The 221,673-nt window shown below is 43.1% G+C and overlaps 4 protein-coding genes and 1 long non-coding RNA gene across 6 annotated transcripts in view; 4 read left to right on the top strand and 1 right to left on the bottom strand.

The window, feature by feature from the left end:
- Positions 1-8,635: 8,635 nt before the first annotated feature.
- On the top strand, positions 8,636-66,633 carry LOC132882068 (cilia- and flagella-associated protein 69-like). Of its 2 annotated transcripts, none has more exons than XM_060915289.1 (23): positions 8,636-9,097; positions 17,920-17,976; positions 23,258-23,323; positions 29,170-29,279; positions 29,375-29,451; positions 32,485-32,583; positions 33,524-33,676; positions 33,785-33,962; positions 40,185-40,308; positions 40,403-40,451; positions 40,528-40,649; positions 40,724-40,958; positions 47,232-47,399; positions 47,846-47,961; positions 48,057-48,175; positions 48,376-48,457; positions 48,546-48,738; positions 54,929-55,066; positions 55,146-55,222; positions 58,481-58,678; positions 58,767-58,853; positions 62,619-62,723; positions 66,196-66,633. In XM_060915289.1, the coding sequence occupies exons 1-23, from the start codon at positions 8,927-8,929 to the stop codon at positions 66,367-66,369; spliced, it is 2,898 nt and encodes a 965-aa protein (XP_060771272.1). In that variant the 5' UTR covers positions 8,636-8,926; the 3' UTR covers positions 66,370-66,633. The 2 variants fall into 2 exon arrangements, with proteins under 2 accessions (XP_060771272.1, XP_060771273.1); XM_060915290.1 differs by lacking the exons at positions 8,636-9,097; positions 17,920-17,976 and adding exons at positions 20,487-20,569; positions 20,658-20,803.
- LOC132874568 (uncharacterized) lies at positions 12,542-13,710 on the bottom strand. Its single transcript, XR_009651680.1, has 3 exons — positions 13,450-13,710; positions 12,912-13,202; positions 12,542-12,706 (listed from the first exon to the last, which is right to left on the bottom strand). It is a non-coding gene; the product is annotated as an uncharacterized LOC132874568 (long non-coding RNA).
- Positions 66,634-74,509: 7,876 nt separating the features above from the next.
- Positions 74,510-151,469, top strand: sfxn1 (sideroflexin 1). The gene is made up of 11 exons (XM_060915304.1): positions 74,510-74,607; positions 109,661-109,829; positions 110,018-110,188; positions 114,908-115,006; positions 123,355-123,430; positions 135,703-135,788; positions 135,883-136,010; positions 141,593-141,642; positions 141,819-141,868; positions 141,980-142,027; positions 145,373-151,469. The coding sequence occupies exons 2-11, from the start codon at positions 109,666-109,668 to the stop codon at positions 145,467-145,469; spliced, it is 969 nt and encodes a 322-aa protein (XP_060771287.1). The 5' UTR covers positions 74,510-74,607; positions 109,661-109,665; the 3' UTR covers positions 145,470-151,469.
- Positions 151,470-171,676: 20,207 nt separating this feature from the next.
- On the top strand, positions 171,677-199,233 carry LOC132882067 (septin-8-A-like). The gene is made up of 9 exons (XM_060915288.1): positions 171,677-171,868; positions 178,403-178,511; positions 181,909-182,104; positions 187,752-187,938; positions 189,719-189,880; positions 189,979-190,075; positions 196,714-196,882; positions 197,095-197,227; positions 199,063-199,233. Exons 1-9 carry the CDS (start codon positions 171,818-171,820, stop codon positions 199,231-199,233), a joined length of 1,275 nt encoding a protein of 424 aa, XP_060771271.1. The 5' UTR covers positions 171,677-171,817.
- A 16,314-nt stretch (positions 199,234-215,547) lies between these two features.
- ccng1 (cyclin G1) overlaps positions 215,548-221,673 on the top strand; it is a 23,362-nt gene continuing 17,236 nt past the window's right edge. The window contains exon 1 of the mRNA XM_060915287.1: positions 215,548-215,735. The gene's annotated coding sequence lies outside the window, so the exon portion shown is untranslated. The remainder of the gene's footprint in view (positions 215,736-221,673) is intronic.

Here is a 221,673-nt window from a genome sequence, read left to right as displayed (position 1 = left end):
TCCAGGTTGACAAAAATGGCTTCTTTAACTCCTCGCTCATACCAACGATCCTCTCTGGCTAAAATGCGTATGTTGCAATCCTGAAATGAGCATCCTTCATCTTAAGAACAACTTCATCTTCACAACCGCTTCACAGGCGCATGGCTCAACACAGGAGAGCCAGTTCCTCAGGCCAGGACCCTGCTGTCTATCTTCATCTTAACAACAAAGGACTAGCCTGGGCCCGCCCATCCTAAGCGTGACGCAACACGAGGGCCTGTTGCGAGCTTAGTCTGGCCAGGCAAGCTATCTACAGCTCTTCCAAGCTCCCGAAAAATCGGGAACCAATCAACTTTGAGCATCTCCAACGGCCCTGGGTAGAGGCGTGTTCAAGGCACTGACGTAGTAGAACTGCGACTGGAAGCCATAGATTGTTTACAGAATCTATGCCGGAAGCGCTTCATTCACGCTTCCGCATCTATTACGCATAGATGCTGTATTGAAAGCATTCAACGGGAAGTTCTCATTGAAAACGGAGCAAAGAGCAGCCCTGGAGGTATTTTTTGAAAGGAAGGACGTTTTCGCCTTGCTCCCGACCGGCTTCAGTAAGAGTTTAATCTACCAGTTAGCCCCGTTGCGTCGCATACGTCAGAGGAAAGAATGATGTGATTGGTTTAAGCTTCGTCACAGCCTTTTCTGGCTTCGACCAGTAGCAAACTGAGGCATTTCAGGGAGGTGGGTCAACCACGGGCTCTGGGAAACGGTTGGGCTTAATATCTTGGCCAGACCAATAGCTCGGAGAGCTTTGTCGCGTTAGCCAGACTAACAAAGGACACTCATTTCAGGATTGCAACATACACATTTTAGCCAGAGAGGATCGTTGGTATGAGCGAGGAGTTAAAGAAGCCATTTTTGTCAACCTGGAATGGCCATCACTGAACAGAGGTGGTGGTCTAACGCTACGTTCACACTGCAAGGCTTAATGCTCAATTCCGATTTTTTTGTGAAATCCGATTTTTTTGTGAGGTCGTTCACATTAACAAATATATGCGACTTGTATGTGATCCTCAGTATGAACGAAAAGCGACCTAAAAGTGTTCCGCATGTGCATTGCAGGATATGACGACATCACACGCAGTGAGCATGGCCAGTGTTTACGGAAGTAAAACCGCCCGGTTGCGGTATGACCCATCCGATCTAGCTTGAATAGCTGCATCCCCCCAAATGGAAATCAGCTCCCTAACCTCTGCGTCCTTCCATTGAGAAGATTCAGAACCTTCACAGCCCGAAGCGTCCCTCGCATTGATGTCATGCGCAGGGGCGCAGATACGTTTTTTGAACTGGGGGGGACAAAGCTGCCAGCAAACCAACCCCAACCCCGATATGCCTGTCAAACTTGTTTTGGGTTACCATAGCAACCAAGCTCGAGCTCGCAACCTGTGCAGTCTGTGCAGCTCAACCAACCGAATATCAGTCTTTGTTTTATGTGAGTTGTTGCAACTATGTATACACTGCTGTGCACCTCAATAAACCGAATGGTAATTAGTCTTTTGATTTTTACGTGAGGTTTGCCTTATGCAAAGAAAGACAGCATAGACGTTTTTTCCTCCCTATAAGTGGGGGGGACCAAACGAGGTGAATTTAAATCTGGGTGGGACGAGTCCCCCCCTCTATCTGCGCCCGTGATTATGCGCCATGTTGTTGTAACTTTTTTTGAGAGACCCGCCGCCTACTTCAGCGCAGAATAGTGACGTTTGTGGCTTGTTGATGACGTGTAAGTCAGATGAATGCGACCTGGCGGTTCAGACTGAAGTCGCATATGAAAAGAGCGGATAGGAATCGGAATTAGGACCACATATCCAAACGGCCTGGGTCGGATTTGAAAAAATCGGATCTGTGTCGTTCATATTGTCAATAAAAGATCGGATACAGGTCACATATGGGCGAAAAGATCGGATTTGAGTCACTTCAGCCTGCAGTGTGAACGTGGCCTAAGACACCATTTATCAGCCACCTACAATGTAGGTTGTCCTTGGCACACTTCCCAGACAACTGAATGCACACCAAAACCCAGCTGTTTTCAGTGACTCACAGGAGGACAGAGAGAACCAACAACCCATTGATCACCCCACGACTCTCTAGGCCGTTCACACCCAGCTCCCAGTGACCCACACCAACAGGATGACTCAACCACACCTTAGGATTGCTTTTCATCCATGAGAGGATAAATACCTGATACTCCCTATTAGTCAAACAGAACTGAAGAAGCCTTTCGGACGAGAGGTGAAACATCTTCAAGAATCTTCAAACGAGTCCAGTTGCTCTCTTTTACCACCCACAGTTTATTATTATTATTATCTCATCTCATCTCATTATCTCTAGCCGCTTTATCCTTCTACAGGGTCGCAGGCAAGCTGGAGCCTATCCCAGCTGACTACGGGCGAAAGGCGGGGTACACCCTGGACAAGTCGCCAGGTCATCACAGGGCTGACACATAGACACAGACAACCATTCACACTCACATTCACACCTACGCTCAATTTAGAGTCACCAGTTAACCTAACCTGCATGTCTTTGGACTGTGGGGGAAACCGGAGCACCCGGAGGAAACCCACGCGGACACGGGGAGAACATGCAAACTCCGCGCAGAAGGGCCCTCGCCGGCCCCGGGGCTCGAACCCAGGACCTTCTTGCTGTGAGGCGACAGCGCTAACCACTACACCACCGTGCCGCCTATTATTATTATTATTATTATTATTATTATTATTATAACCCTGATTCCAAAAAAGTTGGGACAAAGTACAAATTGTAAATAAAAACGGAACGCAATAATTTACAAATCTCAAAAACTGATATTGTATTCACAATAGAACATAGACAACATATCAAATGTTGAAAGTGAGACATTTTGAAATTTCATGCCAAATATTGGCTCATTTGAAATTTCATGACAGCAACACATCTCAAAAAAGTTGGGACAGGGGCAATAATGCCGCTTTTCCACTACAAACGCGGCTGAGCCGTGCCGTGCTGAGTCGAGCTGAGTCGGGCTGAGCGGGGCTATTGAAGTTGCATTTCGACTACAACCGCGCTGAACCGTGCTGGCTGGAAGTGGGTGGACACATTGGGTGGAGTTAGCGAAAGTGGGTGGACGTCACGTGATGTCGTTAAGCAGCGCAAACAGTGACATCAGTGACAGTGGCGGAACAAGTCAGAGCCGGGCCGGGGGCGGGGCAAATGACCGGGCCCTTTATTAAAGCTTATCATAACATCATTTTAGGTTACAAAATGTCCGCAACTGCGGTGTTTACCAATTTCAACACTACCGGGTGCAACTATGTTATTTAGTACATCAAGTCCTTCAAACGAACATGTAACTCAGAAACAAAAAACATTAGGATACTGTACATGGCTCATAATAAAACATCAATAGCCTATACTGCGCACATTATTTGAAGGGCATACGAATGAGCGCTCAGAGGTTGCAACGGTGACAGGAAGAGTCCGAAATAAAAGGAGGGCGGTGCAAACCTCACTGAATGCACTGTGTTTACCAATTTCAACACTACGGGGTGCAACTATGTTATTTTGTACATTAAGTCCTTCAAACGAACATGTAACTCAGAAACAAAAAAACATTAGGCGACATACTGTACATGGCTCATAATAAAACATCAATAGCCTACTGCGCGCATTATTTGAAGGGCATACGACGAGCCTTGCGCTCCGCGAACTTGTCCACGATGCTCTGTATGTCACTGATTCAGTGATCTTTTCAGCGGTAGTCTCACGCCCCGGATAGTAAACAATAAACATGGAGGACATGGAGTCGTTAGTATTGCTGGTCTTGGTGCTGTGGCTTGTTGTCACCGACAACGCCAACAGATACTGGCAAGAGCGTATAGATGAGGCGAGGCGCATAAGGCTTCAGAAATTCTCGTAATTCGTAATTATTATTCTTCCGGGTTTGCGGTGTTTACAGATCCCAGCGCGCTCGCGGGGCGTGTGTGGGCATGTGAGGACACTCCTCCTCACCAATCAGTGCACAGGGGAGTGTCTGCTCACGCCCCCAACCTCACTCGGCACGGTTTGGCTCGCTTTAGCCCCACTCCAAAACAGTGCGAGTTTTGGGTGCTGAGTAGGGCTGAAGCGAGCTGAGTCGTGCTGCTCTGAGGTAGTCGAAACGCGAGCCGTGTCGGGCTGAAGTGAGCTGAAGCGAGCTGAAGTGAGCTGAAAAAGGGTAGTGGAAAAGGGCCATAAGAGGCTGGAAAAGTTAAAGGTACAAAAAAGGAACAGCTGGAGGACCAAATTGCAACTCATTAGGTCAATTGGCAATAGGTCATTAACATGACTGGGTATAAAAAGAGCATCTTGGAGTGGCAACAGCTCTCAGAAGTAAAGATGGGAAGAGGATCACCAATCCCCCTAATTCTGCGCCGACAAATAGTGGAGCAATATCAGAAAGGAGTTCGACAGTGTAAAATTGCAAAGAGTTTGAACATATCATCATCTACAGTGCATAATATCATCAAAAGATTCAGAGAATCTGGAAGAATCTCTGTGCGTAAGGGTCAAGGCCGGAAAACCATACTGGGTGGCCATGATCTTCAGGCCCTTAGACGGCAGTGCATCACACAGGCATGCTTCTGTATTGGAAATCACAAAATGGGTTCAGGAATATTTCCAGAGAACATTATCTGTGAACACAATTCACCGTGCCATCCGCCGTTGCCAGCTAAAACTCTATAGTTCAAAGAAGAAGCCGTATCTAAACATGATCCAGAAGCGCAGACGTCTTCTCTGGGCCAAGGCTCATTTAAAATGGACTGTGGCAAAGTGGAAAACTGTTCTGTGGTCAGACGAATCAAAATTTGAAGTTCTTTTTGGAAATCAGGGACGCCGTGTCATTCGGACTGAAGAGGAGAAGGACGACCCAAGTTGTTATCAGCGCTCAGTTCAGAAGCCTGCATCTCTGATGGTATGGGGTTGCATTAGTGCGTGTGGCATGGGCAGCTTACACATCTGGAAAGACACCATCAATGCTGAAAGGTATATCCAGGTTCTAGAGCAACATATGCTCCCATCCAGACGACGTCTCTTTCAGGGAAGACCTTGCATTTTCCAACATGACAATGCCAAACCACATACTGCATCAATTACAGCATCATGGCTACGTAGAAGAAGGGTCCGGGTACTGAACTGGCCAGCCTGCAGTCCAGATCTGTCACCCATAGAAAACATTTGGCGCATCATAAAACGGAAGATACGACAAAAAAAGACCTAAGACAGTTGAGCAACTAGAATCCTACATTAGACAAGAATGGGTTAACATTCCTATCCCTAAACTTGAGCAACTTGTCTCCTCAGTCCCCAGACGTTTACAGACTGTTGTAAAGAGAAAAGGGGATGTCTCACAGTGGGAAACATGGCCTTGTCCCAAATTTTTTGAGATGTGTTGTTGTCATAAAATTTAAAATCAACTAATTTTTCTCTTTAAATGATAATTTTTCTCAGTTTAAACATTTGATATGTCATCTATGTTCTATTCTGAATAAAATATGGAATTTTGAAACTTCCACATCATTGCATTCCGTTTTTATTTACAATTTGTACTTTGTCCCAACTTTTTTGGAATCGGGGTTGTATTATTATTATTATTGTTGTTGTTGTTGCTGGTGGTGGTGTTATTAATAATAATAATAATAATAATAATCATAATAATACCACGAACAACAACAACGATATTATTATCATTGTTGTTGTTGTTGATGATGTTATTGTTGGTGTTATTGTTATTATTATCCCATTTCCACTGATCTTGAACTTGCTTAGGTTTAGTGTACACGTCGTAGTAGTAGTTAGATAAGGGTCATTTCTTGCTCATTTCTCAGGTTTCAAGATATCTGGATGAAACTTGGTGCACATATAGGTAGTAAGCATCTCTGATGTCCATATCATGTATGACGTCACATGATGTCATTACGTCATGTTATGACGTCATAAATTTTTCAGGAATACCTATGAATGGAACCACCTGCTACAGTACCAGGACAAGCTAGACAAAATTCTTTCATGCCATCTTATATTGCCCTTATACCTTAATACTTTTTTGCACTCATTTGACCTCTGACCTTGACCCTTTGCCGGAATAAGGTCTAAGGTCACTTCAAGGTCAAAGTCTTTTTATTTGTCATTTCAACCATCTACAGTTGGTACAGTACACAGTTAAAACGAAACTATGTTTCTCCAGGACCATGGTGCTACATTAAACATCACAGGACTACAAGTCTATATATAACAACATAAAGTGCAAGACAGTAAATGACACAATAGACAAACAATAAACGACACAAACAATATAAAGTGCAGGCACAAGCAACCTAAGGTGCAGAGTTGAGTGTGCATATTGAGGTAGTATATGAAAGGAAATAAATAAATATAAACTTTGTGTGCACGAGAGACGTTGTAAACATTGTAAGGCAATAGTGCATTATTGTCCACTGTGCAAAGATCGCAGTGTGAGTAGTGTGTTCAACAGTCTGTGAGAATCAGTCCAAATTGAGGAGTCTGATGGCATGAGGAATTGAAGTAGTGTATGAAAATGGAATAAATATATAAACCTTGTGTGTGTGTGTGTGTGTGTGTGTGTGTGTGTGTGTGTGTGTGTGTGTGTGTGAGAGAGAGAGAGAGAGAGAGAGACATTGTAACCACTGTAAGCAATATTATTATCCCCCTTATGTGTTAAATCGCTCCTCCTCCCTCATTTCTTCATGAATTTTCACCAAATGGGGTATGGAGAACCTATTTAGGGGGCTTCAAAATAGTTTGCATTTGTTAAGCGATTTGACCCATTTTCACTGAGTTATGTGACCTTGAACTTCTTGATTAGGTGACTCTATAGCAAAAAAAGTCAGTTTTGTCTATTTTTCATGGTCTTTGAGCTAGCCTTGCTCCTTTGCTATAGAAAAACATCCATCCATCCATTAACTGTAGCCGCTTATCCTGTTCTACAGGGTCGCAGGCAAGCTGGAGCCTATCCTAGCTGACTATGGGCGAGAGGCAGGGTACACCCTGGACAAGTCGCCAGGTTATCACAGGGCTGACACAGAGACAAACAACCATTCACACTCACATTCACACCTACGGTCAATTTACAGCCACCTGCATGTCTTTGGACTGTGGGGGAAACCAGAGCACCAGGAGGAAACCCACACGGACACGGGGAGAACATGCAAACTCCACACAGAAAGGCCCTTGCCGGCCACTGGGCTCGAACCCAGGACCTTCTTGCTGTGAGGCGACAGTGCTAACCACTACACCACCGTGCCGCCCCGTAGAAAACCATGTTTTAATTAATATTTATTGTTTTAACCTATTGACCTTTGACCTAGGTCAATATTAGGTCACATATTTTCAATGGCTTATATCTGTCGGTGTCTGCGTGGGTTTCCTCCAGGTGCTCCAGTTTTCCCCACAGTCCAAAGACATGCAGGTTAGGTTAACTGGTGACTCTAAATTGACCGTAGGTGTGAATGGTTGTCTGTGTCTATGTGTCAGCCCTGTGATGACCTGGCGACTTGTCCAGGGTGTACCCCGCCTTTCACCCGTAGTCAGCTGGGATAGGCTTCAGCTTGCCTGCGACACTGTAGAACAGGATAAAGCGGCTAGAGATGAGATGAGTTTTAACCTACTGATGTTTGACCTAGGTCAATATTAGGTCACATGTTTTCAATGGCTTATATCTCAAAAACAGAGCAAGATAAGGGCATAAGGGCGGCACAGTGGTGTAGTGGTTAGCACTGTCGCCTCACAGCAAGAAGGTCCTGGGTTCGAGCCCAGCAGCCGGCGAGGGCCTTTCTGTGTGGAGTTTGCATGTTCTCCCCGTGTCCGCGTGGGTTTCCTCCGGGTGCTCCGGTTTCCCCCACAGTCCAAAGACATGCAGGTTAGGTTAACTGGTGACTCTAAATTGACCGTAGGTGTGAATGTGAGTATGAATGGTTGTCTGTGTCTATGTGTCAGCCCTGTGATGACCTGGCGACTTGTCCAGGGTGTACCCCGCCTTTCGCCCGTAGTCAGCTGGGATAGGCTCCAGCTTGCCTGCAGATAATGGATGGATGGATGGATAAGGCCAAAGTTACTATTAATCATGAATAGGAACTCATATATGGGCTTTCATTTGGGAACATTGGTTTTGTCCTGGAGTGACCTTGACAGGTCAGATCAATGATCTGCATATTTTTCACTGGCCTGCATCAAGAAATTGGTGAAAGATAGAAACTTAGTTGATATTTTTAACCATGGAAGTATTATATCCTTTTCACTTTGTCATCAGATTCCAGACATGTAGCCTCATTTCTCTCAGTTCTGTGACCTTGACTTTTGCCCCAAGGCCTCAGGTGTGGAAATGAGATACCACTGTGCCCTTGGTACAGTTATTATTTTTATTATTATTACTAATATTGTATGATTCTATTTGTCAATAAAAAGACTTTGGAAAAAAAGTTAACTCTGCTGTAGCTGTGACCATCCGAGCTCGCGAGCCCCACTAGTCAGAGCGCTGCCGTAAAGAAGCCGGCAGTCGTAAAGCTACCGTAATACGATATCGTCGTAACACTTAAAGGGCAACACACACAAAAACAAACAATGACCGAAATTACAGCTGGGTAACACTGAGACTATATGAATACAAGTTATATGAATTGTTAAGGGGAATAAACAATAATTTCAAATAATTGTGCACAATCAAGGAATTCTGCTTCTGAGTCTGGTTCCGATGTTGCTATGGTGACGGTTGCTTGGAACAGAAACACGTCTCACCTGCAGCTTTGCGAGCGCGTGCAGAAGAAGGGAACTATTTTCTGTATTTATTTATTTTTAATGAAAACACAACAACGCGCCATCGTTTCTGTGATTTTATCAACCTCTCGTGATTTATTAATGTTGATTAATGTCGTGCACTGATGACAGTGCTAAAGGAGCAGACTGTTTCGGGATGAGTTCCACTAAGGCGCAGGTGAAAACATCTCAGAGATCCACAGGCTCCAGGACTCAGAAGCAAAGTGCTAAAGTCCCGGTTATTAAACATGTTTGTACAGAAAAGAGTCCGGATTTGACTGAGGTGAGGAGAACACATGCTCTTTATTCACAGGGTAAAGAAAAGTTGAAATTTTAATGAGGCATGTTGACCATACCTGTCAACTTTGAGGTTTGAAAAAAAGGGATCTTTCCCAGATTTTTAACTCAAAATAAGGGAAAATTTCGGAAAGTCATACAGTGGCGGTTCTAGACCAAAATTACTAGGGGGGCCGAGGTGGGGCCAGTGTTTTTTCAGGGGGGCACATATGGGCAAAACATGGCAATATTTAAGCGTTCAAAATGTTTTGTTTAGTTTATTTAAAACCAAAACAAAATACATTGAGCCAGGGGCGCAGAGAGGATTTTTGAACTGGGGGGGACTGAGCTGTCAGCAAATGATTCCATTTTGTGTATACGGTATATGTATGTGTGCATATATACAGGGAGTGCAGAATTATTAGGCAAGTTGTATTTTTGAGGATTAGTTTTATTATTGAAAAACAACTATGTTCTTGATGAACCCAAAAGACTCATAAATATCAAAGCTGAGTATTTTTGGAAGTTGGAGTAGGGCTTTCTAGGTTTTAGCTATCTTAGGAGGATATCTGTGTGTGCAGGTGACTAGAACTGTGCATAATTATTAGGCAACTTAACAAAAAACAAACATATACCCATTTCACTCATTTATTTTCACCAGGGAAACCAATATAACAACTCAACATTCACTAATATACATTGCTGGCATTCAAAAACAACAAAAAACAAACAAACCAGTGACTAATATAGCCGCCTTTCTTTACAAGGACACTCAAAAGCCTGCCATCCATGGATTCGGTCAGTGTTTTGATCTGTTTGCGATCAACATTGCGTGCAGCAGCAACCACAGCCTCCCAGACACTGTTCAGAGATGTGTACTGTTTCCCCTCCTTGTAGATCTCACATTTGATGAGGGACCACAGGTTTTCTATGGGGTTCAGATCAGGTGAACAAGGAGGCCACGTCATTAATCTTTCTTCCTTTAGACCCTTTCTGGCCAGCCATGCTGTGGAGTACTTGGATGCGTGTGATGGAGCATTGTCCTGCATGAAAATCATGTTTTTCTTGAAGGATGCTGACTTCTTCCTGTACCACTGCTTGAAGAAGGTGTCTTCCAAAAACTGACAATAGGACTGGGAGTTGAGCTTGACGCCATCCTCAACCCGAAAAGGTCCCACAAGCTCATCTTTGATGATACCAGCCCATACCAGTACCCCACCTCCACCTTGCTGGCGTCTGAGTCGGACTGGAGCTCTCTGCCCTTTGCTGATCCAGCCACGAGCCCATCCATCTGGCCCATCAAGACTCACTCTCATTTCATCGGTCCATAAGACCTTAGAAAAATCAGTCTTGTGATACTTCTTGGCCCAGTCTTGACGTTTCATCTTGTGTGTCTTGTTCAGTGGTGGTCGTTTTTCAGCCTTTGTTACCTTGGCCGTGTCCCTGAGTATTGCACACCTTGTGCTTTTTGACACTCCAGTGATGTTGCAGCTCTGAAATATGGCAAAACTGGTGGCGAGTGGCATCTTGGCAGCTTCACGCTTGACTTTCCTCAATTCACGGGCAGTTAGTTTGCGCCTTTTTTTTTTCAACGCGCTTCTTGCGACCCTGTTGACTATTTTGAATGAAGCGCTTGATTGTTCGATGGTCACGCTTCAAAAGCTGGGCAATTTTAAGAGTGCTCCATCCCTTTGCAATATATGTCACTATTTTTGACTTTTCTGAGTCCATCAAATCCCTCTTCTGACCCATTTTGCCAAAGGAAAGGAAGTTGCCTAATAATTTTGCACACCTGATATAGGGTGTTGATGTCATTAGACCACACCCCTTTTCATTACAGAGATGCACATCACCTGGTATGCTTAATTGGTAGGAGGCTTTCAAGCCTATGCAGCTTGGAGTAGGCCAACATGCATAGAGAGGGTAATGTGGTCAACATACTCATTTGCCTAATAATTCTGCACTCCCTGTATATATATATATATATATATATATATATATATATATATATATATACACACACACACACACACTACCGTTCAAAAGTTTGGGGTCACTTTGAAATGTCCTTATTTTTGAAAGAAAAGCACTGTTCTTTTCAATGAAGATCACTTTAAACTAATCAGAAATCCACTCTATACATTGCTAATGTGGTAAATGACTATTCTAGCTGCAAATGTCTGGTTTTTGGTGCAATATCTCCATAGGTGTATAGAGGCCCATTTCCAGCAACTCTCACTCCAGTGTTCTAATGGTACAATGTGTTTGCTCATTGCCTCAGAAGGCTAATGGATGATTAGAAAACCCTTGTACAATCATGTTAGCACAGCTGAAAACAGTCGAGCTCTTTAGAGAAGCTATAAAACTGACCTTCCTTTGAGCAGATTGAGTTTCTGGAGCATCACATTTGTGGGGTCGATTAAATGCTCAAAATGGCCAGAAAAATGTCTCGACTATATTTTCTATTCATTTTACAACTTATGGTGGGAAATAAAAGTGTGACTTTTCATGGAAAACACAAAATTGTCTGGGTGACCCCAAACTTTTGAACGGTAGTGTGTATACATGTTATTTCACCTCCCTCACTGCCATCACCAGGAACTACCTGCAGGCCAGGACAATGATAACATTTTAACATAGCCTATGGAAATCCAAAGTTTACACATTATCATCACGCACAGAAATTGCAAAACTAGTTTTAAAACCGCTAAGTTCCAACTGTTAAACATAGCGAGAGGCTGGGCTATGTGTGTGTGTGTAAAGTGTAAACCAGTGCATCCTGACTTTCTGTGCCTGTGTGTTGCGTGAGCGGCAGTCAGTCAACAACTCTTCGCAAAGTTTCCTTATGAAACAATATGCTCGCTGAAATTATGGCAGGGAACGCCAGATTAAACATTAAAACTGCCTTCTGAGCACTGTATCTACAGGCTACCACCGAAAGAAGGAGGCTACCAGAAAGGCATCTCTACTCCGTACGATTTTACTTTCACTACGACATTACTTTGAACAGACTATCAAAAAATTGCAAGGTGATATGATAAAGTAAGGCACAGTTTACTTATAGTCTTTTTTTTTGTTTGAAAAAACGATGCAATCGTTTTCTGCCTTTTGGCACCCTTCATCATGCCATGTTGGGGTCCTGAACTAGGAGGAGCTGTCCCCGATATGCCTGTCAAAGTCGTTGTGGGTAACCATAGCAACCAAGCTCGAGCTCGCAACCTGTGCAGTCTGCGCAGTTGCAACTATACTGCTGTGCACCTCAATAAACCGAATGGTAATTAGTCTTTTGATTTTTCCGTGAGGTTTGCCTTATGCAAAGAAAGACAGCATAGACGTTTTTTCCTCCCTATAAGTGGGGGGGACCGAGCGAGGTGAATTTATATCTGGGTGGGACGAATCCCCCCCGTCCCCCCGTCTATCTGCGCCCGTGCATTGAGCATAAATACAATGAGATAAACATTCTGTCTCAATAGCCTAAACATAAAATAAATTGTGCTCAGTAAATCTTAAAACCATGTTTCTCTTTTTTGTAAAATAAGATTTCTATTTTTGCATACAATGAACCTTTTCTTCAGACGTGGCTGCACTGGAGTGTCGTCCAAGCACTTGCTGATATCTGGAGAAAGATGAATACAGTAAATATGAGAGTGCGACTGAGAACAACATTTATTTATCATTATTCAGTTATTAATTTATTATTATATCTATTATTTTTATTTTATATTTATTAATTATTATTCAGACTTCACACTTTCAGGGTAGGCTATATGAATTGTAGGTCGACACTGCTGACACACATACATTTGTTCAACATCACAAACCTGATGGTGCTGTACTTGATATGCATGGTGAATCTGGTTGTCCCAATGACTTGTTGGGTTGTCCCTCATTCTGTCCCTCAATCTGATCCTGAATGTCTTCATCCTCACTCTCAGATTGCCTTTCAGATGCCTCACTTTCCACCTCTCCAACCACCACCTCTGGCTCTCTCTCCTCTTTCATAATCTTCATCTTCCTTACTCTCTCTATGTTGCTTTTTGCCAACAGGGGCAAAAAAGGATATAATGTCCTTCTTGCTCCTTTCCATGATGATAGCCTACAGTAGGTCTATACTAAAAAGTAAACGGAGAGGAATGTAGCCTCTACATATCAAAAGGCCATTAAAGTTTTACAAGAAGGTTAAACACTGTCGGTTATTATTTACCCATTTCCCAAAAATATTAAGTTAGGCTACTTATTGCTGTGCAACACACTTTTAAGAAAGCGCAATAAAACGGATTTATTATTGTAGTGAACAACAACAGTAAAACACGGATATGTGCAAACACTGACGTTACAAAATTGAATAATTTTCCTTACCTTCGCCTCTTTGCAGTAGCCTAGTCCTTGCAGGGCTGCAGCTGTTATCTCTCACGTCCGAAGTTTACAATTCGCGCTGCTGCGGGTCTTTCTGCTGCAGGTAACAGTGTGCGTGTAGCGCTTTAAGGAGTCCGTGTAGAACACTCCGTCATGTCAGTTCCGATCTTCGAGCCAGCGCACGTCAAAATTAATAAATCTTGTTACCTGTTCAGCACAGGGGCCACAACAGGGGCCAGGAGCAATTTTACAGGGGCACTGGCCCCCCCCGGCCCCTGTTTAAAACCGCCTATGAAGTCATACCCTTCACCAAAAGTGGGTGTGTAGTTGAATGGGGGGCAATTTTCTATCTAGTATTTGTGATTTCCTGTACTCTGGTGCATGTTGGTGATAGCCAAGACCCAAACTCAATATGCTTATGGTTTATAGAGTGCATTTGTGAATAAACTATACATTTATTTTTATTTGCTTTCAGTGCAAATATATTATTTTTATTTGCTTTACTTGTTTAGAGTAAACATTTGAAAGTTTTTAGATATAAAAATAGATTTATTATAAATGATTTTATTAATAATAAACGTAATAAATGTATTAATAAGTAATGATTAGCTTGTTTATTATACAGTATCGTGCAAAAGGCTCACGCAAAGAAATGCTGTAGAGCAAAGATGCCTTCAAAAATAATGAAATTAAATGTTTCTACATTACAAAAAAAACTACTGTAAACAGCAGTGAGTCATAATAAAGGAAACAAAGTCGATATTTGGTGTGAGACGACCCTTTGCTTTAGTCTCAGGTCCAGTGAGTGCAGTTTGATAAGGAAATGATCTGTAGGTTTTACTGAGCATCTTACAGAAGCAGCCACAGTTCTTCTGGACACTTTGACTATCACACTCGCTTCTTCATTTTACACCAAAGCCCAGTAGCCTTCATTATGTTTTCTTTTTTTAATCTGAAGAGTGTTTCTTATGTAATATGCTGCTTTCTTTACTGACATACAAACATTTTTCTGTAACATTTAATTTTGCGCTGGAAAACTAATGTCTGGAAATCGCAAATGTTTTTGTAATGACTTGATCATTTAGAAATCATTTACAAATAAACATCTATATTAAAATTTGTACTAAAATATAGGTATCTATCTATCTATCTATCTATCTATCTATCTATCTATCTATCTATCTATCTATCTATCTATCTATACAGTGGTATGCAAAAGTTTGGGCACCCCTGGTCAAAATTGCTGTTACTGTGAACAGTTAAGCAAGTTGAAGATGAAATGAGATCCAAAAAGCATAAAGTTAAAGATGAGTCATTCCCTTTATATTCTAAGCAAAAACAATTTATTTTCATCTTTTACATTTTCTAAATGACAAAAAAGGAAAAGGGCCCGAAGCAAAAGTTTGGGCACCCTGCATGGTTAGTATCTAGTAACCCCCCCTTTGGCAAGTATCACAGCTTGTAAACACTTTTTGTAGCCAGCTAATAATCTTTCAGTTCTTACCTGGGGGATTTTCACACATTCGTCCTTGCAAAAGGCTTCCAGTTCTACAAGTTTCCTGGGCTGTCTTGCATGCACTGCTCTTTTGAGATCTATCCACAGATTTTCAATGATGTTTAGGTCAGGGGACTGTGAGGGCCAGGACAAAACCTTCAGCTTGGGCCTCTTGAGGTATTCCATTGTAGATTTTGGGGTGTGTTTTGGATCATCGTCTTATTGTAGGACCCGTCCTCTTTTTAACTTCAACTTTTTTACAGATGGTGTGATGTTTGCTTCCAGAATTTGCTGGTATTTATTCGAATCCATGCTTCCCTCGACCAATGAAATGTGCCCTGTGCCACTGGCTGCAACACAACCCCAAAGCATGATTGATCCACACCCATGCTTCAGAGTTGGAGAGGTGTTCTTTTCCTGGAATTTGGCACCCTTTTTTCTCCAAACATACCTTTGCATATTGTGGCCAAAAAGTTCTATTTTGATTTCATCAGTCCACAGGACTTGTTTCCAAAATGCATCAGGCTTATTTAGATGTTCATTTGCAAACTTCAGACGCTGAATTTTGTGGTAGGACGCAGGAAAGGTTTTCTTCTGATGACTCTCCCATGAAGGTCATATTTGTTCAGGTGTCGCTGCATAGTAGAACAGTGCACCACCACTCCAGGCTCTGCTAAATCTTTCTGAAGGTCTTTTGCAGTCAAAGAGGGGTTTTTATTTGCCTTTCTAGCAATCCAACGAGCAGCTCTTTCAGAAAGTTTTCTTCATCTTCCAGACCTCACCTTGATCTCCACTGTTTCTGTTAACTGCCATTTCTTAATAACATTACAGTCTGAGGAAACAGCTACCTGAAAACACTTTGCTACATTCTTGTAGCCTTCTCCTACTTTGTGAGGATCAATTATTTTATTGTTCAGAATGCGAGGGAGTTGCTTAGAGGAGCCCATGGCTGTTGATTTTAAGGACAAGTTTGAGGAGTCAGAGAATTTATACAGCTTTGAAATCTGCATCATCTGACCTTTCCTAACGAAGAATTTGAACAAGCCACAGCTCAATAAGCTAATTAAGGTCTGGAACCTTGGGAAAAGTTAACTGAGAACTCAAATGTATTGGGGTGCCCAAACTTTCGCATGGTGTTCCTTTTCTTTTTTCACTCTCCAATTGTGCAAAACAAAAATAATACACAAATCTTGCAGAAAACGCTGAAAAGAAATGTGTCGTCTTTACCCTTATGCCTTTTGGTGATCATCTTCTGCTCACTTAACTATTCACAGTAACAGACATTTTCAGTAAGGGTGCCCAAATTTTTTGCATGCCGCTGTATAGGTTATTCTACGAAACCGAGTCGTACATGAGCTGATAGCCGACGAGGCGCGTAGCACCAAGTTGGCTTTAAGCCATGTACGACGAGATTGAGTGGAATAACTGTTTTATTCTATCCACATTCACTGGATTTTGAGAAACAGAGCATTTTTATTTTTATTTTTTGCAAATTCAATAAATACAAACTTTATACAAAACATCCGACAAAATAATTTCTGCTTAGAATGTAAACAAACTGGTGAAATGACAGGAGCAATTTGTGAAAAATGCTGTAATTAATTCTTGAAAAATAAAAAAGATATGACCTTACCAGCAAATACCGTACTTTTATTCCATTTTTTTTTTTGGGGGGGGGGTTTCCTCTTATTCTTCTTCTCTGTTTTTTTTGGTGGTTGGCAAACCAACTTAAAGGTGCATTACTGCCACTGACTGGGCTGGAGTGTGGAACAGGAGATATTGAGGTGGAGGGGGGACTATATACTTTTAGCGATTTCTGTGTCTTTTAAATACTTGCTAACAATTTTTTTGGGGTTTTGTTTTCGAGTAGAGTTTTTATTTCGTCCTCGGTTGGTTCAGCAACACGCTCCACCATTTTGTTTTTCTCTACTCACAGTATATGAGCTGATAGCCTAGTAGTAGAGTAGCCAATCAGAGCACGCGATTGCTCATATCCAGTGAATGTGGATAGAATAATGTCGATATCTCCTACTGATAAACAGGGTTATTTTTTACATAATAAATTTCACAATTAATCTTCAGCAGCTGATTGGTGATATTCTTACAAGTTTTTTTTTTAAGATTGGAACTTTTTTGAAAATTATTTATGCAAATCAATTTTATACTCCTATCTAATTTAATAAGTATTAGTTTGCATACTTCTAAAAAAAATGAATTCCAATTAATATCTGGTGAAAAGTCCTTCAACCTCCTTCTGAAAATCTAAGAATTTTGGTTCTCTAGTGCTCTAAAAATTATTTTTAAAAATTGCTTGGAATCGCCATACTTCCATACTTAATAAAACTAAAAGGTCTTTGGATGGAGTTAGGGTTAAAATGTGTGTGTGTGTGTTTTTTCCCCCTCTCGATGTGAACACACTTTTCAGAGAAGGTCTCTTGCAGCAAAGTTTGTTGGAAAATTAATTTCTTATTCCAAGAAAATACGACAGGCTGTTTATGAGGGGAAAAAATGGTAATTTTTTAGTATAAGATGTACCATGACTCCAAAACTAATCAACATTTTGAGAACGTTTCCTGGAATAAGCTTTGAAATAGGGATAGTCATGAACATTTCCTGAATTTCAGTCATAAACTGAGATATTTGGTTCTGAATATAGAAAAAAAAACCAAGAAAATTGGAAAAATGTTTTCTGAACACAATGTAGTTCAACGTAATGACACATGAATTGACATTTATACAGATATACAGTATATAAATATCAGTGATCTATGGCATGATTGTGGAGTGGGCGGAGCTTAAATTCTTCAAAGTTTTAATAATGTGGTGACGATAAAGAACAAACTCAATCAAGGATGTTTTCTGTGGAGCTTTGATGATTGTTGTGCTACAGTTCAGTAGAAGACACGTCTACCGATGCAATTTCGTCAAAAATCTGTAAAATGAGTTTCCTTAAATAACAATATTCTGTTGTTTTTCAGATGACGAGGCATAATGACCTTCCCCGTGTCATAAACCTGCTTCAGGATCCTTTATCAGTAAGTAATAAAACCAGTAACAATATTAAACACCGTCTTAAATCACCACTTTTATCACTGGTTATTTTTCATTTCACTAGTGCATAAAATCACATATACACACACACATACATACATATATATATATATATATATATATATATATATATATATATATATATATATATATACACATACACACACACACACACACTTAGGTCCATATATATTTGGACACTGACACAAATTTTGTTTTTTTACCTGTTTACTGAAACATATTCAAGTTATAGTTATATAATGGACATGGACATAAAGTCCAGACTTTCAGCTTTCATTTGAGGGTATCCACATTAAAACTGGATGAAGGGTTTAGTAGTTTCAGCTCCTTAACATTTGCCACCCTGTTTTTAAAGGGACCAAAAGTAATTGGACAGTTGACTCAAAGGCTATTTAATGGGCAGGTGCGGGCAATTCCTTCGTTATGTCATTCTCAATTAAGCAGATAAAAGGCCTGGAGTTGATTTGAGGTGTGGTGCTTGCATTTGGAAGATTTTGCTGTGAAGAAAACATGTGGTCAAAGGAGCTCTCCATGCAGGTGAAACAAGCCATCCTTAAGCTGCGAAACAGAAAAAAAACATCCGAGAAATTGCTACAATATTAGGAGTGTCAAAATCTACAGTTTGGTACATCCTGAGAAAGAAAGAAAGCACTGGTGAACTCATCAATGCAAAAAGACCTGGATGCCCACAGAAGTCAACAGTGGTGGATGATCGCAGAATAATTTCCATGGTGAAGAGAAACTCCTTCACAACAGCCAACCAAGTGAACAACACTCTCCAGGAGGTAGGCGTATCAATATCCAAATCTACCATAAAGAGAAGACTGCATGAAAGTAAATACAGAGGGTTCACTGCACGGTGTAAGCCACTCATAAGCCTCAAGAATAAAAAGGCTAGATTGGCCTTTGCTAAAAAAGCATCTAAAAAAGCCAGCACAGTTCTGGAAGAGCATTCTTTGGACAGATGAAACCAAGATCAACCTCTACCAGAATGATGGAAAGAAAAAAGTATGGCGAAGGCATGGTACAGGTCATGATCCAAAGCATACCACATCATCTGTAAAACACGGCGGAGGCAGTGTGATGGCTTGGGCATGCATGGCTGCCAGTGGCACTGGGTCACTAGTGTTTATTGATGATGTGACACAGGACAGAAGCAGCCGGATGAATTCTGAGGTATTCAGAGACATACTGTGTGCTCAAATCCAGCCAAACTGATTGGTCGGCATTTCATTATACAGATGGACAATGACCCAAAACATAAAGCCAAAGCAACCCAGGAGTTTATTAAAGCAAAGAAGTGGAATATTCTTGAATGGCCAAGTCAGTCACCTGATCTCAACCCAACTGAGCATGCATTTCACTTGTTAAAGACTAAACTTCAGACAGAAAGGCCCACAAACTAACAGCAACTGAAAACCGCTGCAGTAAAGGCCTGGCAGAGCATTAAAAAGGAGGAAACACAGCGTCTGGTGATGTCCATGAGTTCAAGACTTCAGGCAGTCATTGCCAACAAAGGGTTTTCAACCAAGTATTAGAAATGAACATTTTATTTACAATTATTTAATTTGTCCAATTACTTTTGAGCCCCTGAAATGAAGGGATTGTGTTTAAAAATGCTTTAGTTCCTCACATTTTTATGCAATCATTTTGTTCAACCCACTGAATTAAAGCTGAAAGTCTGAACTTCAACTGCATCTGAATTGTTTTGTTCAAAATTCATTGTGGTAATGTACAGAACCAAAATTAGAAAAATGTTGTCTCTGTCCAAATATTTATGGACCTAACTGTATATATGCAGTCCAGTCCAAAATTATTGGCACCCTCCAGTGCAGTGGATGAAATAACTTCCACCTGCAATGAGTAACATGTTGAGCTTCATCATATCCACATTCTGTGTAAAGCCTCACTCACAACCCCCCCATAAGTGTTTTGGACACGCACGGGTCACAGGGTTTGGTAGCTCGCAGCCGTGCTGCAGGGTCGCGGTGAACCCGGGGTAAAGTTTGGGGGAGTACGGGCAAAGTACAGTACTTGTCAAGTATAAGTCGCACACCTGACTTCCTCGAGGCGTGGGGAAAATCGCGCCGTTTGCCCGTGGAAAGCATATATCTGACGCACATGATCAGTGTATGTTCAGTGAGTGTGGAGTGTGTGAGACTTGCATTTTACCAGTTTCCTGTGCTACGAGTTCAGGACGCACTTGTGAAGCGTGTGTGACGCATGTGATTAGCACGTTACAATCACTCATAACTTGCGTGTGACGCAAGCCAGGAGCGGGTATAAAACCAGCGTGTCTGCAGCATTCTGCATCTGTCTTTCAACTGAAGAACATTGGATATTTTGTGGGAGAAATTTAAAAATTTTCAGTTTCGAAAACGGGACCCAAGAAGAAGTGAGCAAAAGTGAAGTAATCCAGCCTGAAACAGCGGAGGGGGAGGAGGAGGAAGAATTTGATGATGACGGTAGCAGCACCGGCAAGCCCTGCACGGACAGGGAGAAGTATGCCTTCAAGCCGGCAGAAGGCACAGCACCCCGCCAGAGGGATTTTCACAGGTAAATACACATGCTTTAAACATTCATTTCAGTATCTATATGCTTATGAAATGAATATTATATATGCTCATTTTCATGTATGTTTCAGCTAAGGACACCCAGAAGTGAGGACATTGCAATCCCATCATCGCTGTCAGGCCATTGTGCCATGCTCAGTGATAAGGACAAGGACATCCCGACACCCCGTCCCACCACTCAGCAAGAGTAGGAGCAGGACAGTAGCTCAGAGTCAAAGTGTGTTTCAGTGCTCAAACTGTTGGGCTATTTAGTTGGGATTTTTTACAATGTAATAAAATGCATTATTCCCTTATACTCATGTTTTATTATTTGACGTTTGCATGGTAAATTAATATATACTGAAATAAAAACAGCAAATAAAGTGGTCTTCTTCCCCTCTACAATGCTACATGCTACATGATTGGTTCCTTGGTTCCTCCCCAGTATATATACCCAGAGTCTTGCCCCTCTTGTCGCGTGCGGGTCGCGTGCGCTTCGTGCACGCCACACATAGGGGTAGAAAGTGAGATGCACTTCTGTCTTGCGGGCCGCACAAATAACAAGTGTGGAATACTTGTGTAGTACTTCTGAGTAGAGATGGGTGTAACGCGTTACTGTACTCACACTACAGTTGTCGGTAACGTAGTAGTGTAACGCGTTACTGTTATAAGTTTATTAATCACATTACAGTTCCTAACGTAGTAGAGTAACGGGTTACTTTTATAAGTTCATTAATCACACTACAGTTCCTAATGGTGCGGACGTTCATTGTGGATGCCCTCCTCGCTGCCGTGGCGTTGCCAAAGTTTAAAGTGCGATGGCTGAGGGAGAACGAGAGGAGAGAAGCCGCGAAGAATTTACTGCTTGCAGAGTGTCGCGCTCGCGCTTCAGTTCTTCATGCGCCCGTTTTGGGGAATAAGACTCCCGCCGCCTCCTACAGCACTGTGGCTGAGAAGGAGTTCTTTGACTTTGACGAGGAGGAAAACACGTCTTCCTTCAGCTGTGACACAGAAGTCATAGAGTATTTGCAATCGGGGTCAGAGATGGAAGTACTTAATCGGTTTCCTCATATAAAAAAGATATCACTGAAATTAAACACAGCTACCCCATCTAGTGCGCCAGTCAAGAGGCTGTTCAGCCTGGGTGGTCTCGTGCTGACGCCTAGAAGAAACAGGTTGTCAGACAACAGATTTGAAAGATTGCTCCTCATGCGCTACAATCATTGCTTTAGTGGGGAGCACCCCCAGTAAGTTAACGAAGTCTGTTTGCAAGGCTAGACCGACAATCAAACGTGTTTAATTGACTTCGTCTAGGTTAAATGGTCATTGTGGTATTTAAGTTTTAAGGCATTTATGCTGTGTTTTCTTTATAGACTACCTCTTATTTAACTTTTAACAGTGTCTGCAGGCGATTTAATTTGTGCTATTTTTAGTCAGTGCTGTTTTCAAGCTAGCCTCTTATTTGTTTTAGACTTTTGAGGAGGCTTGTTTTTTTGGCATAAGCCTGTCCTCGACCCATACTGACTCTTCTTCCTCTGTACCACTTGTTCATGTTGTCATCATGACATTTAAGCCTTAAATTTTTTTTATTAAAGGGCATTAAAGAAAGGCTTGCCTTGTATCTTACTGATTGAAATAGGAAGTATGCCTGCACATATAGGCCTAGGGTTTTGGGTTTTTTTTCTTAACACTGTAGCTGAGTAATGCAATGTAATGTAAGGAGTTACTGTTCATAAAGAGTAATGAAGTAATGTAATGCATTACCTTTTTTTACAGTAGCGAGTAATGTGTAATCGATTACTTTTTTTAAGTAACGACCCCAACACTGCTTCTGAGGCACGTCACTTGTACAATGACCGTGCATCATCGTGCGTCTTACTGTCATCGCAAAGCCCCTACTAGCCGTGCTGCTGATCTGGTTCAGGCGTACAAAAGGAGTACGGGTCCCATACGTAGTGTATGTGTTCTTGATTTTTCACAAGACCTGTAGAATTTGCACGTGCAGGACCAAAAGTCTCCACGGGCAGTCTGCGACCTTCTACGGCGCTGAACGCATGCAAGTGTTGCGCAAGTCTCAAGTACGGTTTTGCCAAATTTTTTACCATTGACCGCCCGTAGCAGCACATACAGCGGATTATGAGTGAGACTTAATGTTAATCTCAGACAATATTTTGTTCTCGAGCTTTCCGAAGAGTTTTTTTCTCCACCTCACGACATCTACAGTTAATATCTTCTGAAGTCTTATCGAACTTTTTGATGTAATATCTAACAATGTTGGAGGCACAGCGGGTTTTTTTCTTTTTTTTTTTAATCGCTCTCAATCTCCAGAAGCAAATCTGAACCGATCTGAATTTTGTATCCATCACCGTAGTGTAAAAATGAAAATGCTTTTAACACAGATGGTTTGTAGATCATGGATGCTCCACAAACAGCATTTCAAACTGATCAAGTGTTTAGATGGAACATTGAACATGGGGTGCCAATATTTTTGTTGAAAACGATTAGTTCACTGATCTGGGCTAAGTGAAAGGTATGTAGTGTCTCTAATTACTTTAAGTGTAAAATCTGATTCTTTGCATGTACTGAAATGCGCCTTCTCACGAAGTTACCCTGCTTTCCTGATGGGTGCCAATAATTTTGCAATTGACAGCACTGATTGGTGTTTTTTCTCTCTTTTTTTTTTTCTCCTCAGCGTTCCATGAAAGAACGGCACATCTCCACCTTGAAGCGCGTGGTACGGAGATGCCAGAATGGCTATGTATCCTTACTGAATTATGAATTTTTACTAATATTTAAAATAAAATATAAAAATCCCAAGTGACTCATAAACCTTCCCAACAAATGTCGCTGGATCCTTTCCAGGCATTTGCATGTTCTGACGTTATCTGTCATCCATGAAACACTTCTAGCACCCTCGAGGGAACTCGAACTACCTTAGCACCGATCCTCCTGAGCCCAATTACAGCGTGTTCACCTTTCTCAGACTCGAGGCTAAATTCATAATTAGAGAACGAGATTTTCATTCACTTCATCTGTCTTTGTAAAAGTTAATCGACCTCTACTATTAATATACACTACCGTTCAAAAGTTTGGGGTCACCCAGACAATTTTGTGTTTTCCATGAAAAGTCACACTTTTATTTCCCACCATAAGTTGTAAAATGAATAGAAAATATAGTCGAGACATTTTTCTGGCCATTTTGAGCATTTAATCGACCCCACAAATGTGATGCTCCAGAAACTCAATCTGCTCAAAGGAAGGTCAGTTTTATAGCTTCTCTAAAGAGCTAAGCCAGGGCTTTTCAAAGTGTGGGGCGCGCCTCCCCTGGGGGGCGCCAGAGTTCTTCAGGGGGGGGCGCAACGTGAGGAAAAATAAACCAGAATAAGTTATTATTGCGGACATTTAGCGAACTTCAGCTAGCCTTTACCAGAGACAAAATGGATCGATTTTTAGTACCTAAAGCTACAGTGAGTGAGGAGACAGAGTCTGGGCCAAGCAAAAAAACAGAGCCTCCAGGATTTCGCGATGTTGCGATTCAACCAATCTCCGCAAATTCAGGGCGGTGTTGCAATTATATCCAATCACCGCAACTTTCCCGCAAATTTGACCAATCGTTGGCGTCGTCTTGAGGTGACGTCGACAAACTACCTTCCGCCTTACTTCCGTGTATACGTTCAAGAGAAGCAGCATGTGCGCAGTGTTGCCAGATTGGGCGTTTTTAAGTGCATTTTGGCGGGTTTTGAACATATTTTGGGGTGGAAAACATCAGCAGTATCTGGCAACACTGCATGTGCGAGTCAGTGTTTATGTAGGCTTAAATTCTGTTACTGAAAGTGTGTTATGTTTACAGTGAAGGACTGTGTGCACTTTACATTATTTTTTTACTTAATACAAGAAATTAATGGATGCCAACATTTTTGCCAAAATGGTATTTTATTTTCCATTGTTTAGGCAGCTTCAGCATCATACTGTGAGATTCTGTTCAAATTGTGTTTTTTTTTCTTCTATGAAGCCTGAGCCATTTATTTTATTAGTTTATAATTATTGTTTAATTTAGTCTTCAGGAGAGACTGCCTGCACACAGTACTAGTATTAATGGTTTTTTTTCTTACATGAAAGCTGAGGCATTTATATTATATTTGAAGGTAACTTCATGTTGTGCTGTGAGGTTCTCTGCACTTTAACTTTTGAACCAACAGGTGCATTTGGATAAGTAAAGCCTATTTTTCTGCATTTTTGTAGTCCTGGTAATCTTTTATATTGGTAAAGTTGTTTATAGGACCATTTCTCAGTGTCTGTTTTTTTTAATCAATAGTTTTTCAGTAATAACTTAATATTTAACATATCACTCAATTTTAATCACAAAAAGAGAAAATCGCAACAGTTTATCGCAACTTTCACTTCCTCCCGCAATGTAATCGCAACAAAAACCTAAACACCGCAACCTTCATCGCAATTTTTTGGAAACCCCCCCGCAACATCAGACATGTTAGCCCGCAACAATCACAAAAAAGGCCCGCGAAATCCTGGGGGGACTGAAAAAAGCAGGAAGTATGACCACGATTATTTAAAGTTTGGATTTTCATGGACTGGATCTGAAGATGCTCCACTGCCACAGTGTGTTGTTTGCCAAGAGGTGCTAGCTAACGATGCTATGAGATGTTTAAAATGTGTAAAACAAGATGTTTTAAAAAGCACAGATGTTTAAAATGTGTAAAAGAAAAAAATTAAAATGTGTACAACAACCATTTTTTTTTTAATACGAATGGAATATTAAGTATAGCAACAACAAAAATTGTGAGCGGGGGCGCTGTTGTTTATTTGCTCTCTGAGGGGGGGCTGACTCTCCCACACTTTGAAAACCCCTGAGCTAAACTGTTTTCAGCTGTGCTAACATGATTGTACAAGGGTTTTCTAATCATCCATTAGCCTTCTGAGGCAATGAGCAAACACATTGTACCATTAGAACACTGGAGTGAGAGTTGCTGGAAATGGGCCTCTATACACCTATGGAGATATTGCACCAAAAACCACACATTCGCAGCTAGAATAGTCATTTACCACATTAGAGTGCATTTCTGATTAGTTTAAAGTGATCTTCATTGAAAAGAACAGTGCTTTTCTTTCAAAAATAAGGACATTTCAAATGCCGCTTTTCCACTACAAACGCGGCTGAGTCGGGCTGAGCCGTGCCGTGCTGAGTCGGGCTGAGCGGGGCTGTTGGAGTTGCATTTCGACTACAGCCGCGCTGAACCGTGCTGGCTGGAAGTGGGTGGACACATTGGGTGGAGTTAGCGAAAGTGGGTGGACGTCAGGTGATGTCGTTAAGCAGCGCAAACAGTGACATCAGTGATCTTTTAAGCGGTAGTCTCACGACCCGAATAGTAAACAATAAACATGGAGGACATGGAGTCGTTAGTGTTGCTGGTCTTGGTGCTGTGGCTTGTTGTCACCGACAACGCGGACAGATACTGGCAAGAGCATATAGATGAGGCGAGGCGCATAAGGCTTCAGAAATTCTCGTAATTCTTCTCCTTCCGGGTTTGCGGTGTTTACAGATCCCAGCGCACTCACGGGGCGTGTGTGGGCATGTGAGGACACTCCTCCTCACCAATCAGTGCGCAGGGGAGTGTCTGCTCACGCCCCCAGCCTCACTCGGCACGGCTTGGCTCGCTTCAGCCCCACTCCAAAACGGTGCGAGTTTTAGGGGCTAAGCAGGGCTGAAGCGAGCTGAGTCGTGCTGGTTTTTGGTAGTCGAAACGCGAGCCGTGTCGGGCTGAAGTGAGCTGAAGCGAGCTGAAGTGAGCTGAAAAAGGGTAGTGGAAAAGGGCCAAAAGTGACCCCAAACTTTTGAACGGTAGTGTATACACTCACCGGTCACTTTAACAGGAACTTGTTGTTGACTTTAAAGGAACAGTCCACCGTACTTCCATAATGAAATATGCTCTTATCTGAATTGAGACGAGCTGCTCCTTACCTCTCCAAGCTTTGCGCGACCTCCCAGTCAGTCAGACGCGCTGTCACTCCTGTTAGCAATGTAGCTAGGCTCAGCATGGCCAATGGTATTTTTTGGGGCTGTAGTTAGATGCGACCAAACTCTTCCGCGTTTTTCCTGTTTACATAGGTTTATATGACCAGTGACATGAAACAAGTTCAGTTACACAAATTGAAACGTAGCGATTTTCTATGCTATGGAAAGTCCGCACTATAATGACAGGCGTACTAACACCTTCTGCGCGCTTCAGCAGCGCATTGATATCCGAGCTCCATATCAATGCGCTGCCGAAGCGCGCAGAAGGTGTTAGTACGCCTGTCATTATAGTGCGGACTTTCCATAGCATAGAAAATCGCTACGTTTCAATTTGTGTAACTGAACTTGTTTCATATCACTGGTCATATAAACCTATGTAAACAGGAAAAACGCGGAAGAGTTTGGTCGCATCTAACTACAGCCCCAAAAAATACCGTTGGCCATACTGAGCCTAGCTACATTGCTAACAGGAGTGACAGCGCGTCTGACTGCGTCTGACTGACTGGGAGGTCGCGCAAAGCTCGGAGAGGTACGGAGCAGCTCATCTCAATTCAGATAAGAGCATATTTCATTATGGAAGTACGGTGGACTGTTCCTTTAAGGTCTCTGTTCTTGGCTGCAGGAGTGGAACCCAAAGTGTTCTTCTGCTGTTGTGTGCTGAGATGCTTTTCTGCTCACCATGGTTGTAAAGAGTGATTATATGAGTTACTATATCCTTCCTGGCAGCTCGATCCAATCTGTCCATTTCCCTCTGACCTCTCTTATCAACAGGGTGTTTGTTTCCACCCACAGAACTTGTCACTCACTCACTCACTCACTCACTCACTCACTCACTCAGTGTTTTTTGTTTTCCGCACCATTCTGTGTAAACTGTAGAGACTGTTGTTGTGTGTGAAAACCCCAGGAGATCAGCAGTTTCTGAAATACTCAAACCAGTCCATCTGGCTCAAACCAACACCCACAGTGCCACAGTGAAAGAAAATCACACTTTGAGATCACAATTTTTCCCATTCTGATGTTTGAACAAGTGAACATTAACTGAAGCTCTTGATTTGTATCTGTATGATTTGATGCATTGTGCTGCTGTCAAGGGCTGATTAGAGAACTGCATCAAACAGCAGGTGGACATAGGGGTGGTCCTAATAAAGTGGCCAGGGAGCGTGTATTATAGTTTCTGCGTTTTAATATTTTTGTTGAAATTTGCTATTACACCATGAACATATTGTTAGCTTATTTTGAAGAAACACTAGAGAACACCAGAGTGAAACATGGTGGTGGTAGCGTTATCCCTGGCCTCTTGGTTCTCTGATTAATGGACGGCTTCTTCTGTTCTTTTCATGAATTATCCCCCGCCCAAACAAGGTTTGGAGAAAAACAAAATGGTGGAGCGTGTTACTGAACTAACCGAGGACAAAATAAAAACTACTCGAAAACAAGACCCCCAAAAAATACAAAAAAAAGCAACAAAAGATGAAATAAAAGTATTTCATGGTAAGAACGTATCATTTTTATCCCCTGCCCAAACGAAGTTTGGTGGGGGATATAGAAACTTGTTCTGTCCGTCCGTCCGGTCACGTTTTCATTTCCGGACCATATCTTTAAAACTACTGAAGATATCTTCATGAAAATTTGTATACATATCAAGCAACATGTGAATTGGTGCCTTTTGCTATTTTGGATTTTTGAAAAAAAGTATTTTTCAGATCTTTACATAAATAGATTTTGACTTGGTTTCTAAGAGCAATGTTCGTTTCCGGAGCACATATCCAGAGCTATTCATGAAACTTGGTATACATGTTCACAAGGTGATGTAGATGTGCCTTTTCATACTAAGAAATTTGAGAATTTTTAATTTTTCATGTTTCCATGGAAACAATTTCAGACTTAGTCTCTGAGGTTAGTCTTGGGGTAGGTTTTGTTTCCGGAGCAGAACTTGAAAACTATGAGTGGTATGGTCTTGAAAGTTGGTATGTGTGTTGATTAAGTAAAGTATATGTTCCTTTTGATACTAAGAAATGTGAGAAATTTAAATTTTTAGCTTACCTGGACCAAAGGTCCGGTGGGTTTATGCCATGGGCTGCTGAGGTCAGTGTAAAGAGGTAGGGTTGGTTTCCTGCAGCAGAACTTGAAAATGTGACAAATAATATCTTGAAACTTGGTATATAGTTGGTATATAGTTGGGGATATAGATGACCCTGTCTTCTTGTTAATCGTGGATTTAATGCTGCTCTGCAGGATTTCTAAAAGTGAGGGAATTTTATAACCAAAGCCTAATTAAAGCTTTTCCAGAAATTTTGTTCTGGATTGTTTTGATCGCTGCTTGGTCTTCATGATGCTCCACCCCACAGTGAAAGTCACACTTTGAGATCACAATTTTTCCCATTCTGATGTTTGAACATTGTGAACATAAGCTCTTGATTTGCATCTGCATGATTTTATGTATCGTGCTGCTGTGAAAGGATTGGCTGATTCGAGAACTGCATAAAACAGGAGGTTTTCCTAATGGCTGATCCTAATAAAGTGACCGGTGTGCATATGTGCTCAATATTTTCCTTAATTCCGTGTGATTGAAGTTTCTCCGAGACCTTTCGGACATCTTTCGGATTCTAAACATCTGTGCAGAGAAATCAGAAGAACACCCCGAGTATGCGTCTGTGCTGTGTGACCTTTTGCACTTATGCAGGTCAGATTAATTACCTCATTGATTAATGCAAATGTTTATATTTGATACGAATCATTTGGGTAGAATGTGGTTATTAATGCAGCTTTCTCTCGAAGGCATCCCTTCTTAAAGGAGAAGGCGTCTGATGAGATGAAATACGCCGATGTTGCGACGGACTCAATCTCTCAGATGGGTATGTGAACATCCTGATGCACGGCTGGTATTAAACTGTACCTTTCCTTATCGCTTGGGCAGAACCATTTTCTGTTGCAGCTTTCACCTGGAAATAGATTTAAGGCACATACTGTGCATATCGAGCAAAGCTACACTATAAGGTATAATGTACAAGAAGGTAAGGGAAAAGATACACACTAAACTTAGAGAAGGTATACTTGATATACCACTGCAGCAACAAGGAATTTCTGAGAGTGTAATTCTATTTATTTATCTGATCCGATTGTATATTGGCTGCGACAAAATTATTGCCAAAAGTTTTATCTGCTTATTATTGATATTCATCCATCATTCATAACCGCTTAGCCTGTGCAGGGTTGCGGGCAAGCTGGAGCCTATCCCAGCTGACTACGGGCGAAAGGCGGGGTACACCCTGGACAAGTCGCCAGGTCATCACAGGGCTGACACATAGACACAGACAACCATTCACACTCACATTCACACCTACGGTCAATTTAGAGTCACCAGTTAACCTAACCTGCATGTCTTTGGACTGTGGGGTAAACCGGAGCACCCGGAAGAAACCCACGCAGACTTGTGGAGAACATGCAGACTCCACACAGAAAGGCCCACCATCGGCCACTGGGCTCGAACCCAGAACCTTCTTGCTGTGAGGCAACAGTGCTAACCACTACACTACTGTGCCGTCCTATTAATTATTAATATTACTATTATTATTTTAATTAGTCCTGGCAACAAAGGCATTTCAAACCATTTATAGTATATCTTGATGATGATGTTCGTCCTTCGGGGTCGAAGATGACCATGACCCCAATCCGGTGGGTGATAGCTGTGGGTCCGGAGATGACCAATGAGGCCAATCTGGTCCCCGAAGGCATGTCCTCATGTTAGGCACATGTGTGGAGGTGGTTGAGGACCTTCACTATTTTGACCGCTGAGTGAGATCCCTGCCAGCCGTGGTGTGTTGGCCAGGGTGAGGTGAAGTATGCTATGTTTGGGGCACCTTTTCTATCCCCTTCCTCCATGGAGGTGAGCAGAGTGAATCCTAAACAGGGCTGCTCAGACACCCAGAACCTGCCAAACTCCGCTGTTGGTTCGTTCCAGCAGAGAGCGACACTATGCCCTGGACCGCCTGTGAGCAGTTTCGTGACTACAGCTTCCGGTGTTTGCACACCTGCTACTTTGCCACTTGCCCATTGCCACAGGACTTGAATTTGAATTTGAAGTCATGACTTGTGCGTGACTTGGATTAGAGTGAGGAGGAGTTGCACAGCCGTCAGCCTCACTCTTTCGTCCTGACCTAACTGGGTCCGGGGCAAGACAGAATCAAAACGGCTGGAGCTAGGTCAGGATGCAGTGGATGGCCAACAGTGTTCTACGTGTTGCACTGTGCCCTGATCTCGCTCCACAAATGCTTTGCTGGGTCCTCCATCCTGCCCGTTGAACCACCAGGCGGTGGTGGCCTCCTTCAGACAGTCTGCCAAGTCCAGTCTTCAGTCAAAACCCTGACTAGAGGGAGTGAGGAGTTGCTAGTGCAACCCCTTCCTTCAATGAAAGGAAGTACAATCGGTGAACCAGCAACAGGGTCATGGGTGTCGAAGGCTCATTGATTCGCATGGGGCACGAAGACTAGCCCATATGGTCCAATCCTACAGAAGAGCTACTGTAGCACAAACTGCTGGAAAAGTTTAGCTGTTCTGTGGGATTGGACCATATGGGCTAGCTTTCATGCCCCTTGCGAATCAGTGAGCCTTCGACAACCATGACCCTGTCACTGGTTCACTGGTTGTCCTTACTTGGACCACTTTTGGTAGGTACCGACCACTACATACCGGGAACACCCCACAAGAGGTACCATTTTGGAGATGCTCAGACCCAGTCATCTATCCATCACAATGTGGCCCTTGTCAAAGTCATTCATTTACTCTTGCCCATTTTTTCTGCTTCCCACACATCAACTTCAAGAGCTGACTGTTCTCTTGCTGCCTAATATATCCCACCCCTTGACAGGTGCCATTGTACTGAGATAATCAATGTTATTCTAGCCACATTCACTGGATATGAGCAATCGCATGCTCTGATTGGCTCCTCTACTACTAGGCTATAAGTCATATACCATGAATAGAGAAAAACAAAATGGCAGAGCGTGTTGCCGAACCAATCAAAGAAGAAATAAAAACTCTACTTGAAAACAAAACCCCCAAAAAAGCAACAAAATATGGAATAAAAGTATTTGATGGTAAGAACGTATCATTTATTTTCTAAGAATTATTATTATAGCATTTTTCACAAATTGCTCCTGTTATTTCGCCGGTTTGTTTACATTCAAAGTGGAAATGATTTCGGTGGACGTTTTGTATAAAGATTTTATTTATCAAATTTGCAAAAAAATAAAAATAAAAAATGCTCTGTTTCTCAAAGTCCAATGAATGTGGATAGAATAAAACAGTTATTCGAGTCAATCTAATCGTACATGGCTTATAGCTACGCACCTCATCAGCTATCAGCTCATGTACAACTTGATTTCGTGGAATAACTGTTATCCACTTCACCTGTCAGTGGTCATAATGCTGTGGCTGATCGGTGTGTGTTGACATATAAACGTTGAATGAAATCGTCGATGTAACCAATCAGCAATTACAGTGTAGCTAGCCCCGCCCCTGTGATCTTACTGGTGGCTGTTTTGAGTACTTTGGTACTAGTGCTGAGTGGAAAAATGGACCGTTATCTAATTATCACAAATAAGCCAGTAACAAGCTGTTCCCACATGATTCTGGGTTTTTATTTGTTTGTCTCTGTAACCAATCAGCATGAATAGTGTTGGTAGCTCCGCCCCAAAATACCATCCGTTCTTTTTGAGAAGACTAAAAACTGTTCGGCCGGAATGTTTGATACTGGAGCGTTGGTCAGTGGAAAAGATAATTGGCCTGTAGGTACCATGGAGTGTTTGAATAGTGTGTGAAATTTGTGTTATTTGAATTGAGGTGTGTTTGATGAGAATCTGTTGTTGTTGGTGGTGGTATTTTGGCAGGTTATCTGATGCGAGTGTCAAACACAGAAGTCCAAGGACAAATCTGTGCTTCCATCATATCACTCTACAGCCCTGGCAAAGTAAAGCACTATGGAAATGGTGAGTCTCTGCAACACGGTCATGATTTTATTCTTGTAATATATGCACAGTGATTAAAGTGCATATTCTGGACCAATTTCATGTTTTTTTTTATATGAAAGTATGTCCCTTTACACACTCATCCAGAAGGGTAATTTTGCACAAGGCCATCTGGCTACAGCAGAAAAAAATAAAATAACAAAACGCGTGTGGAAAAATCCCAAGGGAGTCTGGAGCCAGATTCGTGACGTCACGTGCGGAAGCGCCAGCAGGCTGCGCGAGCTTTGCACGGTTTCAGTAGAGACCAAGCACTCTCATTGTCCGGTCTTTTGGGAAACGATGAGTACTAATCCCATCAAGATTGGTGTTGCTACACCCTCCTACGATACATCTGTTAACCATTTTAATAATTATGTGATAACGTTGAAGAAATTTGCAGAAAACCACCAGGTCGTTTTCTCATAAACAAACCAGCGCTGATGTAGGATTCAGAGGGAGGCGTCCCGCACGCGACGTCATGAAAATGTTTGCCGGGAAATCCAAATAACAAGTTTTTTCAGAGGCGGACCAATTCGCCTCAAATGGCTTGATTTCAACTGAATTTTTCTGGTATTGCGCAAGGTAAAAAAAATTGCAGAGAATGCAGAATGTGACAGATATTTGACCAAAGTTTAATATAAAATAGGAGAATTACATTGATCTTGCTCCTGAATTTACTCATGATATGCACTTTAACTGGCATTTCCACATTCATTGGAATGAACAGAAATGTGTTTAAAATAGAGACAAAGAGTTTTTTAAAAGTGTTTTCACGATTTTAGGGTTCATATTTAATTCACAGAAACAAAAACTCTTCCGTTCAGACCACGCCCACTTTGGATTTAAAGCCAAATCCAGATATTTGCCGCACTAAACAGAAAAAGAAACAAATAGCGTGACTGTTTCTCATTTTGTGACTCAGGTGTGTGTCCTACGAGCCTGGCTTACAGATGTGAGCTGGTAGAGCGCAGCGGGCTGGCAGAGACTCTACTCCTGTCGCTAGCTGTCCTGGAGGAGCAGCTGTCAGTCAGACTGCAGGTCCTACAGGCGCTCCAGATCCTCTCCAGGTCATCTGGTGAGTTCCGTGTTTAACCGCGTTCGTTCTGCAGAGTTCTCCATCATGCGGTTACAGTGTGTGTGTGTGTGTGTGTGTGTGATTATTCAGTGTTTTTGCTCTTTGTAGCAGTGAACTGTAGTTTGATCCTGAAAGCTGAGGGAGCTCAGAAGATCTGCTTCCATATGAACGAGCCAGATCCAACCGGACAGATGCTCTTCCGATCCACGGAGATCCTGTGGAACCTTTTGGATAACGGCTCCAGAGAGGAAGTCACCAAGCAGCTCAGCAACATGGACTGTGTCACGTGCGTTTAGTTTCACTTCTTAAAGTTTCTTCCAGTGTGCTATACGTGGAGGTCTGTGCAAATCTGTCACGTGTCTCTGTGGCTAAAATTGTCCTGCACCACAGTTGGAGTCAAATCTATAAATGCTTGCAACAGATTTTTTTTTTTAAAGCTAGAACTTTATTTCTGATATGAGATACATGCAGAAAAAGGAAAGCTATATATAGTAGAAAATCACCGTTTACTCCGTGAGGGGTTTTTCTAGGCTGACGCACACAAACAAAATAATACATGCAACACGTTTTTAGCAATTTTCCCCCCAGTAGATTTAACCCACTTTTGTTCAACTCTTAGGGGGAAAAAAAGTACTAAGCTGTACCTGTCATTGCTGCTAAAGTGGTACATTTGGCTTTTGTACCTTTTTTAAATGTTTGAGCTCCTACTAAGATTACAATCCCGATTCCAAAAAAGTTGGGACAAAGTACAAATTGTAAATAAAAACGGAATGCAATGATGTGGAAGTTTCAAAATTCCATATTTTATTCAGAATAGAACATAGATGACATATCAAATGTTTAAACTGAGAAAATGTATCATTTAAAGAGAAAAATTAGGTGATTTTAAATTTCATGACAACAACACATCTCAAAAAAGTTGGGACAAGGCCATGTTTACCACTGTGAGACATCCCCTTTTCTCTTTACAACAGTCTGTAAACGTCTGGGGACTGAGGAGACAAGTTGCTCAAGTTTAGGGATAGGAATGTTAACCCATTCTTGTCTAATGTAGGATTCTAGTTGCTCAACTGTCTTAGGTCTTTTTTGTCGTATCTTCCGTTTTACAATGCGCCAAATGTTTTCTATGGGTGAAAGATCTGGACTGCAGGCTGGCCAGTTCAGTAGCCGGACCCTTCTTCTACACAGCCATGATGCGGTTTGTATGTGGTTTGGCATTGTCATGTTGGAAAATGCAAGGTCTTCCCTGAAAGAGACGTCGTCTGGATGGGAGCATATGTTGCTCTAGAACCTGGATATACCTTTCAGCATTGATGGTGTCTTTCCAGATGTGTAAGCTGCCCATGCCACACGCACTAATGCAACCCCATACCATCAGAGATGCAGGCTTCTGAACTGAGCGCTGATAACAACTTGGGTCGTCCTTCTCCTCTTTAGTCCGAATGACACGGCGTCCCTGATTTCCATAAAGAACTTCAAATTTTGATTCGTCTGACCACAGAACAGTTTTCCACTTTGCCACAGTCCATTTTAAATGAGCCTTGGCCCAGAGAAGACGTCTGCGCTTCTGGATCACGTTTAGATACGGCTTCTTCTTTGAACTATAGAGTTTTAGCTGGCAACGGCGGATGACACGGTGAATTGTGTTCACAGATAATGTTTTCTGGAAATATTCCTGAGCCCATTTTGTGATTTCCAATACAGAAGCATGCCTGTATGTGATGCAGTGCCGTCTAAGGGCCCGAAGATCACGGGCACCCAATATGGTTTTCCGGCCTTGACCCTTACGCACAGAGATTCTTCCAGATTCTCTGAATCTTTTGATGATATTATGCACTGTAGATGATGATATGTTCAAACTCTTTGCAATTTTACACTGTCGAACTCCTTTCTGATATTGCTCCACTATTTGTCGGCACAGAATTAGGGGGATTGGTGATCCTCTTCCCATCTTTACTTCTGAGAGCCGCTGCCACTCCAAGATGCTCTTTTTATACCCAGTCATGTTAAGGCCCGGTCCCACTGCACTTACGGATGCAAAGAGGATGTAAAACGTAAAAAAAATCTTTGCCATCCGTTGGAAAACGCTATGCATCCGTTGTGTACTCATTGCATACGTGCTTCATACGCTTTATCCATCGAGCATCCGTCCACTGTGATTTCATCCGCGCAAAAAGTTTTGAGCTGCACAAAACTTTTAGAACGGATAAACTTTCCGCCGTGTATGATGTAAATCCGCGACATATACGAGCAACAAACGTTCTATGTCCGTTATCATCCGTTAAACGTCTGCTGTATCCTCTCTGCATCCTCTGGGCATCCTCGCAACTCACATCCGCTGCAGCTGAAAACGGAAAGAGGGAGGAAAGATAAGGTACATGAAACGTCTATTCATCGTTAGTAGCACGGAAATAGAAAGGATGTAAGTGTATGCATCTCGTATATAAAGTATTCAAAACGGACAAAGCGTTTATATCTGGGATGTATCTCGTATATTTAGGATGTCTGGAGTATGTCTAGAGTATGTAGAAGGACACCTAGCGGACTGCATCCGATATACATCCGCGCAACATCCCCTTTGTTTCCGTTAGGCGTACGTGATGCATCCCCTTCATCCGCTATGCATCCGCTCTTTCTGCTATGCGTCCGCTTCTCAGTTATCACCGGTAACCCCTTCGGAGCTGTCATCCACTTCCATCCGCTTTCATCCGCTAGGCTTCCTATGAACATGCGTTTAACATCCCCGCTATATACTACTCACGTCCGTTCTTTTCCGTTCTGTTTTCGCAAATTTTCGCCAATTTTGTCCATTTCTGGAGCGGATGAAAACGGATAGAGCCACCCCCGAAATTTTGCTCGTCCGCTGTGTCCTTTTTGCATACGTTTTGTGTCCATCGGCCAGTGGGACCGGACCTTTAATGACCTATTGCCAGTTGACCTAATGAGTTGCAATTTGGTCCTCCAGCTGTTCCTTTTTTGTACCTTTAACTTTTCCAGCCTCTTATTGCCCCTGTCCCAACTTTTTTGAGATGTGTTGCTGTCATGAAATTTCAAATGAGCCAGTATTTGGCAAGAAATTTCAAAATGTCTCACTTTTGACATTTGATATGTTGTCTATGTTCTATTGTGAATACAATGTCAGTTTTTGATATTTGTAAATTATTGCATTCCATTTTTATTTACAATTTGTACTTTGTCCCAACTTTTTTGGAATCGGGGTTGTATATACATTTCATAGATTAAATAAAATTAATTAAGCTTAGAGGCAACATGGGAAATATGTTTCAGCATTTAAAATGCATTTCACATATATATAGAGGATATTGCACGGTTGTGTGAAGATATGAAATTTATGTTCGAGTGGTGAATATTTTCAACACGAGAAGATAAACTTCATATCTTCACGCCACCGTGTGATGTTCTTTATATTATATGGACACATCCACAAAAAAAAACAGAAGTTAATCAAAAGAATTTTAATTTTGAACCAGTTCGCCATTTTGATAACATGCGTCTCGTCAGCAGGAAAACACTGAGAGTGACGTCATCGGAGTAAAATATCAGTGATTATTATACATACAGGACACTTTTTTGATGGAATAAAAACATGTGTTCTATTCCCTTCTAGCAGCTTTCATTCATTTGGCTTGATAGCATGCAATATTGTTAGCATATCGCTTATCCTACATGAATTACGTCACTCTACCCAATGGAGAATGAGCGCTGAATATGGTTTACGATATTGCATGGTTGTCAAGACAATGTGACGTCACACATCGGAGCTGATGCAAATATCCAATGAGAAAGTTTTCTGCTGAACATGTGCAGAAGCAGTTATTTGTTCGCCGGGAAAGAGAAAGATGTGTTGAACACCCGAAAGGCTACCAAAAGTTCATTAGATATTCTTCATGCATATTTATGAGAGAGAAACATACCAACGGACATCGAAAAGCTGGAAAAGAGACACATCGGTGACATCAAACTTCCATGCTAGCGAGTGCCTAAGACAATTTGTCAACAAACATGGTTATCAGGTTTATGTAAAAGCGGAGGATTTTGAGAGAATTTTGGTGGCCAGGTCGCTCCATTGTGAGCAGTTGTTGATGTTGATTTTAAAAGTAACTAAGTAAATTACATCGGGAAATGAATAGTTAAGCATGAGTGAAAAATACTGTAGCGAGCGTGCAGTGTAGAAGAAGAGTCTGGGGAAAGAAATCTTAGTTTCTCGGTTGTTAGTCTGTGCTACTTGCTCTTGATAGCACTGACTTGACTGCATTATTAGCATTTGCTAACACTACTGATGAACACTACACCGGCTGGAAGGTGACTTCACTGCCGCGCTGACAGCACCGAGTCGCAGGTAGGGTTGGCCTTTGAGAATGTGTATAATAATAATAATATTCGCTGGCTTTTTATGGTATATCAGATATATTCCATTCAGCTAGCATCTTCTACTTGTTCAGTATCATGCTAGCTGAATGGAATATATCTGATATACCACTCAACGCCAGCCAATATTATTTAAATATGTCACTCAGATCCGCGATGTATTTCATATGAAAAATGTGAGTTTTTCAACACGTGAAGATAAACTTCATATCTTCAAGCCAATGTGTGATTTTCTTTTAATTATATCGACACATTCACAAACAAAAAGTCCCCAAATTTATCAAAGCAATTCATCGATTTCCTCACGAGTGACATATAGAGATTTATGTCACGGCTTTGGTTCTCCATGTCCCAGATGGAGCTCTTATGAAACATACGAGTGGCGTATTTCCCAGTAAAACATTCGTGTCCATATAATATAAAAATATATGCAGTCCTCTTTTCCCATATACGCTCGTACAGTATATTTCAGCCATCGACCTCATGGATTAAAGTTTTCCGTCATGTGACGGATTTCTGTCAACTGAACTCTCCCAAGGCCAAATGTGAGGTCGGTGCTGATCCGAGGAGAATTAAAATGACGGGTGGTTGGGTAGAGATTGAGTTATAACACTGATGTGTTGCAACACCATCAACTATCAGCAGGGTTTATTTAACTTTTTTGTTTTTGAGCCATGCTTTGTGACGTTCATTTCCTATGTTTGATCATGTTTAAACGTTCGCTGTCTACGGTGCGGCATTAAAAAAACATGCGCTGTCAAAATTGGCAAAATACATTCCCATGTGCTTGGCGTGCTTGTGTCTGACCATTTCTGTTTTGTATTAAATTAAATCTTGCCAAAATGACTCAGTTCAAACTTGGACATATAGAAATAGAGCATGTTAAAAAAAAACGAAAAAATAAACCCCGGAAAGCCCGCTCCTCTGCTTCAGCCAGACTTGAAGACCCGATGGTGCAATGCTTGCAGATTGTCAGAAGTAATTAGACCTAAATTTATAGCTAACAAATCAGCAGACGCCCCAACAATTATTATTTTCGTTAGGGCAATGTGTAAGGTATGTTCGAATCGTGCCTTATAGCCTACGTTATATCACAATTTAAAGGACGTTTGAGGAGTTGGAGGCTGCGAGCGCAATGATGTTCCGACATGCGCTAAACTTTATTCCCTGAAAATCATACACCAGCGTTCAATGTCCCAAACAGTCAAAATGTCTAGAAGACTACGGTTAAATAATAATCATAGCCTACTAAGTTAAATTACGTCAAAGCATCTGTTTCTGGCCGATGAAATGATGGAGGAAAATGAGAACGAACGCAAAGTAGATAGCAGCCAACTTCACGCGATCTTTTAGGGAACTTAACACTCGTGTTGGCCACAATATTTCTCTTAATAAAATCTTGAATTGTTTTTGAAGTCGTATTCAACACAAAGTAAGGTCAAACCCCAATTTTAATTTAAGCGAAGATCCAAACTTTTTTCTATATTGACGTCGAGCATAGAGGAGCATGTCATTCTGCTTTCGGTTTCGGCAGCATGGATGCGCTTTACATGAAAGAAGGCACTGATGTGTCTGCCATCGATAAAGGTGTAAAAAACAAGTGGAGGTGGGCTTGGCTGTACGAAGTAGGTGAAAACGGAAAGCCATTTAGTTCATGGTGCAAAAAACTAAACATTCCAGGCGCTTGCATTTGTGTGGTTTGCCACAAAAAATAATATACGGAAGCAATGGAAAGAAAGTGCAATAAATTGAATATATTAATCCATTAATTAATTGATAATAAAGTTATCAGTTCTAAGTTAACCCTTCTCAGAATTTCATCGAAATCCACCCATAACCCCCCCCCCGCAGAATTTCATCGAAATCCACCCATAACCCCCCCCCCCCCCCCGTAAATTTTCAGTCAAATAATTTTTTTTTGCTTTAATCCATGCGACCTGTTTCTCAAATACTTCTCATCCTGTAGAGCATGAGTCCTTTTGTACATATACAACTAGAGTAGATGAGAATTTAGATGGAATATTGTATTGGACTGAGTGCATGCCGTAGAAAACACTCCCACTTCAGTCTCAGAATAAGTGGATTGAATATAAGTGACCAAGTGTGTTTGAAACACCAGGGTCCTGAAAGAGGCTTTCTTGCATCATCTTCTCAACGGCTCCCGACATTACGACCGGCAGCTTCGCAACGACCTTCTAGTAATTACGACCTTGATTGCAGACAACCCCAGCGCTGTACTAATCGTAAGTATGATGGTTTGACTTCATCGCCTGCTCATTCTGTCATTATCCTCTTCATTTTAAATAACCTATAAATCACATGTCTTTGTTTTGATAGGAGAGTGGGTTTGCTAAGCAGCTCATCCTTTTCGCTACTCTTCCCGAGTGTAAGTTTTGAGGAACTATCTTGGCATAAATAATGAGATATTTGTCGAATAAGCAGCGTGAGTTTCTGTCATGCAGTGAGGAGCCATAACCCACTACTCCGAAACTTCAAGCTGACCTTCAGTAATGAGGACTTTGAGATGAAGAAGCTGCTGCTGAACCTGATTGTCGTTCTGTCCAGCGATCTGGCAGCTGTACAGGTGAGGATTCAGTACTACCGGTGTTTAAAAGAGCAAATCAGCCTCTGTACTCTAACACAGTGTGATTTGTTTAGTTGTTTAAAGAGAGCCGTGTGATACTGGCTTTGATGCTGCTTGTTCGGCCTGGATACTCTGAGAACATGCGCAGCGGGAAAGCCCAGCGCAGTTGGACATCCATTCAGCAGGAGGAGCTGCAGCTGCAGGCGTTGGCCACTCTGGCCACAGTGGCGCCACTCATGTTGGACGAGTACATGGCCTGTCAAGGCAACACCTGCCTGCTCATGCTTCTGGACTGGTGCACACAGCAAGGTAGAAGACACTCACTGGGAAAACTAAACAGCCAAAGCAGATCATATTGACAAGTCACTCAATATTACTACCTGATCTGTGTTTTAATTCTGTTCTCAACGTACCATATCGATAGCCCTTGACATCCCCTTATGGAAATACATGATAGCATGATTTTAAGGGTCATGGTATTACGTTATCAGCACAAGTGACGTTTGCTCGATGCGTCCCTGGAGCACTAAGGTTATTACCTCACACGGGGCAAAGTATTGTAATCAGTGCGGTTTGTTTGTGTGTCTGTCTGTTAACAATCTAGTGTCTAGACGGTTGCACCGATTGACTTAAAATTTTCAGGGCAGGTGGGCAATGGTCCATAGATTACCAGATTAAATTTTGGGAGTAATCGGGTCAAGGTGAAAGGCAAGGTCACCGGAAAGGTCAACCTTTCGGTCAAAATAACATCCATCCATCCATTATCTGTAGCCACTTATTCTATTCTACAGGGTCGCAGGCAAGCTGGAATCTATACCAGCTGACTATGACCGAGAGGCGGGGTACACCCTGGACAAGTCGCCAGGTTATCGCAGGGCTGACACATAGAGACAAACAACCATTCACACTCACATTCACACCTACGGTCAATTTAGAGCCACCGGTTAGCCTGGCATCTGGTATAAAACCTATGCCAAATCAAATATGTGGAACAGTTCCACTCTGGTGACCCCGAATGAACCTCCCATTTCTTCCAGGTGCTCCGGTTTCCCCCACAATCCAAAGACACACAGTTAGGCTACGTGGCTACTCTAAACTGTCCGTAGGTGTGAATGGTTGTTTCCCAAGCCTGGAAATGGGAGTGTTGTGGCAGGAAGGGCATAAAACTTCTTCTTCCAGCTGTTCATTCGGGGTCACCAGAGCAGAACTGTTCCATATATTTGATTTGGCATAGGTTTTATACTGGATGCCAGGCTAACTGGTGGCTCTAAATTGACTGTAGGTGTGAATGTGAGTGTGAATGGTTGTTTGTCTCTATGTGTCAGCCCTGTGATGACCTGGTGACTTGTCCAGGGTGTACCCCGCCTCTCACCCATAGTTGGCTGGGATAGGCTCCAGCTTGCCCATGACCCTGCACAGGATAAGCGGTTACAGATAATGAATGGATGGATAGTGCTGTGCATAATCGCGAGCTGACCTAGTGGTTAGCGTGTCCACCTCTTGATGGGGGAGATCATGAGTTCTACTCGCGGTCAGATAATACCAAAGACCATCATAAAAAAAAACCAGTACCTATTGCAAGTGAGGAGTTAAACTCTTGTGGCTACCAGAGGACCAGCTCACCACTGTAACCCTAGCTATGTAATAGACGAGAGGCCGAGGGCTACGGATATCGGCGCCACCCAATGCACCTTAAGGGCCTAGTTAGTACTGGGAAGGGAGACTGCCTGGGAAGACCAGGGCATGGTTCCTCACTCAACCCTCCCTAATTTATCCAGGCTTGGGACAAGCATTGTACAACCCCAGTGCCTGGGTATTTTACCTAACATGCATGTCTTTGGACTGTGGGGGAAACCAGTGCTCCCAGAGGAAACCAACACAGACACGAGGCGAACATGCAAACTCCACACAGGCCCCCATTGGCCATGAGGTTCAAACCCGGAACCTTCTTGCTGTGAGATGACAGTGCTAACCACTACACCACCATGCCACCTGGGAAGGAAGGGCATAAAACTGTGCTCCAGTTAATATGACATGTGGATCAGTAGGGTCCACATGGCAGCGACCCCACATGCATAAGTGGGACAAGCTGGAAGAAGTGAATGAGTAAGATTAAGAGTGAGTGATATGACATTATATGATGAGATCATAGCACTGCTACTTGTTTTGGTAAGTTAAATCCTTGATATTTAATTTTGCTCATATATTCTGCTCCCTAATTAATGAAGGTGATGCTGACTAGCAATGTCTTTCTTCTTTTCATAAGACTATGCTCCTGACGGGTGATGTAATGATACATAATGTCTCTCTTTTTTTCATACAGTCTAAACCAGTGATGTAATGCTTCATCACCCATTTACGTTATACTTGGATAACTTAGCTTCGTCAATCACAAAAGCATCATCCGATCACATGGCTACAGCACACTCTTGAATGTGAATATATAATCATGTTTGTCCTACAATATACTGAGAAATGTCTCTGAGCAGCTGTGTCTGCATGAGTGACTGTTTGCTTCCGGATCCATCCATGAGGTAGAATCTCTTAGACGGCAGAGCTCTACATTCCTAGATCATACTTTGTCAATTCAACCTCCTTCAGAAGAAGAAGAAAGAAGAAACCTTTATTTGTCACATGCACACTTCAAGCACAGTGAAATTCATCCTCTGCATTTAACCCATCTGAAGCAGTGAACACACGCACACACACTCAGAGCAGTGGGCAGCCACACCAGAGCGCCCGGGGAGCAGTCAGGGGTCAGGTACCTTGCTCAAGGGCACCTCAGCCCAAGGCTGCCCCATGTCAACCTAACTTTGGACTGTGGGGGAAACCGGAGCACCCGGAGGAAACCCATGCAGACACGGGGAGAACATGCAAACTCCACACAGAAAGGCCCTCAGATCAAAACCTAACAACCATGATACGTGAAATGGGTAACTGCTGGTGCTGCATTCAGAAAAAATAATCTTTGGTGACACTTATTTAATATCTACAAAAAAAGTGCAATGAAAAATGGATGATTTTATAATTTGAATCAAGTTTGTAATTGTTACGTTAAAGTTATAAAAACTTTCTACATGATTTTTTTTTGAGAAGTGTATTCTGAGATAATTTATCATGATATACAGTGGGGCAAAAAAGTATTTAGTCAGTCACCAATTGTGCAAGTTCTCCCACTTAAAAAGATGAGAGAGGCCTGTAATTTTCATCATAGGTACACTTCAACTAGGGCTGAACGATCTATCGTTTTCGACCGAAAATCGCGATCTCAGACAACACGATTTTGGGATCGTCAAAGCCGCGGTTTTTCTCAGTGCTCCTAAACTGACCCATGTTTTGTTTCGTCAATAAATTGTCCTCATTTTTTACACTACAGACAAAAAAAAATTACGTTCAGGAAAGCCTTGTGGCACTCAGTGTGAAAGAATTTTGTGAATATTTCCTTCCGTTTTCGTGTAAATCCCTGTTGTTTGGAGGGAGCACTGTGAGGAGAAACTGCGCTTTCTCTGTCTCTGTGTCTGAACGCACGGGTGGGGGAGGGGCTGCTCGCTCTCTCTCACACACACAGGAGGGAGGGGCCCTGCAATAGCGACTGCTACAGCCACTGCATCACTCTTATTTCCCACAGGGGAGTTGTTGGCTCTAGTTATAATTTATAATGCTTATGTACATTCTTTTACAAAAGTGCAATATTTCAGTGCAAATTAATTAATACAATGAATTCCATAAAGCTAATGCAAGAATGAAAACTGAGGTCAACAGGCCTACATTTGAAATCTGTTGACCTCAGTTTTCATTCTTGCATTATCTTTATGGAATTCATTGTATTAATTAATTTGCACTGAAACTTGATTTAAAGAAAAAAAATCGTGGTTGAAATTGAAATCGCAATATCTGCCAGAAAAATCGCAATTCATTTTTTTCTTAAAATCGTTCAGCCCTAACTTCAACTATGAGAGACAGAATGAGAAAAAAAAATCCAGAAAATCACATTGTCTGATTTTTAAAGAATTTATTTGCAAATTATGGTGGAAAATAAGTATTTGGTCCATAACAAAAGTTCATCTCAATACTTTGTTATATACCCTTTGTTGGCAATGACAGAGGTCAAACGTTTTCTGTAAGTCTTCACAAGGTTTTCACACACTGTTGCTGGTATTTTGGCCCATTCCTCCATGCAGATCTCCTCTAGAGCAGTGATGTTTTGGGGCTGTCACTGGGCAACACGGACTTTCAACTCCCTCCAAAGATTTTCTATGGGGTTGAGATCTGGAGACTGGCTAGGCCACTCCAGGACCTTGAAATGCTTCTTACGAAGCCACTCCTTCGTTGCCCGGGCGGTGTGTTTGGGATCATTGTCATGCTGAAAGACCCAGCCACGTTTCATCTTCAATGCCCTTGCTGATGGAAGGAGGTTTTCACTCAAAATCTCACGATACATGGCCCCATTCATTCTTCCTTTACACGGATCAGTCGTCCTGGTCCCTTTGCAGACAAACAGCCCCAAAGCATGATGTTTCCACCCCCATGCTTCACAGTAGGTATGGTGTTCTTTGGCTGCAACTCAGCATTCTTTCTCCTCCAAACACAACAAGTTGAGTTTTTACCAAAAAGTTCTATTTTGGTTTCATCTGACCATATGACATTCTCCCAATCCTCTTCTGGATCATCCAAATGCTCTCTAGCAAACTGCAGACGGGCCTGGACATGTACTGGCTTAAGCAGGGGGACACGTCTGGCACTGCAGGATTTGAGTCCCTGGCGGCGTAGTGTGTTACTGATGGTAGCCTTTGTTACTTTGGTCCCAGCTCTCTGCAGGTCATTCACTAGGTCCCCCCGTGTGGTTCTGGGATTTTTGCTCACCGTTCTTGTGATCATTTTGACCCCACGGGGTGAGATCTTGCGTGGAGCCCCAGATCGAGGGAGATTATCAGTGGTCTTGTATGTCTTCCATTTTTTAATAATTGCTCCCACAGTTGATTTCTTCACACCAAGCTGCTTACCTATTGCAGATTCAGTTTTCCCAGCCTGGTGCAGGTCTACAATTTTGTTTCTGGTGTCCTTTGACAGCTCTTTGGTCTTGGCCATAGTGGAGTTTGGAGTGTGACTGTTTGAGGTTGTGGACAGGTGTCTTTTATACTGATAACGAGTTCAAACAGGTGACATTAATAGAGGTAACGAGTGGAGGACAGAGGAGCCTCTTATAGAAGAAATTACAGGTCTGTGAGAGCCAGAAATCTTGCTTGTTTGTAGGTGACCAAATACTTATTTTACCGAGGAATGTACCAATTAATTCATTAAAAATCCTACAATGTGATTTCCTGGATTCTTTCCCCCCATTCTGTCTCTCATAGTTGAAGTGTACCTATGATGAAAATTACAGGCCTCTCTCATCTTTTTAAGTGGGAGAACTTGCACAATTGGTGGCTCACTAAATACTTTTTTGCCCCACTGTATACAGCACTAAAGTCCTTCCTGCACCATGCCCTGGTCTTCCCAAGCAGTCTCCCTTCCCAGTACTAACTAGGCCCTTAAGGTGCATTGGGTGGCGCTGATCTCCGTAGCCCTCAGCCTCTCGTCTATTACATAGCTAGGGTTACAGTGGTGGGCTGGTCTTCTGGTAACCGCAAGAGTTTAACTCCTCACTTGCAGTAGGTACCTTTTTTTTATGATGGTCTTTGGTATTATCTGACCACGAGTAGAACTCATGATCTCCCCATCGAGAGGTGGACACACTAGAGGTGGTTAGCTCGCGATTATGCACAGCACTATCCATCCATCCATTATCTATAACCGCTTATCCTGTGCAGGGTCGTGGGCAAGCTGGAATCCCAGCCAACTATGGGTGAGAGGCGGGGTACACCCTGGACAAGTCACCAGGTCATCACAGGGCTGACACATAGAGACAAACAACCATTCACACACACATTCACACCTACAGTCAATTCAGAGCCACCAGTTAGCCTGGCATCCGGTATAAAACCTATGCCAAATCAAATATGTGGAACAGTTCCACTCTGGTGACCCTCAATGAACAGCTGGAAGAAGTTTTATGCTCTTCCTGCCACAACCCTCCCATTTCCAGGCTTGGGAAACAACCATTCACACCTACGGACAGTTTAGAGCCACCAACTAGCCTAACCTGCATGTCTTTGGACTGTGGGGGAAACCGGAGCACCCGGAGAAAACCCATGCAGACACGGGGAGAACATGCAAACTCCACACAGAAAGGCCCCCATCAGCCACTGGGCTCGAACCCAGAACCTTCTCACTGTGAGGCAACAGTGCTAACAATCATTTTATTATTTAGGGGTAAATTCGTCATGTACTCAGACGAAGGAACTGAGACGTGAAAGAAAATGTAGTTCAAGAAATGCAGACATTTTAACAAACACTTTTATTCATTGTACAAGTTCAGATAGATGTATTAATTCAGTAACATTAATATGTTTATTATAACCAGGAGCAATTAAAACGCATATTTCGAAAACTATTACTTCACATTTGCTGTACTTTAGAACAGTGGCAGTCTGAACCTAAACTAGTCTTGATGTAACTCTTGCTCTTCTTCCTCTGTACCAGGAACCGACTCCTTTGGCCAAGGTCAGGGTTTCCATAGCAGTGGAGGTCGAGGTGGGAGGAAGGCTCACATGCGGTACTGCATGCGGCTGCTCCGCTGCATGGCCTCACTTAGCAACAGCCTCATCAATCAGGACCTGTGTGACCAGGGAGCCATCAGCCAGTTGCTTGGTGAACATATAGAGTTTGTCTTATATAATTTCACCTTAACCCTGGAGACAGCAAATAGCAACCAGGGAATCAAACTGGCCTTATTATTGACCTACAATGTAATAAATCAGGAAACTTTCTCTACATGCTAGCATGCAAAATTTTCATTCAAATTGAAATTAAAATATATATATATATATATATATATATATATATATATATATATTTTTTTTTTTTTTTTTTCAGTAAAAATCATCCAAGATCCTATTTCGGTGCTTTGATTATTTTATACCTTGCGAAATGACTAGCTAGCAATCAGCTCTAGGACAGCTACAAGTGTGCAGCTAGCTAGCAGGTTAGGAAGTTTAGATTAGGCTACAAATATATTACAGCTTGAACTGTGGGTGTGTTTATAGATCATGTAGATGAAACAGATATTCTTTATTAGTATGTTTTATGGTGCTCAGGGTTGCTGAGGCGATTGCAGGAGAGGAACAAGGAAGAGGACATCGTGTCTGTGGAGATCCAGACTGATGTGTTGGTCACTCTGTCCAGCCTCTGTGAAGGAGACGCGCACAGGAAGGTCAGACGCTTGTCATTACATCACTCCTCATTTGAATATAAAAGCTGAATGGTAACCATAAGAAATGTGCGTATGTGTGTGGGGGGGTTGAGCAGGACTTGTTTGGAGCGGAGGGTGTAGAGGTGACGGTTCGTTATCTGAAAATGGACCCGTCTCAGTTGTACAGTGGCCTGGGACACAACAGACTCATTCTCGCCGCTGTGGACTGTGTGTGGTGAGTCATGTACACACTCCCTACACACCTCTGTACTGTAGAAATCCTTTCTAGCTGTATAAAGTGTTATAACAAAGTTGACATGCATGACAGCGTAAATTATTTGATCACAGACTGGCAGTATGCAGAAGTGGTGTTGCCTTGCTGGTTTCTGTCTTTTGTTCTGATTGTTTTCCCCCCACTCATGTGAAATCATCCAGGTCTTGTATTGTCGGTTGTTACACCACAGAGGATTTGTTTTTGGAAAAGGAAGGAGCGTTTCTGTTACTTGACTTCATCCAGGTAGGTAACACACAAATACTATAAGACCTGATTTCCAGACCAATCAGAAGCACCGACACATCTGCGGTTCTGGTATTCACTTTGTCAGTCGAGCCCCAGGAGCATGCAGGGTGTGATGCTGGCGACGCTGCTGGAACTGTGTGACAACCCCAAAACTCTGGCACACGTTGAGACCTGGAGGGGTGAGAAAGAGCTCACGGCTCCAGCCCTGCTGCTGCAGCTCTGGAGGAAGGAAGAGGTGGAGATCGGAGTCAAGAGAGACCAGCATGGCCAGATCGCTGGTACATACACCTTGTTCGGTTAACATTTTAAAGGCATCCTGTGCTAGGTCATATAAGCTGTGTATACAGTGGGGCAAAAAAGTATTTAGTCAGTCACCAATTGTGCAAGTTCTCCCACTTAAAAAGATGAGAGAGGCCTGTAATTTTCATCATAGGTACACTTCAACCATGAGAGACAGAATGAGAAAAAAAATCCAGAAATCACATTGTCTGATTTTTAAATAATTTATTTGCAAATTATGGTGGAAAATAAGTATTTGGTCAATAACAAAAGTTCATCTCAATACTTTGTTATATACCCTTTGTTGGCAATGACAGAGGTCAAACGTTTTCTGTAAGTCTTCACAAGGTTTTCACACACTGTTGCTGGTATTTTGGCCCATTCCTCCATGCAGATCTCCTCTAGAGCAGTGATGTTTCGGGGCTGTCACTGGGCAACACAGACTTTCAACTCCCTCCAAAGATTTTCTATGGGGTTGAGAGCTGGAGACTGGCTAGGCCACTCCAGGACCTTGAAATGCTTCTTACGAAGCCACTCCTTCGTTGCCCGGGAGCTGTGTTTGGGATCATTGTCATGCTGAAAGACCCAGCCACGTTTCATCTTCAATGCCCTTGCTGATGGAAGGAGGTTTTCACTCAAAATCTCACGATACATGGCCCCATTCATTCTTTCCTTTACACGGATCAGTCGTCCTGGTCCCTTTGCAGACAAACAGCCCCAAAGCATGATGTTTCCACCCCCATGCTTCACAGTAGGTATGGTGTTCTTTGGCTGCAACTCAGCATTCTTTCTCCTCCAAACACGACAAGTTGAGTTTTTACCAAAAAGTTCTATTTTGGTTTCATCTGCCCATATGACATTCTCCCAATCCTCTTCTGGATCATCTGGATATCTTGCGTGGAGCCCCAGATCGAGGGAGATTATCAGTGGTCTTGTATGTCTTCCATTTTCTAATAATTGCTCCCACAGTTGATTTCTTCACACCAAGCTGCTTACCTATTGCAGATTCAGTCTTCCCAGCCTGGTGCAGGTCTACAATTTTGTTTCTGGTGTCCTTTGACAACTCTTTGGTCTTGGCCATAGTGGAGTTTGGAATGTGACTGTTTGAGGTTGTGGATAGGTGTCTTTTATACTGATAATGAGTTCAAACAGGTGCCATTAATACAGGTAACGAGTGGAGGACAGAGGAGCCTCTTAAAGAAGTTGTTACAGGTCTGTGAGAGCCAGAAATCTTGCTTGTTTGTAGGTGACCAAATACTTATTTTACCGAGGAATGTACCAATTAATTCATTAAAAATCCTACAATGTGATTTCCTGGATTCTTTCCCCCCATTCTGTCTTTCATAGTTGAAGTGGGGCGTCACGGTGGTGTAGTGGTTAGCGCTGTCGCCTCACAGCAAGAAGGTCCGGGTTCAAGCCCCGTGGCCGGCGAGGGCCTTTCTGTGCGGAGTTTGCATGTTCTCCCCGTGTCCGCGTGGGTTTCCTCCGGGTGCTCCGGTTTCCCCCACAGTCCAAAGACATGCAGGTTAGGTTAACTGGTGACTCTAAATTGACCGTAGGTGTGAGTGTGAATGGTTGTCTGTGTCTATGTGTCAGCCCTGTGATGACCTGGCGACTTGTCCAGGGTGTACCCCGCCTTTCGCCCGTAGTCAGCTGGTATAGGCTCCAGCTTGCCTGCGACCCTGTAGAACAGGATAAAGCGGCTAGAGATAATGAGATGAGATGAGATAGTTGAAGTGTACCTATGATGAAAATTACAGGCCTCTCTCATCTTTTTAAGTGGGATAACTTGCACAATTGGTGGCTGACTAAATACTTTTTTGCCCCACTGTATATACTAGGGATTTAACTAAATATAAATACAGCTCTGCAAAAAATTAAGAGACCACTTCAGTTTTTTCTCAAATCAGCATCTCTGTGTATGGCAGCCATTTCATTCCAGTGTCTGTGCTGGAATTCCAACACAAGTTCACCTCATTTTTATCCCCCGCTGGCCGAAAGGTCCAAAGGGGGATTATGTCGTGGCAATTTCCATCCGTCCATCCGTCCCGGGAAGGGTGCTCACCTTCTGAAATCAACTCCTCTCACAATTTTTGGAGGAATTTCACCAAACTTGGCAAAAGGCACTGTTATATCTCAGTACTACGCATATTGTAATTTTGTTTAATTCGGTCGCGTTTTACCAGAGTTACAGCCCTTGATTAACAATCTTGTACTTTCACAATTTCATGAAGGTGTGCTCGCCTTCTGACATCAACTCCTCTCACAATTTTTGGAGGAATTTCTCGAAGCTTGGCAAAAGGCCTTGTTATATGACAGTAATACGTATATTGCAATTTAATTTCGTTTGTGAAAATTTTCCCAGAGTTTTGACCCTTGATTAAATAACTTGTACTTTGACAGTTTCATGAGGGTGTACGTTCTTCTGAAATCAACTCCTCTCACAATTTGTGGAGAAATTTCACCAAACTTGGCAAAAGGCTTTGTTATATGACAGTTATACGCATATTGAAATTTCGTTTAATTTGGGCAAATTTTCCCAGAGTTATGCCCTTGATTATTAACAAACTTGTACTTTGGCAATTTCATCAAGGTGTGCTTGCTTTCTGAAATCAACTCCACTCACAATTTTTATTCCCCACTGCCTGAAAGGCCCGAAAGGGGATTATGTCGTGGTGATGTCCGTCCATCTGTCCATCCCAGGAAGGGTACTCACCGTCTGAAATCAACTCCTCTCACGGTTTTTGGAGGAATTTCACGAAACTTGACAGGATTCTTTGTTATATGTCAGTAATACGCATATTGCAACTTTGTTCAATTCAATTGCATTTTACCAGAGTTACGGCATAGTTGCCAGTGGGGGATATTGTGCTCTCAGAGCGCTCTTGTACTTAATGAGGTAGTGATGAGCACCTGAACCGAATCTTATTTAACGAAGAAAAGTATAAAAAACGCTGCTGTGGTCATCACTGTCCTCTTGCAATAGGACCAGCTTGGATGGCAAAAACAGTGCTAGTCCTACCTTAAATTTCATTGGAATACAAAAATATCTATTTCTCAAGCCAGAAGAGTTAAAAAGAAGTTTTGAGTGAGAAAAAGTAGGGTTCAGTTCTGGCTTTTCTGGCAGAGGGATACAGTGAGCATCAGTTTGCTTCCATCCTCAAAATTTCAAAGACGGCAGTTCATAAGAACAAGGTCAAGCAGCAGACATTGGGGGGACAAAAATTACAGACTGGCAGAGGGTGAAAATGACTCTTCACTGACTGGGATGATTATCAATTCCATCAAATGTCACTCAACAACCGTAGGATGATATCAAGTGTCCTACAAAAAGAATGGCAAATAGCAGCTGGGGTTAAATGTACGGCAAGTAAGGTTTGAAACAGGCTCCTTCATCAATGACAAGCAAACTTAGAGCCAGGCTGAGGTTTGCTAAAGACCATAAGTATTGGACCATAGAAGACTGGAGTAAGGTCATCTTCTCTGATGAGTCCAGTTTTCAGCTTTTCCCATCACCTGGTTGTCTAATGATTAGACAGAGACCTGGAGAGGCCTACAAGCCACAGTGTCTTGCACCCATTGTGAAATATGGTGGAGGATCAGTGATGATTTGGGGGTGTTTCAGCAAGGCCGGAATGAGGCAGATTTTTGTTTGTGAAGGACACATGAATCAAGCCATGTGCAAGGTTATCCTGCAAGAAAACTTGCTTCCTTCTACTCTGACAATGTTCCCTAACTCTGAGGATTGGGTTTTCCAGCAGGACAGTGCTCTATGCCACACAGCCAGGTCAATCAAGGTGTGGATGGAGGACCACAAGATCAAGACCCTGTCATGGCCAGCCCAATCTCCAGACCTGAACCCTATTGAAAATCTCTGGAATGTGATCAAGAGGAAGATGGATGGTCACAAGCCATCAAACAAAGCCGAGCTGATTGAATTTTCACACCAGGAGTGGCATAAAGTCACCCAAGAGCAACGTGAAAGACTGGTGGAGAGCCTGCCAAGACGCATGAAAGCTGTGATTAAATGTCAGGGTTATTCCACCAAATATTGATTTCCAAACTCATCCTAAATTCAAACATTAGTATCAAGGTCTGGAAACACTCCATCTTTTGTTATTTTGACCACAGAGAAGCCATGGCCTAATGGTTAGAGGAGCAGCTTGGGGACCAAAAGGGTTGCTGGTTCAATTCCCCGGAGCAGCAGGAATGGCTGAAGTGCCCTTGAACAAGGCACCTAACCCCCAACTGTTCCCCAGGCTGCTCTGGGTATGTTGTATTTCAGTCTGGATAAGAGCATCTGCTAAATTAAACACATTTAATTTCTACAATTAAATGCTCTCAGTGACAATATTTGGTGTAAATGTTGTCAGTAGTTTATGGAATGAAACAAAAATGTCCGTGTTCCTCAAAATACATACCTATAAATAGTAAAACCAGAGAAACTGATCATTTTGCAGTGGTCTCTTAATTTTTTCCAGAGCTGTACATTGTTCAGATTTTTTTTTTACTTCAGTTATATTCAGTTTATTTGTACCATGCTTTTAACAATGGACATTATCACAAAGCAGCTCACAGAAATCCAGATATCACATTTAAATTTAAATTCATCCCAAGATTAGATTACCCCAGATAACTTTGTACAGTCTAGTCTATAAATCTAGGGAATATTTGGCTTTATAAATATGTGCATCAGATCACATTAATTCCTAGCATAAAGATTCTTTCACATTAACACACTCTGTTAATGACGTCAAGCGATATATATATATATATATATATATATATATATATATATATATATATATATATATTAGTGCTGTCAAAAATGTCGCGTTATTAACGCGTTAACTTGACTCACTTTTAACGGCGATAATTTTTTTATCGCGAGATTAACTCTCTGTGACATGATGTAAGTTTTTCATAAGCTTTTGAAACTGCCAGGAACTTGGAACAGAGACTTTGCTTAGAAAAACGATAGCAGCTAGACTGTAATGCCACGCCCCGCACAGCCAGAGTCCTCTGCCCTCCTCCTTCAAAGAAGCAGCGTGGGGAGGGCACGCTAGTAGAGATGGGATTTATGGCTCTTTGATGGGATCCGCATCTTTGTGATCCGTTCTTTGAAAAGAGCCGTTCAAAAGACTGGCTCATTTGGCTCTTTTTAAATATTTATTCAGTTTTAAGAAGACAGCTTCTAAAGAAGCCAGATCCCTCTGAACTGTAAACTCAATGCTATCCCAGAAATCCTTCCTGTAATATGCAAATTTGGCCGCCTCTGATTGGACAGCGCAATGCATCAACAGGCAGAAAGTGTAAAAGTACAAAATGTGTTAAGTGAGCTGAAACAGTAAAGATCAGATTCAATGCAATATTTATCAACGAACAACTTAAAGTTAATATAATAGTGTACTTTATATTATAATCAAGCATGTCAAGCCTACCGTCACTGTGTAACCTGAGTTGTAGACTAACTCAAGCAGTAGATTACTTCACTCATGGTTTTCTTGTTAGTCTCGGGACGAAGAGCCACGGTGCTCAGCTTAGATTTCAGTTTGCAGTGGCTGTGTCAAGACGTGTTATGCTTTGCAATAAGAAAAACATTGGTACAAAACAAGCCCATTCACTTTTTTATGCTGGTAAGAGAATTACAATGGTTTTTCGTGTGACAAAAATGTGCGATTAAATTGCGATTAATCGCGAGTTAACTATGACAGTCGCGACATTAATCGCGATTAAATATTTTAATCACTTGACAGCACTAATATATATATATATATATATATATATATATATATATATATATATATATATATATTTTTTTTTTTTCTTTTCTCCCAGCTCTGAGAGCAACCGAGAAAGAAAACAACAACAACAAAAAGTCCTGTTAGGGAACAAATACTGTATCAGGAGCTCATATGCTCATATGTTGTACGTTTTAGGATGTTCATTATATCCAGAGTCACAAATCTGTCTCACAAACGCTCCTGTTCATTTCCAATTTCCTGAAGCAGAAACTCTGGTCAATCCAAAGCTCCTTTTGGCCATCGTTAGAGTTGATCTTAATTGTTCTTTCACATCAGCACAGAAGCACTTTCATTCCATTGGCTACCCGTTTCAAAGCCTTATTTCTCATTAGTCTGCATCGTTTTCTCAGTATCAATTAATTGTTGTTGCTTCTTTAATCCATAGATGAGAAGAAGCCTCTTCTCACGACGTATCAGGAACAGGAGCCGCTGGAGTCCATACCAACAAACAGGCCAAGTGCTGCCATAATAGATGTCTCTGATAATCTGCGTGCCAATATCTATGCTTTCTTCTGCAGACTAGGTGAGTGTCTTGGGGAGAGAGAGAGCGAGAAAGAGCAAGAAAGATGACAAATGCTCATGAGAAATGATTGTGTTTGCAGGCTTTGAAGATCTGCCAGGTCTAACTGCTGAAGACTCCATCACCTTGAGCATAGTGAGGAGTTACCTGGACTTTAAGGTTAGTAAAGTCTGTATGCCGTGAACCCGTAAAGAACTCTCACACTTGAAATACTATAATATTCTGAATTACATTTCGTTTATTCTGAATAGCCACCACTTTAACATTAAGGATATAAGCACAACCATTTAATCAGTCACTTTAATTCATGCGATATATTGAAAAATGAGACGTACATGGTTTTCCATGGCGCTACACTATTACCAGTGTTGTAGTCGAGTCACTAAACATCGAGTCCGAGTCCAGTCTCGAGTCCCCAGTATTCAAGTCCAAGTCATTAAAGAAAATTTCGAGTCGAGTCCACTATTGATCCAAGTCAAGTCCAAGAACAAGACTCCAACTGCACCATTTGACGGTAGCTGTTTCAGCACCGTTAACATTAGTTTGTTCCTGAACATGACGTATGAACAGGCGAATGTGCTTCTCTTTATCAGGGAGTGTGAATGTCAGAGATGGTTGGGAGACGGATGTAAGTGCAGAAGGTGTGTTTATTAATACAAGTGAAGGCAGTAAGCAATCCAGAATGGCAGGCAAAATCGTAAAACAGTGAAATAGCCGATAGGTCGAGCGAGGCACAAGCAGGCTATCGTAGACTTGGCAGAATCAAAGACAGGAAACAGGAAATCAGGGATCAGGAAACCAAACAAGGAAATAAGGCTTGGTAATGTGTCAGGAACACAACTCAATACTTCGCAAAGTAAGTGTGTTTTCACAGTTTTTATATCGGCGCGCTGATTGCGCCTTAATCTTGTGCAGGTACAAGTCGTTTACGACGCATGTGTGAGAGTCTGCTTAGCATGCGCGCTGTCCGGAGCGTGCCCTAGAGTCTATCTGATGCACACGCTAAGGCGCGCAGGTGTGACACTCTTGCACGAAATTAGTACAAAATTAATGTAGATATAAATATCTTATGTCAAATTATTATGGCGTGTTACAAAAAATAAAGAAAGAATCCAAATCCTCGTCTCCAATTTACGAGTCCGAATGCAGTTAATGCACGAGTCCAAGTCCGTGTCATCAGTGCTCAAGTCCAAGTCAAGTCACAAGTCCTTAAAATTAGGGCATGAGTCGGACTCTAGTCTTAGTCCTGGACTCGAGTATCACAAGCCTGACTATTACGCTATCTGGCGAATGTAGCTCACAAGGATATGTGTATAGCCATGGTAATGAAAGATATAGAAGCAGTATAGACCCTTTTCAGTCACGTGACCTTTGTAAACGCGACCACCATTTTGGACATGTAGCGGACTTCGGCTCGAATTGGTTTGAATGCGAGAAAGGCGACAAACGGAGAACATACAAGAAAAAGGAGCGAGATGCAGAAAACACCTTCGCTATCCAGCGACGTAGGGCATTTACAGGGCGAGCAGAGGGAGAAATAACAACAGTAACGACACATTAGCAACGCCGTACAGAAATAACGGTTTATGGCACAGACCCTTTCGGTTCTCGCTCATCTAGCTGCTACAATGACTGCTTAGACTGCAACAATAATACCTAACACACATTTAAATATCCGTCGTAAAGACGTGAAACTCGTCGAGTGATGAGTGTGTTCATTGATAAGCTAACACAATCTAAAAGTAGACATACCATCACACTGCCCTGGCGCTGTGTACAGTTTACCTTCTATGGCTTGTGCACTCACTAGTTGCCATTACTTTCTCCAACCGTTGTTACAGATTACAGGGAACGGCCTGGATTTAAGAGACAAATACATGTTCCTTTTGTTTTGAACACTTATTTGTAGGCAGTGCTTAATTTGTAAAGTGGGAGGTCCCGGAGCGCAGAGGATGAGCGGCTCCGGAGCGGAAAAAAAGAGGAGAGGAGAGGGGACGGGGGCGCGGCGCTGCGCTTCTGGGCATGTTTTGTAATAACACTGCAAATTAAGTTCATCTGCAGATATTTTGTGGATGTCGTTTCATGAGAGAAATCACCAACAAGACAGATATCAAAATCAGACATTAACACTAAATAAACTTGCATTTTTTAATTTTATTATTTATTTATTTATTTTTGTTACATAGTCAAAAGAGGTGTCGGATCACCGGATCCAGTGTAAATAGCTGCCGGAGCCAACGCCCGAGGTTCCGGAGCGCGCTCCGGCTTGCTCCCCCTCAAATTAAGCGCTGTTTGTAGGACACTGCCTCTGATCTGTCCTACAGTCTACCAACAGCAAAGGAACACAACGCTAGCTAATGTCGTTAGCTAATAGCTACTACAGAAGAACAAAGAGGTTACAATGGGTTATTTTAGCCTATTTGGTTACACACTTGCCGCCACAGAATGTTAACAGCAATGTAATGCCTTTTCTGGCTAATTTTATTCGTCTTACCTCCAACAAAGTGGTCACTGCACAAGCGCTGGTATGCCGCTATCCATCTTCTCCGTCGGTCAGCATCTACCGGGATCTGATAAAATGATAACCCTTGCCTTGTTTGTTGATGGTTACTACATCCAGGTGCACAACAATATAGTAGCATGATGGAAGTCTTGCTGAAAATAAACACTTTCTTTGCTGCCGTTCCTCAATGCTGGCTGTGGTAAACTACTGGTAGTACACGTCCAAAATGGCGGCCGCGTTTGTCGTGACGTCACGTGAAAAGGGTCCATAGCTGCTTAGTATAGCTGTAGTATATAGCTGCCCACTACTCTGTGTGTGTGTGTGTGTGTGTGTGTGTGTGTGTGTGTGTGTGTGTGTGTGTGTGTGTGTGCTCATTGCTCACGTGTGTTCAATGCAGAAGAGGAATTTCACTGTACTTGAGTGTACAGTGACAAATAAAGCCTGCCAGTTTAATGTTGTGCAAACTGCAACTTAAATCATAGACTTGTCTCAAGTTATTTAGTATCTCAAAGAGACATATTTTGGTGGGTAATAAAACTGTATAACGAAAGAAAAGGACGAAAACCAGTTATAGTTTCAAACTCCGTGAGAAAGCGTGGCCATAAGTTTGTAGGCAAAGTTGTAAGTTAGAAGTAATTTAGCTCATAATATAGCTCATTTCTTTTATTTATTGGAGTTTTGTTCAGTCTGAGAAACAGTTTATGTACAAATGGTGTTACTGAGCCAAACTTCTTGAGGTGTGTGTGTGATGATGCTGTTGGTGGTTTGCACAATGCTAAACTGGCAGCTCAAAGCAAATCTCACACACCAAACATGACTTGGTAGACTAAATGAATTGTGGTTAAAATCAAAAATGAAGTCAGTTTAATTTTTGGATGAATGTTCCCTTAAAAAAAGACGACATATGTGTGCAGATAGCCGAGGTGTGGGATGAAATCACAGCGGAGCTGGAGCTGGAAGGAGTGAGACCCGTCACTCCAGACACCGAGGTTCTCAGTACCATCGCTCAGTTGAGTGAAGACAAAGCCAAGCATGTCTCCTCACTGCAGCAGAGCATTGTGGACCGGAAAGAGCAGGAGGAGCTCCAACAGGAGAAACATGCGTACGAAGAGGTGATGAAGGATTTTTTCTTTAAATCTATACATCAGTCATACTGGCAGATCCAGACTGCTGATTATTGTTGACTTTATTGTCATGCAGATCAAATTAAACCACAAGCAGCAAGAACTAACAGCCAAGTCCTGGGAGCATTACGTAGCTAAGACTTCCAACTACGAGATCTTGAAGGTTTGTCTAATTCAGATTCTGGACTGATGGCATTTGCATTAGGGATGTGACACTGTACTGGTATGATGATGACCAACTACCTTATACTATAGAACAGTAGGCAATATCATACACAGCTGCTAAATTATATATAAACAGTTACTCCATGAAATCAAGTCGTACATGAGCTGATAGCCAACGAGGTGCGTAGCAGTGAGTTGGCTATAAGCCATGTACGACGAGATTAAGTGGAGTAAACGTTTTATTCTATCCACATTCACTGGATTTTGAGAAACAGAATTTTAAATTTTTGCAAATTCGATAAATAAAGACTTTATACAAAATGTCCGACAAAATCATGTCCACTTAGAATGTAAACAAACCGGCGAAATGACAGGAGCAATTTGTGAAAAATACGATACTAATAATAATTCTTGAAAAATAAACAAGAACACAGAGTCATCTATATCCCCCGCCCTATATGCCAACTATATACCAAGTTTCAAGATATTATTTGTCACATTTCTTAAGTTCTGCTGAAGGAAACCAACCCTACCTCTTTACACTGATCTTAGCAACCCATGGCATAAACCCACCAGACTCTTTGGTCCAGGTGAGCTAAAATTTAAAATTTCTCACATTTCTTCGTATCAAAAGGAACATATACATTACTTAATCAACACACATACCAACTTTCAAGACCGTACCACTCATAGTTTTCAAGTTCTGCTCAGGAAACAAAACCTACCCCAAGACTAACCTGAGAGACTAAGTCTGAAATTGTTTCCATGGAAACATCTCATCTCATTCATCTCATTATCTCTAGCCGCTTTATCCTGTTCTACAGGGTTGCAGGCAAGCTGGAGCCTATCCCAGCTGACTACGGGAGAAAGGCGGGGTACACCCTGGACAAGTCGCCAGGTCATCACAGGGCTGACACATAGACACAGACAACCATTCACACTCACATTCACACCTACGCTCAATTTAGAGTCACCAGTTAACCTAACCTGCATGTCTTTGGACTGTGGGGGAAACCGGAGCACCCGGAGGAAACCCACGCGGACACGGGGAGAACATGCAAACTCCACACAGAAAGGCCCTCGTCGGCCACGGGGTTCGAACCCGGACCTTCTTGCTGTGAAGCGACAGTGCTAACCACTACACCACTGTGCCGCCCCTCCATGGAAACATGAAAAATTTAAATTTCTTAGTATGAAAAGGCACATCTACATCACCTCGTTAACATGTATACCAAGTTTCAAATCCGTATCATGAATAGTTTTGGATGCAGTGGTATGCAAAAGTTTGGGCACCCCTGGTCAAAATTGCTGTTACTGTGAACAGTTAAGCAAGTTGAAGATGAAATGATCTCCAAAAGGCATAAAGTTAAAGATGACTCATTCCCTTTATATTTTAAGCAAAAACAATTTTTAATTTTTATCTTTTACATTTTCTAAATGACAAAAAAGGAAAAGGGCCTGAAGCAAAAGTTTGGGCACCCTGTATGGTTAGTACCTAGTAACACCCCCTCTGGCAAGTATCACAGCTTGTAAACACTTTTTATAGCCAGCTAATAATCTTTCAGTTCTTACCTGGGGGATTTTCACACATTCGTCCTTGCAAAAGGCTTCCAGTTCTACAAGTTTCTTAGGCTGTCTTGCATGCACTGCTCTTTTGAGATCTATCCACAGATTTTCAATGATGTTTAGGTCAGGGGACTGTGAGGGCCAGGGCAAAACCTTCAGCTTGGGCCTCTTGAGGTATTCCATTGTAGATTTTGAGGTGTGTTTTGGATCATCGTCTTATTGTAGGACCCGTCCTCTTTTTAACTTCAACTTTTTTACAGATGGTGTGATGTTTGCTTCCAGAATTTGCTGGTATTTATTCGAATCCATGCTTCCCTCGACCAGTGAAATGTGCCCTGTGCCACTGGCTGCAACACAACCCCAAAGCATGATTGATCCACACCCATGCTGCAGAGTTGGAGAGGTGTTCTTTCCCTGGAATTTGGCACCCTTCTCCAAACATACCTTTGCACATTGTGGCCAAAAAGTTCTATTTTGATTTCATCAGTCCACAGGACTTGTTTCCAAAATGCATCAGGCTTATTTAGATGTTCATTTGCAAACTTCAGACACTGAATTTTGTGGTAGGACACAGGAAAGGTTTTCTTCTGATGACTCTTCCATGAAGGTCATATTTGTTCAGGTGTCGCTGCATAGTAGAACAGTGCACCACCACTCCAGGCTCTGCTAAATCTTTTTGAAGGTCTTTTGCAGTCAAAGAGGGGTTTTTATTTGCCTTTCTAGCAATCCAATGAGCAGTTCTTTCAGAAAGTTTTCTTCATCTTCCAGACCTCACCTTGATCTCCACTGTTTCTGTTAACTGCCATTTCTTAATAACATTACAATCTGAGGAAACGGCTACCTGAAAACACTTTGCTATGTTCTTGTAGCCTTCTCCTGCTTTGTGAACATCAATTATTTTATTATTCAGAATGCGAGGGAGTTGCTTAGAGGAGCCCATGGCTGTTGATTTTAGGGACAAGTTTGAGGAGTCAGAGAATTTATACAGCTTTGAAATCTGCATCATCTGACCTTTCCTAACGAGGAATTTGAACAAGCCACAGCTCAATAAGCTAATTAAGGTCTGGAACCTTGGTAAAAGTTACCTGAGAACTGCCCAAACTTTCGCATGGTGTTCCTTTCTTTTTTCACTCTCCAATTGTGCAAAACAAAAATAATACACAAATCTTGCAGAAAACGCTGAAAAGAAATGTGTCATCTTTATCTTTATACCTTTTGGTGATCAGTTCATCTTCTGCTCACTTAACTATTCACAGTAACAGACATTTTCAGTAAGGGTGCCCAACCTTTTGCATGCCATTGTATATGCTCCAGAAACGAACATTGTTCTTAGAAACTAAGTCAAAATCTATTTTTTATGTAAAAATTTGAAAAATACTTTAAAAAAAAAAAAAAATCCAAAATAGCAAAAGGCACCAGTTCACATGTTGCTTGATATGCATACAAAGTTTCATGAAAATATCTTCAGTAGTTTTAAAGATATGGCCCGGAAACGGAAACATGGACGGATGGACAGAACCCATTTCTGTGTCCCCTACCAAACTTCATTTGGGCAGGGGATAAAAATGATATGTTCTTACCATCAAATACTTCCATTTCATCTTTTGTTGCTTTTTTTTTGTATTTTTTTAGGGCCTTGTTTTCGAGTAGAGTTTTTATTTTGTCCTCGGTTAGCTCAGTAACACGCACCGCCATTTTGTTTTTCTCTACTCACGGTATATGAGCTGATAGCCTCGTAGTAGAGTAGCCAATCAGTAGTAGAGTGTGCGATTGCTCATGTCCAGTGAATGTGGATAGAATAAAAAAACAGTCTCCCAGACTTTGACCATCCTGCAGAACGATATTAAATCCATTATTAATGGAGTGAATGGAACAGCTGTTCAAAAGGACATTAGTCAGAGAAGACCAATTCAGTTGCAGGTTATTAACACCAAAAAAAGGGGGGGGGGGGTTTGGCCAGTAAAGGGAGTGAATACTTATGCAACACACTGTAGTGTAATACCTTTAATGTTGGCATCAGTATACATATACCATTTTCTGTTTCTGCTCTGTGGATTGACATTTTTAATCTAATCTAATCTAATCTAATCTAATCTAATCTAATCTAATCTAATCTAATCTAATCTAATCTAATCTAATCTAATGCTTAACATCCAGATAGTGTTTAGTGTTTCCATCTTTTTTTGGTTTCCTTCAGGACTCAAAGCTGCTGCAGGAAAGATCTATTGAGTCGTCACGGCCAAGAGAGGAACCAGAGGGTTTTATATTCCACTCCACTCAGATCCCTGGCCTGCAGACTACTGTACGTTCTGTGTGTGTGTGTGTGTGTGTGTGTGTGTGTGTGTGTGTGTGTGTGTGTGTGTGTGTGTGTGTGTGCGCTCTCTAATCACATAACCTTTGTCTCAAAGACATAACAAGAGCAGCCATACTTAAAATTTGGCGATCTCAGAGCGCAGAACATTGGACAGGTCTCAGGCTACAAGGGAAACTGGCGTGTTTACCATACGCAAATCACTCCTTGTCTCATACTATATACTCCAACACCTCAGTCGGTGAGGATATCCCCATTTTTACCATCAAAGCCCGTCTTCAAGTGCTACCGACTAAATCTAATCTGGCCATCTGGTATCCATCTAGACTACGTTCAGACTGCACCCTGAAATGACCCATATCCGATTTTTTTGCCCATATGCGACCTGTATCCGATTTGTTATTGACAATCTGAACGACACAGATCCGATTTTTTCACATGCGACCCAGGCCGTTTGGATATGTGGTCCTAATTCCGATTCCTATCCGCTCTTTTCATATGCGACTTCAGTCTGAACCGCCAGGTCGCATTCATCCGACTTACACGTCATCAACAAGCCACAAACGCCACTATTCTGCGCTGAAGTAGGCGGCGGGTCTCTCAAAAAAAGTTACAACAACATGGCGCATAATCACGGGCGCAGATAGAGGGGGGGACGGGTGGGATTCGTCCCACCCAGATTTAAATTCACTTCGTTCGGTCCCCCCCACTTATAGGGAGGAAAAAACGTCTATGCTGTCTTTCTTTGCATAAGGCAAACCTCACGGAAAAATCAAAAGACTAATTACCATTCGGTTTATTGAGGTGCATGGCAGTGTATACATAGTTGCAACAACTCACATAAAACAAAACAAAGACTGATATTCGGTTGGTTGAGCTGCGCAGACTGCACAGGTTGCGAGCTCGAGCTTGGTTGCTATGGTAACCCACAACAAGTTTGACAGGCATATCGGGGTTGGTTTGCTGGCAGCTTTGTCCCCCCCAGTTCAAAAAACGTATCTGCGCCCCTGCGCATGACATCAATGCGAGGGACGCTTCGGGCTGTGAAGGTTCTGAATCTTCTCAATGGAAGGACGCAGAGGTTAGGGAGCTGATTTCCATTTGGGGGGATGCAGCTATTCAAGCTAGATTGGATGAGTCATACCGCAACCGGGCGGTTTTACTTCCGTAAACACTGGCCATGCTCACTGCGTGTGACGTCGTCGTATCCTGCAATGCGCATGCGGAACACTTTTAGGTCGCTTTTCGTTCATACTGAGGATCACATACAAGTCGCATATATTTGTTAACGTGAACGACCTCACAAAAAAATCGGATTTCACAAAAAAATCGGAATTGAGCATTAAGCCTTGCAGTGTGAACGTAGCGTTAGAGAGACATTTAGGAGTCAACCCTCGTTACCTCGTTACCAGGCTACACGTTTTCATTTCAGTTCAGAAACAAAAACACACACGAGACCTCACACTTTAACACTAACCAGATAATTAAACAAACAAACAAAAAAAGAAATCATTAAACTTGAAGAGTGCGCTTTTTTTTTGTTTACGTATTACGTAGATGTGCTTATTACGTGTCAATTTGCTCATGCGGGACACTTTTGGGTCGTTTTCCGTTCATATTGGAGATCGCATACAAGTCTCATATAATTGGTAATGTGAACGGCCTAACAAAAAAATCGGATTTCACAACAAATCGGATATGGGTCGTTTCAGGTTGCAGTCTGAACGTAGTGCTAGACATCATCCACATTGCATTCTCCATCTCACTACCCATCATAATGAGACAGTTGCACACATTTTAAATGGATGCAACTTTTATAAAGGTCTCTATATAGCACGGCATGACAGGTTGGTGGACCTGGTAATAAAAGACATCAAAGAGGTGTACGGACTTTCAATAAAAATCCATAACCGCTGTGCAGTAAAAATGGACTGGTTTAGCGCTAATCATGAAGACACCCCCTTTAGTAACATTCCAAACACCCCTGACATCACCATTATAGATGCTGACAATAAGAATGTTATTTTTGTGGAAATAGGTTGTTGTTTTGATTTATACATGGACACTTGTTACCACTCCAAGCTTTTAAAATACCAGCCACTTTTGGATACAGTCACAAACCAGGGCTATAGGTGTAAACTTGTTGTTCAAGTGTTTGGCAGCCTGGGACATGTACATAGATTTGCCCTGCGTGGGCTGCAATTCTGTGGACTGAGGTGGGGTTTACATGAGACCGTATCAGCGGATCATCAGATTAACGTTTTTAAAACGATTAGCGTGCACACAGCAACGCCAATACACGATTCGCGTGCACATAGCAACGCCAATACACGGATACGCTCGGCTCCGCAGGCATCCTGCGCTCCAAATCACTCCGCCCTGAACAGCGAGTGCCCTCTGGAGGGTGCGCACTCCGGCCCTGCGCAGCTCACAGAGCGTGCGAGTGAAGCGCACGAGCAGTGATTCGGGACTGAGCCGCTGTGTGTGTGATCCCAGCGCATATCACTTACCACTTGCAAGTGGAAGGATGGCAAGCCTAAAGACAATCATAACTACACAATGGGCAGTATTTGCAGTATTTTCATACTTTTATACTCTTTAATGAAAGGTGATACAAGGCGGAAGTCCACGCCGTTTTTCAGCAGTCGCGTCACATGACCAACGCCAGCGAATCAGGAAGGTGGATGTCACAGTGACGTTGTCCAATGACGACGCCAGCTAGAGCTCAGCATAGCGTATCCGCGTATTCTCAATGTTTACACAGCACCCGACATGACACGATTTGGATTGAATACGTGGACCCTGGCGGATTCCCGTTTCCCGGCGTTTCCAGGCGTTTTAATGTAAACGGACAGTGCATCCGCGAAGAAAACGAGACAGATACGGTCTAATGTAAACTTGGCCTGAGTAAGGACAATTCAAAAAAACTTGCCAAGTATTGTTCAATCTCTGCCATAATAGGCAGCATATCAGTCTGGAGAAGGAGATGCCATGTGTACCCTTAACCATGCCTATTTTTTTTTTTTTTGCATGTTTACCCCTAACTATCAATATAGTGCAATGTATAGTATGGGACACTTTGTGATTGACCTGTCTTAGTTAATGGATAGCACATGACATTTTGTGATTGACCTGTTCTTACTAATCCTATGAAATTACTTCCAATCAGTATTTGGATCTGTAATAAGAAATTTCCTTGTGTTTAGATCCAAATAAAAGTATTACAATGTGTGTGTGTGTGTGTGTGCGCTCTAATCACATAACCTTTGTCTCAAAGACATATTGGCCAAAGTCTTTGATTTTAGCATGTATCAGTTGCTGGATAAAAAATATTCACCATTCATTCTGGAGTCCTCAGAAACTCACGTTCCAGTCCAGGTTGTAAGATTTATCTGCTTTTATCCACAGAATATTAAAGTGTGTGTGTGTGTGTGTGTGTGTGTGTGTGTGTGTGTGTGAGCAGAATTTCTGTGGCCGTGTGCTGACGATCGACAGCACCCCCCCGGAGCTGACTGGGGGACCACTGGCAAACACAGACCTCGCCCTAGAGAGGGTCCCTATTCAGGGCGGAGCGCTGAGGAAAGTGTCCACTTCAAACCCAGACCTGGAGCTTCCAAACACTGTCACTGTCAAATGACTGGAAATCAAACACAAGCACAAGACTGCAGTTTAGCACTTGCTGTACTCTCACACATGCTATATCACAGCTCTGTGGCCTACAGCAGCTGCAGTTTGACTTTGATGGACTCTGTACTTGCATTCACTCAGATGTTTAAAATGTTTATTCATCAGTTGTTCCACACATCACATCACATTATCTCTAGCCGCTTTATCCTTCTACAGGGTCGCAGGCAAGCTGGAGCCTATCCCAGCTGACTACGGGCGAAAGGCGGGGTACACCCTGGACAAGTCGCCAGGTCATCACAGGGCTGACACATAGACACAGACAACCATTCACACTCACATTCACACCTACGGTCAATTTAGAGTCACCAGTTAACCTAACCTGCATGTCTTTGGACTGTGGGGGAAACCGGAGCACCCGGAGGAAACCCACGCGGACACCAGTTGTTCCAAGATGCCTTAATGTAAATCGGTGTAGTGTTGCTCTTTAACAAGATGTTACACTGAATACTATTTTTCTAGGGATTAAACTGATACAGAGGGGTCATATATTAAAGGAAAAACCTGAGACATACATGTGTGTTGGGCAATAACCTTACTGAACACACGCACACACAAGGATGACCTTATTCCATTTGATTTAAAAATGCCCTGTGATATTAAGAGGAGTCCAGGACATAACTCCGGTATACTTCAGTTATAACAGTACATGCTCTACATTTACCTCATTTGGTTGCCGTTTTTTCTAAAGCAACTAACACTTGAGGTAAGACACAACTGAACAGTTTGTGAGTTGAGGGTTTTGCTCAAAGACCGGCAGCTTAGGATTTGAACTCATGACCTTCCAACCAGTGGCCCAATGCCTTAACCACTGAACTACCACTGAGCTTCCACTTTGAGAATAAATGTGAATTACAGACTTTCCAGAGAAACAAGAATAAAAACCCTTTATTAGCTGATCAAGCTTATCAGCTTTTAATGAGCAAAAAAGTTTAACCTTCTATAACTTTAGAAGCACTGCTGATGGATGACTTTCTTCAAAACATCAGATGGATGGGATAGATTGGTGGATAGACAGATAGGTTGGTAGATAAATGGATGAATAAGTTGGTGGATGGATAGATGGGTTGGTAGACAGATGGATGGATAGGTTGGTGGATGGATGGATAGTTGGTGGATAGATAGAAAGATGGATAGGTTGGTAGATAAAAAGATGGATGGATGGGTTGGTGGATAGATGGTCATTGACAGCAGCTGTCCATTGCTAGCGATGATGACCACTTCATTAGGATACACAGAAACACAAGGCCCCCACCAGAGCGACAGAGTCACCCACAGCAGTGGCACGAACCGCCCAGCCGAGCTGCCATGGAAATGTCTGGCCTCATGAGCTCTCACATACTATTCTTTCCTAATGACGCACCCTGCACAGTAAGGTAAGACAAATGATGTTGTGCCCCCATCATGTTGTCGCTCTGGACCTCCAGACCTGATACCAAGTGGTGCACAAAAGTGCCACAGACCTGTTGGGTACGGAAGTTGCCCCGCAGTGACAACTGACTTACTGAATGATGCCATCCGTTGGCCATTTGAGTGGCTCTTCCGCATGCCATCTGGTGGTGTGCCATTGGCTCTGTTAGGTTCATCTGCCACATTGCACCAAAAAGTGCCCTTCTGCCAGTGCCTTATTGGTCATGTACTATTTAACCTATAGCTGGAGCCCAGGCAAGTGCTACCACTCTGGGTCAGAGCGGACCTGGAAGCAATGGTGATTAAGGGGTAACTCCAATTTCCCCAATACTAAAGTCCTCCCGGACCTGAGACTCACCACCGGTTGCAGTTTAAAGTCATACCCAGGATGAAGGTGGATAGATAGATAGATAGATAGATAGATAGATAGATAGATAGATAGATAGATAGATAGATAGATAGATTGGTGAATAGACAGATGGATGGATGGGTTGGTGGATAGATGGATAGATAGATGGATGAATGGATACATTGGTGGATAGATGGATGGATGGATGGATGGATAGGTTGGTAAATAGACAGACGGATGGATGGATAGGTTGATGAATAGACGGATGGATGGATAGATTGGTGGATAGCTAGATGGATAGGTTGGTGGATAGATGGATATGTTGGTAGATAGATAGATGGATGGATGGATAGGTTGGTGGATAGATAGATGTCAAATCAAGTTTATTTCTATAGCGCTTTTAACAATAGACATTGTTGCAAAGCAGTGTTACGGAATTTGAATGACTTTAAACATAAGCTAATTTTATCCTGAATCTATCCCCAATGAGCAAGCCTGTGGTGATGGTGGCAAAGAAAAACTCCCTCAGATGACATGAGGAAGAAACCTCGAAAGGAACCAGACTCAATAGGGAACCCATCCTCATTTGGGTGACATCAGACAACATGATTATAACATTAACGGTTTTAATATGAAGTCAGTTTCATTGATGTTATAACTCTTCATTGATGGAAACTTGAGTGCAAAACTGTTCATGACAACTGCAGTTCTAAAGTTAGCAAGTCAACTGTAGTCCTCAGCCATAAAAGCATGACTGTAAGTGTCCAGAGCGTCTTCCAAATGTGACTTTTAACTGTCCACATGGGGCCGTCCTCTACAGGAGTGATTTGATGAGACTCCAGCCAGACATAGGGCATCAGGACGGATCAGGCAGGTCCGAGGAGCAGAAGAGGTCAGCATCTCAATCTCAGGATTGACATGTAACTCAGAGGGACAGACGGGGAGAAGAGGAAGAGAGAGAAAACACAGGTTGTTAGGTATGCCCAATGTCACCTGAATAAGTAGAAACAGTTTACATTTTGCGCTGAGTGCAAGCAGGGACTCCAGCAAAACTAACTATGACAGCATAACTAAAAGGGGAGAGCTAGAAAGTAACACAGGCATGAGAGAGTCCTGGGACATAAAGCAGGAGCCACTACACCATCAAAAAACTCGAGTGAGCAAGCAAGTGGGGGACTGACAGCATCCATACATCCCAGTTTACCAAAACACTCCATGTCTGAGGACCCTCCAGATCTACTCCTTTACCTCATAAACAATATTAACAAAAGGCTTGACAGATATGTTTTCAGCCTAGACTTAAACGCTGAGACTGTGTCTGAGTCCTGAACACTACTTGGAAGGCTGTTCCATAACTGTGGGGCTTTGTAAGAAAAGGCTCTGCCCCCTGATGTAGCCTTCACTATATGAGGTACCAGCAGATAGCCTGCACCTTTTGCTCTAAGTAGGCGTGGCGGGTCATAAAGGACCAGAAGTTCACTCAGGTACTGTGGTGAAAGACCATTCAGTGTTTTAAAGGTCAATAGTAGTATTTTATAATCAATACGACATTTGATTGGGAGCCAATGCAGTGTGGCTAAGACAGGGATGATGTGGTCATATCTTCTAGCTCTAGTAAGGACTCTTACTGATGCATTTTGAACTAACTGGAGCTTGTTTATGCACTTATTGGAACATCCAGACAATAAGCCATTACAATAATCCAACCTAGAGGTAACAAAAGCATGAACTAGTTTTTCTGCGTCGTGTAGTGACATTAAATTTCTTATCTTAGCAATATTTCTGAGATGAAAGAAAGCTATCCGGGTAATGTTATCGATATGAGTTTCAAATGAAAGACTGGGGTCAATAATCACCCAAGGTCTTTTACTGCTGCACATGAAACAGAAAGGCCATCCAGAGTTACTATGTAATCAGAAAACCTACTTCTAGCTGCATGTGGTCCTAGTACAAGTACTTCAGTCTTGTGAGAGTTAAGCAGAAGAAAGTTAATAAGCATCCAGTGTCTAATGTCCTTTACACATTCCTCAATTCTATTAAGCTGGTGTCTCTCATCTGGTTTTGCAGGAACATACAAGTGTGTGTCATCAGCATAACAGTGCTAATATCATGTTTATGAATAATATCACCCAGAGGTAACATATATAAAGAAAAAGCAGTGGACCCAAGACAGAACCTTGTGGAACACCAAACTTTACCTCAGTATGTCTAGAACAATCACCATTTACATCAACATACTGATAGCGATCAGTTAAATAAGGCCTGAGCCAGGAGAGAGCTGTTCCCTTAACTCCCACAACATTTTCTTGTCTATCCAGAAGAATGGAATGATCAATAGTATCAAATGCTGCACTAAGGTCAAGCAACACAAGCAGCGAGACACAGCCCTGATCAGACACCAATAGTAGGTCGTTTACTACTTTAACCAGAGCTGTCTCTGTGCTATGATGAGGTCTAAATCCTGACTGATACATTTCATGGATATTAGTCCTATGTAAATATAAGCATAACTGCTGTGCCACAGCTTTTTCAAGGATCTTGGAGATAAAGGGGAGGTTTGATATTGGCTGATAATTGGTTAGCTGACAGGGCTCAAGGTCAGGTTTTTTAATCAGGGGTTTGATAACTGCTAGTTTAAAGGATTTGGGTACATAACTGATCCTAAGAGAAGAATTTATTATCTTTAGAAGCGGTTCAAATACTTCAGGTATTATCTGTTTGAATAGACGTGTAGGTAAGGGATCTAGTACACAAGTTGAGGAGATTGAATTTTTTGTCAAAATTGAATTCTCAATTTTATCATTGAAAAAATGCATGAAGTCGTTGCTACTAAATACTGCAGGTGTGCATGTGTCTATAGTGGACTTATTCCTGGTTAATTTTGCTACAGTATTAAATAGGAGTCTAGGATTATTTTTGTTATCTTCTATTAGGGAGGAGAGATATGTTGATCTAAGATCTTTTCTATATCTCAGGAAGCTCTCCTTCCAAGCTAAATTGAATTCTACCAATTTTGTTTGACTCTATTTACGTTCCAATTTTCGAGTGGTCTTTAAAGTGCGAGTGTCATCATTATACCAGGGTGCTAATTTTTTTCTCTCTGACCATTTTCCTTTTAAGATTATCTAAAGTATAGTGGAACGTTGACTTTAAGCATTCAGTTGCCTGATCAAGTTCTGCAGGGGCTGACAGTGACCCAATCAAAGTTGATAACTCTGGGAGATCATTTATAAAGCTCTGTGCAGTAGTTGACATGAATGTACGTTTAATACAGTAGTGTGGTGAGGTGCATATATTATTACTCAGACATATTTTGAATGAGATAATGATCTGAGATAACTTCAGACTGTGGAAGTGTGACTATATTTTCTATGTTTAACCTGAATGTCAGTATTAGATCGAGGGTGTGACCACCATTATGGGTCGGTCCTATGACACTCTGATTAACCCCTACTGAATCTAAAATGGACACAAATGCTGTTTTCAAAGGGTCTTCTGGGTTATCGAAGTGAATATTAAAATCTCCGACAGCTAAAGCTTTGTCTAAGGAAATAACCAGGTCTGAGATAAAATCTGCAAATTCAGAAAGAAACTCAGAATATGGCCCCGGGGGCCTGTAAATAATAAGTAACGGCCTCCTCCTCTGCCAGTTAGACGAGGCTGGTGTATATAACTGTATCCAGGAGGGTAGCTTCATTTATTGCTATATATTCATTTGGCTTTATCCATGTTTCAGTTAAACACAGTACATTAAACTCCTGATCAGTAACAAGTTAATTAACCATTAGTGCTTTAGATGTAAGAGATCTAGTATTTAATAGCCCCACATTTAGATCAAAGGTGCTGGCAGTGGCTGTACAGTCAGTTTGATCTAATTTTATATTGATAGACAGATAGATGGATGCATGGGTTGGTGGATAGATAGATGGATGGGTTGGTGGATAGATAGATGGATGGATAGGTTAGTGGATAGATAGAAAGAAAGATGGATAGATGTATGGATGGATAGTTTGGTGGATAGACAGACAGATGGATGGATGAGTTGGTGGATCGATAGACAGATGGATGGATGGATGGATGGATGGATGGATGGATGGATGGATATGTTGGTGGATAGATAAATTGATGGAGGGATAGGTTGGTGGACACATACATGGATAGGTTGGTAGATAGATAGATAGATAGATAGATAGATAGATAGATAGATAGATAGATAGATAGATAGATGGGTTGGTGGATAGATAGAAAGATGGATGGATGGATTGGTTGGTGGATAGAGAGACAGATAGATGGATGGATGGATAGGTTGATGGATGGATGGATGGATGGATGGATAGGTTGGTGGATAGATAGATGGATAGGTTGATGGATAGATAGACAGACAGACAGACAGACAGACAGATAGATAGATAGATAGATAGATAGATAGATAGATAGATAGATAGATAGATAGATAGATGAGTTGGTGGATGGATGGGTTAGTGGATAGATAGATGGATGGGTTAGTGGATAGATAGATAGATAGATAGATAGATAGATAGATAGATAGATAGATAGATAGATAGATAGATAGATAGATAGGACAGGTTGGTGGATAGACAGATAGGTAGATGGATGGATGGATGGATGGATGGATGGATGGACAGGCTGGTGGATAGATGGCTGGCTGGCTGGCTGGCTGGCTGGCTGGATGGATGGATGGATGGATGGATGGACAGGTTGGTGGATAGATGGCTGGCTGCCTGGCTGGCTGGACAGGTTGGTGGATAGATGGCTGGTTGGCTGGCTGGCTGGCTGGCTGGCTGGATGGATGGACAAGTTGGTGGATAGAGGGATAGATGGATGGATGGATGGATGGATGGATAGGTTGGTGGATAGATAGATGGATAGGTTGATGGATAGATAGACAGACAGACAGACAGACAGACAGACAGACAGACAGATAGATAGATAGATAGATAGATAGATAGATAGATAGATAGATGAGTTGGTGGATGGATGGGTTAGTGGATAGATAGATGGATGGGTTAGTGGATAGATAGATAGATAGATAGATAGATAGATAGATAGATAGATAGATAGATAGATAGATAGATAGATAGGACAGGTTGGTGGATAGACAGATAGGTAGATGGATGGATGGATGGATGGATGGATGGACAGGCTGGTGGATAGATGGCTGGCTGGCTGGCTGGCTGGCTGGCTGGATGGATGGATGGATGGATGGATGGATGGACAGGTTGGTGGATAGATGGCTGGCTGCCTGGCTGGCTGGACAGGTTGGTGGATAGATGGCTGGTTGGCTGGCTGGCTGGCTGGCTGGATGGATGGACAAGTTGGTGGATAGAGGGATAGATAGATGAATGGATGGACAGGTTGGTGGATAGATGGCTGGCTGGATGGATGGATGTGTTGGTGGATAGATAGGCTGGTAGTCTAAATTGTGTGTGTGTGTGTGTGTGTGTGTGTGTGTGTGTGTGTGTGTGTGTGTGTGTGGTGCCCTGTGATGGCCTGGTGTGTATTCCTGCCTCACTCCCATTGTTCCCAGGATAAGCTCTGGATCCACCGACCTTGATCAGTATAAAACACTTATTGATGAATGAATGAATGAATGAATGAATGAATGAATATGCAACAAAATTATTTGATGAAGGATTTCTCAAGATTTGAGACAATCTGATCATTTTAGTAGGAGGCATATCACTGGTAATGTAGAAAAACAAAGCAAACACTGTGGACTTGAAGAAAGAAAGAAAGAAAGAAAGAAAGAAGACATACAGTAATTGCTGTTATCCAGTGAAAGATATCTGGACTAAAAGTAAGTATTTAATTGTTACATGTCGGAGGAAGGCGGCACGGTGATGTAGTGGTTAGCGCTGTCGCCTCACAGCAAGAAGGTCCGGGTTCGAGCCCCGTGGCCGGCGAGGGCCTTTCTGTGTGGAGTTTTCATGTTCTCCCCGTGTCCGCGTGGGTTTCCTCCGGGTGCTCCGGTTTCCCCCACAGTCCAAAGACATGCAGGTTAGGTTAACTGGTGGCTCTAAATTGACCGTAGGTGTGAATGTGAGTGTGAATGGTTGTCTGTGTCTATGTGTCAGCCCTGTGATGACCTGGCGACTTGTCCAGGGTGTACCCCGCCTTTCACCCGTAGTCAGCTGGGATAGGCTCCAGCTTGCCTGCGACCCTGTAGAACAGGATAAAGCGGCTAGAGATAATGAGATGAGATGAGATGATAAAATCTGAGCAGAACTTTAGCGCCGCCTGTCGGTCGGAAATAGAAACGTTACACAGGGACTTTTACATTGAAATGGAGTGTAACGGTGCAGCTCGATGGAGGGCGCTTTATCTCCAGTGTTTAAACACCAAATCGGCTTCAACACTGTGATTGTGAGTGTGCGGACTGCTGAGATTTACACTGCTGACTACTGAAACACTGTGAGTCTCATCAGATATTTATTCAGAATAGTTCTTTCCTTACATCTCTCTGTGTGTGTGAGTGAGAGAGAGATGTGGGATGCAGTTATCCAGCTGTTCAAATCAGATACACATCTGTTTGAAATGTTACAATAATGTATTTTTTTTCAGGGATGGTTGTATCATTGTATCATGGTGTACGTGGTGCGCACACACACACACACACACACATCTGTCCATTCAGGAGCATCTTTGTGGAACCAGTACAGACTGGTCCTCCACCATTGTCACTCTCCAGGTTATGCAGAGTTGCTTTTGTTGTGTTCTATTTGTTTGTTTGTTTGTTTGTTTGTTTGTATTTCAGTGTCAGTGCTTTGTCGGTGATGTTGCGTAACGCAGGATGAATCCGGACTAAACCGAGACTGTTCTGCACTAATATCTGGGTTAATGTGTAGCGATGTGCGGGTCAGATGCAGAACCGCAGCATGATTTCTGTGATCAAAGTTCATTGTGAAAACCTGAGAACCCTGCTGTAGTGTGTGTGTGTGTACTTTCTCTAATGATCACTGATTGCTTCATATCAGAAATATTCAGCCATAAGAGCACAAGTGAGTGAACCTCAGTGCAAAGTCTAACCTTGCACTCTTGAAGGTGCCATATGAGATGTATTTTTGTGTCCTTCTGTTAGATGAATGATCTGATTTTCCTCATGGCATGGTATCATTTCATTAACGGTAACGACAGCACATACTACTGCATAGGCCTACTGGATATGTAGAGGTTGTGTTCTGTTCGTTCGTTTAGATCAGGAATTATTTAATATGATCCACCTTGCCTGTAAGGAAAGTTAGCGGAATGATATGGCGTAAGGTTCGGCGGTCATGATCACGTTGTCCTTCACTTGTGGTGAGTGAGCAGAAAAGCTGTTCCGGTCTTTTCTCTTCTCCCGTGGCCTGAAGTTAACCTTCAGAAGCAAGCTAGAAAAAGCCGCATCACATTGGTAGAAACTTACTTACATAACCGTATCCGACGGAAGCCGGTGACATGACAATTCTTCCTCCAGGTCACCCTGTCCAACATAGCCGTATGAAGTTCTTTTCCCTCCAAACCAGTGTCATTCTGAAGGACTTTCTTCAAAGTGATATTTGGTCGCCCTACTCATCTACGCACATCTGGGGTCCATAGCAGAGCTCTAACAGCAGGTTCATTCTGTCTTGACATGTACCCAGCTAATGATGCCTTATGGCGTCAGAAAGTCGAGGGTTTGACCTGCTTTGTTTATGATATGCGTGTTCCGAGAAACGTTTTGGACTTTTCTCAGCATGCGAGTATATGTGCGATTGATTCTCTTCATGACGGTTTTTGTGAAGAAGAAGAAACCTTTATTTGTCACATGCACACTTCAAGCACAGTGAAATTCATCCTCTGCATTTAACCCATCTGAAGCAGTGAACACACGCACACACAGAGCAGTGGGCAGCCACACTACAGCGCCCAGGGAGCAGTCAGGGGTCAGGTACCTTGCTCAAGGGCACTTCAGCCCAAGGCCGCCCCACGTCAGCCTAAAGCCTCGGTCACAACTGGCCGTACGTGCTCCTACGGCTGGTGTACGTGCAAAAAACGCATGAAACGCACGGAGGGCGCGCGTGTGACGTGCTGATTTTCGAGCCGTAGACTGGCCGCAGACCGGCCGCAGAGGTTCTTTGTCATGTCAAACAAACTCTACGGGAACTTACGTTTTTTTCAGGTTGCAAGACAAACTTACGGCCAACGTGCGTCTTTCTCCATGAACAAAAAAAAGCAGCGATTTGGGAAACGCCAAAAATCGCACGGCCAAAAAATCGTATGTCCGGTTGTGAGCTAGGCTTAACTGCATGTCTTTGGATTGTGGGGGAAACCGGAGCACCCGGAGGAAACCCATGCAGACACAGGGAGAACATGCAAACTCCGCACAGAAAGGCCCCTGGCAGCCACTGGGCTTGAACCCAGAACCTTCTTGCTGTGAGGTGACTGTGCTAACCACTTACACCACCATGCCGCCCATGTATCCAAGATACATGGATACATGGCTCTGCTATGGTTAGTATCCAAGAATCAGAACCGTAGAGGAGAATGGTCTCAACCGACGCCTTGAATAGCCTCATCTTTGTCGCTTTCTTGATCGGAGAGACCCATACTTCAGCAAGAGAGCTGAGAGCTCTCCATGCCTTTCCTATCCTGGTATCAACCAGGCTTGTAGTACTCGAGTCCAGGACTCGGACTCGAGTCTGACTCGTGCCCTAATTTTAAGGATTGATGACTCAACTTGGACTTGAGCACTGATGGCTCGGACTTGGACTCGAACTTCTGCATTCGGACTCGTAAATTGGAGACGAGGACTCGGATTTTTTCTTTATTTTTTGGAACGTGTCATAATTTTGCATAAGATATTTATATTGACATTAATTTTTGTACTAATTTCGTGCAAGAATGTCAACACCTGTGCGCCTTGGCGCGTGCATCAGATAGCCTCTCGGCCACGCTCCGGACAGCACATGCACCAAGTGGACTCTTACGCACGTGCTGTAAACGACTCACACCTATACAGGGTTAAGGTGCGGTCAGCGCGGATATAAAAACTGTGAAAATGCATTTACTTTGCAAAGTACTGAGTTACGTTGCTGATACACTACCAAGTCTTATTTCCTTGTTTGGTTTCCTGATCCCAGATTTCCTGTTTCTCATCTTTGATTCTGCCTTGTCTACGATAGCCTGTTTGTGCCTCACTTGACCTATCGCTTGTTTCACTGTTTTACGATTTTGCCTGCCGTTGTGGATCGTTTACCGTCTTCACTTGTGTTAATAAACACACCTTCTGCACTTCCATCCGTCTCCCAACCATCTCTGACAGGATACTTCACACTCCCTGACAAAGAGAAGCACATTCACCTGTTCATACGTCATGTTCAGGAACAAACTAATGTTAATGGCGCTAAAACAAACAGCCACCATCAAATGGTGCAGTTGAAGTCTTGTTCTCGGACTCGACTCGGACTTGAACACTGGGGACTTGAGACTGGACTCGGACTCGAGGTTTAGTGACTCGACTACAACACTGGTATCAACATCGTGCACTGTGCTTGTATAGCTGCCTCGGTACAGGAAGTCATCAACACGTTCAATCTCAGAACCATCCGGAGCAAGCATTTGATCATCTGTTGTTGGATTAAGATGCATGTATTTTGTTCAAAACTGGTATAAACAATGTAGGAAATTATGTATAAATGATCCACAATAATGATTGAAGCCGTGAACGAGTGCACCACGAAGCTGCAAAAGAAGGTTTAGAAACCTGCCTTCCGGTCCGGAATCTTTCTTTGTGTTTAGCTTCTTGTCATGTCGTATGCTTCATTCATTCATTCAGAAGAAGAAACCTTTATTTGTCACATGCACACTCAAGCACAGTGAAATTCCTCCTCTGCATTTAACCCATCTGAAGCAGTGAACACACACACATACCCAGAGCAGTGGGCAGCTATACTACAGCGCCCGAGGAGCAGTTGGGAGTTCAGTGCCTTGTTCAAGGGCATTTCAGCCATGATACAGAGGGAGGGGAAAGTGCTGTTCATTTACTCAACTCCCGTCACATTTTTCCTGCTGGTCCCAGGAATCAAACCGGCGACCCTTTGGGCCCAAAGCTGCTTCTCTAACCTTCAGTCCACATGGAATTTACATGTGTCCTGACTGACTGGACAGTTCACTGCAAAAAAGCTCACTGATGCCCTTTTTTCGACCAACAGGGAATGGGTTCTTGAGCTGGTTATGTTCAGGATTCTTTGAACCTTGGTGCCAGGTAGTGAACCAGCCCACGTTTTCACCAGTTTTGTATGGAACTGGTGTAAACAAGGATGTGTCATGAACGGAGGGCATCACACAATTTACAACAGGAGTAAATAGTAGTAACAAGATCCATCCATTATCCATAACCACTTATCCTGTGCAGGGTCACAGGCAAGCTGGAGCCTATCCCAGCTGACTATGGGCGAGAGGCGGGGTACACCCTGGACAAGTCGCCAGGTCATCACAGGGCTGACACAACAATTAACACTCACATTCACACCTATGGTCAATTTAGAGCCACCAATTAGCCTAGCCTGCATGTCTTTGGACTGTGGGAGAAACCGGAGCACCCGGAGGAAACCCACGCAGACACGGGGAGAACATGCAAACTCCGCACAGAAAGGCCCCCGTCAGCCACTGGGCTCGAACCCAGAACCTTCTTGCTGTGAGGCGACAGTGCTAACCACTACACCACCGTGCCACCTAGTAACAAGATGGTAGATTGCATTGATTACCTTCAAACTTTTGTTCTGTTATTTGTTTTCAGTCCATTTTTTTTACCTCCACCATCTTTGTTGGAGGAAGTTATGTTTACACTAGTGCTGTCAAGCGATTAAAATATTTAATCGCGATTAACGTCGTGACTGTCATAGTTAACTCGCGATTAATCGCAATTTAATCGCACATTTTTGTCACATGAAAAACCATTGTAATACTCTTATCAGCATAAAGTGAATGGGCTTGCTTTGTACCAATGTTTTTTTTTTTTTTTATTGCAGAGCATAACACTACGGAGCCGTAGAGGGGACATGGTGAATAAAAAAATAACAAAGCGTGGGAATGACTTATAAGGCGTGTGCACGAGATATTAATGCGCGAGTTATAACCTGTGCGCACACTTTGCGTTAAGGCGTGCGCTCGGGTAATTAAAAGTGAGGGGACGAGTTACTACGGCTCCGTATAACACGTCTTGTCACAGCCACTGCAAAGTCGGGCTGGAGCCGCCGATGGGAAAACAAAACCTAAGCCGAGCACCATGGCTCTTCGTCTCGAGGCGCGGCAGCGCGAGCCCGTGCTGGTTCTTTGGGGGGAGGGCAAAGGACTCTGGCTGTGCGGGGCGTGACATTACAGTCTAGCTGCTATCGTTTTTCTAAGCAAAGTCTCTGTTCTGTTCCAAGTTCCTGGCAGTTTCAAAAGCTTATGAAAAACCTACATCATGTCACAAAGCGTTAATCTCGCGATAAAAAAATTATCGCCGTTAAAATTGAGTCAAGTTAACGCGATAATAACGCGACATTTTTGACAGCACTAGTTTACACTGCTGTTTGTTTGCTTGTTCCTATCCTAACTCAAAAAGTAGTGCACCTTTAAATCCAGAGTAATGCCATAAAATATTCTTTTATGGTCTTTAAAGGGGAACTGAAGTCATTTTTAAACTTACTTTATTTCTTAATTAACGTGTTATTCAATTATGTTTTCGGTTTTATTATTAACCGTATATCATGACTCGTATTGGCATATTATATTACATTTATTGGCCTTTTCAGTTTTTAGCCATGTTGAATTTAGTTCGTTTGGTCCATGGCAGGCGTCGCTTATCTGCGCGATCTTCACGATACTTGTGCGAGACTTCAAATGTGAAGTGTCAGCGCCGCCATTTTGAAAACAGTTAACACAGCAGCCAGATTGCCATATCATTCCAATTTAGATTAATTTCGAGATTTGCCAGCTTCATCAGTGATGGAGATTATTTCATATGACTTTGAACTAACGTGGAGTAGAGAAGAGTTGGAAAGACGACAGGATAAGGACTAGTCCGTCGTGCTGGTATTTACGTCATTACTGTCGCACAATTAAAATGTGCCAGATCAGGCGGCTGGTGGGTTTTCAAAATAACAAATACATGCATGTATTTTTGTGATAAATACATATTATACTGGGCGGCACGGTGGTGTAGTGGTTAGCGCTGTCGCCTCACTGCAAGAAGGTCCGGGTTCAAGCCCCGTGGCCGGCGAGGGCCTTTCTGTGCGGAGTTTGCATGTTCTCCCCGTGTCCGCGTGGGTTTCCTCCGGGTGCTCCGGTTTCCCCCACAGTCCAAAGACATGCAGGTTAGGTTAACTGGTGACTCTAAATTGACCGTAGGTGTGAATGAGTGTGAATGGTTGTCTGTGTCTATGTGTCAGCCCTGTGATGACCTGGCGACTTGTCCAGGGTGTACCCCGCCTTTCGCCCGTAGTCAGCTGGGATAGGCTCCAGCTTGCCTGCGACCCTGTAGAACAGGATAAAGCAGCTAGAGATAATGAGATGAGAGATGAGACATTATACTGAGCGCATTTCCCACATAATCCTCACTAAGGTTTCGGACAGCGCTACAAAATGGCGTCCCCGCTATATAGTGAGTAGGGAGCGATTTCGGACACGGGGAAAACTTCTGGCTTGATTACATCAGCATTCGAAAGAGGGCGCGCGTGTCTTTTGACAACGTTGGCAGATGTCGGTCACTTTGATTTCCGCTGTACGTTTTACTTCCGTCCTACAATGTCTCGCACAGGTCTCAACGAATCTCGTTTACGGCCATCGCTTTGATATATGGACTGATACATTACAGAGCATATTTCAAACACTCATAACTTGCTATAGCAGCGACAAAATAGCAATCAAAAATGCATTCCGATATTTAATAAAATCAGATAAATAGAATTTTGATAATAAAAAATTTGCCTTTAGTTTTCCTTTAAAGGGCATATCACGGGTAAATGCAGGAGCAAGATCAATATAGTTCTCCTATTTTATATTAAACTTTGGTCAAATATCTGTAACATTCTGCATTCTCTGCAATTTTTTTACCTTGCACAATACCAGAAAAATTCAGTTGAAATCAAGCCATTTGAGGTGAATTGGTCCACCTCTGAAAAAACTTGCGATTTTAATTTCCCGGCAAACACTGATTTTCGTGACGTCATCTGCGGGACACCTCCCTCTGAATCCTACGTCAGCGCTGGTTTGTTTATGAGAAAACGACCTGGTGGTTTTCTGCAAATTTCTTCAACGTTATCGTGTAATTATTAAAATGGTTAACAGATGTATCGTAGGAGGGTGTAGCAACACCAATCTTGATGGGATTAGTACTCATCGTTTCCCAAAAGACCGGACAATGAGAGAGAAATGGGAGCGCTTGGTCTACACAGGCTGTGCACTGAAACCATGCAAAGCTCTCGCAGCCTGCTGGCGCTTCTGCAGATAACGTCACGATTCTGGCTCCAGACTCCCTTGGGATTTTTCCAGACGCATTTTGTTATTTTATTTTTTTCTGCTGTAGACAGATGGCCTTGTGCAAAATTACCCTTCTGGATGAGTGTGTAAAGGGACATACTTTCATATAAAAAAAACCTGAAATTGGTCCAGAATATGCACTTTAAAGGTGATGATACACGGCAACTTTTTGGGCATTGTTGCCGGGCAACAGGCAGCCAGGTGAGACACGGGGCAACTAATTAGGGCAACAGGCAATTAGCAACACCCAATCAGATAAGAGCAAATCTGTTGCCAGGGAGACAGACACTACAAAGATGGACACTGAAACATTTACAGCTGTCACTTTAGTCTTGGCTTCAGCCTTTATTTATTTCACTCAAGTATCTATCACTTCTGGAACAAAACTGATTAGATACTCTGGTCAAAAGATAATTTACCATTATTTTAACATTTATAAGTCAAAAATAACCACATCATTCTGTTAAAAATAAACACTTTTAAAAAAAAAATCTCTTTAAAAATGCTACTAGCCTCAATTACATATGCTATAACTAATACCTGACACATCACAAAAAACATAATGGTTTAATTCTCATCTCAGCAAAAAAGAAAAAAGGACATGGACCAGGAGATGCTGCTGAGGAGAAAAAGGGGCTGACGGAGCTCCTGAAAGGCTTTCTTTCTTTTTTACATCCCAAAGTTTGTACTGTTTTGCCCTCGGGTTCCACAAGTAGTCGTGCTTTGTATGTGACTTAGATCAGACGATAAGTTCAACAATCTCTATTAAAACTTACAAAAAGAAAAAAAATCATGCGCTGTCCATCACTTTTAACTTGACTGAAGAGCGCTAATGTAATCCCTGCATGGCTAGCGATAACTTTCAGCTAACTGTGTTAGCAAAAACCACCGCTAGTTAGCGAAATCCCATTCAATCTGTATGGAGCGGTGCTTAGCTAACAGCAGTTTACTCTTAGCTGAAAACAATCAACAACCTGAGCACATAAAAATAGATGTCTGTTGGTTCTCTAAGCATTTGATGAGGTAAAGTCACCACTTTGGGTTTACACACACGTAACAACTTGCTGGATATAAAAAGATATCAGTTGTCTCTCTTTTTCTTCGTTCCACTGCTGGAGACACCGCCACCATCTTTGTTGAAAATTTCAGAAGCTGTCAGATGGTCATGTGGCTCACTGCGAGCACTCTGATTGGACGATCTTAAAAAGTTGGCCAAAATTATCAAAATCGTTCACGTAGAAATTATGTTGCGCAACCTCAATGGGAAAGTGTCGAAACGCAATTTCTTGGTAACATTGCCCAAAAAGTTGCCCTGTGTTGTGTAGGAACACAACACTTTGCATTTACAGTAGGTGCTAGATCGATGGCATTAAACATGAACTATGATTTCTTGATCGTTGTTGGTGCCAAAGATAAGTTTTAAAAAAAAACACCCTATTGTTACCACTTCTTCTTTTTCTTCTTCTTCTTCTTCTTTTGGCTGCTCCCGATTAGGGGTTGCCACAGCGGATCTTTCGTCTCCATTGGTCCCTGTCTTCCGCATCCTTCTCTACCACGCCTGCCACTTTCATGTCCTCTCTCACCACATCCATGTATCTCCTCTTTGGCCTTCCTCATTTTCGTTTGCCTGGCAGCTCCATCCTCAACATTCTCCTTCCAACATGCTCTGCATCTCTTCTCAGGATGTGCCCATACCATCTCAGTCTCATCTCTCTTAGCTTAATTCCCAAGCTCTCTACGTGTGCTGTCCCTCTGATGTGCTTGTTCCTTATCCTGTCCAACCTTGTCACTCCCATCGCAAACCTTAACATCCTCAACTCCGCCACCTCCAACTTTGCCTCCTGTCTCTTCGTTAAGGGTACGGTCTCCAATCCGTACATCACAGCTGGTCTCACTACTGTCTTATACATCTTACCTTTCACTTTTGCTGGGACTTTCCTATCACAAATGACTCCCGAAATCCTTCTCCAACTGCTCCACCCTGCCTGCACTCTCTTTCTCACCTCACTATCGCAGCCCCTATTTTCCTGCACAGTTGACCCCAGGTACTTGAATTCATACCCTATTGTTACCACTATATGGAAAAATCTTAGTGGTGTTTAATAAACTAAATATTAATCAGGACAACTAGAAAACGTTTCGAAAGGGACCAAAACATTCTTCAGGGAAATATGGCGTCAATCTCAAAGTAACACCATATCTCAGTGTTTGATTCGTCTTCTACCACATGGATTCACCAATGATTACAATTTATACATTTATTAATGAACACATCATGTTTATGATCCCTGTAATGTCCATGCAACAGGTTCCTGTTATCACTTGCATTACAACAGCTATAATCAGTCGCTTCCTGACCAGCAGGTCTTTTTCTCTCTTTTAACCCTATAGACAAAATGCATAAACCAGAAAGCACAATAACCTGTCTGAAACCAGTCAGAGCATGTTTCTGACAAGAATGCGCTCGTGAGAAGTGCATGAATGCACTCTGGTTTAAACAGACCTTTAATCCAATAATATAATCCCTGTATTCAGTGTTGCACAAAAATGTTCTGCACTTTTTTTTTAAAGCTGACTCCTGTCCTAATGCAGAAATTCATGGAATAATTACATATGAGAGAAACAAATATGAACCACCTTTCAATGACAGTTTTTTTCCCCATAATTACTGTAAATACCATGCCCTCCATGATTATTGGCATGTCTTATAAAGGTTAGAAAAAAAAATCCACCTTTTAGTGAAGTCGCTTCATCTTACGCTGAAAAAATGAGAAAAATCCAACTTTTAAATGAAATAAATTTATTCTGAGAAAAACAGATTCCTCGTCAAGAAAATAATTTTCAACAAAACACGTGCTACTATTATTGTTTCCCGTTTAAATTGTACAGTATTTTTGAGTTGATTGGAGTGTGTAGGAACTTTTGAGCTGTAATCCAGGACTTCCTGGGAACAAATATGAGGTGACACAGAGGCCAAATTCCCTCAACGTCAACATAGGAAAGATAAGACAGCACACAAACCAAATGAGGGAGCAGTGTTTTGACCTTCATAAGTCAGGGAATGGTTATAAAAAAAAAAAGCTACTCACCTGAAAATGTCCATTTCCTTTGTCCTGTTAGGGCAATAATTAAAAAGTGGACATCAATTGGAAGTGTTACAAATTTGCCTGGAAGAGGACACAAGTTTATTTTGCCCCCATGTACAGTGAGGAGTTGGGCAAGAGAGGCAAAAAAAAAAATCCCCAAGGATCACTGTTGTTGAACTACAAGAAAAAGTAAACTCTTGGGGTCTCCAAAACCACCATCAAACTCCACCTCCATGCCAACAGATTGTTTGGAAGGCGCCAGAAAAAAAAAAAGCCTTTTCTGTCAGTTAACCACAAACGTCAGCGCCTTAAGTTTGCGAAATGCTACGACAACTTTGACTGGAACCGTGTTCTCTGGTCTGATTAAACAAAAATGGAGCTTTTTGCCAATAAACACTCAAGGTGAGTTTGGTGTAAAAAGAAGGATGGCTATAATGAAAAGAACCCAATCCCAACTATAAAATATGATGGAGGTTCTGCAGTGTTTTGGGGTTGTTCTTCCTCCAAAGACCCTGGAGACCTTGTTAGGGTCCATGGCATTATGGACTCCATGAAATCCCAGGACAATTTAAATCAAACTCTGGCTGCCACTGAGAGGAAACTAAAACTGGGTTGTCATTGGATCTTCCAGCAAGACAATGATCTGAAACACATGTCCAAATCAACATAAAAATGGTTCGCTGAGCACAGAATCAAGGTTCTGCCATGGCCATCTCAGTCCCCTGACCTGAACCCCATTGAAAAGCTGAAGAGGAGAGAGCACAAGAGAGGGCCGAGGATCTGGAGAGATTGTGTAAAGAGGAATGGGCTCAGATGCCCTGCTCTGTATCTCCAACCTTAGAAAGTGTTGTAGGAGAGACTCCGTGCTGTTTTACTGGCACAGGGAGGTTGTATAAAAGATTTAAATGCAGGGGTGCCAATAATAATGAGACATTGTATTTTGATGAAAATATTTTTGATTTGTTTTTCTCTTAATAAATTTATTTCCATTAAACATTTGCTTTTTCTCATTTTTTTCAGTGTGAGATGAAGCGACTTCACCAAAAGGTGGATTTGTTTCTAACCCTTTTTACTCATCTTTACAAGGGGGACAATAATTGTGGAGGGCACAGTACTTGACCTCATATCCGTTAAGGCTCATTTCCAGCTTTGTAAACTTTTCAGGGATGCAGAAGTTGTAGAAATTTTCATGAATAGAATTAGGACTGTCTTTCGTTCCTGAGTTGTAAAATTAGTCTGTACATTTCTGTGGATTTGAAACTGACGGGGGCTGAGTTTGCTGTACATGGATGCCCCCATATTGATCTTTTGCTAGCAACAGCTTGTCAGCTAACTGAAGTGCTATGTATATGTAGAACCAGAGGAGGTGGGTGGAGCACAGAAGCACGGCAGGCCAGAACTGAATTCTCAAACTTTTATTTTCTGTGGTATATGTGGCTTTTCAGATCATTCACTCTCTCTCACATGCACACCCATGCATTCTGGTCGGGAGAGAGCTCCCTTTCTCTGCTCTCTCTCCTTTTATAGGGCACGGTCACTGGGGAAGACACACAAACAGGTTAATTCACGTCAGGTGCAGTGATTCTGCCACTTACCTTCCCTGACTCCGCCCTCCATTCACAGACCGACACTTGACCACGCCCCCGCTGCCACATACCCCCACCATCCGAGTCAGGCCGGGGAGCCGTCCGGCCTGCAGCTGACCACCCCCCCCCCCCCCACCCCCCCGACGGGAGAGGAAATCCGCCACGACCATCTGCACCCCTGGCCTGTGGACCACCTTGAACGGTTGGAGTGCCAGATACCAATGGGTGATCTGCGCGTTGGCATCCTTCATGCGGTGGAGCCACTGGAGGGGCACTTGGTCCGAACACAGGATGAAAGGGCGTCCCAGTAGGTAGTAGCGGAGGGCGAGGACCGCCCACTTGATGGCGAGGCACTCCTTTTCTATGGTGCTGTACTGGCCCTCATGCACCGACAGCTTCCGGCTGATGTACAGCACTGGACGGTCCTCCCCCTCCACCTCCTGTCCAGCCCCCAGCCCTCTGTCCGATGCATCCATCTGCAAAACAAAGGGGAGAGAAAAGTCAGGGGAGTGTAACAGTGGCCCCCCACACAGTGCAGCCTTTACCTCAGAGAAAGCCCGCTGGCATTGCTCCGTCCACTGGACCGGATCTGGTGCCCCCTTTTTAGTGAGATCAGTCAGCGGGCTGGTGACGTCCAAATAATTAGGTATAAAGCTACGATAGTAGCCAGCCAGCCCCAGGAACTGTCTCACCCACTTTTTGGTCTTGGGCCTTGGGCAGGCCGCAATCGCTGCAGTCTTATTGATTTGGGGACGCACCTGCCCATTGCCCAAGTGGAAGCCCAGATACCGTACTTCCACCCGCCCAATCGCACACTTCTTTGGGTTGGCTGTGACACCCGCTTGCCTCAGCGACCTAAGGACGGCCCTTAGATGTTTTAGGTGTCACGGCCAGTCATTACTATAAATAATGATGTCGTCCAAGTATGCGGCTGCGTAGGTGGCGGAGGACCCTATCCATAAGCCGCTGGAACATAGCGGGCGCCCCAAACAGCCCAAAAGGAAGTGTGACAAACTGGTGTAAGCCAAACGGTGTGGAAAAGGCCATTTTCTCTTGGGGTAACGAAGTCAAGGGGATCTGCCAATATCCCTTTGTCAAATCCAGTGTCGAATAAAAACGAGACGTGCCTAGTCGATCAAGCAACTCGTCAATACGAGGCATTGGGTACGCATCGAATTTAGACACCACACTGACTTTTCTATAGTCCTCACAGAACCAGACTGACCCATCAGCCTTGGGAACCAAGACCACCGGGCTGCTCCAGTCACTGTGGGACTCCTTGACGATGCCCATTTCGAGCATGGCCTCGAGTTCTTCCCGAACCCCCTTCTTGGGCCTGCCGCAAATTCTCCTGGGTTAGGTGTGTGAGTGTGTGGAGTTTGGCACGCAGGTCAATAACGTATTGAATTTCGTTTTTACTTGTTGAAGGTTCCTCCTCCCAATTTTCACGCAGCACATCTAGAATGCCATGCGGCTTACGGCCGTATAATAATTTGAATGGGGATAACCCTGTGGAGGCTTGTGGGACCTCTCGCACTGCGAATAACAGGGGCTCAAGCCATTTATCCCAGTTGCGTGCGTCTTCGCTTACAAATTTCCAAATTATGTTCTTGAGGGTGCGATTGAACCGTTCAACTAAGCCATCTGTTTGTGGGTGATGCACGCTGGTGTGGATAGGCTTAATTCCCAGTAACCCATACAGTTCGTGCAGTGTGCGTGACATAAACGTAGTGCCTTGATCAGTCAGAATCTCTTTGGGGATTCCAACCCGGGAGATGACGCGGAAGAGCGTTTCTGCAATACTACGTGCTGAGATATTGCGAAGAGGCACTGCTTCCGGATATCGCGTTGCATAGTCCACTAGGACGAAAATAAAGCGATATCCTTGTGTTGACCGATCTAATGGCCCGACGAGATCCATCCCAATTCTTTCGAACGGGGTCTCGATTAATGGCAGAGGGCGCAAAGGCACTTTTGGAATGGCCGCGTGATTTACTAACTGGCATTCGTGACATGCCGTACACCACCTACGGACATCACTGCGAATCCCTGGCCAGTAGAACCGGGCCATTATTCGGGCTAGTGCCTTATCCTGCCCCAAGTGTCTGGCCATGGGATTAATGTGAGCCGCCTGGAATATAAATTCCTGGCGGCTCTTTGGGATTAAAAGCTGCGTTATCTGTTGCTTAGTCTGAGTGTCCTGCGTCACTCGGGATAATCTATCTTTAATAATGGAAAAATAAGGGAATGACAGGGTGGTGTTTGTCTGGAGCATTTGACCATCGATTACTTGCACTTAGTCAAACGCATGCCGCAGAGTCTCGTCTCATGACTGCTCTAACGGAAAATCCGCGAGGGATTCCCAGAGAGAGAGAGAGGAGGAGCCTGCTGCTCCTCACTCTGACGCGGTGATGACGTAGACGGCTCTATGACAGCTGCTCCCACTGATGCCACACCGGGACCTCCCCCCGCTAAATTATGGCAGGCCCCACTCTTCACTAAATGTGCCATTAATTCCCTAAATCCCAGCCAATCAGTCCCCAAAATTATCAAGTGGGTATGGCGAGGATTAACCGCCGCCTTTACTCTAAATTTCTCCCCTTGAAATAGAATGTGGACTGACACTAAAGGGTAGTTGTGAACATCCCCGTGTACACACAACACCTTCACTAATTGTGCTCTCCCCAATGCCTCGTCTTGCACCAGGCTTTGGTGGATTGAGGTCTGATTACAGCTGGAGTCCACCAAAGCCTGATACATATCCCCTTGGATACTCACCGGTATGCGATACACTCCGGCCCGATCAAGGGCGGTCCCTGGCGCATCGGGGATCCGGACCACCGCGCCCACCTCCATCGCCGAGCACTGATGCTGGAGGTGCTCCGGCTCCCCGCAGCGCCAGCATACCGGCCCAGGCTCTCCCTCTGCACCGGTGTTTCGGAGCTCACTCACCTGGTGGGGGGGGGAAGACACAGACATGGAAGTAGGAAATGGTAGGGCACCTCGGGTGCGGAGGGCCGGCTGGGGTGGAGCCGGCCCCCGCCTCCGCGGTGGGGGAATGGGGTGAGGACAAGAAACAGAAGGGGAGAAAGGGAGAGAAGAGAGGGGAGAAGAGGAGACACGCTGTCCTGGTATCAGAACAGCCACCATATGGTCCTCCGCCAGCTCGATGGCCTGATCCAGCGACGCTGGGCGATGGCACTGGACTCACTCCGCTGTTCCTTCCGGAAGTCGGGCGATGAATTGTTCCAGCTCCACCGCCCTTGATCGGGCCGGAGCGTATCGCATACCGGTGAGTATCCAAGGGGATATGTATCAGGCTTTGGTGGACTCCAGCTGTAATCAGACCTCAATCCACCAAAGCCTGGTGCAAGACGAGGCATTGGGGAGAGCACAATGAGTCCCTTGGTGTCGCGGTTGTCGGCCCTCAGCCACCGCTGGTAGGCGTCCCGGAGTTGCTGGCCAGACGCGAACGGCCGGCTGACCTCCTCCAGGTGCAGTGCGTGGAAGCGCTGCCATTGCTGCTCCGGGGTGCGCTCCACACTTTGGAGGACGGCCCTGTGGAGGTCGGCGTAGACCAGCCGGCTGTCGGCGGGGAGCTGTAACGTGGCCAGCTGTGCCTCGCCCATTAGCAGGGGGAGGAGGCGCACCGCGCGCTGTTCCACCGGCCAACCCCATGCCTCTGCTGCCTGCTCAAAAAGAGTAAGGAAGGCTTCGGGGTCGTCATGCGGACCCATCTTCGTTAGGGTGAAGTGGGGAGGGTCCGTGGCGGTGGTGATGGTGGACCCCACCGACACAAGCAGGTGCCAGAACACCCAGCGATCTTCCTGCTGTGCCAGCACCAGGGCTTCGAACTGTTGTTCCTGCTCCTTCCAGAGGGCGACCAGTGCCTGGTGCTGGCTCTGTTGGGCCGAGGCAAGGGCATGGACCAGGGCCTTGAAGGGGGAGGACTCCATGGGGCTGTCTCCTTCTGCGCTCCGTCCCAGGTTTCAGCACCACTGTAGAACCAGAGCAGGTGGGTGGAGCACAGAAGCACGGCAGGCCAGAAATGAATTCTCAGAAACTTTTATTTTCTGTGGTATATGTGGCTTTTCAGCTCATTCACACTCTCACACACGCACACCCATGCATTCTGGTCGGGAGAGAGCTCCCTTTCTCTGCTCTCTCTCCTTTTATAGGGCGTGGTCACTGGGGAAGACACACAAACAGGTTAATTCATGTCAGGTAGAGTGATTCTGCCACTTACCTTCCCTGACTCTGCCCTCCATTCACAGACCGACGCTTGACCACGCCCCCGCTGCCACAGTATATTTTCCTCATCAAAACAATCTGTATGATCAGTGTTATGGATTTAACAAGCAAATATGGCTATACGTTGATTGATCTAACACAAATACTCGTACAGATGTCCAGTACAACATTTAAACTTAAAAAAGAAAATGTTATTTACCAGCTGGGAGGTCCGTATCGTGAAGTACCATATTCAAGACCGAGCTCACGGTATTTCACCATATGGACCGACCTTAAGCTGGTAAATAATATATATATATTTTTCTTTACCAAATTGTAACAGAAAACGAGAGCGTCCAAAAGGGAAAACCGAGCCGAGCCGCCATTTTGAATCCTCATTCACAACTGTAATGCAAATTGCTTCCTCCTCGGTATACAAGTGCACTTCCATGGCAGGAAAAAAACTACATTTTGCCGCCTATGTAGTCCCCTATTTATACAAAATTGAGTCATTCAGGATTCAGCCATGTTTTTGCTCGGCCTTAGCAAGTTACAGGTTTTTAACTTTCTCCTGAAATGTTTTCTTTTATTTTGTCTTCCTCAGGATAGTAAAACTCGCTTTCACTGTGAACACTGTCGTTATCACCATCCATGATGTAAAACTAATGCTATTTTGAATCCTCATTCACGTCTGTAACGCAAATGGCTTCCTCCTCGGTATACAAGTGCACTTCTATGGCAGGAAAAAAACTACATTTTGCCGCCTATGTAGTCCCCTATTTATACAAAATTGAGTCGTTCAGGATTCAGCCATGTTTCTGCTCGGCGTTAGCAACAGTTACAGGTTTCTAGCTTTCTCCTGAAATGTTTTCTTTTATTTCGTCTTCCTCAGGGTAGTAAAGCTCACTTTCGCTGTGAAGACTGTCGTTATCACTATCCATGATGTAAAATTAATGCTGTTCTCCTGAGAAATGTGAAAATTAATGCTGACATTAATTTGACAAATGTTGACAAAAATTACTATTATGTTTGTTGTTGTTGTGAACGAGCGAGTCGCCAGAGGTCCGTAACCGGGGTCCATAACTGGGGTCCGTATCGTAGGATACGGACCCACTCGCCAGCCAATCAGAGTGCAGGATTTGATGGAGACCGGACCGCGAAAAAAATAAATAAGTGTTATTTTATTTCAGTGGTGAACCGTTACTATTAGAGCTGGGACTTGAGCTCAGCCAAAACTTAGCCAGACACCAAAAAAGCAACAGGGCAAAGGATTTTGCAAGGGATTAGCGGCAGGCTGCCAGGCCGCTCTGTCGTGTGTCGTTGTCAATGTTGATTTTAAAAGTAACTAAGTCAATTACACAGGGAAATGAATATTTAAGTATGAGTGAAAAATACTGGGACGAGTGTGTGTAACTGACTATAACCAGTCAATTACTCTAATAATAACTAAAAGTCTTTGTGTGGCAAATAGATGATGCCGAGGAGGCGAAGAGTTCATCTGTGAGCATTTATTCAGAATGACAGGGCTATCGACACAGAGACAGGGGAAAGAACTCTGGCATCTCATTTTCCAGACATCCCAAGCATGATAAAAATAAAAATAATAACATATTTGCATACTGTAGGCAACATACTGTTCAGTAGGCTGGTTACATGACACTGTGTGAGATAAAACGTATAATACGTATAATAGTCGTGTACTTAATCCTGATCATATAGTGTAGTTTACAAATGTACAATAAATGAAATAAATCATGCAGTAATGAATAAAATATTTGACAGATCTTAAACATTTTCTTAACATAGTCAGGCAAACGTACCTGGAAAACTATGAATGACAGGGCTATCAACACATGGAGACAGGCTACTCAGATAAACACTCGACTTTTCACACAGAATTTTACGATGCTAATTTGCATATTTGACCCGATACAAACAGTGGATGTGTGTCAAAACATTCTTACATTAAAAAATAAACATCACATCTTGGGGGAAAAAATATACTGTATTTAATACTGGCTGTCTTTGAGTGGTATATCAGATATATTCCATTCAGCTAGCATGATATTGAATGAGTTGAAGACGAGTAGCTGAATGGAATATATCTGATAGACCACGAAAGGAAGCTATTATTATTATTATTATTATTATAATACACTGTCTTCGTATCAGCATTCTCAAAAGCCAACGCTAGCTTACCTGCGACTCTGTGCTGTTAGCACGGCAGTCCAGTTACCTTCCAGTCGGTGTAACAGTAGCATTAGCGAAGGCCAACGTTAGCTTACCCATGACTCAGTGCTGTTAGCACAGCAGTCCAGTTAACTTCCAGCCGGTATAGCGTTGGTGAAAGCCAATGCTAGTACAGTCAAGCCGAATATTATTATTATTATTTTTTTTTCCCTGTGTAATTTACTTAGTTACTTTTCAAATCAATATCGACAGCTACACACAACGGAGTGACCTGGCAGCCAAAATCTCCCAAAATCTTCCATTTTTAACAAAGCAAACCTGGCGGCCATGTTTATTTACAAGTTGTCACAGTCACTTGCTAACACGGAAGTTTTACGTCTCCAACATGTGACGTTATGTTGTCTTGACAACGTGTAATATTTTAACAATATTGCACGCTCATTCTCCACTGGGTAGAGTGGCGTAATATACGTAGGATAAGTGATATGATAACAATATTGAATGCTATCAATAAACCCGCGAGAAGGGAATAGAACAGGTTTTTATTCCATGGAAAAAGTGTCCTGTAGGGATAATAAGAACGAATATTGTCTATGCAGGATTCACGAAGCCAGCTTACCCCTTAGCAGACATCCCAAGCACGATAATGTCCACAGGTGTGTTACACTAATTAACGCCCCATCAGAAACAATAGTGGAACCATTAACGGAACCCAACAAATTAACATATTTTACAAGAGAGGGATTTGGGGAAGTTCACAAAAAAAACCCCAACTTTATTCATATGAAATTATGACAGTGATACATGTGCATGGAAAAAGAGTCTGGAGACAGAAATCTTAGTTCCTTGGTCGTTAGCCTGTGCTATTTGCTCTCGATAGCACTGGATTGACTGCTTTATTAGCATTCGCTAACACTACTGATGAACGCTACACTGGCTGGAAGGTGACTTCACTGTTGCATTGACGGCGCCGACTCGCGGTTAAGCTCATGTTAGCCTTCAAGAAGGCCGAGGGCGATAAATTTTTGGTCTCTCCTACTGTAAATCAAAATCTGATTGGCTAATCAGTCATCTGTCACTTCCTACGTAAACATACACTGCCATGGCCTTCTGTCCCAGCAATGAAGTCCTAACCAATGAGTGAGCAGCTCTAAACTCTTCTCAGTCTAGAGACAACAAACAAAACAATCTCATTGGAGAACTCGATTTTAATATTTTCAAGTAGTAACCCTTTCATTTCTGAGGTAAAATTGATAGAAAATGAGGCCAAATCAGAAGAGAATAATTATCATGAAATTATGAAAGAAATTAAATATAACATTTGAAATGCTGATACGTTTGGGCTTCTCTGAAGACCTAGAAGGCCCTGACGGTTCCTCTCTGCTTTATTTAGTGTTGATGTTGTGAGCAGCCATTTTGTTTTGATGTCACACGCTGAACTCAGGCTTCCAGTGTTTGCGAGTAGGAATTCCGGCATTTTCTTTTCTTCATTTTGTTTTCCGTAGTCAAACACAGAACAATCTACACCCATTTTATTTTGCGTCAAAAATATAGAATAGAATATAGAATAGAGTAGAATCTTTATTGTCATTGCACATCAAGTATACAATGAAATTGCAGTGCTTCTCCGGCCGGTGCATAATAAATATAAAAAGAAAACAGTAAAACAGTAAAGTTATTAAAGAAAACAGTAAAACAGTAAAATAGGAATAAGAAAGGAGTAAAATAGGAATAAGAAAGGAATGCATATTTACATCATTTACACAATACACTAGCATGTGAATGTGAGTGTGAATGGTTGTCTGTGTCTGTGTCAGCCCTGTGATGACCTGGCGACTTGTCCAGGGTGTACCCCGCCTTTCGCCCGTAGTCAGCTGGGATAGGCTCCGGCTTGCCTGCGACCCTGTAGAAGGATAAAGCGGCTAGAGATAATGAGAATGAGACACTCTCTTTATGAATTCAGGGACCTGATGGCCCAGGGAAAAAAACTGTTTGTTTGTCTTGCTTTTGAGGCACCTGTATCTCCTGCCAGAGGGCATGAGGGTAAACAGGTGCTGTCCCGGGTGTGAGGGGTCAGCAATGATTGCCCTCGCTCTCTTGAGACACCGTGTGCTGGCGATGTCTTCTAGCGAGGGTAGGGGACTGCCAGTGATGTGCTGTGCAGTTTTAATGACCCTCTGCAGGTTCTTTCTTTCTGCCACAGAGCAGTTGGTGTACCAAGCTGTAATGCAGTACGTCAGGATGCTCTCGATGGTGCTGCGGTAAAAGGCCACTAACAGTTTCTCCTCCAGATGGTTCCTTCTGAGTATCCTTAGGAAGTGGAGTCGCTGTCGGGCCTTTTTTACCACCGCTGATGTGTTAGCAGTCCAGGAGAGGTCCTCGGCTATGTGTGTTCCAAGGAACCTGAAGGAGGACACCTGCTGGACACAGTCCCAGTTGATGCTCAGTGGGGCTGGATCCCCCCTGTGTTTCCTGAAGTCAATCACCATCTCCTTAGTTTTGCTGGTGTTGAGCAGCAGGTTGTGTGTAGAACACCAACCTGCCAGCATGTTGACCTCGTCCCTGTACGCAGTCTCGTCCCCTCCGCTGATGAGGCCGATGACCGTGGTGTCATCCGCACATTTAATGATGGTATTGGAGGGGTGGATGGGTGTACAGTCATGCGTATACAGGGAATACAGGAGAGGGCTCAGCACACAGCCCTGAGGTGAGCCTGTGCTGAGGGTCAGGGTGGAGGAGCAGGTGGTGCCTACCTTAACCGTTTGAGGGCGGTCAGTCAGGAAATCCTTGATCCAGGCACAGGTGGAGGGGAAAAGAGCGATGTTGGTCAGCTTTTCCACCAAGATGTCAGGAATAATGGTGTTAAATGCCGAGCTGAAGTCTATGAACAGCATCCTGATGTACTGTAGCTCCCTGGCTGCTCGAGGTGGCTGAGTGCTGTGTGCAGAGCTGTGGCGATGGTGTCCTCCGTCTATCTGTTAGCTCTGTAGGTGAACTGATGTGGGTCCAGGTTTGAAGGGAGACAGGCCTTGATGTGGTGAAGGATGAGCCTCTCAAAGCATTTCATGACTACTGATGTTAAGGCAATAGGTCTGTAGTCATTGGGACACTTTGGGGCAGGAGTCTTTGGGACAGGGATGATGGTAGCTGATTTCAGGCACTGGGGGATGGTAGCCTGTGACAGTGAGAGGTTGAACGACCTGGTCAGGACTCCCCCCAGCTGGTCAGCACAGGCGCAGAGTACTTTTCCCAGTTACACTATCTGGTCCGGCTGCTTTCCTGGTGTTCACAGTCCTCAGCACCTGCCTCACCTGGTGTTCCTGTAGTGTGAGTGTGCTGTGAGTGGAGGTCTGTGGTGGTCATGCAGCTGAGTGTGGAGCCTCTGCTTCAAAGCAGGAGAAGAAACTGTTTAATTCATCAGCCAGCGATGCGTCAGCGATGGTAGTGACAGGTGTGGAGCCTTTGTAGTTGGTGATGCTCTGTAGCCCCTGCCACACCAGCCGCGGGTTATTGTTGGCAAAATGGTCCTCCACTTTCCTCTTATAAGCAGCCTTAGCAGCTTTGATGCCTCTCTGCAGCTCTGCCCTCACCATGCTGTACTGTTCTCTGTCACCTGACTTGAAGGCAGAGTTTCAGGTTCTCAGGAGTGTCTGGACATCCGAGGTCATCCATGGTTTTTGGTTGGGGTAGATCCGGATGCGCTTCTCCACAGTAACACTGTCAGTGCAGTTCTTTATGTAGAACAGAACAGTCTCTGTGTGCTCCTGTAGGTCAAGATGTTCAAATATGCTCCACTCAGTGCGCTCAAAGCAATCTTAAAGCTGGGAGAGTGCTCCTTCAGGCCAGGTTTTAATGTTCTTTGTGACAGGTTTGGATTTCTTCCTGAGGGAGGTGTATGCAGGGACCAGGAGCAGTGAGAGATGGTCTGACATGCCCAGGTGAGGGAGGGGTACTGCTCTGTAGGCTTGCTTCAGGTTAGAATAAACATGGCCTAATGTGTTCTTCCCTCTGGTGGAGCACTGTACGTATTGTACGAAGTTAGGGAGCACAGTCTTAAGGCAAGCTTGGTTGAAGTCCCCAGCAACAATAAAAGCTCCCTCTGGATGGGTCTGCATTTGTTTATTAACGGTGTCATACAGCTGAGAGAGCGCTGTGCTAACATTAGCATCTGGTGGGATATACACAGCAGCAATGATCACCATTGTCAGCTCTCTGGGCATGTAAAAGGGTCTACACTGTAGGGATCGACCGATATGTTTTTTTCAGGGCCGATACCGATACCGATTATTATGGAATTGGGATGCCGATAACCGATATGTCTCATCTCATCTCATTATCTCTAGCCGCTTTATCCTTCTACAGGGTCGCAGGCAAGCTGGAGCCTATCCCAGCTGACTACAGGCGAAAGGCGGGGTACACCCTGGACAAGTCGCCAGGTCATCACAGGGCTGACACATAGACACAGACAACCATTCACACTCACATTCACACCTACGGTCAATTTAGAGTCACCAGTTAACCTAACCTGCATGTCTTTGGACTGTGGGGGAAACCGGAGCACCCGGAGGAAACCCACGCGGACACGGGGAGAACATGCAAACTCCACACAGAAAGGCCCTCGCCGGCCCCGGGGCTCGAACCCAGGACCTTCTTGCTGTGAGGCGACAGCGCTAACCACTACACCACCGTGCCGCCCTAACCGATATGTGCAACCGATAAATGTAAACATTATAATTCACATGAAATTAAACATAGCACACACTGACACAGACCTTCATATCCATGAAATGTATGTTTACCGTATTTTCTGGACTATAAGCCGCTACTTTTTTCCTAGGTTTTGGACCATGCGGCTTATACAAAGGTGCGGCTATTCTGTGGATTTTTCTTCCACCGCTAGGGGCGCTCTAACCGGAAGTAGAATCAAAAATAAGATAGACGAAAAATCAATGCAAAGAAGAATTAGCAGATCTTTAGCAGATAGAACACGCACGACAAATTACTAACTGGTAATTATTTTCAAATCCAGCAAAGATGATTAAAGTGACTTGTGGTTTCAAACAGGAGAAATGAAGGTAAATAAATACCGGTTATTTTCTCTTGGTTCTGTTCCGTTTTAATCAGCAAAGTTGCTGCCGTGTTAAAAGGCACTGTTCGGAAAGAATCTGTTCAGGTACATACATGTACATTTACAGTACAAAATCGTTCTGTACATGCAGTAAATATCTAATTTTTCAACATAGATATCTACGGCTTATAGCCCGGTGCGGCTTGTATATCTTTTTTAAAATTTTTTTTAAAAAATAGAGCGGATGCGGCTTATATACAGATGCGCTCTATAGTCCAGAAAATACGGTAATTGTAAAATTGAACATGAAATTTTGTGCAGGGAGATGCCAGCAGCATTTGTACAATAAAGTCAAACATTAGTTAGAATAAAATGAGAAATAAAATAATAATAAAATAAATATTCACCAATAAAAAAATAAATCACTCCCTACTATATTACAGCTCACCATTTTCAGTGGAAAATAAATGAAAACACACTCTGGATTCTTTTACACTAAGAACTAAGTAAGACTTACCAACTTCAAGTAGTTTTTAAATAACAAATCAAGTGTAGGGAGCTGCCTGCAGCATTTTTTAAAAAGTAAAATCAAACATACAGTAAAGTAGGCTATCACTCCCTATTAGGAGCGGCTGCTCCTTTAAGAGTATATCGCTTTCCGAATCAGAAGCGCTAGCAAGGAGAATCACTTGCGCAAGAATTATAAATACTAGTCACACCTGGCTTGTTTAAATGTTCAAACAGCGCTTTATAAAGTTACCTAAAGGGCCCCATACACGTTCAGAAAAGTCGTCAAAATTTTGTATCAAAATTTTGATATCAACATTTTGATACAAAGTTTGATTGTGTGTAGGGTGTTTTGATGTCAAAAATTTGATGTCAAAATTTTGAACCCAAATTTTGACATATCAAATCACTTTGATATTTTTTGAAGAGTCGTCAAATTATTGATGCGTGTGTGGGGGGCTTGTGAAAGCCGAGCTGCTGTCCATGGCAAAAGCACGTTTAACTGAGCCGGATGACGAGTACCTCAACCAAGCCAAGACATGGGCACATGAATTGAAATATATGGATACCAGACAAGCGCTGTTTGCAAAGAAAGCCATAAACGACATACTGTTTGAAGGTCGATGTGGCACGCTGCACAGAAATTCGGTGCAAATAAATTGCGAAACCTCCACTCCATCCAGTAGTCGTTGCAGTACCCCCCAGGGTTCACTTGGCAACTATCCATTTCAGCCTGAATCTACATCTTCTTTCATGAGCAATTTCCAGGGCAGGCATTTCTCTCGACCGGAAACGGGTGGTGACCAAACCGAAATGTCGGAATTTTTCAGCAGTTTCGATCCCAATGCTTGACTTTCATGACATACCAAGATGAGGTGTGTCAATATTGATATAATGTCAAGATTGTTCATGTACAGTATGCACATGATTTCGTGATCCTGTAATATCGAACTCAGATTGCCACAGACAGTGCGTATTTTCAATTTTCAATTTATTTTTATACTTAAAATACTATAAATATGTTCAGTTTATTTTTATGTTCATAAATTTGAAACATAATATGAATGTTTCTTGAATAAAAGTTTACTCATCTTTATTGTTTGTTGACGCTTCAGACAAAAGATGATGGCCTCGCAAGTTTCAATAACTATCTTTCCAATTGCTTGCGGAGACGTTGCAGTCAGGAATTTCAAGTCTTCAAAAGAATTTCCAGATGCCAGGTACCTCAGTGTGATGGACAAGCGTTCACTTGGTGGTATAGATGAACGCATCACAGTGTCTTCTTTCAATATCAATGGCTTGACAAGGTCCAATAATTCATCGAAGGATGGGGCATCCATCCTAAGGAAATTACGGAAGTCCTCTGGTTCTTTGAGACGAAGTTCTCTGAGGAGGTTGACGTGACCGTACGTTCGCCATTTCAAAAACCAGTCTTTCGACCATTTCCGTCGATGCCGAGGCGGTTCATTGTCCAACGCGAACACAAGTGCTACGGCCACTGCTGCATCCATGTCAAAGTTTTTGACAATACTGAATTTTTGATAGAAAAAACATTGAATCGTGTGTGGACATTTTACATCAAAATTTTGCATCAAAATTTTGCTATCAAAATATTGATACAAAATTTTGACGACTTTTTTGAACGTGTATGGGGCCCTTAACATATACAAGTGCAGTCCGCTTTTTGAGCACAAGTCACATCATGAAGTTTACTCATCACCATAACAAATAGCCAGGAGGCTTGCGCTAGCCTACAGAACACAAACACTACGTTTTATTTCGTCTTCCCTTGACCACCTCTCTGAATGGCTGTCATTCTACTGTTCGAGTAGAACTACTGACACATTCACAACCTTTCCAGACGGGGATTTAAAAATGACTGCAGCCTACTTTATGCTGTTTCAGCGAGACTAGTTGGTTGTAGGCTAATTCAAGTGCTTCCTTCCGTAAGCTAAGTTTGCCTGGCTACACAGATGCAAATGGACAATTTTAATGAGTAGTAGATGAAGAATGTAAACATATAATGATGATGTGCTTTTGCAACTTGTGTGTTTGTGACTTATTGCGGGAAAAGCAGCGTGTCCTTACCTTGATACGGGCGCCTTGAAACGGTTCAGAGTATTTAGCTGCGCGTGTCGATTGACTATATCTCTTGTGCCAAACAAATCAGATGTTGTGGTGGGCGGGACCGTGTTCTTGAACTCAGAGAGGCGAGTGCAGGAAAGGACGTGCAGTGACAGTCGCGTTAGGAACGAAATGGCTCCAAAAAGGCATGTTATCGGCATATCGGTGGAAATTATGGCCAATACCGATAACCCTAAAAATGCAGAATATCGGCCCGATATATCGGCCAGGCCGATTATCGGTCGACCCCTACTACACTGCACAGTCATTACTTCCAGATCAGGAGAGCAGTGTGTGTGTATGACCCTACTGTTTGTACACCAGTCCATATGAACATGAATACAGAGCCCCCCTCCTCTGCTCTTACCAGAGCTTTTATTCCTGTCGAAGCGGTGCATGGAGTGGCTGGTTAGCTGAACAGCCAAGTCTGGGATGAGCGGGTATAGCCAGGTTTCCGTGATAATCATCACACTGCAGTCACGAATGTTCCGGTTGTGTGCCATCAGTAACTCCAGTTCGTCAGTTTTGTGGATGATGGACCAAGCATTTGTGAGAAAGATACTTGGTAGCGGGGGTTTGTAGGGCTGTTTTCTTAGGTGGGGTTTACATTAGACCGTATCAGCGGATCATCAGATTAACGTTTTTAAAACGATTAGCGTGCACACAGCAACACCAATACACGATTCGCGTGCACACAGCAACGCCAATACACGGATATGCTCGGCTCCGCAGGCATCCTGCGCTCCAAATCACTCCGCCCTGAACAGCGAGTGCCCTCTGGAGGGTGCGCACTCCGGCCCTGCGCAGCTCACAGAGTGCGCGAGTGAAGTGCACAAGCAGTGATTTGGGACTGAGCCGCTGTGTGTGTGATCTCAGTGCATGTCGGGCATGCGCGTCACTTACCACTTGCAAGTGGAAGGATGGCAAGCCTAAAGACAATCATAACTACACAATGGGCAGTATTTGCATCAGTATTTGCAGTATTTTCATACTTTTATACTCTTTAATGAAAGGTGATACAAGGCGGAAGTCCGCGCCGTTTTTCAGCAGTCGCGTCACATGACCAACGCCAGCGAATCAGGAAGGTGGATGTCACAGTGACGTTGTCCAATGACGACGCCAGCTAGAGCTCAGCACAGCGTATCCGCGCATTCTCAATGTTTACACAGCACCGGACCAGACACGATCTGGATTGAATACGTGGACCCTGGCGGATTCCCGTTTCCCGGCGTTTCCAGGCGTTTTAATGTAAATGGACAGTGCATCCGCGAAGAAAACGAGACAGATACGGTCTAATGTAAACTTGGCCTTAGCTGTGCTAGTAGGCCGCCCCTGCAACCCCCCTTCTGCCTCCACTCTCTGCGCCGCCTTGGCCCGACAACAATCCAGGGTGTGCCCGGCGATCTCACCATGTCCAGCGGAATGTTGTGGAGCCACTGGTAATCCGTCGTAATGTCCACACGACACGAGAATCCCACCTTCCTCAGCATAGCTGGGGTGTAGATTTGTTTTGTCTCACTCACACACACTCGTACACACAAAAACATCCATGCCATTGTGAAAACCATACACCGAAACCGAGAGCTCAGAGCTGCTGTGTCCTTGCGCGTCGCCATCTACATCACCTTGTTGTCCCCATTGAAATATCTTATCTCATCTCATTATCTCTAGCCGCTTTATCCTGTTCTACAGGGTCGCAGGCAAGCTGGAGCCTATCCCAGCTGACTACGGGCGAAAGGCGGGGTACACCCTGGACAAGTCGCCAGGTCATCACAGGGCTGACACATAGACACAGACAACCATTCACACTCACACTCACACCTACAGTCAATTTAGAGTCACCAGTTAACCTAACCTGCATGTCTTTGGACTGTGGGGGAAACCGGAGCACCCGGAGGAAACCCACGCAGACACGGAGAGAACATGCAAACCCCGCACAGAAAGGCCCTCGCCGGCCACGGGGCTCGAACCCGGACCTTCTTGCTGTGAGGCGACAGTGCTAACCACTACACCACTGTGCCGCCCCGCATCAAAAATATGAATTTGCATTTTGTTCTATACTGTATATATAATATACTGCTTATTTCATGTTTACCTGCTATACCTCAAGTGCCCTTGACTGTTTGGTTATTTGAACCAATTTATGTGTGTGTGTGTGTGTGTGTGTGTGTGTGTGTGTGTGTGTATATATATATATATATATATATATATATATATATATATGAGTGTTTAGTCTACGTCTAGTTCATATCTGGAGTGTTTATACTGTTTATATTGTCTGTTTGAGTGTTTAGTCTGTGTGTAGTTCTGATCTAGTGTTTACACTGTTTATATTGTCTGAGTGTTTAGTCTATGTCTTGTTCTTATCTTGAGTGTTTATACTGTTTATATTGTTTGTTTTTTTCAATTATTCTATTTTTATTTATTGCATTGCCTGTTTGCACCGTGGGTCAGAGAGGACTGAAATTTCATCTGTGCTGCATGTCGAGCATGTATAGCATATTTGACAATAAAGTTGACTTGTTCCGCCTCTGGCAGGTTACGTGGAGCACCAGAATGCTCCACATGGTGGGTTAATGAGCTGACTAGTTGTGCGTGTTTGAGTAGTTGTCACATGGGTTCTGAGACAAAATGATGACGCAGCCAAGAATTGCAACTTCGGTGCAAGAATGGTGGTTTATTTACAGTCCAGATTTTCCCAAAAGTGAGCAAGAGAGCAAAAATAAAAATAAAAAGTTGGAATTTCAAAATGTTAAAGTAAAGTAATGTAGGCCTATGAATTTAACAAAAAAAACAAAACAAAAATGTAACTAGACTAAAGTAGAAAGAAAATTTCCAGTCTGAAGAGCAAACCACTGCACAGCTCAGGACTACAAACCAGGCTGCAATAAAAATGGCCAGACCGTCAGCTACCTCCTTCAGGTGGGGTTTACATTAGACCGTATCAGCGGATCATCAGATTAACGTTTTTAAAACGATTCACGTGCACACAGCAATGCCAATACACGGATACGCTCGGCTCCGCAGGCATCCTGCGCTCCAAATCACTCCGCCCTGAACAGCAAGTGCCCTCTGGAGGGTGCGCACTCCAGCCCTGCGCAGCTCACAGAGCGCGCGAGTGAAGCGCACGAGCAGTGATTCGGGACAAATAGCAGGAAGTGAAAGTCCGCGCCGTTTTTCAGCAGTCGTGTCACATGACCAACATGGCATGACCAACGCCAGCGAATCAGGAAGGTGGATGTCACAGTGACGTTGTCCAATGACGACGTCAGCTAGAGCTCAGCACAGCGTATCCTCGTTTCTCAATGTTTACACAGCACCGGATCAGATACGTAATGGATTGAATACGTGGGCCCTGGCGGATTCAAGTTGTTCCGCCTGTGGAGTCGTTTCCCGGCGTTTTAATGTGAACGGACAGTGCATCCGCGACGAAAACGAGACGGATACGGTCTAATGTAAACACCACCTCAGAGGGCTTAAATAATCACTAGCCCCTCCCCCTACAATTAACACAAACAGCTGTAGACAGACAAAACCCCATTTATCCTCCATTTACATAACAATGGCAAGATTTAGGCTACGTTCACACTGCAGGCTGAAGTGACTCAAATCCGATCTTTTCGCCCATATGTGACCTGTATCCGATCTTTTATTGACAATATGAACGACACAGATCCGATTTTTTCAAATCCGACCCAGGCCGTTTGGATATGTGGTCCTAATTCCGATTCCTATCCGCTCTTTTCATATGCGACTTCAGTCTGAACCGCCAGGTCGCATTCATCCGACTTACACGTCATCAACAAGCCACAAACGTCACTATTCTGCGCTGAAGTAGGCGGCGGGTCTCTCAAAAAAAGTTACAACAACATGGCGCATAATGACATCAATGAGGGGGACGCTTCGGGCTGTGAAGGTTCTGAATCTTCTCAATGGAAGGACGCAGAGGTTAGGGAGCTGATTTCCATTTGGGGGGATGCAGCTATTCAAGCTAGATTGGATGGGTCATACCGCAACCGGGCGGTTTTACTTCCGTAAACACTGGCCATGCTCACTGCGTGTGACGTCGTCGTATCCTGCAATGCGCATGCGGAACACTTTTAGGTCGCTTTTCGTTCATACTGAGGATCACATACAAGTCGCATATATTTGTTAATGTGAACGACCTCACAAAAAAATCAGATTTCACAAAAAAATCGGAATTGAGCATTAAGCCTTGCAGTGTGAACGTAGCGTTACAAATAGCAAAAGTCTTACATTTCTCTCATACAAAACAACTGTTTACATTACAAAACCCTGGCTTCACCACAATTCTTAATTTACACTTAATTATCTTAATTGGATGAAATCATTAGCTTGTAACGAGACTGGCACTACAAAGACAGCCGGCTTCCACAGTTTGGGTCCTTTGGTTACCCAGAAGTGCTGCAGGAGAGAACAGAAGCAAACAAATGTGGCTCCTACTCACCACGCTAAGTTATTAAAGATTGTACTGAAACCCGTGTGTGTGTGTTCATTTAACTATGAGGTACTTTTGTTATGAAACTATTGCTACAAACAACTTGTGTATGCACCCACGGAGTTAGTTAGCTGGTAATTAGCAGTAGCTCAACATACAAGATATGGATGGTATCAGGTGTTTGTGTGCAGTGTGGCGCATTGGCACCTGGCGCCGGTACTGAAAGAACTCCGTGTGACAGTAGTTGTGCAGCGACTTGGGTTTATTCAGGGTGTGTATTTGGGAACACAACTCCAGCTGATCTATTTTTACATTCGCACTGCCTTGCTGGAGAAACGAGTTCACTTGTGGCAACAACTAATTAAAACACTGTTACATCTGCCATCTCATCTTCAGAAGCTCCTGGATCATCTGGCTTGTATTAAAGATGATTGTAAGTTTTTAAACTAATGACGTAATGATTCCTGTGACAGTTGGGATGTTGTTCGGTAGCATGCGTCATTTGTTTACTCCTGTTTATTTACCCAGTGCACACAACATTTATTTATCTTGGATAAAAACTCGACTCAACTTTTAAAGTCAGGTCAAGTCTTTTAGTACAGAGACTTAAACAGCATTTGCAGCAAATGTCAATGGTTCCTTGGTGGAAAAAGTCAAAATAGGGAGGAAAACCCCCCACAGTGGTGTTCAAGTCAATAAGCTGATAGTAAGTGACTACTCGAAAATAAGTATAAAGTATCTCTTACTATTAGTGGAGTCAGTACTCAAACATTTTTTACGTTTTTGGTAGATTTTGCCATGCAGACGCACAAAAAACATGTACCTTCACCTTTAAGTGAAGATTGTATTTATTAACACAGTGGTGGCCCTGATATAGTTGGCACCCAAAGCGAAATTTTCCACTGACAATCACCACAACCACAGCCACCTGCCAAACGCTGTCCTAGCAAAAAAAAAGATATATACACAGATCAGCCATAACGTTAAAACCACTGACAAGTGAAGTGAATAACATTGATTATCTCATTACAGTGGCACCTGTCAAGGGGTGGGATAAATTCGGCAGCAAAAGAAGAGTCAGTTCTTGAAGTTGATGTGTTGGAAGCAGGAAAAATGGGCAAGCATAAGGATCTGAGTGACTTTGACAAATTGTGATGGCAAGATGACTGGGTCTGAACATCTCCAAAATGGCACATCTTGTGGGGTGTTTCTGGTATGCAGTGGCTAGTACCTACCAAAAGTGGTCCACGGATCCAAAGGACAACTGGTGAACCGGAGACAGCGTCATGGATGTCGAAGGCTCATTGATTTGCATGGGGCACGAAGGCTAGCCCATATGGTCCAGACCCATAAAAGAGCTACTGTAGCACAAACTGCTGAAAAAGTTTAATATTGACACCTTTCTGTTTTAGCCAGCATTAAATTTTTCAGCAGTTTGTGCTACAGAAGCTCTTCTGTGGGATTGGACCATATGGGCTAGCTTTTATGCTCTATGTAAATCACTGAGCCTTTGACACCCATGACCCTGTCTCCGGTTCACCGGTTGTCCTTTGGATCCTTGGACCACTAAGTACTAACCACTGCATACCAGGAACACCCAACAAGATGTGCCATTTTGGAGATGTTCAGACCCAGTCATCTAGCATCACAATTTGTCAGAGTCGCTCAGATCTTTACGCTTGCCCATTTTTCCTGCTTCCAACACATCAACTTCAAGAACTGACCCTTCTCTTGCTGCCTAATATATCCCACCCCTTGACAGGTGCCACTGTAATGAGATAATCAATGTTATTCACTTCTTCACCTGTCAGTGGTTTTAATGTTATGGCTGATTGGTGTGTGTGTATTTTTATCATAGTGCCATAAAGCTAGTCTACCGGGTCATAAAAATGGTGCCTACTGCTGTCTAGCAAGGCATGCTGCAATACAGATGTGAGTAAGGAATCAAACTCTCGTGGTTACCAGAGAACCAGTGTCCCACTGTAACCCTAGCTATGTAATAGACGAGAGGCCGAGGGCTATAGAAATGGAGATCGATGCCGCCCGATGTGCCTTCAGGGCCTGGTTAGTACTGGGACGGGAGACTGCCTGGGAAGACCAGGTCCTGTCGCGGGAGTGACTTTGACTTTGATACAGCTAGTGTGCTGTCTTTATACTCATGTTAATTGTCTTTTTTTTCCTTTTCTGTGTCTCCTATCTGTTATGTCTTCTTTTGGTTGATTTTGTTTATTTTTCTGATTTGTCTTTTGGGAGCGCCATTAATCTGTGAAGCGTCCTTGGTTTGGTGAAAGGCGCTGTCTCAGCGAAATGTTGTTGTTGATTTTAAATACATGCTTTTGTAAGCTCTTGAATGGACTATTTAAAGGAGAACTGAAGGCAAATTTTTTTATCATCAAAATTCTGTTTATCTCATTTTATTAAATATAGGAATGCATTTTGGCGGCATGGTGGTGTAATGGTTAGCGCTGTCACCTCACAGCAAGAAGGGCCGGGTTCGAGCCCCGTGGCCGGCGAGGGCCTTTCTGTGTGGAGTTTGCATGTTGTCTGCATGGGTTTCCTCCGGGTGCTCCAGTTTCCCCCACAGTCCAAAGACATGCAGGTTAGGTTAACTGGTGACTCTAAATTGACCGTAGGTGTGAATGTGAGTGTGAATGGTTGTCTGTGTCTATGTGTCAGCCCTGTGATGACCTGGCGACTTGTCCAGGGTGTACCCCGCCTTTCGCCCGTAGTCAGCTGGGATAGGCTCCAGCTTGCCTGCGACCCTGTAGAACAGGATAAAGCAGCTAGAGATAATGAGATGAGGAATGCATTTTTGATCGCTATTTTGTCGCAGCTATAGCAAGTTATGAGTGTGTGAAATACGCTCTGTAATATATCAGTCCATTTGTCAAAGCAACGGCCGTAAACGAGATTCGTTGAGACCTGTGCGAGACATCGTAGGACGGAAGTAAAACGTACAGCGGAAATCAAAGTGACCAACATCTGCCAACGTTGTCAAAAGACGCGCGCGCCCTCTTTCGAATGCTGACGTAATCAAGCCGGAAGTTTTGTTTGTTTTGATAGCAATCAGGGAAGTTTGAAAAAAGTAGGCATTAATCGTCATTTAAACTCGTTTTTGTGCAATATTTTGTTTGGAAAACAGTTTTCAAAATGGCGGCACTGACACCTGGCTGTTCACGTTTCGAAGTCTCGCACAAGCCTCGTGAAGATCGCGCGGATAAGCGACGCCTGCCGTGGACCAAACGAACTAAATTCAACACGGCTAAAAACCGAATAGGCCGATAAGTATAATATTTAATTGCAATTAGTTGCCAATACAAGTCATGATATAAGGTTACTAAAACTGAAAACGTAATTGAATAACACGTTAATTAAGAAATAAAGCAAGTTTAAAAATGACTTCATTTCTCCTTTAATATGTTGCTGGCTAGCTGGCGTACTGCTACTTACTTGAAGAAAGCTTCGGCTAGTTCAAAACGTACAGTAGCAGCACACATTCTTCCCGAAATAGAAAGGCAGATCACATTACTATGTCCTTATTTTAGTTTCTTGCTGATCTGAAGCAGTATAGCCCATCTTGAGAACTTCACTCAGCTGAGACAGGTCGGCTCTTATTCCTGATGATCTTTCAATGCTAAATCAATTAAAAATGGTTCTTACATTTCTTTCCCCTAACATCTGGAAGAGTGTTCCAGAGAGCATGAGGAACATTGTTTAGTTTTATAGGCGTTCTTGTTAAATTTTTCATAGTGGTCGTGCATTTCGTCTTCAGTGTACGCTTTCTGACTCATGGATGGTAATTCCTACCTGGCCGACAGGTGATGAGTTTATGCCATCATGTGTTGTCCGTCCATCCATCCGTCTGTTGTCATCCATATTTCATGAAAATCGCTTCTTCTCTCTCAATTCTTCACCGATTGTTATTCTTTTTGGCAGGAAGGTAGGTCTGCGTGGGGTGCATAATTGCAATTAATAATGAAGATATGGAGTAATTAATCAATCCCTAACGAGCAGTTTCCACACATCACTGCTTCTCCCTCAATTCTTCACCGATTTTGATTCTTTCTGGCATGAAGGTAGGGGAACCTAGGGTGCATATAACTTCTACCCAGATTTGCTTCATTACAATTATTACTGAAGTTATGGACTAATTACGCCTTAATGAGCAGTTCAACAAAAATCGCTTCTTCTTGGTCAATTCCTCACCATTTTGGATTCTTTCTGGCAAATAGGTCGGTATTCCTAGCCTGTATATAGTGTATATAGCTTGCAACATTTATTGTGCACTTTAGATCGTTCCTTCTGGACTAGACGGGGCCGGAGTGAGCTACGCCGTCATTGACGGTCTCGTTAATCCTCCCAATACACAGCAGCACTTCATATGAGAGAAAAACAAGCATCCTTTTCCAAACGGAGCTGATTTCAGACATCTGGCTCAGCCGTTTCCATAGCAGCGCAGTGCTGATTAAGGACTTCTCTAATTAAGGAGGAAGCATGACAATATATTTTTAGTCTGTGTTATTTTTGGACACAGACAGCTGATGTCACTATCGATAGAGGAATATTCTCATCATGAGACGACTTGTGTGTCAGAGGCTTTCCCAAACTGAACTTTGTGAGTTTTTGACCTTGAGGCCTTTTAAAGGCAGGGAACTGAAACGAGTTTAACCTGCTGTTCCTCCCTGAGATATGAGTACAGCAGAGCTTCTCTCACGCTCCCGTTTCTCCGTAGGCAGCATGGCAGCTGAGCTCTCAACCTCAATAAATATCAAAGAACCTCGCTGGGATCAGGGGACCTTCGTGGGCAGAGCCAAACATTTCTTCACCGTCACAGACCCACGCAACGTTCTGCTGTCTAATGAGCAGCTCGAGAAGGCACGCAGGATCATTCAGGATTACAGGTACCTCAGAGTGAAACAAATCCGCCAGTTCGGCTAGTTTCTATTCAACCATACAGTATTTAAGATAGATATTCTCTCTACTTAAAAAAAACTTGGTAGATTCGATTTTGCCTTGCACCATTTTGATTCTGCACGCTTATCATTTACTTGGTGCATATTTTCACTTTTCCGCCCACATTTCCTCCCAGAAAAGGAGTGGTGACCCCAGGTTTGACAGAAGATGAGCTCTGGAGGGCCAAATACGTTTTTGACTCTGCATTCCATCCAGACACGGGTGAGAAGATGCTGCTGATTGGCCGCATGTCTGCTCAGGTGCCCATGAACATGACCATCACCGGCTGCATGATGACTTTCTACAGGTGAGCAGAAGCAGGACAAAAGACTATTCAAGAAAACACTAATCAGTGATGTTTATTACATACAGTAGTGTGCAAAAGGCTTAGGCACATGTAAAGAAATGCTGTTGACCAAAAATGGCTTAAAAATAATGAAATGAAGTGTTTCAACATTAAAAAAATACTACAAACAGTAATCAGTAAGCCATAATAAATGAAAGAAAGTCGATATTTGGTGTGAGACGACCCTTTGCTTTAGTCTCAGGTCCAGTGAGTGCAGTTTGATAAAGAAATGAGCTGTAGGTTTTACTGAGCATCTTACAGAACCAGTCGCAGTTCTTCTGGACACTTTGTCACACTCGCTTCTTCATTTTGCCGCAAAACCCAGTAGCCTTCTTGCCCAGTAGTTTTCTTTTTTAATCCGAAAAGTGCTCTCTTATGTAATATGCTGCTCAGATACAAACTTTTTTTTTTTCTGTAACATTTAATTTTGTGCTGGAAAATGAAACGAACGTTTGGACTCTAAAATGTTTTTGTAATGTTTTGACTCGATAATGTAGAAGTCATAAAATAGAAATCTATAACAAAGTTTGTATGAAAAAAATAGGATGCCTACGACTTTTGCATAGTAGTGTATTATACAGTTAATGTCTTGTAGTGTGCATTACAATACAGTTGGCGACTATAGAATGAAGTGTGTTGTTATTGATTGAGAAAAAGAAGCACGAACGTTCTCTTCTCGAGCAAAAATCACGTTTTTCCTGTCTGTTGGATGTGTATATACTTGAATATCCTATCTCTGCATATGTCCGTGGGCGGCACGGTGGTGTAGTGGTTAGCACTATTGCCTCACAGCAAGAAGGTTCTGGGTTTGAGCCCAGTATCCGACTGGGGCCTTTCTGTGTGGAGTTTGCATGTTCTCCCCGTGTCTGCATGGGTTTCCTCCAGGTGCTCCGGTTTCCCCCACAGTCCAAAAACATGCACTTAAGTTAACTGGATACTCTAAATTGCCCATAGGTGTGTGTGTGTGTGTGTGTGTGAGAGAGAGTGCGCAGAAAAGAACTGGCCACCCTACTGCAGCAATTCTGGCCAAGTGAACCAAACATGGTTCGCCTCAAGCCCAGATTGGGTTTGACGATGATGATGATGATGGCATATGTCTATCCCACTTCTTCTTCTTCTTTTGGCTGCTCCCGATTAGAGGTCGCCACAGCAGATCTTTTGTCTCCATTGCGCCCTGTTTTCCGCATCCTTCTCTGCCACGCCTGCCACTTTCATGTCCTCTCTCACCACATCCATGTATCTCCTCTTTGGCCTTCCTCGTTTTCATGTGCCTGGCAGCTCCATCTTCAACATTCTCCTTCCAACATGCTCTGCATCTCTTCTCAGGATGTGCCCATACCATCTCAGTCTCATCTCTCTTAGCTTCATTCCCAAGCTCTCCACATGTGCTGTCCCTCTGATGTGCTCGTTCCTTATCCTGTCCAACCTCCCATCGCAAACCTTAACATCCTCAACTCCTCCACCTCCAACTTTGCCTCCTGTCTCTTCGTTAAGGGTACGATCTCCAATCCATACATCACAGCTGGTCTCACTACCGTCTTATACGTCTTACCTTTCACCTTTGCTGGGACTTTCCTATCACAAATGACTCCCGAAATCCTTCTCCAACTGCTCCACCCTGCCTGCACTCTCTTTCTCACCTCACTATCGCAGCCCCCATTTTCCTGCACAGTTGACCCCAGGTACTTGAATTCACCAGTTTTCTTTACGTCTACTCCTTGCATCTTCACTACACTCTCATCCCCATTCTCATTGATGCACATGTATTCTGTTTTGCTACTGCTCACCTTCATTCCTCTTTGTTCCAATGCATACCTCCATCTCTCCAAACCCAGCTCAACCTCCTTTCTACTTTCACCACATATCACAATATCATCCGCAAACATGTTCCATGGTGACTCTTGCCTCACTTCATCTGTCAAGCTATCCATTACTCTGGCAAACAAGAAAGGACTCAAAGCAGATCCTTGAAGTCCCACCTTCACCTTGAACCATTCAGTCGTTCCAACTGCACACCTCACTGCTGTTTCACTGTTCTCATACATGTCTTGCACCACTCTGATATACTTCTCATTCACTCCACACTTTCTCATACAATACCATAACTCATCTCTCGGCACTCTATCGTACGGTATGCCTTCTCCAGGTCTACAAACACTGGCCTTCTCTGTACTTCTCCATTCACATTCTTAAAGCAAAAATTGCATCCAACGTGCTCTTCCTTGGCATAAACCCGTACTGCTGTTCACAGATTGCGACCTCTCTTCTCAATCTCGCCTCCAATACCCTTTCCTATAGCTTCATGGTGTGGCTCATCAATTTTCTCCCTCTGTAATTACTGCAGCTCTGTGCATCTCTCTTATTCTTGTATATTGGGATTAGCACACTCTCCATTCATTTGGCATTTTCTCATTCTCTAGGATCTTATTAAACAATCTCGTTAGGAACTCCACAGCCGTCTCACCCAAACATCTCCAAGCCTCAATCGGGATACCATCTGGTCCGACTGCTTTCCCAGTCTTCATTCTTTTCATGGCTGCCCTCAACTCATCCTTACTAACCAATTCTGCTTCCTAATTTGCTGTCTCCAGCGAATCTGACCTTTTCTCTCTTGGATTCTTCTCATTTAATAAATCCTCAAAGTACTCTTTCCACCTTCTTAATACACTCTGTTTGTTAGTCAGCACATTTCCATTTACATCTTTCATCACTCTTACCTGCTGTACATCCCTCGCTTCCCTGTTTCTCTGCCTAGCTAATCTGTACAGGTCTTTCTCTCCTTCTTTGGTCTCCAGTCTTTCATACAACTCCTGGTATGCATCTGCTTTTGCCTTTGCTACCGCTCTTTTTGCCTTCTGTCTTGTCTCTCTGTACAACCGCCTGCTTTTCTCATCTCTCTGATCGTCCCAATTCTTCTTTGCTAGCCTCTTCTCTTTTATTTCCCGCACTTCTTTGTTCCACCATCATGTCTCTTTGTTTTCCTTCCTCCTTCCTGATGACCACCCTAGCACCTTCCTTGCTGCCTCTCTTACTAGTATAGAAGTAGTATCCCAATCTTCTGGCAGACTTCCATGACCACTCAATGCTTGTCTCATTTCTTCCCTAAACTCCTTCTGATGATCAACCTCTTTTAGTTTCCACCACTTAATCTTCGGTTCCACTATTTCACACTTCCTCTTTTTCACTTTCAAGCTCATCCTGCACACAACCACTCGATGTTGTCTATCTAAACTCTCCCCTGCCATCACTTTACAGTCTCCAATCTCCTTCAGGTTACCCCTTCTGCAGAGTATGTAGTCCACCTGTGTAGATCTTCCTCCACTCTTAAACGTCACCCTGTGCTGCTCTTTCTTCTTGAAGTATGTATTGACTATTGCCAAATTCATCCTCTTTGAAAAATCAACCACCATTTGCCCTTCCGCATTTCTCTCTCTTACAACATATCTGCCCATCACGCCCTCATCTCCTCTGTTTCCCTCGCCAACATGTCCATTGAAATCTGCTCCTATCAGTATGCGCTCCTCCCTCGGTATACTTTCTACCACTTCATCCATCTTTTCCCAGAAAGACTCTTTCTCTTCATTCTCGCATCCAACCTGTGGAGCATACGCACACACAACATTGATTACCACTCCTTGAATCTCCAACTTCATGCCTATCACTCTATCTGACACCCTCTTCACATCAATCACACTGTTGACCAACTCTTCCCTCAAAACAATACCAACACCATTTCTCTTTCCATCAACTCCATAATAAAACAACTTGCATCCACCTCCAATGTTCTTGGCCTTGCTTCCCTTCCACCTTGTCTCCTGCACACACACAATGCCCAACTTCCTTCTTTCCATCATACCCGCTAACTCTCTCACTCTGCCAGTCAGTGTTCCCACATTCAGTGTTCCTACCCTCAATTCTAAGCTCCTTCCCTTCCATCTTTCACGCTCTCTCCTAACACGCCCCTCCCCTTTCTCCTTCTCCATTTTGACGCAACAGTAGCATACTTTCCACCGGCACTCTGTTGACCAACAGTACCGGAGGCGGTCATTGTTAACCCGGGCCCCGACCGATCCGGTATGGTATTTCTCTTTTCAATCTGCATGTTAGATTTGGCACAGTTTTACGCCAGATGCCCTTCCTGACGCAACCCTCTCCAATTTATCCGGGCTTGGGACCGGCACCAAGAGTACGCCTACGCACCCCCAGTGGCTGGATTTAAGCGCAAAAACACACCCGATAGAAATAATCAAGACAAAGATATCAAGGGAGAGAGACTGGAGCTTTGAAATATCAAATGCGGACCTACGTGAGAAAACAAAAACCCTTCATATTAAATTATTCTGCCATAAACAGCAGTTCAAATATATTGCACACATCTGTTGTATGGGCAATGATGAACTCCCAAAACAATTATTGTTAGACACAAGATCTTCTAAGTGGTCAAAATTTGAAAAACTTTTGGGTTTAGACACAGAACAGATAAGACGTACAATGATGGATAAATCAGGCTTCTTGCAACTGCTTGATAGGATTCTTCCTACCAAGACAGAAGCACCCTAAGGAGGACACTCCACAAAGGGAATATGATGATGATGATGATGATGATGTATGGTGGTGGTTATATGAGTATAATCCCTATAGTGATTCAGTATGTTGATTTCCTTTTGTCCCCAACACCAGGACGACCCCGGCAGTACTGTTCTGGCAGTGGATCAATCAGTCCTTCAATGCAATAGTCAACTACACTAACCGCAGTGGTGATGCTCCCATTACAGTAAAGTGAGTGGCTGTTTTATTAAACCTTCTCTAAATAAATTTCCAGGCACATTCATGAAAATGTGAAATAGTGAAAGCTTTTCTATAGAAACGTTATACAGTGGATATACAAAGTGTACACACCCCGTTAAAATGATAGTTTTTTCTGATGTAAAAAAGTGAGACCACGATAAATAATTTCAAAACTTTTCCCACCTTTAATGTGACCTATAACCTGTACAATTCAATTGAAAAACAAACAAATCTGTTAGGGGGGAAACGATAAAAAACGTACAATAAGCTGGTTGCATAAGTGTGCACACCCTTAAACTAATACTTTGTTGAAGCACCTTTTGATTTAATTACAGCTTTCAGTCTTTTTGGGTTCACGTCCGCCATCAATTAAAATGACTCTGATTGACCCCAAATAAAGTTCAGACATTTACTCAGTTGCATCCTCCAGCAAAAGCCAGGGTTCGCAGAGAGCTTACAAAGCATCAAAGGGATCTCATTGTTGAAAGGTATCAGTCAGGAGAAGGGGACAAAAACATTTCCACAGCATTAGATATACCATGGAACACAGTGAAGACAGTCATCAAGAAGTGGAGAAAATATAGGACAACAGTGACATTACCGAGAACTGGACGTCCCTCCAAAATTGATGAAAAGAAAAGACGAAAGCTGGTCAGGGAGGCTGCCGAGAGGCCTACAGCAACACTGAAGGAGCTGCAGGGATTTCTGGCAAGTACTGGTTGTGTACTACGTGTGACAACAATCTCCCGTATTCTCCATATGTCTGGACTATGAGGTAGGGTCAAAGAAAAACATCCAGACCCGGCTAAATTTACATCAACTTTCCCAAAAGCGTGTGGGAAAATGTGTTATGGTCTGATGAAACAAAGGTTGAACTTTTTGGCCACAATTCCAAAAGGTATGTTTGGCGCAAAAACAACACTGCGCATCACCAAAAGAACACCATACCCACGGTGAAGCATGGTGGTGGCAGCATCATGTTTTGGGGTTGTTTTTCTTCAGCTGGAACAGGGGCTTTAGTCAAGGTGGAGGGAATTAAGAACAGTTCTAAATACCAGTCAATTTTGGCCCAAAACCTTCAGGTGTCTGCTAGAAAGCTGAAGATGAAGAGGAATTTCATCTTTCAGCACGACAACAACTCCAAAAAAGTTTTGGAACGGCCCAGCCAGAGCCCAGACCTAAATCCAATTGAAAATCTGTGGGGTGACCTGAAGAGGGCTGTGCACAAGAGACGCCCTCGCGATCTGACCGATTTTAAGCATTTTGCAAGGAAGAGTGGGCAAATATTGCCAAGTCTAGATGTGGCAGGCTGATAGACTCCGACCCAAAAAGACTGACTGTAAGAATATAATCCTGAATACTCCTAAACCTACTCTTGTAAATGCGCGGCCCAAGGGTGACTGTCGTGTAGTGTAGCAGTTTAGGGTTTACTTCAGGCTAGCTATAATACGTGCTGCTCTGTATATTTTGTACTTTCGTATGTTCTGTTCCTGTTTCATATCCTGATTTTGTCTATGTTTTTGTGTGAAACATCCTGTTGAACTGTGCATAACTCTTGTGACCTTGACTGAGTGTGCAAAGCACATTCCATAATTTTCCACTGCTGATACTCCCTATGAAGAGTGTATATAAAGCCCCGACGCAGCTGCGCGTTGGGGCACGACTGAGAATAAACCAGATTGATTTAAGTTATGTGGTTTGCTCTCTTCTTGTCCTCGGAGATCTCCTGGTAACGCATCTGAACAGCACGCAGCGCAATCCTAACACTGACCGCTGTAATTACCGTAAATCAAAACGTGCTTCAACAAAGTGTTAGTTTAAAGGGCATATCATGGGTAAATTCAGGATCAAGATCAATGTAATTCTCCTATTTTATATTAAACTTTGGTCAAATATCTGTCACATTTTGCATTTTGTGCAATTTTGTTACCTTGCGCAATACCAGAAATATTCAGTTGAAATCAAGCCATTTGAGGCGAATTGGTCCGCCTCTGAAAAAACTTGGTATTTGAATTTCCCAGCAAACGTTGATTTTCGTGACGTCACGTGCGGGACGCCTCCCTCTGAATCCTACGTCAGCGCTGGTTTGTTTATGAGAAAACGACCTGGTGGTTTTCTGCAAATTTCTTCAACGTTATCACGTAATTATTAAAATGGTTAACAGGTGTATCGTAGGAGGGTGTAACAACACCGATCATGATGGGATTAGTACTCATCGTTTTCAAAAGACCGGAGAATGAGAGAGAAATGGGAGCGCTTCATGCGAGGCACCCGGAAGCAGCCGATGACCAACAGAGCCGAGGACCAGCAAAATCGGCGATTCACAAGTTGACTGTTGCCAGGGTAAGAAATAAGAGACTATACTCTAAATTAGGTGTTCCTGTGTTTGTGTGGTACACGGATAATGTTATTTATTGACACACAAAAGTAAACAACACGAAAGCGCTGGGCACTTACAGTGCTCAGCGTAAATGAGTACACCCCCTTTGACAAATAACATTTTAAATATCTCAACGAACACAATTTCCAAAATGTTGACAAAACAAAGTTTAATATAACATCTGTTTAACTTGTAACGTGAAAGTAAGGTTAATAATATAACTTGGATTACACATTTTTTCAGTTTTACTCAAATTAGGGTGGTGCAAAAATGAGTACACCCCACAACAAAAACTACTACATCTAGTACTTTGTATGGCCTCCATGATTTTTAATGACAGCACCAAGTCTTCTAGGCATGGAATGAACAAGTTGGCGACATTTTGCAACATCAATCATTTTCCATTCTTCAACAATGACCTCTTTTAGTGACTGGATGCTGGATGGAGAGTGATGCTCAACTTGTCTCTTCAGAATTCCCCAAAGGTGTTCGACTGGGTCCAGATCAGGAGACATACTTGGCCACTGAATCACTTTCACCCTGTTCTTCTTCAGAAATCCAACAGTGGCCTTAGATGTGTGTTTAGTCATGTTGGAAAAGTGCACGACGACCAAGGGCATGGAGTGATGGTAGCATCTTCTCTTTCAGTATAGAGCAATACGTCTGTGAATTCATGATGCCATCAATGAAATGCAGCTCCCCGACACCAGCAGCACTCATGCAGCCCCACATAAGGACACTGCCACCACCATGTTTCACCGTAGGCACCATGCATTTTTCTATGTATTCCTCACCTTTGCGACGCCATACAGTTTTGAAGCCATCAGTTCCAAAAACATTTATCTTGGTCTCATCACTCCAGAGTATAGAGTCCCAGTAGTCTTCATCTTTGTCAGCATGGGCCCTGGCAAACTCTAAGCGGGCTGTTTTGTGCCTGGGCTTTAGGAGAGGCTTCTTTCATGGACGGCATCCATGCATGCCATTCCTCTGCAGTGTACGCCGTATTGTGTCATGGGAAATAGTCACCCCAGTTTGGCTTTCTACTTCTTTAGATGACTGCAGTGAACTTGCATGCCGATTTTCTTCAACCCTTCTCATCGGAAGACGCTCCTGTCGAGGTGTTAACTTCCGTGGACGACCTGGACGTCTCTGTGAGATGGTTGCAGTTCCATCTTTCTTAAATTTTTGTACCACTTTTGCGACAGTATTCTGACTGATGAGTAAAGCTTTGCTGATCTTCTTGTAGCCTTCACCTTTGTGGTGTAAAGAAATTATTTTCTTTGGGGAATTCTGAAGAGACAAGTTGAGCATCACTCTCCATCCAGCATCCAGTCACTAAAAGAGGTCATTGTTGAAGAACGGAAAAAGATTGATGTTGCAAAATGTCGCCAACTTGTTCATTCCATGCCTAGAAGACTTGGTGCTGTCGTTAAAAATCATGGAGGCCATACAAAGTACTAGATGTAGTAGTTTTTGCTGTGGGGTGTACTCATTTTTGCACCACCCTAATTTGAGTAAAACTGAAAAAATGTGTAATCTAAGTTATATTATTAGCCTTACTTTCACGTTATAAGTTAAACAGATGTTATATTAAACTTTGTCTTGTCAACATTTTGGAAATTGTTTGTGTTCATTGAGATATTGTTTAAAATGTTACTTTTCAAAGGGGGTGCACTCATTTACGCCGAGCACTGTACTTAGATTAGATTAGATAGAACTTTATTGATCCCTTTGGGAGGGTTCCCTCAGGGAAATTAAAAAGATACCGTCCACAGCCTGATAAAAAGCAGCCAAAGTATCTAAGTAGCCTTGCTGTGACAGAGTGAATCCCCTCACATGCAGTGGCTGCGTTTGCCCTTGGAGGGATATAAACACAGATGGCGATACTAGCAGCTAGCAGTCCATGTTAGCATCCGGTACAAGGTGTGTTATCCATGTCTCCGTAAAAATAAATAAGCTGCTTTCCCGGTAAATCCGCTGGTTGTTCAGTGCGGATAGCTCGTCGACCTTATTCGGCAGCGAGTTCAAATTTCCCATGATAACGGAGGGAATGGATGGTTTGTAGCGCCACTAGCCTAGCCTGGCTTTGCAGCCCCTGGGTTTCCTCCTCAGCTCGGCCTGGATGGGGTGTCGTATCCCGGCTCGTCCCATTGTTTTCAGGGCCAGCAGCTCCTCTCTTGAATAAGCAAGAAAACTGGCTCCTGGTTGCGTGTTAAAGTTAAAAATATCCATGGGATATGAAGAAAAACACACTATGTTTTCATAAGAAGAGCAGAAAAGTAAGAAGGTGGAAAAAAGAGGTTTAAAGAGCTAAAAACTACAGAGCTACTGGAGAGGCAGCTGCCTCACACAGCACCCAAGGTCACATTTTCTTTACGTTTTACTTCACATGCATCAAGGGATGGTTGTCTGTGTCTATGTGTCAGCCCTGTGATGACCTGGCGACTTGTCCAGGGTGTACCCCGCCTTTCGCCCGTAGTCAGCTGGGATAGGCTCCAGCTTGCCTGCGACCCTGTAGAACAGGATAAAGTGGCTAGAGATAATGAGATGAGATGTATCAAGGGATCTGTGTGTCAGGGCTTGAGATCTTGGGACCTGTCAAACACATTAAATGTATATACAACCCTACTTAGCCGATTCCATGTGTGTAGCTTATGAAATCTTTCTCCTACAGTAGCCAGTACTCTTCTAAATGAAGAAATATATAAATACATAATAGTGATAAGAAAAAATATGATTTATGTAACAATAGATAGATGAGCATTGATGCATGAATCCATGGGTTTAGAAGCTCAGGCGACAATTCCATATTTCAATGCAAAATCGCTAGCTGCTAAACTTGGTCTACACAGACTGTGCACTGAATCCATGCAAGCTCTCTCAGCCTGCTGGCGGATCCGCACGTGACGTCACGAATCTGGCTCCAGACTCCCTTGGGATTTTTCCAGACGTGTTTTTTTTTTTTCTGCTGTAGACAGATGGCCTTGTGCAAAATTACCCTTCTGGATGAGTGTGTAAAGGGACATTCTTTCATATAAAAAAAACCACCAAATTGGTCCAGAATATGCACTTTAAAGGAACAGTCCACCGTACTTCCATAATGAAATATGTTCTTCTCTGAATTGAGACGAGCTGATCCGTACCTCTCCGAGCTTTGTGCGACCTCCCAGTCAGTCAGACGCGCTGTTACTCCTGTTAGCAATGTAGCTAGGCTCAGTATGGCCAATGGTATTTTTTGGGGCTGTAGTTAGATGCGACCAAACTCTTCCACGTTTTTCCTGTTTACATAGGTTTATATGACCAGTGATATGAAACAAAGTTCAGTTACACAAATTGAAACGTAGTGATTTTCTATGCTATGGAAAGTCCGCACTATAATGACAGGCGTACTAACACCTTCTGCGCGCTTCGACAGCGCATTGATACTGACGGAAGTTAGGGGGGGGCGGGGGAGAGAAAAAAAACAGGAGTGAAGGTATCAATGCGCTGTCGAAGCGTGCAGAAGGTGTTAGTACGCCTGTCATTATAGTGCGGACTTCCCATAGCATAGAAAATCGCCACGTTTCAATTTGTGTAACTGAACTTTGTTTCATATCACTGGTCATATAAACCTATGTAAACAGGAAAAACGCGGAAGAGTTTGGTCGCATCTAACTACAGCCCCAAAAAATACCATTGGCCATGCTGAGCCTAGCTACATTGCTAACAGGAGTAACAGCGCGTCTGACTGACTGGGAGGTCGCGCAAAGCTCGGAGAGATACGGAGCAGCTCGTCTCAATTCAGAGAAGAACATATTTCATTATGGAAGTACGGTGGACTGTTCCTTTAAGGGTGTGCACACTTATGCAACCAGCTTATTGTACACTACCGTTCAAAAGTTTGGGGTCACCCAGACAATTTTGTGTTTTCCATGAAAAGTCACACTTTTGGGCGGCACGGTGGTGTAGTGGTTAGCGCTGTCGCCTCACAGCAAGAAGGTCCTGGGTTCGAGCCCCGGGGCCGGCGAGGGCCTTTCTGTGCGGAGTTTGCATGTTCTCCCCGTGTCCGCGTGGGTTTCCTCCGGGTGCTCCGGTTTCCCCCACAGTCCAAAGACATGCAGGTTAGGTTAATTGGTGACTCTAAATTGACCGTAGGTGTGAATGTGAGTGTGAATGGTTGTCTGTGTCTGTGTCAGCCCTGTGATGACCTGGCGACTTGTCCAGGGTGTACCCCGCCTTTCGCCCGTAGTCAGCTGGGATAGGCTCCAGCTTGCCTGCGACCCTGTAGAAGGATAAAGCAGCTAGAGATAATGAGATGAGATGAAGTCACACTTTTATTTCCCACCATAAGTTGTAAAACGAATAGAAAATCTAGTCAAGACATTTTTCTGGCCACTTTGAGCATTTAATCGACCCCACAAATGTGATGCTCCAGAAACTCAATCTGCTCAAAGGAAGGTCAGTTTTATAGCTTCTCTAAAGAGCTCAACTGTTTTCAGCTGTGCTAACATGATTGTACAAGGGTTTTCTAATCATCCATTAGCCTTCTGAGGCAATGAGCAAACACATTGTACCATTAGAACACTGGAGTGAGAGTTGCTGGAAATGGGCCTCTATACACCTATGGAGGTATTGCACCAAAAACCAGACATTTGCAGCTAGAATAGTCATTTACCACATTAGCAATGTATAGAGTGGATTTCTGATTAGTTTAAAGTGATCTTTATTGAAAAGAACAGTGCTTTTCTTTCAAAAATAAGGACATTTCAAAGGGACCCCAAACTTTTGAACGGTAGTGTACATTTTTAATTTTTTCTATGTTTTTCCCCCTAACAGATTTGTTTGTTTTTCAATTGAATTGTACAGGTTATAGGCCACATTAAAGGTGGGAAAAGTTTTGAACTTATTTATCGTGGTCTCATTTTTTTTAACGGGCCGTGTACACTTTTTATATCCACTGTACAGTTCCCATATCATCAGTTCCTTAGCTTGCAGTTTCGTGATTTTTCTTTCTGGTGATGCATTGCATAACTATTACAACATGATTTCCTAAGTTAATTTTGAAGTTTTATTATATCTTAGGCGACCTTCACTGTCAGAAATAGGGGTACAGTAGGAGTCCGTTTTTGTCCCCCAAGGTGTAATATACACTAATGTACCCCTTAGGGCTCATTATTGGACCTCAAGGTAACTATGTGTACCTTTTTTAGGGCCAAAATGGTACATACATGTTCCCAAGCAGTATTTAAAGGGTACAAATAAGTACCTTAGAGGCTACTGATTCAGCGACAAGCCATTGTACTGTACCCAAAGGTACAAAAATGTACTTTATTTTCTGAGAGTGTATGTAGTGTTATAGTTGCTATGCAAATTATTTCCTAAGCTTTATGATTTTGTAGGTTTTCAAAGTAGCAGTGTTGTGCATTTGCCATGTTGCAGTTCTGTGGATGTTTGGTTTTTTCATGCATCATTCAAATTTTTTTTTTCCCCTCTGGTTTCTATTTCTTGTAATTTTGTTGTGGATGGTTCGGACAGGATGTTGGAATCTGTATGGCTCGCCGAGTAGGGCTGTTTTCTGTAAGCGTTCTACCCTGATGTTTACCCCTGCTTTTTTATTATCCAGTTTTCAGTCTGTTGACTGACTCTATCTAGTGCACCCACAATAACTGGTATTACATCCACCTTCTTCATACACCAGTCTTTTTATCTCTCTTGCTAAGTCTTCGTAGCTTTCCTATTTTTCTTCTTCTTTATCGCAGACTCTGTTGTCTCCAGGGCAGGCAACATCTATAATCAAACAATGCTTATCAATTTTGTCTACTACAACAATATCTGGCTTTCTGTTTTCTATTTCATGGTCACATTGAATCATTGAAATCCCATAGGATCTTAGCAGGATCGTTTTCTGTAAAACCTTCTGGTTTCTGCTAGATATTATTATTATTATTATTATTATTAACCCCTACTCTCCTGTGTCCAGTCAGCTTGGTATGGCGTACGTATCGGCCACGACAGGAGCTGTGGCGACGGCTTTAGGACTCAACTCACTAGCAAAGGTACAGTTCTTCAGCAGTATTTCTGAACTCATACACTCGTGTGTTTGCACAGACAGGAGCTGAGAGATGGATTATTTAATTAATATTAATGTAGGTGTCATGGGCCATGATACCAAGTACAAAAGATGAATGTCTGATTTTAGTTTTGTTTTTTTTTTCCACCAGAATTTCTCCTCTTTTGATATAAAGTAGGTGGAACCGAAAGAAATATTACACAAGCTTCATTTCTTCCAGATGGATTTCATTAAAACTGTGCAATACCACTTTTATCTTTGGGTTTAGCAAGCTAATGAGTAAAAGCTAAACTACCAAATGGAGCACTAACATAGTGAGTAAAATATAACTCACAAAAAAGTCAACACTAACATGAGTAAACAGCATGAGCAAACACTGAGTGAGTAAATAAACGAAAAAAACAACACTAATACAGGGGGCGGCACGGTGGTGTAGTGGTTAGCGCTGTCGCCTTACAGCAAGAAGGTCCGGGTTTGAGCCCCGGGGCCGGCGAGGGCCTTTCTGTGCGGAGTTTGCGTGTTCTCCCCGTGTCCGCGTGGGTTTCCTCCGGGTGCTCCGGTTTCCCCCACAGTCCAAAGACATGCAGGTTAGGTTAACTGGTGACTCTAAATTGACCGTAGGTGTGAATGTGAGTGTGAATGGTTGTCTGTGTCTATGTGTCAGCCCTGTGATGACCTGGCGACTTGTCCAGGGTGTACCCCGCCTTTCACCCGTAGTCAGCTGGGATAGGCTCCAGCTTGCCTGCGACCCTGTAGAACAGGATAAAGCGGCTACAGATAATGAGATGAGATGAGACTAATACAGTGAGCAAAAGCTAAACTAACAAATACTAACATAGTGAGCAAAAACTAAAGTAACAAATGAACAGTGATAGTCTATAAAAGCTAAACTTACATGTAAGTGCTAAAGAGTAAAATTAATAAACACTAACATAGCTAGCAAAAGCTAAACTTAGACGTGAATGCTAATCTAAGGAGTAAAACTGAGCTAATAGACGAACACTGTCATAGCTAGCAAAAGCTAATCTAACAAACAATAGCATCGCTAGCAAAAGCTAAACTTACTTGTGACTCCTAATCTAAAGAGTAAAACTAAGCTAATAAATGAACACTGTCATAGCTAGCAAAAACTAAACTAACAAACAAACAATAGCATAGCTAGCAAAAGCTAAACTGACATGTGAATGCTAATCTAAAGAGTAAAACTAAGCTAATAAATGAACACTATCATAGCTAGCAAAAGCTAAACTAACTTGTGAATCCTAATCTAAAAAATAAAACTAAGCTAATAAACGAATACTATTATAGTTAGCAAAAGGTAAACTAACAAACAAACAATAGCATAGCTAGCAAAAGCTAAACTTGCATGTGAATGCTGAACAAAAGAGTAAAACTAAGCTAATAAACAAACACTATCATAGCTAGCAAAAAGCTAAACTAACAAACAAACAATAGCATAGCTAGCAAAAGCTAAACTTGCACGTGAATGCTAATCTAAGGAGTAAAACTAAACTAATAAACGAACACTATCATAGCTAGCAAAAAGCTAAACTAACAAACAAACAATAGCATAGCTAGCAAAAGCTAAACTTGCACGTGAATGCTAATCTAAGGAGTAAAACAAAACTAATGAATGAACACTATCATAGCTAGCAAAAGCTAAACTAACAAACAATAGCATCACTAGCAAAAGTTAAACTTGCACATGAATGCTAATCTAAGGAGTAAAACTAAGCTAATAAATGAACGCTATCATAGCTAGCAAAAGCTAAACTTGCACGTGAATGCTAATCTAAGGAATAAAAATGAGCTAATAGACGAACACTGTCATCGCTAGCAAAAGCTAAACTAACAAACAATAGCATAGCTAGCAAAAGGTAAACTAACAAACAATAGCATCACTAGCAAAAGCTAAACTTACTTGTGAATCTTAATCTAAAGAGTAAAACTAAGCTAATAAATGAACACTATCATAGCTAGCAAAAGCTAAACTTACACGTGAATGCTAATCTAAGGAGTAAAAATTAGCTAATAGACAAACACTGTCATCGCTAGCAAAAGCTAAACTAACAAACAATAGCATCACTAGCAAAAGCTAAACGTACTTGTGAATCTTAATCTAAAGAGTAAAACTAAGCTAATAAACGAACGCTATCATAGCTAGCAAAAGCTAAACTAACAAACAATAGCATCACTAGCAAAAGCTAAACGTACTTGTGAATCTTAATCTAAAGAGTAAAACTAAGCTAATAAACGAACGCTATCATAGCTAGCAAAAGCTAAACTAACAAACAATAGCATCACTAGCAGCTAAACTTACTTGTGAATCTTAATCTAAAGAGTAAAACTAAGCTAATAAATGAACACTATCATAGCTAGCAAAAGCTAAACTTGCGCGTGAATGCTAATCTAAGGAATAAAAATGAGCTAATAGACAAACACTGTCATCGCTAGGAAAAGCTAAACTAACAAACAATAGCATCACTAGCAAAAGCTAAACGTACTTGTGAATCTTAATCTAAAGAGTAAAACTAAGCTAATAAACGAACGCTATCATAGCTAGCAAAAGCTAAACTAACAAACAATAGCATAGCTAGCAAAAGCTAAACTTACATGTGAATGCTAATCTAAAGAGTAAAACTAAGCTAATAAATGAACACTAGCATAGCTAGCAAAAGCTAAACTAGCAAACAAACAATAGCATAGCTAGCAAAAGCTAAACTAACAAACAATAGCATCACTGGCAAAAGCTAAACTTACTTGTGAATCTTAATCTAAAGAGTAAAACTAAGCTAATAAATGAACACTATCATAGCTAGCAAAAGCTATACTTACACGTGAATGCTAATCTAAGGAGTAAAAATGAGCTAATAGACAAACACTGTCATCGCTAGCAAAAGCTAAACTAACAAACAATAGCATCACTAGCAAAAGCTAAACGTACTTGTGAATCTTAATCTAAAGAGTAAAACTAAGCTAATAAACGAACGCTATCATAGCTAGCAAAAGCTAAACTAACAAACAATAGCATCACTAGCAAAAGCTAAACGTACTTGTGAATCTTAATCTAAAGAGTAAAACTAAGCTAATAAACGAACGCTATCATAGCTAGCAAAAAGCTAAACTAACAAACAATAGCATAGCTAGCAAAAGCTAAACTTGTACGTGAATGCTAATCTAAGGAGTAAAACTAAACTAATAAACGAACACTATCATAGCTAGCAAAAAGCTAAACTAACAAACAAACAATAGCATAGCTAGCAAAAGCTAAACTTGCACGTGAATGCTAATCTAAGGAGTAAAACTAAACTAATAAACAAACACGATCATAGCTAGCAAAAGCTAAACTAACAAACAATAGCATAGCTAGCAAAAGCTAAACTTGTACATGAATGCTAATCTAAGGAGTAAAACTAAACTAATAAACGAACACTATCATAGCTAGCAAAAGCTAAACTAACAAACAATAGCATCACTAGCAAAAGCTAAACGTACTTGTGAATCTTAATCTAAAGAGTAAAACTAAGCTAATAAACGAACGCTATCATAGCTAGCAAAAAGCTAAACTAACAAACAATAGCATAGCTAGCAAAAGCTAAACTTGTACGTGAATGCTAATCTAAGGAGTAAAACTAAACTAATAAACAAACACTATCATAGCTAGCAAAAGTTAAACTTACTTGTGAATCTTAATCTAAAGAGTAAAACTAAGCTAATAAACGAACGCTATCATAGCTAGCAAAAGCTAAACTTACACGTGAATGCTAATCTAAGGAGTAAAACTGAGCTAATAGATGAACACTGTCATAGCTAGCAAAAGCTAAACTAACAAACAATAGCATCACTAGCAAAAGCTAAACATACTTGTGAATCTTAATCTAAAGAGTAAAACTAAGCTAATAAACGAACGCTATCATAGCTAGCAAAAGCTAAACTAACAAACAATAGCATCACTAGCAAAAGCTAAACGTACTTGTGAATCTTAATCTAAAGAGTAAAACTAAGCTAATAAACGAACGCTATCATAGCTAGCAAAAAGCTAAACTAACAAACAATAGCATAGCTAGCAAAAGCTAAACTTGTACGTGAATGCTAATCTAAGGAGTAAAACTAAACTAATAAACGAACACTATCATAGCTAGCAAAAAGCTAAACTAACAAACAAACAATAGCATAGCTAGCAAAAGCTAAACTTGCACGTGAATGCTAATCTAAGGAGTAAAACTAAACTAATAAACAAACACGATCATAGCTAGCAAAAGCTAAACTAACAAACAATAGCATAGCTAGCAAAAGCTAAACTTGTACATGAATGCTAATCTAAGGAGTAAAACTAAACTAATAAACGAACACTATCATAGCTAGCAAAAAGCTAAACTAACAAACAAACAATAGCATAGCTAGCAAAAGCTAAACTTGTACGTGAATGCTAATCTAAGGAGTAAAACTAAACTAATAAACGAACACTATCATAGCTAGCAAAAAGCTAAACTAACAAACAAACAATAGCATAGCTAGCAAAAGCTAAACTTGCACGTGAATGCTAATCTAAGGAGTAAAACTAAACTAATAAACAAACACTATCATAGCTAGCAAAAGTTAAACTTACTTGTGAATCTTAATCTAAAGAGTAAAACTAAGCTAATAAACGAACGCTATCATAGCTAGCAAAAGCTAAACTTACACGTGAATGCTAATCTAAGGAGTAAAACTGAGCTAATAGATGAACACTGTCATAGCTAGCAAAAGCTAAACTAACAAACAATAGCATCACTAGCAAAAGCTAAACATACTTGTGAATCTTAATCTAAAGAGTCAAACTAAGCTAATAAACGAACGCTATCATAGCTAGCAAAAGCTAAACTAACAAACAATAGCATAGCTAGCAAAAGCTAAACGTACTTGTGAATCTTAATCTAAAGAGTAAAACTAAGCTAATAAACGAACGCTATCATGGCTAGCAAAAGCTAAACTAACAAACAATAGCATCACTAGCAAAAGCTAAACGTACTTGTGAATCTTAATCTAAAGAGTAAAACTAAGCTAATAAACGAACGTTATCATAGCTAGCAAAAAGCTAAACTAACAAACAAACAATAGCATAGCTAGCAAAAGCTAAACTTACTTGTGAATGCTAATCTAAGGAGTAAAACTAAACTAATAAACGAACATTATCATAGCTAGCAAAAAGCTAAACTAACAAACAAACAATAGCATAGCTAGCAAAAGCTAAACTTGCACATGAATGCTAATCTAAGGAGTAAAACTAAACTAATAAACGAACACTATCATAGCTAGCAAAAGCTAAACTAACAAACAATAGCATAGCTAGCAAAAGTTAAACTTACTTGTGAATCTTAATCTAAAGAGTAAAACTAAGCTAATAAACGAATGCTATCATAGCTAGCAAAAAGCTAAACGAACTAACTAACAAACAAACAATAGCATAGCTAGCAAAAGCTAAACTAACAAACAATAGCATCGCTAGCAAAAGCTAAACTTACTTGTGAATCTTCATCTAAAGAGTAAAACTAAGCTAATAAATGAACACTATTATAGCTAGCAAAAGCTAAACTAACGAATGAACACTAATCTTGTGAGTAAACGCAAAACCAACAAACAACAGTGAGCAAAAGCTGAACTAACAAATGAACAGTAACAGTGAGTTCAGACAGCGGTCAATATGGCGGCTGTATAATCGATGACTGCACCAATTTATTTATTTATTTATTTATTTCAAATTTCATGCCTTTTTAGGTGGGATTTAAAAAAAATAGTTTTTATTGATGCCGCTCATAATCTTTTTTTATAATATTAATTTCCCATGCCTAAACATTCTCTATACATAAATGAATGCATGTAGCTTATTCTCCAGCTTATATGGATATATTCAACCTACGCATGCTCCAAACAGGTGTGCCCACGGCACTGTGTCTGGAGCATGCTTTTGTTTTGATAGTTTAAAGGCTTCCCCAAGAAGAATGCCTTTATTGTCACTGCACAAATGTACAACAAAATTTAGTTCATCATAGGAGAGCAAAGTTGTTGCGTACGTGCCCGCCGCCGCTCTTGAGCACTTCACCCCAACGCCATCCCATGTTAACCTATCTGCATGTCTTTGGACTGTGGGGGAAACCGGAGCACCTGGAGGAAACCCATGCAGACATGGGGAGAACATGCAAACTCCGCACAGAAAACCCCCCATCGGCCGCTGGGCTTGAACCCAGAGCCTTCTTGCTGTAAGGCGACAGTGCTAACCACTACACCACCATGCCGCCGGTTCCTCATTGGCTTGGAAAAAGAAATTTCGGTATGTCACTGGGGATACCCTAGTGCAGGGTTTCTCAAACGTTTCTACTTTAAGGCCCACCTATTCATACTTGTAACAAGTCGGGGCCCATTAAAAAAGATCCCCAATTATTTTGGCTCATCTATTCTATTAGAATCTAATAATCTACCGTAAAGTGTATTAATGGGATGCAACATCACTCCCTGTTCCAGATGGGAGCCCAGGAATTAAATGAATGCAATAAAAACAAACTGTTTTTAATTGTAGGTATTGTATTTAAAACTGTATGGATGTCTCAGAAGCCGACATCAAACCATGCATGCAGGAAATTCTCAGTCAAAAGGGATTAATGATCCAAAAGTGGAGTCTGGTCCATTAACACAAGAACTTATTGCCATGTTTGTGTACAGCAAGCAAGCAAGTTATTAAAACCAAGAAGTACACTCAAAAGAAGTGGATATAGAAACCACTCAATGGGATTAGATCCTTACACGCTAACAAAGGATTTTTCCTGTGAGTTGGAAAATTATCCATCCATTGAGTTCCCCGACATCTCAAACTACCTGGTGCTGCAGACATCGTTCTACATGGAGAAACGGATGAAAACCTGGAAGAGCATGGAGGAGTATAACTTTTTATATGTGGCTGGGTTAAAGATCTGGGGATCAGGACACTACAAGATAGACGGCGGTAGGCGGATCTAAGTGCAGGAAGAGCGTTTATTAGCAGGCGTGATATTTACAAAAACAAAACACAAATGAAAGCAAAGCAGAATCATAAAGCAGAGTATTTAAACAGTGTTATAAAGATGGCGAGAAACAAACATGACAGTGATAATGATAATACTTCACAAAGCCTCTGTGAAAACAGCATCCATATCTGCGCGTGCTGATTGCGCTCAAATCAGTATCAGGTGTTTCCCATAATGACTGGGTCCCAAGCACGCGCACAACACGCTCTGTGAACGAGTGCAGCCGCTTGAGCTGCGCCAGGCTCAAGTGCACAAAGGCGTGACAGTCAAGTGTTCACCTGCTGTGTGACCACAACTTTTAGCTTGCGTGTATACCGCCACCAGAATGCCTCATTTTCATTGATAACCCATCGCAAAGCATCGCAAGCTGTAGTGTGACCATGGCTTAATGAGGCAGATGTGATGTCGGATGCAACCCGGCAGTTGTACCCTACTATGAGTAAAAATTAGCTTCAACTTGAAAAAAAATTGCAGCCCACTAGATGGAGCTTTGGGCCGCGGCCCAGTGGTTGAGAAACACTGCACTAGTGCATTGTGGGATGAGTGCGTGTGCAGATTTCAAACCATATACATTACAGCTTGTTCAATACTCAAACCATACAGTTGAACCATCAGCGAGTCTCAAATTTGTCACAAATTTTCCAGGTAAGTTGTGCGATAGGGCGGCACGGTGGTGTAGTGGTTAGCGCTGTCGCCTCACAGCAAGAAGGTCCGGGTTCGAGCCCCGTGGCCGGCGAGGGCCTTTCTGTGCGGAGTTTGCATGTTCTTCCCGTGTCCGCGTGGGTTTCCTCCGGGTGCTCCGGTTTCCCCCACAGTCCAAAGACATGCAGGTTAGGTTAACTGGTGACTCTAAATTGACCGTAGGTGTGAATGTGAGTGTGAATGGTTGTCTGTGTCTATGTGTCAGCCCTGTGATGACCTGGCGACTTGTCCAGGGTGTACCCCACCTTTCGCCTGTAGTCAGCTGGGATAGGCTCCAGCTTGCCTGCGACCCTGTAGAACAGGATAAAGCGGCTAGAGATAATGAGATGAGATGAAGTTGTGTGATCTGCACAAAAAAGCATGTGTAGTGAGACAGATTGATCTCTTGTGCCCAGTATGGTGCTTTCATTTCGATTATTTAAGCTGAGGAACCAGTGCTTTGCTGCTTCTGAACACCAGAATCGTCAGTTATATGCAGATGAGGTTAAATATGCTAACATGCATATTTCCTTCATGGTGTTTATAGCCACATTTTAAATGACTCCCAGAAGCACGGCTGGGCTTCTGAAAGCATTTTCAGCCAAACTTACTGACAGAATATAGGATTATTATTATTATTTTTTTTACATTACTTAGTCCTAATTAATGCATGTATGCAAGTTATCTGGTATATGCAAAGTATATGAGAGATGCAAATTAGGTGGATGAGACACTTAAAAGATGTTCATGGCCCACAGAAACCTCGAGATATTATTCAAGCAATAAAATTAAAAGAGAACCTAATCGAAATTACCGTTTATCCTCAAACCGTTTGCAGAGATGAGAATTTTCCGCGGATCTGCGGAATTCCGAGTTTTTCCCGCTGAAAATGTAATTTTTGTGAAACGTGTAAATCCGTTGAGAAAATTTCGGGGGGGGGTCGGCGCGAGGCGAGACTTGTGGTGGCACAAGCAGGCAGGACCGACCGACCGACCACCAGCATCTTTCGGCAATGCTCATCGCAAAATTAGTTGCAGCTGTGATAACGGAAATCGTCATTGCTTTCTTTAATATTTATGCTAACGACAACTCATGACAATTTCCGGCAACGTTTTGGCGCTAGTTTCATCTCACTTCTACAATTCACGGAGAAACAAGCTATACATACACGGTTTTGATCACTTCTTAAATTCTAGTTATTTTGGTTAGTTTTCAAAGTTACTTCGCCAATATGGCAAAAGTTTTGGACCGCAAAAATGAGGATCGTGCCAGGGAAATCGATAAATCGAATGGGATAAAGAACTGTTTCCGATGGGCATGGCTCGATAGTAGCGTTACCGTGCAGATAGGGGCACAAACTGTGACGACGTGCCTGACGGAACATATCTGAAAAGTGGCCGTGCCGGGAAAGGTTCTGTGTATTCTGTGCTCAGATATGATCAATTATGGAAACAGTGGAGCTAGAAACATCCAGGAGCACATCAGAACAAAAAAGCACAAAGGTACGCTTTACTTAAATTGTCAAAGATAGAGTCAGGAGGAATCTAATACATTGTTACGGTTACCTCCACTATCACTCACGACATATATATATATATATATATATATATATATATATATATATATATCTGTAGGGATTTGTTATCTTAAAGTTTATAAATGTTTTAAACCATCATTGAATTTGAAAACATTCATATATATATATATATATATATATATATATATATATATATATATATATATAAAGGCGCACCCCCTTTTGAACCCCCCCCATGCACGCTTTGCGTGCATTATGTCTGCCCTTGGCAGACATTTCGGAGTTTTTTTAAATGTCCCATTCTCATCCTTGCATATGTCAATTAGATACGTTTATGTTAATTAGCATCATTAATTATACACAGAAGTTTTTAAAAATTTGAAAAATGTCTGGATTCTGCAGGGAAAACGATGTAGCACAGAAAATTTCATTAGATTTGGCAGTTTAGTAACAAAAATACAGTTTAATTCCCAGGATTAGCACTTTGGGGGGAAAAAAAAAAAAGACACCATTGTTCCTTGCTAATTACTGACTGTTTTATACAGACCCATTTATCTGAAAAGAGTAATATCCGAGACCTAAAAATGTCCATTAAAACTGAACCACTGAACTGATTTGCCTGATTTTTTTAAAGGAGAACAGAAGGCAAATTTTTTATTATCAAAATTCTATTTCTCATTTTATTAAATATCAGAATGCATTTTTGATCGCTATTTTGTCACTGCTAGAGCAAGTTATGAGTGTTTTGAAATATGCTCTGTAATATATCAGTCCATATGTCAAAGCAATGGCCATAAATGAGATTCATTGAGACCTGTGTGAGACATCGTAGGACGGAAGTAAAACGTACAGCGGAAATCAAAGTGACCAACATCTGCCAACGTTGTCAAAAGACACGCGCGCCCTCTTTCGAATGCTGATGTAATCAAGCCGGAAGTTTTGTTTGTTTTGATAGCAATCAGGAAAGTTTGAAAAAAGTAGGCAGTAATCGTCATTTAAACTCGTTTTTGTGCAATACTTCGTTTGGAAAACAGTTTTCAAAATGGCGGCACTGACACCTGGCTGACACTTCACATTTCGAAGTCTCGCACAAGTCTCGTGAAGATCGCGTGGATAAGCGACGCCTGCCGTGGACCAAACGAACTAAATTCAACATGGCTACAAACCGAATAGGCCGATAAGTCTCATCTCATCTCATTATCTCTAGCCGCTTTATCCTGTTCTACAGGGTCGCAGGCAAGCTGGAGCCTATCCCAGCTGACTACGGGCGAAAGGCGGGGTACACCCTGGACAAGTCGCCAGGTCATCACAGGGCTGACACATAGACACAGACAACCATTCACACTCACATTCACACCTACGCTCAATTTAGTGTCACCAGTTAACCTAACCTGCATGTCTTTGGACTGTGGGGGAAACCGGAGCACCCGGAGGAAACCCACGCGGACACGGGGAGAACATGCAAACTCCGCACAGAAAGGCCCTCGCCGGCCCCGGGGCTCGAACCCAGGACCTTCTTGCTGTGAGGCGACAGCGCTAACCACTACACCACCGTGCCGCCCCTAGGCCGATAAGTATAATATTTAATTGCAATTAGTTGCCAATACGAGTCACGATATAAGGTTACTAAAACCGAAAACGTAATTATCTCATCTCATTATCTCTAGCCGCTTTATCCTTCTACAGGGTCGCAGGCAAGCTGGAGCCTATCCCAGCTGACTACGGGCGAAAGGCGGGGTACACCCTGGACAAGTCGCCAGGTCATCACAGGGCTGACACATAGACACAGACAACCATTCACACTCACATTCACACCTACGGTCAATTTAGAGTCACCAGTTAACCTAACCTGCATGTCTTTGGACTGTGGGGGAAACCGGAGCACCCGGAGGAAACCCACGCGGACACGGGGAGAACATGCAAACTCCACACAGAAAGGCCCTCACCGGCCACGGGGCTCGAACCCAGACCTTCTTGCTGTGAGGCGACAGCGCTAACCACTACACCACCGTGCCGCCCGAAAACGTAATTATTTAACATGTTAATTAAGAAATAAAGCAAGTTTAAAAATGACTTCAGTTCTCCTTTAATTAATCAGCATATTTCAAAGATTCATAATTGATCAGTTTTGCATCTCTTGGCCATACTTCAAATTTCTGTCTGAACTCCCGAACATAGCTAGGAAAAGCTAAACTAACAACTGAACACTGAATGAATGAAGGCATGAAGGGATAACTTTATTTAAACACGATAATTTGATCAGTAGAGCTAGTGGGGTCGTGCATGTACAGATATAAATAATTACAAATACAAAAGACTAAAACTATACACAATCGTTTTTTAAAAAATTGCTTAAAATCTGTTGATTTATCTGTTAATTATCTTAACATTAAGTTAATTAATAGTCTGCATAACTATTGTCTTTGTATTTAGTTCCAGCTACAATAGGATCAAAATTTATTCTACTAATGTCAAATTTAGCTAATTTAGTCAAATTCAGCGAACGCTAACAACCAGTGTTGTAAAGTCACTAAATCTCAAGTCCGAGTCCAGTCTCGAGTCCCCAGTGTTCAAGTCTGAGTTAAGGCCAAGTCATTAAAGAAAAGTTCTAGTCGAGTCCACTATTGATCCGAGTCGAGTCCGAGAACAGGATTCCAGTCGCACCATTTGACGGTGGCTGTTGCTGCCTTTATGTGAAACCATCTCTGCTACTGTGTTGGACTAATGTTACTGCTTGACTGCCTCATTTTAGTTAACAGGCTACAGATAAAAAGCTTGTTCATCGCTCAGCAAGAAAATTAGGCCACGCCCATTCCAACAGATCTGTCTGTCTGATCTGTGAATTCAGCTAGTATTCAAGCAGCACTTTATCCCATTTCACTTTGATTTCTATTCAGTTATTTTTGTGAATAATGAATAGTATAATATTTATATTTATTGGTATCCTACAAATTTTACAATGCAGCTGTTAAGTCGATGGTGTTGTTTTTTTTCCCCCAGCATGTCTCCCCACTAATAGGACGCTTCGTGCCATTTGCTGCTGTAGCTGCTGCTAACTGTATCAACATTCCACTGATGAGGCAAAGGTAAACATTTCATTCATGTATGATGTGCAATTTTCAAAACAGCAAACCGGAGATTGATCGAATGTTGAGAGTCTGTGCTTTATCTCATTCACAGAGAGCTAAAGCACGGCATCCCGGTGATGGATGAGAACGGGAATCGGTTAGGGGAGTCCTCGAAAGCGGCACAGCAGGCAATCTCACAAGTGGTGATCTCCAGAATCCTCATGGCCTCTCCTGGAATGGGTTTGTCTCATTTCATACCTTTACAGATGCCCTGTTCGGTCCTCTGACCACGATTTGATAAATGAGGATCAACGTGTGCTGGACTGTGAGCTGCATTATTTTAATATATTATATGGTCATGAGTGTTTTCCTGGGAAATACACCACTCGTATTTTTCATATGAGCTACATCTGGGACATGTAGAACCAAAACCATGACATATTTAAATACAGTGGTGCTTGAAAGTTTGTGAACCCTTTAGAATTTTCTATCTTTCTGCATAAATATGACCTAAAACATCAGATTTTCACACAAGTCCTAAAAGTAGATAAAGAGAACCCAGTGAAACAAATGAGACAAAAATATTATACTTGGTCGTTTATTTATTGAGGAAAATGATCCAATATTACATATCTGTGAGTGGCAAAAGTATGTGAACCTCTAGGATTAGCAGTTAATTTGAAGGTGAAATTAGAGTCAGGTGTTTTCAATCAATGGGATGACAATCAGGTGTGAGTGGGCACCCCGTTTTATTTAAAGAACAGGGATCTATCAAAGTCCGATCTTCACAACACATGTTTGTGGAAGTCTATCATGGCACGAACAAAGGAGTTTCTGAGAACCTCAGAAAAAGCGTTGTTGATGCTCATCAGGCTGAAAAAGGTTACAAAACCATCTCTAAAGAGTTTGGACTCCACCAATCCACAGTCAGACAGATTGTGTACAAATGGAGGAAATTCAAGACCATTGTTACCCTCCCCAGGAGTGGTCAACCAACAAAGTTCACTCCAAGAGCAAGGTGTGTAATAGTTGGCAAGGTCACAAAGGACCCCAGGGTAACTTTTAAGCAACTGAAGGCCTCTCTCACATTGGCTAATGTTAATGTTCATGAGTCCACCATCAGGAGAACACTGAACAGCAATGGTGTGCATGGCACGGCTGCAAGGAGAAAGCCACTGCTCTCCATAAAGAACATTGCTGCTCGTCTGCAGTTTGCTAAAGATCACGTGGACAAGCCAGAAGGCTATTGGAAAAATGTTTTGTGGATGGATGAGACCAAAATAGAACTTTTGGTTTAAATGAGAAGCGTTATGTTTGGAGAAAGGAAAACACTGCATTCCAGCATAAGAACCTTATCCCATCTGTGAAACATGGTGGTGGTAGCATCATGGTTTGGGCCTGTTTTGCTGCATCTGGGCCAGGACGGCTTGCCATCATTGATGAAACAATGAATTCTGAATTATACCAGTGAATTCTAAAGGAAAATGTCAGGACATCTGTCCATGAACTGAATCTCAAGAGAAGGTGGGTCATGCAGCAAGACAACGACCCTAAGCACACAAGTCATTCTACCAAAGAATGGTTAAAGAATAATAAAGTTAATGTTTTGGAATGGCCAAGTCAAAGTCCTGACCTTAATCCAATCGAAATGTTGTGGAAGGACCTGAAGCGAGCAGTTCATGTGAGGAAACCCACCAACATCCCAGAGTTGAAGCTGTTCTGTACGGAGGAATGGGCTAAAATTCCTCCAAGCTGGTGTGCAGGGCTGATCAACAGTTACCGGAAACGTTTACTTGCAGTTAACTTGTATTTGGTGTGACCCCCTTGCTGCACAAGGGGGTCACACCAGATACTGAAAGCAAAGGTTCACATATTTTTGCCACTCACAGATATGTAATATTGGATCATTTTCCTCAATAAATAAATAACCAAGTATAATATTTTTGTCTCATTTGTTTAACTGGGTTCTCTTTATCTACTTTTAGGACTTGTGTGAAAATCTGATGATGTTTTGGGTCATATTTATGCAGAAATATAGAAAATTCTAAAGGGTTCACAAACTTTCAAGTACCACTGTACACACTCTCTTTTCCAGTTTTTTGATGTTCATTGGTATGTTTGTCTTTTGTAAACAGAGGGGAACCGTCGGGGCCTTCTAGGCTTTCAGGGAAGGCCCAAACATATCAGTGTTTCAAATGTTATATTTACTTTCTTTCATTCTTTATTTACTGTCATTCTTTCATAAATTCATTATCATTAATCTCTTCTAATTTGGCCTCATTTTCTATCAAATGTGCTTCAGAAATGAAAGGGTTACTGTCCTGAAAACATTAAAATCGAGTTATCCAGTGAGATTTTATTTTTTTGTTGTTGTTGTTGTCTCTAGTAAAACCGTGGGGGCACAGTGGTGTAGTGGTTAGCACGGTCGCCTCACAGCAAGAAGGTTCCGAGTTCAAACCCAGCGGCCGGCGAGGGCCGTTCTGTGTGGAGTTTGCATGTTCTCCCCGTGTCTGCGTGGGTTTCCTCCGGGTGCTCTGGTTTCCCCCACAATCCAAAGACATGCAGTTAGGTTGATGTGGGGTGGCCTTGGGCTGAGGTGCCCTTGAGCAAGGTACCTGACCCCTGACTGCTCCCTGGGTGCTCTGGTGTGGCTGCCCACTGCTCTGAGTGTGTGCGTGTGTTCACTGCTTCAGATGGGTTAAATGCAGATGATGAATTTCACTGTGCTTGAAGTGTGCCTGTGACAAATAAAGGTTTCTTAGACTGAGAAGAGTTTAGAGCTGCTCACTCATTGGTTAGGACTTCATTGCTGGGACGGAAGGCCATGGCAGTGTATGTTTATGTAGGAAGTGACAGATGACTGATTAACCAATCAGATTTTGATTTATAGTGGGAGGGACCAAAAATGTATCGCCCTTGGCCATCTTGAAGACCAACATGAGCTTAACTGTGAGTTGGCGCCGTCGACACAATAGTGAAGTCACCTTCCAGCTGGTGTAGCGTTCATCAGTAGTGTTATCGAATGCTAATAAAGCAGTCAAGCCAGTGCTATTGAGAGCAAGTAGCACAGGCTAACAACCGAGAAACTAAGCCCATGTTTACATTAGACCGTATCAGCGGATCATCAGATTAACGTTTTTAAAACGATTAGTGTGCACACAGCAACACCAATACACGATTTGCGTGCACACAGCAACACCAATACACGGATACGCTCGGCTCCGCAGGCATCCTGCGCTCCAAATCACTCCGCCCTGAACAGCGAGTGCCCTCTGGAGGGTGCGCACTCCGGCCTTGCGCAGCTCACAGAGCACGCGAGTGAAGTGCACAAGCTGTGATTCGGGACTGAGCCGCTGTGTGTGTGATCCCAGTGCATATCACTTACCACTTGCAAGTGGAAGGATGGCAAGCCTAAAGACAATCATAACTACACAATGGGCAGTATTTGCATCAGTATTTGCAGTATTTTCATACTTTTATACTCTTTAATGAAAGGTGATACAAGGCGGAAGTCCGCGCCGATTTTCAGCAGTCGCGTCACATGACCAACGCCAGCGAATCAGGAAGGTGGATGTCACAGTGACGTTGTCCAATGACGACGCCAGCTAGAGCTCAGCACAGCGTATCCGCGTATCTCAATGTTTACACAGCACCGGAGCTGACACGATCTGGATTGAATACGTGGACCCTGGCGGATTCCCGTTTCCCGGCGTTTCCAGGCGGTTTAATGTAAACGGACAGTGCATCCGCGAAGAAAACGAGACAGATACGGTCTAATGTAAACTTGGCCTAAGATTTCTGTCTCCAGACTCTTCTTCCACACTGCACGCTCACTACAGTATGTTTCACTCAGACTTAGATATTCATTTCTTGTGTAATTGACTTGGTTACTTTTAAAATCAACAACCACAGCTACACACAACGGAGCGACCTGGCAGTCTACCACTAATCCCTTACAAAATCCTTTGCCCTGTTGCTTTTTTGGTCTCTGGCTAAGTTTGGGCTGAGCTCAAGTCCTAGCTCTAACAGTAATGGTTCACCACTGCTTGTAAATATACGTGAAGAATATCTAATGAAGGTTTGGTAGCCTTATGGGTGTTCAACGCATCTTTCTCTTTCCCGGCAAACACAGAAATGCTTTTGCACATGCACAGCAGAAAAGTTTTCTTATTGAATCTTCACATCGGCTCCAACGTGTGACGTTGTATTGTCTTGACATCCAGGCAATATCGTAAACCATATTCAACGCTCATTCTCCATAGGGTAGAGTAGAGGTCTGCGCTGGTCGGATTTTTCAGTCCCGCTCCCGCCCGTGCCCGCATTGTGCAGTCCCACTCCCGCCCGCGCCTGCAAAGAATTATGATTTTCAGTCCCGCTTCCGCCCGCGCCCACAAAGAATTATGATTTTCAGTCCCGCTCCTGCTCGCGCCTGCCATATTTTGTCCTGCTCCCGCCCGCAAATCCCACATGATGCAGACGTTCGCGTTATTTCTCAGGAAAGTTCTTGTCTTGACACAGCGTGATGGTGCCCCGCCCCCTACTTTGAGTGGATTTGAGCATAAATATCTACAGCTCACGTTCACGTTTGTTATTATTTACCTTGTTTCTGAATTCAGCATGTAGTGTCTCTAATAATAATAAAATAATAATAATAATTAGTGCTGTCAAGCGATTAAAATATTTAATAGCGAATCGCACAACCATGAGTGAACAACTCTAATCAGAGAGACAGGTTACACAGTGACGGTAGGCTTGACTCAATGCTATCCCAGAAATCCTTCCTGTAAGATGCAAATTTGGCCGCCTCTGATTGGACAGCCAAATTTGCATATTACAGGAAGGATTTCTGGGATAGCATTGAGTCAAGCCTACCGTCACTGTGTAACCTGTCTCTCTGATTAGAGTTGTAGACTAGCTCAAGCAGTAAATCACTTCACTCATGGTTCTCTTGCTAGCTGGGTGTGAACGGTGAGTCATTAGAGTGATCAAAGGATTTCCCAAATTTAAGATGCTATTCCTCACTCAATCTGGCAATCTGACTCTCTCTGCAAATTTAGGCATCTTAAAATGTTTTTATTAATGCCAAATAAAATATCCAGCACAAATTATATATGATAGACATAAATTAATAATTTATACATTTTATTTCAAACACGTTTTTAGTTAGCGGGACTGCAGCTTATCACTGCTCCCGCCCGCGCCCGCATATGTGCACTTCCAGTCCCGCCCGCGCCCGCAATGAGCTTTCAAAATTTGTCCCACGCCGCACTGCTTTGCGGCGGGTCCCGCGGGACTCCCGCTGGAGTGCAGGGCTCTAGGGTAGAGTGACGTAATACATGTAGGATAAGCGACATGCTAACAATATTGCACGCTATCAAACCAAATGAATGAAACGCGCTGGAAGGGAATAGAACACATGTTTTTATTCCATTGAAAACGTGTCCTGTATGTAGAATAATTTCCTGATATTTCACTCTGATGACGTCACTCAGAGTGTTTTCCTGCTGACTAAATGCACGCTGTCAAAATGGCAAACTGGTTCGAAATTAAAATTCTTTTGATTAACTTGAGTATTTTTCGTGGATGTGTCCATATAATATAAAGAACTTTATACAGTTGTGCGAAGATATGAAGTTTATCTTCTCTTGTTGAAAAATATATCGCTCATTTACGTCACTCACTTGTGATTTATATATGTTCACCACTCGAAGATAAACTAAACATCATTGCGTAACCATGTAATATCCTTTCCATGTGTTTTTGTATTTAAAATAAAAAGCTAAAAATGAACATTTGTCTTTTTTTTTCTTCAATTTTTTTAGCAATTCCACCATTTTTAATGAACTCCCTGGAAAAGAAAGCATTCCTGAAGGTACATATTTGGCTGATTTTATTTTTATTTGCACCCCCATGACTATAGCAGTGTTTCATGTTTGATCTGCACATGCTTAGACTTGACATCCCACTGCCTACATTACCCTATACAACAGTCACTGTAGAAGCCCCGCCCTAATTACTGGGTTCATTTTGTGTTTCTCGTCTTTTCAGAGATTCCCATGGATGAATGCACCCATTCAGGTCGGCTTGGTCGGATTCTGGTGAGTTGCCAGAGATGTGTATTATGGTGGTGTATTATACAGCTATTCACTGCCTTTTGTTTGAGATCTGTGACCTCTGTAAATGTTTTTTTTTTCTTCTTCTCTGCTCAGCTTGGTGTTTGCCACTCCACTGTGCTGTGCTCTGTTCCCACAGAAGAGGTGAGAAAATAAGAGCTGCTTTTATTGTTCAACTCTGCTGACTTCCAATTTTAACATTTAGTTTCAAAATAAAAGCCCGAGGTATATAATATAATATAATATAATATAATATAATATAATATAATATAATATAATATAATATAGGGCGGCACGGTGGTGTAGTGATTAGCGCTGTCGCCTCACAGCAAGAAGGTCCGGGTTCGAGCCCCGTGGCCGGCGAGGGCCTTTCTGTGTGGAGTTTGCATGTTCTCCCCGTGTCCGCGTGGGTTTCCTCCAGGTGCTCCGGTTTCCCCCACAGTCCAAAGACATGCAGGTTAGGTTAACTGGTGACTCTAAATTGACCGTAGGTGTGAATGTGAGTGTGAATGGTTGTCTGTGTCTATGTGTCAGCCCCGTGATGACCTGGCGACTTGTCCAGGGTGTACCCCGCCTTTCACCCGTAGTCAGCTGGGATAGGCTCCAGCTTGCCTGCGACCCTGTAGAACAGGATAAAGCGGCTAGAGATAATGAGATGAGATTAAATATTTGTTGACGTCTAATTTTCTCAAACTCAACAGTTTAAACAAAAAACAGATGTTCTCTTCATTGGTATTAAAACTACTTTGACCAAACCTTACAAATTTTCTCTAAATATTGACAATGTTATAGTTTCTCCTCTCCCCGGGTTGAGTTTGGGTGTTATCCTTGACAGTTCTTTACACTTTGAAGCACATATTAATCACTCAGTCTGCACAGTTTCATTAATATATTATCAATCATTTACGTACGTTACCATTTGATTTGCACATCATGCCTACCACTTTAAAGGTGAAAATTGTTTTTAAATTTTTTTTTATTGTGATGCAAACAATAATTAAGATGAACCCCCCCCCACCCAGAAATCTGGACTGTGCATAGGTATTCACCCCCTTTCGTATGAAACCTCTAAATAAGAGCTGGTCCAACCAATTCACTTCATAAGTCACATAATTAGTTGATTAAGATCCACCTGGGGCGGCACAGTGGTGTAGTGGTTAGCGCTGTCGCCTCACAGCAAGAAGGTCCGGGTTCGAGCCCCATGGCCGGCGAGGGCCTTTCTGTGCGGAGTTTGCATGTTCTCCCCGTGTCCGCGTGGGTTTCCTCCAGGTGCTCCGGTTTCCCCCACAGTCCAAAGACATGCAGGTTAGGTTAACTGGTGACTCTAAATTGACCGTAGGTGTGAATGTGAGTGTGAATGGTTGTCTGTGTCTATGTGTCAGCCGTGTGATGACCTGGCAACTTGTCCAGGGTGTACCCTGCCTTTCACCCGTGGTCAGCTGGGATAGGCTCCAGCTTGCCTGCGACCCTGTAGAACAGGATAAAGTGGCTAGAGATAATGAGATGAGATCCACCTGTATGCCATCAGTGTCACATGATCTGTCACATGATGTCTGTATAAATCAACCTGTTCTGGAAGAACCCTGACTCTGCAACACTACTAAGCAAGCAACATGAAAACCAAGGAGCCTCCAAACAGGTCAGAGACAAAGTTGTGGAGAAGTATAGATCAGGGTTGGGTTATAAAAAATATCCCAAACTTTGAATATCCCACGGAGCTCCATTAAATCCATTATAGCAAAATGGAAAGAATATGGCACCACTACAAACCTGACAAGAGAAGGCCATCCACCAAAACTCGCAGACTGGGCAAGGAGGGCATTAATCAGAGATGCAACAAAGACACCAAAGATAACAGTGAAGGAGCTGCAAAGATCCACAGCGGAGATGGGAGTATCTGTCCATAGTACCACTTAAAGCTGTATACTCCACAGAGTCGGCAGGGCTTTATGGAAGAGTGGCCAGAAAAAAACCCATTGCTTAAGAAAACACATTTGGAGTTTGCCCAACAGCATGTGGCAGACTCCCCAAACACATGGAAGAGGATTCTCTGGTCAGATGAGACTAAAATTGATCTTTTTGGCCATCATGGGGAATACCATGCATGGCAGAAACCCAACACCCTGAGAACACCATTCCTACAGTGAAGCATGGTGGTGGCAGCATCATGCTGTGGGGATATTTTTCATCTGCAGGGACAGGAAAGCTGGTCAGGACTGAAGGAAAGATGGATGGCACTAAATACAGGGCAATTCTGGAGGAAAACCTGTTTGAGTCGGCCAGAGGTTTGAGACTGGGACAAAGGTTCACGTTCCAGCAGGACAATGATCCTAAACATACTGCTAAAGCTGCACTGGAGTGGTTTAAAGTGAAACATTTAAATGTCTTGGAATGGCCTAATCAAAGCCCACACCTCAATCCAGTTGAGAATCTGTGGTATAACTTGAAGATTGCTTTATGCCAACACAGTTAAACTCCACACAGAAAGGCCCTCGTTGGCCGCTGGGCTCGAACCCAGAACCTTCTTGCTGTGAGGCGACAGTGCAAACCACTACACCACCGTGCCGCCCTCGAAAGGAATGTGTATAATAATAATAATGGCTGGCTTTTTTTCATGGTATATCAGCTATATTTCGTTCATCTACTCGTCTTCTGTTTGTTCAGTATCATGCTAGCTGAATGGAATATATCTGATATACCACTCAAAGTCAGCCTATATTATTTAAATATGTCACTCAGATCCACGATGTATTTCATATGAAAAATGCGAGTTTTTCAACATGAGAAGATAAACTTCATATCTTCAAGCCAACGTGTGATTTTCTTTTTATTATACCGACACATTCACAAACAAAAAGTACCAAAATTTATTGAAACAGTTCACCGATTTCCTCACGAGTGACATATAGAGATTTATGTCACAGCTTTGGTTTTCCATGTCCCGGATGGAGCTCATATGAAAAATACGAGCGGTGTATTTCCCAGTAAAGCACTCATGTCCATATAATATAATATAAATATGAAACAGGGCTAGATCCAGCTCTCACTAACAGGGTGGGCCAGGAAGATTTTTTTTTGGGGGGGTGCAATATTACATATATATGATTTTTTTTCTCTCTCTCTTCCCCTCGGGTGGGTGGGCCAGCCTTGTGATTGGGTAGGCAAGGCCCCCCCTGCCCATAGAGCTAGGCCTGATATGAAATCTGAATTACCATCAGAGCTGCTGTCATAGAAACTGAATCAACACCTTCTGACCAATCAGAATCCAGAATTCAACATCGCTGTCGTAGAAATGAAATTAAAATGCGCACAATCCACAACTTGACTGAATTGTTAGACTCTTTAGTATTAGTGATGTTTGTAAGTATTTCGAAGACCTCAGTGAAAATGTAAGGACTATTATAATGAAACGTTCTTCAACAAAAGCATGTTCTCCAGTGGGATTAAACAGCGATGTGTGTTTGTGTGTGTGTGTGTGTGTGTGTGTAGCTCGATGGCCGTGAGCCGCCTGGAGCCTGAGCTGCAGGAGAAGATCTGCTCCAGTCACCCAGGAGTGGAGAGAGTTTACTTCAACAAAGGATTATGAGAAGAAAAAAACTCGTCTCCTCCCAACACAGCCATAAAGTCCCAGCTCATCTCATCGTGTTTTTTCAACGTGCCAAAGTTCCGTTCCTCTGTCCCTCCTCAAGAACATCTCTGATCAGCTGTTTTGTAAGATGTCGTTCCTCGTGACAGTTTTTAATCAGGAGAATATTCCGGATGGTGCAGGTCTGTGCTAGTTCTAGGAAAGACTATTTGTTTAAATTGGTGCTCTTTCTGAATGGATAGGATTTTTTTAATTTCGTATTTGTCGATTACAGTGCAGTCTGTAAGGAAATAAACTTTGGATATTTATGTTTTTTAGTCTCGACACCACAGCAGATCGGATCTGAAATGAAACATCACGATCGTCTTTGCTTTAAATCCAGCTTCTAGGCATCACAGCTTTTTTATACAGCATTTCTGGGACCAAAACTACTTTGAATCATTTGCGTATCCGTAAATAAAACGCCACTTTCGATACATTCGATGACTGACTGCACTGTAATTACGTTTACTGCCAAACCAAACCAAATCATCTCCATGTGCCATCTGTAATAAGGAACAAATGTGCTGGTGTGTTTTCTGTTTGTGTTTTTATTGCATTGTTATAATTAGCAATCGATGTTCATGTCTGAATGAAAGCTGCTTTTGACTTTAAATTGCCAAAAAAAAGAATTAAACGTTTACTTTAAAGGTACACTAAGTAGAGATTTCCATTGATGCTGACAATATTAAGAAAAATAAATATGTACTTTAAATACTGACTTTGTGACACAGTCAGTTATAGAGGCCCTGAAAGGACATACTTTTTTTTGTTGTTCTTAAAGTGGTGCACACAGATTTTTTTTAACGAAATGTGTCAGCCCTGTGATGACCTGGCGACTTGTCCAGGGTGTACCCCGCCTTTCACCCGTAGTCAGCTGGGATAGGCTCCAGCTTGCCTGCGACCCTGTAGAACAGGATAAAGCGGCCAGAGATGAGATGAGGTGAGAAATAAAAATCTACCATATCCTTTTAGTGACTTTGTAGTCAGTTAATTAAAATATTATTATTTAGTTTAGGCTATGGTCACACTACAGCATGTGATGGGTTTGCAAATACTTGGCGATGAAAAATTGGTCACATCACTACCAATTGTGTGATGCGCGACGAATGTTCTCCGAGCTTCACGAGTTGTTTTTAGCTCATCCGGCTAAAAACATCTGACCGCATCTGTCGTCCATCCACAATTTACAAAAATCGCTACTCGTCCTATAGGATTGATCGGATTTCGATCAAACTCATATACAATGTTGCCCAGGTGGGTGTGCATAAAACTTGTCAAGATGGTGGAGCCACCCATCATATTTACGATTTTATGGGCGTCTGAAATGTTTGGGTGAACGCTACTCTTCGTAAACTGCTGGGACGTTTTCACTGAAACTCACCCAGAAGACTCTAAGACATAAACAAGAATTGTTCACCAGGTGGCGCCACCTGCCATGGATGAGACTACACAGGGGTCACGTGCAATTTCATAAAAATTCCTACTGCTCCTACAGGAGTGACCAAATTTTGATCAAACTCATATGGAATGTTCCCCAGGTTGGTGTGTATAAAAGTTGTCAAGACGATAGTGCCACCTATCATATTTAACATTTTATGGGGTTTGAAATTTGTGGGTGACTCGTCAAACCAAACACTACTGTTCGTAAACTGCTAGGATGTTTTCACTGAAACTCACCCAGAAGACTCTGAAGACATAAACGAGAGTTGTTCACCAGGTAGCGCCACCTGCCATGGATGAGGCTACACAGGGGTCATATTCAATTTCACAAAAATCACTACTCCTCCCACAGGATTGATCGGATTTCAAGCTCGCACACAACAACAGTGGCCGCTATGAGCTAAAACCTCATTGAGGCTATTTTTTTGTGTGTTGCCGCCTCATGAGTGGCCAAAAACATCACGAAAATTTTTCAGTGCACACACTGAAATTTGGTGGTGATGTTTTCATCAGCAAACTAAGCAACGAATACTTGCAGATGGGTTTGGGAATACTTCCTGAAGCTCGACAAAACATCGCCACCGGACACCTCATTTTTATCAATAATCCATTGCAAAGCATCGCGAGCTGTCGTGTGACCATAGCCTTAGATTAGAAAAAGGCACCAAATAAAAATAAAAACAAAAGTGAACATAGTTTTAATGAAACATGAACAGATTAGCGATGATATTTTATTTATAATTAGAATTAATTAAGATATTAACATTTGTTTTTCAAGAAAACATTGAACCTTCAATCACGGTCGTTCAAAATCTCGTGATGTTTTGTTCTTTCCATTTCTTCTTCTTCTTTAAGAACAAGATTAAATGAGAAATATTTTTGTTTTAAATTCACAGGTTGAACCCTGATGCTTTATCTGAAGGATCATGTTCACCTTGAATAATAATAATAATAATAATTTCCCAGCTGAATAGGAGATTCCTGCTTGGTGTACCTTTTCATAAAAATTCACGAGACCTCTTTTATCTGAGAACAGTGCAATTGATTTGAAACGCTGCCAAATGATTTTGTTACAGAGGAACTCACCAAACTTGAGCTGTACATTCCTGGAAAAAAAAAAAGAAGAAAAAAAAATTGAGATCAATAAAGCATGAAAGACTGAAATGTCCTCTGTAATTGAATCACACGTGATATATTTACATTGTACACGCAGGGTGTCTATGGAAAACTTTTTTTTCAGCATTAAATAAGGTCGTGTTTCAGCGTGTCCCCGTTAAGTGTGTCAAAGTCCATAGAAACAGCCGGGTAAGTGATCATCATAATGAGCTCACTGTTCAGTATGACCTTGTGCGTTTGGTGTTTGAGTGAAAGTTACACACTGTTTTGAACATCAAGTTCATTGGTCTTTTTTTTCCCCCCCAGACATGCCATATTACAAAACTTATAGTCTAGCAAACATTAAGACATCATTCACTACTTACTCATTCATATAATAAATCATCATGAAGAATAATAAAGTACCAAGTAAGGAATAAAACACTTGTAGTGTTATCTTATTGGTAAATAATTAACAATGCGGTTAGATATTAAGGGGAGTTACAAGAGACCATACAAAAGTTGAAGATTATTTTCCTATAACAGCATGACCTGAAGTGTTTTATTCTTTACTTGGTACTTTTTTCATACCCTTGTGTACTTTTTAAAACTATTATATTAACCCACTGTCTAGTATTCATGTATTAATGTGTAGTTCTTGAGTGTGTGTGTGTGTGTAGAGTACTGTGCGAAAGTCATAGGCACATGTAAAGAAATGCTGTCGACCAGATTTGGCTTAAAAATAATGAAAAATGTTTCAACATTTTTAAAAAATACGATAAACAGTAAGCAGTGAGCCATAATAAATGAAACAAAGTCAGGATTTGGTGTGAGACGACCCTTTGCTTTAGTCTCAGGTCCAATGAGTGCAGTTTTATAAAGAACTGAGCTGTAGGTTTTACTGAGCATCTTACAGAACCAGCCACAGTTCTTCTGGACACTTTGATGGTCACACTCGCTTCTTCATTTTGCACCAAAACCCAGTAACCTTCATTATGTTTTCGCTTTTAATCTGAAAAGTGCTCTCTTATGGAATATGCTGCTCAGATACAAACACTTTTTTCTGTAACATTTAAAGCTGGGGGCGGCACGGTGGTGTAGTGGTTAGCGCTGTCGCCTCACAGCAAGAAGGTCCTGGGTTCGAGCCCCATGGCCGGCAAGGGCCTTTCTGTGTGGAGTTTGCATGTTCTCCCCGTGTCCGCGTGGGTTTCCTCCGGGTGCTCCGGTTTCCCCCACAGTCCAAAGACATGCAGGTTAGGTTAACTGGTGACTCTAAATTGAGCATAGGTGTGAATGGTTGTCTATGTCTATGTGTCAGCCCTGTGATGACCTGGTGACTTGTCCAGGGTGTACCCCGCCTTTCGCCCGTAGTCAGCTGGGATAGGCTCCAGATTGCCTGCGACCCTGTAGAACAGGATAAAGCGGCTAGAGATGATGAGATGAGATGAGATTTAAAGCTGGATGGCCTTTTGATTTCATAAAATCGGTGAAATTTAGTTCCCTCTGAAATGTGGTCATTGTGATATATGTTTATTTCTGTAATATCTCACAAAAATATCAGGCCATTCTGTGGCTGGGAAGTTATTTAATTTGAGGGGATTAAAGCAAATAATGTGCATGAAATTGCTCACTTCGCGTAGTCAAGCAGACAGAGGAAGTCCGTGTGCGCATGCGCAGGTTTACCTTTCTTCTTCTTCTTTTGGGTTTTACAGCAGCTGGCATGCACAGTGTTGCATTACTGTCATCTACAGGTTGACCTTTGACCGTGCACTGACCGTTCCATCATTCTGTCGCTAAACGAACAGCTGATCACACCGAGGTGCTCTCTGAGCGCCGATATTTTATTAGTTTGGGCCTGCGTTTCCTTTCCTTTGTATATAGCATAACGTCTTTTCTTCTCGCTTTCTGTTACTGTAGTCGGTCTTTTTCACGTTTCATACGCACACTCGCATCCTCCATTTTTCTCTCTTGGTTCAAATTTGTATCCCACAATGCCTTGCGCGAACGGGGAAAGCCCACCACGTCATGCATGATATAGTGTCTTGTATTGGGTCATGGTGAAGCAGGAAAAAATAGCAGAGAATTTAGGGCCACATGGCTCTAAATTCATTAATTGTTCTATTTTTTTTTTTTAAGTTATAAAATTGGAAGTCTGTGATTTCGAATTCAGTAGCTTTGGTCCACTAAACAAAAATAATTGGGTGTCGGGGAAAATTCTTTTTATGACCTACACTTGAAAAATCTGAGAGGCAGTCTAGCTTTAATTTTGTGCTGGAAAACGAACGTTTGGACTCTAAAATGTTTTTGTACTGACTCGATAATGTAGAAGTCATAAAATAGAAATCTATAACAAAGTTTGTATGGAAAAAATATATGGGGGCTAAGACTTTTGCACAGTACTGTATTATACAGGATTAGGATCCTACCTGGTGTAGTGACTGAGAGACTTTTAAACTCTTCTCATCTCTAAATGTAGCTGAGGCACCTTGTTAGGGTGCATTGAGTATAACAATCTGCACAAAGTTACATTGACTTTAAAGTTGCAGTTTGTGTTTTGTAAAAGCATTTCTAGACTTATAATGAGTATATCATTTCATAGAAACATTAGCGAAACTGTGATTTGTAGTATTGCCATGCAATAGAGTTGGCCGGTTTGTTCAGTTCAGACTAATCTTTCTGTCTTTTCTGGCCCTGAAATTAGCTCCACCTCCAACTGGAACATGGCTGCTCAGCTCCACTAATATATAATAGCAATTCATAAGACGTTTGTAGTTTCAATACAAAAGGTTTGTCAGTTACAGACTGCTCCTTTAATGTGAGGCTATACTGTGCTTAGCAATTTAATTTCAGTGAAATGTTGTGTTTGATGTAAGTTTTGAATTTTTTTTCATTAACCCACAGCCAGTACCATTTTCTAAAATCACACCACTGACACATTAATACTGATTATTAAAGCATTTCATGATCAGTCATAATCGTAATGTGTAAAACTTCACATCGGAATCATTGACGTTGTTTTCAATTTTGATTTGAGCTCCAAATCCAAATTTGTAAAAAAAAAAAAAATTCAAGATTTTTTAAGTATTTAAAGAAAGCTCAGGATAATATTAAAAACTCACCCTAAGATCCATTCAAGTGGAAATTTGACACATACAAGCGATAACACTACAAAGCTTTACCCTGTACTGGTGTTTATTTCATTAAACACACACACACACACACACACACACACACACACACACGTTGGTATGTTCTGTAGCTTTGTGATCAACGTCAGAGAAATAAATCACAGAGTAAAACCAGCACAAAGGGATGAAGCACAATAACCAGACAGAAATGCAATATTATTAGTATTGCTATTATTATTATTATTATTGATATTTAATGGGGATGTTGTAATCTGTAGATTATCTAAAGTGAATAAATGATGTTTAAACATATGGTCATGTCTCTTTTTCACTTTTTCTATGTCCAAAAAAGTCTTGTCTTCGCAAGTGAAAGAATATTTTTATTTTTTATATTTTTATTTTTCTTATTTTTTTGTGGAAGCAACTGAAAAAATTGTGAATTTCAGCAATGTCTAATATTTTTCTCTTTTTAAATTATTTGAAGAAAATATATTTTTTTTCTTGACATTCTACCGTATATATATTTTTGTAACCTTGAAATTGATTTTCTTTTTTTTTTTAGAGGAATAAGTGCCTGAAAGAAATACATTTATCTGCCAATAGAACATCATACAGGGCGTAATTATAAGCCTCCCAACAGTTGTACTGACTTTAAAGATGCACTTTGTATTTTTAAAGTATTTCTAGATTGGTGATAATAATGTCATTTAAAAAAATACATAAACTATGATCTGCAATATTAATTTCTCATAAGTTTCTAAACCTACAGTAGGAGCTGTGTTTAAAAAATTTTTGCCCTGAAACAACTTCAACTCCGAACCAGAACATAGCTACTCAGCTCCGCCGCTTTCCTTTAAAGCTATTAACCAGGAAATTTTGGCATTACAAAATGTCATCATTATACATTAATACATGATGTTCTAGATGAAAAAACGTATGTGGACTTTAGCTGACAAAACATGTTAAAGTTGTAGCATCAGTCCGTTGGACCATTTCCCCAGGCGTGGCCGTACTGGATTAGTCCGATACATTGGATGGATGTATTAGGAGACGAAAATGAGGGTGGTGCTGTGTGACGTAGGATTCCACACGTCTTCTTCATTCCATCCTGGATCCAAGACATTTGGCCGAGTAGCTTCATCAAGTAAAGCGAAAAAACTTTACTCCTGGAAAAAGCAGCAAGTTGTGGAGTGAGCATTTTACAGAAGATTGCTGATTTGTGGAGAACTGGTATGAAAAAAAATTACTGGAAAGAAGTGAGACACAAGGCAGAAACGACAACTGAAGCCAGATGCAATCCCGACTTTGTTTCACCACAAAACACTGGCAGCACGACAGCATACCATGTCATGCATCAAACGGATGGAAGATAAGCAGGTAAATATATATATTTTTAAATAAACAGGCAATAAACTAGCCACTACTTTATTTTGATTCTTTTTCTAATCCTGCTTTGCCATAATTTTTCTGGAGAAATGCAAACAAATTGCCTGAGAAGTCACGCTAGACCATAATATTATACTATAGTGTAGTATTTAGCATCTAGTATTCTTAATTTCCATGAGGGAACCCTCCCAAAGGGATCAATAAAGTTTTATCTAATCTAGTATAGCATGCACTTGTCCACCTCCACTGTGCTCGTGGAAAATGACATCACGGCTGATGGAGTTATGGCGGCTTCCCTGACAAAAAATAGTCCCGTCTATTTTCATCACTTTACTGGTTATATCGTTAAGAACAAATTCAACATGCAGCTTTTTTTTTTATAAAGGACAGACATAAAGACCGACTTTTAGTTCAATTTGTTTATTTGCCAGACATTTCCTTTAAAGACAACCAAAATTCTTCTCATAAAATCTGTCCATTTGGTGGCCATTGTGAGTTATTTCCATTCATATTTGATCTCATCTCATCTCATTATCTCTAGCCGCTTTATCCTGTTCTACAGGGTCACAGGCAAACTGGAGCCTATCCCAGCTGACTACGGGCGAAAGGCGGGGTACACCCTGGACAAGTCGCCAGGTCATCACAGGGCTGGCACATAGACACAGACAACCATTCACACTCACATTCACACCTACGGTCAATTTAGAGTCACCAGTTAACCTAACCTGCATGTCTTTGGACTGTGGGGGAAACTGGAGCACCCGGAGGAAACCCACGCGGACACGGGGAGAACATGCAAACTCCGCACAGAAAGGCCCTCGCCGGCCATGGGGCTCGAACCCGGACCTTCTTGCTGTGAGGCGACAGCGCTAACCACTACACCACCATGCCGCCATTCATATTTTATTCCAAGTAAAATATATGTTGTCTTTGGTTTAGATAACATTTTTTTCAGCTATCCTTGGCTACTTTAATTTTCCAAAACTCAGAGTACAATATTGCATTGGTCAGTGGGAGAACTTGGTAAACCAGGCATTTTCAAAAAAAAAATTCAAATCTGTAGCGTTATTTATGAATATATTTCTGTAATATTTATCTCAGGATATACACTGATCGGCCATAGCATTAAAACTACTTGCCTAATATTTTGTAGATCCCACTTGTGCCACTAAAACAGCTCTGACCCATCAAGGCATGGACTCTACAAGACCTCTGAAGGTGTGCTGTGGTATCTGGCAAGACATTAGCAGCAGATCCTTTAATTCCTGTAAATTGTGATGGAAGACCTCCAAACTCAGTTGGTTTTTAATCCCCCAGAAAGCATGAATGGGTAAAGGTGTTGACTTGGACTCCATATTCCCCAGATCTCAGTCCGACTGGGCATCTGTAGAATGTGCTGGACAAACCAATCCAATCCAATTGTGTTGAAATGTATTCTGAGATACATTTCGAGTCAAGTCCGAGTCGAGTCCACTAGTGATCTGAGTCGAGTCCGAGAACAAGACTCCAACTGCACCATTCGACGGTGGCTGTTTTAACGCCATTAACATTAGTTTGTTCCTGAACATGATGTATGAACAGGTAAATGTGCTTCTCTTTGTCAGGGAGTGTGAAGTATTCTGTCAGAGACGGTTGGGAGACGGATGTAAGTGCAGAAGGTGTGTTTATTAACACAAGTGAAGACGGTAAACAATCCAGAATGGCAGGCAAAATCATAAAACAGTGAAACAGGCAACAGGTCGAACGAGACACAAACAGGCTATCGTAGACTCGGCAGAATCAAAGATGAGAAACAGGAAATCAGGGATCAGGAAACCAAACAAGGAAATAAGGCTCAGTAATGTGTCAGCAACACAACTCAATACTTCGCAAAGTAAGTGCATTTTCACAGTTTTTATATAGGTGCCCTGATTGTGCCTTAATCCTGTGCAGGTGCGAGTCGTTTATGCGACTTGGCATGCGTGCTGTCCAGAGCGTGCCCGAGGGTCTATCTGATGCATGTGCCAAGGCGTGCAGGTGTGACACTCTTGCACGATATTAGTACAAAATTAATGTAGATTTAAATATCTTATGCCAAATTATTATGGCATGTTACAAAAAATAAAGAAAAAAATCTGAGCCCTCGTCTCCAATTTACGAGTCCGAATGCAGTTAATGCACGAGTCCGAGTTCAAGTCCGAGTCATCAGTAATCAAGTCCAAGTCGAGTCACAAGTCCTTAAAATTAGGGCATGAGTCAGACTCGAGTACTACAAGCCTGATAGCAGCTGAAGACCACACCGGGTGCCACTCCTGTCAGCTAAGAACAGGAAACTGAGGCTACAATTCACAGTCTCGCCAAAATTGGGCAATAGAAGATTGGAAAAACATTGCCTGGTCTGATGAATCTCAATTTCTGCTGTGACATTCTTCTTCTTCTTCTTCTTCTTCTTCTAATACAGTTCAGACCACCTTCCGGCGTATTATTGAACTGATGCGAGGTGCAGTCAAGCCTTTCTTGTGTGGTAGAAAATAAAATCTTAAAATCATTTGTATTTACAATTCAAAACATGCTGGCTTTGATGTTTAGCAGATTTTTATGCTGTGCAACTCATTCTTGAAGGTGGTGATTGATCACAACTAAGTTGATCACTATGTGAAACTTCACGATGGCTTTGCTTGTAGCACTTCTTTCTTGTAGGGTTTGCCACTCCAGCTGCTGATGCTGCTGGTACGGTGGAAGTCACCAGTTACGAATCTGGCTGCGCAGTGTTGAACCATCTCCAGGCTGTGAATGTTGTTGGCAATAAATGGATCCCATATTATGCTGGCATATTCCATCTGAAGCCTCACAAGAGCGTTATAGTATAGGTCCTTGGTCTTACATGGACAGTGGTAGATGTTTCTCGAGAGAAAGGCCCCAGTGTTATTGGCATTCCTCACCACTTGATTAATGTGATTATTCCAGTTCAGTTTGTGATGAATATTTACTCCCAGGTATTTTGCTGATTCATTCAGATGGTAGGGTCAGAATGCGTCATGCGTCAATAACATGAACACATGGATCCATCTTGCCTTGTATCAACAGTTCAGGCTGCTGCTGGTGGTGTAATGGTGTGGGGGATATTTTCTTGGCACACTTTGGGTCCCTTAGTACCAATTAAGCATCATTGAAACACCACAGCCTACCCGAGTATTGGTGCTGACCATGTCCATCTCTTTATGACCACAGTATACCCATCTTCTGATGGCTACTTCCAGCAGGATAAGGCTCCATGTCACAAAGCTAAAATCATCTCAAACTGGTTTCTTGAACATGACAATGAGTTCTATGGGCCTCCACAGTCACCAGATCTCAATCCACCTTTGGGATGTGGTGGAACTGCATCATGGATGTGCAGCCAACAAATCTGCAGCAACTACGTAAAGCTATTATGTCACTATGGACCAAAATCTCTGGGGAATGTTTCTAGCACCTTGTTGAAGGTGATGTAGTGGTTAGCACTGTTGCCTCACAGCAAGAAGGTTCTGAGTTCAAGCCCAATGGCTGACAGGGGCCTTTCTGTGTGGAGTTTGCATGTTCTCCCCGTGTCTGCGTGGGTTTCCTCCGGGTGCTCTGGTTTCCCCCACAGTCCAAAGACATGCAGGCTAGGCTAATTGGTGACTCTAAATTGACTGTAGGTGTGAATGTGAATGGTTGTGTGTCTCTATGTGACAGCCCTGCAATGACCTGGTGACTTGTCCAGGGTGTACCCCGCCTTTCGCCCATAGTCAGTTGGGATAGGCTACAGCTTGCCTGCAACCCTGCACAGAATAATGCCGCTTTTCCACTACAAACGCGGCTGAGCCGAGCCGTGCCGTGCCGAGTCGAGCTGAGTCGAGCTGAGCGGGGCTGTTGGAGTTGCATTTCGACTACAACCGCGCTGAACCGTGCTGGCTGGAAGTGGGTGGACACATTGGGTGGAGTTAGCGAAAGTGGGTGGACGTCACGTGATGTCGTTAAGCAGCGCAAACAGTGACATCAGTGACAGTGGCGGAACAAGTCAGAGCCGGGCCGGGGGCGGGGCAAATGACCGGGCCCTTTATTAAAGCTTATCATAACATCATTTTAGGCTACAAAATGTCCGCAGCTGCGGTGTTTACCAATTTCAACACTACCGGGTGCAACTATATGTTATTTAGTACATCAAGTCCTTCAAACGAACATGTAACTCAGAAACAAAAAACATTAGGATACTGTACATGGCTCATAATAAAACATCAACAGCCTATACTGCGCACATTATTTGAAGGGCATACGAATGAGCGCTCAGAGTGGTGACAGGAAGAGTCAGAAATAAAAGGAGGGCGGTGCAAACCTCACTGAATGCACTGTGTTTACCAATTTCAACACTACGGGGTGCAACTATGTTATTTTGTACATTAAGTCCTTCAAACGAACATGTAACTCAGAAACAAAAAAACATTCGGCGACATACTGTACATGGCTCATAATAAAACATCAATAGCCTACTGCGCGCATTATTTGAAGGGCATACGACGAGCCTTGCGCTCCGCGAACTGTCCACGATGCTCTGTATGTCAGTGATTCAGTGATCTTTTCAGCGGTAGTCTCACGACCCGGATAGTAAACAATAAACATGGAGGACATGGAGTCGTTAGTGTTGCTGGTTTTGGTGCTGTGGCTTGTTGTCACCGACAACGCGGACAGATACTGGCAAGAGCGTATAGATGAGGCGAGGCGCATAAGGCTTCAGAAATTCTCGCAATTCGTAATTCTTCTTCTTCCGGGTTTGCGGTGTTTACAGATCCCAGCGTGCTCGCGGGGCGTGTGTGGGCCTGTGAGGACACTCCTCCTCACCAATCAGTGCACAGGGGAGTGTCTGCTCACGCCCCCAGCCTCACTCGGCACGGCTTGGCTCGCTTCAGCCCCACTCCAAAACCGTGCGAGTTTTAGGGGCTAAGCAGGGCTGAAACGAGCTGAGTCGTGCTGGTTTTTGGTAGTCGAAACGCGAGCCGTGTCGGGCTGAAGTGAGCTGAACCGAGCTGAAGTGAGCTGAAAAAGGGTAGTGGAAAAGGGCCATAAGTGGTTGCCTCAATAAACTTGATTAGCACAAACTGATGTTAACCTCCATGAGGCACTGAAATACTATCTTCTTCCTCACCCATCTAGTGTGTTCTGGGTTTGGATCCCTTTCCTTGGGTTTCTTAACTAAGTAAGTACAACCAGCTAGCCATTCCTCCGCTGCACTGCTTTTGGTCATGGACAATTTAGAATAGTCAGTTATGCCGCTTTTCCACTACAAACGCGGCTGAGCCGTGCCGTGCCGAGTCGAGCTGAGTCGAGCTGAGCGGGGCTGTTGGAGTTGCATTTCGACTACAACCGCGCTGAACCGTGCTGGCTGGAAGTGGGTGGACACATTGGGTGGAGTTAGCGAAAGTGGGTGGACGTCATGTGATGTCGTTAAGCAGCGCAAACAGTGACATCAGTGACAGTGGTGGAACAAGTCAGAGCCGGGCCGGGGGCGGGGCAAATGACCGGGCCCTTTATTAAAGCTTATCATAACATCATTTTAGGCTACAAAATGTCCGCAACTGCGGTGTTTACCAATTTCAACACTACCGGGTGCAACTATGTTATTTAGTACATCAAGTCCTTCAAACGAACATGTAACTCAGAAACAAAAAACATTAGGATACTGTACATGGCTCATAATAAAACATCAATAGCCTATACTGCGCACATTATTTGAAGGGCATACGAATGAGCGCTCAGAGTGGTGACAGGAAGAGTCAGAAATAAAAGGAGGGCGGTGCAAACCTCACTGAATGCACTGTGTTTACCAATTTCAACACTACGGGGTGCAACTATGTTATTTTGTACATTAAGTCCTTCAAACGAACATGTAACTCAGAAACAAAAAAACATTAGGTGACATACTGTACATGGCTCATAATAAAACATCAATAGCCTACTGCGCGCATTATTTGAAGGGCATACGACGAGCCTTGCGCTCCGCGAACTGTCCACGATGCTCTGTATGTCACTGATTCAGTGATCTTTTAAGCGGTAGTCTCACGACCCGAATAGTAAACAATAAACATGGAGGACATGGAGTCGTTAGTGTTGCTGGTCTTGGTGCTGTGGCTTGTTGTCACCGACAACGCCAACAGATACTGGCAAGAGTGTATAGATGAGGCGAGGAGGCGCATAAGGCTTCAGAAATTCTCGTAATTCGTAATTCTTCTCCTTCCGGGTTTGCAGTGTTTACAGATCCCAGCGCGCTCGCGGGGCGTGTGTGGGCATGTGAGGACACTCCTCCTCACCAATCAGTGCACAGGGGAGTGTCTGCTCACGCCCCCAGCCTCACTCGGCACGGTTTGGCTCGCTTCAGCCCCACTCCAAAACGGTGCGAGTTTTAGGGGCTAAGCAGGGCTGAAGCGAGCTGAGTCGTGCTGGTTTTTGGTAGTCGAAACGCGAGCCGTGTCGGGCTGAAGTGAGCTGAAGCGAGCTGAAAAAGGGTAGTGGAAAAGGGCCATTAACCTCCAGGGAAAACCCACGCAGACATGGGGAGAACATGCAAACTCCACACAGAAAGACTCCTACTGGCCACTGGGCTCAAGCCCAGAACCTTCTTGCTGTGAGGCAATGGTGCTAACCATTGCACCACCATGCTGCCCTGAAATACTATACAAACCATCATAGCTGTGTTTAAGTTACTGTACTTTTTGGTTTTGCATGGTGATGTAGTGGTTAGCACTATTGCCTCATGTCAAGAAGGTTCTGGGTACGAGCCCAGTGGCCGACGAGGGCCTTTCTGTGTGGAGTTTGCATGTTCTTTTGCATGCGTGGGTTTCCTCCGGGTGCTCTGGTTTCCCCCACAGTCCAAAGACATGCAGGCTAGGCTAATTGGTGACTCTAAATTGACTGTAGGTGTGAATGTGAGTGTGAATGGTTGTGTGTCTCTATGTGACAGCCCTGCAATGACCTGGCAACTTGTCCAGGGTGTACCCCACCTCTCGCCCATAGTCAGTTGGGATAGGCTCCAGCTTACCTCGATAAACTTGATTAGCACAAACTGATATTAACCTCTACGAGGCATTGAAATACTATCTTCTTCCTCACCCATCCAGTGTGTTCTGGGTTTGGATCCCTTTCCTTGGGTTTCTTAGCTAAGTAAGTACAGCCAGCTAGCCATTCCTCTGCTGCACCGCTTTTGGTCATGGACAATTTAGAATAGTCAGTTAACCTCTGGGGAAAACCCACGCAGACATGGGGAGAACATGCAAACTCCACACAGAAAGACTTCTACTGGCCACTGGGCTCAAACCCAGAACCTTCTTGCTGTGAGGCAATGGTGCTAACCATTGCACCACCATGCTGCCCTGAAATACTATACAAACCATCATAGCTGTGTTTAAGTTACTGTACTTTTTGGTTTTGCATGGTGGTGTAGTGGTTAGCACTGTTGCCTCATGCCAAGAAGGTTCTGGGTTCGAGCCCAGTGGCCGACGAGAGCCTTTCTGTGTGGAGTTTACATGTTCTTTTGCATGCGTGGGTTTCCTCCGGGTGCTCTGGTTTCCCCCACAGTCCAAAGACCCGCGGTTAGGTTAACATGGGGCGGCCATGGCCTGAGGTTGGGTTGAAGTGCCCTTGAGCAAGGCACCTAACCCCCAACTGCTCCCCGGGCACTGTAGCATAGCTGCTGACTGCTCTGGGTATGTGTGTGTGCTCATTGCTCACTTGTGTGTGTTCGCTGCTTCAGATGGGTTAAATGCAGAGGAGGAATTTCACTGTGTGCTTAAGTCTGTGCTTGACATTTGACAAAGGCTTCTTGGCTTGAATCTATGCCATGAAGAATTGAGGCAGTTCTGAAGGCAAAAGGGGGTCCAACCTGGTACTAGCCACCAGGTGTACCTAATAAAGTGAGTGTATATTCATAGAAAAATAATCAATGACAGGGTGGTGGGATGTGGCCCAATATGAAGTAGAGTTACTCTTACCAATCTGAAGCTGATTCAGAAGAGCTTTATTCCTCTTAGGTCACAGCAATTTGTCAAAAAAATTATATTAATTAAAAAATGGCATGCCACTGAAGAATATTATTAATCCTAAAAGGCACCTTTCATCTTCGTCCATCATTCTGATCAGATCTGAGAATCCAGCAGCACTGTGCTATAAAAACCTTTATCACTTATTCTGGAAAGTTTGCTAAACAGCCTGGCAGAAAGTCACTGCCAGGAGGTTGGCGTGCTCGGAGGATGGCATCTCAGCTTCACCAGCTGCATTTTAATGTGAAGAGGGAGTTTCCATCAAGGGGCCCTGCTGTAAGTGTTGAGCTGTAAACTGTTTAGGCTTCAGAGAAAACTAAGTATCCAAGACAGAACAGATGAATCTGAAGACTATTGGCTTCTCTGACAGATCAGCATGGCTGCCGTGGATGCAGACACGTACCCTGTAAGTGTCCATTTATTTGCTATATATACTACTGTCGTGGCGGTTCGCTGTACAGATAGATGAATAGATGTGAGCAAGATCTGAGAACATTTATAAATAACTGCTTGGACAATTTGTTTCTTCAGATCAAGTTGCTTGAATTTGCTCAGTTTTTAGTTTTTTCTTCCTTATTCCTCTTAGTCGTGAACAATTGTGTTCTCGTTATCACATGAGGATGTTTATGATTTTAGATTATTCACTGTATGTTATAATGCTGCATTTGATCATGTATGTATGGATGGATGGATGGAGGATACAGGGTTGCCAGATCCTGCAGGGTTTTTCAAAAACCATCATAAGATTGAGCAAAAAGAGTAACTTTGATTGATGAGCATTTTCACAAAACGAGAGAAGCAACACTATGTTTCTGGAAGGGAGGGATCTATAAAGAGGCCTTTATTTCCCGTGTGCGTGTGTGTGTGTGTGTGTGTGTTTTGAGAGCAGTGTGCCAGTGTGTGGAATGGCTCACTGTGTGAAATACTTTTCTTGTGTTAGGACAGAAGCTGGCACTCTGAATGTGTCAGCAGGCTGCTCAGTACTGGGGATGGTCTCGTCTCTGCCATGAGCCTCATGCCTCCATTCAGCCCTGTTTTACATCTAAATGCTTCCTTCATCACTAGACTGTACACGATCCAAGAAACATTTTCACCCTCCCTCATTTCTGAGTTTAAAAATAAAAAAAAGTACCATCATTATTTACAAAGCATTTTGTGTATCTGTTTGGTGATTGATTTGTTTGTATGTATGTTTGTTTGTTCATGGTTTATATTTATTTGTTTGTTTATTTATTTGCTTACTTGCTTGGTGGTTTACTATTTACTTCTTGGTTTATATTTACTGATTTGTTTGTTTGATCATTTTTAAAATTTGTTTATTTATATTTATGTACATTTATATCCATTTCTTTGGTGCTTTAGTATTTGTTTTGATGTATATTTATTTGTGTGGTGGTTTATTGCTTATTTGTTGGTAAGATGAACTTTTTTGTTATTTGTTTGCTTGTTGTTTGTTTGTGCATACACCATGTAATATTGATGACATCACATGTAAAAACAAGAGTACTGTGGAAGCATAAGTCTTTCGCTCCTACCGGTACATGCTTTTCTAGCGCTTGAACTTTCTAGCTTTAACCAAATTATTCGGAAAAGAGGTGTTTTTATAGCTTTTAGTTATTATTAAATAGTATATAGGGATATCCGCTATCTCCATTATTATTTATTATATATGCTGAAATGTTTATCAAAAACTGGGTAGCACAGTGGTGTAGTGGTTAGCACTGTTGCCTCACAGCAAGAAGGCTCTGGGTTCGAGCCCAGTGGCTGATGGGGGCCTTTCTGTGTGGAGTTTGCATGTTCTCCCCTTGTCTGTGTGGGTTTCCTCCGGGTGCTCCGGTTTCCCCCACAGCCCAAAGACATGCAGGTTCGGCTAATTGATGGCTCTAAATTGACCATAGGTGTGAGTGTGAATGGTTGTCTGTGTCTATGTGTCAGCCCTGTGATGATCTGGCGACTTGTCCAGGGTGTACCCCGCCTCTCGTCCATAGTCAGCTGGAATAGGCTCCAGCTTGCCCGCAACCCTGCACAGAATATGCGGTTACGGATAATGGAGGGATGGATCTTTATCAAAAACTCCTTGGGCTCTTTGGACACTGAAATGAAAGTTGGTAGAAATTACGTGAAATCAATCAGGTTTGCAGATGAAACATCACAGAGGAAGGATTGAACAGAATGATCAACAAACTTAATGAGACAGCGAAGGATATGGGAATGAAGATCAACATTTGAAAAACAAAGGTACAGCACATAAGTAAGAAGAGACAAAAACTTTTGAATATAACTTTGGAAAATGAGAGGCTGGAAGAAGGAGAGCACTTCAGATATCTTGGAAGTTTGATATCAGCAGATGGAACAATTCAGAAAGAAGTGAAAACTGGAATTGCAATGGTTAAATCTGCAATGGGTTTGGATCCCTTTCCTAGGGTTTCTTAGCTAAGTAAGTACAGCCAGCTAGCCATTCCTCTGCTGCACTGCTTATGGTCATGGACAATTTAGAATAGTCAGTTAACCTCTGGGGAAAACCCATGCAGACATGGGAAGAACATGCAAACTCCACACAGAAAGACTCCTACTGGCCACTGGGCTCAAACCCCGAACCTTCTTGCTGTGAGGCAATGGTGCTAACCATTGCACCACCATGCTGCCCTGAAATACTATACAAACCATCACAGCTGTGTTTAAGTTACTGTACTTTTTGGTTTTGCACAGTGGTGTAGTGGTTAGCACTGTTGCCTCATGCCAAGAAGGTTCTGGGTTTGAGCCCAGTGGCTGATGAGAGCCTTTCTGTGTGGAGTTTGCATGTTCTTTTGCATGCGTGGGTTTCCTCCGGGTGCTCTGGTTTCCCCCACAGTCCAAAGACATGCGGTTAGGTTAACATAATAATAATAATAATAATAATAATAAAATCTTTATTTGCCAGGTACGGTATGTGAACACACACAAGGAATTTGACTCCGGTTTCACTTAGCTCTCTTAGTACAAACAGATAAAAAGCATAGACAAAAACAAAAAGCGATGTACATGTAGAAGGGTAAATATATGTATAGACAGCATAGTGCAAGGATGAGTTAGTAAATATAAATATACAGTGTGCACAGAATAACGGTATGAGTGTGCAGATATTACAGTTGATGTTACTGATATTTGAGTCCGGTTTTAGCTATTCATCACAGAGACAGCCTGAGAAAAAAAACTGTTCTTGTGTCTGGTTGTTTTTGCGTACAGTGATCTGTAGCGTCTCTCAGAGGGGAGAAGTTTAAACAATTTGTGACCAGGGTGTGATGGATCTGCAGAGATGTTACTTGCCTGTTTCCTGACTCTGGACAGGTACAGGTCTTGGATGGAGGGCAGGCTGACACCAATAATTTTCTCTGCAGACCTTATTGTCCATTGCAGTCTGTTCTTGTCCTGTTTGGTGACCGATCCAAACCAAACAGTGATGGAAGAGCAGAGAACAGACTGAATGATGGCAGAGTAGAATTGTGTCAGCAGCTCCTTAGACAGGTTGAGCTTCCTGAGCTGGCGCAGAAAGTACAACCTCTGCTGGGCCTTTTTGGTGATGGTGACTGTGTTGGTCTCCCACTTCAGGTCCCAGGAGATTGTGGAACCCAGAAACCTGAAGGTTTCAACAGCAGTCACGATGTTGTTGGTGATGGTGATAGGCGGCAGGGTGGGGGGGCTCCTCCTAAAGTCCATGGTCATCTCCACAGTTCTGACCGCACCAACAGACCAGCCGTTCAACCTCCCGTCTGTATGCACACTTGTCACCGTCTCGGATGAGGCCGATGACCGTTGTGTCATCTGCAAATTTCAGGAGTTTAACAGATGGGTCTCTTGAGGTGCAGTCGTTGGTGTAAAGGGAGAAGAGCAGTGGGGAGAGCATGCACCCCTGGGGGGGCGCCAGTGCTGATAGTCCGGGTGCTGGATGTGATGCTCCCCAGCCTCACCTGCTGCTTCCTGTCAGTCAGGAAGTTTATAATCCACTGACAGGTGGAGGAGGGCACAGTGAGCTGGGTGAGCTTGGTGTGAAGGATATCTGGAACAATGGTGTTGAACGTTGTAGACAGCTGTGCTGTTTTGTTATGAAGTGTTTAGACTCATGTATCGCGAGACTAGCTCGCGAGATCTCATTATACAATGTCAGCGGGAACCAGAGCAAGTAATGTTCTTGATGTTAGTCACTTGATATGTTAATAAACAACCAGTTTGATTCAACTCTTAATCTCCTCGTGACATTCAAGATAAACTACATGGTGTCAGAAGTGGGTTATCTGGTATGAACACACGTCGTAATCGCAGACAGCTTTGTATCCAAGAAATCGCACGACGGTAGGCTACCCAACTACCTAGCAATAGCATGCTACTATGGCGGACGGCTTCAGACGCCCGGACCCCCTTATCTTTGACGGGAACGTAGCAGAGCACTGGCGCAGGTTTGAACGCGAATATGACATCTTTATTGCTGCTGCTCATAGCGACAAACCAGCCAGGACCAGAGCCTACATACTCCTTAATCTTGCGGGTCCCGAGGCCATAGAGAGGGAGCGGACATTCACATATGCACCCGCAGTCCGGAATGACGAAAACAAGGTGATTAGACCAGCGGAGTCTAGGGAAGATCCCGAATGACTTAAAAGAAAATTCAAAGAAATATGCAACCCCGAAACAAACGTGATAATGGAGAGGCACAACTTCAACACCAGAAATCAAAAGCCAGGCGAGACGATTGAGGCATATGTGAGTACATTGAGAAATCAAGCTAAAAATTGCAACTTTGGTGCATTAGAAGACGAGCTAATATGTGACAGGCTGGTCTGCGGAATCAGTAGTGACACCGTCAGACGCACATTGTTGAAAGAGACCGACCTCATACTTTCCAAAGCTGTACGCATCTGTCAAATCAGTGAACTCACAGAAAAGCACACCAAAGCCCTCTCTGTCCAAAAAAATGCAGCAACTGCCAGTGTAGACGTCGTACAAGTAAAACACAGAGGATTCAACAGACAGACAAAACGCTCAACAAAACAAGACAACTCAACAATTGCCAACTGCAGAAATTGTGGTGGAACACATCAAGCAAAGCATGATCAGTGCCCAGCTTTAAGCCAGCAATGTCACCACTGTGGCAAACTGAACCACTTCAAAAGTGTATGCAGATCTGCTAAATCAAGCACAACAAGTAAACAGGTACATCAGCTCTACGCCGAATCGGATTCTGAAGCTTGCAGCGAGGAGACATTCACCATTGATGGCTTATCCCTACATGATGAGCAAGGTAAAAACAATGATTTTCATGAAAACGAAGGACATTGTTTCGTATCAGTAAATGACAAAAACCTGAAATTAAAAGTTGATACAGGGGCAAAATGCAACGTCATCTCTTTATACACATACGAACAGGTAAAACAAAACGAAGAACTGTGCAAGCCAATCAAACAAATCAAACTCGTAGCATTTGGTGGATCTCTGATTAAACCAGTTGCCACAGTGACACTACAGTGCAGACTGAACGGCATACAATACAGTCTCCAATTTCAAGTAGTGAGTGAAAATGTGCAGTCCATCTTGGGCTTACAGGACAGCCTGAAAATGAAACTCGTCACTTTCAGCAGTGAAGTACACCACATTGACACTGTTCAGGATCAAACACTGTCACAGAAAATATTTCAAGATTATGCAGATCTATTCGCAGATGAACTGGGTGACTTACCTGTGACTTACTCAATGAAAGTGGATCCAAATGTGACACCAGTTTTCAGCCCTCCGCGCCGCGTTCCAGCGGCAATGCAGAAAAAACTAAAGCAAGCGCTCCAAAGGATGCAAGCCTTAAGGGTAATCGAACCAGTGGATGAGCCCACAGAATGGGTGTCCAACATGGTGGCCACACATAAGAAGGAAACAGGGGATGTTCGCATTTGCATTGATCCCAGGAACCTGAACCAGGCCCTAATGCTTCCGCATCATCCAATGTGCACAGTGGAGAAGGTGGCAGCCCAGATGTCAGGTGCCACCATTTTCTCTGTTCTGGATGCAAAGAGCTCATTCTGGCAAGTCAGACTGGATGAGGCCTCATCTCTTCACACCACATTCACAACTCCCTATGGCAGATTCAAATTCCTGAAAATGCCATTTGGCATCAGCATGGCATCAGAAGTTTTTCAAAGGGCTATGGAACAAATATTTGCCGGATATCCATGTGCCATTATCGTGGACGACATCATCCTGGGTGGCAAAGGACCTGAGGAACACGAGGCAAACTTGCAAAAGGTGATGGATCGTGCCAGACACGTGAAACTCAGACTGAACCCAAAAAAATGCAAATTCGGGCTCAAGGAGGTGAACTACGTTGGTCACACGTTCACTGACAAAGGTCTCAAAGCAGATCCCAAGAAAATCAAAGCGATCAGTGATATGCCACCTCCAGAAGACAAAATGGCTCTTCAACGCTTTCTAGGAATGATCAACTACTTAGGGAAATTCATCCCAAACCTGAGCGAGCTGACATCACCTCTGCAACAACTGCTACACAAGGACGTCCTGTGGAGCTGGACAGAGCATCAGCAGAAGGCATTCACCAAGCTGAAGGCATGCATCACCAGCCCACCTGTGCTTCCCTACTACAACGTGGAAAAGTGTTAGGGTTTTGCTGGGATTCGAACCTGGTTCGTTGGTGTGATAATCCAGCAAACCCCCACTAGGCCACCAGGGGGATGACTCAAATGCAGAGGCGTGAGGCGGAAGTAGAAAAAGAATCAAAAGGTTTATTTAAACTATATACACTATATACAGGGCAAAACAAAAGACAAAAAAAAAAACAACCAAAGAGTATAATCCAAAAGAAAAGCAAAGTGCAAAAATACAAAAGCTAAGAAGATCAAAAAACACAGTACAAAGGAAACTGGAGATAAACATAACAGCACAAAGACTCCGTGACAAGAGGACTGAACTCAGGGGTATAAATAGACAAACTAATTAAGGACACAGGTGAAGATAATTAGGCAATTAACACAAACACAAAACACAGGAACAGTGGCGGCCTCTAGAGGCCAAAATAAACACGACATGAAAAGGAAATAACAGCGGCCTCTAGAGGCCAAAACAGTCCTAGTCCTAACAGGACCCCCCCCTCTAGGAGCGTCTCCTGACGTTCCCAGGGCGATCCGGATGGGCCGAATGGAAGTCCCGACATAGTTCTTTATCAAGGACATCCCGAGCAGGAACCCAGCAGCGCTCCTCAGGACCATAGCCCTCCCAGTCCACCAGATATTGCAACCCGCCGCGGACCCGGCGGGAGTCAAGCAGGCGATTCACAGTGAACACAGTCTGCCCCTGGAAGATGCGGGGGGGTGGGGGGTTCCTAGGGGCAGGGGCATACGTAGACGTCAGTACGGGCCGTAACAGGGAAACATGGAAAGTGGGGTTGATCCTCAGAGTCCGGGGCAACTGGAGCCGGTAGGAGACAGGGTTCACCCTGCGCACCACCTTGAAGGGGCCAATGTAGCGAGGAGCAAGCTTGCGGTTCTCCACCCGCAGTGGAAGGTCCTTAGTGGACAGCCAAACACGCTGCCCAGGGCGGAAAGCGTGTGCAGGTCTTCTATGGCGGTTGGCCTGAGTCTGGTTGGTTCTGGAGGTCTGTATGAGGGTCTTCCTGACCTTGCTCCAGGTCTTGCGACACCGTCTCACATATTGGTTGACCGAGGGCACCCCCGCGTCCTCCTCCTGGTCCGGGAACAGAGGTGGCTGGAACCCGAATTGGCACTGGAATGGCGACAGCTTGGTGGCCGATGACTGCAGGGTGTTGTGGGCGTACTCCGCCCATGGCAGCCAGGTGCTCCACGATGTTGGGTTATCCATAGCCAGGCCTCGCAGGGTGGTTTCCAGGTCCTGGTTGAGCCTCTCCGTCTGACCATTGGACTGTGGGTGAAACCCAGAGGAGAGGCTGGCAGTGGCTCCGATGACCTTGCAGAACCCGTGCCACACTCGGGAGGAGAACTGGGGCCCTCGGTCTGAGACGATGTCCTGTGGAAGACCAAAGACTCGGAAGACATGATTAAACAAAAGTTTCGCAGTTTCAAGAGCAGAGGGGAGTTTGCACAGTGGTATGAAGCGGCAGGCCTTGGAGAATCTGTCAACTAAGACCAAAATGACCGTGTTACCTTGTGACTCAGGGAGACCCGTGATAAAGTCGACTGCCACGTGGGACCAGGGACGCCGGGGAATGGTCAGAGGATGCAGGAGACCCTGGGGACGCTGTCGTGGGTTCTTGGTTCTGGTGCAAACCTCACAGGACAGGACAAATGACCTTACTTCCTTCTCCATGTTAGGCCACCAGAAGCGTCTTTTCAGGAAGTCCAGGGTCCTCCGAGCTCCCGGGTGGGCGGTGAGAGGGGAAGAGTGACCCCACTGGAGAACCTTGGCCCGGGCTTGATGTGGGACGTACAAGAGGCCTGGTGGCCCCGTCCCAGGACCGGGGTCCTGGCGTTGGGCTCGTCGGACAGCCTCCTCAATACCCCAGCGGACAGGGGCCACAATCCGGGACACAGGGATAATAGGCCCGACTTCATTCTCCCTGTTAGTGGCAGAGAACAGTCTGGACAGTGCGTCAGGTTTGGTGTTCTTGGAGCCGGGGCGGTATGAGAGGGTGAAGTCAAACCGACTGAAAAACAGGGCCCACCTAGCCTGTCGAGGGTTCAGTCTCTTGGCTTGCTGGAGGTACTCCAGGTTCTTGTGGTCAGTCCAAACCAGGAATGGATGTTGTGCTCCCTCCAGCCAGTGCCTCCACTCCTCAAGGGCCAGTTTGACCGCTAGCAGTTCTCGATCCCCCACATCGTACCGGGACTCAGCAGGACTCAGGCGGTGGGAGAAGTAAGCGCAGGGGTGCAGCTTTCCTTCCGAACGTTGAGAGAGCACCGCGCCGACACCACTGTCCGAGGCGTCCACCTCCACGATGAATGGTTGGGAGGTGTCCGGGAGAACCAGAATGGGTGCCGTGCAGAAGCGGTCCTTGAGGTCTTTGAACGCCTTTTCTGCCTGAGGAGACCAGCCATAAGATCCACCTGTCCCTTTGGTGAGGTCAGACATGGGTGCTGCCACAGAACTGAAGTTCCTGATGAACTTGCGGTAGAAGTTAGCGAATCCTAAGAACCGCTGAACCTCCTTAACGGACTTGGGAGTAGGCCAATCCCGGACGGCCAGGGTCTTGGCAGGGTCCATTTGGAGTTGGCCTGTCCGTACAATAAATCCCAGAAAGGAGACCTCGGGAACATGAAATTCGCATTTCTGGGCCTTGGCGAACAGATTGTTCTGTAGCAGCCTCTGGAGAACCTGGCGGACATGGTGGCGGTGCTCCTGCACGGTCTTGGAAAAGATAAGGATGTCGTCGAGGTAGACAAAAACGTATAGGTTAATCATGTCCCTTAAGACGTCGTTGATTAGGGCCTGAAAAACAGCTGGTGCGTTGGTGAGTCCGAAGGGCATCACCTGGTATTCGTAGTGCCCAGACGGGGTGTTAAAGGCAGTCTTCCACTCGTCTCCCTGTCGGATACGGATGAGGTGGTATGCGTTCCGTAGGTCCAACTTGGTGAAGACGGTGGCGCCTTGGAGCAGGTCGAAAGCTGTGGACATCAGCGGAAGGGGATATCGGTTGTGCACAGTGATCTTATTCAGGCCCCTGTAATCAATACATGGTCGGAGCCCCCCATCCTTCTTGCCGTCAAAGAAGAAGCCGGCTCCAGCAGGTGAAGTGGAGGGTCGAATAAACCCAGAGACCAGGGCATCTTTGAGGTATTCCTCCATGGCCTTGCGTTCTGGCTGAGAGAGTGAAAACAGTCTGCCACGAGGAGGGGTAGTCCCAGGGAGCAAGTCGATGGCACAGTCGTAGGCCCGGTGCGGAGGAAGAACGGCGGCCCTGCTCTTGCTGAATACCTCCTTGAGATCCCAGTACTCTGTGGGAACTTGAGATAACTCGGTGAGATCAGGGGGCTCGGCAGGAGACACAGGAGAGCTAGAGAGCAGACAAGAGGCATGGCATGCAGGGCCCCATTCCACAACCTGGCTTGTTACCCAGTCTATGCGAGGGTTGTGGCGAGTAAGCCAAGGAAGGCCTAGAATAACTGGGAACTCAGGTGAAGGAATCAGGTGCAGGGATATTTCTTCCTTGTGACCTTGAGACTGGAGGAAAACTGGAGAAGTAACTTGGGTGACTCTTCCATCACCTAACGCTTGGCCATCGAGGGCAGACACAGACAGTGGGACTTCAAGAGGTGCAGTCGGAATATTGATGCTTTGGGCGAAGTGAATATCCATAAAGTTCCCAGCCGCCCCTGAGTCTATCAAAGCTTGACAAGAGTGGACAGACTCACCCCAGGAGATGGAGACCGGGATGTAGATTCCTTGGCCAGGGAGTCCGGGAGAGAGGGTAGGCCCCGTCACAACCCTCCCTCGGCTGGACGGGGCGGTCCTTTTCCCAAGAGTTCGGGACATGATGCTCGGAAGTGACCAGGCTTGCCACAGTAGATGCAGCACTTGTCCCTCCTTCTGCGCTCCCTCTCAGATGCGGAGAGGCGAGTACGACCCACTTGCATGGGTTCTGGACAGTCACTGGTAGAGGTAGGGAGGCTGGGGGGGCTCAAGGCTTGGTGGCGTTCTCTCATCCTGTTGTCCAGACGAATAGCATGTGAGATGAGGGTTTCGAGGTCACTTGGGCATCCAATAGAGGCCAGACCGTCCTTGATGGGGTCAGACAGACCATGGTGGAAGGCTGACACCAGGGCAGTCTTGTTCCATCCACTTACTGCTGCGAGTGTTCGGAACGAGATGGCGTAATCTGCGACGCTTCCTCCTTGCCGGATGGACATGAGCTTTCGGGCTGCGTCGGTACTGATGTCTGCCTGATCGAAGACCCGAAGCATCTCTTCAGAAAACAGCTGGAAATCAAAGCACTCAGGTCCCTGTCTTTGCCAGATAGCAGTAGCCCAGGCTCGCGCCTTACCAGCTAATAAGGTGATCACAAAGGCAATCTTGCGGCGATCTGTAGTGTAGGTGGTAGGCTGAAGCTCAAAGGTGAGTTGACACTGGGTAAGGAACTCTCGGCACTCACTGTGCTTGCCGTCATACCTCTGTGGTGCAGGAAGGCTGGGTTCGCGAGGTGAAGAAGGCAGCATTGCAGGAGGCACTGGAGCAGGAGTGGGAGCTGGATCAGGAGCAGGAACTGGATCAGGAGCAGGAGATGCAGGCAGAGATGTCAGCTGTGCCAAGGTTTTCCCAATTTGCTGAAGCAGTTCCTCGTGGCGAGCGAGGGCCTCACGTTGGCTGGTGAGCGTACGTCCATGAGCGTCCATGGTCGCTCCAAAGCGTGTCAAAGCTGCCATAATTCCCTGAAGGTTGGCCGGGTAGACAGTTGAAGCAGCCTCTGCTGAGTCGGTCATGACGGAGTCTTTCTGTTAGGGTTTTGCTGGGATTCGAACCTGGTTCGTTGGTGTGATAATCCAGCAAACCCCCACTAGGCCACCAGGGGGATGACTCAAATGCAGAGGCGTGAGGCGGAAGTAGAAAAATAATCAAAAGGTTTATTTAAACTATATACACTATATACAGGGCAAAACAAAAGACAAAAAAAAAACAACCAAAGAGTATAATCCAAAAGAAAAGCAAAGTGCAAAAATACAAAAGCTAAGAAGATCAAAAAACACAGTACAAAGGAAACTGGAGATAAACATAACAGCACAAAGACTCCGTGACAAGAGGACTGAACTCAGGGGTATAAATAGACAAACTAATTAAGGACACAGGTGAAGATAATTAGGCAATTAACACAAACACAAAACACAGGAACAGTGGCGGCCTCTAGAGGCCAAAATAAACACGACATGAAAAGGAAATAACAGCGGCCTCTAGAGGCCAAAACAGTCCTAGTCCTAACAGAAAAGCCCGTAACGCTCACCTGTGATGCCTCCCAACATGGCCTTGGAGCTGCGTGCCTCCAGGACGGAAATCCGATAGCATACGCGTCATGCACATTGACACAGACGGAGACAAGATATGCACAAATAGAAAAGGAACTACTTGCAGTAGTGCAGTCACCGCTTCTATGACTATATCTACGGCAAGCCTGTCATGATTGAGACTGACCATCAGCCTCTTGTCACCATCCACAACAAACCATTCCACACAGTCCCAGCGTGCTTACAGCGCATGATGTTGCAGTTGCAGAAGTTCAGCCTAACATTCACCTACAAAAAAGGCAAACATCTCTACCTGGCTGACACCCTCTCTCGCGCACCACAGTGCAACGTCAGCCCGCAACATGCCGAAAATCCAGAGTTTGAGGTATTGGCCCTACAAATGATATCTCCACGGCGCCTTGAAGAACTTCGCAAGCACACAGCATCTGACAGTGTCCTCCAGAAGGTCACCAACTGCATTCGGAATGGCTGGCCGAGACATGTAAGCAGTGTACCCATTGAGGTGAGACCATTCTTCAACTTCCATGATGAGCTGCTTGTGGAGAATGAAATCATCATGAAAGGAAACAGAGCTGTTGTGCCTTACTCTCTGCAGTCCGAATACCTTCGTGTGCTACACACAGGACACCCAGGGATAGAGTCAACAAAGAAAAGGGCAAGAGAAAGTGTCTTCTGGCCATCAGTGAATGGGGACATAGAGACTGCTATTTCATCATGCAGCATGTGTAACAGCTTGAAACCACACCAACAAAAGGAACCATTAAAACTGCACACAGTCCCTGACCTACCATGGTCTATCGTTGCCACCGACATCTTTGAATGGAAAAGCCATCATTACCTGGTGCTCGTCGACTCATACTCCGGGTGGTTTGAAATTGACCAGCTCAACAGCCTATCCTGCAAGACTGTCATAAATAAGCTGAAGCACCACTTTTCCGTACATGGCATACCACTGAAGTTATACACCGACAGTGGCACCCAGTTCACTAGCCAAGCACTTCAGGAATTCGCAGAAGCATGGGACTTTCAGCTGGTGACAAGCAGCCCAGAGTACCCGCAGTCCAATGGGCTCAGTGAGAGGGCTGTGAGGAGCGCAAAGAAGCTGCTGGAGACCACAGAGCGAGATGGAACTGACTTCTACCTGAATCTGCTAGCAATGCGGAATACACCCCATGACATGGTCCTTGGATCACCAGCACAAAGATTACTGTTCCGACGCACCAGAACAACCCTGCCCATCTGCAAACAGCTGCTGAGACCAACAGCAAAGGCCACCACCAAGGTCAAGGCACAGCTGCAAAAGAGGTGCACAACACAAACACTACTACGACAGAACCAGCAAGCCACTGACACCCCTCACACCAAACCAGGTGGTTAGACTACAAACAACAAAGGGGTATGACAAACTGGGGATCGCGAGGAAGAAGTGCACTGAACCACGTTCATACATCATTGAGTCTGAAGGAAAGGAGTACCGATGAAACAGACGCCACGTCTTGCCTGTTAAGGAGCCAAAACCTTCACATACAGAGGAACTGGACCTGTCACAGCACACACCTGAGCTGCTGATCAACAAAACATCACTGCCTGAAAATTCTGAAAAGGCAGTGCCAGAGTCGTGCCATAATGAACTGAGTCAAGAAAAGACTCCCAGCAAGGTGTTGGAGCACCACATGAAGGTGCAGGCTGAAGGCCCAGCTCAATCCACCACTTCTGGGTATCTCACCAGGTTTGGCAGAGTATCTAAACCAAACAGAAAGTATATAAGTTAGATGAAATGTAAGAAGAAAGAAAAAAAACACCTTAAAAGATATCTAAATGTTTTTTATTTAGTATCTGTTGTGTTGCAAATTTTGGAACTGTCCAAGTTATAGGTTCAGATGGACACACCATACAGTATATCTCTTTCAAGTGAAAGCAGGTAAATTTTCATTTAATGTGGTATGTATATATTTTTTTAAGTAATGGATGTAAATTAACTCCAGTTGGAGGCACAGCTAAAGAAGGGAGATGTAGACAGCTGTGCTGTTTTGTTATGAAGTGTTTAGACTCATGTATCGCAAGACTAGCTCGCAAGATTTCATTATACAATGTCAGCGGGAACCAGAGCAAGTAATGTTCTTGATGTTAGTCACTTGATATGTTAATAAACAACCAGTTTCAAGTTTATTCAAGATAAACTACAAACGTCGAACTGAAGTCCACGAACAGGATCCTGGCATACGTCCCTGCAGAGTCAAGGTGTTGCAGGATGTAGGGCAGTCCCATATTGATTGCATCATCTGCTGACCTGTTTGCCCAGTAGGCAAACTGCAGGGAGTCCAGCAGGGGGTCTGTGATGTCCTTCAGGTGTGACAACACCAGTCTCTCAGGCTACGTTTACATTACGTCGAATCAGCGGATCATCAGATTAACGTTCTTAAAACGATTCGTGTTTACACTAAAACCGTTAGCCGTGCACACAGCAATGCCAATACGCGGATACGCTCGGCTCCGCAGGCATCCTGCGCTCCAAATCACTCCGCCCTGAACAGCGAGTGCCCTCTGGAGGGTGCGCACTCCGGCCCTGCGCAGCTCACAGAGCGCGCGAGTGAAGTGCACAAGCTGTGATTCGGGACTGAGCCGCTGTGTGTGAGATCCCAGCGCATATCACTTACTACTTGCAAGTGGAAGGATGGCAAGCCTAAAGACAATCATAACTACACAATGGGCAGTGTTTGCATCAGTATTTGCAGTATTTTCATACTTTTATACTCTTTAATGAAAGGTGATACAAGGCGGAAGTCCGCGCCGTTTTTCAGCAGTCGCGTCACATGACCAGCGCCAGCGAATCAGGAAGGTGGATGTCACAGTGACGTTGTCCAATGACGACGCCAGCTAGAGCTCAGCACAGCGTATCCGCGTATTTTGAATGTTTACACAGCACCGGAGCTGACACGATCTGGATTGAATACGTGGACGCTGGCGGATTCCCGTTTCCAGGCGTTTCTACGCGGTTTAATGTAAACGGACAGTGCATCCGCGAAGAAAACGAGACAGATACGGTCTAGTGTAAACGTAGCCTCAAAGGACTTCATGACTACAGATGTGAGGGCTGCAGGCCTGTAGTCATTCAGTCCTGTGATGGTGGTTTTCTTGGGAACTGGGATTATTGTGGCGCGTTTGAAGCATGAGGGGACTTCACACAGCTCCAGGGATCTATTGAAGATCTGGGTGAAGATGGGGTCCAGCTGATCAGCACAGACCTTCAGACAGGAGGGTGACACACCGTCTGGGCCGGGTGCCTTCCTGACCTTTTGTCTGTGAAAAAGCTGACAAACATCCTCTTCACAGATCTTGAGTGCTGGTGTGGGGTCAGAGGCGAGAGGAGGCAGAATAGCAGAGGGTGTAAATGGGTCTTTAATGTCTGAGGGGGGGAGAGGTGTGAATGTGTCAAATCTGCAGTAAAACACCTTCAACTCGTCAGCCAGTTGATGGTTCATTGCAGTGTTGGGGGATGGTCTCCTGTAGTTGGTGATGTTCTTCAGGCCTCTCCACACTGACGCCGGATCGTTGGCTGAAAGGCTGTTTTGGATCCTTTCAGCATAGCTCCTCTTATCTGCTTTCACCTCTTTTGTCAGTCACTACGTTTACATGCACATCCAAATCAAGCTGCTGTCGGTAATCGAGCTGAAGGTCCCAGCAGGGTGCCAGAGAAATCCAATCCTACATGCACACAATGAAATCGGGCTATTGTGTGAGGTGCATTGGGCACCCGAGCCACAGGTGGCGCAACACGCCCCATCATGTTGGTACACTTCCGGTTGTCGTCATGAAGAAGAGCTATTCAAGAGTGTAAACAAAGTTATCAGTTCCATGTTCTCCATTGCGCGTTTTTCTCCCGTCCATGAATTTTAATATATTCAACTCCTTAAGCTGAATGAGCATGAACTCTGTCTCCTCATTGCTCCAGAAGTGCACGTTTCTGCTTGCCTGTGGCAGCGGGGGCGTGGTCAAGTGCCGGTCTGTGACGGGAGGGCGGAGCCAGGGAAGGTGAGTGGCAGAATCACTTCACCTGATGGTAATTAACCTGTGTTTGTGTGTCTTCCCAGTAACCGCGCCCTATTTAAGGAGGCAGAGGGAGAGCAGAGGGGAGAGCTCATCCCGGGACTAGAACACAGCGCGCGTGTGTGTGTGTGTTTTTCTCTCAAGAATAAAAGTAGGCTGTTAAACTGAAAAGTCTGACAATAAAAAGCCTATTAGTACCAGAAGCTTTGTCCTGCCGTCCTCTGTGCTCCACCCACACTTCAGAGAGCTCTACATCGCCATTTTCTCTTCTTCGTTTGTTCCTCCTGACCTTTTCTGCTGCTCGCTACTACTGTTGTCATGCCGACCGAGGCTGTTGTGTTTCCCGCTTGTGGTCTCGTCACTCGTCACTTCCGGAAGTAGCTCGACAACTAGCTCGATAGGGTATACATGCACAAAGTAGCTCGGCAGAAATCGCATAAACTAGGTCGTGTAGCTCGATTCCGAGAAATCAAGTTCGGTTCAATTTCAGCCGAATTAAGGTGTATACATGGCATTTTGACCAACGCCAGCGAATCAGGAAGGTGGATGTCACAGTGACGTTGTCCAATGACGACGCCAGCTAGAGCTCAGCACAGCGTATCCGCGTATCTCAATGTTTACACAGCACCGGAGCTGACACGATCTAGATTGAATATGTGGACCCTGGCGGATTCCTGTTTCCCGGCATTTCCAGGTGTTTTAATGTAAACGGACAGTGCATCCGCGAAGAAAACGAGACAGATACGGTCTAATGTAAACTTGGCCTTAGAGTCACCAGTTAACCTAACCTGCATGTCTTTGGACTGTGGGGGAAACCGGAGCACCCGGGGAAACCCACGCGGACAACATGCAAACTCTGCACAGAAAGGCCCTTGCCGGCCACAGGACTCAAACCCAGACCTTCTTGCTGTGAGGCGACAGCGCTAACCACTACACCACCGTGCCGCCCCAGAATGAAGATCAACATTTGAAAAACAAAGGTACAGCATATAAGTAAGAAGAGACAAAAACTTTTGAATATAACTTTGGAAAATGAGAGGCTGGAAGAAGGAGAGCACTTCAGATATCTAGGAAGTTTGATATCAGCAGGTGGAACAATTCAGAAAGAAGTGAAAACTGGAATTGCAATGGTTAACTCTGCAGATGAAAGGAACAAGAGGGTGTTAACATCTAAAAGTTTACCAAAAGAATTTAGAATCAGACTTATGAAGTGCTTGGTCTGGACTGTCACCTTATACGGACCAGAGACATGGACACTCAGGAAGAAAGATGATATGCTAGATGCATTGGCAATGTGGTTATGGAGGAGAATGTTAAGGATCACATAGGAGATGAAAAGAACAAATGAGAGCATACGACAAGAACTTGGAGTTGAAAGAGAACTGCTGAAAACACTAAAAGACAGGAGAAAGTAGTGGTTAAGACATGTATTGAGAATTGAGAGGGGAAAGTTTATATCGGACAGTAATAGATTGGAAACTAGAAGGGAAAAGGGGAAGAGGAAGAAGAAGAGCTACACTAATGGGCAACTTGGGAGGAGGATCGAGAAGGATGGAAGCTGTCAAACCTATTGGAGGACCTGCCAAAGGCAGAAGAAGAAGAAATATGCATAGATTTATTGATTATACCTTTGGTAAATCTAATTTTTTTAAAGCATTTTTAACATTTGAAACCATGTTGCTTTAAGGTCACTTATGCCTGTTTTAAATGTGTTTAATCCATTCAGAGCTAGTGATAATGATTTCATGGATGATATCGTTTGATGTTAAGTGTTTGACTCTTTTCTCACCACTCAGACTGAGGACAAAAGGACTCTGACTCTCAGCGGCCATGTTGGATTTGACAGCCTCCCAGATCAGCTGGTTAGCAAGTCAGTGTCTCAAGGTTTCTGCTTCAACATCCTCTGTGTGGGTGAGCATTGACTCTAATATACTTTACTAACTCACTTCACCAGGGGTTTAGTGAAATGAGTACAGAGTCTCAGATCACTCCAAAGTCTAGAAGTTCCTTATCAGAGTCATTTAAAGGTGCTAACAGCAAAGTTATCTGAAAATTTCAAGGTTTTTATTTTATTTTTTTATTTTGCATGGCATTTTCCTAAGTCATCTCATCTCATCTCATTATCTGTAGCCGCTTTATCCTGTTCTACAGGGTCGCAGGCAAGCTGGAGCCTATCCCAGCTGACTACGGGCGAAAGGCGGGGTACACCCTGGACAAGTCGCCAGGTCATCACAGGGATTTTCCTAAGTCTTGCAAGAACAATCTCATGCAGATGAGATGTGATCATTTTGATATCCTGAGGGTCGCTTTTCTCCGTTTTGGGACCATTTTCCGACCTCTTGAGGTAAACAGTACGGCCCTACAGAAACAGCCGAATGCGAGGAGCTTTAACTAATTAGCATAACCATGTAACTGCATCACATCAAGATGGCGACGTGCAGAAAGCATCATGACTCCGCATCAACCTCGGAGTTTTGAGTCACAGTGATGTAATTTTTCGGTTGACATTCTCAAATAGATCCGTGAAACAAAATATATACAAATATATATTTTTTCTGTTACTGCTTTTGTGTTCTCATTTCTTTCTCTGTAAGATCAAAACATTAGGTGTATAACTCCATACTCACTCCCGTCGAGTCGAACCCATACATTCCAAGATTAAAATAGCTAAGCACTAACTAGAATGATTTAGTCATCTGTCCAGAAAAATGACATCATCTAACCTTGATCTATCTTATAGTTGCCCTCACTAGGCAGACTTTCCTTTTCTTTTCTGCTGGCTTTTAGCTGGTGGGAGAGCCAAGTCTGCCATGTTTGCCCATGCTGACTTGTTTTGGTTAAAAGTAGGTCAAACACCCCACGGTGATCACATGATGTTGTGGCTCACTTGCTTGGACACATTTTATCTCGGCAAAACATTTACACATAGGATACACAGTGTGTGTGTGTGCAACGAAACATCTTGAAACTCCAACAGCAATAGAAATAGAAAATCTTGTCCAGCATTCAACTTTGCAGTCAGAACCTTTAACTTATTCAGATTTGATACATGATCTAATGAGTCTACTGGAGCATTAAAGACTCGCAGTCCTTCGCTTTGTCTCTCTCTATCCACTTAAAGAATGCAACTCACCTTTGCTGAGTTACAGTGGGGCAAAAAAGTATTTAGTCAGTCACCAATCGTGCAAGTTCTCCCACTTAAAAAGATGAGAGAGGCCTGTAATTTTCATCATAGGTATACCTCAACTATGAGAGACAAAATAAGAAAAAAAAAATCCAGAAAAATCACATTGTCTGATTTTTAAAGAATTTATTTGCAAATTATGGTGGAAAATAAGTATTTAGTCAATAACAAAAGTTCATCTCAATACTTTGTTATATACCCTTTGTTGGTAATGACAGAGGTCAAACGTTTTCTGTAAGTCTTCACAAGGTTTTCACACACTGTTGCTGGTATTTTGGCCCATTCCTCCATGCAGATCTCCTCTAGAGCAGTGATGTTTTGGGGCTGTCGCTGGGCAACACGGACTTTCAACTCCCTCCAAAGATTTCCTATGGGGTTGAGATCTGGAGACTGGCTAGGCCACTCCAGGACCTTGAAATGCTTCTTACGAAGCCACTCCTTCGTTGCCCGGGCGGTGTGTTTGGGATCATTGTCATGCTGAAAGACCCAGCCACGTTTCATCTTCAATGCCCTTGCTGATGGAAGGAGGTTTTCACTCAAAATCTCACGATACATGGCCCCATTCATTCTTTCCTTTACACGGATTAGTCGTCCTGGTCCCTTTGCAGAAAAACAGCCCCAAAGCATGATGTTTCCACCCCCATGCTTCACAGTAGGTATGGTGTTCTTTGGATGCAACTCAGCATTCTTTCTCCTCCAAACACGACAAGTTGAGTTTTTACCAAAAAGTTCTATTTTGGTTTCATCTGACCATATGACATTCTCCCAATCCTCTTCTGGATCATCCAAATGCTCTCTAGCAAACTTCAGACGGGTCTGGACATGTACTGGCTTAAGCAGGCGGACACGTCTGGCACTGCAGGATTTGAGTCCCTGGCGGCGTAGTGTGTTACTGACGGTAGCATTTGTTACTTTGGTCCCAGCTCTCTGCAGGTCATTCACTAGGTCCCCCGTGTGGTTCTGGGATTTTTGCTCACCATTCTTGTGATCATTTTGACCCCACGGGGTGAGATCTTGCATGGAGCCCCAGATCGAGGGAGATTATCAGTGGTCTTGTATGTCTTCCATTTTCTAATAATTGCTCCCACAGTTGATTTCTTCACACCAAGCTGCTTACCTATTGCAGATTCAGTTTTCCCAGCCTGGTGCAGGTCTACAATTTTGTTTCTGGTGTCCTTTGACAGCTCTTTGGTCTTGGCCATAGTGGAGTTTGGAGTGTGACTGTTTGAGGTTGTGGACAGGTGTCTTTTATACTGATAACGAGTTCAAACAGGTGCCATTAATACAGGTAACGAGTGGAGGACAGAGGAGCCTCTTAAAGAAGTTGTTACAGGTCTGTGAGAGCCAGAAATCTTGCTTGTTTGTAGGTGACCAAATACTTATTTTACTGAGGAATTTACCAATTAATTCATTAAAAATCCTACAATGTGATTTCCTGGATTCTTTCCCCCCATTCTGTCTCTCATAGTTGAAGTGTACCTATGATGAAAATTACAGGCCTCTCTCATCTTTTTAAGTGGGAGAACTTGCACAATTGGTGGCTGACTAAATACTTTTTTGCCCCACTGTATTTCATTACCTTCAACTACACTAACATACTCTCCTCCTTTTTCCTTTACCCTTGATTCTGACCTTTTGACCTTAATTTATTCTTTACTACCATGAGCTGGCCTAGTGGTTAGCATGTCTGACTCTTGATTGGGAGATCGCAAGTTCTACTTGCAGTCGGTTCATACCAAAGCCTATCGTAAAAATGGTACCTGCTACCATCTGGCGATGCACACCACAATACAAATGCGAGTAGGGAGTCAAACTCTTGTGGTTACCAGAGGACCAGTCCCCCACTATAACCCTAGCTATATAATACACAAAAGGCAGAGGGCTATAGAAACGGAGATTGGTGGTACCCGATGTGCCTTAAGGGCCTGGTTAGTACTGGGCCGGAAGACTGCTTGGGAACACTGGGTCCTGGCACAGGAGGGACTTTGACCAGACAAATTTGCCCATCTTTCAAATAAGCAGATAACCAAAGTGTAGAAATACAAGATAAAACCTCACAGATATGCCACAATGAGTGACTGGGAGAACCTTTGAGTGAAACCATATGACCTGGTTCCTTTTCAGGTGAAACTGGGATTGGAAAATCAACATTAATGAACACTCTATTTAACACAGTCTTTGAAAATGAGGAGGCCAGTCACTATCAAAGTGGTGTGTATTTACGACCCAAGACATATGAGCTGCAGGAGAGCAACGTCGAGCTCAAGCTGACAATTGTCGACACCGTGGGGTTTGGTGACCAGGTCAATAAAGAAGAAAGGTTTGTGGAATGCACACATTTTAGCACTCGAGACACTGATGGGCGAATATATGTAAGCTAAGTAAACCCTGCCATTTAATAGGTATGAGTTTTAATTTTGATTGCTCACCTCATTTATACATGCTAATTTCTTCTTCTTCTTTAATTCTATACTGACTAAGAAATAAACAAGTAACTCCTTAAACAATACTTTTTTCTGTCAGTGAAGCACCAAATTTTCAACTTTCCATTCACATCAAATGTAACCAGTCAACCAAGACAAGTCTTTAGATTTTTTTTAAATTAGAAGTACAAGGCCAACATGGCTAGAAAATAATATAACTTATTGTCAATAAGTTTCATGACACATTTACCTCAAACAACAATGCTAGGGCAACATTTTATTAACTTTTATGGACAGAATTTCTGGGCATACCCAAGGGATGAAGGGTGTCCCTTTCAGTGGTCTCAGGATCACATTGTTACTCTTTGCAGATGATGTGGTCCTGTTGGCTTCATTAAGCCATGACCTCCAGCTTGTGCTGGGGCAGTTTGCAGCCAAGTGTGAAGGTTGATAACTAGCTCCTCCGAGTCTGAGGCCATGGTTCTAAGCCAGAACAGCATGAATTGCCTGCTCAGGGTTGGGAATGAGTCTGTGCCTCAAGTGGAGCAGTTGTATCTTGGGGTCTTGTCATTGAGTGAGGGAAGAATGGAGCAAGATAAATGGATTGGTGCAGTTTCTGCAGTAATGAGGACATGGTGAAGATAGCATTGAGCCAAAAAGGCAAAGCTTTCAATTTACTGGTTGATTTTCGTTCCTAATCTCACCGATGGCCACAAGCTGTGGGTAGTGACTGAAGAACAAGATCCTGGATACAAATGGCAGGAATGAGCTTTCTCCGAAGGGTGTCTTGGCTCACCCTTAGAAACAGGGTGAGAAGCTTGGATATTCAGGAGAGGCTCAGAATAGAGCTGCTGCTCCTCCGCATCGAAAAGAACCAGCTGAGATGGTTCAGGCATCTCTCTAGGATGCCTCCTGAATGCCTCATTGGTGAGGGATTCCAAGCATGCCCAACCGGGAGAAGACCCCATTGGCAGACCCAAAACACACTAGAGAGACTATATCACTTGACGGGCATGGGAATACCTTGGTGTCTCCCCGGAAGAGCTGGAGGAGGTGGCCAGGGAGAAGGAGGCCTCACCATCTGCTGCAACTTCTGCCCCCCTACCCGGACCCAGATAAGCAGCAGAGAGTGAATGAGCAAAGGCCTGAGAGTGGAGCAGGAATTGGATGAAAGGGGGGCAAAGAAGGGCTGAGGAGGGGGGTGGGTTTGGGTGAGGGGGTGTAAACTCCTGTGAATGATGAGTCTCAATTAACATATATTTGAAAATAAGTGCAGTTTCACAGACTCCCACTCAAGGGCTGGGGGCTGGGGGAGGTGGTTCCACCCACCTCTGCTTAGACAGTGTGAACATTCTCTCTCTTTTTTTTAAAATAAAAATTTCATGATGAAGAGAAGGGCGGCATGGTGGTGTAGTGGTCAGCACTGTCGCCTCACAGCAAGAAGGTTCGGAGTTCGAGCCCAGTGGCCGATGGGGGCCTTTCTGTGTGGAGTTTGCATGTTTTCCCTGTGTCTGTGTGGGTTTCCTCCGGGTGCTCCAGTTTCCCCCACAGTCCAAAGACATGCAGATTAGGTTAATTGGTGGCTCTAAATTGACCATAGGTGTGAATGTGAGTGTGAATGGTTGTTTGTCTCTATGTGTCAGCCCTGCGATGATCTGGGGCCTCATGTACAAAGACCTGCGTGGATTTCCAACTAAATATGTGCGCACGTCAAAATCGGGAAATTTGCGTACGACCAAAAAAATCCGGATGTATCAATCAGTGCGTACGAAGGTTTCCACGCACTCTCCTGTTGTACATCCCAATCAACGTGGAATTCGGCACACATGCACGAGCCCCGTTCCCCGCCCCATCGCCTCCCTCAATTATTCCACACTGAATATGTTAATTAGTATAAATAGACCTGCAGTAAGGCCCGCGTTAGGTAAAAGACATGGCGAAATCTCGAAAAATAAATTTCACAGATTGCGAGGTGGAGGCGCTGATTTCGGAGGTAGAGGCAAGACACAAGATCTTGTTCGGAAGCCTCTCCTCCGGAATCAGCACCAAAACCAAACGTCTGAATTGGGAGCAAATAACTAATGTCATCAATCAAGTTGGGGCCAACAATCGATCCACAGCCGACACTAAAAAAAATGGCCGGACATCAAAGTAGATGTGAAAAGGAGGATGGCTGCGCAGCACAGGAGCGCAATGAAGACGGGTGGCGGGCCGGGGGTCGAGGTCCTCTCCCCTTCCAACCAGAGGGTGACTGCGGTCCTCGGTGACCATGCATTAGTCGGCGTGGTTCCGCCCGAAGAGGGGGACTCCGACTTGGCCCAGCAGGATCTCACAGGTGCTGTAATCATTTTCATACAGGGCGTCCCGAAAAATGTAGCCTATACTCTAAATCGCCATAAAGTATGTGTGAACTGAAATCCCTGCCTTTAGCACAGTGTAATAGAATTCACATACATCACTTAATTGTTCTGTCACCTCCAATTAAAGTGATGTTCAAAGTGTATGCTATGAGACATGCAATGGTCACTGATTGTATGCCACTGAATGTGAATGTAGCCTATACCAAGATAACGGTATGATTCGCATCATCCGCAGTGCCTGTGCCACAATGAGTGTCTATTTGAGTTACATGGGTTTTGAAAACAAAAAAACACCTTTAGTGCTCTAATGTGTACATTTTTTCGGGGACACCCTGTATTTGAGGAAATGTCTTCCTCTCTTAGTAGGCCCAATATTCCTAGCCACATGTAACCAGAAATAAAACGTGCACATATTTTCCACAATAGGATTTTAATGACAAATGTATTCTAGCAGGGTGCCAGGGAACAACAGGAGGCCCCCAGTCCATCCCACCCGAGCAGGAAGAGGACCCCCAGCCGAGCGGATCCAGCGTCACTGTCACCTGCCCCCCTTCTCCACCGCCTGCCCCTGTCGCCGGGTCCACAGGCCGGGTGCTGATGCGCGCGGTCCTTGAGTCGCAGGGGGAAATTTTAAAGGGGATAGAGGCGATTAACGACAACCTCGAGGGAATCCGCGAGGAATTGAAGGAACTGAATAACACATTAAAAGAATATCTTAAAAAATTAATGGTGTCCCGTGTCCCGTCTGCCCTTACCTTTTCACATTGTGGCTATTAAGCGCTGCCGGGTTTGTATGCCATGTCGCTGTGGCACCTCGTTGTGAGGCCCAGGGTCTGGGTCCTCCGGCAGGTCTCGCTCCATTATTGGCATGCCGTGCCGCTGCACCACATTGTGTAACATGCCACACGCCAGCGCAATACGGCACGCCTTGTCGGGCTGATAGAGCAGCACCCCCCCACTCCGGTCAGGGCAGCGCCACCAGCTTTTCAGGTGGCCAATGGTGCACTCCACCACTGACCGTGTCCGTGCGTGGAGGTTGTTGTAGCGCTGCTCCTGATCAGTCCGTGGGTTGGCTAGGGGGGTCAGTAACCATTTTCGGAGTGGGTAGCCGCTGTCTCCTATGAACAATTGGGATAGGTCCAGCATAAGCTATCCAACATGTGTATATTTCAAGTGAATTCACTTCAAGTGTTTTAGATTGCTTACCAAGTAACCACCCATCACGCACTCTGCCGGCATCCAGCCTGTTTCCCACCGAGCTGTTCGCCAGGACGAATGCATCGTGGGTCACCCCAGGCCACCTTGCCACGATATTTGTCAGGCGCATTTGGGCATCACATATAATCTGTACGTTTATAGAGTGGAAAGGTTTCCTATTCACGTACGCATATTCACCCTCAGATGGCACCTTTATAGCAATATGCGTGCAGTCGATCACTCCGATTACATTTGGAAAACCTGCTATCGCTGCAAATTGCGCTTTCATCTGTGCTTGGTCTGCCACATCATAGGGAAACCGTATGTACCTGGCTGACAGTCAGATGATCCCATTTAACACAGACAGAATAGCGCGGCTGAGAGCTGTCTGGCTCATTCCCGACCGGTCGGCCAGTTCCCTCTGGAATGAGCCTGTTGCTAGGAACCCAAGCGTGGTCAGGACTTGGATAGGAACGGGTAAGGCGTGACTCCTCGCCGTCTCCCTCTCCAACCCCGGGCCCAACTCAGCACAGAGCTCCAAAAGAATGGCTCTTGGAAGTCTGAATCGGCTGATATGCCAGTCATCATCGTGAGCCAGGAAATCGGTGTAATCACGGAACACCTGTTCCCTCCTAATCCGACCATTTGTAGCATCTTCCAATAAGGCCAACCACGCCATTGTCATCCTATCGGTTATCGCCACATGTTGCGCATGCTTTTATATCCTCATTTAATTTGATGCATGCTAGTGATTGGTCCCCACACACCGCGGTTGTGTCTGATTTGTACGCACTTGGAAATCGTTTCATATATTGATCTTGATAATTATGTGATAAGGCTACCCCACACAACATCAACTAATAATAATATTTCAGTCTGACACCTCGCAGCAAATGCGCGAGGAAGATCTATTAAGCTAGCTGCAATGCATGGTCCTGCATGTGCATTCTTTAATTTAATTAATTAACCAATAGTCAATGGGAATAATATCGAAATGATATTGCTGGGGTTTCTCATTTCCCGTAATTACAATATGGAAGGGATGGTTGATGGATCTGTTGGCATTTACCCAACAGTCTCGCATTATGTGTCTCGACAATGTCGTATGACTGACATACATTTCAATTCACGCATCCTGATGTTCCGATGCATTTTTGGATGCCTCTTATCGCCATGTCATGACTCTTGACCGAGTAGGCCTAAATGTAGTTGCGTTGCTCTGCCTCTAAGTGTCGCCAAGTACCAAGATGCACCAGAAATGTGCGTACGCCAGCCATGAGGTTTGCGTAGAGTACCGCACTTTTCCACGCCAAGTCAATCTTTGTACATACGAATGTTTGCGCAGAAAGTGATGTACGTAGCTTTTTTGTGCGTACGCAAGCTTTGTACATGAGGCCCCTGGTGACTTGTCCAGGGTGTACCCCGCCTCTCACCCATAGTCAGCTGGGATAGGCTCCAGCTTGCCCATGACCCTGCACAGGATAAGTAGTTATTGATAATGGATAGATGGATGGATGGATGTTGAAGAGAAGTACCAAATGACTAACTCTATATCAGCACTGGCCTTGCAAGGTTCAGTATGATTTTAAGCATTAGATGGCGCTTTGAGCCATTTTCAACCCATAAAATGCTGACTGTTTATAAAAATGGTAATTTTGTGATTATTAACACCAGCACTGATATGTTTCATCACAGTCATATCATTTAGTTTACAGCTAAAACAAAACAAACAAACAAACAAACTACTGTGCAGTACCTCTTTAAATGGATAAAAAGTAGGATGTATCGTTCTTTAATGAATAAAAAATAATCACAATTGTTGGCAAATTGCTCTGGTCTAAGTGGAATAAATTACTTCAGATTGTGTTGTTACTTATCAACTTCACAATTAATAAATATGAGGGTGATAATGCCATAATTATAATGATACATATGCTTTACAGTTATTTTACAAGGAAGTTACGTCAATGTATTTTTTTTTCTGTAGCTGTAAACCCATCACAGACTACATTGATGCCCAGTTTGAGAACTTCCTCCAAGAGGAGCTGAAGATCAAACGTTCACTCTTTAACTACCATGACACGAGGATCCATGTCTGCCTGTACTTCATCTCCCCTACAGGCCACTCCCTCAGATCCCTCGACCTGGTCACCATGAAGATGCTAGACAGTAAAGTAGGATCTATCACCTTTCATTTTTTCAAAAATGAACGAATCAAGTTTTCCATGCTTCATATTACCATAAATACTAATATATACACATACAACCCCGATTCCAAAAAAGTTGGGACAAAGTACAAATTGTAAATAAAAACAGAATGCAATAATTTACAAATCTCAAAAACTGATATTGTATTCACAATAGAACATAGACAACATATCAAATGTCGAAAGTGAGACATTTTGAAATTTCATGCCAAATATTGGCTCATTTGAAATTTCATGATAGCAACACATCTCAAAAAAGTTGGGACAGGGGCAATAAGAGGCTGGAAAAGTTAAAGGTACAAAAAAGGAACAGCTGGAGGACCAAATTGCAACTCATTAGGTCAATTGGCAATAGGTCATTAACATGACTGGGTATAAAAAGAGCATCTTGGAGTGGCAGCGGCTCTCAGAAGTAAAGATGGGAATCTTTACAATCCCCCTAATTCTGTGCCGACAAATAGTGGAGCAATATCAGAAAGGAGTTCGACAGTGTAAAATTGCAAAGAGTTTGAACATATCATCATCTACAGTGCATAATATCATCAAAAGATTCAGAGAATCTGGAAGAATCTCTGTGCGTAAGGGTCAAGGCCGGAAAACCATACTGGGTGCCCGTGATCTTCGGGCCCTTAGACGGCACTGCATCACTTACAGGCATGCTTCTGTATTGGAAATCACAAAATGGGCTCAGGAATATTTCCAGAGAACATTATCTGTGAACACAATTCACCGTGCCATCCGCCGTTGCCAGCTAAAACTCTATAGTTCAAAGAAGAAGCCGTATCTAAACATGATCCAGAAGCGCAGACGTCTTCTCTGGGCCAAGGCTCATTTCAAATGGACTGTGGCAAAGTGGAAAACTGTTCTGTGGTCAGACGAATCAAAATTTGAAGTTCTTTATGGAAATCAGGGACGCCGTGTCATTCGGACTAAAGAGGAGAAGGACGACCCAAGTTGTTATCAGCGCTCAGTTCAGAAGCCTGCATCTCTGATGGTATGAGGTTGCATTAGTGCGTGTGGCATGGGCAGCTTACACATCTGGAAAGACACCATCAATGTTGAAAGGTATATCCAGATTCTAGAGCAACATATGCTCCCATCCAGATGACGTCTCTTTCAGGGAGGACCTTGTATTTTCCAACATGACAATGCCAAACCACATACTGCATCAATTACAGCATCATGGCTGCATAGAAGAAGGGTCCGGGTACTGAACTGGCCAGGCTGCAGTCCAGATCTTTCACCCATAGAAAACATTTGGCGCATCATAAAACGGAAGATACGACAAAAAAGACCTAAGACAGTTGAGCAACTAGAATCCTACATGAGACAAGAATGGGTTAACATTCCTATCCCTAAACTTGAGCAACTTGTCTCCTCAGTCCCCAGACGTTTACAGACTGTTGTAAAGAGAAAAGGGGATGTCTGACAGTGGTAAACATGGCCTCGTCCCAACTTTGAGATGTGTTGTTGTCATGAAATTTAAAATCACCTAATTTTTCTCTTTAAATTATACATTTTCTCAGTTTAAACATTTGATATGTCATCTATGTTCTATTCTGAATAAAATATGGAATTTTGAAACTTCCACATCATTGCATTCCGTTTTTCTTTACAATTTGTACTTTGTCCCAACTTTTTTGGAATCGGGGTTGTATATAAAATGTGTGTGTGCAGCATATCTGTCAAATCAATTAGGTTAATGGGTCAGTTTATTTTGAAGGCTATTTGTTTTTATCCTTGATAGGTAAACATCATTCCCATTATTGCAAAAGCAGACACAATCTCCAAATCTGAGCTTCATAAATTCAAGGTTAAGATCATGAGTGAACTTGTCAGCAATGGTGTTCAGATTTACCAGTTTCCCACAGACGATGAAGCTGTTGCAGAAATCAACTCCTCCATGAACGTGAGTGGAACTCATACTCAAAATGTAGGCTGTTTGTAAACAGTTGTTTGTAACATTTGTAAAATTCTTGCATCTGTGTGTCTAATTTTCTGTTTCAGGCTCTTCTGCCATTTGCTGTGGTGGGAAGTGGAGAGGAGGTTAAAGTGGGAAACAAGCTGGTGAGAGCCAGGCAGTACCCATGGGGAGTGGTACAGGGTGAGTATCTACAGTATATAGTGTACCACATGGGAGAAATGTGTAGGTCCCATATACAGTATAGTGCTACTGTAATTGTACTTTTGGTATATTGTTGGTATATTAGCTCCACCTACACTGTCAGAAATAGGGATACAGTAGGGGTCCATTTCTGTCCCCCAAGGTATAATCTACACTAATGTACCACTTAGGACTCATTACTGGACTTCAAGGTAACTATGTGTACCTTTTTAGGGTCAAAAAGGTACATATATGTTCCCAAGCAGTCTATAAAGGGTACAAGTAAGTACCTTAGACAGTAGTGCCTCAACGACAAGCTGTTGTACAATTAAGCAGGGCCGTTGACAGCTTTGGCTGGGCCCGGGACAAAATAATCTGAGTGGGCCCCCCCCACACACACACATACGTGCGCACGCACATCGCCACACAGCAACCACCCACACCCAACCCCTCTTTTCACAGTCTCCATTCACTCTAAGCCCATTATAACAGTCAACCATTTTATTTCAACATTTCAACATATTTACAGTTTGAACATTTCCTTAGTCTGCAACTATTCAGGTGCGAAATGCAATGCGCCGGACTTTTGCTGTGGCAAAGTCGTCAATAAGGTCATTGAAGTCCAGCTTCTTTGCAAGTTCGCGCTCTATAGAGAGCATAGCCAGCCCATTGAGCCTCTCCTGTGACATGTTTGAGCGCAGGTAGTTGATAAACCAAAATGATTGTTTATGGGATGGAACTGGGCCTCAATGAGAACGGAGTTATGGCTTTCCCAAAATCTGAACATAGAAGCATCACCACTAGTGATGTGTACAGTGAGTTTTTCAGTGTATTTTTTTGTCTTGTTTTTCATAAACGTCCTTTCCGTACTCGATTTAGAATGTTACAAAAAAAATTGACACCCTCCCAACCACGTAACATTAGCCTATCTGACCTGGGGGCTGACACGTTTATTACGCATAAACCAAAAGGATTACAACGTTCCCTGGATATAGAACTGGACCGAGAAGATTTCAAAATCTTAACGTGTAAGCAACAACAATAAAACAGAGGTTGTTTTATTCATTTAGGGCTTATTAGGCTACTTTTATTAATTGCGCTTTTCATACAGGCCTATCATTTTTCACTTGAGCAAGGGAATTGTTTGAAGAGTATCCAGTCTAAGCGAAAGTTTAATGTTTTGCAACAGACTAACCTCAAAACACCCCATTTATAGCCCATTCGTTACATTAAACTCTATCTAGCTGGCAATTTCACATGCCGTCGTATCTACGCAGGATGATTTCCAACAAAATAAGGTTTAATTAACAAGAGGCAGCGTTCCACGGGCTTTCAGCTAACCGGAGTCCAGCTCAGCGCAGCTCAGCAAGCGTGCCTAAAACATTTGGATATGATTGCCACATACTTATACACATACAAACAGCCACTCAAATCTCCACTGCCAAGCCTCTACCTCTCCAATGCCAGATCCATGTAAACAACACGGATGATTTGGAATTACCTTATTCTATAATCGGCTGGTCAGTGCTGTACTCAATACTTAAGTGACTTACCCATCCAGTGAGGATTATTTTCTTGTTTACAAGATGCCACATCTGAGTCGCTGACAAATCCTGAATTTCTGTAAAGATAACTGTCCAGAGATTTATAAGCACGCAGTGCTTCACCACTGAACAGCGAGGGAAAGTTGATGAGGTAATCATACACGTCTGGGTATTCCGCTGGCAGTTCAAAATCCGGTCGTGAAAACTCCGTCCGGTAAGCCATAAGGGTCACAAATCTGTAGATCGTTTATTTTAGACATATATCTAGTTATCTGTTCATTAGAAAAATGAGCCGTGTAGTCCGTCGGTTGAAATTGATCCATTCTGTACACGAGTGCAGCAGTATTCAGCGGTGTTTTTGACCGACAAGATGGCGGTTGTGTACTTTCCGGTCACGTGACTGCAAGATCTCTATAGTGCCGTGTTATTTGGCGCCTTAATCAAAGACCAAACCATTTCTGCATTAGGGGTGGTAGGTGGGTTCTTGAATCTATTTTCGAAGACAATAAAGGCAAAAGAACCAGAAATCATTCATTGAATGCAAATATAGCACATTTTTCTCCCCCAAATCAACACATTTTGAAATGAAACAGAATGATTAATGGCATCTTCATGAGGGACCAGTTCTGGGCCCCCCCTCATGCCTGGGCCCGGGACAAAATACCCGGTTGTCCCCCCCTGTCGACGGCCCTGCAATTAAGTACTTTGTTTTCTGAGAGTGTATACATCACGTGTGCATGTTCCAACAAGTCATGGAATACACCATGAGATTGACCCAGAACAAATCACATCATGCTTTTAGATTAATGCTACGTTCATGATGCTGTAAGTAGTTATTTGCAATGTGATTGACATCATTTTCCCACAAGTGGAAAAGATGGATGCCTCCACAAAAGCACACTTGCCAACCCCCAGAGAATAAAAAGTGGTAGACCAGGTTGCACGGCACAGTTGTGCCCTTCTAAGTGGGTCCAGGGGCATGCCCTCCCTGCAAATTTTGAAACAAACAAACAAACAAACAACTGTGTAGAATGGTGCATTCTCCTGCATTCTGGGTGCCATATTTGAAGAAAATTGACTGAGAACTCAGACCGACATATTTCACAAAAAGCATGCTTCTCACCTCACCTCAATCCTTTGATGCTGGATGATTCGATGACCAAGTCAACTTGAACTTGTTGTCATAGCAAATCTTTTCTTCTTCTGAGTCTTCATTGTTTGCAATCACCAGAGTGTGTTTGATTTTTACAGATACTGGTACGATTTGTTGTAATATGTCAGCTCATTGCTGATTGGCTAGAACCATAATGAGAACCAATGGAATGACACGATAGAGCAATACAGTTTAGATTCAACATCATTACTGCACCGTTCCACTGGCTCTTGGCTTCACTTAATATGACTATTTGACGCTATATTGTTGGGTTGCATCTGACGTCACATCCACCTCATTAGATATGCAAGACATGAAGTGGTGGTCAGCTAAGCTCACTGTTCACAAAGTGTTACTATCACTGGAGTGCTTTGCTAGTCATTGAAATGTCCTACGCTTGCATTGTTTTGCGCTGTTTGAATCAAATAAACCATGAAAAAGTTTCTTCCGGGCTGCCCATGAAGTGATAACAAAGGGTGAAAGAGCAAAGGATTTTACCAAAAGACGACGAGAAAGGTGGCTCTTGAACCTTTCGTTGTGATGGAAGGGAGCAGAGTCAAAGAATGCTTGAGTTTGCAGTGATCACTTCATGAAAGGTTTGTAAATTCCTCTGATTTATTTCCCTTGGATTCACAAATCACTTTTCTTGCCATTTTCCATTATTTCCTGATGTTTTGAAGTTCAGGAAATGCTTCAGTCCTCAGATGTGTTTTTGTTTACTGTTTGATTGTGGTCACCATATTGTAAACTAATGCATAAGTTTTCACTTTATTTATAAGGATGCCCTAGCAATCTTTACAAGACGATGCTGTAGATTGGGCTCTTACACTGAACTAGAGACATAAAATAATTGAGACGATCCATGTAAACAGAAACACAGAGCTCATGAGTTAACAGCATGAAACTGCTTCCCCAGCCATGCAGTTATAGTGAGCCATGATAACTTCTCCGTCCTGTTTCACCAATACTCAGGTCTTTAAAGGGGCTTCTGTGGATCTTTGTGAATGATTTACCTGGAAGAGAAGAGCAGGGAGGATTGAGAATCGAGCGGCTGTGGTTTGTTGACACCCGATACTAAAACTTGTAGCATCCTAGCAACCATCTCAAAGACGCGTACAAAAACCCCCAAAATGCCTCCTTACCTGGGAATAAACGATACAGGATTTATCTTGTAGTGTCCCGATCCCCAGATCTTTAGCCTAGCCACCTATAAAAAGTTATATTCCTCCATGCTCTTCCACGTTTTCATCTGTTTGTCCGTGTAGAACGATGTCTACAGCACCAAGTAGTTTGAGATGTCGGGGAACTCAATGGATGGGTAATTTTTCAAATCAAAGGAAAAATCCTTCTTTGTTAGCATGTAAGGATCTAATCCTATTGCAAGGAACAACTTTTTGAAGGTATTTTGACTGTGCATTGGCCTCTAAACCGCGAAAATAGTCAGAGGTTTCACTAGCTCTTTGCAGAATGGCAGCTCAATTAGTTTGCCTAACCACCACTTCATTCACTGGAAGTAAACTTGCAAGCAAAAGTCACGTGACCGAATACAAACTATACTGGTAGCCCCTGCACCAAAAACAGCTGAAGCGAAATCAGAAGAGCGAATCCAACAGTGTTCACTGATTATTTTGTAATGCGGTAGTTGTTAGGACTAAAAGTGGAAGGCGGTATTCACCTGTCAAAAGCAGTAGACTACCGCATGAATCGGTAGAGTTGGCAAGTATGCAAAAGTGTCTTATTAGCTCTGTCAGACCATGTAAAGCTCATTAAAAAAGCTACTTGAACTGCACTGTTACATCAATGAGAGGTTACTGGTTCTTTTCTGCTGCAGCCAAGATTGATAATGAAAACATTCATGCAATGTTTTGGATTGAAACTGCAGCACAAGAACAACAGCGAATAACTTAGCAACAAGCTAGCCAGTGGAAAATAGCAAACAGTGTTAGCAACAAGCTAATTAAAGTAGGCAATAGCTAATGTTCATAAATAGCTTCTCAAAACTGTGATTAGTGTGGTAAACGTTATCGATTTAACCAAGCACTGTATCTGTATATTAACCGATCTAAAGCTAATACTGCTGTAAATGATTTTAAAAGTAGGGAAGAAGGACTTTACACTGTTCACAGTGGGAGCTGCCATGTTGATTTTGATGTCATGACGTAAATGGTGGAAAGAGCTCATAGTTGAGGACACTACTTCAAGTTGACAAATTGAAATTTCAAGTTGATTTCTGTGTTGTTGTTTTTTTTTTTTACTGGTTGCAGGCAGGAAATTACAAGCTGCAACCTTGCCTCAAATGCAGCATATGTTGATAAACCTGAGATCCTGGGATAGCACAGAATTACACATTAAAACAAACAAACAAACAAACAAACAAACAAACAAACAAACATTAATGGCATTTAGCAGATGCTCTTATCCAGAGCAACATACAACTTACCCAGAGCAGCCTGGGGAGCACTTGGGGGTTAGGTACCTTGCTCAAAGGAAACTTCAGCCACTCCTGCTAGTCCAGGGAATTGAACTAGCAACCTTTTGGACCTATAGGTGCTTCTCTAACCTTTACACCATGGCTTCCTTGGAGGAATCAGGTACCACATATATGCATCCATCATTAAGAGAGCCCAACAGCACCATGGCCTGAAAGACTCTCAAGCAAAGAAGACAAGGACACTTCAGCCATTCCTGCTGGTCCAGGGACTCAAACCGACAACCTTTTGGTCCCAAAGCTACTTCTCTAACCTTTACACCATGGCTTCCTTGGTGGAATCAGGTACCACATATTATGCATTCATCATTAAGAGAGTCCAACAGCACCATGGCCTGAAAGAATCTCAAGCAAAGAATACAAGGACACTTCAGCCATTCCTGCTGGTCCAGGGAATCAAACTGGTAACCTTTTGGATCTATAGCTGCTTTTCTAATCTTTACACCATGGCTTCCTTGGAGGAAGCATGTACCACATATATGCATCGACCATTAAGAGAGTCCAACATCACCATGGCCTGAAATACTCTCAAGCAAAGAAGACAAGGACATGTCAGCCTTCCTGCTGGTCCAGGGACTCAAACCAACAACTTTTTGGTCCCAATGCTGCTTCTTTAACCTTTACACTGTGGCTTCCTTGGAGGAATCAGGCACCACATATATGCATCCATCATTAAGAGAGTCCAGCATCACCATGGCCTGAAAAACTCTCAAGCAAAGAAGACAAGGACACTTCAACCATTCCTGCTAGTCCAGGGAATTGAACTGGCAACCTTTTGGACCTATAGCTGCTTCTGTAACCTTTATAACATGGCTTCCTTGGAGGAATCAGGTACCACATATATGCGTCCATCATTAAGAGAGTCCAACATCACCATGGCCTGAAAGACTCTCAAGCAAAGAAGACGAGGGCACTTCAGCCTTCCTGCTGGTCCAGGGACTGAAACCTCAAAACTTTTGGTCCCAAAGTTGCTTCTCTAACCATTTGGTCATGGCTTAAAAAATAAAATAAAATAAAAAATTCTGAGGCACACTAGTGTGAAATCTGGTAAATTTTGTTCCTCAAAGAGGAGTAAAAAATTTTGATTTTTTTAGGGTGGTTTTAACTTTCACTCTATCCTGTGGTAAAGGGTTTTTAATAATCATAATCATGCAAAAATACTCCTGGTCTAGTGGTGGCCATGGATGTTGGTTTAACATAGTACTGTAAATATTAAACATGTTCAGACAGCTTCATATTTCCAAGGTCCCTGGTTTGACCCTGAGCTCAGGTTTCCTATGGGTTCTCTGGTTTCCTCCCACTTCCCAAATACACACTAATAAGAGACAGACTCTGGATCCACTGGTTCTGAGAGTGATTTCTATAACCATAAAATGTATCAGAAGGCAATGTTGGGTGCTCCACACGTGTCCTACAGACTGTAAGCAGTATGTGTGTGTTTGTTTAAGCGCAGTGGAGAATGAGAGCCACTGTGATTTTGTAAAGTTGAGGGAGATGCTGATCCGGGTGAACATGGAGGACCTGCGGGAGCAGACACACACACGCCATTATGAGCTGTACCGCCGCTGCAAACTCGAAGAGATGGGCTTCAAAGACCCCAGCACTGACATGCAGCCATTCAGGTATTGCTCACGGGTTGCCATATCCTCCACACTTCATCCATAGAGCAGCGTTTCTCTATACCTCAGCCTCGAACCATGATATATTTGAAACAAGAGATATTTGAGAAAATCAGTTTGTCAAAACCACTGTATGTTTTCAAAGTGTGACTCGCATCCTTAGAGTGAATGAGATTTTTTTTTCCATCCATCAAAACATCTCTCGTGTCTCTCAGTCTACAGGAAATGTATGTGGCTAAAAGGAGAGAGTTTGTCGCAGAGCTGCAGCGCATGGAGGAGGACATGCGCCAGATGTTCGTCGTCAAAGTAAAGGAGACAGAGGCTGAGCTGAAGGAGAGAGAGCGAGAGGTCAGAGGTCATGGGTGATAAAGACACTAAAATATAATTTAAATGCATAACAGTACTTACAGTGTCTTGCAAAAGTATTCATCCCCCTTGGCGTTTGTCCTGTTTTGTCGCATTAAAAGCTGGAATTAAAATGGATTTTTGGGGGGTTAGCACCATTTGATTTGCACAACATGCCCACCAAAATGGAAAGAATATGGCACCACTACAAACCTGACACAAACAATAATTAAGATTAAAAAAACAAAACAGAAATCTGGAGTATGCATAGGTATTCACCCCCTTTTGTGTGAAACCCCTAAATAAGAGCTGGTCCAACCAATTCCCTTCAGAAATCACATAATTAGTTGATTAAGATCCACCTGTGTGCAATCAAAGTGTCACATGATCTGTCACATGATGTCTGTATAAATCAACCTGTTCTGGAAGGACCCTGACCCTGCAACACTACTAAACAAGCAACATGAAACCCAAGGAGCCTCCAAACAGGTCAGAGACAAAGTTGTGGAGAAGTATAGATCAGGGTTGGGTTATAAAAAATATCCCAAACTTTGAATATCCCAGGGAGCTCCATTAAATCCATTATAGCAAAATGGAAAGAATATGGCACCACTACAAACCTGACAACAGAAGGCCCCGCCCACCAAAACTCACAGACCAGGCAAGGAAGGCATTAATCAGAGATGCAACAAAGACACCAAAGATAACACTGAAGGATCTGCAAAGATCCACAGCGGAGATGGGAGTATCTGTCCATAGGACCACTTTAAGCTGTATACTCCACAGAGTGGGGCTTTATGGAAGAGTGGCCAGAAAAAAGTCATTGTTTAAAGAAAAAAAATCAGAAAACGCGTTTGGAGTTTGCCCAACAGCATGTGGCAGACTCCCCAAACACATGGAAGATTATTCTCTGATCAGATGAGACTAAAATTGATCATTTTGGCCATCATGGGAAATGCCATGTGTGGCGCAAACCCAACACCCTGAGAACACCATTCCTACAGTGAAGCATGGTGGTGGCAGCATCATGCTGTGGGGATGTTTTTCATCTGCAGGGACAGGAAAGATGGATGACACTAAATACAGGGCAATTCTGAAGGCAAACCAGTTTGAGTTAGCCAGAGGTTTGAGACTGGGACGAAGGTTCACGTTCCAGCAGGGCAATGACCCTAAATATACTGCTAAAGCTGCACTGGAGTGGTTTAAAGGGAAACATTTAAATGCCTTGGAATGGCCTAGTCAAAGCCCAGACCTCAATCCAATTGAGAATATGTGGCATAACTTGAAGATTGCTGTACACCAATGCAACCTACCTAACTTGAAGGAGTTGGAGCAGTTTTGCCTTGAGGAATGGGCAAAAATCCCAGTGGCTAGATGTGCTAAGCTAATAGAGACATACCCCAAGAGACTTGCAGCTGTAATTGCAGCAAAAGGTGGCTCTACAAAGTATTGACTTTTGAGGGGTGAATACCTATGCCCACTCCAGATTTCTGTTTTTTCATCTTAATTATTGTTTGTGTCACAATAAAGCAACAATTTGCACCTTTATAAAGTGGTAGGCATGCTGTGTAAATCAAATGGTGTGAGCCCTCCAAAAATCCATTTACTTCCAGCTTGTAATGTGATAAAACAGAACAAACACCAAGGGGGATGAATACTTTTGCAAGACACTGTACATTCATAGGTCATCTGGTAATGTTATTGGACTTTGCATTTAAATCTGCTGGATGATGTTATATGTAAACACTGAAAGGACGTTCTGGAAATGTATGAACTGTACAGCAGGTTTCAGTTGGGATTTCTGTACATGTAGTGAGTTCTCGTGTATCTTTGTACAGCTGCATGAGCGTTTCGAGCGTGTCAAGCATATGCACCAGGAGGAGAAGAAGACTTTAGAGGAGAAGCGCAGAGAGCTAGAGGAGGAGATTAACTCCTTTAACAGGAGGAAGATGGCGGCTGAAACACTGCAGGCTCTCTCACTCCAGACCTCCAAAGACAAGAAAAGGTGAGGTCTTAAACACACCAGTTTGTCTTAAACTCCTAGCTATTGATATACCAGCTCTTGCACTAGCTTTTGTTGTTTTTCCTCATGTTTCCATCCAGATTTTCTGTTACACAAATTCATAATTTGCACAAAACCATGTGGATGAAGGTCCTGTTAGACAGACACTCAGAGAGACAGTGTGTTCACGCCACGGGATTATACACTCACTGGCCACTTTATTAGGTACACCCATCCACCTGTTGTTTGATGCAGTTCTCTAATTAGCCCTTGACAGCAACACGATGCATCAAATCATGCAGATACAAATCAAGAGCTTCAGTTTATTTTCACGTCTTTAAACATCAGAATGGGAAAAATTGTGATCTCGAAGTGTGACTTTCTTTCACTGTGGCACTGTTTGTGTTGGTTTGAGCCAGATGCACTGCAAAAAATGATATCTTAGCAAGTGAAAATATCTTGAAAATAGTTGAAACGATCTAGCATTTCCTGTTAGAAGAATACAAGACACCAATTCTGAGATTATTAAACTTATGCCGCTTTTCCACTACCAACGTGGCTGAGTAGGGCTGAGCCGTGCCGTGCTGAGTTGGGCTGAGCCGTGCCGTGCTGAGTTGGGCTGAGTCGAGCTGAGTGGGGCTGTTGGAGTTGCATTTCGACTACAACCGCGCTGAATCGTGCTGGCTGGAAGTGGGTGGACACATTGGGTGGAGTTAGCGAAAGTGGGTGGATGTCACGTGATGTCGTTAGGCGGCGCAAACAGTGACATCAGTGATCTTTTAAGCGGTAGTCTCACGACCCGGATAGTAAACAATAAACATGGAGTCGTTAGTGTTGCTGGTCTTGGTGCTGTGGCTTGTTGTCACCGACAACGCCAACAGATACTGGCAAGAGCGTATAGATGAGGCGAGGCGCATAAGGCTTCAGAAATTCTCGTAATTCGTAATTCTTCTTCTTCCGGGTTTACGGTGTTTACAGATCCCAGCGTGCTCGCGGGGCGTGTGTGGGCATGTGAGGACACTCCTCCTCACCAATCAGTGCACAGCGGAGTGTCTCCTCACGCCCCTAGCCCCACTCGGCTCGGTTTGACTCGCTTCAGCCCCACTCCAAAACCGTGCGAGTTTTGGGTGCTGAGTAGGGCTGAAGCGAGCTGAGTCGTGCTGCTCTGAGGTAGTCGAAACGAGAGCCGTGTCGGGCTGAAGTGAGCTGAAGCGAGCTGAAGTGAGCTGAAAAAGGGTAGTGGAAAAGGGCCATTAGTTCTAGATTGCAACCAACTTATTCTAAGATGTCTTATCAAGTAAAAATATCTGTCCATGCAGCAAGATAATTTCACTAGTATTAAGTAATTTTCTCCTCAAATTCAGTTTTCAATTTTTTGCAGTGTGGACTGGTTTGAGTATTTCAGAAACTGCTGATCTCCTGGGGTTTTCACACACAACAACAGTCTAGAGTTTTCTCAGAATGGTGCGAAAAACAAAAACACTGACTTGAGTGAGTGACAGTTCTGTGGGTGGAAACAAACGCCTTGTTGATGATAGAGGTCAGAGGAAAATGGACAGATTAGTTGGTTCGAGCTGCCAGGAAGGATATAGTAACTCATAGCAGCTCTTTACAACCGTGGTGTGCAGAAAAGCATCTCAGCATGCAACAGCAGAAGAACACACTGGGTTCCGCTCCTGCAGCCAAGAACAGGGATCTTAGAATCAAGAACAAGTTCCTATTAAAGTGGCCAGTGTGAGTCCCTCTGAACTTTTGTGTTCAGCTCTGATTTTGGATTCAATGTAGGAAAAAATTAGCAGAACGCTGCTTCATATAGTATATTATCTGTTTGTAATTAAATACTTATGCTTTCTTTTGTGCTGTAAAGTGAGTGTGGCTTCTTCGGGATCTATTTTTCTTCACAGAGAAAAAATAAATCGGACATTTGGCCATATTGTGTCCAAAATATCAGTTATTCGATATTCATTTCACTCACAATTGTGTCATAATACCGACTATTATACATACAGGACACTTTTTCGATGGACTAAAAACATGTATTCTATTCCCTTCTAGCACATTTCATTCATTTGGTTTGATAGCATGCAACATTGTTAGCATGTCGCTTATCCTACGTGTATTACGTCACTCTACCCAATGGAGAATGAACGTTGAATATGGTTTACGATATTGCATGGTTGTCAAGACATGACGTCACACGTTGGAGACGTAAAACTTCTGCGCTAGCGAGCGACTGTTAGAATTTGTAAACAAACGTGGCTGCCAGGTTTGCTTTGTTAAATATGGAAGACTTTTTAAGAGAATTTTGAAAGAGAAAGATGTGTTGAACACCTGAAAGGAATGTGTATGTATGTATGTATAATAATGATGATAATAATAATAGCAAGTGTTGCCAGGCAAAACAAACCTCGCCTGGTAGCACTTATGATGAATATGAAGGAAGATATCATGAAAAAAATAGGTTCCCTATGGGTCCATGTGGCTACTGCTTATAAATAAAATTGTTTTCTGATCCCATGTCCATACAGTAAATATAGCATATACGTATATTTACTCGGGCGGCACGGTGGTGTAGTGGTTAGCGCTGTCGTCTCACAGCAAGAAGGTCCAGGTTTGAGCCCCGTGGCCGGCGAGGGCCTTTCTGTGTGGAGTTTGCATGTTCTCCCCGTGTCCGCGTGGGTTTCCTCCGGGTGCTCCGGTTTCCCCCACAGTCCAAAGACATGCAGGTTAGGCTAACTGGTGACTCTAAATTGACCGTAGGTGTGAATGTGAGTGTGAATGGTTGTCTGTGTCTATGCCCATGTTTACATTAGACCGTATCAGTGGATCATCAGATTAACGTTTTTAAAACGATTAGCGTGCACACAGCAACACCAATACACGATTTGCGTGCACACAGCAATACCAATACACGGATACGCTCGGCTCCGCAGGCATCCTGCGCTCCAAATCACTCCGCCCTGAACAGCGAGTGCCCTCTGGAGGGTGTGTGATCCCAGCGCATATCACTTACCACTTGCAAGTGGAAGGATGGCAAGCCTAAAGACAATCATAACTACACAATGGGCAGTATTTGCATCAGTATTTGCAGTATTTTCATACTTTTATACTCTTTAATGAAAGGTGATACAAGGCGGAAGTCCGCGCCGTTTTTCAGCAGTCGCGTCACATGACCAACGCCAGCGAATCAGGAAGGTGGATGTCACAGTGACGTTGTCCAATGAGACGCCAGCTAGAGCTCAGCACAGCGTATCCGCGTATTCTGAATGTTTACACAGCACCGGACCAGACACGATCTGGATTGAATACGTGGACGCTGGCAGATTCCCGTTTCCCGGCGTTTCCAGGCGGTTTAATGTAAACGGACAGTGCATCCGCGAAGAAAACGAGACAGATACGGTCTAATGTAAATGTAGCCTATGTGTCAGCCCTGTGATGACCTGGCGACTTGTCCAGGGTGTACCCCACCTTTCGCCCGTAGTCAGCTGGGATAGGCTCCAGCTTGCCTGCGACCCTGTAGAACAGGATAAAGCGGCTAGAGATAATGAAATGAGATATATTTACTCTATAAGGCAGTAGCCACAAAAATGAAGTGTAATCCAAAAATGAACAATTTTAAAAATCACAGAAGTAAAATATACCAAGTGTACTGTACTTTATATTATTCTATTCTTACCTCTTACAGTTTTCAAAAACCGAGGCTGACATACACACGCTGTCGCCATGACCCAAACTCTTATTTCCCAGAAATGGCCCGGCGCTAGAGCTCAATGGAACGGACTTTCCCTCTGCAATAAGCATAAACATGTCTGAAAGCCCTGGTGACTTGTCCAGGGTGTACCCCGCCTCTTGCCCATAGTCAGCTGGGATAGGCTCCAGTTTGCCTGCGACCCTGTAGGACAGGATAAGCAGCTACAGATAATGGATGGATGGATGTCTGAAAGTGATTTCTTTACTCTGGTCCATTTATTTCGAATGGTGAACCAAATTGTATTCATTCACCGGCCATTTTAATCGGAACATGTGTATGCGCAGTGCGTGATCGTTACACTCTTACATTCTTACAGCACGATGACGTAGTGGCTAGTCCTCCTATATGAGGCAGTAGCTACAACAAAAACAATTTTGACCTTTTTGGTGACCTTGACTGGATGACCCTCAAAATGTTGGAGGTTCTATTTGAGACCAATGCTCATCTATCCTGAAAGTTTCATGAAGACTGATCCAGCTGTTTTTCCGTCATATTGTTAACAAAAAAACAAAGAAACCTGACCGAAAACAATACCTCGCCCCCTGGTGGACTCCGTCCCGGGGTGAAGTCTCATCTCATCTCATTATCTCTAGCTGCTTTATCCTTCTACAGGGTCGCAGGCAAGCTGGAGCCTATCCCAGCTGACTACGGGTGAAAAGCAGGGTACACCCTGGACAAGTCGCCAGGTCATCACAGGGCTGACACATAGACACAGACAACCATTCACACTCACATTCACACCTACGGTCAATTTAGTGTCACCAGTTAACCTAACCTGCATGTCTTTGGACTGTGGGGGAAACTGGAGCACCCGGAGGAAACCCACGCGGACAACATGCAAACTCCACATAGAAAGGCCCTCGCCGGCCACGGGGCTCGAACCCGGACCTTCTTGCTGTGAGGCGACAGCGCTAACCACTACACCACCGTGCCGCCCCCCGGGGTGAAGTAATCATAATAATAATATTGGCTGACTTTGTTCGTGGTATATCAGGTATATTCCATTCAGCTAGCATCTTCGACTTGTTCAATATCGTACTAGCTGAATAGATTACATCTGATAGACCACTCAATGCCAATATTGTTTAAATATACTGCGGCTCTTTGCCTATGGCTGAAACACAGCTGTACAGATATCCAGTAGAACCTCAGTCTTGCTTGTGTGATATTGCTTAAATAACTGACACCTTCTGACCAATCAGATTGGAGAATAGAACAGCGCTGTTGTATACATATGTTTCGTCTTATAGTAGTTTATATCATGTACCATTATAGAGAGTTTCTCATGCCTCTTTCATACCAAAGACCAGTATCGGACGTCAGTTATTGAACCAATGTTCAACCTTTCTCAAACCAAGTGAGTCAACACGGGTTAATCCCTGGTCATAACAACTCAGATCGGACCTGCTGACAACCTGGAAGAAATGCATTACAATTAATTCATAGATTCTAAGATCCCTGTTCTTGGCTGCAGGAGTGGAACCCAATGTGGTCTTCTGCTGTTGCATGCTGAGACACTTTTCTGCTCACCACGGTTGTAAAGAGTGATTATATGACTTACTATATCCTTCCTGGGGAAAAAAAAAATATCTCAAACCAGTTTGGCCATTTTCCTCTGAGCTCTCTTCTTAACAAGGTGTTTGTTTCCATCCACAGAACTGTTGCTCACTCAATTCAGTGTTTTTTTGTTTTTTGCACCATTCTGTGTAAACTCTAGAGACGGCTGTGTGTGAAAACCCCAGCAGATCAGCAGTTTCTGAAATACTCAAACCAACACCCATGTCAGACTGAAAGAAAGTCACACTTTGAGATCACAATTTTTCCCCTTCTGATGTTTGAAGAAGTGAACATTAACCCTTTCAAACACAATCACTGTGGCTATAACACTGGTTGGTCATAAGGGCTGTGAAGGTGTCTGAATTTGGTTCTGATCTAGCGCCATCTGCTGGACAGTGGTTTCAACTCGACATGTTCCTGCCCGGACCAGCCCAGTGTGGCACCTGGTTTATCATTCAGCTCCTCTTGTTTCCTTTTACAGTTGAGTTATTCACATCGTAAAGCTGAGTTGAAGAGATCAACATTTTCACGTTTTTTTATCCGGACATCATCATCATCATCTAATGGACCAGCGCCTCTTCTCCTTCTGTTATTAAATACCTGCTCACAGATCACATGGAGATCCAACATGAAGTCACTTTGATATGATCTCATTAATACTAAAGCTGAGCGCCACTGACTCCGGACCTGCTTTACTTCCAGCACAGAATCACACAGCAAAACCCCCACAGCCATCAGGGACTTCAGTGCACAAATCCTTCCTTTCTTTCTTTCTTTCTTTCTTTCTTTCTTTCTTTCTTTCTTTCTTTCTTTCTTTCTTTCTCTTTCATTTCTTTTATTTTTCTTTTTCATTTTAGCATTTTCTTCTCTTCTTTTTCTTTCTTTTTTCTGTCATGTATCTCTAATTTTATCTTTCTTTCTTTCTTTCTTTCTTTCTTTCTTTCTTTCTTTCTTTCTTTCTTTCTCTTTCATTTCTTTTATTTTTCTTTTTCATTTTAGCATTTTCTTCTCTTCTTTTTCTTTCTTTTTTCTGTCATGTATCTCTAATTTTATCTTTCTTTCTTTCTTTCTTTCTTTCTTTCTTTCTTTCTTTCTTTCTTTCTTTCTTTCTTTCTTTTTCTTTCTTTTTATCTTTTTTCTTCCTTTCTCTTTCATTTCTTTTATTTTTCTTTTTCATTTTAGCATTTTCTTCTCTTCTTTCTTCTCCTTTCTTGTTTTCTTTCGTTTCTTTTTCTTTTTTCTTTCTCTTTTCTTTCATGTATCACTATTTTTATCTTTTTTCATTTAAAAATTCCCCTTTCATTCCTAATTTCTTTTTCATCTTTCTTTTTCTTTTTTCTTGTCTTTATCTTTTTTCTTACTTTCTCTTTCATTTCTATCTATCTATCTATCTATCTATCTATCTATCTATCTATCTATCTATCTATCTATCTATCTATCTATCTATCTATCTATCTATCTATCTATCTATCTGGCTTTTTATCTTTTACTTTAATCTTTCTTTCTTTCTTTCTTTCTTTCTTTCTTTCTTTCTTTCTTTCTTTCTTTCTTTCTTTCTTTCTTTCTTCATTACTCTCATTACTAATTGTCCTTTTCTTTCTTTATTTAATTTTTACTGTCTTTAAAATTCTCTTACTCGTCTTTCTTTCTTTCTTTCTTTCTTTCTTTCTTTCTTTCTTTCTTTCTTTCTTTCTTCCATGTTATCTTTTTTCATACTCTATCTATCTATCTATCTATCTATCTATCTATCTATCTATCTATCTATCTATCTATCTATCTATCTATCTGGCTTTTATCTTAAATTTTTTCTTTTTCTTCTCTTTCTTAATTTCTTTTTATCTGTCTTCCTTCTTTCTTTTTCTTTCTTTCCTCATTACTCACACTCCTCATTACACTTAATTTATTTAGCTCTTCCAATCTTTTAAAAATTCTTTCTTACTTGTATTTAATTTCTGTCTGTTCTTTATTTCTTTATCCCTTGCTTTTTACTCTTCCTTCTTTTTAATTTGTTTTTGTCTTTCTTGTTTTCCCCCTCTTATTTATTTTATCTTTCTTTCTTTCTTTCTTTCTTTCTTTCTTTCTTTCTTTCTTTCTTTCTTTCTTTCTTTTCTTTCTTTTCTTTTCTTTTTTTCTTTCATTTTATCATTTTTCTTCTCTTCTTTTTCTTGTTTTCTTTCATTTCTTTTTCTCTTTTCTTTCTCTTTTCTTTCATGTATCACTATTTATATCTTTTAATTTTTTCTTTCTTTCTTCATTACTCTCATTACTACTTGTCCTTTTCTTTCCTTGTTTAGCTCTTACTGTCTTTAAAATTCTTTCTTACTCACATTTCATTCTTAATTTCTTTCTTTTTCTTTTTTCTTGTCTTTCATGTTATCTTTTTTCTTACTTTCTTTCATTCATATCTATCTATCTATCTATCTATCTATCTATCTATCTATCTATCTATCTATCTATCTATCTATCATGTATCTGGCTTTTATCTTTTATTTTAATTTTTTCTTTCATTTTCTTTCTTTCTTTCTTTCTTTCTTTCTTTCTTTCTTTCTTTCTTTCTTTCTTTCTTTCTTTCTTTCTTTCTTTCCTCATTACTCACACTCCTCATTACACTTAATTAGTGTGCTCGCAAAGCGAGCACACTATTGTTCTCCGATGTGTTTATTATTATTATTATTATTATTATTATTCCGGACCCACTTTTTTGAGCCGCTGCTCCTCCCGGAAACGTAGTTCACTGATAGAGGAGTGGACCCTGATTGATTTAATCAAGTTTCATGTTGGGGCGGCACGGTGGTGTAGTGGTTAGCGCTGTCGCCTCACAGCAAGAAGGTCCGGGTTCGAGCCCCGTGGCCGGCGAGGGCCTTTCTGTGTGGAGTTTGCATGTTCTCCCCGTGTCCGCGTGGGTTTCCTCCGGGTGCTCCGGTTTCCCCCACAGTCCAAAGACATGCAGGTTAGGTTAACTGGTGGCTCTAAATTGACCGTAGGTGTGAATGTGAGTGTGAATGGTTGTCTGTGTCTATGTGTCAGCCCTGTGATGACCTGGCGACTTGTCCAGGGTGTACCCCGCCTTTCACCCGTAGTCAGCTGGGATAGACTCCAGCTTGCCTGCGACCCTGTAGAACAGGATAAAGCAGCTACAGATAATGAGATGAGATGAGACTTTGGACACCATCCGAAGTACCCTCATCGGTGTCATTTGGCCACTAGGGGGCGTCACAATTAGCAAAAACGTATTTTGGCTCATATCTCAAATGCTTTGACGTATCAAGACCATATTTGTTGACATGACTTTCGGCACCAGTTCATGTATCCTCATCGAATTTGGTGTCATTTGGCCACTAGCGGGCGCCACAATGAGCTAAAACGTGTTTTGGGTCATATCTCTTTACAGATTTAGAATTACATCTTAATTTCCACGCTAGTGATGCTCTGGGATGCCCCTGTAAAGACCCTTGCCAGCCTGTCATCTCCATATGAGAATCCACTTTGTGTCTTGGCCAAACTTTCGCGTGTTGACACAAAACTTGTCGTGCGGGTGTGCGGTCGCCTCTCTTGCCGGGTCGCCATGGCGGCGCGCCTGAGTAAGCACACTTTTGCATTTTTTCTGGAAATGCATTCTAGTTTATTTAGCTCTTCCAGTCTTTTAAAAATTCTTTCTGACTTGTATTTAATTTCTTATTCTGTCTATTCTTTATTTCTTTATCCCTTGCTTTTTACTCTTCCTTCTTTTTAATTTCTTTGTTTTTGTCTTTTTTGGTTTTCCCCTCTTATTTATTCTATATTTCTTTTTCTTTCTTTCTCTGCCTTTTATTATCTTTTTTCTTCCTTTCTTTGTCTTTTGTTTCTTTTTTTTCTTTAATTTTATCATTTTTCTTCTCTTTCTTTTTCTTTCTTCTTTCATGTATCTCTATTTCTTTCTTTCTTTCTTTCTTTCTTTCTTTCTTTCTTTCTTTCTTTCTTTCTTTCTTTCTTTCTTTCTTTCTTTCTTTCTTTCTTTCCTCATTACTAATTGTCCTTTCTTGCCTTGTTTAGCTCTTACTGTCTTTTTAAAAATTCTTTCTTACTCGCCTTTCATTCCTAATTTCTTTCTTTTTCTTTCTTTTTTCTTGTCTTTCATGTTATTTTTTTCTTACTTTCATTTATTTCTTCTATCTATCTATCTATCTATCTATCTATCTATCTATCTATCTATCTATCTATCTATCTATCTATCTATCTATCTATCTATCTATCTATCATGTATCTGGCTTTTATCTTAATTTTTTGCTTTTCTTTCTTTCTTTCTTTCTTTCTTTCTTTCTTTCTTTCTTTCTTTCTTTCTTTCTTTCTTTCTTTCTTTCTTCATTACTCACACTCCTCATTACACTTAATTTATTTAGCTCTTCCAATCTTTAAAAAATTCTTTCTTATTTGTATTTAATTTCTTATTCTGTCTATTCTTTAGTTCTTTATCCCTTGCTTTTTACTCTTCCTTCTTTTTAACTTGTTTGTATTTCTTGTTTTCCCCCTCTTATTTTTCTTTTTCTTTCTTTCTTTCTTTCTTTCTTTCTTTCTTTCTTTCTTTCTTTCTTTCTTTCTTTCTTTCTTTCTTTCTTTCTTAATTACTCATTACTAATTGTCCTTTTTCTTTCCTTATTTAACTCTTATTGTCTTTTTAAATTTCTTTCTTTCTTTCTTTCTTTCTTTCTTTCTTTCTTTCTTTCTTTCTTTTTCTTTCTTTCTTTCTTTCTTTCTTTCTTTCTTTTTCTTTCTTTCTTTCTCAGTCTCAGTGAGGAATAGTTTCCTTCTCTTTAACTCTTTCCTGTCCTTGTGATGTGAAACCCTTGTGTGACTGAGTGACTGTATAAAGCTGTGTGTGATCAGTGCAGTCCATCTGATACCCAGCGTTATTAAACCCAGTCAGACATTACAGTAAATGGTCTGTTATTTATCCTGAGCTCTGCTTTTAGTTGATGCTGTGAGTTTTATTCCCAGTCTGTACTGTCGGTGTGTCAACCATGGGATTGACCTGTTACATGCCAGAACCTCCAGACTTTTCTTTCCGACATGTTACTGATCTTTTGCTGACTCCAGACTTTTTTTTTTTTTTTAATATTTTATAAATGAGTTCACACAGTGATATGTTGAAGGTTATTTTGTGTTCACTTGTAAACTCTTGTTAATTTCCCAAACTAAATCCAGGTTTTATGCATAAACTGAAGTGACCTGTGCTAATGGGAACCTTGGGGATTTTAAAAGGATGGCTGTTGTGTAGCTCCATGTGGCCTTGATGAAGCCTCCAGAGAAGAGAGGAATTCTGGGAGAATGGGATTGGGTCAGATCAGTATGGCTGGAGGAAATCATGAGCTGAGCAGTAGGTGAGGTGGGGTGGGGTGGGGTGGGGTGGGGTGGGGGAAAAACAAGTCTCTAAATGCATTTCATTATGGAGCTGATGAGCAGAGCATTTTTCTAGTTTCTCAGTACATGATGGTTTGTTCTGTCAACTTTTGGGTGATATAAAATTGAAATATGTATCTTTTTAAAACTTTAGAACTTATTTTCATTTGTTTTTAAAAGGCAAAAATGAATTACATATCCAATTTCACTAATATTTCTAATGCACAAATATGGTGGATAATAATTCTAACATATTTTCCAGTGTGAATTAAAACTTTTATTTGTTCATTTTAATGGTGAATGTTAATGAGATCCTGTTATGATACATATACACTGTACGTATTCTTCAATTTGTGTTGTGTGTGTATAATATTTATATAACACTTGGTGGACTCTTTGTGTGTTTTATTTTTGCACTTTTGCACAAAGATAATAGGTAAAGATAATAAGAAAATAAATAAAGATAATATTGTAGCACACCTGCAATTTTTTTAAGAGTAAGTGTTTGCTAAAATTAAGGAAAAAAGAATAACATCAAGAGTTTATGTCTATCAGACACAATTTTAGCAAGAACTGGAACTAATGTTCATGTTTAATGATCAGAGAATCAAACCGAGAATAGGGGAGAGTGGGTTCAGTTGTCACACTAGAAATCACTCCAATCTGCAACAAGCTTTGCACAATCAATCACAACTTCGAAGATTTATCTTCAAAAGATTTTGGGGTAAGAATTTAATTTTCCTTCTCTATAAAACATTTTGATTTATATTAGTGTTGATACCAAATTAGGCTTTTTTTAAAAAATTGCAGTTTAATTGAGAGTCTAAAGTCCTTCCTGTACCATATGGCGCAATAGACGGCACTGATCTCTGTTTCTGTAGCCCTCGGCCTCTCGCCTATATTACATAGCTAGGGTTACAGTGGGGAGCTGCTCCTCTGGTAACCGTGAGAGTTTGACTCCTCACTCACATCTGTATTGCAGCGTGCCTTGCCAGATGGCAGTAGGTACCATTTAATGATGGTCTTTGGTATGACCCAACCACGAGTAGAACTCGCGATCTCCTGATCAAGAGATGGACACGCTAACCAATAGGCCAGTACAGTTTAGTTGAGAGTTAGCATGATTCTTCTTCTTCTTCTTCTTCTTTCAGCTTTTTTGGGGCCTCTTTTTGTCACCTGTTAGGGGTCACCACAGTGGATAATGTCCCTCCTGTCCTCTGTATATTTTTCTGTCACACCAACCGTCCTCATGTCCTCCTTCACCACATCCATAAATCTCATTTTTGGTCTTCCTCTTTTCCTTCTACCTGGCAACTCCATCTCCAGCACTCTTTTCCCAATATACCCTGGATCTCTCTTCTGTACGTGTCCAAACCATCTCAATCTCACCTCTCTGACTTTGTCTACAAGCCGTCCTACATGTCCTGTCCCTCTAATATACTCATTTCCAATCCTGTCCAACTTTGTCACTCCCAATGAGAATCTCAACGTCTTCAACTCTGCAACCTCCAGACTTTTTGTCAGTGCCACTGTCTCCAAATCATCCAACATAGCTGGTCTTGTACACTTTCCCTTTCACTCTTGCTGGCAACCTTCTGTCACAAATCAATCCTGACATCCTCCTCTCCTCCATCCATTCCAACCTGCCTGCACTCTTCTTCACTTCTCTTCCGCACTAGCCATTACTTTGTACAGTTGAAAACATTGCCTAAAAACTGACTAAAAATTGCCTTCTGAGAGTTAGCATGAATAATAGTTGACAATGCTAAGCAGATTAGTTAGCTTATGAAAATGTACGATGGTTGACATTGTGTGTTCATTTGTAACACTGTTGCCAATACAAGTGTTGACGTGCTAAAGTGCTAATATTTTACATACAATAGACACGTTTGTTAACTAGTCATAAATTAATAAATAAATACAATTTCCACTTCAATATCAGAGGATATATAAAATTGAAACAAAAGACTACAATTTCACAAATGATCAAGGGTGGTGTTGAATGTAACATCTAGATTTACTCGGTCTGTGGGATGTCTAAATATAGTTTACAAATTATTTTATCATGCAAAATGTCAAACAAATATACTATTGTGAGGAGTGACAGGAATATTACTGTAGCTTGGAAAATTAGGTAAAGTGCATACCTCCGCCAAGCCACATATTCAGATTTGCATCAAAATCTAATCAATTGTTCCTTGGCTCATGGCTCATCTCATCTCATCATCTCTAGCCGCTTTATCCTGTTCTACAGGGTTGCAGGCAAGCTGGAGCCTATCCCAGCTGACTACGGGCGAAAGGCGGGGTACACCCTGGACAAGTCGCCAGGTATTGACACATAGTCACAGGGCTGACACATAGACACAGACAACCATTCACACTCACATTCACACCTACAGTCAATTTAGAGTCACCAGTTAACCTAACCTGCATGTCTTTGGACTGTGGGGGAAACCGGAGCACCCGGAGGAAACCCACGCGGACACGGGGAGAACATGCAAACTCCACACAGAAAGGCCCTCGCTGGCCAAGGGGCTCGAACCCAGGACCTTCTTGCTGTGAGGCGACAGCGCTAACCACTATCAGTGCAAGCCTGTTCAGTTTAATAAATAAACTTGAACAAAACTAAACTGTATGCCGTTGACAGCTTGTTATTTCAAGTTTGTGGTCATCCTCGAGTTAAGGTAAGTGTGTTGTGTCAATTCAAACAGTCTCTCTCTCTCTGGGCCTCAAGGTTTTCAAAAATGAACTGTTTTTAAATTTCAACACTGTGATAATGAATCTACGGTAGGTACTTAATCATCAGAAATTTTCCTGACATGCGCACCCCTGTTACAAAGTTGTAGGCAGATGTCTACATGATGTCTGCCGACATCTGCGGCACGGTGGTGTAGTGGTTAGCACTGTTGCCTCACAGCAAGAAGGTCCTCAGTTCGGGCCCAGCAGCCGGTGAGGGCCTTTCTGTGTGGAGTTTGCATGTTCTCCCCGTGTCCGCGTGGGTTTCCTCCGGGTGCTCTGGTTTCTCCCACAGTCCAAAGACATGCAGGTTAGGTTAACTGGTGACTCTAAATTGACCGTAGGTGTGAATGTGGGTGTGAATGGTTGTCTGTGTCTATGTGTCAGCCCTGCGATGACCTGGCGACTTGTCCAGGGTGTACCCCACCTCTCGCTCATAGTCAACTGGGATAGGCTCCAGCTTGCCTGCGACTCTGCAGGACAGGATAAGCAGCTACAGATAATGGATGGATGGATGTCTAAAAGGGGGTGGCACGGTGATGTAGTGGTTAGCACTGTCACCTCACAGCAAGTAGGTCCTGGGTTCAAGCCCAGCGGCCAGTGAGGGCCTTTCTGTGTGGAGTTTGCATGTTCTCCCCATGTCTGCATGGATTTCCTCTGGGTGCTCCAGTTTCCCCCAAAGGCAGGCAGGTTAGGCTAATTGGTGGCTCCAAATTGACTGTAGGTGTGAATGTGGGTGTGAATGGTTGTCTGTGTCAGCCCTTTGATGACCTGGCGACTTGTCCAGGGTGTACCCTGCCTCTTGCCCATAGTCAGCTGGGATAGGCTCCAGCTTGCCTGCGACCTTGTAGAACAGGATAAGTGGCTACAGATAATGGATGGATGTCTAAAAGGCATGTAAAATCCCAACATAACTCAAAAAGTAGCAAATGGATTTTGAAGAAATTTTGAGGAAAGGTGAGCCATGGGCCAAGGAACAATTGATTAGATTTTGATGGAAATCTAAATATGTGGCTTGGCGGAGGTATGCACTCTACCTAGTTTTCCAAGCTACAGTAATATTAGTGTCCCACCTCACAATGGTATATTTGTTTTTTGACATTTTGGATGATAAAATAATTTGTAAAATATTTTAATATATCCCACAGACCGGGTGGCACGGTGGTGTAGTGGTTAGCGCTGTCGCCTCACAGGAAGAAGGTCCTGGGTTCGAGCCTCGGGGCCGGCGAGGGCCTTTCTGTGTGGAGTTTGCATGTTCTCCCCGTGTCCGCGTGGGTTTCCTCCGGGTGCTCCGGTTTCCCCCACAGTCCAAAGACATGCAGGTTAGGTTAACTGGTGACTCTAAATTGACCGTAGGTGTGAATGTGAGTGTGAATGGTTGTCTGTGTCTATGTGTCAGCCCTGTGATGACCTGGCGACTTGTCCAGGGTGTACCCCGCCTTTCGCCCGTAGTCAGCTGGGATAGGCTCCAGCTTGCCTGCGACCCTGTAGAAGGATAAAGCGGCTAGAGATAATGAGATGAGATGAGATCCCACAGACCTAGTAAATGTAGATGTTACATTCAACACCACCCCTGATCATTTGTAAAATGATCCATCTTTTCTCATCTCATTATCTCATTATCTCTAGCCGCTTTATCCTGTTCTATAGGCTCGCAGGCACGCTGGAGCCTATCCCAGCTGACTACGGGTGAAAGGCAGGGTACACCCTGGACAAGTCGCCAGGTCATCACAGGGCTGACACATAGACACAGCCAACCATTCACACTCACATTCACACCTACGGTCAATTTAGAGTCACCAGTTAACCTAACCTGCATGTCTTTGAACTGTGGGGGAAACCGGAGCACCCGAAGGAAACCCATGCGGACATGGGGAGGACATGCAAACTCTGCACAGAAAGGCCCTCATCGGCCACGGGGCTCGAACCTGGACCTTCTTGCTGTGAGATGACAGCGCTAACCACTACACCACCGTGCCGCCTCAATTTTATATATCCTCTCATATTGACGTGAAAATTGTATTTATTTATTTTGACTAGTTAACAGACAAACGTCTATCATGTGTAAAATATTTGCACTTTAGTGTATCCATCCATTATCTGTAGCCGCTTATCCTGTTCTACAGGGTCGCAGGCAAGCTGGATCGTATCCCAGTTGACTATGGGCGAAAGGCGGGGTACACCCTGGACAAGTCGCCAGGTCATCGCAGGGCTGACACATAGACACAGACAACCATTCACACTCACACCTACGGTCAATGTGGGGGAAAACAGCGCAAACCCATGCAGATACGAGGAGAACATACAATCTCCACACAGAAAGGCCCTCACTGGCCATGAACCCAGGACCTTCTTGCTGTGAGGCGACAGTGCTAACCGCTACACCACCGTGCCGCCCTCACTTTAGTTTATTTTACTCATAAACTTTACCAGAAATGTGACCAATGTGACAACCGACCCCACTCTCCCCTACACACTCTCCCCTCAATAGTGTTGTGAATATGTACATATTTCACATTATTTACAGGCTATAGAGATCTTGCCATACTAAAAGTCTCAAAATAAGTGAACATTAGGTGAGTAATATGTGAATAATCGGTTATTAATGCGTGTTATAATATATATATATATATATATATATATATGGTATATTTCAGCAGTATTATATTACGTTTGAGGATACTCCATGGTAACGGGCATCACTTTACACTGATCTCAAATCAGTTCATCGACACTCAATGCTAAAAATGGCAGCGGTTGCTGTGAGTGGGCGCGGCTTGTGAGTCTACAATGCAACACACCAATGAAAATGCAGCACGAGCGAACGCCCTCTCCTAACAACCAATGAAATCTGTTCTAATGCTCGCGAGGACATGGCTGTGCAGTATAAAAGGCCGAAGCAGGGGGTTAGCAGCTGCCTGACGCCAAGGGTCAGGGGTGTGCCGGGCAGCAAGTTAAACTACTTGCTTTAAATACAAGCTTCATAAATATTTTTGTTTCTTTATGGGTTTTTTTTTAAACACTACGCCATATTAAAATTATATTCTCGCGCTTTTAACTGAACCAGCTAATATAAAAGTCCGTTCAAGGTAAGTCCGCCATTTTGTTTGTTCTCTTGTTTGCACTGGTGTCTAAGTTCCTTAAACTAGCTTTTTTTTTATTTTAAATAAACCTATGGTAGGTTTTAACTTGTATTCTAGTAAGAAAACACGTATTTTTAGTCAGTAAATCTTTACTGAAGTAAACAGCTTCTTAACCTCAACGTCATTTCTTATAAAACAAACTTGTGGAAGAACTGTATAACCTTTTTTTTTTTTTTTTTTAAACTTGAGTTAATGTTGTTAGCTTGTAAATACGCGTCCATATGTTAAATGTCATATTGTGCGTCTTGAACATGTACGGACATAACACCCAACACTGAGGTTTTCGTTTCCCACTCGTATTCCGACAAATCCCACCTCCGTTTCTAGAAATATCCAGCACCTTCGTTATGATTGGCTGGTTATTCAAGCAATTTGCATAAACCTTGTTCATCAGCCAATCCTAGCGCAGGGTTTAAGCTTTGCCGTAATACGGATGGGGGGGAAAAAGCCTTAACGATTAATAAAATCTGGTCTGTTATACATGACTAGCCTCCATCTTCTACATTGAGTTGAGTTGCGCGCGCACATCTGATTTTTAATTAACAATAATTAAATTACTTTTTGTTTATTTTAATCTTTTAATTCTGATCATTGCTGTAATTTCTTGATTAAACAGCTGAACTCCCAACATGCCCAGACATGTCTCAGCACCTGGGGTCTGATCACTCACTGGATTCACGACCAATTCACAAAACAAAAGTAATTATAAATGGATAAAAAAAAAGAAACTTAATGTACTGGAGGAATAAAACTCCCTTTTTTTTTTTAATGATGTTGGTGGCAGATGGTCAGCTTCAGGGTGATCACAGAAACCGCACTTCATCCCATCATGCTCGTGTTGATTATTTTCCTGTAACTGCATGCCCCCCAGTGTGTTATTCCTTACTACATTAGGGAACTGGTGAAATGCACACCAACGAACTTGTGGTCTGTAATTAAAATCGGCATCAAAAATACTGTTTTTAAGACAATGTAGCATTATTTCCTTTTATCAACTTGGCTTTTTTTTAATATAGAAATGGATTCATAAGTAAGTCAATTTCATCTGTGTAGTGCTTTTAACAAACATTGTCGCAAAGCAGCTTTACAGAATTTGAACGACTTAAAATGTGAGCTAATTTTATCCCTAATCTATCCCCAATGAGCAAGCCTGTGGTGACAGTGGCAAGGAAAAACTCCCTCATGCCCCTCTTCCACCAAATCAGTTCCAGGGCTGGTTCGGGGCCAGTGCTTAGTTTGGAACCGGGTTTTCTGTTTCCACTGACAAAGAACTGGCTCTGGGGCCAGAAAAAGCAGTTCCAGGCTAGCACCAACTCTCTGCTGGGCCAGAGGAAAGAACTGCTTATGTCAGCGGGGGGGGGGCGGAGTTGTTAAGAACAACAACAACAACAAGACCGTGAAAGATCACATTTGTACAGCTGCTGCTTCTCGTTGCTTAAAAATGGCAAAGTCATCCATTATCGTTGTTGCTGCTGCTTCCATGTTTGTACTTCGATATTTACGCCAAGGTTTATGCAAACGTAGCAATGTATAACTGACATATACAGCGATGTAATGACATGGCTTCTCTTAGCACCGCGAGCTATGGAAAAGCAAACTGGCTCTCAGCTGGCTCGCAAGTTGAATGAGTTGTGCACCAGCACTGGCTCCAAACCAGCCCTGGAACTGATTTGGTGGAAAAGGGGTATCAGACAACATGAGGAAGAAACCTCGAGAGGAACCAGACTCAAAAGGGAACCCTTCCTCATTTAGGCAGCATGACCTATAACATTAATAGTCCTAAAGGCCCGGTCACACAGTGCTTTACGGCTTTATCACGGCCAAAACCCGTCAAAAAGTGCTCTCCCGTGAAGCAGACGATATTGTTCGTGTTGATGTCGAAGTTAAGACGTGTTACAGTCGATATACAGACGTGACAGGACGCAGGGGAAAATCGGAACGGCGTCGGACGCGGCAAAAAGTTTTGGACTGCTCAAAACTTTAGACCGCGGACAACCACGGCCGGCACACGTGGTAAAGACGTGCAACACAGGTGAAAAACACGTGATAATCAGTGTCCCGGCCGTTATTAAAACTTGGGGAGACGTGGTAAGACGCGAAAGTTTGGCGGTCTATCACGGGCAGAGCACGGTCATCGGACGGGTGTTACGCGTTGGTATCATGGGATATAGCGTGTGTTTAGCGGCTTATCACTGAGAAATGGATTTTTCCGCGTACATAGCACTGTCTAAGCCCGTTAAACGACGTCTCAAACAAGTTCTAAATTCGATTGATCACTGTCTAATCACTTCTGCATCACTTCTGATTTGCGGCATGTAAATACCGTAATTTTCTGAGACCTCGGCACTTGCAGTCTAGATGTCAAGGGGTGAACATGAACCCTCAACGCTGTGATGTCCTCATCTTAATGCTCCAGCACCAACAGAACCAACTGATACAGGCTCAACATATCCTACCGCTTTTATATGCGCAGCAAGCCGCTCTTCCAACGACGCTGAGCCGCGGTTACCCGTGATTTGGCAGTGCTGCAGCAGTGAAACAGCCGCCGACGGCCATACCCCGTACAAAGCACGGCAAAGCCAAAATTGACCAAAAATTACCACTTACGACCACGTCCACCAGATTTTTGTATCTTTTTGTACGTGATATAGACGCGGAGTGCTGTGTGACCGGGCCTTAACATAAAGTCAGCTTTGTTGATTCTATGAAACCCAAGCGCAAAACTGTTCATGACAACTGCAGTCCTAAAGTCAGCAAGTCAACTGCAGTCCCCAGCCACAAAGCACTACTGCAAGAGTCCAGAGCATCCTCCAGATGTGAACCCCCCCCCCCCCCCCCCAACTGTCCACATGGGGCCGTCCTCCACAGGAATGATGCGATGAGACTCCATCCAGACACAGGGCACCAGGATGGATCAGGCAGGTCCGAGGAGCAGAAGAGGTCAGCATCTCGATCCCAGGACCGACATGTAGCTTGAAGGGACAGGTTTTGGGGGTGGGGGAGGAAGAGAGAAAACGCAGGTTGTTAAGTATGCCCAATGTCACCTGAATAAGTAGGAACAGTATACATTTTGCGCTGAGTACAAGCAGGGACTCCAGCAACTAACTATGACAGCATAACTAAGCCCATGTTTACATTAGACCGTATCAGCAGATCATCAGATTAACGTTTTTAAAACGATTAGTGTGTACACAGCAACACCAATACACGATTTGCATGCACACAGCAACACCAATACACGGATACGCTCGGCTCCGCAGGCATCCTGCGGTCCAAATCACTCCGCCCTGAACAGCGAGTGCCCTCTGGAGGGTGCGCACTCCGGCCCTGCGCAGCTCAGAGCGCGCGAGTGGAGCGCACGAGCAGTGATTCGGGACTGAGCCGCTGTGTGTGTGATCCCAGCGCATATCACTTACCACTTGCAAGTGGAAGGATGGCAAGCCTAAAGACAATCATAACTACACAATGGGCAGTATTTGCATCAGTATTTGCAGTATTTTCATACTTTTATACTCTTTAATGAAAGGTGATACAAGACAGAAGTCCGTGCTGTTTTTCAGCAGTCGTGTCACATGACCAACGCCAGCGAATCAGGAAGGTGGATGTCAGTGACATTGTCCAATGAGACGCCAGCTAGAGCTCAGCACAGCGTATCCGCGCGTTCTCAATGTTTACACAGCACCGGAGCTGACACGATCTGGATTGAATATGTGGATGATGGTGGATTCCCGTTTCCAGGCGGTTTAATGTAAACGGACAGTGCATCCGCGAAGAAAACGAGACAGATACGGTCTAATGTAAACGTAGCCTAAAAGGGGAGAGTCAGGACATAAAGCAGCAGCCACTACACCATCAAACTTGAGTGGGGGACCGATAGCATCCATACATCCCGGTTTACCAAAACACCCCATGTCTGAGGACCCTCCAGATCTACACCTTTACCTCATAAACACCATTAACAGATGTCTTCAGTCTAGACTTATGCTGTGTTCACACTTGTACCAGTACGAAAGTGGTATAACCGTATCGATACAAAGTATACTGGTACAGTTTAGCGCATCTGTCCACACTAGTGAGATGTTTGTGGTTTTCTTTCACGGTAGTTGAAGTGTGTGTGTGTGTGTGAATTGTTTCCATGGTTACTGAGTAACTTCCTTCCAAGAATATATGGCATCAGTTATTTCGAGATCTTGAGAACAATTATTTCATGATCTCAGCTGGATCACTGTATCTCTGTTGGTAGAGACGAAGCCGGGCCAGTCTTCTGCGGAGGTGCCGCGGACTAATTTTGAAATGATCCCTTATTAAAAGACTTGATGCAATCTCTCCCTGTGTCAACCCCTGATCAAAATATTGCCTTATTAGGTGATCGATTATTCCAGATATTCTAATGACAGGGGGTGGCACGGTGGTGTAGTGGTTAGCGCTGTTGCCTCACAGCAAGAAGGTCCGGGTTCGAGCCCCGTGGCCGGCGAGGGCCTTTCTGTGTGGAGTTTGCATGTTCTCCCCGTGTCCGCGTGGGTTTCCTCCGGGTGCTCTGGTTTCCCCACAGTCCAAAGACATGCAGGTTAGGTTAACTGGTGACTCTAAATTGACCGTAGGTGTGAATGTGAGTGTGAATGGTTGTCTGTGTCAGCCCTGTGATGACCTGGCGACTTGTCCAGGGTGTACCCCGCCTTTCGCCCGTAGTCAGCTGGGATAGGCTCCAGCTTGCCTGTGACCCTGTAGGACAGGATAAAGCGGCTAGAGATGAGATGAGATTCTAATGACCACAGTTGTCTATACAGAATGAGAAATAGCCCCAAAGTCAGCATATCACAAGTCTCTTGGTGCACCTGAATGAACCATTTCTCAGCTGTTTACTCGATCATGAAATAATTGTTTTCTCAATCTTGAATTGGTTGTGGTGGTTTCTCGAGATCCTGAATTATGTCGTTCTCAGGATAAGGCGAATAAAAATTATATGAAGGTCCTCTCTCGAATTCCGTACGGATGAAACGACGTGTGTGGGGTTTTTTTTTTTTTGGTCAATGTACAGCCTGTATTTCTGGTCATTTATTCAGTTGAATTGTATAAAACGTGCAAGGCAGTTGAGAGAAACAAATCTCCATTCTTCACCATCTTATTCAGTGAAGACATCGATTGAGGTGCGAGTTTGCGCATGCACATTATATTTGTATCGATACAGAGCCGCTTTATCTGTCCACACTACAGCGAAGTGCTACAGTACCGATACTGTACCGGTACGAAACCCATACATTTGTGGGTTTTGTACGGATAGTTATACTGCTACAGTACCGGTATAGTTGCTAGTGTGGACAGGTGTTGCGGTACGAAAGTAGTTTCGTATCAGTACAAAATCCCTAGTGTGGACAGGGTATTAAACGCTGAGACTGAGTCCTGAACACTACTTGGAGAAGGCAGTTCCATAACTGTGGGGCTTTGTTGGAAAAGGCTCTGCCCCCTGATGTAGCCTTCACTATACGAGATACCAGCAGATAGCTAAATAACATGGCTTGTTTAAAGCAGTACGGCCCTTTGACTTCATAAAACCAGTAAAATTTAGCTCCCTTTGAAGTTTGGTCACTGATTTTATCTTTGTAATATCTTAGTCATTCTGTGGCTGGGAAGTTATTTAATTTGAGGGGATTCCCTGGCAAGTGTATGAAATCGCTCACTTCATGCAGACAGGAAGTCCATGTGTGGATGTACAGGTTTATCTGAGCAGTTGTCTTTTGGGTTTTACAGCAGCTGGCATCCACAGGTTTACCTTTGAACGTGCACTGACGGTTCCATCGTTCTGTCGCTAAACAAACGGCTGATCACACTGAGGTGCTCGCTGACCGCCAATATTTTAGTTTAGTCCTGCATTTCCTTTCTTTCG

Source organism: Neoarius graeffei, chromosome 2 (genome assembly GCF_027579695.1).
Source record: "Neoarius graeffei isolate fNeoGra1 chromosome 2, fNeoGra1.pri, whole genome shotgun sequence".
In the NCBI taxonomy this organism is placed as follows: Eukaryota; Metazoa; Chordata; class Actinopteri; order Siluriformes; family Ariidae; genus Neoarius; species Neoarius graeffei.
This window is presented reverse-complemented; position numbering and strand designations above follow the sequence as displayed.

Coding starts and splice junctions, on each gene's coding strand:
- LOC132882068 (XM_060915289.1), top strand. CDS start 8,927: ATGTCGTGCACTGATGACAGTGCTAAAGGAGCAGACTGTTTCGGGATG. Junction 40,650..40,723: donor GCGATCTGGCAGCTGTACAG/GTGAGGATTCAG, acceptor TGATTTGTTTAG/TTGTTTAAAGAGAGCCGTGT. Junction 55,067..55,145: donor TGCTTTCTTCTGCAGACTAG/GTGAGTGTCTTG, acceptor TTGTGTTTGCAG/GCTTTGAAGATCTGCCAGGT.
- LOC132882067 (XM_060915288.1), top strand. CDS start 171,818: ATGCAGGCAGAGATGTCAGCTGTGCCAAGGTTTTCCCAATTTGCTGAA. Junction 178,512..181,908: donor CTTCAACATCCTCTGTGTGG/GTGAGCATTGAC, acceptor GTTCCTTTTCAG/GTGAAACTGGGATTGGAAAA. Junction 182,105..187,751: donor CAGGTCAATAAAGAAGAAAG/GTTTGTGGAATG, acceptor TTTTTTCTGTAG/CTGTAAACCCATCACAGACT.
- sfxn1 (XM_060915304.1), top strand. CDS start 109,666: ATGGCAGCTGAGCTCTCAACCTCAATAAATATCAAAGAACCTCGCTGG. Junction 135,789..135,882: donor ATTCCACTGATGAGGCAAAG/GTAAACATTTCA, acceptor TCTCATTCACAG/AGAGCTAAAGCACGGCATCC. Junction 142,028..145,372: donor GCTCTGTTCCCACAGAAGAG/GTGAGAAAATAA, acceptor GTGTGTGTGTAG/CTCGATGGCCGTGAGCCGCC.